This window comes from Anolis sagrei, chromosome 4 (assembly GCF_037176765.1).
Source record: "Anolis sagrei isolate rAnoSag1 chromosome 4, rAnoSag1.mat, whole genome shotgun sequence".
NCBI lineage: Eukaryota > Metazoa > Chordata > Lepidosauria > Squamata > Dactyloidae > Anolis > Anolis sagrei.
The window spans coordinates 161,475,840-161,735,138 of NC_090024.1; the positions used below are offsets into that span (position 1 = coordinate 161,475,840).

Sequence of the window (259,299 nt, forward strand, 5' to 3'; positions counted from 1 at the left end):
CCCCCCCCAATAATTTTTCCCAGATTCTGTGTAGTGATAGGTAAAGGTAATGGTTTTTCTCTGACATTAAGTCTAGCCATGTTCAACTCTGGGGATTGGTGCTCATCTCCATTTCTAAACCAAAGAGCAAGAGTTGCCTGTAGACACCTCCAAGGTCATGTGGCCAGTATGACAGCATGGAGCGCCGTTACCTTCCCACTGGAGCAGTACCTATTGAGCTACTCACATTTGCATGTTTTCAAACTGCTAGGTTGGCAGAAGCTGGGGCTAACAGAAGGAGCTCGCCCCTCTCCCCAGATTCGAACTACCAACCTTTTGGTCAGCAAGTTCAGCAATTCAGCGGTTTAACCCACTGTGCCACCGGGGGTTCCCTGTGTAATGATATTACAACACTTTTCTCCATCTGTGCTTTTGGCTTCTGCATTTCTGTCTTGGCAATTTGTAGATCTCTTCATGATCAGGTATGAAAACATCTCAATCCTTTTATCCATTCCTACTGCTTCACACTTTTAAAAGGAGCCCAAGGTGGCTCAGAGGGTTAAACCCTTGTGCTGGCAGGACTGAAGACTGACAGGTCACAGGTTCGAATCCAGGGAGAGCATGGATGAGCTCCCATCTGTCAGCTCCAGCGGCTTTGAGAGAAGCCTCTCACAAGGATGGTAAAACATCAAAACATCCAGGTGTCACCTGGGCAACGTCCTTGCAAACAGCCAATTCTATCACACCAGAAGCGACTTGCAGTTTCTCAAGTCGCTCCTGACACACACACACACACACACAAACACTTTAAAAAATAGCTTAGCACCTGATCTCCTAAGATGAGATACCCAAATTCAGAGGGGGGGGGGGGGTTCTCTTTTAGCATGCGGGTAAGTCATGAGGTGTTTCACCCTTGAATGTAGGTATCACAACATACATTACTGCATACATACTTACATATTGCATTTACTTTACAGGAGGGGAAAGAAATTTATCTATATCTGATTTTGGTCTCGGCTTTCATTTTTTGTGTGCACAACACTCTTGTCTCTATGAAGAAGTTTCACATTGAAAACTTTGCATGTTGTGTTCTCATTTTAAGAACACTAGGTGACACTGTGGAGCAGCATTTGTGTGTGAGGGAGCACTGTGAATTTTCCAGCATTTTAAGTATCTCTATAGAACACAAAAGTCTCTGTGGTGGACATGCATAGCTGCTCCCTGTAGTTCCTTGCCCTTTAGTCTTGTAAAAGCATGCAAGCTAGAGAGCTGCATCCTACTATGAAGCATTGATGGTGAATGTGAATTAGAAATGGTCAAAATACTAAAATACGTTGTCTGCTTCTTTTCAAAACAAGGCTAGTGACAGAAGGTCTGGTGATGGTGATGGGGTTCCTTGAATGGGGGCATTGGAAAAGTGTGCTTTCCCTTTTGGTCACTCTTACTCCATACCCCACGACATCTCACAGATAAAAACTGGGCTGCATGTATCTATGTAACATCAGTGTGGTCAAGATGGTAAAGGTTATTAATGAGGAAGAACACACAAGCTAGGAGAGGGTGTAGCAATTGGTTTTTGCCTAAGCCTGCAGGGAAAGGCATGATTTTATTCCCTCCTCTCCTTCCCTTCCTACTGAATAATTTGAGTGCAAACTAGAGTTGGATTTAGTCTGCAGCCATAAAAGTAAGCCAAGGACAAAGAATGATAAGAGAGAGAAAGCAGTTGAAAAAGTGGTGCCTTTAGGGTCTGTATCCTACTGGTCATTTCAACTAAATTAGATGCACTAAATCATTGGGATTTACATAGGTTGTGACTCACAGTTGAACTGTTGCTTCAGTGAATTGGCTCCATTTGAGATTACCAATAGAACCCAAGTTCTATCCTCTGAGTTGCAGATCCATCAAACCACTGGAAGGAGGCTGGAGTACCCTAAAGTGAATGCTTTTGGATGCTTTCCCTATTTGAACCTGGATGTCTCCTCTATATAATTAAACAATGGGTAGAAATTATGTAAGAATAGCTTTATGAAGTGTTTAATGAGTGAACCAGCCTGCTTTGATTCCATCTCACACCAATGCTGGGATATTTTTGCCCCACAAAATGCCAGAAGGAAATTAGAAACTGTATCCTGATGTCTACACAAAGCTTAGGAGGTGGAAAACATTTGACTCCAGTTCCCTTACATCCTAGTGGCAATGCTAGCTGAGGGATTCTAATAAGGACCTCATCACACTAGAGCAATGGTATTACCCGTAGTAACCTATGGATGTGAGAACTGGACCATAAGGAAAGCTGAGCGAAGGAAGATAGATGCTTTTGAACTGTGGTGCTGGAGAAAAATTCTGAGAGTGCCTTGGACTGCGAGAAGATCCAACCAGTCCATAATTCAGGAAATAAAGCCTGACTGCTCATTGGAGGGAAGGATATTAGAGGCAAAGATGAAGTACTTTGGCCACATCATTTTTTTTTGTTGTGTCAGGAGTGACTCCTGGTGTCATCATGAGAAAACAGGCCACATCATGAGAAGACAGGAAAGCTTAGAGAAGACAGTGATGCTGGGAAGAATGGAAGGCTTTTACTAGAGCATTTGACCCATGTTAATTTTAATATTTGTATGTATGTATGTGTTTTGTCCTGTATAACTTCTGCTATGTAAATCACCTGGAGCATCTCGGATTGAGGGCGATTAATAAGTAATTAAAGATGATGATGATGATGATGATGATGATGATGATGATGATGAAAAAGAAAGAGGGGCTGACCAAGGGCAAGATGGATGGATGGTATCCTTGAAGTGACTGGCTTGACTCTGAAGGAGCTGGGGGTGGTGATGGCCGACAGGGAGCTCTGGCGTGGGCTGGTCCATGAGGTCACAAAGAGTCAGAAGCAACTGAACGAATGAACAACAACACACTAGAGTATGGATCAACTTTAAATCTAGTGTCCGCCTCCAGCAGAATTCCAGTACTTGTAGTTTATGGAGGGGCCTTTAAATTGCTTGGCCAGGCAGGTCCTCGGTCTCACTGAACTACGACCCCCAGAATTCTTCAGAAGGCAGAAACTGGATTTAAAGTGGATCCATGTGTGATGAGGCTATAGGATTTGTAATCCATAAGGCTTGCTTGTCTGAGAGTAGATTCTGGTTTATGAAAACCTTTATGCCGATATGTAAACTCAAATGTAAAGTCAAGGGAAAATGAATGTTAAATTGGTAAACTGAAAACTTTCCAAAGAATGCCTATAGGAAGATATACCTGGTCTCCTAGTATTGTCCAGTTGGTAGACCGAAAACAGCATGACTTCAAATTATATTACATTCTAACATGACTGTAGTCTGTAACAATATGTATCTGCAGTTTGGCCAAGATATTTTGGTTGCTTCACAATAAAGTTTGCCCAGACCACTGCATAGTAACAAGGGACCTCACACAGGCCTTGCAGCTAACAGATGAGATCCAAGGACATAGAGTTAAAAAAAGAGGAAGGGAAGATGATCCTACAGGAAATCTGGAGCAACATCTTTCCTTCATTGCATCAAAGTTGAGAATGGAATGGTAAATGTTACACTGTGTGAGGCCCCCAAATTGGGGCATCCTACAGTGTTACAATTACTTTTTTCCTTCCTCACCTCATGTGTAACGGAGAACATGGATTCCAGGTTTCCTAATTACCTTCCCGGCATGAATAGAGCACATTCCCTGGGCAAACAACACACGGCTCAAACTCTGTACCTTCAGCTGATTTATTTTTCCCTTCACCTCCTATAAATTATTGGCAGAGAGAGAATTGGTTGTAGAATAATTTATGGCAGAAGCATTAGCTTTCAGTAAATAAAGAGCCAATGTAGGGCTTTTTGATATAACTTATGATGCCTGGGAGCCGCGGTGACACACACTGAGAATTGTTGCTGCCAGTTTCTGGAGAATCTCTCTTCAGGTAGATCGTTCCTGCTGTCAGCCGCTGTCTTCAAAGCTGCCACTGTTGCTGCAGGAATGGAATCGCATCGTACTCATGGGATCCGACACATAACCTGTGGAAGGGGAAGAGAAACTCAGGTGCTAGTGACAAATGCTGTTTAAGCCAGGAACACCTTATCTTTTCCTCTCAACTTCTATAAAGCTTCCATATTCAAGCAGACAATATGGATGTCCAGGTAAATAAGCACTGCACAGATTAACTCACAAATAAATGCATTTCAGACAAATAATTGCCTTGCTCAAACCCCCATTTCATGCCATTCCCTGAAGCAAAATGCTAGAAGGTAAATATGCCATACAGAAATGTTACTGTTCACATTCAGTATAGTCATAATAGGCATTCATGGCAAGGACTGATGGAAAACTGGAACCAAGATAGTCTAATACATAGTCACATTTCTATTTGAATTTTAAATATACCTGCTTTGACCTTGAATAAGGGGATTCAACAGTCAACAATAAGCAGCCTGCCAAAAATAATTATGCCCTTAATCCTGGATAATCACTGTGACAATAAGCTACTGCTCCAAATACAAGGTTGCCTATTAAGGACTATTATTACTTCTTTGCCATCTCAGTCATTGGTCGAATGTGATTGCTTCTATTATTATTCTTTTGCAATATTTCCCAGCCTAACCTAGTCATTGGGTCTCTCAACATCAAGGCAATAAAAAGTCTACTTTCAAAAAGATGGAGAAGAAGACAGGATCCAATTCTCTCATCATGACCAAGTTTATAGGCTCCTACAATATTATAACAAAAATTTAGCTCATTCTCTAAAGGTGTTGCAACATACGGTCCGTTTGGTATGTGAGAAAGGGCAGAATCAGTCTTAGTTTTAGGAAGTGTGAAGCAGCTCACACAAGCAACTGATTTGGGGTCCTTGTTGGCTTTGAGTCTTTGCTTTCAAGATTATTATTTTATTTTTGTTGCCAGGAGTGGAGAATGTATTTCCTTTGAGTGCCAAATTAATCTGACTAACTGTTGATACTATGGCCCTTGACTTTGGTTGAGGAATTGTCCCATCGCTGCTGCTTTGCTTCACAGATAGCAAAAGGGGGATGGATTACAGGCTACAGAAGCAATGCAAGTGGCACTGAGAAAGTAGAGCAGTGCTGTCAGAGCTGTGAACTCTGCCATGTTTATTCTTTCATATTTTATGTAAGATGGTTATACAAGTAGTCCCCAGGTGATGGACAAGATAGGTTCGGTAAGTTTGTATTTGAGTCGAAACAGATACATTTTATGTGTATCTCCAGCCAAATATCTATATCTATATCATTTATATCTATATCATTTATATCTATATCTATATCTGTATGTTTTGGACAGCACTGGGAAAGATTAACACCTCTGTAAGAATTGTTTTGCTGTCTCTGCCTCTGTTCAAGATATTTCACTTCACTTTCTGTGCCGTGATATTTGGTTTTTGAAAAAAATGGCTTATTGTGGAAACAAGGCTTGGTGAAAAACCTTTAGTTGAGGTACCTCTCCATAATAACTCTCCCAGGAGTGAATTTCCCTTCCGAGGAGTAGATTTCCTCTCACTTCATGTTGTCTTACACCCGTTCTTAACCATGAATTGTATGTAAGTCAGATGTTTGGAACATAATACATAAGCAGCCATACTGGCTATGTATTATGTATACTGGATGATGGGTCTCATCATGCTTTAATCATGCTTGTATTTGATCACATATTGTGGCTGATGTAGAATGCCACATTCTCTCATTAGCTTAGAATTGTTTGTCTTGGTCTGGTAGATTTATGAACAGCTGCAAGAGGGGATTCATAAATGCTCAAAGCTGCAAGGTCATTCTCATGAGACACTTGGTATGGACTGGAGGGCGTATTTCTGGGATTTTTGATAAAAGTACAAATGAGGAAAACCCCACAGAAGAGAGCCTATTTTGCTCATTGTGAAATGGAATGAAAGCCTGCAAAATATTTGCATTGCTTTACCTATAAATGTACTGTGTAGTTATTCACTCCTCAGACCTCACAACATATGTCTTACTGTGATCAACTTTTCTTCTTTAAACAAAGATTCTAGACTTTTGAGAGCTTTTGTTTTCTGATCTAGAGTTTGCCTGTAAATGAATAAAGTTTAAAGGATATTTAGGTAATATTCAGCAGATGAGCTTAGGTAATGAATAAAAAATAAATGAAATCAATCTTAGAAATCTGTTAAACGCCTCTCTCATATGTGCCCCAAGTGGGACTATACTATGTTCAAACATGTATGCACAAGTACATGTGTATATGTGTGCAGTCCATTTGCCTTAGACAATGATGGCTCTAACTCAGCATTGTATCTGTACTGATTACCATGGCACTCTGGGAATTTATATATGCACACGTCTTTGGCAGATGTACAGGATATGGAACCAGCACAGTGTAGTGGTCAAAATGTTGAACTGGGGCTCTGGAAGAATAGGTTTGAAAACCCTTCTCAGCTGTGGAAACACAAACAGTCATCTGGAGCAAATTACACCCATCTAGAACAGTGATTCCCAATCTTTTTTTGGCCATATGCCACCCAAGCATCTCTAAAATCCAGATCCCCCCACCATGACATATAATTCTTATTATTCAAAAAATGAACTCATACTCATGTGGAGGGACCCTAAAATGCCATTAATTTGGTCTCAACAAGCTTCCAGAAACATGGCATTTGCAGTATACATTCTGATTTTAATTTTAAAAATATGTAACAATATATATTTACATATTATATATGAGTTCCCCAGAACCATAAGAAATTTTTAAAAAATCACTTTTAATTATTCATTCTCGAATTGCACTCCCTTAGAAACCAAATAGTTCCTCCTGCCCTGTGGGGTATGTGCCACACATTGGGACCAGGGATCTAGAGGAAGGCAACTGAAAACAACCTTAGAATAATTCTTTTTCAAGGGATATATAGCTAACGTGAAAACTCCTCCTAAAAGTTGTGATTAGATGTAAGCTGCTCTCAGGAGGATGCCCCAAATACAGTTTCTATAAAACTACATTTGTTCAGGGTCTACTGAAACTTGAAGCCAGCTGTGGAGTTACCATTTGGCCAGGGCCGTAGTCAGAGGGGGAGGGTTTAAGGGTTCACCCCCCCCTCCCAAAATGTGTTAAGTTAAAAAAAACCTGGTTCACTCATGAATTGTTTAACCAATTAACATTCATGAATAAACCACAGTTTTTTAAAATGTGACATGGAGTGTGGGGGGGGGGGGGGAGGATGAACCCTTGACCCTCCCAGCTACTACACTGCATATAACCAATCACTGATACCTAATACATACATCTGTATAATGCACATATTTTCCAACATTGTCATTGTATGATCGCAATTTACATTTTAGCTGTACACTCAAAACCATCTTCAATATGCAACTACCAAAGGCCATATGTCAGTGGTTCTCAATCTGTGGTTCCCCAGGTGTTTTGGCCTACAACTCCCAGAAATCCCAGCTAGTTTAGCAGCTGTTAGGATTTCTGGGAGTTGAAGGCCAAAACATCTGGGGACCCACAGGTTGAAAACCCCTGCCATATGTGAATTGATCCTTTGATAGTGGTGAGAATTATGGCAATGCACTTGGTGAATCCTAGGTGTTGTTTTTCTGAGTCTTGGGGTACCTATTACATCTCTTGTCTCTACAATCAGCACTGTTACGATGTTTTGTTCTTGTCCTTACCATCAGTTTCATTTCATAAAAAGTGGATTAGACCATGATTTTCTCATATCTCAGAAATGTCTTACCATTTCGGTCAATTGGTGGATACTGAAAGTTTCTCCTCATCTCTTCTAGAGAAAGGCCTTGAGAAGGTTGTTGTCCAGTGCTGGAAAATGGACAAAAAGGTGTTTCCATTTTAGATGATGTCTTCATAATTTTAAAGCTCTTCTATCCAAACAACACTTATACAATTTTCGTGCAATGGAAATACCATGTTTTCACATCAAGGAACATAGATAACACACAGAGAAAGAAAATTCTATTTCTAGAATAACTTCTTCCAAGGCTTGCATTTCACCTAACTGTCTTTGGTCTTCTTTTGAATTTAGCTGAAATTCCAGGTGACACATTCAACATATTATAAATATTTTATCTGTACCCGCACTATCAGGTTCATGCATGCTAATTTCTTTGTGAAATAGAATATCACCCTTCTGAAGTGAAACCCAGTGTTGCTCCATGTAAATAAGTTCTTTTTTTTTCTTTAGAAGTCAGGGAGAAACTGTCTCTATCACCAATTTATAGATGATGGGCAAGCAGGTATCAAGCATACCTGCTGAACCAAAAAGAATCTGCCCAAACTGTACATCAATATCCAGATGATTCACAAAAACATGTCTCTTCCATTCCCTGGTAAGATACATCATTATTTGAAGTGGTTTCAAAGAACAACTTCTTCAAAGAACTTTCGTGAAGTTGTGGCTGAAAGAACAAACTCAAGATTATTTCCAGCAATGCCTTTTCCATGGTGATTTTGAAAAGGACAGTTTCTAACTGATGGCAGGTAAGAATTGTATATCTTGGTTTGGCTGTCATCTCCTGCCCCCTTCACTCATCCACACCTCATCAACCCACTGTGACAACTGAATATTTGTTTCTAGATATACATTGCTAGATATACATTCTATTGAAATGCATAGTTCCTAATGCATCTCAGAACGGAGGGCTCTTAACAATTTCGTGCTGCTCGATTTACCTTTCCTGTTGTTTTGGGAAAACAAATTTTAATACCAACAAATTGTTCTTGTTCAGATGTTTTCATTTAAATTATTTCTCTTTACATGATTACAATGATATGCCCTATTTAAAATGTAATACCTTATATACTCTGTTTGCTTGGATTCTAGCAGCATATTGCTTTTGCAATGTCTTCACAATTCACACTATCCCTTGCCCAACCCTTTTATAGCTTGGTCATGCCCATTTTAGAATCTTGGTCTTTGTTTTTGTTGAACCTGGTCTGATGGAGCTCCAATGCAATCTGTTTAATTTGGTTTAGTCTGTTTTATCTTGATTGTTGTGTTTTTTTGATGCTACTTTTAAATGTGTTTTGTTTGATGGATTGTGTTTGCTTTTATGTCCTGTGGGCATTTCGTCCCATTTGTAAGCCGCCTCGAGTCTCTTCGGGGAGATGGTGGCAGGGTATAAGGATAAAGTTGCTGTTGTGTGTACACACACACACACCCCTTGTAGCACAGTGGGTTAAACTGCTGAGCTGCTGAACTTGCTAACCAAAAGGTCGGCATTTCAAATCTGGAGAATGGGGTGAGCTCCTGCTGTTAGCACCAGCTTCTGCCAACCTAGCAGTTCAAAAACATGCAAATGTGAGTAGTTCAATAGGTACCACTCTGGCGGGAATATAACAGCGCTTCATGGAGTCATGCCAGCCACATGTCCTAGGAGGTGTCTACGGACAACACTGGCTCTTTGGCTTAGAAATGGAGATGAGCACCAACCCCCAGAGTTGGACATGACTGAAGTTAACGTCAGGGGAAAACCTTTACCTTTACTAGCTATATATAAAAGACTGTACAGTATTATGCTTACAATACATTAAATGATATATAGTAGTATGATATAGTGGGAGAGGGAGGAAGAACTATTCTTGATTAAGGAATAAAATGAGGGTTGTTAATAACTTAATTCTGTGTTTTGTGCTATTTAGGTTGGCATCCCAATGCAACTGTAGGTTCAATGTCTTAACTGCTACCAGTGGGATTCCTTTTTCATTTTTTTTTAAATTATACAAACACCCATGAATTTGAAATAATAACTTGTCATATTAAGTAGACAGAACTTGCAGCACAGTTCTTTGGGATACCATTTTGACAACATTTCTCTTTAAATATTGGTTTGTGTTCAATCTGTTCTGCCTTTTATGTGTTATGTTTTTATTTTATCATTTTTAGTTGTTTTTGCACTGTTAGTTTAAAAGCCCTGGCATCCCTGGATGAAGAGTGAACTAAAACACTGTAAATAAATAAACTCTGAGCACAAAAGCTTTTAGCTGTCTGATAAGGTTTGCTAAAAAATGCTTGTCCATTTCAGAATAGAGAGCCTCTGAAAAAGGATCCCTCCCCTGCAATGCTATAAATGCTCAGATAAGTCATTCTGCTTCAGCGTCAGTCCTGTTAATTATGTTAAAGCCCGATATCCATGCAATATGATATGAGATACAAGATGCTCCTCATCCATAAAATGCAGGCCTGCATCTTTGCTCTGTGCAATTGTAAAACAAAGTTCACATCCTTAGCATTTCAGGATCACCAGGGAATTGAAATAGTTTGTTCATTTATTTGCTTAATTCAATCCATTTACTCATTCACGCTGTTTAGAAGAGCCATACTTTGTCTCTGTCAATAATCCAGGTCTGCATTTACCTAAATGAAAACTAATGTATAGTTCCGAAAGTATGGCCAGACAACAAAATTGAATGAGGGTGAAAGTCAAATGCAAAACTCACAATCAATGCAACATTAATAATGGTCAAAACAATTGCTGCATATATTACATAGTGCCAGACAGTGTACACAAGCCCTCCACAATTTCCAGAGGTATTTACTATTTGAACAGCTCGCTCTGCTCGGAATGCTTATCAACAGCAAAATTTCAAAAATCCATATTAATATAATGCCTTTATTATGCTTCGTTTCATTGGGATCGGTTCTTGAGGGGTATGGGGAATTTGTATGTTTGTGTGTGTATGTAGAGTGTACATCAGCTTCTTTATCAATTGCAGAAAAGCCGGTATGTTTCACTCAGCATGGAGACAGTTCTAATAGCTATATTTCATATTTACAAAAAGGGAGGGTTGAACCTTTCTGTCTTTCTTGTTCCTGGCAGGTCTAACTTGCTTAATACTACTTCCATTTCAAGACTGTGATCATGTTAACACGTATAACTTAAGGCCTCCTCTCCCAATTTTGTTGCCAGCTTACTATGTACAACAACAAAAATCTTCCAAGCTTACCTACATTTGATGAATTTTGAGTTGACCTACAACTTCATCAGGTGGGCAAAATTGCCTGTCCTATGACACTTCACTTGAGGCATGGAGCCTGCTAACTCAAATCACACAATGTTGATCTATATCTGGTGGGGTTCTGTGCCACATTTGAAGTTGATGTATTGCAACAGCAACATGGGAGGCTTCCCATATTGCATAAGAAACAACAGGGAGGCTGCGGGGGGGGGGAGGGGGAGCCGAGTGGAGATGCTCCCCCCTCATGGGCTGAGGTGAGAGGGAAAATGGGCAATACGGGGCATGGAATTATGGGTTTCCCATGCCCCACGGTGGGCCCCACCAGATTCACCACTATGCGTGGTGAATCCCATCTTTAATGTGATGAAGTTCTTAATGAAGACTGTATTCTACTATGATGACTTTGGAAATTAGAAATTTTAATTTACACCATGTCTACCTTTGCTTTTTGTGCACCCAGCAGCTGAGTGTAATATAGTTGCAGAAAAGGGCTAAATCTAATAAGCCTATTGAGGGGCTGACTAGTTTTGTGTGTCTAAATCTCCTAATCAGTAGTTTTCTCTATGGGCACAAACCATCTGGGCCATGGCTGTATACTTAGAAATAAACAATTCCACATTTGTGTTGTAAAAGCACGCCCGAAGTATAGGATTTTCATGAAGAATCTTAACTGAAAGGAAACTCTAGCTGGGGAATAGGTAATCCAATATGCCAAAGGTTCCCATAGGAACGCCACATCTTTTATTTATACCTGCCTGGAACAGCTGCCTCATTTGGAGTCAAAAGTGCAGGCAGCAGCCCCTAAAGCCGAACTGTTGCAGACGTGTCTCCCTGCTGCTCCACCAGCTTCTCGGGGCTCTCCAGCCCACTGCCTTTCAGTAGCTACTTGCAGTTCATTAAAGACCTTTGTGCAGCATTTTAAAGGTTCACCATAAAAAGAAAAGAGGAGCAGGTGCTAAGAAACATTCTTCCCCTTGTTCTGCTGCCCTTGCAAAGAAGCTACAAGCTATTATGTGTATTGAGTTGGAGGGGGGCGCAGGTGAAAATGTATAAAGAGAGATGCTCCTTTCCCAAATGGGAGCATTTCTGTAATATCTGCTGGGCTTTGCTTCAGAAACAGGAGTGACCATGACACGATGGTCACTCCCAGGTTACTCTCATTAGCACAGAACCATGGCTCCTAGATGTGAAATGGCAAGATGGTTAGGAAGTTGGCAGTGATAATAACATGAAATTGCCTCCAGCAGGGAGGTGTTTGCTGTGCCATTGCAAATGGTATCTGTGCAAATTTAGTTTAAAATCTTTTATTGTGACCTTTTTGGTCCCTCTCTTGCTGAAAGTCTGCAGGGAGATTCTGTTATCTAAACAATGCTGTCTATGTTTGCAATAATTAGAAGAGGCAAACAGGAAAATCAAAAGAGAAAGTCTTGCCAAGAACCTGGGAGCATACAGTAGCCTTCAAGACCATAACAAGCAGGTGAAGCAATCTGAGTGTATTCTGAAAAGCATTGATGCTTTATGAGAGCAAAGAGAGGATCACCCCCCAAAATCAAGATGGTTTATAGGCATGTTGTAAGGGCATGTGACAAGGGAGGTTGGAATGTTATCAAAAGGGGAGGAAAGCAGACATAGGGAAAGGGGCTTTGTCAGTTGTGATCAGGGAAAGGAACACAAAACAGCCCTTCCAAAGTTTTTAAGTTACAAGAGAATAAACATTAGTGGTAAAAGCAATTGGATAATGAATGAATTCTCTAGAGAGATAGCGGACCCTCACTTCCAAGAGATGTCCAGACAGAGTGTGCTTAACCACCCATGATGGATGTTCTGGCACTGGAAGTTCTATCTCAAGGAATATGATTCTTCTAATGCTCGGTGATATGTAAATTTCATTTTGAGTTAATTTGAGATATAATCTAATTTTAAAAGGACCAAAGAGACCTTGGCATTGTTCCTCAATTTATATGTGGCCCATAAGTTGGGTGACCTAACCTCCCTGGGCACCATAATTCAAGAAAGATATTGACAAGTTGGGTTCTGAGGATGGTAAAAGATCTGGAAACCACTCCCTAGCAGGAATGTGACCTGGGGAGCTGAGTATGTTTATCCTGAAGAAGAGAAGCTTGAGAGGGGACATGAGAGCCATGTTTAAATATTTGAAAGGAGGTCACATTTAAGATAAAGCAAACTTGTTTTCCGCTGCTCTAGAAAATGGGGGTCCCCAAACTAAGGTCAGTTGGCCAGATGCAGCCCTCCATGGTCATTTACTTGGCCCCTGCACTAAACTTGAGTATCAGGGTCACCCTAAGTCTGAAATGACTTCAAAGCACACATCAATAACAATCCTAATTAACTTTACTATTTCACCAAAAGCAGGCACACATTCACCACTGGTACGTTTATGTTGGTTAACATTTTTCTTTGTTTTAAATAGTGTACTGTTCGTTCATGTTTTTTGCACTACAATTAGGATATGTGCAGTGTGCATAGGAATTAGTTCATGTTTTCAAACTACAGTCTGGCCCCTTAACAGTCTGGCCCCTTAACAGATTGTGAACTGTCCCTTGGCTTAAAAAGTTTGAAGACCCCTGATGTAGAGACTAGGTTATGGGTCAATTGATTCAAAACTGCAGAAAGGAGATTCGTCCTAAACATTAGGAAGAACTTCCTGATAGTAGGAGCTATTCAATAATGGAATATGCTACGTTGGACTGTAGTGGGAGACTTTTAAACAGAGACTAGATGGCCATCTGTCAGGAATGCTTTGATTGTGTGTTCATTCAAGGCAGAAAGGGGTTGAATTAGATCAGTGGTTCCCATCCTGTGGTCCATTGACCACTAGTGGTCTACAACAACTAAAATATGGTCCACAGCCTCACCATTACTACACAATAGCAATGAAAGTGACTGGTCTTGTGGAAACCCGCTCTTAGAGTCATGAGGTTTATTAAAGATGGTTTTCTGTGCATGGGCAGATGGCAACTACTGCATGGCATATGTTCTGTATCAGAAACTAGAGCTGATGTGGTCTATCCAATGCTATTTTCTGAATCAGCACCCCAAATAACCAACAAGGCATCAAGGCTGAGAAAGAAACTAACCTCTTATAGGGGTATTATTTGAAACCATGTAGATGTATTTTGTACAACAGACTTCTCCTGAGATGGGAGAATTTATAATGACTGTTGGATTTACTGATGGGTCTATGGACCATAATAAAATTGTTGTTGCTGTTGCTGTTGTTGAATCAGCACCCCAAATAACCAAATGGAATCTAAAGTTGACCAAAAACTGATTTGTAACCCTTTTGGTACTAAGGTTGGAAAGTGGTCCCTGGTCAAGTTGTCCTTGGTCAAAAAAAAGGCTGAGAACCACTGGATTGGATAGTGCTTGTGGTTTCCGCCAACTCTATAATTCCCTCTTCCCTATCCTTAAGGAATTAAATCATTTCAAGCTACATACAAACTTACTGGTTTGTGTGTGAACTTTTCAAGGCATGTGGCTATTAAACTAAAGTTTTCTCAAATTCTGTATTGAGTGATGTGCCTTCAAATACATTTTTTTTTTGCATTGGATTTACCTTGAGTGAATTTGCTTGCATAAATCTGAAAGCCTGTTTCATTATTATTTTTTTAAAAAAATCATAAGCCATGGCTCCAGGCCAGTGATACTTTTTTTTCAAAGAAGAGGAAGAAGATGCATTTCTAAAACAGAACATTATAGAAACCTAATGAGTCATTGGGGATATTATTTACTTCAAAAGATGCAGAGAAAAGAAAAGTTTGTCACCACCTCGCACAGCTGAACCCTATAGATGCATTCATTGCTTGTGGGTGCCATTAAAGATTCTCTCTCTTTTTTTTAAAAAAAACCACTGCCCCTCCCCTCCTAAAAAGCCTCTATAATACTCTGCTTTCAAAATCATTTTTCTCTTCTTTTTGGTAGAACCTGACAGGATAATAGAATTAGATTTGTTGAATTTCACTAAACTGCAAGTAACGTGTCATCGGCTTCACTTACTTTTCATATATTTTTCGGAGGCAGGGCTCATGAATCTACTTCGGCTCACGCGTACAGCCATGAAACCAAAAGGGCAACTCAATCAGTTCTCCAAGTGACAGAATGTTATCCATCTACTATGGCTAGCTAGCTACATAAGTTGACTGGATATCCTTGGCAACATACAGGCATCCAGTGTAAAAAGTGGAGTGTCTTTCTGGCTTGGATGCAGACATTATTTCAAGGTTATATAACTTCATGGACCAAGAGGTTTGATTTTTCCTGTGATGACGTATTGAGCAGCGATTTCTCAACTCCAGTAGAGCCTCAGAACCATTGCCGTGAGGTGGAGAAAATGTACTAAAAAAGTGAGACAGATCTCACCAAAGGAGTGGGAAGTAATTCCTGCTATTCATAAGAAGCATGAAGTGGAAAGACTGTGGTTGGCTCTACACTGTAGAATGGATGCAGTTTTATACTACTTTAACTGCCATGGTATCTTAGGATTTGTAAGTTGGCACGGCACTAGCACTATGAAGCAGAGAAAGCTAAAAGCCTTGTAAAACTACGACTCCCATAATTTCATAGCATTGAACCATGGCAGTTAATGTGGTATTAAGGAGACTTCTTTGTTGTGATGCTTCATGAAAAAGAAACTTCCTCAAGGGTGGTAATCCAAGGTTGCAGCTGATGTCAAGAATTGCCAGTAAATAGTTTGGGACAATAGAAGCATTATTTGGATAGTTTTTTCCTCCTCTCAAGAACTACAGCAACAAATACCACAACTTCCTTCCTTCGGAGAATTCTCTTTCATTCTGATATTCTCCCCACTAACTGAATTGCCTAATGTACAGTCATACTGTTCACAGTGAATGCTGCATTATGAATACTGTGCATAGTGCTTCTTTGTCTATCTGATGTGGGAGACTGAGGCCCCTTCCACACTGCCCTGTATTCCAGGATCTGATCCCAGATTATCTTCTTATCCCAGATTATTTGGCAGTGGAGACTCATATAATCCAGTTTAAAGCAGATAATCTGGGATCAGATCCTGGGATATAGGGCAATGCAGATTCTGGGCATGGGCAATCCATGGTTCTAAATGGTTCTAAAGTACTTACAAAACTAGGGGGTGCTGGTGCTTTGCTTCTAAAGTGTTGCTAAAGTTCTGGTAATGAAAATTTCATAACTCTAACAAAACTTTTGAAATTTTGTTATAAATGACAGCTCCCAATTGGTTCTGTCATAAAATCACCAATAATGAAATAGTAATGATATTTTGAAAGTTTTGTTAGAGTTCTGAAATTTTCACCACCAGAACTTTAGCAACACTTTAGAAGCAAAACACCAGGTTTAGCAACATTTTAGAAGCAAAGCACCAGTGCCCCCTAGTTTTGTAAGTACTTTAGAAACATTTAGAACCATGGATTGCCCATGCCTAGTAGATTCAGCCTGACATCTTAAAAAAATGTCCCAAGCAATGGTACCATATTTGTGCCCATTGACTATAATTGTTACTTTCTTTCCTGTACTCACCATGGAGTGGCATCTGATGGCCTGTGAACCACCACCAGTCCCAAGAGCACTACTTTGTGGAATACTAGTATATAGTCATAGAAATGTATAATGCTTATCACATGGAAAAATAAATAGATCCCACCTTCTCTTTGTGGTTGACCAATATGCATAATATAGTGGAATCCTGTTCAAGTATCACTCAGACCAAGATGTTCTAAATTTCAACAAGGTGGCCATGTTATCTGCCTTCAGACTTCTGTCTCATGAGCCTTAATGCATGGAAAATTAAATTCCCACAATTTAAATGGTAGTCACCACAGCTTATTCCTGTTTCCAAACTTCAGGAAACATTAAAAGTAGCCTTTGTCAGTTTGATGAGTCATAAGAATTAGACACTGATGAATTTGCAGAAGTTCTTGAAGACACAGGAGAACATTGTCTAGATTGTGACCCTAATTTTCATCTCAAGCCCATGATCAAAGAATTCTCACTTGGGGGCGTGGGGCTATTGTTATAGGGCGAGGACTGAACAAGTAATTTCATGCTGCCTTAACTCTGTGTGGGGGTGAGAACAGTGCAAAGCAAAATGGGGTAGAAAAACATGCCTTGCCCTTGTGCGGGCTGGTGCACAATTTTGGCAGTTGAGATGATTTGGAGCATGTGAACAACGTAACAATGTATTGAGATATAAATGTGAGCACAGAACCCCCTCCTCTCTCTCAATCTGTATGTTTTAAAAAATTAAAGCCTCGAGAAACTATTGTCATTAGAAAGCTAGGTCATTAATCATCTCGGTGTGTTGTATAATTGAAAAAAACACTGAATCTGCAAAAACCATCTTCATTTTACTTTACATTCTGCCTCTGGGTAACTCTTTCAATGTTCTATTTATAGCATTGGAGTTAGTTAATTTGTATTGCACAGAATTTGAGGGGTGTGTGTGTTCAGTAACCCTTTGGGTTATACAGGAACCCATTTCAGCAAGCTAATGAGCTTGGGTGGCACACCGAGAGGAACATTAAATTACCGTAGCAGGGAGGCTGCTGTGATAACTACTTTTCTCACCCTCTTGGGTATCTATAGTGTAACCTAAATGTGTCACTCGCTCATTCTTTTCATGCAAATCTATTATAAGCAGCAGCACAAAGGAGGAACTCTTCTTAGATCCTTTGAATACTTCCTGAACCTGCTTGTTTTCCTCTCACATTTGTTGTTCACTCTTTATTTCTCAGGATTAAGAACACACACGCATACACACAGAGTGAATTTTAAATATGTGCATTGTTTGGAAGGGAGTTGATGTGATGTACTCTGTAGTGGCTATGACTCTGGAGACCACAGTCTGAATTCCCACACAGCCATAGAAACCTACTGGGTGACCTTAGGCAAGTCATAACCTCAGAGGAAGGCAAGGATGAATCCCATCTGAACAAATCTTCCCAGGAAAAACCCCATGATGGATTTGCCTTAGGGTTGCCATAAGTCGAAAATGACTTGAAGGCACACAATAATAAGAGCAGATTGTGTTCCTCCACATATGGAGTATTGCTTTGGGGTTGGTTTAATTAAAATGTGAGCATCGCTGACACTTGCTTATGTTCACATTTACTCACAAGCATATTCTTCTGGGGAGGCTTTTTTAGGAAACAAAATAAGTCAGGTACAGTTCGTTTCCTACAAACAGAAGATGGGAGAGCCGGGCTATGTGATACTGAATAGCAAACACTTCTTGTGATGTCCCTACAAAAAAATCAAATTGTTTTGTTTGTGTCATACTTTTAGAAGTGTTTGGTTCCATGAAATTCAGTCTTTGGTTCTATGAAGTTTTATATTTCACCTCCCAGAATTCGTGACTATTGACCATGATGATTGGGTCTTTTCAGAGTTGAAATAAAAAAGACATTCAGAAAACTAGAGGCAGTTCTAGAACTACTAGGATCAAATAAAACATTTTCTCTTTATGAGAGGTGTTTTTACCTTTGTGACCAGGCAGTATAAGCTCTTGCATTCAAGGCATATTCCAGTTCAAAGCGACTTCGTAAAGCAGCAACATGGCTTCGTCCAGGGCATCCTCGGGCGACCAGGCAATCCGAAGAAGAGGAAGGAGAAAGAGAACCGCTGCTGTTGCTAGAAGCAGGTGACATCAACTGAATTTAACAAAGAGGACATGGTCAATACTCACTCATGGCAACTACCACGTCTTGTTAGAATTGGCAGCTACCTTTGTGACTCTTATTGAGTGTGTACATACTTTCACATTGCCTATTCACTTATGGTGACCCCTGAATTCCACAGAGTTTTCTTGCACAAGGAATACTCAGAGATGGTTTTTCTAGTTCCTTCTTCTGAAATATAGCATATAGCTCAGTAGTTCTCAACCTGTGGGTCCCCAAGTGTTTTGGCCTACAACTCCCAGAAATCCCACCCAATTTACCAGCTGTTATACTTTCTGGGAGTTGAAGGCCAAAACATTTGGGGACCCACAGGTTGAGAACCACTGCTAGCATCTAGCATACATTTGCAGTTTCACATTCAAGTACCAACTAGGACTGACTTTGTTTAGCTTCCAAGGTCAAACTGAGCCTTCAGGATATTTAGGCTTCTGCAGCTCTTGTTAGTTTAGATTTATTTTTAAATATATCTTTATACCAAGAAACTGATAGTCACTGCATCCTTTACAAAGCTTTCTATTAAACGTTCTTGTTCTAAGGACCAAGCATTCACCTCTTGCCATTAAACGTGTTCTAAGTATAGACAAGGGAAAGAGCCTTAAGCCAGACTTCTTTGGTTGCCAATGCCTACTAGAAAAAAGAGATGGCTTCCTTGTCATTGACCTTAGCAGAATCAATTTAATTATTAGTGCAATACTGTCACCTTATCCAATAATGGCTGATGTCATTCTATACCAACAGCAGTGAAAACAATGAGGCCACATTTTCAAGTAGCTAGAAATCAGGACAGCTGCATACAAAATAGGATGGAAATAAAGCTGGACCTCTACAGGAACCTGGTTCTACTATTACTGTTAGGCCATGCAAAGGACCAGCTGTGCATAGTGGGATGCTTTGTAGTAGTTCTTTGTCTATTACCACATAGGTTTCATGAAATAACCATTTAAAAGAGCCATAATTGCTGAATTTTGATATTAACAGCCCCTCCTTGCCCAAAGGACAAATGCTGAAATTTTTATTTAAATATATTTTCCTTTCCAAGTCTTCAGATGAAAGCATGCCATATTCTAAATAAAAGACTTTTCATCTTTTGAAAATTCCACCTAATGTGAGACAGGTTGGGCCAGAGCTTGGAAAAATTAAAGTTTTCAGAATCCCTAAACTAACATGGCCATATCTTTCCTTCCTTCCTTCCTTCCTTCCTTCCTTCCTTCCTTCCTTCCTTCCTTCCCTTTCCTTCCTTCCCTTTCCCTCCTCCCCAGTGAAAGTGACCCAGGAGGGCATTTAAAAAAAAGAGCTAATAGCGCTCATGTGCAAAGGGATAATCATTCTATAACAATGGTTTTCTATACCATGAAGTGATGGAAATTTACCTTGAAAGGAAAAAAAAGTGTGGATTTACAGAGGAACAATTCAGATTTGCCATTGTTTATTCTTTATTGTTTATGATAGAAAATCCTGCATCGATTTTCCATTGTAATTTATTGCACTTTACTATTGTTGTTGTTATGTATTGCAATAGATTGTAATCAAGGACAACATGGAGGAACAAAAGATTACAAGAATAAGACTAGGAAGTTATGTTTGAAAAGGCTTGGCTTTTCAGAAGCACCTCTCAATATATTTTCTTCTTTTTCTTCTGGAAATGGAAGCAAGAGGTATCTTCTGTGTGTGGTAAAGGTTATGACAATGAACCACTTTGTGTGTGGTATTTACTGCTTTAAATTTTAAACTTGTGTTGTTTTTTTGGTGGATATGATGAGTTCCAACTAGCTAAACACAGCTCTCTGGGATTCACACCCCTGATTTAATCTCATACGAAGTGCTATCAATGCATCAAGGTGGCTGGCTAGCTCTCCTGTGAGACAAGGAGTTTGCTTGTGATATACTGCTTCATTTTGCCAAAAAGAAACCCCACACATACTCTTGCTCACACCTCTCTCTAAAGCGCTTCCACCTACACACATGAAGTAACCTGCTGCAGCTGGAGCTTGAAAAGTGAAATAGATGAAAGCAGGCACTGCTCTGACCCTTTTGACTCAGGAGTTGTGATATACTTGGAGGATACAGGAAAGAAGGGAGGGGGGAATTTTCCAGCACGTTCGCATAGACACAGACACACACAGAGCATAGAAGTGCAAAACCTGGTTGCTGAAATCAAACACGTTTCCTGTTTTATCCATTTCCTCTACTGGTCCCAAGCAGCTGGATATTTATTGGACTGATGTTAAACTCTGCAGAATCAGCCAATTTTTCCAGAAAATATTTCAGCCAGGCTGTTGTTGTTTTGTGTCTTTCAGAGGTTTCTGACTTATGATGGTCTTAAGGCAACCCTGTCATAGGGATTTTGGGGGAAGATTTATTTTGATGGAGTTTGCTTTGCCTCCCTCTGTGTCTTGCCTAAAATCACCCAGTGGGTTTCCATACACTATGCAATTAGTGCTATATTCCACTTTAATTACCATGGTAACATAACATGGAATCCTTATATAGTTTATTGAGGCAGTGGAGGCCTTTCGCTGAGACTGTCCCTTCCTACACTATCGATCCCAGGATTCCATAGAATGTAGCCGTGACAGTTGAAAGTAGAACCATAGCACTATAATTGTGTCTTTGAATGGGGCCCTGATGAAGAAGCGTCACTGAAATGTGTGGCACTGCCCATCACCACCAAACTTCACCATTACAAATGGTCAGCAATATGGTTGAATAAACAAAGAAATAAAAAAAAGGTAGTATTCTATTACCTGGGTGGAAACCACTAGGGGGTGCTAGAGAGAGAAGGATCGTCCATTTTATGGGGTGGAGGGTGGGTTGAAAACCATTTCCCACTGTTTTCCTGTTATTTCCCCCACCCACATCCCCGTCATGAAAACCACCCTCCTTTATGATCTGGGAAGTGGAGAGGGGGACTAATCAGCAGAAATGGGGAAAATTGTTATCTTCCTTCAACTCCCCCCTGTAAAACGGACTATTCTTCTCTCTCTAGCACACTCTAGTGGCCTCCACCCAGATAATGGAACAGTACCAAAAAATCTCTTCTCATGTCCCTTTCAGAAAGGAAGAACCTGTATTGCCTAGCATACTATCATGGCTCTGTCAGATTTTTCTGTGATAACTGTGATCACAGATCATAGCAGTGGCAGTATGGTTTGCAAGACAGATCCAGAAATATCCCTCCCCAGCTTCAAGATTGTTTCAAATAGGAGCAGCTTGCTATGCTGTTCAATAGCATGGGTGCTATTGTAGTGCAGGTGCCTTGTACCTCAAAGGTAGAATAAGGATCCCTGGACTATGGGGTATCTACATTGTGAAGAATACAATTCAACACCACTTCAGCTGCCATGGCTCAATACTGTGGAATTATGGTAGTTGTAGTTCTAAAATGTGTATTCTTTAGCCTTCTCTGCCAAATAATACTGGTGCATCACAAAACTACAAATCCCAAGATTCTGTAGAACTGAGTCATAACAGTTAATGTGGTGTCAAACTGCATCACTTTAACTGCATCCTATAGTATTGGTGCACCCTATATGGTTGACTTGTAGCCACTGTAGACCCATCCCATATAGTGGGCTGCTTCTCATGTTACCCCAGCCCTCTTGGAAAAAATAGCACTGTCAGGAAGGGAAAACAAATAACTATAGTTCTGGAATTTCAGCATTTGCCTTTATTCTGTGTTATCTGCAAACAATGACAAAAGGAAAAGACACTGTACCCTACCCATATTTTAAAGGTCCTAGATTGTAAGTGGTTGCAAGTACTCGTAAATGAGTAAAGTCTATCTTGCTCATGCTAATTAACTTATGTAAATCACATTGTGTTAATTAAGCTCAATTAACATGGACCTTTGTTGTGATTTGGGAGTGCAGCTCTTGCAAAACTTTTGTTGCGTGTCCTAATTGCCAATAACACTACAACCTTAGTGCAGCCAGACACCTATGCTACATTACAGGCTATAAAGGTCAGAGGAGAGAAGAAAAAACATGAATAAATAGGCCAAGAATGGTCTTGTTTGCCTTCCCCAATTCTTCTAAGATTTGATAGCTTTAGTATACTCAGGAATTGATGGTTTGTCTCTTTTGTAGAAAATCTACACTTTTTATGCATTCTCTCATTTTAAATTTTGTGGAGCACAAATGATTAAGTGGGTTGTTTTCATGCATAAATGGGAAATCTCTGCTTAGGAATAACGCAAGATAAGCACTATGGTCCAGGGATTTTCTACTTTCTTATTTTCTTTTTGGATGCTGCTAAGAATGGGACTGAGGCAACAGTTTACTCCTTAAAGCAGAGGTAGCTAGAAAAGTTGATCATGTGTCAATAATACACAACATGGTGTGCGCTGACTGCCCAGTTATGGATTCAATTTAAGATGCTGACGTTTTCAGTGAGTGTGGTGGCTTCATAGTGCGGAATGCCTGAGTGAGATGTATATTGCTCCTTTTTTCATTGCTAACTTTAAGGAAGAATTTTTTTTTGTGATTTGTATATCCTAAAGTGTGTCTGAATGGACCAAATAATGTGGTTTCTCTTCTCAGCTGCTTGTAAGGAATTCATATGATGCATGACTGGATTTGCAGTAGAAGTGCTGCATTCAGCCATGAAAGCACCTGAAGGGGAAATTGGATTTGCTCAAGATATTCCATGAATGAATTTAATAACAGTGGGCATTTGGACAGGGCTGGATCTGACCTGATCCATTGTGCATGAGTCCAACAGACCCACCAGCAGCTCATTCACACAGAGGCTTGCTGGTGACATCACTATTGGTGAGGTCATAACAGGGTGCCCAACCATGTGATGAGCATAAATTGCCAGCAAGGATCTGTAAGGTAGCTGTTTGTGGATAATGAAGCAGTGGTGGCCATAATACACCCCTGGTCCGGCCAGTTGTCTGGACATCCAAAGGACTCTGGGGACATTGAGGTAGTAAGTGTAGATACATCCTTCATCTTCATTTAGATATACAGGCTATATAAAATAAAATACTTCCTGAAGTCCACTAGAGGCTCAAGAGGGATGGATCCACTCTGACCTTCCTTGATATGGAATTCTACAGTAAAGATGCTACTATGGAAAGGGTGTTGTCCCATTCATAAGCTCTTGGAGTAGTAGGACAAACATGAAAGTCTCTGCTGAAAACCATACATTCCAGACCAGTCATATGGAAGGAGGCAGTCTTTCAGATATCCTGGACATAGGTCATTTAGGGTTTTGTAGTTCAATATAAGTATTTTGGAATGCTTCCATAAGCTCATTTTGAATTGTGATCTATTGTTCCTTTAATACACATCAGACAACAAATTGGCTGCCGCTGCAGCTTTAAAACTCTATCAAGGAGCAGCTCACATAGCATGCATTACAATAATTAAGGCATTGCTCATTGTGACCAATTCAGCCTCCCCTGGAATTAGAAATCTATTAAAGTAGATATATGATAGTATGATAGAGGCACTGTTGTCGATGATGTACATGCTCATAATTTCATAAAAGGCTGCCATAGGGGATACGAAGCTGCCTAATACTAAGAACTGAATTAGTGAAATTAGTGAATTACACATTCACAGTTCATGTATATTCATATGTGGGGCATTGGGGGGGGGGTTAAATTATTATATTTGGGCCTGGAATAATATATCTATTTTATTTATATCTAAGTTAGTAGTAAACTTGTGCATTTTGGCTGAACCTCAATCTGTTTCTTCTAGCCAGAGTCCAGTAGATCCCCATATCCATTTTCATGCATCTCCCTAAAAGAGTGGGTAGCTGGATAGCCATTTTCAGTCTGCAACCAAAAAATGTGGCTAGATCCAGTCCATTGGTGGCAATGGGAACATTACAAGACTTCCCCTTCCATTCTTGGGATCCTTTCCTTTTTCCCTTCAAGAAACCCTGGGTTTTGGCAAAAGGGTTAAGAAAGCATCCTTCCTGGAATCCTTTCCTTTTTTACCTTCAAGGGAGCCTGGGTTTCGGCAACAGAGTTAGAAAACACGTTTCCTGGAATCCTTTCCTTTTTTACCTTCAAGGGAGCGTGGGTTTCGGCAACAGGGTTAAGAAAACACGCTTCCTAGGATTATTTCCTTTTTTCCCTACAAGGAAATCTGGGTTTCAGCAACGGGGTTAAGAAATCACCCTTCCTGGGACCCTTTCCTTTTTTTCCCTTCAAGGGAGCCTGCGTTTCAGCAACGGGGTTAACAAAGCAGACACAGCTTGTATAAGACATGTCATGGCATTCTTCTATTCCAATTGGCCCAACAGGCAGGGCTCACAGGGAAAGGAGGAGAGATGATCGACTGCCACATGGTCCTGTAAAGGATGAAAAAAAACGTGATGGCTGGGCCCTTGCTGTTACAGCCATCCGACCAAGCCAGATTTGCCAAAGGCAGCCGGCCATTACGAATCCATGCACAAGCCTACTTAGTAGTTAACGGTGGTTTAAATCCATGTGAGAAAACAGAAGAGTAAGCAACCAGCCAGTACTTGCTACAAACTATGCATTGATATTTCTCAATTGCAGCCGATTAAATGTTTACCTCAATATTGCAGAGACATTCTTCTAACTTGGAGACCATTTCAGAAAATTCAGGTCTTCCCTGCCAATACAAAAACAAAAGAACAATATGACTACAGTAAAAATCAAGTGTGTTTTGGCAGAAAGCAGGAAAAAATGATTGTGCAGCATGTATATTTCTAATCAAAGAATTGCAGCTTGTAAAAGACACTGGCTTGTTTTGTAAGATAGTAAATTAAAACTGCTCAGGGAAGAACATTTCAGGTCACCTCCTCCTCTTTTCTGCCACCTGCAACTCCAAAAAGAGCCCCTCTGGAGAGTTGAGGAACCTGCTGAGTAATGTAAATGTAGGCACAGGCTGCTACTAAGAAAAAAAAAGAGAGAAAGTTTCCATCCTCGAACCTTTAAACGTTTCCAAAGGATACAGTTTTGAATATACCCCTACTCCTGTATGTATGTGTCAAGTTGTCTCCAAAGCATGAGATATTTTGTGCAAGTTTGCAAAGCTTCACTGTCTTCTTCATCAGGTAAAGTTGTTAAAAATAACACAGGAGAAAAATGGTAAGGTAGTGAGTATCTTTGCACAGAACAAGGCCAACTAGATCTCAAGAGAAGTTAATTTCTGTTGCTAATGGAGTTTAAACTTTATCACCTGTATTTTATTACTTTTTTCTCTAGTCCTTTGTTGAAATACCTCTAGATCATTGAACCCCAAATTTCGATCTTCCATGAGGTTTGGAGTTTTTCTCAAGTTGTCTCTTGACTTATGGTGATCCTATGAATTTCGTAGGGACTTCTTAGCCAAGGAATATTTAGAGGTAGTTTTGCCAGTTTCTTCTGAAATGTAGTCTACAGCATCTGATATTTTTTTGTATTCTCTCACTCAAGGACTAATTAGGGATGGCCCTACTTAATCTCCAAGATCAGATAGGATCTTGGCATCTTTAGGGCATTTAGGCAGCTCATTTATTCCCATCCATGCAGAAAGGCTCCACAACTAGTAGCAGCTTGTAGCATCCATCTCAGTAGAATTGTGAATCTGCTTTGGGTTTTGCCCCAAACTCTAAAAAAGCTCTCTGAGTTTCTAAACCAGTGGTTCTCAACCTGTGGGTCTCCAGGCGTTTTGGCCTACAATTTCCAGAAATCCCAGCCAGTTTACCAGCTGTTAGGATTTCTGGGAGTTGAAGGCCAAAACATCTGGGGACCCGCAGGTTGAGAACCACTGTTCTAAACCCTTTCCAAAACACTGGATAGTTCCTTTAAAAACACCAGCTTCCATTTCTCTTAACCTACTCAGGGAAGTTATTTTCAAGGAAAGTGGGTAAACTACATGGATGGGGAAAGGGAATTGGAGACTTTCCTTCAATTAATCTTTTTAAAATTAGCCTGTTTTAGAACCAGAGCCATGGAAAATCAAACTTTCCACACAACATTACGGTGGATGAACTGCCTGACATGCTTTCTTACTTTTCTTTGTTGTCTGTATCCTTTTTTCATCTCCTGTCATTTTTGAAAAGTCTCATAAGAACCTTTTAAGATGAAGAAAATTAGAATTTCAAATCTTACAAAATTAACATTTCAAAGATTCCCAAAATACAGCTATCAACTTATAAAATTTTAAGGTGTACATGCCATGCCTATAGAAGAGTTCCAAAGATGGAATGCTTTTGAAAAGCCATCATTTTAGATAAGGCAAAGAGAGATATCCCTTGAACCCATAGTTCAAACTACATGAGATTATGTCTGGAGGTTAACGATGTTACACAGAATGGCTATTATAAATATAGCAGTATTCAAGATGTCTTACTTTGTCATGTAGCTATCTTACTTGCAGAGGCATCTAGTGTCTCCTGGCTAAACCGACACAATCTTGATTTACCGGGAAGCAGTCACCATGAGCAACAGGAGAATATATTCCTGTCAACTGAAATGCAGTAGCCTGATGTTTCTAACCCTCTATATCCATTAATCTATCATGTGTGACTGTTAGAAGCAGAAGGCCCATCGTAATTCCTCCTCACATCAGAAATTGTTGCAAGGAGGAGTGGAAATGCCAGTGTACTGCATCCTGATTGAGAAGAGAACTGATCCCTGTCTCTTTCAGAAACTGCTGCCCAATAAGTTATGACTGGGGGACTTTTATGCTTACTATGTTTTCTCTATACAGTAATGAATACATAAGGATCATGAATATGTATTAGTTATAAATGTGTAACTCTAAGCTAAGCTTTTTAACTGCAGTTTTGAATTCCAGCTAAAATGATTTATGAGATATATAAATACAGTTTCTCAAAAATGTCACAGATTTGTGTTGCTAACACTGCTACATTTATGAATAAGAAATAGTTTCAGCAGGGCACTAGACATCCTCATGAGCTAAATACTGACATAATCAAGTTTGTATAAACTATAGCAAGATAGCGAGAACTCATATGGATTCTGAACTAGTCTGAAAGGACCTGTTCCAATTCTGCAAATGGTATACAAAACTAGTAAAGGATGTTCATTGTGAATGTAAAGTGAGTGATACCCAGTATTCAACCAAAGCTATGCAAGTTTAGGTTAGTAAAAACCAAACTGGTCACAACTTTTCAGGGAAAAGTGTTGGAGGATACCTTTGTGACAACAACTGCTCAGTGTGACGGGTAGTAAAAATATGGATATATATATATCTGCATGGACATTTTGTTTGGTGGTCAAACAAGTGGGAAGTCCTTGCTTTCATGCTGTATTTCTCCATTTCTATGTGGCACTTGCCTGGTTGATCTCTGAAAATATAGCTGGGGCTATGTATGTTCTTGGTATGATTCAGCAGGACATATTTTTAACTTCATACTATATGCTTCTACTCAAAGGCCAACTCATAATATGCTTTGAGTGTGAGTTTCTTACACCTGAATAAATACAAATTATCTCATTATCGAGATTATTGTTCCATCAAGTTTCTAAGCAGAAAAATATTGATCCTGATCATCGATTGATCCTGGTGAAGTTCTTGCATATGTTCATTTGTATTCGACCTAGATGCTAGCTTTCGAGGTCCTGAGACTGGGAATGTAGTAATATTTATTTGATTTACAAATGTAGCTTGCCTACTTTTTTTTTTTTGGATTAAAACTTCCAAAATCCTTCTAGCAAGCATGGAAACATGCTGTTTTGGTCTTGGTGATGCTGGGAGTTTTAGTCAAAAGAGTAACTTTTCTGAACTCTGTTCATTGTCAATAAATGGTTAAAGGTAAATAGTGAGTGTATCTCAAATTCGTTCTTAATGAAAACCTCCCAGAACCAGAAATCTGTTTGGTTGAATAATGATTTTTCCAATCAGTGGAACTGGACAATTTCTCTTTAACGAAGTATGTAAAAGAGTATTTTAAAAGCAATGTTGCTGCTGCTTAATTTATTTGACTGCTGAACTGCAATTAATGTGTGGTTTTAAAAAATCTGATAGCCAAGATATACCTACATGCATTATATATATTTTTCCCCTTTTAGGTGCACTGCTCATTCTGCTTGCTATGATGATTCAGGTAATAACATCATGCCCCTCTTCCTGCGTGGTATGCTCTGAAGATATTACTCTATGCCAAGGATTAACATATATACTAGGTAACTAAGTAAGATGCTCTAAGAGTGAAGTGATATTTATTCTGTGCTATAAGCTCACGCTGTACAGCTGTAATTGTATTGACTGCTTCCCAGTGTCTGCTGCTGAGAGGTAAACTTTCAGAGAGCTAGCCTTTCACATTTTGACTGGAGAGTGATAGCATTGTTTCATTTCTTTTTGCCTAGAGGCCTTATCCAAACTATGCTGAGCCCTTCAGAGGTAATTGAAAACCTTTGTTACCCTAGAACAGAGTCATTTCACTCGGCCGAATGCTTTGCGGAAAAACAAAATAGATCATTTTAATAAGTTTTGTCCACATATTGTGCAAAGTTCAAGCTGTCCGCTCACTGAATGAGCTATCAATTGCCTTCTAACCCTGCCAAGGAATACTTCAGCATTAGCAAGATTAAGTGATGGACCAATGATACAGATTAGCATCAAAAAGTGCATTATAATTCTAAAAGAATGCATTCTTACCACCATCATCTTGGTACCAAGTGAGGAATAGAAATGCTAACAAGATGCAGTGCTATGTTCATTATGTGTTGTATGCTTAAGACAACAATTTAACAAGGCACCTGATTAACAAATAGAAACCAGGGGTTGGCTTGCTTGCTGTTTCTTTGCGAAGGGTAATTTGCCTACTGCCATCAACAGAAAAATACAACTCTAATAGTTGTTAAAATAATAGACAATGATTGACAGAGCTAATAATAATAAGTTCTGCTGTCTTCTTTGATATACTATCATTATTTTGCATATGATGAAACAAGAGGGAAAATGAAAAGGTTCAAACTCAATACTGAATGTAAACGCAGTAACTTTCAGCAGTTTATTATGCTCTCCTATGTATTCTCCTGATATGATGATTTAATTGCCAATGGCAGTATCAAAAAAGTTCAGAGGCATGCTAAATAACTCAAACGTATTGATTCAAGTCAAGGTATATGTGCTATTTGGGCCATGTTTTCTCTAGGGAAAACAACATATGGAGTATCCAAAGGGATATCACTCACTAGATTGCTCACTTCAGAAAGCTTTTAATTTGCTAACAAAAGGACATAGCTGTGTTGCTGTGAGTTTTCCAGGCTGTATGGCCATGTTCCAGAAGCATTCTCTCCTAACGTTTTGCCCACATCTATGGCAAGCATCCTCAGAGGTTGTGAGGTTTGGGTTTCTGTAGGATTTCTGGGCTATATGACCATGTTCTAGAGGCATTTTCTCCTGACATTTCGCCTGCATCTATGGCAAGCATCCTCAGAGGTAGTGAGGTCTGTTGAAAGTAGGAAAATGGGTTTATATATCTGTGGAAAGACCAGGGTGTAACAAAGGACTTTTGTCTGCTGGAGCTAGGTGTGAATGTTTCAGCTGACCACGTTGATTAGCATTTAATGGCTTGGAAGTGCCTGGGGGAATCTTTCTTTGAGAGGTTATTTGATGTGCCTGATTGTTTACTCTTTGTTGTTTTGCTGTTGTAATTTTTGAGTTTTTTTTAATACTGGTAGCCAGATTTTGTTCATTTTCATGGTTTCTTCCTTTCTGTTGTGAGGTTTGTTGGAAACTAGACAAGTGAGGTTTATATATCTGTGATGTTGCTATAAGAAGGTCCTCCATTGTGCATGTGGCAGGGTTCAGGCTGCATTGTAATAGGTTGTCTGTGGTTTGTTCTTCTTCACGCTCACATGTTATGAACTCCACTTTGTGGCCCCATTTCTTAAGGTTGGCTCTGCATCTCATGGTACCACAGTGCAGTCCGTTTAGCACCTTCCAAGTTGCCTGGTCTTCTGTGTGCTCAGGAGGGAGTCTCTCATTTGGTATCAGTCATGGATTGAGGTGCTGGGTTTTAGCCTGACTCTTGCTTGCTTAGGTGTTGCGAGTACCTCTGTAGCTATTAGAAAGCTATTTCTTGATTTAAGGCATTAGTGTGCTGGCTGATGTCTGAACAGGGGATGGGCTGGGGATGTCACTGCCTTGGTCCTTTCATTATTGGCTGCTACTTCCCGGCGGATGTCAGGTGGTTCAATACCAGCCAGACAGTGTAATTTTTCCAGTGGTGTAGGGAGAAGACAGCCTGTGACAATGCGGCATGTCTCATTAAGAGTCACACCTACTGTTTCAGTGTGGTGAGATGTGTTCCACACACTGGGCATGCGTGCTCAGCAGCAGAGTAGCAAAGTGCAAGGGCAGATGTCTTCACTGTATCTGGTTGGGATCCCCAGACTGTGCCAGTCAGCTTTCGTATGATATTGTTTCTAGCACCCACTTTTTGCTTTATATTCAAACAGGGCTTCTTGTAGGCCAGAGAGCAGTCCAGGGTAACTCTGAGGTATTTGGGTGTGCTGCAATGCTCCAATAGGATTCCTTTCCAGGTAACCCTCAGAGCTTGAGATGCTTGTCTGTTCTCAAGATGGAAAACACATGTCTGTGTTTTAGATGGATTAGCAGTCAGATGGTTTTCCCTGTAATAGGCAGTAAAAGCACCTAAAGCTTTGGAGGGCTTCTCTTCAACAATCTCAAAGTTCCCTGCTTGAGGGGTGATGGCACAATCATCAGTTGATGAGAATGTGATTTGCTTAAGGCACATTTCCATGGATGACCAGAAATTTGAATCCTGATCTCCTAGGCTGGATCTACTCTGCCAAATAACATAGTTAAAAGAAAACTACATGGGTGGATTTGGTTCTATCAGTCTTTGCATAATTGCTAGCAGTATAGCTTTGGAACATATCCTGCCTTTCTCATAGAAACTGGACCCAAGTTGGCTCACAACATAATTAAAACCAGGTAGAAATAAAAACAGGATAAAACGCAATCTCAAGACACAGTTAAATCCGCTAAAGTACGTAACCCACAAGGCAACAGATTTTTCCATGGAGTTACAATGACATCAGTGGGTGTCCTGGATGATTGTAACATTGACAAGCCAACTCCTCTAAACACAACTGAAGTGTTAAATGTTTTTATGCAGGATTTTCACTCACAGAACCCTTATGCACAGAATGCTTTACCTGCGGCCCCTATTGTGGCTGGTTTGGCTTTTAATGTGAGGCTAATTTGGCTGTGAAGATAGAAGGGCCCAATGATTTTAAACTCTAATCAAAATCAATACAAATTAAGCTTCCACTTTGTAAGATGAATTCCCTGACTTTGAAACTGTTCCGTGTAGAAGAATTGATGCCAATTTAATTAAACCACATTGTAACTGAAAGCTGTGTGAAAGCCAGTGGTTTACAGGGAATAATTATTAATGTTTCTTTGCTTGCTGTTCAGTGCCCATGAGTTCTCATTCAAGGTTGTACTTTGAAGGTACTCCAAAACAGTGCTGATCCTTCTAAAGAATATGGTTCTTCTAAGAAATATGTAAAATGTAATGCTTTCTCATAATTTTGATCATGGGAGATCAAGGGAGCTTTTTTGGAATAATATTTGGTTGTTAAAATGGAATATTTTCATAAGGTAAAGCCCAGAGCAACTATGCATTCAAGACCAGAACTCAAGATAAAGAATTTAAGCTTTGGACCAGAGAAAAGACAGAGGGTCAGTATGAATGTCAAGAAATAGCATAAGTAAAATAAACCCAAGGAGGAGAAACATCAAACCTAGACAAGGATCAAGTTATATGTATTGGGACAGGAACAGATCAGTTGAGACAAGATTTGTGTTAGGGGAATAGGACTGAGGAAAGCAATCTAGGAAAATAACAAAACAAAAACACCACACTAAATAAACTGTGGAAACCTATTTCCTGCAAATGCCTTCTAGGGCATCTGAAAAGCTTGAAAGAGTAAACAGAGTTGTTTTATCATTGGGAGATGGTGCTATGTTTGTGACTCTTGCTATATAGACTGTAGTCAACAACTCTCAATTGACTCCATGAAAGTATTGATGAACAAGATAATTATTATGAGCTCTCTGTCCACCTCTTTAAAAACTTCCTCTTAAACATTTTTCTGACTATGTATTAACAGTCAATAAAACACATCTTGCTTTCACACCATCTTCCTAGATATATCTGATTGGAACATGTTAGAGATCCCTCCTCCCAGTGGAGCTGCCATTGGGGCCCGAATAGATGACTTAAGGAAGTTCCCCAGCCACAACTCTGGAATTTCCCTAAGAACCAAACCAAGTCCTCTTTCCCAAGCCTTGCCCATTCACCCACTCAGTATGCACAAGTACTACATATCCTCTGACTCACACCTTCAGCAATCAGTGGGGACTATTGTCTCACAAAAGACCCTGGCTTGGTATAATGTATAAACCCATCAAGTAGCCTTCTCACCTTTTTGTCCTAACCTCAGAAACCTAACATCAAGGCATCCTGCCACTCATTATTCCAATCTGGGAATCTCATGAGACCCATGTGGGCACAATTATCAACAACCCTTTCTCTTCATGATCCAGCCCTACATTTCTTCCCAGTCTTCTACCCTTCCAGAAGCAGATACAAGTGGTCAGCAGACAGCTTCAAATGCAACCAGTGACAGTTTACTAACACAGACGGGCTTAAATATAACCTTAAAAACTGTGGCATAAACACAGAGAATTGGGAAGCCCTGGCCCTTGAGTGCTCTAAGTGGAGGTCAGCTGTGACCAGCAGTGCTGTGGAATTTGAAGAGGCACAAATGAATGGTGAAAGGGAAAAACATGCCAAGAGGAAGGTGTGTCAAGCCAACCCTGACTAGGACTACCTTCCACCTGGAAACTGATGCCCTCACTGTGGAAGAACATGTGGGTCAAGAACAGGACTCCACAGTCACCTATGTATCCACCACCAAGACACTACACTTGGAAGGCCATCATACTTGGACAGCAAGGGATCGCCTAAGTAAAGTACTCCACACTATACACCAATCACAAATTGTAAATTAACATCCTATTGAACCAATGGGAACCAATGTGGATAGTAATTTATACCACAAACAGTAAATGAATGTACTTTGGAGCTAATGGGGCTGCAGACCGTAATTTGCACCAATTACTGCACATGGCCACTCTTTCTAATGACTGTAAATTCTCTATATAAGATCCATGCTTGTAACTGGACAGTATGCTGGATTTGGGATTTTGCTTTCCCTCTGACCATTGCTGAATACATCAGTTGCTGTCCCTGCCTTTAACATTGTGCATGCTGATTGGATATGACCAGAGCTCTAGTATGCCAGGAAACCTGAGATTTTGGAAAACGAACACAATGTAGGGTCTTCTTGATAGCTAGTGCTGGGCTCCAGAACAGCCTCCCTAGAGAAGCTACATTGATCCCTTCATGATGCCCCTCTGTCAACAGGTCAAGTTCTTCTTTTTTTTGCTTCAAGAAATATTTTGGGAATTCAGTGTTTAAAGGAAAAGGGCTTTTCAGAATACACATAACTGTACACATTTCTTGCTTTTTAAATAATTCTATTTATGAATTCTCTATATGTTTTTAAATGATGTGAACTTTAATTATTATTTATATAAACTGCCTTGAGTTCCATGGCAGCAAAAACTGTTGGAATAAAGAAGCAAACAAATGCATACTCGCTTTTATTAATCCCACATATGCTGTAATATCGCAAGACCTATGGGCATTGCAAGGCCTAAAATATATATCAATATATCTTAATCTACATAGATAACCTAGTGCCATGTCTAATTAGCTTTCTGTTTTATTTGATGAGGACAAGGCTGTGGCACAGCTATTTAGTAACCAGCTGCATTAAATCACTACTGACCGAGAGGTCATGAGATCGAAGCCAGCCCAGGTTTGAGTGAGCTCCTGACCACTAATAGTCTAGCTTGTTGTCAACCTATGAAGCCTGAAAGACAGTTGCATCTATCAAGTAGGAAATTAAGGTACCGCTTTATGCAGGGAGGCTAATTTAACTAATTTGCAACACTATAAAACCTTCCAGCAGTGTGTGTAAGAATGAGGAAGTACTTCATCAAGGACTCGGTGTCACAAGTGGACGGTGAAGCGGCAGCTCCCCCTGTGTCTGGAATCGAGCATACCCTCATGAAGCTGGAAAGCTGGAATGTTAAATTGCCTCTGTGTCTGTCTATAGATGTTGTATATTTAAATGGCATTGAATGTTTGCCATGTATATGTGCATTGTAATCTGCCCTGAGTCCCTTGCGGAGTGAGAAGGGTGGAATATGAATACTGCAATAAATAAATAAATAAATAAATAAATGTGCTCATAAACACAGAGCACAAGCAGATATTAGTTGGGTTGGTGAAAAAGGCATCATTACATGTTTTAAGAAAGAATAGGTATGGTAAATAAAGCTAGAGCTTGCTGTGGTAACCATTCTGCTTTTTTCCAATTAAAGAGTTCAGCTATGCTAATGTGCACAAGAGGTGTTACAATAATGCTATTGTCATGTTAAGCCATAATAACACTGATTTCAATGTTTAACAGAAATTGCTAGTTACTTAATGCTAGCACTATAGCATTCCACTAGTCATTTTCACAAGTGTATGATATGCAGGCTACTAGACTAATCTTTTTTCCGTATTGAGAACTTGCTTAAAAGCAATACATCTCACAGCAGGGGTCTGTACTCAAATGCATTAATGAGAGACCCATGGGGAATCCTCCAAGGCATCAATAAGGGAACTGGCTCCCTGTCAAATTTATTGCATTTGCTGGAGGCAAATAAAATCCATATTGTAAAGGGAAAACAACACATGACCTCCTGGAAAAGAGAAACATTCGCATGAGTAAATTGGTGAGCCAGGGTGGGGTGGGGGGTGTTTAAGGGTTCAACCCCCCCCCCCAATGTGTCAAGATTTTTTTAAAAAAATGGTTTAGTCATGAATTTTAACTAGTTAGCTAATTCATAATTAAACCAGGTTTTTTAACATTTGGGGGGGGGGGTTGAACCCATAAACCCACCTGCTCGGGCTACGGGCTGGCTGGTGAGGTAGTTCAAATAGTAGCCACTACTTGGGGGAGGCTCTTTCAGAGAAAAGTAGGGGTGTATCAGATCACAATGAAGGCTGGGTGGCTAAGCAGCATGGAAGAAACTCATCTCGTATTGGCTTGCTTCAGCAAAATAATTGTTTTGTTTCTTATTCCCAGCAGAAAAGGGGGAGATTGCCTTAAACATTACAGCCCAAACATTGCTGTAAAGCAATACATTAACAGGGACATCTACTAGAACACATGACTGATATCGAGCTCTTTTTTGGGGGTTCTCCCAGCGAGGAGAGTCCCTAAAAGGACCGCGAATGGGGTCCTGACCTTGGCGAGCGGCCAGCGGATGCCAATTCAATAAGACGCAAAAATATTAAGAATTAATCTCGCCAGAGGCTGAAGAGGTACCCAACGACCGAAGCGTTTATTTAGCGATTCAGCTGAAAAGGATGCATTACAGGGATATTTCCTCTATAAGCATACAGTACAGTGATTTTCAGGCATATTTATACAGACAGAACAAAGGAATCCTGGCTTGAATCTCCCGCCCGCCTCCTGTCAGTCCCCTCTGTCCTGGTTGGCCGGCTCTGGAACAGCTGGGAGGAGGCTTGGCCGCTGGTCCCACCCTCCCTCCAATCGCCGGCCGCTGTTGCCTCCAGAGGGCCAATCAGAGCCCTCGGAGCGCCTCCAGAGATTGTCCAATCAGCGGCCAGGAGGCGGGCTCTAGTTTGACAGCGCAGAGGGGCGGAATGCCTGGGAGGAGCCTGCCAGCTGATGGAACACCTTTTGTCTCTTCACGGCAGGGAGGCGGATGGGGGGAACAAGGGATTTCCTGGGTCCCGATAAAAGGATGTGTATAGGCCAAAAGGGTGACTATGGGTGGTGTCTGGATCTTCAACCTTGGGGCAAAGGGGGCCTTTGTCACAAGGGAGCATGCACAAACACCATAATTGATGCAATCAGTCTGTTTTCCGGGCTTTGGCTGACAAAATCTCTGACTTTTGTTTGTCTGACTCTGAAAAACAAAAGCCATGGATTTGCCATTATTTATCCATGCAATGTCAATATGAATGGAGTTTCTTCCAAGGAAATTGGATTCCTTAAACTGTAATCCCCCGGTCACATACTCTTTTTGTAGGGCAAAGTTCAAGAGGGGAAAGGCAAGGAAAAGGGGTGAGGGTGCACCTCATTCCATTACATTCCATATTACACACACTTCATACATATATCCTTTACAGTCTTTCATAACTCATAGATTTCATAGGAAAGATCCCCATCCCAGTGAAGTTTATTGGAAAACCCACAGCAATTAATAAAGGCAATAAGCAGAGTTCTTGAGATATGATCCTTTTCCAGTAAGGGCACGCACATGCAGGCGGGGGCCCTTTTTCCCCAAGCGGCTTGGTTTGGAGTCCATGGAGGAAGTCCGTGAGGCCAGGGCACCAAGTCAGTCAGAGAGGGCAGAAAGGTCCGCAAAGAATCTGCAAATGGTGGAGAGTGGGGCAATGTCCTTTGGAGAACTACATTTCCCTGATCTTTGGGCCAGGGTCCAGTGCACAAGCCAGAGAATTCATAGAGAGGAAACAGGAACCCAGTTATGTGTGCTGGGTCAGGAAGCAGCAGAATCCATTGTCTGGCCCTTGGCGAACTATAAATGCTTGGGGGGGAAGATGCTCTGCATCAAATCCTCCCTTCGAGGCTGGGAAATGGCTACACTCATTTCCTCAAGCCTCGACAATCCCCCCCAAGCACCCAGGGCCTCTTTCTAGACTGATTAGATTGTATTCTGTTGATTATTTCGGGGCCCAACTCAAGCAACAACAGCCGGACCCCGCCGGGTGGGAGAGACCAGTGGCAGAATGTCCTTTGGGTTGGAGGAGAAAAAAAAAAAAAAGACTGAAGTAAGAAGGCGAAGACGGTGGAGGCAGGGGATGATGGAGTCTGTGATGGCAGCCAGCATGGAGCACTCAGGGGTCCCAAATGAGTTCCCAATGAAGAAGGATAGCACATGGTGGAATTTTCCCATCTGGCAGCGGTCCTCAGGCCTCCTGGGGGCGCTGGCTCCTCCCTTGGCGCTTGGGGGAGGGTGAAGATGGGGCACAGTCTGGCTACTCCTTCTGGCGTGGCGCCTCCTGGTGACCGCAGACAGGTCCGGCTCTCCATCATCACAGAGACTCAGGGGTAGAGTCTAGGACAGTCAGAAAGAAGATTTACAGCCCCCTCCCACCCCCCCCCCCCATTCCCAGCCCAAGGGTAGTTAGTGGGGAAACAAAAGGGAAAGAAAACTTTCATACCTAGTGGGGGCGTCAGTGGTCTCCTTTTGGGCCACTCCTCTGCACAGCCTCTGGAACGGGCAGGGCCTCCTTCCTTTATGGCAGTTGCTGTGGGATCCTGGTTGCTCCTCCTGCGATGGCATTCCCCCGTGGGGGCTCAGATCAGCCTCTAGGAGGGGCTGTCTCTTCTGGGCGGCATGGGGTCTTGTCCTGTTCTCCTAGGATCTTCCTGTGCCATCTGGGTTCCACACAGGAAAGTCCACAGACCTCCCATTGTTCACCTCACCCAGGTAGTTGTCCTCAGCGGCAGGAGTGGATTATGGGTCCCACAGTTCGACCTGGGCCTCTTCACTGTGCAGAGGGGACCCCTGGGCCTCGACGCCCCCTTTATATTTAAGGCAGTTAATGGGATAATTTAGACATACACATACATGCGCTCAGGGAAAGGGGAGGGAGGAAGGGCTAGGAAGGAAAAAAAAAAGCATCCGAGGGACTGCGTGTGTGTGAGAGAGAGACTTAACCATAGATGTGGGTGAAATGTCAGGAGGGAATGCTTCTGGAACATCCCTTCCTTAGGTTTTTGGAGAAGGAGGTAAGAGGGAGCAGCAGGATTTCTCTGGGATAGAGAAAAAAAATTCACAGAATGCTGGCTTCTTAGAAGATGGGAGGGGAGGGAGGAGAGAGAGAGAGAGAGAGAGAAACCCAGCAAACTTTACTTGGCAAAAGGAAACAGGAGCAGGAAAAAGCCCCCCCCCCCCTTACACCTCCCTTTGTTTGCAAGAGGAGAGAGGGAGGAGGGGTTTGAAAGCAAAAAAGGGGAGTTGGAGAGTGAAGAGAAAACAAAGGAAAGGCAGGGACATTGGTGACTGCCCCTGAAAAATGGGTTTTGTAGTTGCACAGAAGAGAAGGGGAGAGGAAGAGAGTTCTTGGGTCAGGGAAACCACAGAGAGAGAGACTTTGCAAGGCAGCTGAGTCACATCAGTGGCAGGGTCTCTCCTGGTGAGGGGAAACACTGTTTATTATAAATAAACAGGCACTGAAGATTCAGCTTTTGAAAGAAAGGGATGTAGTAGCTTGGTGAAGGGGGAATGAGCAATGCCTCCCTTTTCCATCTGAAGGAAGGAAAAAGGTGGCACAGGAGGAAGCAGGAGAGGAGGAGAGCAAAGAATTTTCCTGATCATTTCCTCAAGGAGCAGTGGGAAAAAAACCAAACAGACAGAGGGGCATATGAATGCATCATAAATAGGGAATAGGGAAATGGAGGGGTTGGGAAGGGAAGGAAGGAGTCAGGGAGATTGGGTAAAGGGAAATGGGAATGGGATGGTAGGGGAACAAGCAATTTCTTCCAAAGGGAGAGGGTGAAGGGGTCTGGAGGGGGTTTCCTGGGGGTTGGGGCTCTGTAACCTTCCCCTTGCATGGTCGGAGTTGGTCGCAGCTACCCCCCTTCCGCCTCCCACCGGCACATGGTAAAAAAAGCATGAGGCAAAGGCGGTTTCGGCCCTCTTGGCCCCCTCACAGCGATCCGACTGCCATGAGGGGCCACGAAACTCCACCTGCTGAGGGCCCGGAGGGCCACCTCTCCATGCGATTTTTTACCCTACTGGCCTGCGTCGGCGACGCAACCCTGCCCCATTCCGCCAGTATCTTCCCAAAAGATGTTTCTGATGAAGCAGGACGTTTGATCCCAGTATAACATGCGCCCATCTCTCTTGATAGCCCCACACTGAAGTGGCTAATCAGGGTAGCCCCCCCAACCGCTGGCAGGCTAGAGCCTGAACGGTCCCCTAGCAAGAGAGCCCGAGGCGATCAGCCCTTGGCAGCTAGGCAGTCCGAAAGGGAAGGGCTCCCTCTCCAGCGTAGCTCCAGCCAAGGCCGCAAAAGCGAGCTGAGTTGCTATTCTGGACCTCAAACGTGGATGTTCGCTACCTCCCGCCAGGAATTTGTTACCGAGACCTAGAGAATCCCTCCCCAGTGGGCCGACTCCGAAGCTGGTTCAGAAAGCCTAGAATCCCCTCCCACCTGGCAGCCAAGGCAGCCCGCGGTTGGCTTCTTACCCGTCCGGACGTTTTCTTCCCCCCTTTCCGCGTCGGTCGCTCCTCTTCCTGGAAGTCCTTAGATCAAGGCTTCCCTGGCGCTCCTTTGTGCTGAAACCCTAGGTCAGAGCTTGGGAGGAAGTGGCTGCGGGAGAATTTGTAGTTTTGGTTAGCTGGTCAAATGAAAGTCCGAATTGGGAGAGGCGCCTCTTTTCCCAAGCCATTCCTCCTTTGCTGCTGGCCCAAAGAATCAGACCAAGGCGCCTGCTTGAGAATTTAGGCTATAATTTAGTCTGGAACCTCAAGCAGCAGTCCCTTCGTGGTAAAGCCAAATGATATCGAGCTCTTTTTTGGGGGTTCTCCCAGCGAGGAGAGTCCCTAAAAGGACCGCGAATGGGGTCCTGACCTTGGCGAGCGGCCAGCGGATGCCAATTCAATAAGACGCAAAAATATTAAGAATTAATCTCGCCAGAGGCTGAAGAGGTACCCAACGACCGAAGCGTTTATTTAGCGATTCAGCTGAAAAGGATGCATTACAGGGATATTTCCTCTATAAGCATACAGTACAGTGATTTTCAGGCATATTTATACAGACAGAACAAAGGAATCCTGGCTTGAATCTCCCGCCCGCCTCCTGTCAGTCCCCTCTGTCCTGGTTGGCCGGCTCTGGAACAGCTGGGAGGAGGCTTGGCCGCTGGTCCCACCCTCCCTCCAATCGCCGGCCGCTGTTGCCTCCAGAGGGCCAATCAGAGCCCTCGGAGCGCCTCCAGAGATTGTCCAATCAGCGGCGAGGAGGCGGGCTCTAGTTTGACAGCGCAGAGGGGCGGAATGCCTGGGAGGAGCCTGCCAGCTGATGGAACACCTTTTGTCTCTTCACGGCAGGGAGGCGGATGGGGGGAACAAGGGATTTCCTGGGTCCCGATAAAAGGATGTGTATAGGCCAAAAGGGTGACTATGGGTGGTGTCTGGATCTTCAACCTTGGGGCAAAGGGGGCCTTTGTCACAAGGGAGCATGCACAAACACCATAATTGATGCAATCAGTCTGTTTTCCGGGCTTTGGCTGACAAAATCTCTGACTTTTGTTTGTCTGACTCTGAAAAACAAAAGCCATGGATTTGCCATTATTTATCCATGCAATGTCAATATGAATGGAGTTTCTTCCAAGGAAATTGGATTCCTTAAACTGTAATCCCCCGGTCACATACTCTTTTTGTAGGGCAAAGTTCAAGAGGGGAAAGGCAAGGAAAAGGGGTGAGGGTGCACCTCATTCCATTACATTCCATATTACACACACTTCATACATATATCCTTTACAGTCTTTCATAACTCATAGATTTCATAGGAAAGATCCCCATCCCAGTGAAGTTTATTGGAAAACCCACAGCAATTAATAAAGGCAATAAGCAGAGTTCTTGAGATATGATCCTTTTCCAGTAAGGGCACGCACATGCAGGCGGGGGCCCTTTTTCCCCAAGCGGCTTGGTTTGGAGTCCATGGAGGAAGTCCGTGAGGCCAGGGCACCAAGTCAGTCAGAGAGGGCAGAAAGGTCCGCAAAGAATCTGCAAATGGTGGAGAGTGGGGCAATGTCCTTTGGAGAACTACATTTCCCTGATCTTTGGGCCAGGGTCCAGTGCACAAGCCAGAGAATTCATAGAGAGGAAACAGGAACCCAGTTATGTGTGCTGGGTCAGGAAGCAGCAGAATCCATTGTCTGGCCCTTGGCGAACTATAAATGCTTGGGGGGGAAGATGCTCTGCATCATGACTTCCTGTTTCTAGGATAAATATGTTATTTTGAAACACCCTAGAGAAGTGTTCATTTATGTCAGAATTGAATGAATGTTTGATGAAATGTTTGATGAATTTAAACCAACGGCTGCCTAAACATGGCACGTGGGAGCGGACAATTTGATGGAGATTTCCTCCAGATTAATTTATGTTGCTGTTGTTGTTGTTGTTGTTGTTGTTATTGTTATTATTATTATTATTATTATTATTATTATTATTATTATTTGCTGAGCCCCCATGGCACAATGGGTTAAACCCCTGTGCCGGCAGGACTGAAGACCGACAGGTTGCAGGTTCAAATCTGCATGAGGAGCTGTAGCGGATGAGCTCCCTCTATCAGCTACAGCTCCTCATGCGAGGACTTGAGAGAAGCCTCCCACAAGGATGATTAAACATCAAAACATCAGAGCGCCCCCTGGGCAACGTCCTTGCAGACAGCCAATTCTCTCATACAAGAAGCGACTTGCAGTTTCTCAAGTCGCTCCTGACACAAGAAAAAAAATTATTATTTGCTGTTCAAAGTTTTCATGGTCAGGCCAGTCCTGATTGATGTTAGATTCTGGGCTGTATCACTACATTTTTTGCAAGCAGTATAATCCAGACATAGAGGGAATGCAAATGTAGGAATCTTCAACACAAGATGGGCCAAGATCCTACACCAGAGGTTTAGCTTTGATATTGCAACAATGCTCCATCAAATGCTCTCACCCTTGGAACCCATCTTAAAAGCAAACCAACCATTTTAGTGACTGTGTTCTGTGTTGTTGGTGAAAAAGCACTGGATGATGATGCTACCAACCCCATCCTGCCAGTGAGTGACAATGGGCCAAAAAATTGCATTCTTGCACCACTGCTTGGTGGAAGGGGGAGTCAGTATATATGATCATGCACCACTCCATTTGCCAGCATTACAGAACTCAATTGCTCTGGATTTTCAATTGGCTTTCAAGGTGGGTTTCAGATGCATTTATGGGGCATTTGTGGTAGCACTGACACAATTATAAATGTGACTAGAGAAGAGAACAGTGACATCATTGTGAGTCATGTTTACAACAATGTCACTGATTAACAAGATGCTAGAAGGAGAATGGTATCCATCCAAATCCATCCAAGAGCCTGTAGATGGAGTGAATTTATTCTTTTAAAAGCCCAATGCATTTTAGGAAATATACAAGTTAATTGGTCTTCTCCGGATGCTATATCAAGATAAGCAGAAATACGTTGCTGGATTTGTGAAATGTCTGCCAGAGATAAAATGAATGGCTTGTATTTAATTTTATTAACTTAATAACTATCATTAAATGATTTTCTTTATGAGTTGTTACTTTATAAAATATATATTCATGTGTTGTTCCTTTATAAAAGATATTGTTAGGATCCAAAGCACTGGAATGCAGAAAGAGTGAAGCCTATCTTTTCTCTGGCTAAACTCGTTCAACTCATATCTAGGTTCATGGTTGGAGCCAAATGTGGGGCTTATAATGGACATCTAATTCATATTTATTTTAGTAATGCCAAGTAGCAATGAGCCTGGAGCATTTTCATAAACACAAAAACACAGGCAATTGATAAAATCAAAATTTTAAAAAATCAATTCAAATATACCAGCCAAAGCATGTCAAAATGTCAAACTATTGAAATGTTAGAAGCTTTAAAATTGAAGTGCTACTAAAAAGATGTCAGCTGGGAAAAGGGGAAGGTTTTTCCTCGAGGAGCTGTCCACCACACCCCTGTGTAGTAATGTGTCATGAGGTGTGCAGTGAAGCCAACTGTGCATATTTCTGCTTTCATGCTTCTTCTCAAATAACCAAATATTGAAGGGGAACATACACTTGAGGCAACCCTCTATTGTGTAAGCAAGTTAGAATGATACTGCATCCCAGGAGGATGCCTTGCAAGGTCCAATCATAGTTGGTGTACTCTGCATGTCACATGAGAAATTATATGTCTTTTCTTCACCAGAAAAGAACCTCAGGTTGATGTGTTATCCATCAGTGTTATTCCTTCAGGCCAAAAGTTTTCCACAATGTGATCACAAGTAAATTCCATCTTGCACATGCTTTTTCAAACACAAAGTGTAAATGTCCCTGTTCACAAATACCATCTATTTTTCACATCATCTTGATCTAAGATTTGAGATTAATGAGATAAACCCTTCTGACTAACCTCCTAGAATTGTTCTTGTGTCATTTTTTCCCCAGTGGGGTAGAGGGATCAAATTGCTGATTTGCTCCCCACTTTGATGAATTATTACTGTTTGACATTATGATATCAAAAAACCAAGATTATGGCAACCACACTGATTGATAACTGACAAATAGAGGGAGAAAACATGGAGGCAGTGACAGATTTTGTATTTCTAGGTGTGAAGATTACTGCAGACACAGACTGCAGCCAGGAAATCAGAAGACATTTACTTATTGGGAGGAGAGCAATGACCAATCTCAATAAAATAGTGAAGAGTAGAGACATAATAACAACAATAAAACTTTATTTGTATACCACCCTATCTCCCCAGGGGACTCAGGGTGGTTTCCAACATATAAGGCAAAATATTCAATTGCCTCAAAGGAAAACCATACAGAAAAATTAAAATAAACATCACACTGGCAACAAAGGTCCACATAGTTAAAGCAACGGTATTCCCCACAGTCACCTACGGATGTGAGAGCTGGACCATAAGGAAGGCTGAGAGAAGGAAGATAGATGCTTTTGAGCTGTGGTGCTGGAGGAAAATTCTGAGAGTGCCTTGGACCACAAGAAGATCAAACCAGTCCATACTCCTGGAAATAAAGCCCGACTGCTCATTGGAGGGAAGGATATTAAAGGCAAAGATGAAGTATTTTGGCCATATAATGAGAAGATGGGAAAGCTTGGAGAAGATAATGATGCAGTGGAAGGAAAAAGGAAGAGGGGCTGACCAAGGGCAAGATGGATAGATGTTACCTTTGAAGTGACTGGCTTGACCTTGAAGGAGCTGGGGGTGGCAACAGCTGACAGGGAGCTCTGGTATGGGTTGGTCTAGGAGGTCATGAAGAGTTAGAAGTGACTGAACGAATAAACACCAAAATCATGAAAAGACCACTCAATTGACCTATTGCTTTGTGATTCGTTGGCCCCTGCATCCAGTTCAGATAATATAGCAAAGTCATCTTTTTCTTGCAAAAATTGAGAGAAAGGCAAATCAGCAAAGAAGGACATTACCTGTGACAGCAAATCTAGCTTCACGCAAACATTACAAACTTAATTTTTGCATTAGCTTCATTCTTGTTTGAAAATTTTATTGTTAAAGATATATCTCTTTAAAAGTATTGATTATCATGAAACATCAAAAACTGGATGCCGCCAACTTTTTTTTAAATTTGCTTTCTTTTTCCCCTGATTCTTTTTTTTTAACATTATATTTTCAGTCTTCTATCTGGAAACATGTGTATTAGAGGTATATATTTTTTAAAACTTCGTATTATCAAGAAATTGGTGTCATTCAAAGAATATTGAATTCATCATGCTTACCATGGGAATTATCTTGCCCCTTTCAGCAAAATATGAGTAATATGACGAATTTGTAGTGTAGTAAATTTTACTGAACTTACTCTTATGTGTCTGGAAATAGGATTGTAACTTCATTATTAATTAAAATATTATATTATCTCAATAATGGCTACTGATAATTTTATAGAGTAGAATATAACTTTTAGCAAATCAAAAAAGAACATTTTTGATCAGCATTTATGTATTTGGTATATATCTATGTTGATACTTCCTTTCTATGTATTTCATACAGCTGTTCCTGCATCTACCAAGGCTTTAATTATAATGGATGGAAACATCACTTCAGTAGAAGGTTTTAACCTGTCGTTCCTGCTAAATGCAACTTTACTAAGACTCAGCACTAATGGGATTACAACAATCAGAGATGATGCCTTTCTTGGACTTCGGACCCTGAAGACTTTATTTCTGGATCAGAATCAGATATCAAGCTCTTCTATCACATATAGTACATTTCATGAACTTCAGAATCTTCAAGTACTGGTGCTAAGCAACAATATTTTGAACAGCATCCATGGTATCTGGTTCAAGAACATGAAATATCTTATTAGACTCAATTTAAATGGAAATCAGCTTACTAGTATAATGGGTGATAGCTTTAAGATGGCAAACCTTGGCAAGCTCAGGATCCTGGATTTATCAAACAATTTCATTAATTCCATTGAGAAGAGAACCTTCGATGGTCTCAGCCAATTGATGGAAATAGACCTTTCTAGAAACAGGCTAGCTGTTATTCCTGACGCATTCTCCCCACTCTCTGAATTAAACCTTCTAAACTTGGACCAGAATTGGTGGAATTGCACATGCCAACTTTATGATCTAGCATCCTTTCTGAGGAAATACACAAATTCTTCATCAAGGACACTCAGGAATGCTGATAACATGAACTGCAGAGCTTCTGAAAACCCATCAGTGATCAATCTGCTTGAACTCACAGAGGTCAACTGTAACTCTGCACTGAAAAAACACCCTTCTGGTGTCATTAAAACCAGGAGAAGAAACTATGGGAGAGACATTACACTGGTAGCTATCTTTTCCTTTCTAGGTAATCATTCTCTTAACACATTGGCAATCTGTTCCCTTCTGATCTTATCTTTAAAAATCTTTATATTTTGGGCACGTGAACCAAAGGAATCTTGTGATCCATAGGAGCCAAAAGCTATAAAAACCAGCAGATCCAAGTCTACTCTACATAGATGCCTCTACTTATTTATGAATTACCTATTATATGGAGCAACATAGTTTTAAAAATACTTCCTTTGCTGTTAAAACCCCCCCAGCAAAACAACTACCTCCTCAACAGAATAAAATAACAATGTCAAACTATTGGCAGCAATTGTTTCTAAGAGGAGTGATACAGCGATTTAGTCAAGGTTTGGCTAATCTGAATATCCAATTAATTAATTAATTAATTAATTGAACTTCTTGCCACCACTCCCCTGGGGCTCGGAGCGGCTTACAAGAACAGGCTAAAATCGAACACAATTTAAAAACAAAAACAATTTAAAAAACAATCAGAGATCAAAGGGTTGTCTGATCTCTTACATCAATGGTCCTTCAGGTGGTTTGGACTTCAACTCCCAGAAACCCCAGGTTCTTACTAGCTTTTTTTTTTGTCATGTCAGGAGTAACCGCTCCTGTTGTGAGAGAATTGGCCATCTGCAAGGACGTTGCCCAGGGGACGCCTGGATGATTTTTGATGTTTTATCATTCTTGTGGGAGCAAACCAGGTGATAGGGAGACAAAACCTCCATTCTATAATGCTAATGTAATCTCGTCCCAAGTCATGCAAATGTAGGGCTGTGGTTTAATTCATCCACCTGTAATACAGTCTCCCTCTCTTTCTATTGTATCCCATATGGCCAAGCTTTACTGTATTTTAGAGGGACATAATCACATGATATATCCAAAGTACAATAGCCTGAGTTTGGTCATTTAGGCTTCTAGGGGAAATTCAGATTTGATTTTCTCCAGGACCCATGTATTCATCAATTTTGCAATCCATGGTATTTCCAGAACTTTGCTCCAGCACTACAAGGTGGTGAGCATACAAAACAAATGCATATATATTGGCATCTGAGGCAGAGAATCTCTCCCACACCTCTTCCTAACATTGGCAGTAAAAATACAGAAATAAACATGAAAGAACAAACAACGCACAACCTCTTAATAATACAGAGATTTGTTGCATGAAGTGGTTACCTCATTCTGTCTGATGATAAAGCCAACATTGCTTGCCTCCCTCGATGTTTCTTACCACTTCATCACACTAGAGAAAAAATCTACTTAAAATCTACAAACCCCAGAATTCTGCAGGAGGCAGAAACCGGATTTTAAGTGGAATTTTTCTCTAGTGTGATGATGTTAGTGGCATGTTTGGTAATTTGGAGATGAAAGACACCCAAATAACAACAGAAAAAGCTCTCATGCAAGTAAGCCACACCGTAACAGACTGAGCACAATTTGGGGCATTTCCACCATCATCACTTTGGTAGATAGGCTTCTTTCCCCCATGCTTCCTTCACAAGTTGAGCTGAGCTTATTTGCAGACTGCAGACAAGTTACTTTTGTTACATAACTTCCTCTGGCAAGAAAGTGCTGGTATTTCCATTTTAAACTTACATGTGTTTAAGGTGCAGGGAAAACAGAACACTGTCCATGTATCTTATGTTATTTTTGAGAGCTAAATTTTACTGCATCTCTGCTTTCTACTGGGGAAGACAAATGACCTCTAGCAGGTCCCACAAACCTTATAAAATAAAAGAGGGGAGGGGAGGGATTGTTAGATTTATAACCACATTTATCAGATTTAGGAATAAAAAGACAGTTCAGAACCTAAGGTGAAATGGATGAGGGAGTAGACAGTAGTATATCCATCCCTGTTTTATGGCAACAGCTTCTTCCTTAGAAGCAGCAGCAGAGTTTCTCTTTTAAAAATCTTCAAGTGTATTAGAGAGGAAGCAGAGTAGAAGGAATTGTTTTTTCTGTCCAATGAGCTACAACTTAACACATGATGAGAGCCAGCATGGTGGAGTGGTTTCTGGATTGGACTATGACTCTGGAAGCCAAGGCTCATGTCCCTCCTCAGCGATGGAAACTCGCAGGGTGACCTTGGGCAAGTCACCCTCTCATAGGTTGAGCACTGGTTTCCAACCTATGGTACATGGACCATCAGTGGTCTGCAAGAATGAAAATATGGTCCACCTTTTCTTCCCATCCTTCTTCCTTACTCAGTTACAAGATTTTATTCCCACATTGAAATCTGTTCTCATTTAAATGAATTTCCTATTTTCAGTTGTATGCCTTTTCAGTTCTTCACATTTTAAAACATATACGCCTTTTCATATACTCTTTGTTGATATTTTTATGTACCTTAAAGTCAATACCAAGCTATCATGACCCTATACCACAGTTTTCTTAACAAAATCGATTCAGAGGATATTTGCCAGTGCCTTTGTTAGGGTGACAGTGTAATTTACCTAAAGCCAGCAGTATTTTTTCATTACTGAGTGGGGATTTGAACCCTTGTTTCCTTGAGTCCAAAAGGAATCAAACCACTATATCAGTTTGACTCTATCAATGAGAAAATTCTAATGAGGCAATGAGACTTGGAGGAGTGAAAACATTACTTTTCTCGAAACTGTTGAATCCAGCAAAATTCTTTTCCATCCCAACATAGAGATATTTTCTTGTGTCACAATTTTCAATTTGCAGAACTGATCAGATAATCTTTTCATGCTTATTTGAGTAGACCCCTCATGCAAGCAGTGTTATTACATGTGTTGGCATAATGTATCATCTCGCTATTATATTAGCACAGTTCCCACCCTGCTCCCAAAATAATATTTCTTTGGAAGGGCGCATTAATTGTTTCTTTGATATAGTTCTGAGTTCTATTCAACTGATAATGAAGAACTCCTTGTCCTTCAACAGAAATGTGTAAAAATATATATCTTGGAGTCGAAAGTCTTGCCTGAAGCTATACCATTGCCTGAAGCTATACCTCTTCAGGCTGTGATCTCATTTCATATCAGAACCTAAGAAATGTTAGGCACAAGTTGTAAGTAGAAGAGAGACTGCCAAGATGAAAACAAGACTGTGAGGCTGCGGGATGAATTGATAAGTGAGATTTCTCCTCTGGAGCCAAAAAGAAGCAGTTACTCGGCTAGCCTTTTATTTGGAATTCCAAAGCAGCTAGAGTTGCAACCAGGGCAAATTTCTGCAGATGGTTAAAATGCCCTCATTTTACTGCTTGAATTACTTACTTCACAGTCTCCCCAGTGTGCCATTGAAATACTTATATTCACTCAAAGTAAATGGCATGTTTCAAAAGATTCACATCAAGCTAAATGGTGATGAACATATATGGAACATCATGAATTGTTAACAATTACAAAGTTTTTTTTCTTTTTCTATATGGATATCAGCTTCTATAGTCCCAAGTGATCTGGGTCCCACTTCAGTCCATGATTTTCATTTTCAGCACACTAGAGGCTCTTGAAGCAGACTTCATCTCTCAATACAAACCTGCAAAACTTGATGCGCATAATACTACAAGGGCAGCACAAAGGTGTTTTAAGCTCAAATACATTTTTGGGTCTCCTGCTCAGGTGCATTAGGAAACCAAAGTTGTTTAACTCTCCTACACACACACACATATAAGTTCATGAAACTGGTGAAGTCGTAGCCCCTTTGGAAGTTTCTCCAAGACATTGAGGCTAGCCAATTTCATGATACTTTCTTCAAAATATGAAATAAAAATGTTCTAAAAGCCAAGTCAATTTCAAGCTGCTCTCAGCCTTCTAAGTACAGGGTATTATTTCCAAGTGGCCACAAGTCCTCTCCCAATCCCAACATTGGAGGCATTGTGTCAGTGCCTCTAGAACAGTGGTTCCCAACCTTTTTTTAAACCAGGGACCACTTTGACCAGGGACCTCCTTGACCAGGGACCACTCTCCAACATGAGTACCAACTTTAGATTTGGTTTAGGGTGCTGATTCAGAAAATTGCATTGGATAGACCACATCAGCTCTAGTTTCTGATACAGAATATATGCCATAGTCAGCGACAGGGAAGGAGTGGCAGGTGGTGCAAAAGGAGAGGAAATAAAATAAATAAAAGAAAAAAAATAAATCAAGAGGAAAGAGGCTTGTGGACCAGATTTTCGTCCTTGCAGCCCACTGTTGGTCCATGGCCCACAGATTACAGAACCACTTTTCTAGAAGTATCTTCAGAGTTAAGTGTTCAAACAAGAAGTGAAGTACAGCACTAAGAGGCAGCATGGTGCACTGGGTTGGTAAACAGCAATTGAAAGATGGAGAAGCATAGATGCAGAAATGTACTCCTGCAAGCCCAGGCTAGCACATGAGCACAAACCTGCACAAGACGGCATACATTTCAGTGAACTCACACCATCCTTTTCCCAATAATTAGATTATAGTGTAAAGTATAGTAGTAATTTTAACCCAGACTGGCAGTCTCTGAGTAACAACTAACTCTCTTCCATCTACCCACTATGTTTTTTTTTAAATGGCATTGCTAGAAACACAGTGGATGACTTTATACCTCTATAGATTGGCTCAAATAATCATGCTGATCCTCTTCAGATCTGGACAGGATTATCTGATGTGTTTTGGATCCCATAAAAATGAATCAGTTTCCAATGGATTTGTGATTTGTGAAGGGTCTGCACAGTCAAAGTAACTAACATAGTATATATTGATCTTTACAAATATTTCTAGTACTGTATTTTAGACACACTAGTGAGAAAAATTGGTTTTTTATTTTACTAATAATTGTATTTGCGGCCCCTAGTGGCACAGTGGGTTAAACCACTGAGCTGCTGAACTTGCTGACTGAAAGATCGGTGGTACGAATCCGAGGAGCAGGTTGAGCTCCTGCTGTTAACCCCAGCTTGTGCCAACCTAACAGTTCAAAAACATGATCAATAGGTACTGCTTCTGCGGGAAGGTAACAGCGCTCCCTGCAGTCATGCTGGCCGCATGACCTTGGAGGTGTCTACAGACAATTCCAGCTCTTTGATTTAGAAATGGAAATGAGCACCACCCCCCAGAGTCGGATATGACTTGACTTAATGTCAAACCTTTACCTTTACTTAATAATTGTATTGTTTCATCTTCCACAATCTATATGAATCTCCCTGTGCCCTTAAGGACCTGAAGAATACCTTATAATTTTAATTCTTCTTTAAAAAAATTACCATTATTTTGTAATTCGGAAAGTGCTTTTCTTTTTGGGAAAGCGGCTGTATCCTGTCAGGTATTAAGGTTTCTTTAGTATAGCAATGTGTCTATAGCAAAGAAATCAATTCAGACTATCTTCTCTCTCTTTAAAGAGATCTCAGATGTATCCCCAATCATTACAAATTCATTTGCTTCTTCAGTAATTGCTGTGGAAGACATTCTACACAGGCTGACAGAATTATATAGATAAAAAATGTGTTGGGATTTAATTGAATGTGAATACTACCCCTCTGCTGTATTAAATAATTTCATCTATCAAGACTTTTCCCACAATGAGAGTATTTTGTTTTATTATATGTTGATCTGTATGTTTATGATTTCGATCTAATTTATCTGATTTTATCTTTGACAAACCTTTTATTTGTCACAGGAGGTGTTGGTCTCACATGCCTAGTTTTAGCCTTCTGTAACAGGAAGCTTCGGCATGGCAAAGCAAATGAACATTCGTCAGAAAACTGCTGTTGCAGAACCCTAGATGAATCCCAATGTGGTCATGAGCCAAGAAATTACCTCACTAAGGGATGCTATAACTGCCACTTAACTCAGGAAAAAGACATAAAGGTCATGTCCATGTTGGGGTCTGGCAGGGAAATGCCACTTTTACAGGAAAATGGCCATCAAGAAACAGTAAAGGCAGTATCTAAGTGCACAGACCTAAAAATGCCATTCAGAAGCACCGAGAAGCAGAATGAACAGATGAAAAATGACCATTTTGTGTGCCTTAACTGTAGACTGCTACAATCTTATCCTCAAGAATCCTCTGGGAATATTGCTGAAACTAATGAAATGATTGTACCAGACCGAAAGCATGTCCAAATAAGAAATGTTAGAAGCCCAGAAAACACTGGGCATTGGGAAGAAGGCTCACTTATTACAAGTATAGAATACTATTCAAAAGTTAACCAAGGTAAGTTCTCCTCCTACAAGGAACAATGGAATATTCCTTTATTTTCAATGTTCTTTCTCCACTTCTTGTTTTTTTTCTAAGAGTTTATCATAGAAGAAAAGAAAGATCAGAGTAAGGAAACTCATACAGGAAGGGACACAGATGTAACCAATTTGAATGTGGTGGTCCCTGTGAAGTGGGGAGTCCTGATATGAGAAGGAAGCATATTATAAACTTATTAAATATGTTTCTTCTGGTATAAAATATTCTACAGCAGTGTACAATAGATACATGTCATATAAAAGGCAGTACTTTTTTTCTGTGTCAGGAGCGTGTGAAATAATAGGCCGCCTGCAAGGACGTTGCCCAGGGGATGCCCGGATGTTTTACTATCCTATATGATGCTTTTCTCATGTCCCTCCATGAGAAGCTGGAGCTGACATATAGGAGCTCACCCTATTCCCCGGATTCAAACCTGGTTAGCAGTTCTGCTGGTGCAAAGGTTTAACCAATGTGCCACCGGGTTTAACCAATGTGCCCATAAAAAGCAGCTGAGAGTAAGAACACAAACATTTTCTAAAGTTGAGGTGTTGTGTGGTTTCCGGTCTGTATGGCTGTGTTTTAGCAGCATTTCCTCCTGACGTTTCACCATCATCTGTAGATGGCATCTTCAGAGGAGAGCCAACCACAGATGCATATGAAACGTTATGAGAAAATGCTGCTAGAACACGGCCATATAGACTGGAAACCACACAACACCCCGGTGATTCTGGCTGTGAAGCCGTCGACAATACATTTCCTAAGGTTGTGGGTTCATGTTAGTATCCAAATAGAATATTAAGTTGTAAGACTTGATGCCTGAAACAAATTCTGTGGCCGATAGAAATGTCATTGAACTGTACTGAAAAGAGATGGGATGCAATGAGGTGTTTCAGGCACAGTCTGTTAAAATAGAATTGTGTAAAATTTAGTTAAGAATGCAAGAGACTTCAAAAAGGAAAGTATTCTGTTTCCTGAAGATGTAATTAGAAGAGACCCAAAAACTATGGAAAATGGAAAGCCATACAAGAGTGGATGATGAGAGATGGAATAGAAGTCAAAAGAGAATGAACCACGATTTGAGCCAAATTCTACCATTTTTAGTACATATTTAGAAGAGGTACTCCCTAAAGTGCATAATTTTTGAATCTGAATTCTGTGTTTGCCTTTAACAATCTTTGTTTTGCCATTGGCTCTGGGAAAAAAAATCACAGGCTTAATTTGCATGTCTGACTGCTGACAAATATATCTTTCAGATAATCCAACTGGGAGAGGAACCACTAGCTTTAACTCTTAACATTTAGTTTCACTCTTTTATAATATCAAGTTTGCCATTTTATTTGAGGAGGCCAATTTATTTGGAGTTGTGAAATAGAAAGCCCAGTTGTGGCATATCAAGAGCAGAACTGAAAGTTGAAGAGTAGGAGGATAAACAGCAAAAAAGGAAATTGGAGAATAGTCATACGGACAGTATGTTGCCTGAATGAGTAGAGGTGGACTAGGTTGGTGGGACATTGGAGTACCTATGCATCATCTATGGAATGTTATTATTTTAGCATAATGCCCAAGAGTCAAGAAAGGACCAACCCAACTAGTACCCAGCAGTAATAATATTAATAGAGTTATTTTGTGTAGCTACAAATGTATCATATACAATAGATCTGATGAAAAACAAACATCTCTTAGCTTTAGACTATCTTGATTTCATATCAAATGTGGTCACTATTAATGATACCACTTTTTAAAAATATAGGTAGTTTGCTTCATGCTTTATGTTTTCCTATAAGTAGAAGAGACTCTTTGGAGGTAGGGGGGCACTATTGTCGCTCTTCCAAATTTCCGTTTAGTAAAAGAACTGTGTTTACATGCCCTAAATTTTATCACTTGTTGTTTAGCAGGAATCAGAAGTGACACGTTTTGTAGAAGATGTTCAAGGCCTCCATGCATTTTGGTGAGAGAGAGTATTGGAAAACATTTTGGAAATGAACCATGTCAGGATCTGTTCAAAAGTGGAGACAATGGCCACTTAAATTCTCTTTGCCAAAGGGGCCTTTTAGCAGCCTTGCCTTCAGCAACCAACTCACCAGTAGAGTCAAAGGAACGCAGCATGCAAGCCGAGTTAGAAGGCCATTGTTCCCGACAGAATGATCAATGTGGATTGTTAGCAAGGAACAAAAGTATTTCTCCACAGCTAGACAACTTCCTTATCTGTAAATACACAGACTGTGATAAATTCCAAGACTATCTAACAGCAGGAAAAGAGAACCAGGGCAAAAATTTAAAATCGGAGAAGGAACAGAGTGAAGTTAAGAGAAGAAGAACTGTAGCTTGCTTTACAAATGATGAAGAGGAACCATTATCACAAGCAATGAAGAGAATGTATCAGCCTAAGTCCGTTAGCTTTTATGTACCTGACCAAGTAACAGTAAAGAGAGAGGATGTGAAAACTAGAAGTTTAAATGAAAAGAGATCCCTTGAGGACAATGCACAGCACAAGAGCATCCAAGAAAGCCCATCCACTACATTGGCAAGGAGATTGTTGAACAATTCAGAAGCAAAGGATAAAAAAAGGCAATCATTTCCCACCTCGCTGGTCCCCGAGGAAAAAGAAGCTGAACTCACTTTGAAGCAAAAAAGAAAAAGTAAAGGACAAGATTCTTTAACTGTGAAGTTAAATTTACATCCTTTTAGAAAAGCAAAGGTTTACCCTGAAGAACCTATCAAAGAAAACACAGATGAATGTCCACACTGTCAACATTTACAATTGCCACATATTTCAAAGAAGGAAGAAACAAGAAAGAAAAGAAAAAGAAAATCAGACCACTCTGTGGCTGCCTTAGAAATATCAGGAAACAGCAAGCCGATTATTTATTCTGCAGTAGCTGCTGGGGAAATGGCTGGAAAAACAGACAAGAATGCAGTTGCATCCATCTCTGATCCTCATTCAAAGAATATTTCTGCCATGAAAATTACTGAAGGCACCTCGTCATCCAAGCATTCACAAACTCTAAGTTGCGGCAGTAGGTCACCTACATTCTCACCAAATGGAACTTCAGGGATGACTGTTTCCATTACTACTCTTTCATCCAACCATTCACCAAGTATTTCACAGAATGCAGCAAATAATATTCCCACTTCAGTGAATTCTAAAAAGGAAGATGCTATAGAAACTGAAGTCATGCCCTTTCATCAGAATGAAGCAAGGGAAAAAGGCTATAGTTTTTCTCCATCTCTTTCTAGCCTAGCAGAAAACGGTGGCTTCCAAAATTCCAGCAATAAAGATAATTTGAAACCTCAACAAATTGTTGATAATGTTCTCCAAAGCATAGACGTAGAACAATTAAACCAGGAACAATTAAAAAAACAAGATGAAAGCCTGACTGTGAAAGCTGAAATGAAAGGACACAAAAGAATGGAAGAGCCTGAACCTCTAAAAGGAGATTTGGTTAACAGGGCATCTCATATCCCTGAAGAAAAAACGTCATCAAATGGACATCGGATTTCTAGGGAAGAGGATAAAAGTAGACTAAAACCCCCAGTTCACATGAGTAGTGCTATTTCTAATTTGGAAGCAAATGAGTTTCTAACCAACAGAGAAGAAATTCGAACACTACATAGACCTAAAGACATGGAAGAATGTGGAACAAAGGAGCTGAAAACAGCTTTCAAATCAGAAAATGTTGAATTGACCAAAATGTTTGTTCCCAATACATCAGTGGACCCTCTAGGTCTCGAAAAAGAAGAACCTCTAACTGGAAACGAGTTAGAAAATAAAAAATCTAACACATTGCTTAACAACACTGTCAAAGTGACTATTATCTCCAACAAATCAAGTGGCCCCAGTTCTCCTGAAACTAGAAACACCCAAATGGACAATAATGTCAATATTGAAATGAAAAATAATGTGTGCATGGTTAACAAGAAGGATTTGCAAGAAGTTCCAGAGAATCAACTTGATGAAGGTATCAGTGAATATAAAGAAGGTAAAGTGCCACCAGCAACATGTCAGGAGGATTCTTTGTTACCCCAGTTTAAAGATGTCAGTTATGAGGAACAAATTGAGACATCTCTACTCACTTGCAATACAAATAAAGCTGAAGTCTCTATTCCCCAGCCTACACTGTCTACCACATATACTGATTATGATAAAGAATCACCTTTACAGATGGAACAAAGGAAAGCAAATATTTCAAATAATACTCATCTCTCTTTAGTTCTCTTCAAAGACAAAAAGCCCTTTTCAATATGAAAATCTAGGCTTTCTAACCAGAATAGAAAATTTCAAGACGGGAGAGCAATGTTTAATGGTGAATGTTAAAACAGAATTCAGAAGAAAGAGGACGTGCGATGAATACTTAGTAGAACTGTGGATATATATTACTGTTAAGAAGATATGTAAAATGTTTTCAAATCACATGTACTCTTTTAAATAGACTGCATGTAGGGCTGATATAGATAAATATTAACCATTGATCAGATAGATCAGGACAGTCAAAACTGTAACAGACAAAATGATGGTGCATGCAGAAATGGTGCAAGTTGCCGAGGTAAATAGTATTATGGAAAATTGTTTGTCCCCTCCTGCAAGACTGGAGGGTTACATTCAGATTAGAGGAAAATGTTGCTCACCACTATACCTCTAAATATGAATTTGCAAGACATTTGAATATCATAAGACTGGGGATACTGGGTTGTTGTGAATTTTCAGCACTGGGTATATTTCTTCATCAAAAGCCATGACCAATGTGACTAAGAAATTCTGGGAACTATATTTCAGTAACAAAGTATCTCCACAACTTTTCTAAGCTCTGATGCTTCTAGGGCTTGGAGAGTCATTGTTCAGAGACTTAATTTTTTCTTTATTACACTTTGTGATTAAAAAATGACACAATCTATAAAAAAATTGCAGGCTTCAGGCTATTTTAGGACCTTCTCTAAACTTACATGTATGTGATCATGTGATTGCATAATAAAAACCTTATCTGAAAGTACTCCAAGATACCTTCTCCTAATTATTGCCACCCTTTAAAAAAGAGAAAATAGCATATTATTGCAGGGATAGCTTACCTAGTGTGAACAGGGAAACATCCATAGTCTATTACAAAATGAATAATTCCTAAGAATCACCTTAGAGAAATTGTTTAGAATACCTTTACATGTGAGTCTGTGGTCACGAGCATGAAACATAAATTAAAATATTGAGTTTGACCAAAGAGTTCTTTAAGTCTGATCTTTCTAGGATCAGAAAAAAAGGATGGAATTTTGTATGTTGGTCTAGAGATGAGAGAGGAGGAACAAAGGTATTATTGTTCAAATACGTACGTATGTATGTATGTATGTATGTACTCTATGTATGTATTCTAAAGCCTTTGACTGTGTGGATCATAATAAATGGTGGCAAGTTCTTGGTGGGATGGGCATACCAAGCCACCTTGTCTCTCTCCTGAGGAATCTGTACAAGGACCAAGTAGCAACAGTCAGAACTGACCACGGAACAACAGACTGGTTCAAGATTGGGAAAGGCGTACGGCAAGGCTGCATACCCTCACCCAACCTTTTTAACTTGTATGCAGAACACATCATGCGATGTGCGGGGCTGGATGAATGCAAAGCTGGGGTGAAAATTGCTGGAAGAAACATTAACAACCTCAGATATACAGATGACACCACTCTGATGGCCGAAAGCGAGGAGGAGCTGAGGAGCCTTCTAATCAAGGTGAAAGAAGAAAGCGCAAAAGCCGGGTTGCAGCTAAACGTCAAAAAAACCAAGATTATGGCAACAAGAATGATTGACAACTGGAAAATAGAGGGAGAAACCGTGGAGGCCGTGACAGACTTTGTATTTCTAGGTGCAAAGATTACTGCAGATGCAGATTGTAGCCAGGAAATCAGAAGACGCTTACTTCTTGGGAGGAGAGCAATGTCCAGTCTCGATAAAATAGTGAAGAGTAGAGACATCAGACTTGCAACAAAGATCCGCCTAGTCAAAGCCATGGTATTCCCTGTAGTCACCTACGGATGTGAGAGCTGGACCTTAGGGAAGGCTGAGCGAAGGAAGATCGATGCTTTTGAGCTGTGGTGTTGGAGGAAAGTGCTGAGAGTGCCTTGGACTGCGAGAAGATCCAACCAGTCCATCCTCCAGGAAATAAAGCCCGACTGCTCACTGGAGGGAAAGATACTAGAGACAAAGCTGAAGTACTTTGGCCACATCATGAGGAGACAGGAAAGCCTAGAGAAGACAATTATGCTGGGGAAAGTGGAAGGCAAAAGGAAGAGGGGCCGACCAAGGGCAAGATGGATGGATGGCATCCTTGAAGTGACTGGACTGACCTTGAGGGAGCTGGGGGTGGTAACGGCCGACAGGGAGCTCTGGCGTAGGCTGGTCCATGAGGTCACGAAGAGTCGGAGACGACTGAACGACTGAACAACAACAATGTATGTACTGGTTACTATGACTAAAGAGATATCTTCACCATTAACAAAATGATGCTCTGTGGAGAATGAAAAGACTACCCAACTTGTTTACCACAATGGGCTGTTGAACAGTGGAAAGCTGCCTTCATACTTGGCCTATGCCTGAGTAACCAGCTTTGTTCAGCTATGAGAACTGCAGAAGGAAGCATCATTGCTATGGGAACCTACTTTTTGTTTCCTTCACACATTTTTCTTCCTTAGGCTCTTGAGAATTAAGAAAAAGACAAGCAAATAAAAACATTTTTTTAAAAAAATACATGTGGGAGATTGTTTTGCTTTGCTTTTTGTGATAATGGTGGTGATGGAAGTTCAACACAACTTGAGAACATTCTTCCCTACTATGTGCAAGCTAGGCAGGGTAAATATAAATAAGAATGGTCCAGTAGTTATTTCCATACTTTCATTAACATTATATATTTTCTATTGTTATGACAGTGTTTGTTTGATACTGTTCCATTGATACTGGGGAGTCTCGAAAAGGGGGCTTAGACAAAGAAATATAGTTCATTTTATGGGGGGGGGGGAGTTGAAGGAGAAAAACAATTTTCCTCATTGTCACTGGTTATTCCCTACCTTCTTTCCCATGTCATAGACAACAGTTGTTTCGAAGACATGGGGGGGGGGGTGGGGACAGGAAAACAGGGGGAAATGGTTTAACTCCTTCAACCCCCTTTCCCCCCCTTTTCTCTAGCACCGTTTTGCGATCTTCACCCCAGTAATGGAATAATACAGTTTGTTTGCCACCAAAAGTGTCAAATGGAGAAAGTTGAAAAATGTTATTTGACTTTACTAAAAATGGCTTTTACACCAAACATGTTTTAAGAGTTCTAATTACTTTTGTTTCAGAAGATTTCCATTCCAGTATCTCCCACACATCCCATCCAAATTAAATTAGCTTAAATAGCTAGGTTATCATTTCTGTAGCACTTAAAAAAACCCAGAACTATAGCACTTTTAAAAACCATCCTTTTGTTATTTTTAACTCCAGATGTGTTTTTTAAGTAAATGTCTCATTACGGTATCAGCAATCTAAGTGAAATAGTACATTATCAGCTGTTTTTAAAAATCTTCCTTTTTCAAGTGGAGAAAAACCAAAAAGGGAAAGGCACAATGGCATTTGTAAATTGCTCAGAAATAATAGTAATAGAAAGAACCTTGACAACATTTTAGCCATTCTGGGTTATGTTGTTAGTATTGGCTAAATCGGTTTGATGCATGATGGGACACTCAACAGCTGAGATATCATATTGACAGTGCTAGACCTCCTCCTGTGCTTTCTACAAAACAGATATCTATGCTTTTTACAGATGAATGTTTTTTCATTGAATATGGGGACTGCTGGCAGAAAAGCATTCCCTCTTTAAATTCAGAGTATCAGACAGCTTGTTAAAGACACAGGGGAATGGCTAGGAGAAAAAAGGGTATCAGTGCCTTGGTGTTGCAAGATGTTTACCACTGTTTCCACTACACAATGGCATTACTGTGAATCCACTTTAAGTGTCATACTTCCATCCTAATGAATCTTGGAATATGAACTTTACAGAAAGGTTAGAGAGCACTAATGCCTCACCAAACTACAAACACACAAAAGAGTTTGTGGCATTATAATGTGTACTGTGTAGTGTGAAAGCACACACTACACATGAAATCAAAAGAATGCCAAATACCTAAGTGGTGACTTAGTATAGTTTTGACATTTCATCTTGTCCAGAGAAAGAAAGGGTTCATCTATATTGTAGAATTAAGGCAGTTTGACACCGCTTTAGCTGCCATAGCTCAGTGCTATGAAATACTGGGAGTTATAGTTCAATGAGAAACCAGATGTTTTTGGCAGAGAAGAATGAAGATCCTATAAAACTACAACTCCCATGATTCCATAGCATTGAGCCATAGAAGTAAAAATGGTGTCAAACTGAATTAAACCTATAGATGTAAATGTAGCCCAAAGACTTCATTTGTTAAGATTTGCTTCTGGACTAAAAGCAAACATACAGATTTTGTGCATTCACTAGAAAAAATGCTATTCACACACCAGCCAGCAATCTTTGTGCAGTATCATTGAGATGTAGGCAAATATTTATCTTCCACTGGGAAACAGTTATAAAACAATGGAGCCCACTTACCTCTGGACATGCATTCCAGCCACGGATTAACAGTGAAGAGATTGGCTTGGGAATTGAGTAGCCTATTGGAGGTCTGATGTGATGGTAAGCCATATCTGCTGCTGCAGCAGCTGTAAATTAAAATAAGAAGAATAACTTCATTAGAATAGGATAATGAAGTTGACTTTGGTAAATTACTCCTAAAGTAGGTACATGTTATAAGTCTAAATATAATATAGTGGTTGCTGTTGGCTTTCATGTGAGTAGGTTAATAATACCCTCAGTTTTAACCCAAATTTTAAAGGCACTAACCAAAGTTATTGAAATGTACCACCAAGGTAGGTTTAGCACCTTGAATAGCTTCTTTAAAGTAAGTATCATGGCTCTCCCTTGCTGGAGCTGTTGTAGCAGTGTACACAGTGGGCCCTGGAGATCTACTGGGTTAAGGTTAGGACTCCTATAGATACCAAATTCAGTGGAAACTCAGTAGACATGTGCAATTCAGCTGGAGAGTAATCCATTTTTGGTGTCCAAATTTTGTTGGGTACCCAGATCTGTTTTCAGGAGTTTCCTGAAAATCAGCTAATTGAAAAATCTGTTTTGGCTAGGCAGGCAAAGATCCAGGAAGGTCCAGCCCATTGGTAGTGATGAGGAACTTATGAGGCTCCCCTTTCCATTTCTGGGGCCCTTTCCTCTCTTCCTCTCAAGGGAGCCTGGGTTTGAGGAACATGGTTAAGGAAGCATGCACCACGTGCTCCTGACTAGAAGGGAAGAAGGCACGCTTGACAACCATGTGGGCCGTTTCAGGCTAAAAAACATATGGTGGCTGTGTCCTTGCTGTTACAGCCATCTGGAGAAGCTGAAGACGCTGAAGGAAAACGACTAAAACAGATCCATGCTCTAGTCTAATGCTCAAGTCCCATAATATACAATGGCATAGTAAAAAGAATGTCTCTTACATAGAAGTGCAAAATCAAGGTTTGGCATTTGGAATTTCTTGGGGGGGGGGGGGGGAAGAATTATATTCAGGATTCATGGATACAGAGGGCTGATTGTATCCCTTTGAGCGACAATTCCAGAAAGATCAATGGACCCCTGATTCTACAGAAGCTATTCTAAACCATGCTCATTACAGAGAGAATGACTAAGCAGCTTTCAGTAATGATCTGAATTATAACCATTCACTACATATAAAAATGCCTGTCAGAATTCCTAAAGCAATTAATGTTGCTTTTGTTTTATATGGGATGAAGGGCTCTCTGAGAAACTATTTACCTTTATAATACAACAAGAATTTATTTAGGGAGGGCTAACCAAAGAACTGGCATCATTAACTGGGTGTATCATGTTTAAACAACCCTTGTTTCAGAATGTCCACATCTATAATAAAAGAAAAGAGACGCTTGCATTTTATTCTCTTTCCCTTTGATTGGGGAGGGTGATATAGTTTGGATTTTTTTATTCGCTCATTTAAATGTTTCACTGAAGATGTCCATTTCACAGAAGAATTAAGATCAAAGCAGTTTGAGGATGAGAGAGTGGCAAAACAGTTTCCCTATGATGTTCCTGTAATGGCTTCATTTTTATTCTAATGTAGTTGCTCATAAGGTACCATGGAATCTAAAGAATGAAGGTAGTCCACAAATGCCATCTGTCTCAATGTTATGACAGAGGTAAACTGCAGGTAATCCCAGGTAAATTATCTGTTAATCATAGTAAATTACATCTAGTTAATCTTAATGGGTAAGCTTGCAACTCTCTAATGAAAATAAATATAGCACTTAACCTTCTGTTACAAAGAAACTAGAAATTAATTTATATGCGAGCAGCAAGCTTCATGCTTCAAAAAAAAAATTGTATGGTTGAAACCAAGTATCTCATTTGGTTTCTCAATGAAGCTTGGTTTATCTGGTTTAGTTGGAATGTGTTTCTGCTACTCCTAGGCTTCTTCTACACTGCCATATAATCCAGATGATCAAAGCAGATAATTCACATTATCTGCTTTGAACTGGATTATACAAGTCTACACTGCCATATAATCCAGTTCAAAGCAGATAATATAGATTTTATATGGCAGTGTAGAAGGGGCCCTAGTATTTCTGATTATCCCCCAAATATTCCCGTGGATTCCTGTGGAAACTTTAAAGAGATCTGGAAATTTGCATAGGTAAAGTCTTCCTCTGGTCTTGGCCCTATGGCCCTGCCGACCTTTTTATAGCTATGTAATAATCCCCATGTTAAAAGGCAGCTACTCTAATGTTACCAAATGGTTTAATCTTTCAGATTTAGGCTAGCCATTAAGTGTAATTCATCTTCACAACAGATCTTTAACTACCCCACACAGCCTGTGTCTGATTGATAAACACTGTTGCAGTGGTTTAATTGGTCGACGCTTAGCACTTAAGTAATGGGTTGTTACCTTTTTATTTCTATTATGCTTCGACCATAAAACCAAATGGTTTCAAAGCCACATCACCCATTCACTCTTTTTTAATGTGCTTGTTTTCTACCTTCCCATCTGGCTCCATTATTTTAAAATGTTGGGAAATTAATCATTGCTTAATGTTCTAGGTAGTTGCATTTCTTTTCAAAAATTTAGGGTCAAAAGGTGTTCTGTTTATATTTTGGGAAGTCTTATATTATATTTTGGGAAGAAATGAAAACAGTTTTCTCTTGCACTCAGAAGGATTTTGAAGAGCCCTAAATCTTTTTTACTAGATCAGCACAAGAAACAGGAAAAAAGACAAAGAGTATATGAGAGTTCAGTAACTGGGATACCGATCCCTTTGCTTTCTGATCATTCAGTGGATACAAACATCATTTCATTATAAATCATTATAAATGTAAAATTATCTTATGGCTACGTGTATATATAAAGCATAAATAAATTTTGTGTTTAGACTTGGATCCCATCTCCCACATATCTTGTTATGTATTTATTAGCAAATACAGTTTCTCAAAATCTCAAAAAAAAAAATCCAAAATACTTCTGGTCCCAAACATTGTGAATGAGGGACACTGTAGTGCATTTCATTAAAAACAAAAGAATGTCAGCGCATTGGACTAGTAAAATGATCATAATCCAATAAATGGCTGAAGAAATGTGAATTCAGATTTAATAAGATCTCAGGAGGAATGAAAAGAAGAGGATTTCTCCATCATTCACCAACAAACTACGAGAACACAGGGTCAATAAATATATAACTTTAAATGCACCAGTGGAATAATGACTTTGAAAAGCTAAGCACCCTCCCTGGCTGTCTCAAATGGAGAAATGGAATGGATGGCTGTTGCACAAGACAAGTGGAACTAATTAGAGAGAATCAATGGATTCGTGCTTAGAACAGGAAAGTTCTGGGGAATTCTTCAGTCTGCAAGATTCTCAGTATTTGGAAAGAGGCTGGCCCTGTTAGAGGATTCTGTGATTAATAACAAGCAGAAGAAACCTGGAAAAACGTTCAAAAGGTAGAGATAAAAAGGCATAGAAGAAAAGGAGACACTTTCATCTTGTGAAACCTTCTTTCTCCTGCCCTGTCCTAATGTTTCCCCACCAGTGGGAGCTGGTGGCATCCATTTCAGTAGACGACCAAGGTGCTTAATCTATTTCAGGGACAAGCTTCAACGTCTTGGATAGTTCTCTTCAAGTTTGGGCTGGTGCAGACTGACTACTGTAATGACGTGGAAACTTATCACTGTGCCACATATATCCCTCTCCAAGTCCTTTCAATAAAATAAACTCTCAGCACAACCTTTCTCATTCATTGTAGACCCATTTCCAAAAACATCTCAGTTTTAGGAGGTGTGTGGCAACAGCATTTCATATCTGGGAGTTGGAACAGATAGGTAGATAGATAGATAGATAGATAGATAGATAGATAGATAGATAGATAGATAGATAGACTGGAGTTACACAGAAAATGCATTTACATATACATAACATATATATGTATAGCTTTGGCTAGCACAGGGGAGGGTTAATACCCCTGTGGTCTTTATTTTGGTGTCTGTCCATACCCCTATGATAATTGAATTTCACCTCACTTTCTGTTCCTGTGATAATTGGATTTTGAAAAATGTGGCTTGTTTTGGAAACAAGGATTAGTAATAAAGCTTCAGTACAGTCACCTTTTCCCATGATAACTCTTTTACGAGTGGACTTCCTTTCCTAGGGGTAAATTTCTCTCACTTCCTGCTGTCTCATCCCAATTCTTAACTAGGAGTCATTTGTAAGTCAGATATTTATAACTGTACTTTGAATTCTGCCTGGAAATTGAATGATAGCCAATGAAACTGTTGTAGCAGGAAAGTTACATGACCACCGTAACTGGCCCCATTGAGCAACCATATGCTGCAACATTTTGCACTCACCAGTACCCACACAAATCCAAATCAAGGTATGTGGCACCTAAAGCCAGCCACAAATGTCACTCCTACAAATGTCATAATTTTCACTTGGCAATAAAGATGCAATGGCGATACTTTAACCACTTAACAAATTGCTGCCTTTACATAATATCTCAAATCTGTTGGTGGACACACTTGTCCACTCTAGCTAATGGTATGACCAGCCTCTGGAAACTGATCAGAACATCTCTGGCCTCCAGTGTTTAGCTGCCTTGATGGCAAAATGGAAATCCACTGGTGTTTTATTGTGCATTTTCAACCACATACACTTATCTTTTAGACTGTGAGACAAAAAGTCATTAAAATTCCAGTAAGCCTGAAACATGGCAGACATCTGAAGAGCTTAGTTTGGAAGAAGTACCTAAGGGTAAAAGTCAATGCTGGCTCTTCAGTTGCCTGCATAATTCCTTTTACTAGTTGAAATTTTGATTTCAGTGACTGCAATGCCTGACTTCAAATACACCAGCATTACATTTTTACATGAAAACTGAAACTGTACCAATTTTTTTCAAAGGCATGATAATAAATAAACATTCAGTGAAAATGACTGAATTAATATTATGCAAAGTGACTATTTTATTGTGCATCAGAGCAAAGAACAATCTTGATGTTAACTTCCTGTGCATCCTACCTGGTTTGAGGTGAGCAAATGGAATTTCCCCTGTTAACAACTCCCAGAGACACAAAGCATAGCTGAAAACATCGGCTTTTATAGTGTACCGGGTACACTGTGTGAATACTTCAGGAGCCATCCAGCGTAGATTCTGTACATCAAGACAACATCAATAATGCAATAACTATGTGTTTTGTTTCTTCACATGGGAACACATTTCCTACCCATTTTTATATTTGTTTGCTTTCTGGCAATATGGTAACAAAATAATTCAGCTAATATAGAATCAGGATCCCTTATTTAAACTAAACCTGTGAAACAAATTGCCAAGTCTTTTATTGTGTTTTTGGCTATATTGTGTTTTTCATTGCCTGCATAAAAATAGGACACTTTTCATTGCACTTGCACCTAATGTGAGAGAAAGAAATAAAGTTCAGGAATAAGACTCTATCTAATGGTTGATATACGAACATATACATTTGAACAGCTCCAACATCTCTGTGAGAAATATATAAGATAATGAATCCATACAGTAATGGTTTCTCTTTTTGTATATCTGCCCTGTTAGGGTGGGAAACAGCTTGGAAATCTTACTTTCTTTGGACAACAGCTCCTAGTATCCCCCATCTAGCCAGTGGTAAACCTGATTGAGAGGATTCTTTTACAATATGAAAATGTGACTTTTCCAAACTTTTCAGTTGATATGGACAACAGCAATACACAGAATAAACACTAGGTGGTTGAGAGCTGCCATTCACATTTTTCCCAATGCCCTGGAATGAGAGCCTATAACAGGCATTGCAGGAAATAAGAAAGAGGCTAGCAGACACTTACACTTTTTTAAAACAGATGTACAGGGTGGGTGCCAGATGTTGGCTCTGTTTAACACCTGGCATCCAATAATAAATAAATAATAATAATACTCTCCATTAGGAAGAATTTCAACTGGTGGTAGAAAGGATGACTGGAGCAGACCTTAACATAAATGTTGAGATGATTTAAGATTATTGAGATGCATGGAAAGTGTTGGCTTTCACTAGCCCTTTCTTCAAGGATTCAGGACAGTGTACATTGGGCATTATCATTCCCTGATATCATTATCAGTGGATACTCTTTGGGGTGCTCTGGATTTTTCATGTGGTAAGGATGAGACCTATAAAATCTCCACCATTGCAAAAATCTCTCCCTGTTGCTGGTGACTGTTTTCCTCCCTTTTTGGTAGGCGTAAATTTGAAGAAGGAGGTGCAGACTTTCCATGCTTTCTTAGAGATTTCTCAAGAGAAAAACAACAGATTTTTCTAAGAATTTTTCACAAAAACTAATTGAGCCCTTTACAATGTAACTAGGGTGGGGGAGCTCACCCATCAGTACAAGATGATTATGAACTACAAGAGCTAATATAAGAAGCAAATACTAATGTTGATTACCAATGCAGGCTAGAAACTCATTTTGGAGTGCTATGCAGGGAGACATTTCGTACCCACTAATCTTCATTGATCTCAAACTGTCTAACAAAAATTGATATACAAAAGGAACAAATGACATAGACTATCATTATACTATAGCATGTAGTCTAGCAAAAAAAAAATCTTAATCATTTTACTTGCTTCTAGACTTGGCTTTCACACAAATTTGATAGTAATTTTGTTCAACAAGAGGGGAATGAATAACAATAATATGGAAAGACAAACCCCAGGCTGCTTTGTCATGTTGTCTTCATCCAGAGACTGCAGAAATCTGGATTCTGATTTAAAACACAAATTAAAAAAGGGGGATATTAGAATAGTGTAAATAACACTGAGTATAGGGGAATCAAAGTATTTTAATTAAGGCAAAAACCAGAACAGCTTACACATTAATATGTTGCATTAAAGTAGGAGCAACAAAAACAACAGGAAGTATGAATGTAATGGTCACTGTAGATGGGTTGCATCATGATGTGCTTTCTCAAATATAACATAAATTAATATGCTTGTTGAAAAATCAGAGGAAAACTATAACTTAGAAGAGCAGCTAGTCAGAAGAAACTAGACAAAATCCTGAAGTAGATGACTTGGACTTTTGGGCAAATCACACTCTCTCAGTCTCAGAGGAAGGCAAAGGCAAACATTTTGCCATGAAAACCCTGTGATAAGTTTGCTTTAGGGTCATCATAAGTTGCAGATGTCTTGAAGTAACACAACAGCAAAGTATTCCGTACCACACTTTGCAAAAGAAAATACAGTTATCCTTTTGTGGATGTTTGATTATTCATGGATTTATTTAAAATGTCTCCAGGAATTTTTTAGGTCTATAAGCATGATTCAATGGTCAACTTTTCTGAAGAGAATACATATTTAGGAATCTCTAGGTCCTCCAATTTGATTCTATATTTGGCTTCCAGTGAAAGCTGAACACAGAATCATACTGAAAGACCTATGACCTTGTCACGTGGCCTTTTCAGACCATGCCATTGTGCAGGTAATCACCGGTGAAAGGAAAAACACACAGGACGACCTGTGGCACCCCACACACCCTCCCTCCTCCCCATATCTCATGGTGGGGGCAGAAGAGGGTGCTTTGGCACCCTTTCCCTCCCCCCATCAGATGGCAGAAAGGGCGGCAATACATGTTGCTCCACCGCCCTTTCTGCCATCACACAGCAAAACGGGGAGGAAAGTGCAAGTAGCTCCATTGGAGCTACCCAAACTACACTTTTCTCCCTGTAGTGGAGGAAAAGGCAGTTTTTAGTGCTTCCCCTCCACTTTGGGAGGAATGTGGGTGGGACATGCTGTGTGTCATGTGATGGCGCACAGCAGGGCCTGTCCTTGCTGTGTATAAAAGTGGCAAAACAGGGCAGAAATGCCCTATGTGAAGAGGTCTCTAGATTCCCAGAGAATCTAAACATAACTGGGAAGGTCTTTGTTTCAGGTCCTACTTATGTTTAGTAGTTCAGCCCTAAAATGTAAGAAAACCATAAAGTGACTTTTTTTTAACTATCAAAAGCATACCTCCAAAATCAGCCACAACTGCATGGCCATCCTCATACAGGAGAATATTGTGACTGTGGAGAAAAATGGTAGATGGGTGAAGGCTTTTTATATTCTTGCCTGTCCAACAGATTGTGTAGTAATTTCAGATCATTCCAAAATATGTTCAGCAACTACAGTTTTGTTTTATGTGCTTTTTAAAAATAGAATACCTAATCAGAGTCTTATTTTTAACCAAATAGCCATTAGCAGGATGCTACTACAACTACTATTTCTATTACTACTATTATTGGAAAACAATAGTTCATTTTTTCCCAAAAATGGAAGGAGACATCTTTATACTTTAAGTCAGTCCAAATGCCAGAGTCATTCTCTAGCAGAAAGACTACAGCTTATAAATAGTGGGAAATCATTTATTATTATTAATTATGTGACAGCATTACCCAGAAGGAATGACGTTTATGAAATTTGGGACTTAACCCAGTGATAACCTTTCAAAAAATCAGAAGTCCTGATTATCAACTTTCTGTTCCGCTCCTCTCAACTAAAGTGGCTTCTCATATTTTACAGTGGCAGGACTGAGTTCTGTAAAAGGCCTATGGAATCCAGCTGTGAGCATAAGGAGCAAAGTTTTTTGGACTGATCTTGCAAGGCTAATTTCTGTCTGAAGGTTTGATTTAACTTGACAGACATGTTCTGGCACATTCCTTTGATTTTGTTCCTTTCTACTTTGCATAAGGAAGTTTGTAGCCTAATAGAAGAATTTACATGATTCTTATCCATTCATGATGAGATCATCTTTACAATCATTTCGCAATTAGACCCCTGCTGAGATTGTTTTTTGATAATGATTCTGGCCTTGTAACAATGGAATCCTTCATCAATCTCATTCTATGCAAGGAATGATTTTTCACTTTAGGATAGGTAGGTAACAGTAAAGGAAAGTGGTCAGAAAGCTGTAGGCCTGTTTGCTGGATTTTGGTTTATTTTGCTCTCAAATCCAAATGTCTGTGATACAAAGGAAGTTTCTTAACCAAAGTTCAAATCTGCCACTAGACATGATTTGGGGACTCTCAGGTATTTTGTGTTAGAAGGATGGAAAGAATATTTTAAAATATTCAAAAACGTGTTGAAAAATGTGCTTCGCTAATATTGGAAAACTACTGTTAGGAGAATCCTGGACTGTTGAGACTTATTCTAAACTATCAAAGAAAGATTAGTTTTTGCACCAGAAATGCTGTTAACAGTTTTCAAAATCGGTGTAGCTTTTGAAGAGTTTTGTCCCATGGGGAGTAAATAGCTAAAACACAAATTTTCAAAGTATTACATCCTGTGTTGCTGCTGGAGACAATATTCAAGATGATGTGCTGTAATTTGGAAGGGAAGACAAAGAAGCCTTTTTTTTGCCAGTAGAAGATTTCACCTTCCTTCACTTTTTGGTGGTCCTTCCTTTTGCTCTTAATTAGATAAACTGCTACATTCCACTCCAACTTAATGTCAATGTAGTTTGTGTGAGAAACAATCCTTAAGAAAGAATCTACATCACCTTACTGCCATGACTCAATGTTATAGAATTGTGGTAGTTGTAGTCTTTATCTTTCTCTTCCACAGAGTGCTGGTGCCTCACCAAATTACAACTCCCAGGATTTCATAGAACTGACACCTGGCAATTAAAATGATGTCAAACTACGTTAATTCTACAGTATAGGTGTACAGCGGAGCAATTCTGGCACCCTGCACCCCGTCTCACCGGCAGTGGATGCTTCCCTATCACAGTGGCTTCCCCCACTGTAGCCCCATTGTTCCTAATGGGACATGGGGAGGCTTCCATATTGGCAGCGCAGTGTCGTAGGACACTGCCACCCCAGTTGAGCCCTGGGCCCTGCTGGAAGTGAAGCTACATCATGTGATGGATAGTGTGGGGCTCTGTGGCTCAAATGGGGCAGAAGTGTCCTACTACGCTGACATTTCCTAATGTTATTATTCTCTTTGTTCACTTTGCATGCATTCTTTTTGTGACCACTGTATTAATATTACTTTAAATTGCTTGGTAGATCCTCAGAACTGTGCCTGTTGAGGCAGGACCCCTCAGAACTGGGAGATAATAGGATCATATCTCAATGTGACATGGAAATGGGCTGGGCTATACCTAGTCTTTCCCTCCCTTTCTTTTCCATTTTACACAGTACACTTTTCCATACACTGATGTTAAGATCCTGCTTTTCCCAAGCTGCCTGTTTTCCAATTATTTTATATGTATCTTTGTGTTTTTGTTGTTTTTAATGCTAAAATTTGTGCAACTGCATTAAAAATAAAAAATATAAAAATATAAAGAATTGCAGTAATGCAGGAAAGCAGGTTTACGAGGGTGTGATTGTGGGATTATGGAATATCGAATCTGCGCAATTGCACTAATGATGACAGATGCAATACCGAAGATGTAGAGTCTGATATGTATCCATTATCTACAATAACATAATTGTAGTAGAACAAAAGGATGGTGTGATAAAGTTCTTAGAACACATACCATTGTTCCTTAGGAGTGTTTGTTGTTGTTCTGAGATCTCAGAAACACAAGCACATACAAATCCTGTAAAATATATCTTTAAATGATGAACTGCCATGTTCAATCTGTAACAAAGCAGGCCTTACAATCTTGTGAATCTTGTTTCCCCCCCCCCCCCCCTCCTTCAGCCTCTCTAACTGCAGAACGCTGAAATGGCACCTCTGCTGCCTAGGAGCTGTTTGATGGCTCTGATACTTAAATTGCTTGCTGCTTTTGATGAGGGTGTTGTTTTCCCTCATTACTCTTAACTCTCAGCTATGTTTCCTCTGCATCTCACTTTCTCTCTTTTATGTGTGGCTGCTTCCTGAACCCAGTTCTTCAAGACCTTCTGACTTTAGATCTTGCCTTGTCCTTGATAACACATTCTGTTTACTTCCTGCTCTGTTAATTGGATGACCAGCTTGGCATACATAGCACAGAGAATTCTACTTTTTATGCTTGATAGGTAGGATTTCCACAAGAATATGAGATCAGTATAAAGACAGAATGCCAGTGCTGGCAGTGGTCACAATATTCAGATGGTACCCCATCAAATGTTTCCACCCTTCCACCTTAGAATGTCTTCCTAAACTGTTATTTTCCTTTAAATTTTACTTTTTCCATTGACCTTGCATAATTTTTTACTAGCTACAGTGTTCTATTTTCTCTTTCTAAGAAGATGGCTTTCTGCCAAGGCTAAGAGTACTAGAAAACCAGGTATCCAATGAAGGGGTGTCATTTTGTAATATACTGTTGATTGGAAAAGTATTACTCTTGATCTACCTGGAAGCATTCCAAGGGTTAAGTATGTTGAAGTAACTAGGCATCATTTTAATTTCATCTTATTAGTTTACATATGCACCTGCCTGACACGAAACCAGTAAAAAGTAAATGACACCAGGAAAAAGTGCAGAACTATGGAAAGTATTTCCATAGTTCTGCAAATAGTATCCTGATCCTGCAGCAGTTCTCAGGCAGGGAGGGGGAATGTATAATATTTCAGATATTACGAGACTGTTTCTCCCATCACTCTTGTCAGTGGCTAGTGGGAGTTTAAATCCAACAATATTGAGAACAGGGTTTCTCAATCTGTGGGTCCTCAGGTGTTTTGGCTTACAACTCCCAGAAATCCCAGCCAGTTTACCAACTGTTATGATTTTTGGGAGTTGAAGGCTAAAACATCTGGAGACCCACAGGTTGAGAACCACTGATCTAGAGAGACACAGTTTTCCTCCACATTTACAAGGCCCAGTGTAGATGTTTTCCTCCTCCCCTATAAAATACAAGGACCATAAAAACCGTTTAGTACAAAAGGGTGGTTTTAAAATGCCCCTTGCATAGAGAAACTGAAATTCATCCAGACAGTACTATTCTTAAGCATGTTGGAAAGATTACTTTTAAATGCTACCATACTGGCAACATACTGGCAGCATACTGTCATACTGGTGACGGCTGACAGCAAGTTCTGGCAGGGGCTGGTCCATGAGGTCACGAAGAATCAGAAGTGACTGAATGAATAAACAACATACTAGTAGTTACCTTTTCTTTTCTTGAAGAACACATGATCCATTATTTAACGATGTATTCTAAAACATTCTCATGATTTATAAAATTATTCTTTAAAGAAATAATCTCAAATGTATTAAAGGGGTCCCAAATTCATAAAAATTAATATTTTTACCAGTTACAGATAAACATTAGTCATTGTAGCAAATGATAGTGATATAATTAGTTGTTTTTTTAAATAACACCTTATTGACTTTTTTCTTACAAAAACACCATAATGCTGTTTACACCCATCCTCTCACCCAACACATTACAAAAAATGGTGTTACTTGTCATAGGGTGCCATCTATATTGAGTGATGTGTATTATGGTGTGTTTTTGCAATATAATTTTGTTTCCATTATACTGTAGAGCAAATCTTTGGCTGGAGACCTTCAGAAGATACTCCCAAATAGAAAAAGCATCTAAATATATGATAAGCCATCATCATGTTTTGTACCAATGAATTATGTAAGTGAATAAAGTGGTGCATGAAAATGACTTTCTGTTTATTGATTCAAAAAAAATAAATACTGCCAATCACTTTAATTGGGTGACTGACTATAAGAGAGAGAGAGAGAGAGAGAGAGAGAGTGCACAGGAGAGAACAAACTTCCATTACAATGGTTTTAAACTCCTATCATGTCATCCTTTTCTCCACAAAGTCACAATTTCTTCAGTTTTTGTTTCTTAAGGAACAATTTCTGGTTCCCAATTAAATATCCCTTTCTCTCTATTTTTGGTTTCATTATATATTTGTTCACATAGACAAGAGAGAGAGAGTTTAAGATTAAATTACAAGGTGGGAAATTTTCCAGAGATCTTGGGTTCAAACTATTTGAAAGACAGTTTTCTCAGACTTGAGCCTGTCCAGACATATTTTTGGAAGGAGTGGGGGATTTCATTTAGTTCCATGACTTTTGGAGACACATTTGAGGTGGATGTGAGAGAAGACTATCGTGTCAGCTTTCTCCAGGTTGTACTACATCCTACTAAATTAGGTAATCCCTCCATGATATCTTTCTACCAACAGCAAAAGACCTTTTTATTTGAATAGTAAAGTATTGTGCTGTGAAAGGGGCTTTTAACCTGTATAGATCTCATTTACCATCGTATATGCTATGGGTAGGCAATTGAAGCAGCTAAAAGATCTACATACTCTAGTACTATAACCTCCAAAAAGAACAAAAACAACTGTTTAGGGTGGTTGGTTAAACCCAAATTAGAAAACCCAACATTCCACTCAGCAGCTCACTGCGATGACTTTGCAGTTTTTTCGCCACTAAAATCAGTTGAATTCACCCTGCGTTCGACACCATGATTAGTACAGCTCCTGTGAACATGAGGAAGAACTTCCTGACTGTGACAGCCATTCAGCAGTGGAACTCTCTGCCCCGGAGTGTGGTGGAGGCTCCTTCTTTGGAAGCTTTTAAACAGAGGCTGGATGGCCATCTGTCAGGGGTGATTTGCATTATGAGATGCATTGTGTTGTCTATTGTTGTGTCAATATTGTATATTATGCTTTTATGGTTTTAAATTGTATATCGTTGATTGATTCTTATCCTTGTTGTAAACCGCGTTGAGTCGCCTGTTGGGCTGAGAAACTACGGTATACAAGTAAATAAATAAATAAATAAATAAATAAATTTGAATGCAATATTCCTGCTTCTTGGCAGGGGGTTGGACTGGATGGCCCATGAGGTCTCTTCCAACTCTTTGATTCTATGATTCTATGATTCTATGATTCTATGAATGTAGCCAAAGCGCCATCTGATCCCTTATTTATGAATGACTTTCAGTTAGTATTACCAGAGGATGTAGATAAGATCCTTGGAGAGGTCAGAGCCACTCCCTGTTTTCTTGACTGGTATCCCTCCTGGCTTATTAAACAGGCCAGGGGCTGCATGTCTTGGATAAGGGAGATTATCAACATCTGGCTCCACCAAGGCAAAGTACCTATGGCACTAAAAGATGCTGTGATGCAACTTATGTTGAAAACACAATCCCTTAATCTGACCATGCTCAAGAACTACTGTCCAGTGTTTTGCTGTAGATCAGTAAAACCTTGGAATGGGTGGAGGCCAAACAACTTCAGGGGTTCTTGGATGAAGCTGATTTTCTAGAACCACTTCTAGAACCAATCTGGCTTCAGGCCAGGGCATGGTACAGAAACAGTGTTGGTTGCCTTGGTGGATAATCAGCGTAGAAAATTAGATAGAGGCAGTGCAACCTATTTGGTTCTCCTAGACCTCTCAGCAGCTTTCAATACCATTGACCATGGTATCCTTTTGGAATGACTTCAGGGGATGGGGCTGAGGGGCACTGCTGTGTAGTGGTTCCAACACCAAGCAGAGGTTGGTGTAGGAGGAGTCTTGCTCAACCTCATGGCCATTGGACTGTGGGGTCCCACAGGGCTCATCACTTTCCCCAATGTTATTTAACATCTACATGAAACCACTGGGGCAGATAATCCAGAGTATTGGGGTTTGGTATCACCTGTACCAAAGATCCGCATAGTCAAAGCCATGGTATTCCCTGTAGTAACCTATGGATGTGAGAGCTGGACCTTAGGGAAGGCTGACCGAAGGAAGATAGATGCTTTTGAACTGTGGTGTTGAAGGAAAATTCTGAGAGTTCCTTGGACTGCGAGAAGATCCAACCAGTCCATCCTCCAGGAAATAAAGCCTGACTGCTCATTGGAGGGAAGGATACTAGAGACAAAGTTGAAGTACTTTGGCCACATCATGAGGAGACAGCAAAGCCTAGAGAAGACAATGGTGGGGAAAGTGGAAGGTAAAAGGAAGAGGGGCCGACCAAGGGCAAGATGGATGGATGGCATCCTTGAAGTGACTGGACTGACTTTGAAGGAGCTGGGGGTGGTGACGGCCGAAAGGGAGCTCTGGCGTGGGCTGGTCCATGAGGTCACGAAGAGTCGGAGATGACTGAATGAATGAACAACAACAATCACCTGTATGCAGACCATGCCCAACTCTACTACTCTTGTCTACCTGATAAAGACAAGGAAGCTGTGCTTCGTCTGAACCAGTGCCTGGAGGCAGTGATGGGCTGGATGAGGGTAAACAAATTGAAACTCAATCCAGATAAGACGAAAGTACTAGTGGTCTCACATTTGATGAATCCAGGAATAGGGTTACAACCTGAGCTGAACAGGATTACACTCCCACTGAAAGACCAGGTCCGCAGCTTGGGGGTGATTCTGGATTCCTCCTTAAACCTGGAAGTCCGGGTAACAGAGGTTACCAGGATCACCTTTGCACAACCTAAACTGGTGCTCCAACTATAACTGTTCCTGGAAAAATCTGACTTGGCCATGATGGTACATGTTTTGGATACATTCCGCTTGGACTACTGTAATATGCTCTGCATGGGGCTGCCTTTGAAAATGATGCGGAAGCTAGCACAACGTGGGAAGCCTCCTGTATTGAGAGGGAAGTATCTGGTGATGCTTTCGCTCCAGTGGGAGGAGGGGCTTCCACAGGAAGCTCCCCTGCATTGTCTGATGGGCAACAAGCTGATCAGACCTCCAGATTGGGTGGAAGCATCCTAGGACACTATCATCCCATCTGATGAGTTGGTAAGGGCTGTTCAATAATAAAATATACTTCCTTTCTTCAAACAGAAGTTGGAGGGCTGCCTGGCAGGTAGCTGGATTAGGTGCCCCTTATGGTCCCTTTGATTTCTATGATTTTATGTTTCTATGATTTCATAACAACTTTCATTAATTTCACTGGCAATAATTCTACCTAGGATTAATACAGGATTTAGCCTAGGTTATGGGGACTCCATTATCCTCATTTGGGTAATCTCTTTTGTTTAAAAATGTACACATTTACCTAGATAAATGTCCTTTTCTCCTAGTTGCTTCTCTTTCTTCTTTTCCTATCAGAATTTTGCATCAGGTCTGCAGACATATTGTTAATAGTACAACAGGAAGCATTTATAAAACTCATTAGCCATAGAGTGAGTAAAAAAAGAGGAACTTTTTATTTCAATTAATTCTCTGAAACCATAGCAACAGGAAGACTCCAATAAAAGCAAAGGGTTGCCGAACCCTAACTTTTCCTGAATCTGTCAATCTAGGTGTAGTTAAGGCTTACTGCTAAATCTAGTGGATTTGTCCTGTAACCACTGGGACTGGAGAGGTGAATTATGAGATTTGTATTGTAGTTAAACCCATTTATTGAGGGTAATGTGAACAAAAAGCTTTCCTCTTACCTTTGGTTTGTTGAACACTAGGGGATGCAACAGAGGGAGTAATAAAACCTGGGAATAAATTTAGCTTTGCACATGCACACCACTAATAAAGCCATTTCTCCTACGAGGCCCACAAGTCTCAGAAATAAGATATAGAGGAAATGCTTGATTTCAAAAAAGCTTACTCTTTCTCATAACAACATTGTGGTTTTTTGACACAAGAAGGAACTGGAATTAGAAGGGAATATATTTCCAGTACATATTGAATTTATTCTACTTTAATTATTACAACTTCCTTCAAAGAATCAAGGCAATTGTATTTTGGAAAGAGTGATTGATGTTCTATGTAGATAAAAACTACAAGATTTGCTTCAAATACAATTTGGCTTCTAAAACTAGATAAAATATGATTTCTTCCTTTTTCCTCAAAAGAAAATAATCTCCATTTTTTCTTCTATTTCTGGTCATTCCTTTAAAGAGCATTTTTGTATCTTTCAAAGAAAGAATATAGATAAACCAATCAAACAAAATGGCAATGTGATTTTTTTTAAAAAAAATAGAAAATGCAATACACATATTGTAATGAAGTTTAAATCTAGAATTTTGTTCTCCAGGCTATTTGCAAAAAAAAAAAAAAAACAAACCAAAAAATGCTCCTTTTTGGCCACAGGGTCTGCCGAGCACCATCGCATGATGCAGGCCATGGCCTCACCCCACTCATGTCTGAAGTGGTGAGCAAGACGCTTCCATGCCAACAACAAAAGATAAAGTGTCTTTTGCATAACTCCAACAGTTTTGGGTCTTTCCCCTGTCTGATTGGGGCAGGGACAGAGCATCAATGCACCTTGCCCCGATGCCTCCATGTGATGGGGGAAGAAGGAAGGTTCCAGATTTTCTTACCAAGCCATTAGTCAGGGACCTTTATGAAGTTCTGTGATAAGAAGTGAATCTTGTACATTTGAACACAAAAGGATGCTTGGTTTCCGCTGCTTCAGAGACCAATGGGTTCAAATTACAGGAAAAAGAATTCTACCTAAACAGCAGTACGAACTTTTTATTGATCTGTTTAAAAGTGGAATACATTACCTTGGAAGGTGGTGAACTCTCTTCTTTGAAGGTCTTTAAACAAAGATTGGATGGAATTTGGTGAAGGAGTGCTTTAGCTGAGTATAGGTTCATAGGAGAATGGCCTTTGTTGTCCCTTCCAACTTTAGGATTCTATAATGGTATGAATGACAATAAAAAATACCTGTGCTTTGAGTTTGCCATTCCATAGTACCTTGGTTCTGAGGATTCCCCAGAAACAAGCATTCAAAATATAGCTATTATTAGAGGCTTTTCCATAGTTCCTCAAAGTAGAATTGACTTTGGGGAACTTAGGGTGGGTCAACAATGCATTCCTGCCCCCCTCCCCCTCCCAGGTAATGGTAGAGCCATCAGGGTAGGGTTTATTCTGCCCTTAAATCTTCATTTACTTTTTGCTTTCTGTTACATTCAATGGCAGTACCAGAATGCATAGGTGGGGGAGGGGGGGCAGCGGTGTAAGGTTATCAGTGCATTTCTGGAGAACAGGAATAGAGAAGCACAAAACCTCTTTAGTCATTTTAGTGAAACGTGCATTATTCAGAGAGCCAGCCTGTTTGTAGATCCTTACAAATGACAAACCCAAGTTGAAAAATGAAAATTGTTAGGACAACAACCAGACAGAGAAGGGATAAGCATATATTGACCATGGCTGTCCTGTGCTTTGAGTTGTTCCCAATCCCCATTCTTCCATTTCATAACTGTTTCATAGTAATCTGTGGTAATTTTAGATCTTGAAAAGATCTCTGGACTATAGTTCCAAGAACATGAAGGACTTGATGACCAGAATAACCACTGGCTGTGCAGGTCATGGGATTCTGGGAGCTTTAGTTAATACTAATTCTTTCCTGTGCTTTGGAGGTTGGGTCTGCTGCCACAATATCTAGTTTCGTCCTGCAATGATTTAAAAAGGAATAAAATTTATTTTGAAATAAACTGGTTTTTAGTTTAAAATAAATTGGATTGTGATCTCTTCCTTGGCTATATTTCCCCCTCCCCAGTTTTCTTCTGTATACAGATGTGTCAAGAGTTGACAGTGAAAGGTCCAGATCAAATGGCTTAAATTTGATACAGCATAATTGATGCCACTGGCAATGAAGGTCTGCATAGTTGAAGTAATGATATTCCCCGTAGTAACCTATGGATGTGAAAGCTGGACTATAAGAGCGAAGGAAGATAAACGCTTTTAAACTGTGGTGTTGGAGGAAAATTCCAAGGGTGCCTTGGACTACGAGAAGATCAAACCAGTCCATACCTCAGGAAATAAAGCCTGACTGCTCACTGGAGGGAAGGATATTAGAGGCAAAGACTTTGGCCACATGAGAAGATAGGAAAGTTTGGCAAAGATAATGATGCTGGGGAAAATGGAAGGAAAAAGGAAGAGGGGCTGACCAAGGGCAAGATGGATGGATGTTATCCTGGAAGTGACTGGCTTGACCTTGAAGGAGCTGGGGGTGGCAATGGCCAACAGGCAGGGGCGGCTCAACCCATTAGGCAAAGTAAGCATTTGCAGTATAGTTGATTTTGCCCAGGGGCACTCTTGAGGCACTCTTGGGGGGAGGGGAAATAGACCTTGACATATGCAAGTTGTAGTTACTGGGATGTATAGTTCACCTACAATCAAAGAGCATTCTGAACTCCACCAATGATGGAATTGAACCAAATATGGCACACAGAACTCCCACGACGAACAGAAAATATATATCAATGATTGGTGGGGGGGGGGGGCAAAATACTGTTTGCTTCCCATTGAAAATTACCTAGGGCCGTCTCTGCCAACAGGGAGCTCTGGCATAGGCTGGTCCATGAGTTCATGGAGAGCCAGAACCAACTGAATGAACAAACAACAACCATTGATGACCAGAGGGACCCTAGAGTTTCCTTCGATGACTGAAACTACCCAGAAGTCAGGACTAAATTTGATTCTGTACCAATTTTCAATCATCTTGGTTTCTCAGTTTTAAAAACATTAAATGCACTGGTAAATTGAAGGGCAGATTTTAAACAAAGAAAGAACAAAAGGGAAAGAAAAAGTTGACTATCTTTCCAGTCTATTATTTGTCTGCTTCATCCTTTCTGTTAGTTTATACCACTTAAATTTCCAAGGTCAGCATTCTGAATGCAGTAGCCATCACTCATCTCTAAAGTTATCAAAGAAGCAGAAAGGGGGAAGTGAAAATAAGTAAACGCAGAGGCGAAAGGTCTAGAGGGGTTAAAAGTATAGAAATCAGAGCATTCAGACATATCTACTTTTGAGTTGAAAAGACACAAGGGAACTGGTAAACTTTAGCATCAAATGGAAGAATGCTCCACCTGTGGAGCCATCGCTGTGTGAGAAGCTGTTATTTATACAGAACAAGCCTTTATGTAGTTCAGCACAACAGTCTCATATTTTGGGAATGCTGCAACACAAGACTGGGTAACTCTATCTCTAGCAAACAGACGTGCCACGGATGCACCTGGTGAGCCTCCTACAGTGCAAACCTGTGTGCATCTGAAGATGTGATGAAAATTGTTCCTTAAAAAGAAAATGCTCAAAAAAAACCCTCAAAGCAAATCACCATGGCTTAGGGATATTTGTCTCTCACATCCACATGGAACTGAGATTTGTAACCTCTTGAAATATACATAGAGAAACTCCAGGAAAGTAAACTCCTGCTGCAAAGTCTGGAGCTGTATTCTTACCCAGAATCCTTTGTGTTGGCTTTCCCTTTACACTTCAAGTGATTAAAGGCTCTGAAGCTGTGCTTAAGGGTTCTGGTTTTCTCTGACTGAAGAATGGTGTAGCTAATTTGGAGCTGAACAGGAGGGGGTTATTATGCCTTTGCCCAAATCAAAGAGAGTCCCATCGCAAGTGCTTATACCCCCTGCTTTCTTCTCCCTTCTTCATTGGTTCCAAGATATGAGCCGATTTTAGCTCCTCTCTCAGAGACATTGTGGGTTTATTTTTCAATTTCATCAAGAATCTTTTAAAGTCAACTTACAATGGATGCACATGACATAAATGGTTACAAGCATTTATACATGTAATACATGCCAATGGGTAATCAAAAACAAAGATACAGACTTAAAATGTTGCAATTGATATAATGACAATTCATGCATTTTCTACTATCAGTTTATCAATATTGAAGTAAAACGGGACAGTAATCAGCAATGCAATAAACAACCAGTTTTCAAGATGGCCTTGATTTCTGGCAGAATTTTTAAGACATTGCAGTGTCAGACTGGAATATAAGTATGCAAGGGGATCTTGTAGCACCATTGAGACTGAGAAGATGAAGATGGTAGCATAAAATTTAATTTGGTAGACTAATGGATTCTGGTAGCAGTAATACCTTCACTGAAAACATTTACTTGTCACAATAATGAGGATTATGAGAGATTACCAATGTATTGGCTCCCACTGCCCAGTCTCTTCTGGATGTTTGCAATTTGGTTAACTCCCACTGCAAGTCACAATGACTGAACAGAGAGAAATCGAGATAAAGTCACTTTTTTGTACAAATGGGGCCAATATATATCATGTCATAATCCCGTCCTCTTCATTATTGTATATTAAGTTGTATGGTAAAGCACTTGTTTCATTGGGTATGTATATCATATTTGGCCACAGTCACATATGATGTGTAAAGAATTTTATAGATCAATTGAAAATTATATATTAACTGTGGAACTTAGATTTTCTATCTTTCTTTGCTGATTACTGAACAAGACACTTATAGATTTCTGAGAGTAACTGTTCCTCCTGAGCTGGATCCAGATTTAATCATAATTAAAGCAGAAAGATTAATTTCAACGGGAAATTAATCTAAATAATATAAATCTCATTTATTTTAATAGGTCAGCTCTAGGTGTGACTCCAACTAGACCCAGTTCCATGCAGATCATTGCAATCTAAATGTTCATGTAGTATCTGGAAATCCATTGTTTTATATATTTCGTATAATGACAGAGGCAGTTGGATACTTGGCAGGTTCTGAAGCTTTCCTATATTTTATTTCAATCATCCAAAATACAGTTGGGTCAAGTACATAATTGTCACTGTTGTAAAATTTGTTTCTTGTAGTTTTAATTACCAACTAAAGTCCTTTAGTGCTATTGTGGTGCTGGCTTTTTCAACCAGGTAATAATAATTTACATTAACTTATTCAAGCAGTTGCATGAACCATACTAATTAAATATACTTTAACCTCCCTTTTTTCAAGCATACATAATCATGTTACCTATGCTAGGTTTCTTCTACATCTTGATAAATATGTTTAATACTATTTGTCATTTTTATAATATATTTTCAGAAATAAAAATTAACTCAGTAATCTAAAATTAATTAATTAAAAATAATTAAGAAAGGGTATTTGTATTTATGGAATTTATTATCCCTGAAAATGGCAATTTTAAGGAATTCCACACAAATGCCTTTTTGAGTTTTTTTGAAATAAAATATTATAAAGCATTATAGTTATATAGATTTTAATTTTGGTAATTTTTCAGGACATAGATTATAGTCCTAAAATAGTCTCTAAGGAGTCTGTTGTCTTGCCACAATCCTATTAGTTAAGGGGACCATAACACTGAATGGAAACATATCAGGAGATGAATGTTTATTATGTCAAGTCTCTGCACTAGTGACATGATATTGCTTTAGAGATATAATATCCCACATTCTCTCTTCTGACCTGTCTCAATAATCCCACCTTTCTGTCCCATGGCCTACCCAGTGTATTATAACTCTTTAATTAAAATTTGTATTGCAATTTCAGTATTACGATAATATGGAATTTAAATCAATAATAGAAATGTGAGGGGAGCAACCAGCTTTGGAATAGCAAGAGCAAGTGAGAGATAGGAGGAGAATCACACCCATTGACAACATATGTTTGCTGGACTATTGGCATCAGTGGTTCCCAACCTTTTTTTTTTTTTTGATCAGGAACCACTTTGACCAGGGACCACTCTCCAACATTAATACCAAAAGGGTTATGAATCAGTTTTTGGTCAACTTTAGATTTGGTTTGATTATTTGGAGTGCTGATTCAGAAAGTTGCATTGGATAGACCACATCAGCTCTAGTTTCTAATACAGAACTTATGCCATTTAGTAGTTGCCATCTGCTCACCCACAGAAAGCCATATTTAATAAGCCTTGGCATGATAAGAGGGTTTCGCAAGACCAGTTGCTCTTATTGCAGCAGTGTAATCACAGTGAGGCCGCTGACCATATTTTAGTTGTTGGGGACCACTGGTGGTCCATAGACCACAGGTTGAGAACCACTGATTGGCATAGAAGCAAAAGTGGCCCATCATACTATGTAATGGGAAGGCAGCACTATAAGGAGAAATTCATGGATTTTACTCACCAATAAAAAGTAGTACTATATTCACAGAAGGAAAGAAAATCAGCAGCAGGATGCACTCAACATCATGTGATAGCTACCAGCAATAGTCAAGATTATCTTGTTGGAATTCTGGTTTGTAAGCCATGTGTGATAATTTCCTTTGTCTCACTGAAATCTGTGGAATTCTGGTTAAGCTTTCATAGTTTTCAATAGGTATTCTGTCAAATAGTGCCAGGAAAGAAAATAAGTATTTCTTCAATTCTAAGAAACACTTTTTTCCTATATAAACATCCCTAAAAATGGGGTGGGGTGCATCTTAGAATTGTGGTTGCGTCTTATGTATTTGTTGTTGTTGATGGTACTGAAATTTGTGTACATCTTACATTACAATCAATGGCACCTTAGAATAATTATAAAATTGTAATAATAAAATGGCAATAATAAAAGGCTCCCATCATAACTATGAATATGGAAGAAATACTGATACTCTTTGGTTGCTGTTGAAACCTCCTTCCAGTCGTAACTTTGGGCTGCCCAAAAGTTTTATATCAACCAATAAAAAAGTAGCATGAGTACTAATGCCACAAGTATAAGATTTCAACAATATTTCTTAGGCCTCCAGTCTATCTGCTGAATTGTTGAAGTTAAGATATTAATATTTTAATATAGCATAAATATTAATGTATTAATAACAGATGGCTATCACTTCTTACCAACTGAAGTTATTAAACACAGGGCAATTCAGTCGCCAAAGTATCTATAGGTGGAAAAAATGATATCAGATTAGGTAACATTGATTTTAAATGTCTGCCTTTCAGAAATCCAATGCAAAAGCTCAGAAAATATGTAAAATATGGAACCTTGGAGTATATTATATTCACATCCTATTCAATGTACTGGATGATGTTCTTAATTATTTTTTAATCCTAACACATATTGTTATAAATAATTTGCTGTAATGGATTGCTCTTTTCCTCCTCACTTTTAATCTATACTTCATATAATACTGTATTATTCCTGTATCATATAAAGCCATTAAAAGACAAATAGATGGCTGTTTTATATATTGTTATAATGTTGTTGTTTTATTTTGTTTTATACTGCATTGTAATGTGTTACATTTTTAACTGTATTGATCCGGCTTGGACCCATGTAATCTGCCCCGAGTCCCTTCAGAGAAATGGAGGTGGGGTACAAAAATAAATGTATTATTATATTATTATAAAGACATATAAACAATAATTTCATTTTATAATTAGGTAAATTTCAATGGTACTAGTTTTAGAACAGTTAGCAGAATTTAATCTTTAAGCTGCAATGAAATAAGACCACAGGAAGAAATAAGAAAGAAGCAGGATGTTAATATATTGGTATTTTGATGCTAATGGAAATGAGATCTGCTATGACTTACTGGCCCTGATTCACAGGGATACTTACCCTATGTGCATACAGAACCCAACTCAGGGACTCAGCAATACTGTCAATCTAGCATCTTACAACCCCTCCAACTCCCAAATAGCCTTCTGCGATGTCAAGATTGATTTCACTGTGACTTTGCATATTAAGCCATATCTCCTGAATGCAGTTCTACAGCACTGACAGTCATGTATATCTTTCAAAGAAGCAGAAATGGCTGCTTGAACAAACCATCAGAAAAATAGCATAGTGCTACTGTGCTGGAATAATTGGGGCAACTGGGAAGCTCTCCATCATAATCCTGGTCCTAAAAATGTAGACATTGCTTCTAGATATAGGAGTGTTATTCATTATATAATCGGTACATTATCAAATCAATGGTCTGGATGAAATGCAGAGGGTTTCTGGAACAACATGTATTATCCTTCATTCAACCTTTTCATGCCAATTAGCATTATGAGGAGTGCTGGAAGCTCAAAAGCTCAAAAGCTTACACATGCCATGGCATTTTGGTCACTGATAAGAAGCAATCAGAGAAAGCCAAATTTTGGATTTCTGACTGCATATCTTGCCTGTACCTACCTACTATCAGTTCGTATGTTTCAAACAAAATAAAAATACTCTGAGTTGGCAATGCTCTTTACCCAAAATATGCTGTCATGGTTAGGTTAAGTGCTTTACTATATCTACAAAAATTAGGTTTCAGATTCCTATGCAGGCATGGAAACTCACTGGGTGACCTTGACCTTGTGTATTTTGGCTGAACCTCTATTTGTTTCTGCTGGCCAAATTTTGGAAGACCCCTGGATCCGTTTTCGCATTCATCCTGAAAACAGGTGGGTAGCCGCATAGCCATTTTCTGTCTGCAGCTGAAAAATGTGGCTAGATCCAGCCCATTGGCGGAAAAGGGGGGGGGCTCTCCGAGCTCCCCTTCATGTCATTTTTAGTGCTATTGGAATGAAAATGACTACACTTGGAGGACATATCAACCACTGTCAGCCCACCAAGTTTCATAATATTTGGGTAATCCTCTGAGTTTTAGGAATTTCTTTTCTTTTTAGAAATAAAATCTCCTTTAAAAATTTCCCAAAAAGGTATCGCCCCACCGGTCCCACCCAGTAACTTCTCCAGGAGCAGCAGCAGGGTACTATTCCTTCCTGCCAAATGTCAAAGATGCACTTCCACATCACACAGGCCAGTGCCCCACTATTACACTTTCTTCTTTACTAATAAAAAAGCAATAGCAAGCAACATCTTCCAAAGCTTTTGCATTTCTTGTTCTCACAAAACATACTGGAAGAGGCCACCACCAGCAGCAAGCAAGTAAGCATTATCCCCTTATTATATTTTTGAAGAAAAGCACACCAAGAACAAATAGATGCTTTCTCTTTTTTCTCAAGTCCCCAAACGTGTGTACCCCACCTGCACTCCAACTCCCAGTCCCATTAACTGAGAAGAATAAAAAAATAGAAATATAAACAGAGAAAACTTGTTTGCAAAGGAATGAAATTATAGGTAGGCAGGTAGTAGTTTTCTGAGAATGAGGCTTTTCTGAAGGAGATGAGGGGAGGAGAAAAAGAAGCTAAAGGGTGACTCAAGGCTCTCTGAGCCACCCAAATATTTTTTAAAGAAAAGCACACCAAGAGCAGAGATGCTCTTTTTTTCTCCCAAGTTACCAAATGCACATGTGCCCCCCCACCCACCCATCCCACACTTTCCCAACTCCCAGCCCCACTAAATAAAAATGATCAAGAAAATCAAGGAAAATCAAAAACATTCAATGCTGGAGAGAGGCAAAGCCAAGCCAAACAAAAAAAAAAAGGAAAAAAAGGAAAAAAAGCTGAGAGCGAGCAGCAAGGCAATCGGACTGAAGCACCTCTCCAAAGCCAGGACTCAACTAAGAGCAAAGAAGGTGCTCAGCCCATTAAATAGACACAGCTCGCACAAGTCACAGCGTTCTTCTATCCTGATTGGTCTAACAGGCAGGGTTCACAGGGAAATCCCATGCAAGCACCTGACAGCCTCTTCACGTGCTGTGTGATGCCGAATAGGACAGGAGAAGCTGTGACCAGCTGCTGCGTGGACCATTTTGGCCAAAATAAACAACATGGTGGCTGGGCCCTTACTGTTACAGCCAGCCAAAAAAGCTGAACAAGCCAGATTGGCCGAAGGGAACAGATCAAACCGAGTCTGTGCACAATCCTATCACTCATTGAGGGAGGAAAGGGCAAACTTTTTATGGAAATACCTTGCCAGGAAAACTCTAGGGGATGATCACATGAATTGGTGTTAATTTGAATGCATATGACAGTAACAACCAGATGAGCAGACATTGTTCTGTAATTGCTCACTTTGTGGATACAGTGAAGAACATACAATAGTATATTCAGCATGATTTCTGCTGCTCTATTTTCAGTTTGTATGCATATACTTATAGTGGAAAAATATGTACGGTTCTAAATCCCAACACAGACTGGATGGGGAGATAGGCTGAAATCTTATTCGTCCATTGCCATCTAAGGTGAGTTTAATCCATTTCCTATTGTCAGAGAGCACCAGTAGACCTTTAAACCCATTCCTGTGTTCTCTGAAGCTATGTGTGCTGGACAACAGGATCAGACAATGTGCAATTGCCTTGGACCTTTCCCACTGTTTTGTACAAGAAGGAAATACATTAATCCATTGAAATGAAGATGCTCCATGGTAGCTCATTAAGATCGATGGAACAGTTTGCATAGCACAGCAGTTTAACCTCACTCTTGATCAGCAAAGGCATTTGAGACTCCCTTGGTGCAATATTATTTTTCAAACATAAGAGATGGTTTTTACATAAAAAAAGTAATGCTTGATTTTTTTTTACTTTGCACAATATTATACCAGAGCAAAAGACCTTAGAGTTTTCTACAGATACCATGACAATGAGACTCCTGGTCACTAAAGTATAAATGAAACCATGCAAATTCAGCAACCTGATTCAAGTAACCTATATCTGGGTTGGAAGAAAATACGTTTGAGCCTGACAAATAATAAATCTCATGAGGTTTTGCTAATTAGACATCACAACTGAACTGTGAACTATACTAAAATACTATGAATTTTTGTTAACTGATAGTCATGAAGCATAGCCACCATTTTTTTATCTGTTCCCCCTTTTTAAAAATATGGCTCTTAACTGAATTTTGTCATATAAAGAGGTGTGAACAGTACATACTTGTGTCAACAATATGCGCCAAATTAGCTCAAGTGAATGTTGAAACTAAAGGCGATTTAATCTATATTCTGTTATTAATTCCAGCTACAGTTGACATATTGTATATCAGCATTTACATACATTCCATTGATTTCATTTGTTTACTTGGTTTGACAATAATTACTGAATTTAGACATTTGTTTTCTTAGTACAGCTATTATGCTAGGGCTTATTTTGAAACCCAGCAGTTTTTGCTTCATTTTCTGCTTTCAAGAAAAAGCTCATAGAAATGTACTTTTTAAAACTCTCCATGGAAGGAAAATGCTCAGAAATCAGGATGAGTTGTTTAACAGTCCACATGGGTTTTGAATTAGACTCAGGTTAAGGACCGTCAGTATTCTAAAGATGTTTCTGTGACTGTGTATGTTGTTCTACATTGAGGACATTTTGTATTTTGTACTTATCTTGCACTGTAGAGTTCTTTTTGTTCTTGAAGACATACAGTTTATTTGATTGTAATGCTGTTTAACCCTCTAGTAGTGGGCATCTGGAGTTCCAAAAGCCATCAGCACAAGTCATACATTTTAGAAGATGATTTACAAGCACCTGACTCTAGTCAACACTGCTTGGAGACATTTGCACATAAACACTTCAAAATCAGCAGCACGGTTTCAGAGTGAAAAGAAGCAAGAAGCACTGTCACTTTTCCAGACTACACATTTTCACCAAATATGTAGAAAACTGTTATTCAAACTGTTACTGTTATTCAGAAATGCACCTGATGATCATTTTTAAATATACTAAGAGGACTACTTCAGACATGGATATCATCTTCAGGTGTAGTGTATGATGTGTGGGGGATGTAAATATGCCTGTTTCATCATGAAGACCTACCCCTTTTTTATATATTACAGATATTTGTATTATATATTGCATACTTTCAATCCCACTTGTTCCCACTAATCAAACCAGATCATCCAGGTCCTTTTATACTTCATCAGACCTTTTACATCTTTTCATTCTCCACGAAATGAAACTTAGTCATAATGTTCATTATGGCTGAAATATATGACCAGCCATGGATATTTGCTTCCTGTCAGAGGAGTAAATGGATTTTTCCTATTGGAAATGAAAAACACTCAGGACTCAAAGAGTTAAAATGTCTTAAGGAAAGCAGAAGTAATCCAAAGGTAAAGTAATTTTCAGTATATCCTCATCTACTTCTCCTAACCTCTTTGGAAAGTGCACTGATATCCCTAGGGTTCTTTCCACTTCTTCTCTTACTGCTCCTTTATTCTCTCATTTCCACAGAAAGTGAAACTAGCTTGGTTCAATGTCTGCTATAACTTCTCTATGAACCTATTTGCTTGTGTCATCGGAGGTGTCCATCCCTATTCCACAAGGAGGAGCATCCGCCACTTTGCTTCCCCCCGCCCAATGATCCAAGGCAACATGGGGTGCCTCCCATGTTGACGCCATGGCACCATGAGCCAGTTCACCTTCTCCTTTATGACAGATTCCTGGCAGAAGTTGCAGTGAGTCATTGGATGGGAGCTGGCAGACTCACTCGTAAAGGGAAGATGAACTGGCTCATGATGCTGATTTTGCCCTTGTCTGATGAGGTTGTTAGTTACATTCTTGCAATAAAGACTCAGTTTGTTCCTTTAGCCACTGGTGTCTTTTCTCCTTAATCAGAAAGCTAGCAACCACACACATATACTTTTATCATTTATTCCCCTCTCCCCATTCCCGATCAAAGTCTACAGATCTAAGGCCAACAAAGTAACACTGGCATCTCTTTGGAAAATTCCCCAAGAATCACAGACTAAATAAATCAAATATGAATGTAATCCTTTTTCATTATATCCAAAAGCAATTGCCTGTAACTGCCTCACTCTGCCTAACAGGTCTGGTCCAGTTAAATCATTAACTGATTTTCCATTCTGTGTTACTCCTGGTGTTAAGAGCAGATGGACAGTCTGGGAATGACATCCTGATAGTGACACATGCACACCTAAGTGTGTCTTATGTCTCTTTTTGGATAGAATACAGAAAGTTGTTCTCTAGCCCTCTGTGTCTGATCTAGAACTTCCCCTGCTACATCTGTCAATTCCTAGGATGTTTCACTGTTGCTGCTACTACTTAGTAGTGCTGAGGAGTGAGTTGGCTGCCTAGGCTCCAAGGGAAAGGAAAAGGAGGAAGAATTCCATCTGTAAGTGCACACCTATGTCTTCCCTATCAGCCAATTATTATTTTATTATTATTAAACTTTATTTGTACGCCGCTAGCATCTCCTGAAGGATTCGATGCGGCTTACACAGGCCGAGGCCCCAACAACAACATAACAATACAATCTAAGCAAATCAAACAATTAAAACAAAATAAGCAAAATAACAACAGGCAAAAAGCAGTACACTAAAAACACAATAAAACTGGGCCGGGCCAGAGTAATGGGTACAAGAATTAAAAGTGCTGATGTGACAGGAGGTGTATATGAGGCTTCTAGGGCAGGTGCGATGTGCGATGTGCAGCAGTCATTGGTTCTGGTCTTGGTTCAGTTTTTCTTCATATAAATTGTCTTCCTCTCCCACTTCATCCCAGTGGTCAGCAGCTACATCAGACTTGAAAGCTGCTCTGCTGGAGGTGAAACATTACTGATGGAATATCACACCCCACCTGCTTGATTGGGATCATAATATGGGCTTCCTCTCTGAAGTCTAGGCAGTGGGACCATTTATATCCTGCAAGGATACATGCTAAACACTTTTATGCTATAATTTTAAGAAAGGTAATGAAAAAAGATGCAGGGCAAATATCATTAAATTAACTGGGGACATTGCAATTATCCTTTAGATTATGATATAAACCAAGCAAGAGTTCAATTGTTAATGTTTACACTCCATTCATCACCAAACAAAGCTCAAGAAGAAACCTGCTTGGGAATGTGATTACAATGATGGAACTACAGTTAAGTGTTCCCTGTGTGCCCAGTTAAGTGTTTTGGTTGCAAGCAGGGCTGTAGCCATGCAGGAAGGGGTTAGGGGTTCAACCCCCTCTGAAAATTTTCAGGTTAAAAAAACCTGGTTTAATCCTGAATTTTAACTGGTTAACCAATCCCCATACTAAGTCTATGAGAAGCAAAAATTAAATGAGTCCCTCCAGAACTGCAAGCACTATCTCAAGCAAATTTTGACAATTTATTCACACTGTCATTACTTGCGGCAATAGCCAATATACGTTGACCTACCCATAACTAGCAAGCAAAGCCTAAGGTATGGGGGCAAGGTGGATTTGAAGGCCCTCTTGAAGGAAACCAGAATTGGTGGGGGTGGCTGACAGGAGTGGAGTGCAGGCTATTTAAGGCTGCTCTGCCATTTGCTGTGTTCTTTGCTTCAGAGTCAGGCTCCTAATGAGGGATTAGGCCTTTTCCTCCTTGCTCCCTCCTCTCCCCCTTTTCAGATAGTAGGGATTAGGCCTGGGAGGTTTCGTTTCGTTAATTCGTAATTCGTTAATAATTCGTTATTTTTTTCAATTACAAAACGATAACAAACCATTCTGGAGCAATTATTTAAAAAACGAATTTTTAAATACGTTTTGTAAATGCTTCGTATTTCGTTATTGTGTTCGTTTCGTTATTGTTTTGAGGTCGTTTCGTTATTATTTCCACATGTCTGGGCCAGTTTTATGGTTTAATTAGTGAAAAAAAATTATAATATCACACCAACAGTCAACAACAGAGGGAGAGGGAAGCTTCAGAAGTTTTTGGAGGTTTTTTAGCGTATTTCGCGGTCGCGTCCACCATTAACGAATCGATTCGTTATTGTTTCAGAAATCGATTCGTTAATTTTTTACCATTTACGAAATTTCGTAAATATCGAACTTTTTAAAGGGAAAATTTTGTAATTATTTTAAATATCGAAACAAAAAAAACCCCCAAATACAAATCGATTTTAGAAACAATTTTTTCCGTTGTTACCCAGGCCTAGTAGGGATCCCATTGCTATGCCTTTGCCCTAGAGAGACACCCTACAATTTGGGCAGTTTCTGCCCTTGGTATTTATTGGCAGAGGTTTCCCAGCAGAGCATAAGGGCTGGGCTGGATGTTTGGGTGGCTGCACTAAGCAGGGTTCCCTTCCTGGGTTGCCTCAAGGAAGGCACATCCTGTAGCAGAGGGAGGTTTGCCTCCCCCCTTTAGGTTGCCTGGCTGAGTCACACTCTTTCAACCTCAAGTCATGATTGCTGGGCCACAGAGGAAGGTTGCAGACAACTCCTTCCTTTAAAATAATGCTTAATGAATTGTTTTCTGGAGGGAGTCACACTCTCTCAGTCCCAGGAAGGCATAGGCAATTCCACTCATTAACTGTGTCATCACATATTGAGGCCTACATTTTATTGCATCCCTCATGTTAGGAGTTAAGATTTGACCTCATGTTAAGTTTAGCGTTCCTTTGTTTTAGGCCTCATGTTAGGTTTTAAATCTTGCCATTATATTGGGAAGCATCCATTTTTATTCTAGATTTATAGCCTTTTCCAATATATTAGGAAGCCTTCATTTGGAGGTCTGTCTCAATTTTGTTCAGACCACATGTTAGGCCTCATGCTTTTGGGCTGTTGTTACCTCACACTGGGGCCAATCTGGAAGGCCCATGGGGTCTTCTCCTGTATCTGATAGGTCGTCCAGTTTCTCCCTCGTCAGGCTTATGGCCTAATAAACTAGAAGGCACCAGATTTGGTCTGTTCTGGAAGCCGTGCAGACATACAAACTTCCTGTAGAGAGTTCTAAAGGGAAAGAGCAGGGTAAGTTGGTGGGAAATGAGGTTTCAAAGGGAAAAGCAAAGAAGACGGAACAAGAAACAAAGCTGTTGTTGTGCCGACAAAGGGTGAGCCATGAAATAGATGAAAGAAAGATCCAATTGTTTTAGAAGTTGTGGTGTGGGCAAACAGAATTATTTCTTACATGGAGAGCTCTGTTGAGCAATTTCAGGAAGCAGGGGGATATGAGAAGGATCCTCCTATCTCCCAGAGCATCCAGAGGGTTAGGTCCAGCATACTACTTTCTGTGTGTATTTATCCATATTTTTCATTGTCTGAATAAAGTGCAACTGCAACTTGAAAAGTGATGTTGAATACTATATTTAGTCTCCTCAGAATTCTAAAGATATTCTAAAGGTCGGGTAAATTTAGTCTCACACATTTGAGGTTCAAATGGCTTATCATGCCTACTAATGGAAATAAATGGAAACTGAAATATGTTCATTCCAGTGTCCCCATTCTGACTTGCATACTTGAGTGTCCACCAAAGTTTATCGATGGAGCCTGATTTATGTCAAAGTGTATTGGCACAGTTTTCAAGTGTTTCCAACAGACGTTGTAGTATTCTTTTGAAACTATAAGTTACAAATTAACAGTCATTTTCAGTTATTTTAAAACTTGAAACTTTGTAACTAAAATAGAAATTATATATATATATATATATATATATATATATATATATAGTGTTATGGAACTACTCTTCATGATTCGCTAAACAATGTTTCAACCCCCTCCCAATTTTTTCTGGCTATGTCTCAGGTTGCAAGGATATTAGCTCGGTGAGCAGTTTGAATTCAGAAGGTCAGGAATTGGTCAGCCTAATCCTTGGCAGCCATTTTTACTTGTTTCGGAGTTCAGATCTAATAAGATAAACAGCAGCCAGCGGAGCTTGGAGACTTTTCCAAATGAGCCTAGAGAGGCTTGTTCAGTAGAGTCTCTAGCAAAAAGTATCTTTCAATAAACAGGATATCACTTTATTTGGAAGGATCAGAGATATTTGTTTTCATATAACTGGGCTAATGTTGCCTTTATTGCTTTCTCTTGTCCCGCCTCTCTTTCTGCAGCTAATAGCATACAAGATCTATGTTATGAAATAATGAGTTTTATAAGCCATTCATAATAAGGTATTTTCTTTTCCTTCCTTCCTTCCTTCCTTCCTTCCTTCCTTCCTTCCTTCCTTCCTTTCTTATTTACTGCATTCGTACCCTGCCTTTCTCACCCTCAAGGGAACTCAGAGCAGCCGTACAATAGGAAGCAATTTGATGCCTTACCAAACAAACAAAAATTAACATATACCTTAAAAGCATAACATTAAAACAACATAAACATTAAAACCACCTGAGTTTACTTGAGTTGCTTTCTAAACTTTTGTTTAGTGAACTTCTAGTGTCTTTGAAATGGTTTGCCAATTGATATTTTGGCAGTCTTTATGAACACAGAGATGTAACATAAAGGATTTAGAGCTAGTGTTTGTTTCCATTCCCCAAACATAAACCCAAGGGAGAAATCACATTAGACTAAGTACCGGACATGACTATAGTATTCCAGGCAATGCTGAAATACTTTATTTTACTTGAAAAATTGAGTTCTTGCAGTTTTCAAGGTTTTCCTTTGCATATAGCAAGTGTCTGTTTCTGTTTGTTCACACAAAAACACCATCACATACTATGTTTCATTTTGCCAGTACCTGGAATTTCTGCTTCTGTGCCAAAGTTTATTCACACTCCCTGCCCTCTCCATTCAAGAAAACTTCCTTTATTATTCCTTTGGAATAACAGGATGCCTAGGCTCATTATACAAGTTCCATGGGATGCAGGAGGCAATCCCCCTATACACCAGTTCTGTGATTCAGATCAGACGTTAGGGGATAACATCCTGTAGAAGTACAAGGATGGATGATTATATCAGAACAGCCTGGTTCGCCCTTCAGCTGAGACTGGGTCATAGCCTCATCACTCAGAGTAAAAGTTATAAGTATCAGCAAATTCTGATTGACAGCTGGTCTTGTGACTGACATCAGGCAGATGTTATTACAAGGAAAAGAAGAGAAAATCTGTTCGAAGCAGCCATCAACTTGTGAATTTTCTCAATGGTACTCATTCCTGTGGGGTCTGTGTTCAGTTGCTCCATATGGTTGTGTCTCTATCTCTACTTCCATTGGGGAAATGGGAAAGGGTCTACCCAGGCAGCTCAAAGTGTGATAAGCTTCTGTGTAGGTCAGAGAACAGCCAAAGTCAATTTCTGTAATTTTTGAGAGTTTGGAGTGATGTTGACTATACTGGAAAGTGCTCGTGAACCTGTCTAATCAAGGTTGTACTGCTGGTTATCAGAAGTGAAGAGTTTTGCCAGAAAAGAGAGATAAAATTAAGAATTAAGAAAATGAAAGAACAGCTGTGCTCCTGAAAAAGACACACAGTGAGACCCTTGCTTTATAACATTTGCAGTTACCAAGCTAGTAGTGATAGATCAGTGTTATTTTCCAGGCCTGGTCTTGCTATAAGGCATAGTGAGGCAGCTGTTCTCTATAGATGCAGATGCCAGCTGAGGTCAGAGAACAGGGTATCAGAGGCAGACTCCCTGCTGTTTCTCTTATGTCCTCTGCCTTTTCTCCTTGACCAGCATCTGCCCACTCCCAAAAAATGGCCTGTTGTCTTCAGTTATGTTGGAGGTGCATATCTTATTACCTATGGCGAAATGAGGGTTCGCCTATCAAATGCAGTCAGCTTTGACATACAGAAGTAAAGAAGTGCCATTCTGCCATTTGCCTCAGACTTCCAAAGATCTTCTGATCTTTGCTACTGTCATGCTTATAGTGACAAATAAGATGTCTCATTCCTTATCCCTTGATGGGGAAATATCTGTACTTAACAGTGCTCCCTAACATCAGGTGCTCCAGTTGTTTTGGACCTTATTTCAGCCACAGTCACTGGAACCATTGGTATCCTACCTTGTTCCCTCCCTTCCCATCCCCTCCCCTCCCTTCCCATCCTCCTTTCTTCTTTTACTACCCTTCCTCTTTCTTTCCTTTTTATTCCTTCTTTCCTTCCTTTTTTTTCTCCCTCCCCCTCTTCTCTTCTTCCTTTCTGATTATTTCTGCCTCCTTTCTTCTTTCCCTCTTGTTCTTTATCCTTCTTTGCTTCTATCCACCATGACTTATGACCTTGATAGTTATGTCAGACAGCCATTCTCAACACAATGCTCTGCCTGGAGGAATAATGCACATGGCGATACAATAGAAGCTGTCTTTTTCCCGTGTCAATAGCAACTTGAGAAACTGCAAGTCGTTTCTGGTGTGAGAGAACGTCTGCAAGGACATTACCCAGGGGACACCCGGATGTTTTACTATCCTGTGGGAGGCTTCTCTCATGTCATGGGAAGTTGGTGCTGACAGATGGAAGCTTGCCCTAGAAGCTGGCTAACTTCAAGCCTGCATGGTGGACAACATGCCCCTCTACTTCATTTTATGACATGGTTCAAAAAGACCAGGACTGGTCTGATGAGATGAAAGAGATCTTGTCATCCCCTCCCCCCCCCCCCCCCCCCCGTTCTTGGTTGCTCTAACTTCTAAAATTAAAGAGAAAGAGAGAGAGATCTATTCTCTCCACATTCTCCATGGAAAGGTGTGTTTCTCTCATAACTGCATTTTGTAAGGATTCCTCTCTCTCTCTAAAATGCATTCCAGTCACATGGGCCTGACACATGCACTGAATTAATAAACCATAACAGCTCCATAACCGATCTGTTACTGTCTATCGACTCAATGATCCATGAAATAAAAAAATCCTCTAACAGACTTTGATCAGAGAGACTAAAAGCCCTTTTAGAGCACTTATGGACTCTCATACACATAACATCTATTTGGAAAGGTGCGCTTGACTGTAAAGAGCTCTAGAAGAATTAGCATTCAGAGTTTGGGCTAGGGGAGGGGAAGAAGCAGCTTAATTGCACCAGTAACTAAAAGAGGTTACAAAGCACCTTTTATCATATTGTCTGCATGATATATGAATGAAAGATCATACACTGCGATAGGCCAGGTGTCAGGGAGGTGTTTACCCATCTGCTTCATCTAGCTAGTCTTTTAAAGACAGCTTTAAAAGCAGTATTAGATCTTCTTTTTTTATAAATCTCTCCAAATCACATCAGCACCTCATTATTCATGCTAAGAGACACATTACAGGGCCAGTCGTGGCCTTCAATTGTACCCTTGTTCAGGGCCATTTGAGGGAAAGTGACATAGCTATGTGAGCCCCATTGATTTTATTCATATTCATAAAACACAGCTGCACCTTGATGCAAAAGTGAGGCCAAAGCTTCACTCACTGACACACTTCTTTTCATTCATCCATTGATTGCACTAAAATATATGTTATATATTCTCTCTCTCTTATGAGCTCATCACATGGACATCAGGGGGATTTGCTGGCAGCATGGTGTTTCCGTGGGGCAGTGGGGAAACCATCACCCGAGCCCCACATCACCCATATCACATGGAGGAAGTCAAAGTTTTCCAGCAGTATAGTAGCATCTCGCTTCTCCAACCTTCACTCATTCAATGTATTGTATTATTCAACGCAGTCTGCTTCCTGCCCAGATCCACAGCTGTTTCAATACATTGCAATGTTTTGGTACTAAATTCATAAATACAGTCAGTACTACACGATGTTACTGTGCATTGAACTGCTTTTTCTGTCAATTTGTTGCAAAACATGTTTTGGTTCTTAATTTGTAAAATCATAATGTAATTTGATGTTCAATAGGCTTTTCCTTAATCCCTCCTTATTATCCAACATTTTCGCTTATCCAACATTCTGCTGGCCTATTTATGTTGGATAAGTGAGACTCTACCATATTTAGGTACAATCTGAGTCTATGAAACCTTATGCTACCAACTGTTTTTTCTCAGTCTCATAATGTATAGTATATGTTTTTAAATACTGGTATTTCAGGCTAACATGACTATGTCTTTGGTAAAGGAAGACATATAAGGGCAGCAAAAAGTGTTTTCAAAAGAATGGTGGAATTTCTCCAAGAAGTATTTTTTCCTAAAGACATCAACCTGTTAGCTGAATGTCCAAGCAAAAAAAGGAAATGGCCCTGCTTGTATCTCCTTTATGGTGACTGGCCACTAGAGGGTGGTGTGAGACACAGTTTGGACTCTGAAAAGCATTATCTTCGCCTTCTTTTTTCATCTGCACTGTGTTGTGCTTTTAAAGCTATAGATTAGCTATACCCTTCAGTTACATTTTATGAGCTTAATTGAACATGTTCATTCTGGAGAGATAATTCAAATTATATTTACTTTACCAGTACTAAGAAGTGCTGGGTAAAGAAGCAGAGCAAACAGTAGCAGGCCAGAGAACTGCCAGGGTAGATAATGACACTATGTTTTTGCCATCTTATTTTATCAGGAGCCATATTGTTATTTTATGAGAGGTTTAAAAAGGAAGAAAGGAAACACTGTGTGCTCGCACTGATGCCATGTCTGAGCACTAATGAACTGAAAGCTTACTCCTACAATGTAATATTTGCTTGTTGATATAATTGCAATTTTTTTTTAAAAGGACAAAGGAGAAATGTGAGAGATTCCTTTGCTCATGAGCTCTTAAACCCTACAGGATACCAGTGAACCCTGAATGAAATCAGATACTCTTGGCAACAACCCTCGAAGAGAGACCCAACCTGTGATCACTATTTATTTATCGTGTCAGTATCAACCAGACAATTATATTACATTTTAAACAAATTTTTAACAGACAGACAAAACACAGAGTTTGCAAGCTTTGTAGTTGATTAAATGTCCTTTGACCAGTAGCTGGCCACTTGGAGTGCCTCTGGTGTTGGTGCAAGAAGGTCCTCCATTGTGCATGTGGCGGGGCTCAGGCTGCATCGCAGCAGGTGGTCTGTGGTTTGCTCTTCTCCACACTCGCATGTTGTGGATTCCACTTTGTAGCCCCACTTCTGAAGGTTGGCTCTGCATCTCGTGGTGCCAGAGCGCAGTCTGTTCAGCGCCTTCCAAGTCGCCCAGTTTTCTGTGTGCCCAGGGGCGAGTCTCTCATTTGGTATCAGCCATTGATTGAGGTTCTGGGTTTGAGCCTGCCACTTTTGGACTCTCGCTTGCTGAGGTGTTCCAGCGAGTGTCTCTGTAGATCTTAGAAAACTATTTCTTGATTTAAGTCATTGACGTGCTGGCTGATACCCAAACAAGGGATGAGCTGGAGATCTCTCTGCCTTGGTCCTTCCACTATTGGCTGCTACTTCCCGGCGGATGTCAGGTGGTGCAATACTGGCTAAACAGTGTAATTTCTCCAGTGGTGTAGGGCGCAGACACCCTGTGATAATATGGTATGTCTCATTAAGAGCCACATCCACTGTTTTAGTGTGGTGAGATGTGTTCCACACTGGGCATGCATACTCAGCAGCAGAGTAGCATAGCACAAGGGCAGATGTCTTCACTGTATCTGGTTTTGACCCCAGGTTTTTCCAGTCAGCTTTCGTATGATATTGTTTCTAGCACCCACTTTTTGCTTGATGTTCAGGCAGTGCTTCTTGTAGGTAAGAGCATGGTCCAGAGTGATTCCCAGGTATTTGGGTGTGCTGCAATGCTCCAGTGGGATTCCTTCCCAGGTGATCCTCAGAGCTCGGGATGCTTGTCTGTTCTTGAGATAAAAAGCACATGTCTGTGTTTTAGATGGATTAGGGATCAGCTGGTTTTCCCTGTAGTAGGCTGTAAGGGCACCTAGAACTTTGGAGAGCTTCTGTTCAACCATTTCAAAGCTCCCTGCTTGAGCAGTAATGGCACGATCATCAGCATAGATGAAACTCTCTGTCCCTTCTGGCAGTGGCTGGTCATTTGTGTAAATGTTGAACATTGATGGAGCAAGCACGCTCCCCTGAGGCATCTGCTTCTCTGGCCCTGGAACTCAACAAAAACTCAACAAAAACCCTGTGATCACCGACTACAAGCCACAAGGGATTTCATATAAGTGAGGTCAGAAGACTTAACTGAAAAAAAATCACCATAGTTGATATGCCTTTGTCCTATATCTCAGGAATGGCATCCTGTTTTTTAAACATACTAGGGCATTTTTACTTGAGCTGTTTCTTGCCTCTCACTTAGAAAACAGGGGGACGTCGATGGCCGCAGAACAGGCATGCTCTTATTCCATTTGGAACTCGTTCTGTGGCTCAGAGATTTTGGAGATTAATAACAGAAGACACAGCAGTAGATTCAATTTTCTGTCAAATGAGATGACATCTTGTTGGAATAAAAGTTAGGAGCTGGCATACAGCAGTGATTTCATTTTTATATAGCTACGTAGATTATACTGCCACAGCACATCACAAACCTTCAGGAGGAAAATGAGTCTCTCTCTCCCTCTCTCTTTTCTTTTACTGGGAAAGAGAAAATGCACTCAAAGTTCATTATTTTTTGTGAAGAAGGAATTTAATAGGACTGTTTTCTACCACTTGTGGTTTTAACTTTTACACATTGGTATTTGTAGTTGTGAACACAAAAAATGGTAAAGGAAGTCAAACATGTTCAAACCATAAGGTGTTGACATCCTCACAGGAACTGTATATCTGCTTCATGGTTATGGACACACATGAGCTTCCCATTAAAAACAATATTGTACACACAGAAAATCTGATTTGTATATTTGTATATTTTAGATTGTATACTAATGCTTTTATGTCAAGTTGCTTTGAGTTCCCTTTGGGGAGATAAAGCGGGGTAGTATTATTATTATTAATGCATTATGCACATGTATGCAAATAGAAATTCCAAAATTTGAAAAAATCCGAAAGCCAAACCACATCTGGTTCCAGGTACTTTGGATAAGAGATATTCAACTTCTACAACCTGGATATATTCTCAATTAATGCTAAAAGTATAATGAAAAATGAGTAAAGGATAATGCATATAAAATATATAATAAAACACCTTCTTATCCCAGTGTGCATTTTGTCTCTCTGTGCAGATTTCTTAAACTACACATATTTGCAGATGCATACACACATATCTTTGGTAGCCCTCTGAAGTTGATATTTCCCTAAGGTCCTAAGGTGCACTGAGTTCTTATTGTCTACAAAGGGTTACTGCTCATGAACTGTTAGTAAGGGGCCCTTCCAAACAGGCCTGAAATCTGAGAGGAATTGGGATTATAAATCCCACTTCATCTCGGGATGGAGGCCACATAGGTAGCCCAAACCTTGGGATTTTGCAAGGGGGTTGTCTAGATGCTCTCCTGTGCTGATCCGAGATCAGCATGGGTGGACAAGGGCACTGCCAGTCTTCCCTCCCTGCACCCCATTTTGCCCTCCACTTACCACAAGAAGGCCATTTGAGGCCTGAAGCCTTTCTCTACCCCCCCCTCCCCTCACACGAAAGAGCTGAATGAGGGCTTTGGGGAGGGGGCATTCCTCTAAGACTCTTCCAGGGAGGAGGGAGAGGGAAAAAGGCTTCAGGCTTGCGTTGGAGCAACCCTCCAGAAAGTTGAGAGGGAAATGGGGGGAGGGGGCTAGGGGGTTAGGGAGGGAGGTTGACATTGCTATCCCTCTTTTCGCCATACAGCTAATGCAAAATAGAATAATAATAATAATAATAATAATAATAATAATAATAATAATAATGGGATTTAGTAGTGATCTGAGTAACTATTGTGAATATGGAATGGTTTCCTATGTGTATTTCTGCAGAGAACAATTTCCTGAAACTGGGAAGTCTAAATACTGGGAGAAAATTCTCAGTACTATCTTCTTCTTTCACACACAATACATACATAAATGTTTGTAGATGTTTTTTAAAGGGACTTCCTCTGAAATCTATTTGATACTAAATGTTCTTATACAAGTAGATGATACACGAATGAATGCCGCGGTTGTTGGTATATCACTGTGGGTTTGGAAATTCACAAAATTTATCTAGGAGTGTCAGTACTCATGCATGAATGTCAAGAGCTGCCAGACTTCAGAGATAATCTGTTGTAACGTATACAATGCTTTCTTCCTTTCTTAGTATTACCTTTGCCAAACACAATGCTTGTATCATGGGCAAAAAGGTTATCATATACTTGTTCAACTTTTATTCATAAAATCCATTCTGTTCCCCATCTTCTTTATCTCATTTGAACATGCATGTTTAGAAATGCTATGCTAAAACATTTCCCCCTTTGCCATAACTATCTTCTTGTTTCACTTCATCACAAGTGATACGGATCTCTTGTTGGCAGCAAAGCTTGTTGCAAACGATTGTGTGCTCCTTTTGGATAGCAAGGAGAAAGGTCTTATCTCAAACCTTTATCTATTCTTATTACAGATATCCAATAAATATAGTGAGAAGGCTTATATGAAAAAAAATGGGAGGAGGACTTGAATTTGCTGTTGTCTGAAGTACTGTGGTCTTCCATTTTGACATCAGGGGATGCATTTGACAGTGTGAAATCCTTTGAAATGTTCTCTCACAGTTGGAAAGAATGTAAAACTATGGATAGAATATGGTTGCAATTTTAAAATAAATATTAGATAAGTTATATAGCATGTAGAAAATTAATTTATCAATAAACTGTATCATAGTATGTTCTTTCAAAGAAACAATGGACACTAATGACAAATCTATTGATAACAATACTAGAAGAAAATGATTACTTCAGATATTATTTCAAACTGCCTTTCAAAATATGTTTAGAATAGTCAGTGCTCACTCCCTCCAATGACACACCATGTAACATTTCAGGTAAAATAGAAAAAATGACACCATGATGCAGTAATACTATTACAATCATAATGTTGCTAGTTAAAAACTAACTTTACAAACAAAATTAGTTATGCATAACTACACTGCCTATTTAGTTAGGAAGACATAACTAATTGTGCATCAGCATTGTTGAATTAATGCAGTTTGGCACCACTTTAACTGCCATGGCTCAATGCATAAAGCTTCACCCTAAATTAACTATCTTAAATATTTCATATTTTTTATATAATTCTAAGTCCAGGATAGCCCTGAGCATAACAGGCACAAAAATTATTTTGAGGACTACCCCCCCCCCCCCAAATCTAACTATTTCAGGAATGATTGTTCCTAACATACAATAGCAATTGTTTCTGTTTTTGAAAGCAGCATGTATTTTCTTCCTTCTGTGATAAATAAGAATGAGAATGTATATCTCCAAAACGAACATGTTCCATTGTTATTGCTGTTGTTTTGGAACTCCATAATGGAGGAGTCAGATATAGTATTGGAGGAGGTAAACTATGAAGATTGAGATTTTGAACTTTCTTACGGATGAAACTGGATGTGACAACCAGCATTAGCAATTGCACAGACTTTCTAAATGTTAATAGTTTTCTTCCAGCCCAGAGTGGGACTCTGGCATGGAAATGAGTATGCGTGTATGTGTGTGTGAATTCTTTGTTTCACACATCTTCATAATTATATTCCCATTATATTACATTGGGGCGAAACATTCATTGGTGTGAATGAAGCTCCCCCCTAAAGTAAACAGCAGATGTCCCATCCAAATAAAAAGGGCAGTCAAGGGGAAAGCCTCTATCCCTACACCAGAGTCAATATCCAGTTCTCGATTTGGCCAGCAACCCACCCTTTTCCTAAAAATGTAGATACTAATTGCATGAATGGTATATCATTAAGCTGGCCATAAGGGATTTATTCTACAGCAGGCAAATAGATAATTGTTTGTGAAAAATGAATGAGCGATTCTTTTTAAATAAAAGAATACAAACAAAACAATTCTCCTCATTGTGTTTACACCTTGGCGGCTTTTAGAATATACTTTACACATCATAATGCAGTAGATCACTACAGCTGATGGACAAGATGACAAATGTGTACATTTCTTCAAGTAGCTTGGATTTAATAGCTTATTACACTATACAAACAGCTGATATGAGTAAAGTGCCTATTGACTTCGCCAATGGTTGAATTACTTTCCATGTAATATTGACTTTCTTGCATAGCTATACAAGTATGGGAAGAATAGTGTTTTGTATTTAAAGAAGCCAGCTTTCAAAATGGTTAAGAACCATTTATTGGTGGCCGTGTTTGATCCTTTGGACCTTTCTTTATCCTCCATACACTTAGACAGGTTTGTACGTGTTTGAGAAAGTGAACTACATGGACAACAAATCATCTCTCTATCCTATCTCCAAGGCAAACCTAAAGCGTCGTTGTGATTTATTAAGGTATAAACCATCACCAGTAAACCACACACATAATGAAAACAGAAAAGAACAGAATTACTTTTCATTTCTGTCAGACTGATCTGCCATGGGCAAACATTGTCCTGATAATATAGGTTCCAATGGGTTCCAGTCCTCCTGATTTGTTGGATCACAATTCTCAGTAGCTCTAGGCAATACAGTCTCCAATAGGAGAATGAAAAAAATCCAAAATATTTGAAAAGTGGTTGAGAAACCCTTTTCTTGAATGTTGAGGGACCATGGGGAGGTTGTTACTGAATAAAATCTTTGGAATTTTGGACTTACCCTTTCCAAAACTGATTTTTTTTCATAGATTTTTCTGCATAGAATGATATTTCTGCAGAGATATTATTTTCTTCAGAGAAAAATTATGTTTCCTGTACAGAAAATGCCATCTCCCACACACAGAGACACACAAATAACTCACATGCAAATTTTGCACAGAAAAAGTCACAAATGGTGAATAGTCTTCAAATGGCATAGTTTTCAAAAATGTTCATGCAGTGGGAAAATTGCTAAAATTATGTTGCTTTCTTAATGAACGAATTTAGCAGATAATTAAATCATTGTACTCCAGCAATATTTGAGAGGCTCATGGATCCTACCCCAAACCTAGACAAATTAATAATAATAATAAAGCTTTATTTGTATTTGTATATGTATTTGCTGCTTCACAGATAAGATCTTGGCTGAGTTCCAAGAGTTCTATTCTTAAAATCCTGGCTGACAGTAACTGTGCCAGAGAAATGACTTATAATCTGGCATTATTCTCTGAAGGCCATACTGCAACTTACATTAATCCTATGTAGAATAGACCCATTGAATCAGTGATATTTCTGTGAAATTTAGCACAGCAGGTTAATTACCAGCTGCAACTGCAGTAAACCTTGCCAACCAAAAGATTGACAGTTCGGAGCTGGGTCAAGGTGAGCTCAGCTCCTCTGCCCACCTAACAGATTTAAAACAGCCATGTGAGTAGATGAATAGGAACTGCATTAAATGGGGAAGTTTTTTTCAGCACCCCATTTCAGGGGAGAGTTTATGAACAAAGAAAGCTCTTCAGCAAGGAGATGGAGCAACAACGCTCCCCCCCCCCCCATGACCGGAAATGAGCACAGCCTCCAAAAGATGTTGAGTGATGAGAAAAAACCTAAACTATACCACTATCTGCTGCCTGTCTTGTCAATGTATAATCAGCATTGAATGTTTGCTATATATGTGTTCTGTGACACATCCTGAGTCCCCTTCGGGATGAGAAGGGTGGAATGTAAGTACTGTAAATAAATAAAATAAATACATACTTTTCAGAATTTTATTTATTCATTCACTCTAGATCTGTAGATAATACTGTAATGCCATTAGTTTATAGTGCCTTCTATAGAGCCATAGTTTCAGAATGTTCTACTCTATGGAATAGAGGAAAGTATACCATCAACCCTTCAGAAGAGCTTCCTGGAGCCTATTTATTTTTATTATTTTTATATTATTGTTATTTTATTTTATTATTATTTATTGTTTTTATGTTTTATTTTATAATTTTATAATTTTTATTTTGTTGTATTTGTATATTGTTGGATTATTGAGTCCTTTCTGTGAGCCACCCCAAGTCCCTTTGGGGAGATGGACAAATAAAGTTTTTTTTATTATTATTAAATAGAGACTATGGGCATTCCATATTGTTTGAAGTTAAGGAATATTAAAAGGTCAGTTTTCAGATGCAGGAAAGTGCATTTGGTTTGGGCAGGGACATATCTTGGTCTCATTGCACTAGTGGAGAGAAGGAAAATAATTACTCCTTTGTTAACCCTAAAAGTATTATGTTATAAATTACTGAGTTCCTATATCAGAGATATAGTTAGGCTATATAACCATGAATTGTCTTCTGCCCTAACTCTCTAAACCTACCTTAACAGCCAGCAACCACATCAAGTGATATAAGTAAATCGGCTCTGCCACTGATTGGACAGGAGCAGGTTAACATTTCCAGTCCCCTCCTTATAGTGATCTCTGGTGCAGAAATCAGAAGCAGGACCCCTGTCATGTCTCCTTAGTCTGGTGCAGATTGCTATACTTCCACAATTATAAAAATGAATATTAACTAGTTATGTATGTGCCACTACTCAACCACATGTCATCTCTTGTTATTATTTGCCATACAGTGCTTGTCAGCTTGATTAAATACATCAAAATATTGGCCCACAAGCCTATTAGAGATCCACCACTTCCACAGTCCCATTAAATTCTTTTTTAAACCCCCCCCCCCCAGCATAATAAATGATGTACTACACATAGAGTTGCATGTTGGAACACAAACTGGCAATCTCCCCTTAGCAAATGGAAGGAGCATTTTTTACAGCACTCACACATTATGCTGTTTGGATCTTAGCTACTATCAACATTTCTTTGAAGCATTTTGTGGATTCTACTAAATTAGACACCAGATTTCCCAGGTATGCTTTGGCACAGGATGGGCTATGCACTATGCACAGATGCTTAATAAGGCAAAGAGGATTATAATTGCAAGGAGAGGCTGAACTGCGGCAGCCACAAGTAAGGTTTGTAGTCTTGCGGGAAATGTGAAACATCTCAAGGGCTCACCTTTCCTTTGCCATTCAAAATGTCAGTTTAGGAATATACTTGTAGTTTTCAATGAACTCAGCACTGGGGCTCAGCAGTATTTAGCGCCAAGCTGTTGACAACAATTATTTTTTTAGGTATTGCACAGCATCTTCTTTTGATACAAAGGTTGGTTACTTAGGCATAAGCATGTTCCTATACATGATCAGCATGCATTCTGCAAAGGGCTGTTTATTACATTATGTCACAGTCAAATGCTTTCAGATGTAAAGTACTAACCATTTACACTCACTCACAGACAGAAACGTACAAAGAACTGCTTTGTTCTGAAAGGGTACATTGAATACTGTTCCTTTTAGACATTTCGTTTTTAAACAATCAGTATATAATTTTTTCATGTAGAATTCAGACTGTTTACCTAGTAATTTTACAAAGCTTATTGAATTAGTTATGATTAACTTTGCCTTACAAATTGCAAGCTATATATTGCAATGCTCTTTCCAATCTTGTCCAACTGGTCTTATTTATTTAAATTATCTATGACATACATTTATATTTATGTAAAAAAACAGCTTTTAAAAACCCTTTTAGCCTATCTTTCTGTCTTATTTATTCACCCATTTTAATCATTTATATGCCTTCCTATAGTCTGGCTGATGGCAAAATTTGAAAGAATTTTAAAATGCATACATAATGAAGCAGGTTAGTTTTGACCTGGATTCACAATAAGATAAGATTAATAAACAGGAGGAAAGGGTTTTTCGTGGCACAATAGTCCCAACATTTGCTATGGAAAAAATGATAGCAAGGTAGAAACTGAATGACCCTCTCTAGTAAAGGCATACAATAGTCAGAACACCAACTGTCTCCTACAAAACCGACATGGAACTCCTATTACCGAAGAAAGTAGGACATCATTTTGCAGTATTACAACATCAGATCCTTGAGAATTATCAGTTTATAAGTTACTAGTGGTCCCCTGCCATGCGTTGCTGTGGTCCAGTCTGGTGATCTGGAAAATAAAGTCATGAGAAAGTGTTGGTTTCTAATATATGTAATTTCTTTATGCTTGTGGGTAAACAGTATTTCTTGCTATTTCTTTGCCAGTGTTGATGTGGAGATTGTCTGGTTTGCCTACTCTGGAACATGCAACATGTAATTGTCCTTCTTTAGGGGTCCCTTTCAAATCTAGGATACTATATCTGTGTGTGAGAGAGAATTATATATATTTATCTATATCTATGGCTGGATGGCTCTTTGCCAGGAGAGCTTTATGTTTTCTTGCTGTGGTGAAGGGAGTTGGACGGGATGGCCTTAAGGCAACATTTCTCAACCTGGGGGTTGAGACCACTGGGGGGAGGGGTTTGTGAGGGGATGGCAGAAGGGTAACCAAAGACCACCAGAAAACACAATATTTTCTGTTGGTCATAGGGGTTCTGTGTGGGAAGTTTGCCACAATTCTGTCGTTGGTGGGATTCAGAATGCTCCTTGATTATAGGTGAACTATAAATCCCAATAACTACAACTCCCAATGTCAAGGTCTATTTACCCAAAACTCCATCTGTGATTATATTTGGGCATATTGAGTATTTGTGCCAAGTTTGGTCCCGATCCATCATTGTTTGAGTCCACAGTGCTCTCTGGATGCAGGTGAACTACAACTCCAAAACCCAAGGTCAATACCCACCAAATCCTTCTAGTGTTTTCTGTTGGTCAGGGGAGTCCTGTGTGCCAAGTTTGGTTCAATTCCATCATTGGTGGAGTTCAGAATGCTCTCTGATTATAGGTGAACTATAAATCCCAGCAACTACAACTCCCAAAGGACAAAATCATAATTTTTGAGTGATGGTCACTCCTTGTGTAGTGAGACATTTTGTTGCCAAATTTGGTGTGATTTCGTTCATTGATTCTTTTGTTTTTAAGGTACTCATTATGTACAGAGCATTTTTATATTTATAGATGGTAAGGAAGAGCTTGAGAGAGATTTAAGGAACATATAGAATACCTCCTAAAAACTTACTGTATCATTGTCTGTTAGAATACTGTAGCTGCTAATATGTTTCATCTGGCAGTTTTTAAAAAGAATTCCTTTAGAACACATGAAAATGTGCTGAGATGGACATTAGATTGCCCCTGCCCCAACCAAGGATATAAGAAGCACTATTGATCATTCTGGCATAAACAATCAACCATCCAGGCTGTGGATTTTGTGGACCTCTTAAGACCCACAAATAGTTTTGTAGGGCTGCACGCAGTCCACATGCAACATTTTTCCATCCCACTTTGGAAATCACAGTTCTTTGGAATATTATTGAAAACAGAAGAGTGCTCAGTGAAGTTGTTTTAAGACTTGATTACTTGTTTCCCCCTCTTGGTCCCTGATAGAAGTCTTTCAGCCAAGCATTTTGCAGCTGAAAGTTCTGAACAGTTGTCAATGCAGTCGCCCCCCCCCCCCCCCGCCCAAACATATTGTAGTAGTGCACCCCTTAATGGTTTACAGATGAAAAGACAAATACATGCGACAAGCAATATCAAAGTGTGGTCAAGATAGCAAAAGATAAATGAAGAAGAGCACATGAGCTATAAGAAGCTGTAGTAACACAACTGAATAAAATCCCACATTATCTGCTTTGAACTGGAATATATGGCAGTGTGGACCCAGATAACCCAGTTCAAAGCAGATATTGTGCAATTTTCAGCCTTGATATTCTGGGTTATATGGCTGTGTGGAAGAGCCCCAAGGCTACTGGAAATAGCAAGACTTTACTCCTCCTGTCCTCCCGTTGAATTAACTGAATGAAAACTATGTTTGTACTTTTAATTCATTTTCCTCTAGTTGAGGTAAGCTAAGGCCAAAGGGGGAAAGTGGGAGTATGAGAAGGAAGGAATTGGGATATTTCAAAACATCTGAAGAAGTGGGACAACAAGAGGATGACCTGGGGTTGTCCCTCCCACATAGCAACAGTTGGAAGGCATGTAGGAAACTTTAGAGCAGAACCTTCCAAACTGTGTTTCACAACATATTCATGTGTTGGCTGTGATGTGTAGGTGTGCAGCACCAACATAATGCTAAACTTCTGAGTCTATGGGAAATAAGCAATACATCCTATATTTTTAAATATATAAATGAAAGGTTTTCATGAGATATGTTGTGTCCCTATATATTTCGTTATTACAGTTTATGTATGTTTGAATCTCTTATAAAGGGTTGATTTAACCTCCAGTCTGCTAGCAAAATTGAATTACTGTGTCGCAAAATGATGCATGTCTCAAAAGTGTGTTACCAACATGAAATATTTGGAAAACTCTGCTTTAGAGGGATGCAAGTATCTTGTTGTATCTCCTTTCATGAATTAAAAACTATCTCTCAACAACTATTTTGGACATTTCCAGGAGTGAAGGTTTCACATTGGCTCCCTCAATTCCTCTCATTTCAAAACAGTGAAACCAGACATGAATGTCCAGCCATTTGTGCATTTGACATTTTCACATAAGCATAGTGCATCTTGTGGATAGTCTTAAAACTGAAAATGATCTTACTGAATCTTCTGAAGCAGCTGTGTACAGAAGAGACTGCATGCCACCATCATCTAACAAAAACTACTGCCAGCCATGATGACTGAGTCCACCACAGGCAAAATGCTCATGAGTACACTGCTCTGGAGCTGCTCCAAATATACCATAGAAGCATCCCAAAGCCATTTTGCAATCCAAATGTTTGGCTAGGCACTCCGCGCATTTAGCACGTGGCCTCTCCTGTAAGGGAGTGATGGCTGCTCTCATTGCTCCCTCACCAGACAAAAGCAGCTTCATGGCAAATCCTTATTGGTGACTTTGACTCTGGTGATCACATGGCTGGGCACCCTGTTTTGACCTAACCAAAAAATGAAGTCACCAGCAGTGCTCTGCTAGAGAACAGCTTCTAGCCAGTGAGATAGTGGTGGATCTTTCTGACATGTGAATGTTGAATTGACCTGGATCGAGCCCAGTCCAGTCACCCACACATCAAAAACACCAGGGTCAATTCTGAATTTCCTAGAAGCTCTAGAGTTATCCATGGTTTATCCATTACTCTATGTGGACTGCTTGCAATGGGTTCGAGGTGAGTATGTTTCGTTTGACCCATCTACACATAGGGTATGCAATTTGTGCCTCTGATGAAAAAGTTGAATATAGGAACCTCTCCAGGTTTTGTATCCCACTCGGCACAGATTCATCATTATCTCTACAGGAAAATGAGAGATTTATCAACAGTGTTCCCTTTTTGTCTGGACTGAGTTCTAGTTTATGGACCACTATTCAGTTCATTATCAAACCAGATACCACTTCAGCAAAACCTGACAGGCTAATTGGGCTTGCTAATTAATTCTGGTCTAGCAACCTCTGCCTCTGTACTAATTATATTTCTTTCCATATGCTTTATTGGGAATTGCTCAGAAATATAGGTATTTACAGTTGAACCTTGAATACATCATTTCATGAGCATGTTGTGATGTATGAGTGTTTAAATGCTATTTACTGCCTTTGAAGATATAATCCTTAGGGTCCAGTTTGCCTTTCAACGTCACTGTTGTTGGCAGTGATTTAAGGCAGAGTTTGTAGGGATGGAATGGAAGTCAAACAGCAACATATTTTAACCTGCCCATGGTAGCATGTCAGTCTAAGACTCAGTGAAATGCAATTGCATTGTGAGCCATTCTTTGTCATCTATTCAGAGACAGGCCCATTTTAAAATACTATATGATGGATCAGGTGTTTGGTGAGGGGGGAGGTATTTGAGAAATGCTTACACTGAGTAATGCTTTCCTTTCCTTAAAGTTTGGATAACACAAATGGAACCATGGTTCAGTAGTAATGTGTGTGTGTGTGTGTGTGTGTGTGTATAGAGAGAGAGAGAGAATGAGAGAGAGGGGGCTTGAAGTGTAAAGAAGAAATGGGACAGATTTCAGCATAAACATTTACTATTTCTGGGGAAATAAATTACTAGAAGTGGGGTGTGGAATGAACTTCTTGACCATGACAACAGCATCACTGCTGAAGCATTAAATGTGGTATTGTGAAGATCTAGTCAGTTTATTTGGCTGGGGATTTTCTCTTCCTATTTCCTCACTATTTTCCTATGTGTTTTCCCTGAATATTTCTCTGTTTATACAGAATGCAGAACCTTACTTATGTATTATTCAGAGATAAGATCTAATCCAGGTAGCATACACAAATCTATTCCCAGTAGAATATGCTCATGGTTCACTAGTATCTGTTCAACACTTTTAAAATATCTGGTATAAGTAAAATCTCTTACAGGTTGATTATCCTTTAGAAATAGGATCCAAATCTAAACACAAATTTGATGTTTCATTTATACTATATACACATTGCCTAAAGGAAATTTTATACACAATATTTTAAATAATTTTATGCACAAGACAAAGTTGGTGTACACTGAACCACCAGAGAGCAAAATTGTAACTATCCCAGCCACCCATATGGGCAACTTCAGATTTTGGAGTGTTTTAGATTTTGGAATTCTGAATAATGGGTACCAATCTGTATGATTTTTTTGAGGTATGTATCTTCACTGCAATGATAGATTTCCAAAACCATTTCAGATTTCAAAAGCTCTAGTCATTACATTTCTGAACAATTTATATCGCCTTTTCTTGTTCAGGATTTTCTCATGTACATGCCTTTACACTTTCTTTCTCCAACTTCCCTGAGGGAACACCTCCTACTTTGGTCAATGAAGCAGTTTAGAAAAAAACAAATGCAACAAACCATGCTTAGCTGGAACTCTCAGAGGTTGTGGCAGATAGGAAGGATTATTACAAGTCTGCCAGGTGGCATATAATCCAAAAGAGCAACTCTTCCAAGTCCTAGAATGGCCTATTATGATTACCATGGTATCGTCTCCATCTTTTATTTACCCTCTAGTCAGTGGCAACATAAATGTAAGTTCTGGAATTCAAGTGTAGTCCCCATAGAATTATCCCCAGGGAGAAGGCAACAATGGCAACAGTTTGCTCCTTCCCTTTTGCCACTCTCATTGTGTTGGTGAGTTTCCTATCAAGGGAAAGAGGTCCATAAACCAGGGGACAGCAAGGGAATCTGTGGGGTTGCAGGGAGATGACTGAAATTTTTTCCCTTTCCATTAGATTACTTAGCAGGGAAAAATGTCAGTCATCTCCCTGCATTTCCCCCTTACCATCACATGGCATTTTCTTTCTGCCCCTGGCTTCATTCCACGCTGTCCCCAGCTTCTAGAATGAGAACACGGGTAGTCATCCATGTTCTCAGGGCAACCTCTGAACACACTGCCAAGCCAGGATGGAGCCCCACTGGAAGTAGCCCTACACGATATGGTGGGCTTCACCGGGCTCTGTCCAGGCTGTATCTCAGCACATCCTAGAATGGGGGAAGAGCCCTGTGTAGTGAGGTCATTATATTACTTTGCAATAAAATGTTGTTTCTGGGAAAACCTATTTCCCTTCCAACTTGTATGATAACTGCAGGTAAATTTATAGGGAATAGTAAGTGTGACTATGGGTGGATGGGATGACATCACATTCTCTGCTAATAAAAATGTCTACGTACTTTAACACTGCAATCCTTGCCTCCACTACTCCACTTCTTCCAGTTTAATAATCACATTCGAAATTCCCCATCATCAACTTGGCTTCATTGGATGCTGTTTATGGGGTGTGGAGAAGTCTGCAATTTGATGGTACTCTGTCATAAGCAAAGATGTTACAAAAAGAGAAGGAATCATGGTGCTCCTTTCAGTGACTTCTGTGAATTGGCCCATAAGATGTACTGACCTTTTAGGTATAAAATCAGTGACTTTCCAATCAATGGGCTGGGGAATCTGCTCTGTGTTTTAATTCAGATTTTAAAGAACATATACTTTTATTTGTGTTTAACCAAACAAGTGTACAGTGACTCAATCATGTTATTTCCCTAGATCTGTCTTACTAGAACTAAGAATGGATTTTACATTTTTTTCTCAAGGTTAATGCTCATGGATTATTTTGTTTATGGGCAGCTTTTTCTACACTTAGACAATGGAAGTTCTTAAACCAGAGCAAAGGGTTTTAAAAAATGCTTTATAATGGCAAACATACACCCACATATTTTGAAAATATTACCCAGTACAACCTTTTGCATAATATTTTATGCAGTGTTAACATAGATGGGTTCCGTGTCAGTGCCCAATGAGTTACAAATATCCTTCTTCAAAAACCTTTGTTGAAAAGGTTTTATTCAGTCCTTAAGGGATCAGTAAAGCTGGCATAGTGGCTAGAGTGAGAAAGTGATGCTTTGCCATTCAACCACATCATGACATTGTAGAGAACAAGGTACTTGAAAAGGTTTATGTATCACCTTACGGTATTGTGTGTTCCAGGCGTATGGGCTTTGAAAGGCACTGAAAATTATAACATAAAAGAGTATGAATGTAGACACAGCAATTCTCTGATGGTATTTATCAAAAATGTTGTCTGAGCCTAGTGGATTTAGAGGAGAAAAAGCATTTGAAAAGAAAGAAATGAACTAGTTGGCAGAAGGACACGCGATAAAGAGAAAGCAAAAGGAATATTGATGGCCTCTTCAAAGCAGCATAACATAACCCATATTACAGTTGGAGCTACAGAAAGAACACTGAAGTGGGGAACCACTTTTCTGCAGACAGATAAAATTTAAACTCTTCCAAGCAGGACTTCCACAAATCAGTGATTTCAAGCTTTTCAGCTTCACAGAGAGCAACTCCAGAGAATGATGCATTTAATCGTAAAAGTTTAATGGCCTCTTGCAATGTTGCTGTGATGCTTCCGATTTTCAGTGAATCTGATGCCAGCTCCCGCATCTGTTTTTCATCAGAATGTTTCAATGGTTTGAGTATGATGAGCAGAATCATTTTGAGATCACTGACTGGCACACACACAGACTCGGTTGTCAATTGTCAAGTGAAAATATTAATGAAAGGGAGATACCTGTAAGCTCTTTCTATAACATTAAAGGTTAAAAATAGACAAGAGATGGCAACCTAGGATATATGAGCAATATTCAGACTGCTGTGTTTTTTCTTTGATGTGCCAATGTGGTGACAAATGTGCAGATTCCTGCTTCTGATGAAAGTGTGCAGAAAATGTATTCTCTGACAAACATGCATTCTGCATTGAAATCTAACACAACAACACTGGACCCGTCTTGCACCATATGATATCCTGTGTCATGTAGCAATCTTAAAGATTGAAAGACATTATAACTATCAGTTTTACTCAGAAACCACAGCTCCATTAGACCTAAAAACAGTACTCCCCCTTCTTCTCTTAAACATGATCAATCTGCTGAACCCCTTTTGACAAGAGAATATATGGAAATCCACTTGTCAATTCTTCCAGATAAACAAATGATTTTTCTCTTAATATTATTCCTCTAATCCTGAGATTTTCCACTTGTCTATCTAATGCATTTTTATATTTGTTTGGATGTGTGTAGTGTATGCACCCACACACTAGCACATGCATCTTGGATGGAAAGTATCTACCCAAACCAATAGACACGGAGCAAATGGGAAAGCTCTCCAGTACCATTGTTGCTTCAATGGCACTTAAAGCTTTGAGAAATGTGTGGGATAAAAGTAACCCTTTAAGCCTTACATTCAAGAAATAACAAGAGAGAGAGAGAGAGAGAGAGAGAGAGAGAGAGAGAGAGAGAAATTCAGCAGAACCCAGACAAGGTTAATAAAGAGTTCATCAGATTCAATACTAAATTGCCTGCTCTTAAGGCCATCCCCATCTCAAGACAGTGTGGCCAAGAATACCCTTTCCCATTATTTCTATGAAAACAGTGGAAAGGGGAAAAATAGAGAAAGAATTAGAAGACGCATGTAATCAATCTTGTCCTTTACAAAATCCAGCAGTTCTTCAGTCCTGCCAGATACTGCGACTTACAGGGCAATAGACAGCCAATGCCTATTAAATGTGTTTTTCTTCTCCAAAGAAATGGGGTCAGTAAAGGATCCTTCTAACCTTAATACACTATAGATTTAATGAAAGGCAACTGCTATTTTAAGATTTTATAAGGAGGTGAGATATATATATATATATATATATATATATATATATATATATATATCCTTCAAAGAGGGATTGCAGACACCCATTCCCATTACTGTTCAGTCGCAACAGACTCTTTTATCTGTATCACCAAGCCAGTTTTTTTTACAAACCTTTGCAGATTATTAGACCTGTAAATGAGGCTTAGTCACTAAGAAAGCTAGGTTGTGACATGCTCAAGTTTCATACTTAAAAAATAAGACTGATATACTATACTATCTTTCTATTTATTATGGTGTGTTCATTATTCCATGTTCTTTTGTCAAAGAGGTGATTTTCTCAAGGGCTGACACAATAAACACTATTTGCTACCTTTCAAGTTGCACGACAGCAAAAATTATGCTGGGGTTGTTACTTAAACTTGGATATAAGCATGTAGCACATCTCCTTTCCTTATAAAGCAAGTTTATTTAATGGAATATTGGGTTAGCAAATAAGAGGCAACCTCACCACAGAACCCTTTCCAATAGAAAAATAATAGCAGATGACTACAGTTATATAGGCATAAGGACAAAACTGTTGGACACCATGAAATACAATTTGAAGGTAAAGCCTATAGGATGGTTCAGATCTTAGCTGACATGTCACCATGGAAGCAATGCTGATAAAGAAAAGTTGGAATTGATTGAGTACTGCAGCTTAATACCAATTCCAGCCAGGCTTCCTAAATTTCCTTTTGCCATCAGCCTCAATATGCTTATTCCAGGACTTCTCCCATTTCTTTTTTATCTTTTTTATATGAAGGTTTAGTACATAGGCTTGGGCACATCTGCTCTGTAAAATGTGCTTTTTGCCTCATTCTGCCCACTGCTTGCTTACATCTTAGCTACCATGTGCTTTGTCCTTTTTCTCCATTAGACAATGAACCTGATGTATGCCTCTATAATAATAGATATTGTTCACCCGTATCTTTTTATTGTCCTGCTCAGTCACAGTAGAGAATTGTGAAAAAGCAATCTTTTTTTGTTCTTCTCTCCTATGTCCTTTCCCTCCCTCCTTCCCTCTTTTGCATGTAGAGGACTTCAGGCACAGAATAAGGTCAAACTTTGGACTGAATTTGTTTAGTAATTTATAAAAGATGGTGAGAACTACTGTAGTATAAGCACTGAATTATGACTCTGAGGCCCTTTCCACACAGCTGAATAAAATCCCACATTGTCTGCTTTGAACTGGGATATATGGCACTGTGGACTCAGATATTCCAGATCAAAGCAGATATTGTGGGTTATTTTGTCTTGATATTCTGGGTTATATATCTGTGTGGAAGGGCCCTGAGAGACCATGGTCTGAATCCCATTTGACTATAAAAACCCATTGGGTGATCTTAGGCAAGCCATATTCTCTCATCCTCAGAGGAAAGCACTGATAAAAACCCATCTAAACAATCTTAATAGAAGTACCTCCATGATCTTAGAGTGATCTTAAGTTAGGAACAACTTGGAGGCATGCAATAACAAATAAAAGATGGATAATTTTATTTGGCCTGTATTTTCAATGAATGACTGCCAAACACATTTTCCAGACTGGTATTAGGATCAATGCATAGTTGTACTTTAGACTGCAGTGTTGCCCAAATTTTGCAACACGGCAGTCTAAAGTACAACTATGCATTGATCATAATACCAGTCTGGAAAATGTGTTTGGCAGTCATTCCTTTGAAAATACAGGCCAAATAAAATTATCCATCTTTTATTTGTTATTGCATGCCTCCAAGTTGTTCCTAACTTAAGATCACTCTAAGATCATGGAGGTACTTCTATTAAGATTGTCTTTTATCTTTTAAATCTCATTTTAAAAGGTAAAAAACCATCACATACATTCATAAATACAAACACACAATTTGAATACTTTTTACTAAACTGAAAAATTTGGAGACTTCTGCAAGTACATGGAAACATACATGAAGAAAAACACACACATAAATGATGGGCTATGATTAAATACAATTAAAATGATAATTTACAGGGGGTGTGATTTTGGAAGAATGAAAAGGAAATTGAACATTGAACATTAAATTTACCTACATGAAAAACTGACATGGAATGTGCCTGGATTGGGCTTTTACTGGTTACCTCATTTTATCAGTTATTGGCAGGTGCAAAGTAGCATAATTTCTCCTGTTGGCATGAGATGTTGTGTTATTTTGTCATTATTGTTGGTCTCTGGAAGATTTTATGCATTGTCAAGACTATTTCATTTCTTTCCTCCCTCCAGTTTTGCAAAATATACAAAACTGATAAAACCTTGTTGCTTTGACGTAAGAGCTGATAGAAATACTTATTGAACAACTATGGGTTGTTCAATAAGGCTGCAGCATTTGTTGCTGCAATTCTCAGAGGGTTTTTATCATCTATATATTTGTCTGTCAATCTATCTGTCTGCCCATCTTTCTTTCATCTAGCTATTTATCCTCAAACACCATTTCTCTTATTCCAGACTATTTTCTGGCAGTTCCTGACAGCAGTCACAATATCTTATTACTGACCTCATCATATGGGCTGATTTGCCCGTCGTACACCACTTCCTCGCCCTTTTCACCATGGAGCCCATTACACAATTCACATCTGCTTCTGTCTGGGCTTCACGGTGAAAGGAGTGGGGAAGTGGAGTATGCTGCCATGGTTGCAACAGAGGAGACTTCTCATGTTGCCTTTGAACAATGGGGGAAAGTCAGGTGGTGGACGCTTCCCTCCCCTCTGTGGGATGAGGCCATGGGTGAGTCTGGTGATGAGGGGTGAGGGGTAATGGGTTTTCCACACCCTCCATTGGGACCCCATGGATTTGCCACAATATGCGATGAATCCATGTGCTTATGTGATAAAGGTCCCTTTACCTCCCTCAAGTGGGTTTATTTTGATTTTCAAGACATATTACAACAAAAGCTCCATTCATTTCCTCATCTTTCTCCTTTTAATTTTACCGTTAAAGTTACAATTCTACATACTCTGCAAAGGAAGGAAGTAAAGATTTGTTCTTCAAAACATGTCTGCTCAGCAAATCATGCACTAATTTTTTAAAAAAATCTTTGGAAGAGCCATGGCCAAGAAATCACTACAAATGGCTAGAAAGAATGGAACAAGTGAACACATAGGTGAACAACAACCAAGGAGCTATGATGAAAAACTCACATTTTTATAAACTACTTTGGAAGAGTCAGTCCTGATATCAGCAGAAGAAAAACAGTTGAGAGAGAGAAAGAGAAGCAAAACTAGTAAAAAGCCCCATCAATGGTATTCTTTGGAAAAATATGTCATCAGAGGAATTCACCTGTATACAGGGTTTGTGTATTAAAACCCGTGACAAAGGATCTGATATTCATTAGTTTGCAGATGAGTATGGATAGCACAAAAGATTTCGCAGCTGGACCAAATAGAAATCCAAAACTTTTGTTTTGAACATGTGTACCTTCCACTACCCTAAAATATGTAGATGGTGCTGTCATTTAAACATATGATTCACATATTTAAATATGAAGGGTTCTTTGCTGCTGAATCCTTCTTTTCTCCACCAGAAACAGAAAACAGGAGATTGAAAGCAGACTGAACTCCTGCTTTCTTGTCTAGTGCTTAAATGAGTTATATGTTTGTGTGGCATTTCAAGTTTATGGCATTGTCATGTGTATCATCTACTTTGTATCTGACTCTACCTTCTGCTCAAGAAACATGGGAAAGTGACCTGTTTCTCCTACCACAACCAGAATCTCCATTCTAAGTGGGAAAAATCTGAGCTACAGCCTTAAAAAGTAACTTTTTGAATCTCTGTTCTATGGATTGAAAATAAGCACATGGAAAACTTAGGGACATTTGTGTGAAAAAGAAGAATACCATTTCATTTTAGAGCAAGATCATCTTTCTAGTATTAGGAACATGGCCCAGATACAAACAGCAAATGTTGTTTCAAGAAAGGAACAGCATGTCTCAAGGACTTCCTTGGATTCTTAAAGGATCCTCATCAAGGGATAGAAGAAGACAGCAGACGTCACACAGTCTTGCTTTTGTAATACACATTGTTTCCTTTCAATGTCCCACTTCAAAATTAATGAGTGAGGTGAGAGCCAATTAATGAATTGCGAGTTCCTTCTAGGAAGAGAAATGGGACCAGATCATCAGGATAGTGTGGCAATTTTATATTTGGCACTTAAAAATCCAGTTTTTACAGACAGCAAAATGTGCATAGAAGTGATCACATACAAATAGGATGACCTCCAGAGCTTGTGTGGACATCATGTAGTAGCATTTTATACAGCAAGGAACATGTACTACAATTTCTCTTTTTATTGCCTGTCAGGTGCAAGAATCCTACTCCTGAATAGCTCAGAAGTGGTTATTCAAAAGCTTAATGACAGGCTTTCCACCTCATTTGATTAATGAACAGTAATTAGTACCAAAAGCAGTGGTTGTGAATGCAGATTTGGGTCTCCTAGCACTGGTTTTTGCTTCAGTGTTAACACCCACTAGCCATGTTTGAAGCTCTAAGTCACAATTTTTGAAGGCTTTCATTCTTGTGGCTATAAGCATTTCACATATATGCATTTGCTTTGATATGTGCAAGTCTCTGGATCTAAACACTCAAAACAGATAAATGTATCTATATTTTTGTTTCTGTTTGCATTAATAGTTTTACCTACATATGGAAGCTTTAGTGCAGTTGTAACTCAAAGGTGTACAAGCAGTAGGTGATTATGAATAGGCACAAGCTTTTTCTACTGTCTGAAGACCATTTATGTCAGCAAGAATCCCCTACTCCTGAAATAACCCTCTTAGAGCACTTCCAGACAGCACAAAAATGCAAATTTTCAAAGAAGGGTAAACAAACACGGGGCCTGTCTACAGATCCCCACATGGACCTGTGGGCTGTCTTCCCCCACCATCCCCACAGCTTTTTTTTTTTTGGAACAAAATGGATGGTGGACAGGGGACATCCAGAATTTTTTTAAATTCTTTATTGTGCACTGATCCTCATATGCACACATGCAAATACCTTAATATAAAATATGAAGAAATTCCCATGTGTGCACATGATGATCAGTGCATAACAGAGGGATTAAAAAAAACAACAACATTCCCCCAGAAATCTCTCTTTCCCAATTGTGTTTTCATGCTCTGTTTAAGTCTAGAAACTTTAAAATAAAGATTTTCAGAGAACTCCAATGGCTCTCCTTCCTGCTCCATTTAAGCCAGCTGGAAATCAGTTGTGTCTTCATGACAGCCTGAACAGCTGATCAACTGTTTTGGGCTTCTTTAAAATTGACCTGCAGTCTCCACAGGAGGCAGGGAGGGAAATGTCACATTTTGCATGACTGCAGGAATAGACAGTCATGCAAAAGTGTGCATTTCCCAGTCAGAGCCAGGACAAAAAAGGACTTTTGTATTCTGGTTTTGGCTGCATTGCTCTGATTCAGCACTGATTAACCAGTAACATCATTCTCTACCTTTTAACCATTCTGTCCCATTTCTTTTGTGCTGTGTGAAAGGGCCCTAAGCCCCTGATCTTAAGAGATCTATCACAAGGCAACTGCTTACATAATAAGTACCAGGATCAATGTGACAAACACCAACGCAACTGAGGGTATGCTTTTGATAACCTTCATGGGTAGAGCATATAACATGGGGACACATAGCATCAGAACATTGCACATAATTGTGGTGGAATTGGAGGCTACATCTGGCCATCCCATCTCATAAATCTTTTCATTTTCACAGTGTGAGGACAGAACAGTCTCTAGATCTGGTCATGGTTGGAGGCTTCAGGATTTGAGGATGACATTTAGGGGGTGCCAGGAGACAGTGTGTTTTATTGCACTCGTCCATGGCTCCACCTTGCACACATTCCCCCTTTTTATAGCTACAGTAAGAGTTGCTGGGTTCCCCTGCCCTTTCAGTTGCAAGCGCGACTGGTAGGGACAAGAGACAGGGCCTTCTCAGTTGTGGCCCTTGTCTATGGAAGCCCCTCCAAAGTAAAATTAGATACCCCCCCCCCCCAACCTTCAGGAAAAAACTAAAAACATGGCTTTGAGACAAAGCTTTTCAGCAGTAAATGATAGCATTGCAATAGACTGTATAATACATAATGATGACTCAGATCGGCCCTAGAGTATGACCTGGATTGTGTGATTTTAATTAATGTTTATGTTTTAATTGGTTTGGATTTAATGCATTTGTTTATTTATCTATATGTATATGTATATACTGCACTGAATTGTTGCCTTTGTAAGGCCATCTTGAGTCCCCTTCGGGGTGAGAAAAGTGGTGTACAAGTGTGGTAAATAAATAAATAATCCACTTTCTAATGCAGATGGGCCATCAGACCATGTTTGATTGGCACAGCTCATGTTGCTGGCTAGGGAGGTGCTTGATCCTACTAATCTTTAGCACTCTGATCTCAGATCTGCCAACAAAGTAATTTCCCTATACAATTGCTCTGTTGGCTATAATCTCCTGGCAGAACAGTCAAACAGGTGTGGAGAAGGGATGGTGCAAAGGAAGAGTGAGATTATGCCAGCCAGGGAGGTAGCTCCAAAGTCAGGCCAATATGATGCTCATGCTATTTAGCTTCCAATCCCTCAAGTGTACTCCGTGTGGATTCAAAACAACCTCACAGGATTGTCTTCTAATGCTCTGAGATATCAATGGAATCAGTTCTTGTCTCCATTTTTTGCTTTAGTGTATGGTTCTTGATACCAAGCCATGGGACAGGGGAATGTTAAAAATACTTGTACTTTAAATAGTTCAGAAGAAAACCAGAAAGCATGACTGTTAAACCTTTGTAGGCTATGTAGCAAATGACAGCATCTTAATGTATTAATGGGAAATTGAGGAAACTGTGAAAGGAACAAAACCAGGTTCTATACAAATAGAGAAGGCTTCTTCTTCCATTGCTATGCAATGCCTCAGAAATAGCACAGGTATGTCTAAAAACTGTCTTTTCTTCTCTCTTTCACTCATTCACTCACACAGAGATTTCTTTCCAGTAGAGCAGGCATGTAGTAGGTTGCGTATTGGATTACAATCCTGGAGACTAGGGTTTGACTATCAATTCAGCCATAAAACCTACTGGGTGATTTTAGGCAAATCACATCATTTCAGTTTCAGAAGAAGGCAATGACAACCTTTCTTACCAAGGGCCCTTTCAGACAGTCGCATAATGCAGGACAAAGAAGTGTGTTTTAAAAACGTAGTACCTAAAAGCAAGTCTAAACACGGAGCTGTCAGCCTCAACTAACAGCCCCCTGTCATCCTGACAATTTTGTTTGTAATGGATTTTAGAAATCTGCAAGAGGGACATGGGACATCTGGTGGAAGTTTTCTTTTAATTTTTTTATTGACACTCCAAGATGTGCTGGACTTCATAAGCACTGGTGCAGATATATGAATGTGCATACAAGCAGATTTCTCTTCACTCTCCTGCTGCCTTTACGTTTGCTCTCTTCAATCCCACTTCCCTTTGGTGTCACTTGCATGACATGCTGGTACCCACTATGTAAATTCAAGTTCTGTTTAATTCCTTAAATATGAGAGCAAAGGAATACTTGCAGAGAGTTCTCATGGGAATGACTTTCCATTTGTTCTTCCTTTTAGTAACCTGTGTGTCTGTGACTCCAAATATTTACAGCCCTCATCAGCTGTTTTGAGATTTTAAAATGTGCACATATGCCGGAGCAGTCTACAACAGCGTTTTACAATGAAGTCCAATGTTTTGCTTGAGTGCAAGGATATACAGTGATGCAAATATGTACATTTTTTGGCTGATCTCAGATTTTAAGCACACCTTTTTAAGCCTTGTTTTTCAGCCAATTATACAATTCAGTTTAAATTTTTGACAAGTATCATCTAGACACCGCCATCCCTTTTATTCCAGTTTCTCTCGGATTTTAGAGCTTGTGTAGAAGGGCCCTAAGAAAACCTTGTGACGGTCAACAATTATGTGAAGGCACACAATGACAACAAGGTGAAAAACATATTTTCTGTTCCTTTCATCTCCCATTACTTTCTCTTGTCCCTTGAACTATTAATGGAACTCATGGCTTTGGGACATTGGTAACTTAAACCATGCAAAGGATGAGAACACAGAGCAGAAAATAATGGTGGAAGATGTCTGTTGAAGTGGAATTGGGTGAAGTTACTGGAATGAAATCTCAATGGCCAAATTAGAGGATTTCCACCATTCTTCCAATCACTTCCACCATAATCTCACAATAACTCTGTTCCATCACACACATTTATAGGCCATATTCATGCCTGTCCTTCTCTTGATTTCAAAATGCCAAACTTCATACAAATTCACCCCACTCTGTCCTCCAAAGTTTGCTACTTTATATTGTAAAACTGACTCTGGTCCTTAGGTACACACAATAGAAGACATTTCTAAAACATGTACATATGAAATGAGCAACATTCAGTCTTAAACATATTTTTGATTATTTTTAAACCTAATGAAACGTGCTTTCTTTTTGTGTTTTTCCTCCTTTTCTCAAATTTTGCTTCTGATAGCAAGACAGCTTATTTTCAGCAGCCTCTGTAGGTCAGGTGTTATTTTGATGTCTGTCACAATTGATTCCTACATCTTCCTGGTTTATCTTGTGGTGTGTTCATATATATGTCTATGAAAATGCATATTTAAACATTTATCCATTAAAAACATAATATAGACTTCAGACTTTCCTTTGATCTTTCATGAAAGGCACTATATATATATATATATTTGTATGGTGACAAGATATAATTTGGAGGTACAAGAACTTTAAGAAACTAGCGTCGGCTACTGTCATTGGCAATGAACTAGAAATGCAGGGCACATTTTCACAATGCTTGGAGAGATTAAATCTAGTTTCCTGGCTTAACAGAAGTACTAACAGCACTGAAATCTTTCTGGGTAGCTAACAGTTATTGTAAAACTTGGAGCTTGCTGCAGATCAATAGCATCAGACAATGACAAAGAAAGAAGATAGAGACTCTGCACTGTGATTGTGTTTGGAGTAATATACTTAATTATACCACCACTGAGTAGGAAGCAAAAAGTATTATCAGTCAATCCCAGGTATGGCAAATTGATTCTGCTTTTGATATGCTCATATGATCATAATTTAAAGCAGCACAGGACTTCGATACACACAAGTGGCTTCCCTTGAGCATAGATTTACAATTTTTTGCATGTCAGGCAGTCAGATATAAGACAGAAAATGTGTGTATACAGGGTTACTCACAACATCACAGAAAATAGTTTTTTCTGTGCAGGAAACCCATTTTGTATGCAGAAAGAAGGGGTAAGAGGATTGTTATACAAAAAAGACTACTTTTTTCTCTATAGAATAATTCCTTTTACAATGCTGCAGAATGTTCAAATTCCAGAAAAAAATTCTCTTGGGTCTATTATTCCCCCCTGAGAGAGTTTCTCAACTGTCAGAAACCTGTTTTCAACCTGGTAGTGAACCATTTATGACAATTATTCCTGGAATGGCACAGGGAAATGTATAGGAAAGTGGTAGCTTCTCTGAATATTGGACAGAGACTATCTGATGAGCATCCATTACCTGATCTTGAGTGATCCTCACTTCCTCTTTAGTAACAAAGATTGCCCCATTCAGTAATGTCCCCATTTGGGAATGTTTTTCAGGGAGTTCTAGCATGGGCATAACAAGGAAAGAAGGAGCAGGGAAGCTAGTTTCCAGGAACTGCCTGCATTTTATATTACCCCAATTGTGCACAGTGTTTTTCACTGTTTATCATATTTATTTATCTAAGGACTTCTTCACATGGGCTTGATTTTGTTGGCAGTGCCAGGTGTTTCTCAGATCTGCTATGGAGCCCAATCACTCCCTTCACACCTCAGAAGTATTTAACTACTTCTGGGGCAGCTCCATTGCTGAACTGCTGCAAAAACCCTGCTGCCACCAAAAAAAATGCTGGTGTTAGTCAAAGGGAGTTTCCTCATCTTTCCATTAGGAAAGATGGGTTGACCTTTTGAAGATTTTCACTGTATGATGAGGTAGGGGGAAGCCAGGATGGTTCAGGGCCTGGAGCAACAAGTACCTACACCCCAGGCAGGTGCCACCGGGATTGCCATGATCTGCGGCAAAACTGGATCATTCCAGTGGTGCATGTGAAGAAGTCCCAATTTAATTGATTCAAGGGAAGGTGCTATAAAGAAATAAAAGAGAACTTTATTTTAGAAGAGCGGGGTATGTAAAAGTAACCCCCCCCCCCCTACTTTTTATGATGTAGACCTGGCAGAAAAAGAAGCAAATCAAGAATGTCAACCTTGAAGACAAAAGCTTTGGATTTTCTCATATACATCAGGTTCTGTAAGTCTTTAATGCAAAGCAAATAACCCAAGCAGGTTGGAAGCTTTTCTAATGATGATCACCTGCACTCCCACTGAGTTAATAAATCAGGATGAATTAATTACCTCCAAAATTATCTCAAGCATGACAGATAGTTGATGTCTTTCAAATTAGGTATTAATTATTACATCGAAACTTACAACAATTGTCAGAGGTTTTTTGAGACTGTCTTATGAAAACTACCTCTTCCCATGTTTCAAACAGAACCTGAAAAGTCTCCCATGTTTCTTTTTTGCTAGCATCTCTCAGAATTGCCAGCTGAGGAATTCTGAGAATGGTGGTCCAAAAGCAATAATTAAATTGATTAAAACTGCCATAACTAAAGTCCTCTCTAATACCATGGATACCACATATTATGGTCTAGCCTGTTCAACAGTAAGCATAAGACCGTACCACTGCAAAGAATGCTAAAAGGTTTTGTGTTCATCAGGAAGGACTGATAGGGATCATTTGATGGGTAAGATGGATCCAAACCATTACAGACCGAAGAAGCTTCCTCAGCCTGGAGATTTGAGGCAAATGACTCAATTGGCTTTTAATACATACTTATCTACTACTAGGGAATGGCCTAAATATCCTGATAGGAATCTTGGAAGCTAATCAGGGTCACTCCTTATTAGTGCCTGAATGGGAGAATACCAATTAATACCAGGTGTTGTACCCTTTATTTCAGAGGAAGAAACTAGCAAAACAATATCTCAGTAGTCCTCACCTAAAAACACTATGAAATTCATGGGGTCCCCATAGGTTGATAGGTGACTTGACTTCAAGGCACAACAAACAAACACACACACACACACACTACCAGGGATGGAGGGAGATGCCTAATATGGCTGGTGTGATACATTTTGTACTTGACTTAGTAAGTGGTAGTGGTGAATGGAAGGCAGTTTCTACTACACATCAAACAGCAAAAATGTGTTTGGGCCCACCCTAGATATATCTCAGATTATATGAAGTGCTAGGATTTAATCTCAATTTTTCTTTTGAGGTCTTCTGGTCTATAGACCAACATTAGCACTTTAGCCCTTTGCTTTGTCTCATATGTTGTCTTTCTTCCTTTCTTCCTTTTCTACTTTAATGCATTGAAAGTAGTATTGTCAAGAGATTAAGTTCCCATAACTCAAATTGTGGACCATCACAAGGTGCTGTAAAGCTCCATAACATGGGATGAAGGTACACATACTCCCTCAACTTCAACATGTAAACTTTCAGTAGCAATGTGCACTCCCAAAAAGGCTACTGCCTCCGTAAAGTATGGGAAAGAGATGTGCATCTGTCAAAAAGAACAGAGTTGGGTATTCTTTTACTGCCTCCCCCAGATCTTAACTTTACATGCAGTAGGATGTAAAGAGATAGCTGAAAGTTCACCTTTGGAAGCTGAGGGAGCATGAGTACCTTTCCCCCTCTTGATTGAGCTTTATGATGCCTCAATATCCTACATGATCTATCAAGGATTACAGATAAAAGAGCTCTGGCCCTTATCCAAATTGGCAGTACCATAATTGATAATGAATGGTTGCAATAACTCCTACCCCAGCATTTTTGATGTCTTCTCTCATGCCTTGGGACTTTCATGTGGCTTTTTTTAAAAAGTTTTGATTGAGTAGCAATGGAAGTGCTTAGCATTCAAAATACTTGGCAGTCCAGTCCTTCATCGGAACCTTCCAGGTGCACTTCAAGCAGGATACCTTAGAAATTATCATTATTCCTCATTTCAAAAAGCTGCAACCAGAACTGGCAATATAACACTTCACTAAGTTTCTTTTCAGAAGAAACAACAAATAATTTCAGTAATATTCTTCCTACATTTGAATTCTGTGCAGAATAACAATCCAGGATTCTTTCCATCATAATTTTTCAACACTTGAAAAACAATGTTTTAACTATTTTTGAGTATGTTAAAATATTTTTCCACCGCTAGTCAAAAATTTGTAGTTTCTATGTTCTTATAGAGAACCTTTGGATTATGTAGACATGTTCTGAATTTATTTTTTTCTAGACAGTTCCAGTATGAGCAATTCTATTTGAGACACACTGGTTAATTCACTTTTAATCTACTCTTTTGCCTGAGAATAGGAAAGACAGCTCCAGACAGATGATTTGAAAAAGCAATGTGGGTTCAATTATGAAAGAGCTCAGTATTCAGTTGACTCTTGGCATTTCTGCAGTCTACTACTACAGGCTTGGTGACACTGTGCATTTCTTTCAGAAGACAGGACTTGTGACATAAAAAGAAAAATGTACCTGTTTAAGTCACGATGTATAATTGGCTGGGTAAGATTGTGAAGATACTCCATACCTTTTGCAACATCTACAGCAATGATTAATTTTGACTGCAAGTCAAGATTCCTGAAAGAGAAAGAAAACATGATATTAGTCAAATTAGAGGGGCGTAAGATGAATTTGTCAGATTTTCTAATTATTAACAAGTTAGCAGTTGTGTCATCTACAAATCAAATGAGGTTAAAATAAGAAATGATCTCAACATGCAATCACTTAACTTATGGACAGTTTTGTTCTTAATTATGGCTTCAATAATTACATAGGCCTTTGGTATTTGTTGGGGGTGGTTCGAGGACCCCTATCCTCCATGGACACCAAAATCAGTCAATGCTCAAATCCCATTATGATAATGACTCTTACATAAAATGGCAAAATCCTTTCTGGATTTTAAATATAGTTGTGTGTGGTAGAATTCATTTATACAGAATCCATAGATATGGATGGTCTGCTTGATGGTCCAGGTGTTTTGCAGGTTCTACAGATCTCCTTGTTCCTATATGAACTTTTGCTATCAAGGAAGAGGTACTGTACACTTAAGGGTACTGGTAATTGTGGCTGTCTCTTAAAGGATGAAAAACTATACCTCAGGATGGGGTCACAACCAGTAATGGTCCACAGCCTAAAACACTTGCCTATCAGTAGGACTTATTTGCTTTCCTAGAAAATTTCAGGGGGAGGGGGAGCTTTTCTGTTCTGTCAGGCTTGCACCTATGTGCTACAGTTTTGTACCTAATCTTTCCATCCTTTTCTCCTGTTGCCAATGTTGCCTCCCCTTTTTCTTTTCTCTAAAAAAACTTTGTAACCACTTTCTGTCCTCTGCTGCTTTATCCACTTCAAATTCTTTTCAACTTTCATTTTTTCACTGGGCCATTTATATAGTCCAGTCTCCTTTTCTGGCCTGCCCCTCTTCCATAACACCTTTTATTTCTGAAGTCTCCAAATGAACATGAAGCAGCATTCATTTGCATGGGCATGTGCGACTGTTGCATCCCACTAGCAACCCAATAACAACATACACACAGTGTTGGGATAACAAAAAGGCCACAACTTGTTTATTGCTTACAGAAGAGAATCATTGTTGGCCACCATGCATGGGTCCTGGATCATGGATCGGACAGCCTACTGTTGATCAATACCGCTTAACCACACCAGCAGGTGCTGCTGTTTCCAACTGACCCAATACCGGGACACTGTTACCAAATGCACCCGTGATAAACCAACAGACATTCCCCCTCAAATGGGGGGGGGGGGAATAAGCAAGCCAGATCCACGTTCCATGCCGTACGCCTGCAAGTTGTGACAAAGGAAAAAGGACAATGAAAACCCTCAATCCAGTGAACATAAAGGGTGGGTGAGATGGGCTATGGAAAGGCATGCTGCCCAGTGAATGGCCTTGCACATCCTTAAGAAGGCTGCCTGTGGCTCAGGTGGTGGCTGGCCCCAGCCAATCGGGGGTGAAAGGGGCCTTTGCTGATTGGCTGGCTGGCTGCCTGGCCAGCAGGAAAACTTCCTGCTGCTCAGGGGGCTTCTGGGAAGAACCCCCCCCCATTGGTGTAAAGGTGGGTGGGAGGATGCCCTCCTCTGCAACATCTCCACCCAACAGGTCAGGCAGAGCCTATATGATGTCACCAGCCATCATGAACAATTCTGATTTTCACTTTGATTATCAGGCGAGCCATTGGGAATGCACAGAGTAACAAATAAAGTGAGATTACCTTTTCTGCTCATGCAATAGGGAAAAGAGGGATCCGCCGGATATGTATTGTGTCACAATAGCAAATTGACTTGGGTCATCCAGGCAAGCTCCAACAAACTGGATGACACAGGGGTGATTGAGTCGGCACAAGATAGAAACTTCTCGGCAAAACATGTCAACATCTGACTTGGAACAGTAGGTGTTGGCTCGGTAACTGGTAGATAATAGTGTAAGAAAAAATTACATCAGTAGTAACTTAAGGAACATTGCTGTGGCTGTTAATTTATATTCTATCTTTTCTTAAAACCAGTACTAAATGTGGCTTATTGAATAAAAACACACACACAACACAGTATTGTTAAAATAGACACAAGATTAATTCTTAAACATTAATATCCAGTTAGTAATATTGAAAACAATTTAAAACAACAAAAGCAGTTTAAAAACAGGTAGACCATAAGCATTCTACTAAAAGCCTTTTCTTTAAAAACATTCCGTTCTCAAAAACACGTAAAAATGTAACAATTCAACATGCTAAAAGTTAAATATATTTAACTGGTAAAGTTACTTAATAGAAAATACCCTAAACGCTTACCGTTTAATAGCCACTATTTTATTTCTGCATCTTCCTTTGTAGACTTTCCCAAATGATCCTACAATGAATTAGATGAAATAAGAACACAATAACACATAAACATTTATTTTTCTAATAGGGTCATGCTTTCCTGTTTCCTTCTACCTGAGCCAATAATTTCATGGAACTCAATTTCTGAGAGCTGGAGGTGAAAATGGGATGGCAGACCAGCACGGAGGAGGAGAACATCAGCTTTTTCTGAAAAAGAAAATGGTTTGTTTGTAAAATGAAATAAAATCTTAAAAGCACTGAACCTGATAAAATAAAGAAACAGCAAGAAACCATTTGATTTTTCCCCCCAGTGTAAACATTGGTTGACTGGTAACTTCTGTCTTTTTGTGTGTGTCAGTACCCTACAATAAACCCCAATAATAAACAGATTTGTAATATTCTGACTGCCTTGGAGCTTTTTGGCTTTAGAGGCTTATCACTAAAGAACACGGTTCCATATGCATATTCTATCTGGATCATGTAATGGTCGTAGAATATCCTCCATACAAGGAATTAGTTACCTCTAATGTTTCTAACAGTGGCTAGCAAGTCTGTTTTTATTTTCCTTCTTATTCCCATCTACCATTCAATGAGTTTTGGAATTGGATTTGACACACAATTGAATTTGCAGACAAACTTGTTGGTCCATGAGCTGTGCTATAAGAGGTTTATCATACCATTTGTTAATGGAATATTTCAATATCCTTTCTAATTACATGGGTAAGATATAAACTTTTGATGCCACACCTGGAACTAATATTTGAGGAAAAGATACTTAACCAAACTGTATTGAAAGAACTAGCTGGAGACAACCAATTAACCTTTGCAAATGAGTCTTTGGTAAAGGTGGTTTAAATCTGATGATATTTACATTATATTCCTCTTTTGAAACTTTTAATTCTTAATTATTTTATTTAAAAATAATTGTTATTTAACTAAGAGTAACTTGTAGAATATCTCAATTCAGTTTGGATCACCTTGAAAATCTACAGAATGTATGATTTACAGCTGTGATGATACATAGTTTTCTCCTTGGTATAAAAAGAGCCTGCTTCACAGTTAACAGTTCTCAATTGAAGTCTGAATGCTATTACTTTGAAGCAAGACTGGTGGAACACTGAGAGGTCAGTAACGGTAGATATCCATACATTTAATATGCAAAGCTATGCAAAGCAGCTACCCCAAGGAAAAATGCTCAACTCCTAAATCTGAAACCCTAGACTGAAGATCCTAATCACACACATGTTTAGTCTACATTATCTTTAGAATGATAAATGCGAAGCAAGATCTTAAAGCATATTATCCTGTATTGTGCATTTTTCCTATCAAATTTTTTCTAGGGCCCTTCCAGATATGACCCACATCCTGGACCATGTCAGACATTTATCTGAGGTTTCCAATGATGCCTCAGGTAAAAGAGGATTAATTTGTGACAAAGCACAAAAACCCTGCTTTCTCAGGAATTATTTAGATACCCCATTAGACTCGAACTTAAAGCTCGGTTCTAATGGGGCATGGGCCCTGTGGGGACAGACTGCTGGGACTGCTTCTACAGTTCCAGGAGTCTGTCTCCACAGCCAAATTTACTCCTTCAGGCTCAATGAGCAAGAAGAAGCAAAGAAGGTAGACAACCCCTCCCCAAATTGAAAACAAAGCCTTGAAAACAACAGAAAACTACTGGTCTGTCATTAGGACTCTCTGCAGGCCTCCTGGAATGTACCAATGATGCACCAGGAGACAGGGGGGATAAATCGCTCTTGCCCCCCTCCTCCTGGCGTGTCATTGGTATGTTCCAGGAGACCTGCAGAAAGGCATCATGGCAGCCCGGTAAGTTTTTTGAAGTTTTTAGGGCTTTGGGAGTGTGTGTTTCTTTGGTGTACCCCATGCCCTCTCAGCAGTTACTAGGTGGGTATGTGAATACCCAACGGGTAAAGTCTGCTTATTTCCCTGGGGTGTGGGGACTTAAGCCTTCTTCAGAGAAGTTTTCTTTAATCCACTCTTAAGTGGGTTTAAGTGTTGCCTGGAAGTGTCCCTAGTTCTTTCTTCCTTTTTTGAACCCTCTTCTATGGTCATATGAGGAACAGAATTATAGTTCAGTATCAATTGTACATGACAAGAATACAGCACCCAAGTACAGTGTTCTTGAAGTAGGTACATTATTGGATATTGGCAGATTACTCAATGTTGAAAAGGAACCATTTTCCTTTACTTAAAAATTGTGTGCAGATAGCTAATATTGGCAACAAAAAACTATTCATCAAGATACATTCCTGCTGGGTTGCATTGGACTTCCATTAGAAATGAAGATTTTTTTCTGAATTTCTGTCATTACTTGTGTTCTTCAGCTTGCAATGAAGTTGATCAATTTTACTCTTCTGCAGAGAGGCCACTTTCAGTGAAGGAAAGGACATTTTCCCACCAGCATTATAGAAAGAAGGCTATTTATTTGATCTGCTCCTACAAAATTCTGGAAAATAGTTTAGGGGAGCCAAGGACCTCTCTAGCTGAGAATTCCAAAGGCTGGGCCCTGAACTACATTTCCCAGAATTCTGCTGGAGCAACTTAGATGATTGGCAGATTTATTTATTTATTTAGTCATCCGCAACCAGAACATTGTATTACATTTCTAACAGAACAAAACAAACAAACAGATAAAAAAACCAAAAAACAAAAAAACCCACAAATTTTGCAAAGTTGGTAGCTGATTAAATGTCCTTTGACTAGTAATTGGCAGATGATAGCCTCCATTTTATAACGCTGGTAGGAAAACATCCAAATACATGGGGCAGATAATGTTACAGCCAGAAAATGTTGCATTATATTGTAGTCATACTTGCCATTAGCCCTTGTTATTGACTTTCTTCATTGCTTTCATCATTAGTTCATCCTCCTCTAATGATATATATATATGATGGAGTGTTTTCTATTGCATTTTATGATGTAATATATATTGTTATATTATTTGGCGGAAGCTACAATGAAGCCATTTGTGGAGTTTGTTTCCAAAAGGTACCAAATCAATCTGAACAAATTTTACAAGAATTGAAAAAGCATGCTGAGGATATGCATTTTGCTGTAAAATGCAACCCCCAAGCCCTGTTTATTATATATATATATATATATTCTATTTCTAGCCATTTGTCAGGGGGCGTGGCACAATAGATGCAATACATTCTGTCCAGTTACTCATGGAAAAACATCAGGAAAAGAACAAACCCCTTCACTTTGCATTCCTTGATCTAATAAAAGCATTTGATCAGGTCGCCCATGACCTGAGCACTACAAGCACATGGAATACCAGAAGACTATGTAACATGGATAAAGCTACTATACAATAATACAACAAGTATGGTCCGCTGACCTTCAGAGATTTGACCACTCTTCAACATCATTGCTGGCATGCATCAGGGATCAGTGCTCTCTCCATTATAATTCATATTCTGCATGGACACTGCTACAGCAGATTTGCAAACTATGTATTCCTGGACACTCCTATATTCAGATAACATAGTACTTTCTCACCAAAAACGTGCAGTCCTCCAACAACAGCTGCAGACATTGAGTGATAGACTCAGTGAAAATGGGTTTCAGCTGAGCATACACAAAACAGAGTGTCTGGAATGTGGTCTTCAAACCAGCAAAACAATTCAAATTAATGGAGAAACAATGATATCCCTAGATCACTGTGTCAAGACAATTCAGTCTGCAAAACCCCTCATATATTCTATGTGTTCAGTAGACGCCATCATCAGTAGATGCCTTTAACAGTATGCCTCACATTTTCATTAAAAATGGGATTGGGAAAAGGTAAATGATTTCATACAACTTTGGCTCATCTCTATTAATTGCATTCTGCAATGAAATATAAAAACATCATATTTTTAGTTATAAAATACCTTTAGTCATGCTTTTAATTTTCCCCAAAGGAGATGGAACTGATACATAAGATCCATCTGGAATTAAAGACAGAGAGAGTAAAAGTTATAAATGCTCTGAACAAACAGTATTTTTAAAAGAAGCTAACTAATTAAGTAAGTTCTAAATGGTTATAATTTCTGTCCTAAAAACACCCCAGTATTGATGTTATCTGTGGAAAACATTTGATCAAGCTTCATTAACATTAATGTGAAAATTTCATGTAGTTTCATTAAAGCTCAAGTAACTGCATATATTTATACAGTAATAGCTAGGGCTTTAGCTCTCATGGCTTTATATAATTTTACAGGCTGGTCTTTTTATTGGAAATGCAAAATACGGATTAACTAAATGTTCCTAAAACAAAGCTGCCTGTATATGTGGTGCCAAACCTGAAAATTGATATCTTTTTTTTACTCAGATGTGCAAGAATTCCAAGAACTAGATGAAATATTGGAAAGGAAATTGTAAAGTGCAATTTCCAAGGAAGAACTGGGAAGCGGTATATTTAAAGACATTTGGGAAATGTGAGGGACCAGGATTCAAAGGCCTGATTTATATATATAAAACATCAAAATGGAAAAGTCAAGGCATTTAGAGAATATTTACTGAGGTCATTTTTATTAATAATAACCAGAAATAAAAATTATCTGAAGGAATAATCATGTGTAATCTGAAGCACAGCAGAAAGATCATCTACCCATCTTTCCCAAACAGCTCTGCTTTTTAGAAATCAGAAAAAATGACCCAACCCTGTCCAATAATTTCCATGGGACAATATTGTTACTGCACTGAACATTAATATAACAAAATCAGTCTTGTGTCTTTGGTAAATCAGGTCATCTGCTTTATGCAGCAATATTGGACAATATTTTGTGTGCAATTTTTGGTAAGCTTTCCATATAACGAATACTGAGTTCTTCACCAGTTACTATTTACCGGTTGGACAGTTTGATAGAGAAGAATAATTAATGTCCAAAATTAGAAAGCCAAAGACATTTGAAACATAAAAAAGAAATCTTGAATGAATACATTTACACCAGAATTGCAATTAGTTCTATTTATGTTTAATATTTTCTGGATTTCAATAAAACTATTATTCAATAACAGTTTGGGGCATAAGCTGAAATCATGCTGGGTACTTCCAACTAGTCCTGTTTAATCAATTGTTAAATAGTGGGTAATTGTGCAGGTAAATTCTATTTACATAGTAGTCAGCTCTGGCCAAGACTAATTTTGGATTTATTTGCAGTTGGTCTAAAGCAGTGGTTCTCAATCTGTGGGTCTCCAGGTGTTTTGGCCTTCAACTCTCAGAAATCCTAACAGCTGATAAATTGGCTGGGATTTCTGAGAATTGTAGGCCAAAGCACCTGGGGACCCACAGGTTGAGAACCACTGCTTAGACCAACCCCCAGGAAATGGGGGGTTTGCTAGATCTCATATAAGAGAAACTAAGTCTAAATAACTACTTGTTGAACTGCATGTCAAGAAGTACACAAAGAAAGCATGGAAACATTACTTTAAAAAACAGCACAATATTTGTTAGTTGTATTTTTTTCAGATTAATCATGACTTGGGTGTTTTCTCAATGCAGAAGAGAATTGCTGTTGCACTAACTTTTAAAACATAAATCCTCATTAAAATGGTAAAAAATGGACCTACACCCAGTAACATTTTTGAAATAAGTCAATATTACTTACTGTGTTAAAAAACCCATTGTTGTCATTAACTGGTTAAAAATAACAAATTAGAGGTGCTGCCTCTCATTACCCAAAAAAGTAATGGGTGTATAAGTAATATTGTCACTTTTAATATCTTACTTCACATTTCTATGAGCAAGGAGCAAAGACCCTATTCATTGCATGCTCTTCCTCTTAGATCATCTTCCTCTGCTTTCGTAAATTGAAGGGTAGAGGCAACACTTTTCCAGCTTTTGTTTTCTTAGCAAGACAATAAACTCTTCTTTCCTGAGCTTTGCTGGTTGAACACTCTCCCAGGTACTCTCAAGTTCCATATTATAATCATTTGAGAAGCCTGCATCCTTCCATGTCTCTTTTTCTTTGTTCAGTATGTTTTTAATTAACATAGCTTCTTCTTCTTCATGCTGGTTATGCTTCCTCAATAGCCACTCCATAAGAATAGCTTTCAACATCCTCCTCTAACGTCCTGCCTCATCTAATTCTCATCTGGTTCTTTGATCAAGTTATTTATCTGAGCAGATGCCCCTACAGTCCCTGTCGAGGTTCTATACCATTATATGCTGCGTTTTCTGGGTTGTTCCTATGTGTTTGTCATACACCTTTTATGCTGGTTTCACAATGTACGTTTTTTGACATAGGTGGGAGTGGTTAGTGGTTTCTAGTAGATTGCATACATTACAATACAAAGTGAATAACTTGACCATACTGTACCTCCTCCAGGTTGAGAGTATTCATTACAAGGAGATTCATCCTGTGGTCTTTTGTAATGTTTCAGAAGTGTGACAATGGCATCATGTCCTGAAAGACAGCAATTATAATAAACTAACAACAGCAATAAAAACTTGGCAAAATATCTCATAGCTAAATTCTTTCTTATGGTTTGAAAATAAAAAAAATCCAATTTGTCCACAAAATGAGTATATGTATTGTAGTAGAGCCTGTGAGTACCGATGCTAACAGTAGTTTGGGCACTAGAAGGGGAAAATTGGTTACTCGGGAGCAGGAGCAACAAAGAAAGAGGATCCGGGATATACGCTCCCACAGATGAGAAATAATTATTGGGTTTCTCTGGGGATGATGGGTCAACAAGTGAGGAGGAAGAAAACATCATGGATTGGTCTAAGGGAAGGAAAAGGGCTACTCAGGAACAAGAGTCTGACAAGGAGCAACAGAGGAAAAGGGTTTGTGATATACTTAATGCACCCACAGATGAGGAATCATTCTTGGGATTTTCTGGAAGTGATGGGTTAGAGAGTGGTGAAGACAGAGATGATATACTGGACTGGACTAAGGTAAAAGAGGTACAAGCTGTATGTGCGGAGCTGACGTCCAGTGATACATTTGTGGGGTTCTTTGGTAATGAGGACTGGCAATCGGGGATTACGGCTGAGTCGTGGGGAGATCTAAGTCTTGATAGAAGATGGAGAAGTTGGAGGGATGGAAGTAGGAGTTCACGTGTGGGATCAAGAATAGCTGTAAAGGATAACAACGGGGCGGAGGTCAGTTCATCTTCTGATGATGGTGTGTAAGATAAAAGTAGGCTCTGAAACAGGGACTCTTCGCAGAAGGCAAGGTGTTGGTTTATGTTCGTGCATTGGGCTCTTGTCGCTGGCCATTTCGTGTTGGCATTGAGTCCTGGATCTGCAGGTTGCTGCTTCCGTTCATGTGTGCTCTTTCCTTGACTTCAGACTGGTTTGACTACGATGCTGCCTATGTGGACTTTGGAACTTCGCTGCTTTGAATTCGGCTTGCTACGACCTTGGACTTTGTTTGACTATGCTTCCTTCCCTGCGGCTCTTTTGTTTGTTAACTGTTGAATTGCTGTGCTATTTTGTGTGACTCTCGGAGCGCTTTGTTATAATCTGGTTCTTTTCTCCGGATAATCCGGATTATTGCTTCAGTTACTGTTTTTGAACCAGGACTGGTTTTTGCCTTTGTGTTTTGACCAGAGACACTGAGTTAAGTGTCTCTGAATCCCTTTTCTTTGTTTAATAAACTCTATTTTGGAACTAATTCTGTGTCTGGCCCTTTAAGGCGCCATAAAATGGCATTGCTATGAAAAGAAAGCTGGGTTACAGTAGGCCTTAGATGGCTGCTCAATAATACTCTATTTTTCAGTTCTTTCTGACCTGACTGACCATGGTACCCCACCCTCTTGTGTGTAAATACCTGCCAACTGTGAAAACACACCATGCATCTAATGACATTGGCTACAGCCCATGAAAGGTTATTTCAGGTAAGCTTAGGGAGCAACAAAACTCTTTTTTGCTTAATACAACTACCCTTTGAAACAATTACAATACTGGAATTTCATACTGTCAAATCGTTCCTCTTGAATCAATTCTAAAATGTTCCTTTGATTCCTGGGTTTCAAATATTATTCTAATCTGGTTGGTTACTTGTAGTATGTTGCCTTTTGCAATTAAAAAAAAGAAAACACTATATTTTTATGCTTTTGAGTTATAGTATTTAGCCTATTTTAAATATTTCTTTTTTGCTTTGCTCTTCCTAAAGAATAAACTACCAAAAGAATAGTTATTGGGGAGTAGCTATATAAACGTGATAAAGCAAAGAAAATCAATCACTTGATAAAAGCAACTATGCAGGCATGTCTCTTATTAGACATAATAACAAAATGCATGTATTCAGTTAAATTATCTTTGGTCTACATATGCATATTTAAAGATATAATAGATTTTCCTGCAATTTAACATCTGATATGCTCTGCAAACTGTCTTCTCAAGCATGTTCATTTATGATTTTAGAATTAGTAGGGGTTTATGAGAGCACTTTCACATTTTCATGGGAAAAAAATACGCTGAATGGCAAAAGATGAACAAAACAGAAATAGCTTCCAAGTATCACCAATATTCTGGCTGAGTTTGGAGAGCAACAAGAATCAGAACATGAATCTGAGTTGTTGCTTTGGCAGATCTATGAAATGTGTAACAGCACAGTAGAAACCACCAAGATATGCAGTTTCTTTGAAGAATTTCTGCAGGAAATCAAGGATAGCTATCTATCTTTAAAGGGGGTTTATACTGCTGCCCATCACAGTAGAACCAGCATTTCCTTCCACATAAAATCAATAGTAGTCCCTGACTTCTTAATGGACTTCATGGGTAACTGCATTCTAATGCTGTCTGTGATACTCTGTTCAGTGATAACTGGGGGCGGGGGCGGGGGGGGGGGGGGGTAGCCTTAAAGCCTTGCCTATACTTTACAGGAAAAAATGGCCATTTCTGGATAGAAGATAAACAATTATAGATTTTTAAGGATTTTTATTTTACTTTATTGGAAATGAGAAAGGCTGCAGCTGGGTTTGTGTGGAATTAAAGCTTCAGTTACCAAGTTAGCATTTCAGAGAGAATAAATCCCACATTTGGTATTCCTCATTCTCTCAGTGTCAGAAAACTGACACACAATGACAGCTGCTCTCAGCATGCCTGGGTTGAGCTGAATTGTTTTTCCTATGCCGTCCTACCCTTTCCGATCTGTAATGCTACGTTTCTAAGGTAGAAATTGAGAATCCAAAATAGTAATACCTTTCTCATAGGCCCACATCAAACAGGTCTGCTCATCTTTTTCACCACTAGACCTGCTGGGATCACAGGCTACAAGATTCATATCAGCTCCATTGTCCAGTAAAAATTGGACAAGACGGATGTGGCCATGATAGCAAGCAGAATGTAACCCTAAAAAACAGGAAAGGGGTAGACGTAGACAAACATTACAGTAAGGAAGACTTTCATAACAACATAAAATGGTGTGTAGTAGAACAATAAAAATATCAATGGATTTCCTGGCACAAGGGAATTGTTATAAAATCAATTACTATAGTTTTCCCAGGGTGTCCCTCTACCTGTTCAGTGCTATGTTGTGCTCCTTCTTTCAATTCTTAAATGGTACGCCACCTCTCACGCTATCTGCAAACACCCCCTTCCCTTTGCAAACAGGGAACTTTGTACTTTAATGAAGGTAGGATTTTTGCATTGCTGATGAAACATGCTCTTGACATCATATGCCCATAGGCGATGCATACATTGTAGATGTATTACCAGATAATTCATTTACATGTGAAAGAAGCACAAAAATTGACTTGAAACCATGAGTAATGTATTCAGGGAAGGAAACTCTATTTTACTGACAGTGCATGGTAAGATTTTTCCAATAGTTAAAATAATGTGCTCAAGATTTACAAAAAAACTATGCTGATTGTTTTCCCCCCCAAAATAATTCACCAGTGAAAAGCAGTATGCTGGACAAAATGGGGATTTCCTCTGACCAAACTTCATCAAAGTTTAGTCAGAGCAAAAATTTGAGTATTTTTAAAAATAGTTATACTTCTTTTCATACATTCTCTCTCACATAATCATGTATCTGTGAATTGAAGGCAGTTAGTTTCACCTATTGTTGTTTTAAAATTATATTGTTTTGATTTTAACATGTGTTGATGGGGGATTGTTGTTATAATTTTATATGACTTGTTTTATACTTTTGTACTGTTTTTCCAGTTGTATGTTATATGCGTACCCTGGAGTGCTTTGTAAGCAGCCCCAAGTCATTTCCGGGAGATGGTGGTGGGATATAAATAAAGTTTTATATTATTATATATCTTTAGTCTTACCTGTATGCCCATCTCTTCCTTGGTGGTTGAGACTCAACACATTCTGATCAAGGAGAAACTGTACAAGTTCCATGTCCTTGCCATAAGTACATGCACTGTGTAAAGCAGAAAAATAGTTTAAAAGTTAGTGCATAATAATGAACATGGTTGACCAATAGCTTATAAACATTAGCATCATAGAGTTAGCTAGCAATGTAGAAAAATCTCAGTACCTACATGTGTTTATCTTTCTCTATATATGAACACACACAGCATTTGCATTAAGTAAGTAGCGTTCTTTTGCTGTGCAAATAAGAATGTTTGTTGAAAGAAAGACTTTGCTGTGATTGACCCAAGGCTTTGGAATGATCTCTATCATTAACTACATTTCTTCCTTCATCACACATTTTTTCACAATCCGCAGATACTAATATATCAAAAATGTGGGAAATACTTATGCAAGAGCATATATGCATACATAGGATGTCTTAGGGGAAGCAAGACTCTTGTATTGCCAGTCAACAGGATTGCCGAATACCACTTGCCGGATGAGAGTGATACAAGTCCAGCTAGATTTTGTATTGCCAAATGCAGCGGTTCTTAAAGTGTGCTCTGTGGAGCCCTTGGGGATCCATGAAGCATACTGGAGGGGGGGAGGGCTCTGCACATTTCTCCTCCTCTTTTCCCTCTAAACTGCTCCTCCCCCTCCCCGCAGCCCTTACTGTCAAAAGTCTTTTCCCCTCACTTCCATTGCTGTCAAAAGCCTTTTCCACCTACCTCCCTTGCTGCCAAAAACCTTTTCCCATGCCTACCTTGATGCCAAAAGCCTTTTTTCCTCACCTTCTTCAACACCCATATCCTTTCCCTTTCACCTTCCTTGCAAAGCCAGTGTATGTTTATGCTAAAGACCTTTTCTTCTCCAAAGGCTAGGGACCACAAGTTACACTGCTATGTTTGAGATGCCTCCCACTGAGATTTCAATATATTCCACCTGCGTGACAGTTTAGAAGACTAGCTACTTGATAAGTAAACAAATTGGTAGAGTAGAAAGTCAAGAAGAGAGTTGTTGGTTAAATATTTATTCAAGGATCCAGCATTTCTAATATTAAATCTTCAAATAAGCACATGATGCAGATGCCTAAGGATTAGTTGCCCCTGCCATGCCAGTTTACCAAAATCTTTGCCTTGAAACTTGTGGTTTTTGAGACTTGGCCAGGGCCGCTAGGTTGAGAACTCTTTTGCTACTGTTGTTGGTTTTTCTCACTCTACAGCTCTGCTATTTCTGCCTCTTTTAACAACTGTTTATTTTTTTTCTTTAAAACAAAATAAATTTCTCCCCCGAGCTGTCTTGAACATTGGGAATGAAGGAGAAGGGATTATACAACTCTTAATAAATAAATAATGACATCTAATTTAATAAGCTTCATCTTTCACAGTCTGTCATCTTGCTGTGATGTGTGTATAGGACATTTTGTAGACTATTAACTTTAAGCGCCTATATGAGAAACGACTATGATAAATATTTGTATTTTCCCCACCCCTGCCTCCACTGATAGCCTTCTTGTATTATGTGTAACAGATGGAAGTAACAAAGTATTTGCAAACATACAGTGAATTCTCAGAAAGGCTTGGTTGTTATAGAGGATAGCAGGAAATTCAATTGCCGACTTTACCGCTGGCACAATTCAATAGGAAATACTTCCCAGATGTTTGGAAGATCAAAATAAATGTTACTATATTAATTATCATTTTTACAGCACACTTATTGTATAAGATGTTTTTTCAGGTTCTGTCTTTCACATCTTCATGAATTTAAAGCTTTGCCATTTTCATTTTACAGCTGAGGAAATGAGACCTAGATGCAAGCTGCATGTCATGGGGTGGCTGCGATTTCCTCCCTAAGTGGTTTTGTTTCATTTAAAACAGTCTGAACAGGCATGCCAGAAGAATTACTCCCTGCTCAATATCACCCACCCTCTGAGAATGAGACAGGCCAGTTTTGTAGAGAGATGCTCCCTGGGAGGTTACAGCTATTAACATAAAACATCAATAGAAGTCTTCTATAGGATATGGTTGTTTCTAGTTTAATTGCTATCTTGAAGATAGATCGCTATCAGTGACAGAGGAAATGGACCTAAATTCCAGATTTATCTCTGTGTTGAAGAAATGCATGAAATCTATACAACTGAAAGTAGACTATTAACTTTAAGTGCCTATATGGGAAACAATTATGAAAAATAGCTTTCTCCATGCCGACCCCTACTTTCACTGGTAGCCTTCTTGTATTATGTGCAACAGATGGAAGTAAAAAAGTCTTTGCAGAAACACAGTGAATTATCAGAAAAGCAAGCAAAGAACCGGTTACTGGTACAAGTATCCAATTGACAGCCAATATCACTTGCATAGAATGATGTCATTGGAAAGGACCTTGAAGGTCATAACATTTTTCTTTGCTCTTCCTTTACACTTCCCACACTGAGTTTTGTAACCCTGAAACAAAGATTCTGCAGAAGACATTATTAGATATCAGTATTCCCACAAAGTCAGAATGTGCAAAATTGTTAAGGGAAGAAATAATTTTTGAATGTATCACCAGACTTCCTATGGTACTGGTTGGTTCCATAATGCTAATGAAATTGTCACTGCTAATAATTCTGCATTTCAAATCACACTCACCGAACTGTCTACATCCTGCTCGTAAATATATGTAATATGATTACATACACAACAGAGTAGGGCAAAGCACAATGCTTTAGATATTGCTGAATGTATTTCCCAACATTCCAGCTATGCCTGCCAGAGCTGCTTTGTCTCCACTCCTGAATGTATATGAATCTCCAATGCTCATGCTATGATACAGCTATTATTATTATTATTATTATTATTATTATTATTATTATTATTATTATTATATTTATATACCACCCTATCTCCCCAAGAGGACTCAGGGCAGTTTCCAACATAAGGCAAAACATTAAATTGCCAGAAAGGAAAACAGTACAACAAAATTAAACATCATAAAACATAAACATAAAATCCTATTAAAACAATAACAAAAAAATTAAAATCCAGTTTCAATTTTACTCCATCAGACGGATTCAAAATACCAATGGCCAGAATTATAGAAGAGACATAGCCAACTATGAAAGGGTTAGGCAAGGGCTAGTCCAACAGAGTATCATAGGGCCAGGGAAGTGGATATAGTGCAGAGCAGGGTCCTAGCTAATGGCCAAGGGAAGGGCCTTCATTCTCATAAACCTGCTGGAGCATCCAGGTTTTCAGGTCCCTACGGAAGGAGGACAGTGTAGGGGCTTGCCTAATCTCTCTGGAGAGGGTGTTCCAAAGTCGGGGACCACCACCAAGAAGGCCCTCTCCCTTGTCCCTACCAACTGTGCTTGTGATGGTGGTGGGAATGAGAAGAGGGCCTTCCCAGCAGATCTTAGAATCTGTGTCAGTTCATAGGAGGAAATGTGATAGGCAGGGCCCAAACAGTTTAGGGCTTTATAGGTCATAACCTACACCTTGAATTGGGACTGGCAACTTATCGGCAGTAAGTGGAGCTGCTTTAGTAGGGGAATTCTCCGTATAGTTAGTTCCAGTTAAAAGCCTGGCTGCCGACCTTTGTATCATTATTATTATTATTATTATAACTTTATTTGTACCCCGCTAGCATCTCCCAAGGGATTTGATGCGGCTTACAATAGGCCGGAGCCCAACACAATACAACAACACAATACATAGCAAATAAAACAGTTAAAGCAGAAAAACAATAACAATAGCAATACAACAGGACATTATTAAAAGCTGAGCCAGCCGGAGTGGGGTACAAGGTTAAAAGTGCTGAAGTGTCGGAGGGATATGGGATTAAAATATAAGTGCAGTGTGCGGTAAAGGTGATCTTGACTCTACTAAAGTGCTTCTGGGCTTTGGTAGTGGGGTTCCTAATCTGAGAAGGCATGTTGGAACAGCCAAGTTTTCAGGTTCTTTCTGAAAATCGCCAAAGTAGGGGCCTGTCTGAGATCTTTCGGGAGGGCATTCCAGAGGCGGGGAGCCACCACAGAGAAGGCCCTGTCCCGCATATCAGTTGGAGTTTTCAGGCCGTCTTCAAAGACAGCCCCACGTAGAGTCCATTGCAATAATCCAATCTAGATGGAACCAAGGCATGGACATTTTTAATTACTGGACATGGCTACCCCTTAGAAAATGTTCTTTGGATATAGAAAGTTTTCTAGCTTTAGATTTAGTCACTGGTCTGCATGGTATAATTATGCAGAATTTTTTTAAAAGCCTGGTTTAAGGATTCCGGTTGGGCAAAGTAGTTCTCCCTAATAATATGGCAGTCTTCCTAAGCCGTCATTGTAAGCCTTATCTCCATGATAATATCATCACCAGTGGAGGGCGGAAAGCTCTTCAGTTGTGCTATAATTTTGGTGACATCGATGTCATAAGTGTTTCAGTGAACTGATAAATTTAGGACTTAGATCCATCAATCTGTCACTGACAGCCATTTGGATTTAAGGCAACAGAAGCTTTAGAGCTTTAATGAATATGAAAAGCCTTTAACAGATCATGTTAAACTAACAGTTGTTGTTAAGTGAAAATGGTTTACTGATTATGCTGAAATAGGTTTATTTTTGTCATTAAAAGTTTTGTGCAAAATTCTGGAAATTAACACTATTTCATGCAAAGTGTTAACAAATTCACTCCAGCATCTGGTATTATCTTTTATCTGCTTAGTTTACACAGAGTATGTCTAACTTTGTATTTAAGCACAATGTTGCATTCCTATTCTGTTCTGTATTTCTGACTAGACTTACAATGTTTTTGGTGACAGTACATAGTTGTGGCAATGGTGGGGACAGGTATACAAAATTACCTACCTGTGAAAGGCAGTCTCACTGAATATATTCTCCTTCGTGAGGCTTTCTGTTCCAGAGAGCTGAATTAATTCCTTCACAACTTCAAACTTGCCATTGTAGCAAGCACTGGGAAGAAAAATGTTGGCAGGGTAAGAGAAAGTGAAGGCCAATGCAGGTTTTTTTTTTCAAGATCCCACATTCCCCATTACTTACAGATGCAAAGGTGTGTCTCCATAAATATTGACCACATGAGGTTGGACTTCAAAATTGCTCTGAAGCAAAAACTTGACTATATCATGGTGACCAAATCGAGAGCAGAAGTGGAGAGGGACATGGTCTTCATTGTCTTGAGCATTCACTGCCATTGAACAAGAAAGAGGAAAACATGGAGTAGGCCAATTGTATTCAATGGATTCAAAACCTTTTTCAATGGATGGTGGCACCCAGATTGCAAAATCTCCATCAGACAACTGGAATGATGGCTTTCATTGAAGATATGGCTAAGCATTTGTCTAGACAGAATTCATCCATCTGTGGGTTTTGGGGTCATCAGATTCCCTATCATCCTAGACTTTCGTAGATATGAATATGCTCATTCCATAGTATGGTTCCAATTTGGATCTGAGATAAAGTTCCCATAAGATATTATGGGCAGGAAGAGGCATGATAAAACCTAACTTCCAAACCCTAACTTTTATCCACAGAGGGCACCTCACAACTTGGCTGTTGCTGTCTTGTCAATGGAGAGAGGAGAGATGTGATGCAGAGCACCACGAAAACAAAAGTGAGTGTTGTTGTTTTTCCCCTTTCCCCATTCTCCACTGGGAAAGCAATAGCTATGTTCGGAGGAGATAACTGAAAATTGAGGTTTGGAAGGTGAGGGGGAACCTGGCTTGTAGCCGGGGGGGGGGGGGGGTCGAGGGGCTTCAGCCCCCCCCCCCCCCGAAATTCTCATGGTGGTTTGCGAAAAGGCCTTACTGGTGTATTATTTAAACTGTTATGTTTATTCATATCATGATCTCATCACCATACTCAATATATCCCATATGCATGGGGGTATTGGGGTAACGATACAAAAGGTTTGCTAAGGTAGATCCTCTTTCACTCAGACTCAGCCCCCCCCCCCCGAAACAAACTCAGCCCCCTCCCGAATCTAAATCCTGGCTACGGGCCTGGGGGGAACATATATATTTACTTGGCTTTGACAGTGTTTCATGTTACTTAGTCCTGCTGCATAATATGTTCAGTACTAGAATTACACTATCCCTGCCACAGATCCAATCATTCAACCCCATTCTTTGGAGATGAATTTACAGAAATTACCTGAAAATTTCTGAACTATTTCAGAGAAGTACGCCAAGTGAACCAAGAATGTAAAACGAATAAAAACCCAAAGTATATATACTCAAATCAAAATTAGGATCAGGTCCCAAATCTCTCTCTTTCTCTCTCTCTCTTTCCCTCTCTCCTCCCTTCAAGTAACCTATTGGCTTATGGTGATCCCATGAATTTCATAGGGGTTTCTTAGTAAATGAATTCCTAGATATGGGTTGCCATTGCCTTCCTCTGAAATTTCGCCTGAATCTGGACAGAAAAGTCTTTAAATTTTCAAACAGATCACATCTAATTACTTATTTGGTGGTTTTCAGAGATTTAAGCAAAACCAATATGTTTGCAGTGGTGTGTATGTGTCAGTGGAGGAAATTAGTACAAAGGTACTAATTCCAAGTAAAAAATAAATACCATTAGTACAGAGGTACTTTTTCCAAGTAAAAAATAAATACCATTGGAGATCTTTATATGCAATACAATACAGCCATGGTATCAATGGAGGATTTATTTTCAGGTCCTTAAGACAGCAGATAATAGCAAATCTTATTGAAATGAAGGACTTCTGGACCAAGGATACCATGGAATCATGCTGGAGGACTGCGAAAATATTTAGAGATGTCAGATATAGATAAATGAAACTTTGGATACTAATGTTACAGATACAGATCATACTGCATTCTGTAAATACCTGTAACAGACCTCTGCTGCTCCAGAGGAAACCAGGCACCAAAAGAGAACTTCTAAGCTGTTTTAAAATGATTTTCCAACTCTACCTTGAAGTTGTTATGAACAAGATACAATAAACTGCACTGTTTTATTGTAAACAGAGTGATGTTTACAGAAGCATTGAGAAATTGAAACAGAAAGGTATTTCTAAAGTTCAAATTTTCTCACATTTGAGTTTCTTTGAGGTGACAAAGGATCGAAGGACCCTTGGCAGTTTGAGTAGCCACAGAAGTAAGATTCAGGAAATGCATTTTGACCATAGACCAGACTTTCTCAACCTCTGTTTTCAAACAACCCTTTCTAAGACAAAAAGAGGTCCCTGCTACTGGAATGAAGGACTAGTTTTTGGACATCAGAGTAGGAGGAAAAAGGGAGTTCAATATGTTATTTTGCTCCTTTTTCTATAAAATATTCCAGTCCTACAACCTTAGAGGCAGCCCTAGGTAATTTTCAACGGTAAAGCAAACAGTATCCCCCCCCCCCCAATCACTGATATATATTTTCTGTTTGTCGTGGGAGTTCTGTGTGCCATATTTGGTTCAATTCCATCAATGGTGTTCAGAATGCTCTTTGATTGTAGGTGAACTATACATCCCAGTAACTACAACTCCCATATGTCAAGGTCTGTTTTCTCCCAAGAGTGCCCCTGGGCAAAATCAACTATACTGCAAATGCTTACTTTGTGTAATGGGTTGAGCTGCCCCTGCCTACAACTCTGTTTTTTGACTAGAACACTTGAGGGGAAGAGAGAACATTCATGTGATCTTAATAGCCACTAACCCCCTCCCATACTGAAAACCATAACACAACCAACCATCATACTCAATACACTGTCCCCTAGATATCATGATTGACTGATAAAAGATACAATCCAAATCTGCTCCTTTATGCCATTTTCTTATAATTGCTTAGATTGCAATCAGTTATTGCTACAGCAACATTTATTGAATATTGTGTTGGGGTTTTCAGACAAGGAAAATAAGAAAGCATTGCTGAATTAATGACCTTTTCAAAGAAATCTTGCTGCCTTGCATATTAACTGAGCAGAGCAGCACTATGATCCAAAAGGCTGAAATTAAAAGGAAATAGGGGTCTGAGTTATTACAAAAATGAAAACAGAAAAGGTATTCAACATTGAGGTGCAATGTTCTGTGCCATGGAAAATGGTTTAAGAATATATTAATGCTTTTATTGCAATAAGGAACCAAGGGCACTTTCAAAGGTATGCTTCCATCATGGAAGCATACCAAATTCTTCTGTATGGAAGTTACTGGTGAATCCCCATTGCTTAGTCTTTAACTATTGAATTATTTGCTATCTTATAATGATTTTCTACAAATTGCATACAGTTATAAAACGCTTGAATTGTCAGTCAAAGTAGGCTTGTAGGAGGAGACATTTTCATTTCCTCCTCTGTGTCATGTCCAGCAGTTGATGGTGGTTAGTACACAGAAGCCTTGGCAAAATCAGGGTGGTGATGCTGCAGAAGGTATGAAAAGGGTTAATCTTCCTTCTAGTTCTAAAGGGCAGAGTAATCTGTATTTAAGAACTTACAGGTGGCAGCGATAAGGGCGGAGGCCTGCAGAGACAGGATGTAGCTGGGATCAGCTGCATTAAAGGAACCTAGCAGAGACTGCTCTTTGGGAGGGAAGTGTTTGTTATAGTTGGTTGTGGATGCTTGTGGTTTCCCCCTTAGGTTGTGTGGATTGTTGGTATCCTGATATGTCTAGTGAACTCTTAGAACCTTGTACCTTGAAGAACCTTGAACCCTGGTGAGCATCTTGTTGATGTACCTTGAATCTCTGGACTGACTCTTGATTAAGTATTTTGGATGACCGTTGAACTTTGGACTCTCCGGCTTTGCCTTTGGAACTACAACTATGCTGTGGTCCTTGAACTTTGGACATTAATCAGTTATCTCTTGGCATTTGACTCATGGACTGCAGTATTGACTACAGTGTACTCCTTCTCTTGGAATGGTGTTTCTAGTATGCCCCTAGTTCAGAGACTTTGCTTTATATCTTGCAGAAGTGACCTATCTTTATGTTTGAACTCGGACCTTGAAAACAGTGAAGTAATTTATGTAAGTGTTTAAAGTAAAATAGTTTGAGGTGCAAGTTGTCACTAGAACTGTATCAAAGTAGATTGGGAGTTAGAAAAATATTACCAATTAACAGTCCCAAAAGGCATGTGCAAATATTTTAGAGGCATTGATCCAGAACAGTACAACTGAGAACACTCTATTAAGTAGATAATGTTTTATACAGCTGTTACAAAAGTTGTAGCCCTAGAAAAATTTCACATACGTGGTACGTCCCAAGTGTAATGAGAATTCTATTCTTAAAAATGATTGAAGCTACATGCAATTACAATTTTACTCTTGAAAATAGTGTCCCTGACATTGAATACAGTGATTCCAGCATTGCTCCCAAACTTCATAGCAGTAGAGGAAGTTTTTACCTGAGATGTTCAAAATCCTCATCATAGTTCAAGGACATTTTCAAAACAATGTCCTTTGATGTGGATTTTGAACTTGGGAAAAGAAATCGCACAGAGTAGTCAGGGCTGTATGGTGGGTGGGAAAGCAATCAGAACAGCCTTCACATGATGAGTGACATGGTTATCAGTTCTTGAAGTAGAAGGACACTGTTCCAGACCCCTCTGCATTTTTGCCTGTGACTGTGCACTTTGCTAATGTATCGGCTGCTTCAAAGACTTGAATTTTACCGAGAAAGGTCAAAGTGTATGCCTGGGTTCCACCTCCATCTGTCTCGACCCCTAGTTTCCTTTTTGTGCTACACAAAATAATCATTATCTTTACTTTTGGGACAGACTGTGTATATTCCTGCACCACAAAAATATTTAGTTCAACATGTTTCAACAAACTGTTAGAAACATTAATGAAGTATCAGACTCTTTGTCATTGGACAAAGAGTCTGATCCTTCATTATGACCGAGACTAAGAAAGATCAAATGGGATAATCAAAGGATTTGTTGTTCTTGTATACCATCATATCCTTTCTGAGCCAAAGGAAACCTGTCATGGGATTTTCATGACATGAATTGTGCAGGAGCCGGCGTTTAGTTTTTTTCTGACACTGAAAGAGTATGATTTGCCAGAGGTCATCCAGTGGGTTTCCATGGCTGAAATTTAGCCTTCAGAACTCAATCCAGTGCTCAAACCATGGCATCACACTGTTTCTTTTTAAGGGATTTGCTCAGTTCTCTTCTGCTTCCTTGATCTGTTTTATTACATGTATCTTTCTTTAGAAGTTAGACATGCTGCAATTGTTTTTCAAGGTCATTTAGGAACTTATCAGATGCTTCCCTCCACTGCTGGAACGGTGTCCCTAAGGGTCCATCACATGATGCAGGGCTACTTCTGTTGGGTCTCTGTGGCAGCAGTGTTGCAGCAGCTAAGCCCAGAGGAATCAGGTGTAATAATAATAAAGTAATAATAATAACTTGATTCTTATATCCAGCACCCACCTCCCCGAAGGGACTCAGGGCGGCTTACACAAGGCATAAAGTTCCTAAAACAAGATGTGACATAAAACACAATATAAAATACAATTGAATAAAGCATATAAACATGTAACAACAAGATAAAACCCAGAATAAAACAGCACACATCCATCAGGCTGTAAACAATAGGGCCAGGGAATAGGAAAAGTACAGAGCTGTAACCACAGGACAAGGGTATGGGATAAAGTGCAAGGCTGCATGACAAATTCATAGATCAACTAGGGGTAGGCTTTCTCAAAAGCTTGTTTGAATAGCCAGGTTTTCAGGTCCCTACGGAAGGAGGACAGTGTGGGGGCCTGCCTAATCTCCCTGGGGAGGCTATTCCAGAGCCAGGGAGCCACTACCGAAAATGTCCTCTCACTCATCCCATCCAACCACTTTTGAGACTATGGCGGGACCAGAAGGAGGGCCTCCCTGGCAGATCTTAGAGCCTGTTCTGGATCATAGGTGTTACTTACTTAGGCAATCCCTCATTGTCCAAGTAAGATTATCCTCCAAGTGAGGTGTCCTGGTGGTGGGTACATAGGTGACTGTTGAGCCCTATTCTTGATCCGCATGTTCTCCTGTAGTAAGAGCATCGGTTTCCAGGTGAAAGGTGGTCCCGGTTGGAGTTGACCTGACGTGCGTTCCTCTTGGCATGTTTCTCTCTTTCAGCCTCCATTCGTGCCTCTTCAAAGTCTACAGCACTGCTGGTCACAGTTGACCTCTAGCTAGAAAGTCTGGTCTATGGCTTCCCAGTTCTCTGTGCCCATGCCACAGTTTTTAAGGTTGGTTTTGAGCCCATCTTTAAATCTCTATTTCTGTTCTCCAACATTCTGTTTTCTGTAAGTGTGCATCTGACTCCTCATTGAAAAACAGAAGAAGAGCCAAAGGGGAATGGTGACAAACATGGGAAGGTAGAGGACAGACCCCAACAGGAGGGAACAGACAGTTCCCCTCACTGTCCCCCGCTTTCTTCCACTGTCCTTCTGGTTTACACATATCCATCTGATAAGATTTTTAGAGTTAGATGACAAATGTGGAAGCTGGTGTTTCACCAGCCTTTCTGCAAAAAATGTAGCTGACTGCTTAACGTTTGCTTTACTCACTATAGAAAACGGTTATGCTATTCTGATTTGGCCAAAATAGCATAGAAATAGCTGTAACGGCAGCTGTGCTATGAACACAACATATCAATGTTTTGGGGAAATAAGTTTAAGATGCAGCAATGAGTCTTTAAAGTACCCACAACATGTAATGATATACTTGAAATTGGAGACAGGAAACACTTTTGGGGTGTAATTCCTGATAAACAAGGAATTACAGAATATTTTCCCATTTTGTGCTCTCAATCAATAGTTTCCCTCAGCAGTAAAATATTTCAAGTCTCACAATTGTAATTCTATATATATATATATATAATAAAAGGGTTTGGGGATGGGACACAAGTCTTAACAAGAATGTAATGGATGCATCACTTATTAGAAGCAGTAAGATTTCATAGTATCATATCATACACCCTGCATGTCTTCCATCATTTATGGGAGAATACATTTCAGTAATGGTTTAGAGAGAAATTTTAAAAAGTGTATTGGGAGAGTCCTGGCATCTTGATACCTATACACCAGTTGCCTTAGTTACAAGGTTTAAAAAAACGAATACAGTGAAAATGCTTCTTAAAAACAGCTAATCCTACTAAAGATTTGGTTCAAATAACAAGGACTCAAAAGAAGTAGCACTTCCAAGTTCTTCTCTTTTTATATAAAGAAAAATCTATGGCATTCATCTGGCAATAAGTGTGCATCAAAGGATTTGGAGTTTTGCCCACAGTTCTTTGCTGGATTCATGCCTTGCTTCAGTTGGCAGCCAAAATCCCAGGTGCACTTTTGAAAACCTCCAGTCTTTGACATATTTGCTTATATGAAAAATGAGGCAGATGAGCAAAAATATGCAACTTATAATGAAATTCCATTTTAGCAGCACATTCTGCATAATATTCCTAGTGTAAAAGTCATCAGAAGGAAATCAGGCAAGGGATATTGGGACAGGTTGCATACTATTTCTTGCTGCTCTGCCTACCAGGCTGCATAAGGGAAATCTTAGATGGGAACTTTACTATGGATGAGAAAAAACAAGAGGTTCATGCATGGCATGATAAAGATACGCACACCACCTGGAAAAGTAGTTAGTGGTTCAAAAAAAAATCTCTTGGTGGGAATATAATTGTTTTGAACTATATTATCCAATCTTAAACTGTAAAGAGATAGAGATGGCAGCTGTTGCTCATTCTACTCCCAATGGCCCTTCCTTGCAAACTATGTCTCTCTTGATATCATTCTGCCACTGCACTTGAAACAGTCAAAATTGAGAGGGAGGAAAATATGTTACTTCATAACCTGGAGATAAAGTACATCTTTTTTTTTAATGAAATCAAATCTTTTGGTTTCAGCATGTTTGTGTTTGCCCATGGCTAGCACTTAGACAGAATGAGTCAACTAAATCTTGTCTACACCACAATATAAGCAGATTGGCCAACAAAGCTATGATCCCAGCTGTCAGGAGCTGTTTTTACCAATTCCATTTGGACTTACTGTACTTAGAAATAAGTCACAATGAGTTGTTGTAAGTTTTTTGGGCTATATGGCCATGTTCTCTCCTGACATTTTGCCTGCATCTATGGCAGGCATCTTCAGAGGTTGTGCGGTCTGTTGGAAACTAGTTTCTATGCTTTTAATAGTTGCACAGTTCTGATATCCTTCATGAAACTCAATATGACTTATGTTCAGTTGGCACTTTGCCCTGGATCTACATATGCACATGGTGTATGAGCAAACATCCATATACACATTTTCCAACTGTAAAAAGGGTTTCAATAGAAAGAGGAGAAGGATATCCAATATAGAGGTCAGAAAATTTTATTTTTGGAGTGCAATCCTGGTGAGGAGATCTTTTGAGCTAAAGTCCAAAATGTAACATTTCCTAGCTCTGCTGGCATGCCATGTGATTTTTTCAGACTGTGGGGTTCAAATGAGCTCAAGGCCTGTTTCTGATTGCACATTCCACAACACTATCCGAAATGGTTAACAGAACCACTGAACTCTGCAGAAAGAAACCCCATGCCTTTTTTCTGCTTGTACCTCACACAGGCTATTGCATGGACAGCCCTCAGGTGAAAGGGAGGAATATAAATGATGAAAACAGTTGAGTCACTTGCTCATCCTTTCTGACACTGATATGATAGCTTTTCTAACCTTGGGTATGAACTTGCTTTGGGGAGGTGTGTCCAAATTGGAGGCTGTGACATGCTCAAGGATACACAGAAAGGGAAGGATAAGAATGCTTTTCCAAGAAACATTTCAATTTACTGTTGGACTCCCCATACGGGTAAAGATTTTAAACATGAAACAGCACTGGCAGCATCTGACCTTAACTTGAGAGAGTTCCTATTGTGTATGAATAAGACGGCCTGCTGTTGTATAATGGATTTTACAAAATCCAATATTGAACTAAACAGTGACATTATAGTGCACTCCACTTATAACACGTGGGGTTACAAGAGACAGCTGCTTGTAGCAAGTAAGAGCAGTCAAATGTGTCACAGATGGAAATGAATAAAGTGACTGCTCCTTCTGACCACCACAGGCAAAATACATTTGCAACAGTGTGTTAAATGTGAGACATGCACAGTACATATTTTTAAAATAATCATGACTGCATCAAATGTTAATCTGCAAACACTTAAAGGATGAATATAGTATTTTTGGAAGGCCAGAGAAGTTCCTTTAAAAGCTCCCATTGTGGGTGTTTATTTATAAAATGTCCTCTAACATAACTCTTGTTTTGACATTATTTAATTCTTCAATGTACAGAATATCCTGGTTTGTTTTTAAGGCTGGTGGGGACCCAACAATAGTGACATGTTGTAAGTCATGTTGTCTGCTTTCAGGTACTTACAAGAGGGGGGAAATTATTTTCCCATACATTGTCATTCAAATTCTTAAATATGAAGACAAGCATGATGTGTACTTGGAAATGCCTCCAATGTAGCTAACTTAATATAGTTAACTCTCAATACATGCATAGGCGAAACTGTAGCAAACCTTTCATATCATAGGCTATCACTCGTGACTCTGTATGATTGTCTTTCAAGGGTAGAATCTTGGCAATGAATCCATAGGTGACTGTTGACACCTATTTTGGATCTGCATGGTCTTTAACAATGAGAACATAGATTTCTAGATGAAAGGTGGACCTGAAAGGGGTTTGCTTGACATGCCTTCCTCTTGGCATGTTTCTCCCCTTTGCCCTCTATTTGTGCCTCTTCAAATTCCATAGTACTGTTGGTAACAGTTGATCTCCAGTTAGAATGCATCCAAGGCTTCCCAGTTCTTGGCCTTTATTCCACATGTTTTTAGGTTAGCTTTAAGGCCATCTTTAAATCTCTTTTGCTGTCCATCAACATTCTGTTTTCCATTCTTTAGCTGAGAGTAAAATAACTACTTGGGGGATGGTTATCGGGCATGCGGACAATGTGACTAGTCCTGCAAAGTTAATGGTGGAGAATCATTGCTTCAATGCTGGTGGTCTTTGCTTCTTTCAGAATGCTGATGTTTGTCCACCTGTCTTCCCAAGAGATTTGCAGGATTTTTAAGGCAATGCTGATGGAATCATGAGTCCCCCCTCCCCGGGAGAGAGGGTGAGTTATAAATAAAGTTTTATTATTCTGTTATTATTATTCCAGAAGTTGACTGTGATGCTTGTAGATAGTCCATCTACAGGAATACAATAGAGTTGGAAGGACAATAGCTTTATAAACAAGCATCTTGGTATCTCTATGAATGTCCTGATCCTCGAACATCATTTGCTGCTCTCATAGAGTTCAGACAGTATTGTATCTTGACACCAATGTTGACTAGTGGAGAGGTAGCTGCCTAAGTAGGTTGAGCACTTTGATTTTCTATATGTTCAGTGAGAGGCCAAGCTTTTAATGTGCTTCTGCAAAGGTATTTCAGGTGGCTTGTAGGTTTTCCTCTGAATTAGCATAGACTACTTGATGTTAGCCATAACATAGTATCAGCTAGAGTACCCATATCCAACTATGAGTAAAGGCAGCACATCCTGAATTATATTGCCTCTCTTTGAAACAGTTTTGAGATCTCATACCGATTATAGTATGTCACAATGCAATGGCTTCATAGACTAGGATTGTCAATTCTGGGGAGGAAAAAAAATCAATGAATGAACAAAGGGAGCACCTTTTGTGACATAAAATGGGTTGTCCTTCATTTTCAGGTATTAGCCCCGATATCATAGAGCCTGGTAATGTCCTGATCTGGCAATCCTACTAGATGATTATGTTCCATGGAAATACAGAAAAAAATCCAAAACTAGGGGCCCTTCCAGACAGGCCCTATATCCCAGGATCTGATCCCAGGTTTTCTGTTTATCCCAGATTATCTGGCAGTGTGAACTTTTATAATCCAGCTTAAAGCAGGAAACCTTGCATCAGATCCTGGGATATAGGGGCCTGTCTGGAAGGGCCCTTGGTCTGGTGAACTCCCACACATATCTTAGCCTGTTTAGTAATCTGCAAATCACTAACAGAAAGCATCTGATTTTAGAGAGGTAGCAATTCCAGATGTTCTTACTCTGCTACTCCCAGCATACTGGAAGAAGCAAAGACCACCAGCATTGAAGTGATGGTCCTCTGCCATCACCTCCGCTAAACTGTCCACATTGTCTGAATGTCAGACCACCATTTCCCAAAGCAGTTGCTGTACTCCGAACTCAAGAATGGAAAATTGAATGTTGGTGGACAGGAAAAGAGATTTAAAAATGGGCTCAAAGCCAACCTTAAAAACTCTGGCATAGACACTGAGAACTGGGAAGCCCTGGCCCTTGAGTCCTCCAGCTGGAGGTCAGCTGTGACCAGCAGTGCTGTAGAATTTGAAGAGGCATGAATGGAGAGCGAAAGAGAGAAACATGCCAAGAGGAAGGCATGTCAAGCCAACCTCACCTGGGACTGCCTTCCACCTGGAAACCGATGCCCTCACTGCAGGAGAACATGCGGGTCAAGAATAGGGCTCCACAGTCACCTATGTACCCACCGCCAGTACACCGATCTTGTGGGACAAGCTTACTTGGACAACGAGGGATCGCCTAAGTAAACAATCCCCACAAGCCATAGCATTGTCAATGCTGGCTAGAGCTGATGGAAACTGTCCTTCACCAACACCTGGAGAGCTATATCATTCCCACTTCCAATCCAAACCCTAGTTCATTACTCTTCCAGTTATACTATAATACTAATGAACAATGCATGTATATTGGGGGTAATAGAGAAACGGAACAGAAATCAATTAAAATCTTAAAATTTCTCCCTTATTCTAGCTGGGACTTTGAATATACTTTTTATACTTTTTCAGATCTGATCTGAAGAAATAGTGGAGGTGGCTGTACAGAATCAACAGGAATTGTGAGGAAAGTGGTAAGGAGATGAAAAGGTGTCAGACACATAAAAAGAAAACATAAATAACTAGGCAGCTGTCAGAGAAAACAACAACAGTGAGACTGGTTGAGAAGAGCAGCAGCAAGGGGAAGAAAGATTTTAGCATTAGGGTTGTCAACGTTTGTTTTCAAAAATATTCAATAATTGGGTATGATCAACATATAGAATTAGAATATGGAGAATCAGGAGATAACCAGATGTAGGCCAAATGGAAATGATGAGAAACTGGGAATTTATTGACTTTTCAGGTTCTAAATGCCCCTATCTGAAACACCTTGCAAACCCTTTGATTGGGGCACTGCTAGGCTGAAAATGTAAGGTTTCTTTGGGTTGTGTTCAGTCATTAATAACCATAAGGGTGTATTCTGGGCAGTTACAAACTATTAAGTCCAATGTACAATCTTATAACTACTGAACAGGATGCCAGCCACTATGAATAAATCTGTAACACCTGGCAAAGAGTAACATTCATTGGTTAACATTGCTGTTAGCATTTAAATCATGGGTCTTCAAACTTGTTTTGAGAGTGAAGATGGCAATCCCTCAAAATGCTGCCTGGAAAATTTTGTTAATTCAGAAAATGGTTGCATGTTGGGAATGGCTAGCAATCAATCACATTTCCTAGAAGGCAAATTAGTGGGTTTTAAAACAAAAGTCATTTGCTAAAAGAAATTGTAACAACAAGTTAAAGGAGGGGAGGCTCAGCTGCAAAATCGATTTTTGTGCTTTAAGCCCTCTTCCATGGAAGCTAGATCAAGCAGATGATGAAACAAGTTGCATTGCCAAGAAACTGAGTATAAGGCAGAAACGGGTGCACAAATACATATAAACACACGTTGCTCCCATAAATTACAACAAAAACACATGTCACTGCTAGGTTTGTCAGACTGGATAGTGGAGAGGGATCATAGAATCATTGAGTTGCAAGAGACTTTGTGGGCCATCCAGTCCAACCTCCTGCCAAGAAGCAGGAAGATCACATTCAAATCATCCTGTGCCTTTGTCATTTCAGCCAATGTCACTTTTCACACAACCAGGCAACAAACAATACCAAATGAAATTTCCTTTTCTACTCAATTATTAAAATTAAAATATCACTCTCCAGTTTTCATTCTGGAAACATAGATCACGTACCTCTAGGCAAAATACATTCCCTTCATTTCCTTTGACCCCTTCCTGCCCTATAGATCTACCACTGTGAGAAATAAAAATGGTGCTCCTGGGCACTGTGGATTGTTTTAATTGCTATTTTTCAATATATCAGAAAATCAGGAGAGGCACAGAACCTAGTGGGTGTTAAGGGATCTGCCTGCAGGCATGACACTGCAGACCAATATCTTAGTTTGGAAATTGGTGAAAGTGATCCTATATCCAACACTGGCTATATTTCGGAGGTGTGCCAATAAAAACACTGTTATTCTAGCTTTATTGCTGCAGACAGATATTAAAACTGCAGCTGAACAATAACTCTGCAAGCCCAGAAGCTCTGCAGTGGTGCTGAACCAAACGGAGAAGGATGCTATTGAGGTTGGAAAGATCCAGTGCTCAGATAGTATAAGGCTGACAGCCGCACTTTTATCATAAGCCCTCCTGGGCATATTTCCCTCAAATACCCCCCTTCTTCCTGAGGGAGAGAAACGGTCCCATGACATCCAACAGTCTGTGAAGGCACAGTCAAGAAGAGTCCTTTTGTTTGTTTTTTCAGTTGAACTCACTTGTATAAAAACCAGGTGGCAAGGCTGCCTTGTGACAAGACCTTTTACAATTCCATACCAAGCGGAAGAAACAGAAGAAAAACCTTGACACTACCTTTCATTGTGCAAATGTTTAGCCGCGTTTGACAGTGTTTTGACCTTTCCGTTCTGCCTCAGTGGCCACCCGTCCTTTCCCTCTGCTTTTGTGACCTGAAAATCTGGCTCCAAATGGCTGACCAGTCAAAACATGTTAGACCAAATAGGTCAAAAGTATAGAGGCAGCAACATGGTTGCATTTCAGGGGGGTGCTTTCAAAACAGCTTGGGCTAATTGTAAATAATGAATTATTTTCCTTCTTTAATGCTCACAACTCTTTCCTTCAGTTGCCATGGAGATTGGAAGTTTCAAAATGTGCTACTTTGAGGGTAAGAAATGTTCAGCTTTCAGGTTTTCTGCATCTCTCTCTTTTTCTCCCTGCCTCCCCCTATCTCTTTCTTACTCACTTTTCCCAGATTTTAAAAAAAATCATCTATAACTGTGTCCTGGTTTCGTCTTCTTTAGGAATAAATTAACTAACTAACTGATAACAAGTCTTTTTTCCACCTCTTATGGTTGGTGAACATACCTTCTTTCCTCTCCACCCCCCGGTATTATAATTATATTGCTTCGGTGAACACACCAAGCCTTAAATATCAAGGGCTCTTGGTAGAAAAAATACTTACAAATCTGAGTCATGCTGCTCCTACAGTTTTTTTAATGAGGGAGTAGGAGGTATGAAATGCATTCATGACTCACAGAGACTATGTAAAATTTATGCTGGCTGGTAATACTGAGTAGGATAACTGTGTTTCAGCTTACATTCAGCTTGACACTAGCAGAATGATACTGTGAAAACAAGCAGTGTGAAGAATGAGGTCTAGAAGGCCAGTGTTTCTGAGCTGTGCATGAAGAATTGAGAAAGGATAAAAAACCAAGTGTCAAATGAATCAATACATTTAATACTGTGCGGGTGTTTACTAAAGAAGGCTGAAATTGCAGACTGGACTGGTACGTGAGTGAGCAAAATCCTCAAGGGGTGAAGTGCTTGAACAGAAATGCTGAATATCACACACACACACATACACATGCCATTCCTGGTACAGTTCCTGTGTTTTTAATAAGCAAGGAGAAGCAAAGATTCAACTGGTAACATTTTCTCGTTATAGCATTCACAGTCAAGGGGAGTTTTCATCTGCTGGATGTCTTTGGCTATGGAGATGTTCAAGGCATGAGGCTCAAGTCACAAAAAAGATGTAAGGCATAGCTCAGTGTGATGTTTGCTGCAAGAAATAACCTTTAATAGCAGTAGTTGCAGAGATCTGGGGCTTCTTCTTTGGAGACTTTTAAACAGAGGCAGAATGTGAATGGCCATCTGTCAGGGGTGCTTTGAATGCAATTTTCCTGCTTCTTGGCAGGGGGTTGGACTGGATGGCCCACAAGGTCTCTTCCAACTATGATTTTATGATTTTCATACTACACAGTTATAACACTGTGATTGTACTTTAATGAAAATGCCTGCATCCTATGGAATCCTAGGGTTTGGAGAAGCACTAGAACCCTTTGGCTGAGGAGTCTAAACATACTTCCTTCAACTACACATTCAAGAATCCCATAAGATGTTGTACTGGCAGTTAAAGTACAAATAAAGGTCTATAATTGTGTAGTGTGAAAGGGATCATAGAGTCATAGAATCACAGAGTTGGAAGAGATCTCATGGGCCATTCAGTCCAACCCCCTGCCAAGAAGCAGGACAATCACATTCAAAGCACCCCCAACAGATGGCCATCCAGCCTCTGTTTAAAAGCCTTCATAGAAGGAGCCTCCATCACCCTCTGGGGCAGAGAGTTCCACTGCTGAACAGCTCTCACAGTGAAGAAGTTCTTCCTAATGTTCATGTGGAATCTCTTTTCCTGTAGTTTGAAACTATTGCTCCGTGTTCTGTAGAGTTCTCCCTGAAATGACCTTGTTCCTTTTCATTGTTCTGTTTTGTGTCTAACGCATCTGTTGGGGGTGTCATTCTTTTTTCAGCTTTTTTCAGCAGATGGCACACAACTCTGCTACTCTTTTCCACAAACATCCAAGGAAGCCCCTCGGGTCCTGGACCAGTGCCTGGCCACTGTGATGGGCTGGATGAGGGCTAACAGGTTGAAATTGAATCCTGACAGGACAGGTCCTCCAGGTCAGTCACTCGGCTGAACAGGGTATAGGGTGGCAATCTGTGTTTGACGGGGTTACACTCCCCCTGAAGACACAGGTCCGCAGTCTGGGGGTCCTCCTGGATTCAGCGCTGACGCTTGATGCACAGGTGTCAGCAGTGGCCGGGAGGGCCTTTGCACAGTTAAGACTTCTGCGCCAGCTGCGACCGTACCTCAAGAAGTGTGATTTGACCATGGGGGTCCATGCCTTAGTTACCTCAAGATTAGACTTTGTAATGCACTCTACGTTGGGCTGCTCTTGAAGACGGTTCGGAAACTACAGCTGGTGCAAAGATTGGCAGCCAGATTGTTAACTGGAGAAATTTACAGAGTGGTCAACCCTCCTGTTTAAACAGCTCCACTGGCTGCTGATAAGTTACGGGTCCCAATACAAGGTGCAGGTTATCACCTATAAAGCTCTAAACGGTTCAGGACCTGCCTATCTGCATGACTGCCTCCTCCCTTATGAGCCCACACAGTCCTTAAGATCTTCCGGGAATGCCCTGCTTTCGCTCCCGTCCCTGTCTCAGGCACGGTTGATAGGGACGAGAGAGAGGGCATTCTCGGTGGTGACCCCCCCGTCTCTGGAATTCCCTCCCCAGGGAAATTAGGCTGGCACCCTCCCTAGCCACATTCTGTAAGGAATTAAAGACGTGGATGTTTCGTCGTGCTTTCGATTGACGACTCCTATGACAAATGGCCTGTATTATGACTTGACTTGTCATTCAATCTGATGTACTGTATTATATTAATTGATCCTGTTAATTTTCTCTGTTTCCATGATTTTTCCTATGACATTATACATTGTCATCTACCTTACTAAACCACTTTATCCTTTAACTAGTTCACATAATGGTTTTCCTCCCCCCTCCAAAATTAGTCTGCTTTTATTGTTGTTGCTAGCTATTTTTGATATGTTGTTTTATGCCATTTTATGCTGTTTTAATTGTTATTGTTTATTTTAATTGTATCCTGCCTGGGCTTGGGCCCCATGTAAGCCACCTGAGTCCCTTCGGGGAGATGGAGGCGAGGTAGAAAAATAAAGTTCTTCTTCTTCTTTCCATGAATTCTTGCTATTGCCACCTTCCACTCTTTTGTTGCCAAAAATGGGACTATAACAAAGCTCAACTGTGAAACATATAGTTTACTTGTAGAAAGCTCTGTATTTGCTCAGGTGAGATTTTAATAGCATCTAAAAGAATCCCCTTTAGCTGTGATTTATCTCTTAATTTTCAGGTAGGAAAATATGTTCTCCCTATGTCTGTGTTTGCCTTTGAATAGCAAGTGGTGAACAACTTTGATATCACCAGGGAGCATGTCTAGGTCTAATGTTTTAGCTGTGAGAAACCTTCATCCTGGAATGATCCTGAAAGGGCAACCATATTTTTGGGGATGACATGTGATGATGAAAGGCCACAGAGCTGCGGCTTTCTTAAGATATTAAAGGTGAATTTAAAATGCTGGTGAGAAATGTTTGATACAAGGAAAGAAAACCATACCTCTTGTTGGCCATGAGGTATTTGATGTCATATAAAAATAATAATGTTGTCATCGTAGGAAACTTATCTTGTTGAGCATTGATAGGATTGGGGCAGGGATACTTGAGAAATATATATATAAAAAAGTATATCAGCATGCACAAATGAGGTCTCTGAGGTACACACACAGATTTATAATATATACTGTACATTTCAAAAGCCTTACCATCTGCCTTGCTGCCCTCCTCCATCAAAAGCTTTGCGATATTGAGAAATCCTTTGGCTGAAGCTAGGTGAAGGGGTCTGTCTCCAACTTCTCCACTCACATTCACATCAGCACCAAATTTAAGTAGGAGTCGTGTTACCTATCAATATTTTATGGATCAGAATTTGTAAGCAAGCCTTACATTTCTGATGAAATCAGAGGACAGTGTATATATATAAAATGTGCGCTTTCATATTCATCAATTTTCTTTCCCTCATCATCAGATGTACATTACATTTACCCATTCCCATGAAAATTAAGGTTATTGCAGTCTCAAATTATAATTAAGTTGTATGTTGACAGAATATTTTGTCAGCTCAGCAGCTAATTCCTTTTCAAAAAATGACACAGACAGAAGCCTATTAGTTTAACTGACCTAAGTAGCAAAATACAGTAAAATGCTCATAAATTATATCCAAGCTACAGTTTCTTTTCTGAAAGTTGGAACTCTTATCATAAAAGCACCACATGCATTTTAGCATAATTTTAGAGAACTGTGACTTTGTCTTCAAAGGCAATTTCTACCAAAATAAAATAAACCAGTCTCTCAGTCCTACATATGAAGGTCTTTTTAATGTAAGTGGATGAGGTGATTATATCTATGAAACATCCCATAAAAGCAAACATTGTGTGTGCCAGTACAGTAACTGAATGTGTCATTATATTCTTTTCAGCTGCCCGTGTTTATGCACTCAGGTCTCAAAACCACTTTTGGAAACCACACTCTGTTTTCACCTAAGTATTATCTCAGTGGCACAGAAAACATATACTGTCTAAAAGTCATGCTTGAATAAAGTCAAATGACAAGAGCCCAAGAATAAGAATCATTGGGTACCCTGTTCAAAGGGAGAACATGGCAGATATGCAGCTACAACAGCAAGGACAAGGAAGAGCAACTATGTCTGACTAGCCTTAGTAGGAATGAGGCTGAACAGAAAAGATAGGTGGTTCAATGGAGTAAGAAGGTGACCCTGTTATCAAGAAATTGACCCCCCCCCCCATGATTAGGCACAAAAACAAACATTTATTTTTATTTCAAACCATTTTTGCAATGTTAAAAAGATTGCTCCTACTCAACTATGAAAAGTCAGACTAGTTATATCTCCCTTTTGTTTATGAAATCTGCCCTTATGAAATTGTATAAACTATGCCAAATGAAATTGACCTTTAAAATGTTACAAAAACTTCAGATCTATAAGATTACCTTGTTTAGTTTCATGCCTTGGAACAGGAATTGGGCAAAAGCCTGAAGAGATATCTATTGTTTTCTGTGAATCAAAACTCCTTTCCATTGACAAATCCTTGCCCAATTGGGTCTAAGAAACCTGATTGGGTGCACATTGAAGTCATGTGTGAAACTGGCCTTAGTCCACACTGTCATATATTCCAGTTCAAAGCAGATAATGTGGGATTATTCAGCTGTGTGGAAGGGGCCATAGTCTCTCAGTTTTATCTTGGAACTCATCAGAGTTGTTTTGTCCTACAAAGACATGCCACATTTTCTTCTTTAAGACTGAATGTGACAGACCTTTATGGTCTAACTACAAATAAACAATGGAAAAGAGGAGATGTTTTAAGAGATAAGCTGATATCTAAAGGTGGGTCCCAGTACCCACTAAGGCAGCAGAGGAAATCCTGGTGCACATCTAATGAATCATGCATAACAATTTTGAGGCAGCACAATGGCTTAGAAAAGCCTTGTGACTTAAATACCAAGAATACTCCCTTATAGATATATATTTCATGCCAATTTCCCCCCCCCCCCCATCTTTTAAAAATAATGTCCAACAGATCTGTATTAGAATAGCAGTAGATTCAAATGACCCTTTTGTGCATGGCTAGTGTGTAAGTTACTCAGTCTGGGTGAGTAAAAAAAAATCACATGTTCACATAATGAGCTTGTTCATAATTCTCCCTTGTTTCTCAAAGAATTAAGATGATGAACTGAAGGCACACATGTACAGGCATGCTCATAATTAATATAGCATCAAGCAATAGTGGTTAAATAGGATACATGTCACAGATATTTTCCTTCATTTCACTTGCAAAGCACAATGCTTTTCAATAAATGGTGGTCACGTATCTAGTTGTGGGTTGAGTGATATGTTACTGCATGAAATATATTTGAGCTAGTAAATGGTGTATTTTCATGTTAATTTATATCGCGTGATCTCTCTATTTGTTTGATGACATAACTCTTGATAAGAATCAGAAATGTGAATTGCTCTCACTGAAAAGTATTATATTTGAGTTGGACTGTTGGTGATCCCAGGAATTTTAACCTGATTAATCTCTATTGTCCCATTCAGTGCCAGAGACCATCTCATCAAAATGGCATTGTATGTGAACTGATTCTTGGTTTCTATTGGCTTTTTCATATGTGGACAAGGTCATGGATATCCTTCCCTCTCCAGTTTCAGTAGCAAAGGGTGCTAAATATTACATGTACAGTACAATTATCTATAACAAATCAGGGGCTTTGGCATACCTGTTCATGGCCATAATAGGCTGCAATATGTAAAGGAGTGAAGAAAACAGCATCTTGAACATTGACATATGCCCCATGTTGTAAAAGTATATCAACAGCCTAGAGGAAAAAGGAAAAAAGAAACACCGAACATTAGACTAATTTTGTACATTGTATTGTTGCCATATTACATGTGTAATGCAAAGAAAACATAATGGGGCACCGAGTACATACTGCATGTCATTACAATGTCCTATAAATATAGTTGGAAATACATTATCTGGCAAAAAAACCTAATTTTTGAAAGCAAAAAGCTCTGAATGGATTGGCCACGAATAGATCAGAATAACCATTATTTTTCTTTGAAGCTCAAGTACAAACAAGAGCAAATGCACATTCTTGCAAAAAGAATAAAATATATTTTAATTAAAATGTATGCAGCTAAATTGCAAAACATAATTCCTTCTAAGTACAAGAGCACTTCTGTGTTTTGGAGGATGAGGGACCTTCCATTTAAATAAATAATCTTAAGTGGTTCATTTCTAACTGCCACTCTCATATTCACCGAGAAGGTCAACGTTCAGTCAAAACAGCTCTAAACTATGCATCATTTGGTTGCTAAACAATGATCAAAATTTGAGGCTTAAAGAAGACAGTTCTGGAATATTTATTGAAGATTAGTATAGTCCTGTCTCTGAAAGATGAAGAGCATTTCATATCCACCAATTACCAATGCAATCCCTAAAGCATGACTTGTATATGACTCCATAAATCACAAAACAACTCAGGTGTTGGCAGTGAATTGTACCTCAAATGTCAGATAATTTGGGCTGTAGAACCTTATGAACTGGCACAGGGCCTATATTCCAGAGTTGGATTTTATGGATTCACATTGGCTTGCCAGATTAAAATCTGGAGATGGCTCTTATTCTTTTAATGGTTTAGTAGAAGAGGGAATTTCAGCAGGTGTTTCTTGTCATGCAGATAACAAACAGCACCTGTTGAAATTCCCCCTTCTACACAACAATTAAAGGGGCAGGAACCCTCTTCAGTTTTCAATTTGGCAACCTGAAAATTCTTATGCCCATACAGCTGAAGTTGTTTTCATTATAAAGCAACTAGAGTTCAAATACATCAATCTCTTTTTGAGTTATTCTTCTCCCAATGCTTCTATATGCTGGAGATGGCAAGGCTAGCCAATTTTAATAGCCCTTCACACCCCGTCCCATCCTTGATATTTCATTTTGGAACCTAAGCAGTGTCAGACCTGATTAGTACTTGCACAAAATGCTAGATAATACCAGCAATTTTCATATAAGAAAAAGGAAAGACTTCTGCCTGGAACCTTAGAGAAGTGCTGCTGTTGACAGTATTGGATTACATGAACCAATGATCTGACTCAACAGAAGACAGCTTCTTTTGTCCTTATCCAAGAAGCAATTGGGAGTACTTCATTCTCTCCAACTCTTGCCTCATCTTCAGTTTGCTCTGAAAACAGCCTCAGCACAATTTGTAAACTTTAAACTGTGTGGATTATTTCAAAGTTTGAAATTCATTCAGATCCTGATGAATGACAAGGCTTCGTTAGGCCTAATCTAACTATACTGTACTGTGGACATAGCAGGTATAGCTCTGCAGCAAGGATTCAGTCTGAAAGGGATGAGGTACACGATCCTGAATTTTATTTGGGTCTAAGACAGTTGACCCAAGTAATGGGATGGGAGTCCAGATTGCCCAGAGTTGTTGTGAAAGTAGGATTAAGTACAACATCTGGTTATTAAGATTTGGTCAATACAGGTTAAGCACTCTTTTACCTGGAATACTCCAAAATTGTCCACACGAGTAAACTGAGTCAGTGCTATTTTTGTATACAATGTATACAAAATTTGTTTCATACACAAAAATAATAAAATTACTTTCAGGCTATGCGTGTATAACATGTATATTGAACATAAACAAATTTCATGATTTGGATTCCATCTTCAAGATACTTCATTACATTTGTATATGGAAATATAGGTAGTCCAACACTACCCCCCCCCCCCCCCCCATCTAAAATCCAAAATACTTCTGATCCCAAGCTTTTTAACAAAGGGTTATTATACTTGATTGATATCTGGCTGCCTCTCAACCACCACTTCCAAACTAACTTCCTTAAATGTTCATTTCATATGATAAATACCAACCCTATGATTCATTGTATCCCTAGAATCCAGAGAAGAGATGGATCTTGCAGCACCTTTGGGACATTTTGTAGATTTAAGCCTACTTCATCAGATGGACAGAGTTAAATGTATAGGAACAGACCTTTATCGTGATGAATGAGCTCCTTGCAGATGTGAATACAAAAGCAAGACATGTGAGTATGTTGATGAGATGACAGGTTCAGTTTTAACAATGGTGTTGAGAGACAAAAGCAGGAGGGAGGATATTGTGTAAAATCAAGATGAGTAGATTACCATATGAATGGTAGAGGGAGTGACTGGTACTTAGTGCAATGCTGGCTGTGAACCAGAAAAGAGATGTGATAAATTGATAAAGAGAGCCCTCTTGAGGCTGGGGTGTTAACCCGTGTTCAATATGTTTAGTATTCCAGGAAATCATTGTCTCTAGCTGGATCTACACTGCCCTATATTTCAGATTATCTGCTTATCCCAGATTATCTGACAGTGTAGACTCATATAATCCACTTCAAAGCAGATAATCTGGGATCAGATCCTGAGATATAAGGCAGTGTAGAAACAACTGATAAAATTGGGCTTTGTTGAAGGCTTTCATGGCTGGAATCACTGGGTTGTTGTAGGTTTTTCGGGCTATATGGCCATGTTCTAGAAGTATTTTCTCCTGATGTTTCGCCTGCATCTATGGCAAGCATCCTAAAGACCTCACAACCTTCCTTATTCTGTATTTCAGAGTTTCTTAAACTCTGCTCCTCTGGGTGTTTTGGACTTTGGCTCCCAAAATTCCTAACAGCTGGTAAACTGGCTTGGATTTCTGGGAGCTAAAGTCCAAAACACCCAGAGGAGCTAAGTTTAAGAAACTCTGAAATACAGAATAAGGAAGTGAAAGTGCCTCTAATATTGTGGGTGATATGATTAAGTCCTCTGATGACATTTCCTAAGTGGTGTGTGGGTTTTCCATATATCTTTTTTTTTTCTATATTCACTTAATTTTGTCTTATGTGTGGGGGATAGAAAGACTGTATTTGGAGAAAGTTATGATCAGTATATTTGTGGAATTTGTTTCCAAAAGGTGCCAAATCCATTTTAACAACGTTTCTTTTTACAGAAATTGAGAAAATGTGCTGAGGAAATGCATTATTTTGCTATGAAATGCAATTTTCCAATCCCTGTACTGAAAAGATTTACTACATTTTGATCTGTCTGTACACAATATTCTACTCCTAGCCAAATATGTGCTGCCACTTATAACCCATTTTTTAATTTGGTACTTTTTGAGTACAAACTCCATATTTGGGGAATATTATAAATAGATGAGATCAGATAATATTTAGTAAAATATATGGATGGAATGGACACTTGCCTCTGTTTTGATTAGTAAATGATATAACCGCAGTCACTACTACTGTATGAATGTAGTTCAATTGTTACAGGTGGGAGAGAGAGGGAAGGAATGAATGAATGAGAAACAGAGGACAGCTATTCTTATTTATTTAATAAATGAAACAGCCTATACATGCTTGCTTCTATCCAAATACAACTTTATGAATTATTGGGTGTGCCCAATTTTGAATGAGTTGGAACACACATCTGTGAAAATAAATTACTATATTCTGTGAGTCAGTGTTTCCAAAAGAGAAGGTGCTTCAATACGCAGATGTGTCGATCCCCTTTTCTAACTCACATTAAGATATCTAGACATAGTCTTCTCCACCATGATGTAGTGAAGGCTAATCAATATTTCTTATAAGAATTAAGATTTAAATAGCAACATACAATAACATATATAATTTATATAGAAGTGCTGATATTTGTTATATAAATAGCCATGTTATGTGCAACCAGTCTGATTTTTATATTCTGTATGAACAACAACTAAAAGCATTGGATGTTCTAATAAGTATGAAAAGGATTAGTGTTTTATACGTGATACAGTGAACACTCTTGGCTAGTTTTTCCCTTATACTTGAGGATCCTTTGTATTGTAATGGTTAAAAGATACAATTTCTTTAAAACATCGATAGTTGCATACGATACCTTTAAAAATGGTGGGGCGAAGCCAATCTTCAAAATGAATGGGCTTTATGATGACCACTCACACAATCAAAGGTGTTTTCTTCAATGATCATAGGGGTTTGGTATGACTATGATTAAATCATATAGCAAACTTCTTATTTCAACAAGATTTAGTAATAAGAGGCATGAGCATTTGATGTCTTAAAGACTCCTAAAATGTTCAGAAACCCCAAAGCCTGGATGTTTATAGAATTTTCTTTTAATGACTTGGTCTACTTCCTCAGGATTGAAACTTCCTATAACTGCTCTATGTTCTTGTGTAATTTGAAATAGGCAAAAATGTGGTTGAGACATTACAATGTCCTCATAGCACAGTGAGAATATAGAACAGACTATCTATCTCTATCATCTATAATGTTTTCATACTGCCAATAAATACCCTCAGAGAGCTTTAAAACCATGTGATTGTTGTGGTGAATAAATATGCATCTTTAATTTCCAACCAATTTAATTTAATTTAATTTCCAACCAGTCTGCTATATGACTGTGTTGTGTTAAATGGGTTGCTTCATGGTTTTGTTTCAGATAGCTCAATTCATCTTAGAATTCAAAATACATAACAGAACCTCTTTCTTCTTTAACTGTGAAACAAAGGATAAGAGCCAGAGTCTAGCAGACCATACTGTTTGGGGAAAGCGTGGAGAAATGTTGAGATGAAAACTCTAAAAAAAACCTGAAATATTTCTTTACTCATTTTGCTCAATTAAATGTTGAGTCTAAAGGAGTGACATATTTAGCCTCTATGCACAAGTATATTCTGCAAAGTGTGGGCATATAGCTGAAATAAATGAATGGTCAGACATAGTATGTTGTAGTAGAGCCTGCAAGTAATGATGCTAACAGTAGTTTGGATACTAGAAGGGGAAAACGGGTTACTCAGGAGCAGGAGTCTGATGAGGAGCAACAAAGGAAGAGGATCTGGGATATATTTAATGCTCCTACAGATGAGGAATCATTCTTGGGCTTCTCTGGGGGCGATGGGTCAACAAGTGAGGAGGAGGAAGGAAACATCATGGATTGGTCTAAGGGAAGGAAAAGGACTACTCGGGAGCAGGAGTCTGATGAGGAGCAACAAGGGAAGAGGATCCGGGATATACTTAATGCGCCCACAGATGAGGAGTCATTCTTGGGTTTCTTGGGGGTGATGGGTCAGAGAGTGATGAAGATGAAGATGACACATTGGACTGGACTAAGGTAAAAGAGGTACAAGCTGTATGTGTGGAGCCAACGTCCAGTGATACATTTGTGGGGTTCTCTGGTAATGAGGATTGGCAATCGGGGAATATGGCTGAGTCTTGGGGGGACCTAAGTCTTGACAGAAGATGGAGAAGTTGGAGGGATGGGAGTAGGAGTTCACGTGTTGAATCAAGAACAGCTGCAAGAAATAATGACAGGGCGGAGGTCAGCTCATCTTCTGATGATGATGTGTAAGATATAAATAGGCTCTGTAATGGGGAATCTTTGCAGAAGGCAAGGTGTTGGTTTGTGCATTGGGTTTTTGTTGCTGCCTATTTCGTGTTGGCATTGGGTCCTGGATCTAAAGGTTACTGCTTCCATTCATGTGTGCTTTCGACTCGGATTGGATTCCTGTGAGTGCTGACTTCTCCCTTCCTTGACTTCGGACCAGTTTGACTACATGGACTTTGGAACTTTGCTACTTTGAATTCAGCTTGCTTCGACCTCGGTCTTCATTTGACTACGCTTTCTTCCTTGCGGCCCTGTGTTTGTTAACTGTTTGCTTGCTGTGCTATTTTGGGGGCCTCTCGGAGCGCTTTGTTATAATCCGGGTCTTTTCTCCGGATAATCTAGATTATTGCTTCAGTTATCTCTTTTGAACCAGGACTTGTTTCTGCTTTTGAGTTTGGCCAGAGACATTGAGTTAAGTGTCTCTGAGCCCTTTTTCTTTGTTTAATAAACTTTACTTTGGAACTAATTCTGAGTTTGGCCCTTTAAGGTGTCTGTGTTCCAACATAGTAAATATACTCAGGGCACCTTTCCATTTTGAACAGAATTTTTTTTTGTAAGTTATTTTTTCCACTGGAGTAGAATGTTCAATGGCCAACAAAATACACTAGATCTTGGAAGCCAAGCAAGATCAGCTCTGCTTAGTAATTAGATGTGAGACCAGGTGCTGTGGGTTATCTTTGTGTGAATACCAGGTGCTGTGGGTTATCTTTTAGAAGAAGAAATAAGCAAAACTGCTTCCAATAATTCCTTGCACAAGAAAACCCTATGAAATTAATGAGATCAAGATAAACTGACAGGTGACTTGGAGACATATTATATACATGCACACACACACACAGAATGTTTAGTCTTTTGCACTGTGATAAAAATATATCATGAGTCTACAAAGTTTACACATTTTCTGGAGGTTGCTACCTTTGCAACTGGTGATATTCTCTATCTAACAATACCTAGGATAACACTGAAGTCACTGCCAGTATTAGATTTCCCTCTCCAAATGCAGTCAATTTGGGAAACAGTTTCTTTGAGAAATGGATTTGACCAAACTGGGAATATGGTTGCAACAGTACACTTTTTGGAATGCAATAAGCCCTTGAGAAAAAATGAATTGGCCCTCAACATCCAATAGAGAATATTGATGTTTGAAATAACGTGAGAGTACAAGTATTACAGATACTTCACATTTCTTCAATCCAAGGCCTCTTAAGAAAATTGGCCTCAATATCTGGCTTTTCTGCAGCATCACAGTCTCAGAAGCCTGTAATTTCACTTTAAGTCACTGCGGCACACTGAATCATAAGGCAACTAGACACCAGACTTGTCCAGTGTGAGATAGAAGTCATAGTTCTCCTCAAGAGTAAGAGGTTCATTAAGAGGAAGTTGGTGCAAATGTTTATTGCTGACCATAGGTGGCATTGTAAATGACCACCTATAAAGACCTTCATGTTTGGTTTGGCCAGCATTAGTAGAGCCTTACTAGTTTGTGACCCAGTGCCTTGCCTCACTCCAAACATGTTTGAGTGCAAATGTATTGCATGCATTATGAAAAACGATGTGTTTAGATTATTTCTTTTGCCTTGGAAATTAACAGTTGTGTGTTTAAATGATTGGGAGAAAATTCAACTGAAACTGTTCCATGTTCCTGAGGAACCTAGGCCATGCTTACATGGCCATAATAAAGTGGACTTACCATTCTGCTACTGCAGAGTGCTGAGTCTACTTTATGAATGGTTGTATTCACAGCAGAACCACTGTATCCAGCCAATATGGATCAAGGGAACATTGGATTTACCCAGAGTGCTCTGGAGTTATCCTGGAGTTTTGGAGACATGAACGGCTGGATTGCGTTGGATCTAGACCAATTCACTATCAGTCTAGATGACCCACTGCTCGCCAAGTCATTCCCTGGTAGAAACCTTCTGGAAACTTGGCAGCAATGCAGCAGTGGCAGCCCCAATGTACTCTCAGCCAACCCATGTTGATAGTCAAAGGGCTTCAGGGACACTCCCAAGTTGCATCAGAGTAGCTCTGGAATGCTTCAAAGCAGTTTATTTGGGTAAGCATAGATATGGCCTTAATCTTGGTTTGTCAATGTACTCTGGAGACTAAAGACCTAACTTGTTTTCCTGCACAAATTGTTGATGTTTCAATATACATTTTTGACTTGTTGGTAAAATTAACTTCTACTTTTCCTGAGATCTTAGTATTTCTGACTATTATTGTTGGTCATATTTCTAGTGAGATGCCATTGTCAATCGGCTAAGCCTCGTATTAATATCATATTTAGTAGTGTTCTTATTGTCTCTCAAACTGTGAGTCATAGATATTCCAATTCAAATGCACTCAAGTTTGTCAGGATATGGAAATTCAGTGCTAAAATGTAAGGGGCCCTTTCACTTAACAATTACAACATTATGATTCAACTTTAATCGCCATGGCTACCTTCTCTTCTCTTTTTTTGTAGTTTGTTAAGGTATTAGAGCTCCCTGACCAATATTTTTAAATTCCTCTCCTTAAACTACAAACCTCAGGATTCTGTAGGGTGTGATCATAACAGTTAAAGTGGAAACACAACAGAATAACTATGGAGCGTGAAAGGGCCCCTTGTGATGTCATTAAGCATGATAAATTAAGCATCAACTACAGTTGCTCAGTGTATGTCAATCATATAAAAACAAAAATCTAACAAAAGAGAAAATATTTTTGCACTGAATAGAAAAAATAAACTTTTGCAAGCTTTGGTTTTAACTCCTTCACAATCATTGCTTTTAGCCACACATAGAAGCAACTGTTCAACCAAAAAAACATTTCAAAGTAATTCTATGACTTTGTTCTCAAAACAGTAATTATAATAAGGTTTCTAATAATCATCACATATTATGGGAGAAATAAACAATGAAGGCAATTATAGAGATACAGGGCAATTCTGGGTATGTCTATTAGAAGAATGCCCTCTTGACTTTCATCACATTCACAAATGTATAATGCTGAGAAGAAGTCATTTCCAAGTTACAGTGTTTCACTGTTATCTTGTGGGAAAGGGGAGAGTCAAGGGGAAAGAAAAGAAAAGAGAGAAGGTTTATGAGGGAAGAGAGAGAGTTCAGAGAGGATGGGAAAGGAGAGAGTAGACAAATATTGCCAGGAGAATTGGGGAGTGGAGAGAAGGAGAAAGAAAATAGGAAAGTGGGGAAGTCTAAGGAAGCAGACAGAAGACATATGCAATGAGAATGGGTGAGAAGGCAAGTAAATAAAAGAATATAATTTCCATGATTTGATGGAGAGGGAGAGAAAAAAGAGGGCATGGGAGCTGAAAGAAAAAAACAACAACCAGGAATTAAATTAGAAAATACTCAAAACTATTTGATGCTAAGCCAGTTGCACAACTCCTATACGGTGCCCAGTTAGGCTCCTTTTCTGACTTTACCCCATAGGAGAGTGTACAATCCAAATTCTTAAGATCAGCCCTCCAGGTCCCAAGGTGTCTCCAATGCCACCCTATGTCTGGAGACTGGCTTCCTGAGAACTGAGGCCAGGGTGTGGGTGGTTATACTGAACTATTGGCTTAGACTATCCCTCTCTCCCCTTGACCTTGCACCTCTTACTATGTCAGATGACTTTCAGTCCAGATGGGAAAAAGCAATAGCAGCCAAAATTTTATCCTTAGGCTTCTCTCCAGGACTGCTAACCAGTATGGGCTATGACTAAGCCCATACTGGTTAAACAACGAATAACTGACATTGAGCCCAATTAGACTTAGCCAATGCCCATCCTTTATTATGGATGGAGTCAGTAGGTTTTGTATCTCCCCTATGAAATATTTAACAATGTTAGAGGTTTCCAGCCATTGGAGGGCCTTCACTCTGGCACATTGCCATGCACTCCCATCTGCTGTATTGGAAGGTTGTTACCAGAAGACCCTATACACTGAGAGATTGTGTCCTTGTGACTCAGGACACATAGAAACAATAAAACATGTGCTCCTTCAGTACCTGTTCTACAGAGATAATTGATCCTGTCTCATTATGCTATGGCTATACAAACACCCAGGACGCTCTGGACAATTTTACATCTCCTTGCTATTTTCAGATAGGAACTCGGCTATAACGTATGATGTCACCAAGTTCTGCACAGCAGCAATTAAAATCTGGCAGTTGATGACTAATAGCACAAACTAGTACAAGTCAAGATTTCAGACTAGCAGAAAATTGGGATTATAGTCTTTTAAATATAGTCTTTTAAATATAGTATGGGTGTTGCTCCCTCCTCTACATGACTGGAATTCCCTTTCCTATGCCACATGAGCACCCCAATTCTCTCCCTTAAGGCTCCCTTCCCTTTTAATTCCATTAATTGTGTTGGGCTTTGATATACTCCTATATATGGCTTTTGGCTTAGATTCTTGGGTTAATTGTCTTGATGTCTTTGCAACCATGCACTTATTTAAAAGTTTTAGAGTTTTAAATCTCTCAACCCGTAGACTGGATGTGTTTGTGCGAAACTGTGTCCCTCTTCTCATGAGCTGGTCATTGACTGTAATAAAGTGAACTTGAACTTAGAAAATAATCAAGTGCCTAAGCAAGGTTGACAAAAAGACATTTTTATTAGGCATTTTGCTAACAATGCCTAATAAGCCAAATAATTTTTACTGTAGATTTAATCATTTAAATATGTGTGAAGAAAACAGGAAGTTCAAAATAAGATAGAAAAAGCCTCAAAGTAGCAACTCTCTAGTGCCATGTTCAGAGACTTCTGGGGTGACTGTGTTTCTCTGCATTCACCAGTTATTTCTACAAAAACTCTAGGATCAGTTCTGCTTTCAGAGCAAGAGGAAGAAGAGTCCAGGCAGGCAGACTCTTTGCAGTGGCTTGGAAGCAGGAGCCAAGAGCATACATTTTCTTTTCAAAACAGTGCTTTTGCCCTGAGATTCTTTTGGTCACTTTGAGGCCAGGGAGAGGGAAGTGAACTCCAAGTTGGCCCCACATGTGAACATTCTTGTTCTCTGTTGTTTTTAAAGAGTTGAAGGGTCTCCATGTGAGAAGAGAAGCAGCATGTTAGGTCTGCCACTTCTGTCATCATACTTGTCACCAGGTGTATAGCCAGAGAAAAGGATCTTGTGTGTTTGTGTTGAAACAATTTTTATTTTTTTAGTGAATCATAAAGAGTAGTTCCATAACACAAAATAATTTAAATTCTATTACTCATTTGACATTTTTATAGAGAGTTAATTAAATCAAATTTCTATTTTAGCTACAAAGTTTCAAGTCTAAAAACTGTGAATGGCTCTTAATTGGTAATTTAATGGTTACAATACCACAATGCCTGTTTGAAACACTTCAAAATACACTTTGACAGAACTCTGGCTCCATCAATAAACTTTTATGGACACTCAAGAGTCAAGTCCAGTCAGTCTTTCTTGCCCCATTGTGCTTCTTATGTATGCTTTCAAACATTTAAGAGTTGAAAACCATCTTTCATTTGTAGCTGTTGACACTGGCAATGTTGCAGAAATCTGAAGTTTCTTCACATTTGGAAAAAAAAAACCTATCAAAGACAAGATATGCCTCCAGTGCATTTGATTGTTTTTGTTTTGTTTTTTGCAGCTGCGACCTTTTTTCTTTTTTTACACCACAGATCAGATTCTTCCATCAGTGTGTCAGTATCTTGAAGGCATTCATTGTAAAGTTCTGTGCACTTGTTCAAGATGGATTTTAAATGGCGACAATTAATAGGGAGGAACACTTGCAGTTCCTGAAGTACTTCCTTGTGTCCTGTAAACCTTTCTTGATGTTGACTACAGAAAAAGTCCAGAAATGGGATGTACACATAATGTGGTTGAAGTTGACTGGATTTTGCCTTATAAGTCTACCTTGAACAGATATCCTCATATCGTGTCATCTTTTCCAGTTGTTTCTCTTAAAACCTGCTGTCGCCTGGGATTCCAACATCACAATCCATAATTTGTTTTTTAACACGATCATGAGGTCAGGAGTATTGTGCTACAAAACTCTGTCAGCCTGAATTCGGAAGTCCCAGATGTGTTTATTTTCTTTAACTTTTTCAGTCTTGTGATCCAATCAGTTCTTTGTCGCAGGCACAAGTTCCAATGAATCATCTGACCAATAATAATAATAATAATAATAATAATAATAATAATAATAATAATATAACATATTTGATATAGAAAGATCCAGCAAAAGGGATAAAACCAGGAAACTACAGGCCAATAACATGTCTACCTACAATGTTCAAACTGCAGACAAGAATAATATCTGATCAAATCCAGGATTACTTAGAGGAAAATAACATCTTGTCAGTAGAACAAAAAGGCAATAAAATAAGAAGTAGGGGAACGAAAGATCAGCTTCTGATTGACAAAATGATACTGGAGAATTGCCAAAGCCACAAAACAAACCTCTATACAACTTGGATTGATTACAAAAAAAAATTTGACTCACTGCCACATTGTTGGATTATCAAATGTCTAGATGTTATCAGGGTTTGTGAAAATATTAAAAAGTTCACCAAAAATGCAATGAAACAATGGAAAGCCAAGTTGTTCATGGGCAATGAAACCTATGGAACTGTTAACATCAAGAGAGGAATTTTCCAGGGCGACTCACTGTTACCACTGCTGTTCATCATTGCAATGATCCCTCTGTCATTCATTCTATGGAAAACAAATCTGGGCTACCAAACAGCACGAAATTCACCAAAAGTTTCCCACTTGCTGTACATGGATGATCTAAAACTTTACAGAAAATCAAAAACAGAAATCCAGTCACTGACCAACACAGTCAGAATCTTCAGCACTTACATCAATATGGAGTTCGGCCTAGACATATGTGCCACAGTGGCATTAAAGAAAGGGAAAATTACCCACAGTGAGGGTATAGAGATGCTGAATGGGCAAACCATAAAATGCAATCAGCCTGGGCATAATACAGTTGGATAATATCAAGCATGGGCATGTGAAAAATGTGATCAGCAAAGAATATATCTAAAGAGTCTGGGCATAATACAGTTGGATAATATCAAGCATGGGCATGTGAAAGATGTGATCAGCAAAGAATATATCTAAAGAGTCAGAAAGGTTTTGAAGAGCAAATTAAATGGCAGAAATACAATCAAGGCTATCAACACCTGGGCCATCCCTGTCAGCAGATACACTGCTGGAATTGTGAACTGGACACAAGCAGAGTTGGATGATCTGGACAGAAAAACAAGAAAACTGATGACAATCCACTACTCGTTACACCCGCGTAGTGATGTCGACAAACTTTACATGCCCAGAAAATCAGGAGGCAGAGCGCTTCTGCAAGTGAAACAAACAGTAGAAGAAGAGAAACATGCACTGGCAGATTATGTAAAAGACAGTCAAGACATTGAGGCAAGTCAATAGTAGTAAACTGCTTAAAGTGCAAAAGACAAAGAGTGAATCCCGTAAAAACGCAAGATCTTTTTGAATTCTGCTCCTGTCCTCTGGACTATTGGCTATCCCTCCCAATTTGGTGTCGTCTGCAAACTTGATGATCATGCCTTCTAGCCCTTCATCTAAGTCATTAATAAAGATGTTGAACAGGACCGGGCCCAGGACGGAACCCTGCGGCACTCCGCTCGTCACTTCTTTCCAGGATGAAGAGGAAGCATTAGTGAGCACCCTCTGGGTTCGTCCATTTAACCAATTACAGATCCACCTCACCGTAGTTTTGCCTAGCCCACATTGGACTAGTTTCCTTGCCAGAAGGTCATGGGGGACCTTGTCGAAGGCCTTACTGAAATCCAGGTATGCCACATCCACGGCATTCCCCGCATCTACCCAGCTTGTAACTCTATCGAAAAAAGAGATCAGACTAGTCTGGCATGACTTGTTTTTGATAAATGCATGTTGACTATTAGCAATGACCCCATTTGTTTCTAAGTGTTTGCAGACCACTTCCTTAACAATCTTTTCCAGAATCTTGCCTGGTATTGACGTAAGGCTAACTGGACGGTAGTTGTTTGGGTCATCCTTTTTTCCCTTCTTGAAGATTGGGACCACATTGGCCCTCCTCCAATCTGCTGGAACTTCTCCTGTTCTCCAAGAACTCTCAAAGATGGTTGCCAATGGTTCCGAAATGACTTCCGCTAGTTCCTTCAATACTCTTGGGTGTAGTTGATCTGGCCCTGGGGACTTGAACTCATTTAGAGCGGCCAGGTATTCTCCCAATTTGGAGTTGGATGTCCTCAAATCCCTCAGCCACTCCTTCTTGCTGAGGTTGAAGATGACTTTCTTTTTGTGATCTAATACAACAGCCAGCAGAATGATCTTGTCTGCTGTGGACTCATCTTGTTGTGTTTCAAATAATAATAATAATAATAATAATAATAATAATAATAATAATCACACAGTCTCAGATACTTGGGAAGTGTTTGACTTGTGATTTTGTGATACAAAATCCAGTATATATATCTCGTTTGCTGTGACATACTGTGTTTTTGTGTCAGTAAAATAATAATAATAATAACAACAACAACAACAACAACAATAATAATCCTATTCCTTTCTCCTGGTAAAGTGGTATGTACATTTCAGTATAATATTGCGGTCAGTTCTGTGCCTATTATCCAGAAAGAGATAGGGACAAATATCAGAATCATATTTTGGACTATAGATGTCTCAGGCTGGCTAGAAAATTTGGGAGCATTAATCCCACCCAAAGTGATTTCTCTCTCTCGAAATGCTGATAAACAATGATGACATGTTTTGGCCACAATTCAACATTTATAACTCTTTTTGATATATAGTACTGAAAGAATTCAGAATTAAACATGTTTGCCACCTTTGACTAGAACAGGCCCATAAAACTTGGCTCCATCCCATTAACACTCTTCTTGCCATGTATTTACTGAGACAGGTCCTTTAAGCTAATTTCTCTTTTATCTAGTTCAATATATACTAGTAGCAGTACTCAAAAGAGAAAAAGTCCCCTCTTAATGGAACTGCCGCATTAATTGGGTCCTCAGAAACCAGCTAGAATCTAGTTTTTCTTCACCAAACCAATTTCTTTTATTAGTGATATGACCTTTGTTCCTTCTTCATTGATGGTTTACTTAATAGTTCTTCAAGGAAGACAATATCAAAAGCCTTTGAAGCAAATTATGTCTACTTCAATGAGAGATCATCAGTTAAGATTTTATTTAGGTTACAAAATATGTCAACAAATGCTGCATAAGATAAACTAAGGATTTTCTCTCTTGGGCAAGGGTAACAGATAAGATGTCTTCTAACAGCATTTAATCAATTGTTATTGACTTTCTAGCAGATGAAGTTAAAATGAGAAAGACAGCCTTGACAATTAAGCCATTCATTTAAGTAAGATTCCTGTTAACATATATTAGGAAACTGGAATGCTTTTATGAACTATTACAACTACTACTTTTTTAAAAATAATAATCTATCCATCCCCCAAAATGATGAATTATGAGTATTGGCCCAAATCTTTCCAAATTTGTAGATGATATAATTGGCCATGCCCTTTGCTGCTCCATAAGAATTTCAGGTTTTGTTACCTTATCAATCAAATACGATAGCCATCACAAAATTGGTGGTGAAATTCACCACCAACACAGATACAAAATGTAATGAAAGTGGTTATTTACTGAAAAGCAATGCCTAATGAAATATTGATCGTAATCTATTTTAGACATAGGAGGACACAAAAACAAATTTGAGGCATGTTATCTTGTGTGTGAATGCAAGGGAATACATACAGTTGGAGTATGGATCAAATCAGTATTGAAATATATTTATGCACTGTGGTGCATCTACACTGTAGAATTAGTGCAGCTTGACACCATTTTAACTGCCATGGCTCAATGCTATGGAATCCTGGGATTTGTCACTTGTTGAGGTGCCAGAACTATTTGGCAGAGAAGTTTGAAGATACTATAAAACTATATCTCCTAGGATTCCATAACTTTGAGCCATGGCTGTTAAAGTGGTCTCAAATTGCATTATTTTTACATTGTAGCTTTCATGGTGTCCAATTGCACTGTGTTTTACCCAGAAATATCACCACATATTTTAATTGTGCACATATTTTAATCATGCACACTTAACCTGTGGGCTTTTCCCCATTCTATAGGATCCTGGAATTTGTAATTTGGTGAGGTACTAGATTCAATAGCTCAACATTCCTAATTAAACTGCAGACCTCCATTGGACTCCATAAGATGTTGCCATAGCAAAGTAGGATTATAGTGCTATAGCTATGTTGTGGGAAAGTTCCTGTAATTTCTACAAAATTGTTTCACAAACTAGCATGAATTCTTCAGCAGTGTGAAGGAGAGAGGAGTTGGAAGGAAGAAGAAATAAGTATTCATTGTAGGAAAGTCAGATTTTCAGTCAGTCAGTAGCCTTTATTTCGGTCAACAAACCATCGGCTAAGTCAAGTGAAAGTAGAATGATGAAATACAACAATTAACAATTAATAACATCACATTTGGCTTATGATTAATAAAAACAAGTATCCCCATTCACTATTGGATGAATGACTGTCTTATAATCTAAAAAATGAACTGATTGCCAATTAATAATAAGTCTCCCGAGTACTCTTTGTTACACTCAGCCTTTACAGGTTATTCATGAAGCACTTGCGGCTTTTTGCCACTGCAAACAGAAATTTGGCCACCTGTTCCGTTACCCTTTTATCAAGATCAGACAGTAAATAAGTGCAGTACCAACTTAGGGTTCTTCCTGGCCACTTGGTGAGTAGAGGGGATATTAACCTTCCATACTTAATCATGAAATGAGCCTGTTGAGGTAGACCAGTGGTTCTCAACCTTCTTAATGCCGTGACCCCTTAATACAGTTCCTCATGTTGTGGTGACCCCCAACCATAACATTATTTTCATTGCCACTTCATAACTGTTATTTTGCTACCGTTATGAATCGTCATGTAAACTATCTGATCTGCAGGATGTATTTTCATTCACTGGACCAAATTTGGCACAAATGCTCAATATGCCCAAATTTGAATACTGGAGGTGTTGGGGGGTGTTGTGGTATTGTTTTTGTCATTTGGGAGTTGCAGTTGTTGGGATTTATAGTTCAGTTGCTGGGATTTATAGTTCAAAAAGCATTCTGAACTCCACCAATGACGGAATTGAACCAAACTTGGCACACAGAACCCCTATGATCAACAGAAAACACTGGAATGATCTGGTGGGCATTGATCTTGAGTTTTGGAGTTGTAGTTCACCTACATCCAGAGAGCACTATGGACTCAAACAATGATGGATCTGGACCAAACTTGGCACAAACATTCAATATGCCAAAATGTTAACATTGGTGGAGTTTGGAGAAAATAGACTTGACATTTGGGAGTTGTAATTGCTGGGATTTATAATTCACCTACAATCAAAGAGCATTCTGAATCCCACCAACAATAGAATTGGGCCAAACATCCCACACAGACCCCCCACCCATGACCAACAAAAAGTACTGTGTTTTCTGATGATGACCCCTCTGACACCTCCTCACAACCCCCCCAGGGGTCCTGACCCCGAGGTTGAGAAACACTGAGGTAGACCATCCAGAAAGAATGTCTGATCCCACCTCATCCCTGAGTTTCATAAACCACTGATCTTGAAGTATATGGGAAAACTGCTCAAATCTGGGTTTCCTTTCAAAAATTCTGTTCTTTAGTTTTGGACTGATGTCCTCTAAATATTAGAGAACTAAGACAATTGTTGACGTGGGAAACAGATGGGCTGACTAGTTTATCAGTCATTAAAATGAGCAATGGAAACCAGGGTGTGAATTCTCACTTTAGCCATGGAAACACACAGAGTGACTGGGCAAGTCGCACACAGTTCCTGCCTCAAGGTGATACAGTCACTTAGGGTCACCCACAACTCAGAAATGACTTCAAGGAACACAAGAGCAGAAAGCAGACTGCTTGGAATCCATTGTTAGAGTCCCTGCATCTTGGAAGTCTACAGCATTTCCAACCAACTGATATTTTAAAAAAATCTTCTAAATTATTTCAATTTAAGACAGAAATTTTAAAAATTGCTTAAATTCATCACTTCATTTCTTAAACAAAATAGGTTGTTTAAAATGAACAAAATGATTTTTTTAAAAAAAGGAACACTTTCAGATCTACACGAGGGGGGGGGGATGTAATGTTAAAATTAGAATCTCTTCACTCCAAAATAAGTCAAATAAAACAGAAATCTGTTATCCTTTCTTTTTATTTCTCAATGTATTCTTTCATTCCGAGCAATAGGAATAATGATTATTGAAATCTGCATTGGGCAAATAGAGTACAGGCAGTCTCTAAGTTACGAACAAGATAGATTCTGGGGGTTTGTTCTCAAGTTGAACTTGAAACAGGTACATTTTAAAATCTAATCCCAGTCCTATCTATCCATCCATCTATCCATCCATCCATCCATCCATCCATCCATCCATCTATCTATCTATCTATCTATCTATCTATCTATCTTTGGATAGCATAGGGAAGGGTTAGGATTCCTGTGGTGTTTATTTTGCTGTCTGTGCCCTTGTTTCGAAGATTTCACCTCACTTCCTGTCCCTGTGATAATTAGATTTTGAAAAATGTGGCTTGTTGTGGAAACAAGGATTGGTGGGAAAGCTTAAGTTGAGGCACCTTTTCCCCATGATAATGCTTTCAGGGATGAATTTTCCTTCCTAGGGTAGATTTATCTCACTTCCTGTTGTCTCACCCCAGTTTATAATAATGAGTTGTTTGTAAGTCTGATGTTTGTAACTAGGGGACTGCCTGTGCATACAGTGCAGTCATTGAGATGGGGATTGTGTCAAATACATGTATGAAGACTTTTAGTGTGGGTTATCTATTTGAAATAAATAATTAAATGGGGTTTGTTTGTTTTTTTGAAAAGGCATAGTATGAAATGTAATTACTATCATACAGATGACCCTAAAAAATGAGGAATGGGTGAATTCTGCCCCTTCTCCCAAATTCCAAAACCAAACGGAGCCTCTCTTCCAGGGTCTGGCCCAAGTGCACAAGCACTACATATTTTCCCCTTACTTACACCTTCACGATTAGTGGGAATTCAGGAATCCAATTATTCCACACCTGAGATTGTGTCCCCAGAAATAATCCCTTCAAGTACTCATTATTTCTCAACTCTGCCCTCATTCCATTCCCAGACCATCCCAAAGAGGCAAACACACAAAACAATAGACAACTTCAAATGCAATTGATGACAGTTGAATTAGTGACTGAGATTCAGAGACCTTTCAACTATCAGCCAATCAGCATCCAGGAACAGATGAGCCCCAGCACCCCATGAAGCAGCAGATCCTGGAACCACACCAATCGTCTGTTTTTTATGTTTTCAAATTTGTATAGATTCTCTATAAAATACCTATATTTGAAGGACATGCTGGATTTGGGAATTGTGGTTCCCCAGTGTCCACTCTTGCCAGAACTGAATAAATCAATTTCTATTCCTGCCTTCAACTCCTGTGTGTTTTATTGGACCAATTGGGAGCCATAGTACACCAGAAGGAACAGAGATTTAGTATAACATAAGGAACATGTAAACATATAAACATGCTACATATCTAACTGATGCTAAAGGATCAAACTAGTATCAGTCTGGTATCAAGTAGTAAGGTGAGGCTCGTTCTTCAGTCTAAACAGGGCATAATGTAAATACATGGTAAATAAACTATACTGTCATGAAGTTGTAAAATGAGTATACACAATCTTGCCATTGTAAGCAGCAAAGTTTGAAATGCAGTTTTACCTAGAGCTTGGTATATTAAATTGCAGTAGGCTGGGATATTCTGGAAGCCAAAATACACCCACAAATCCACAACCTTTCCATTTGCATGCAAAAAGAACTCCCTAGCACAGACAGGGACCATGATAAAGCAGCACATTTGTGAATCCAGAATGCAGTTTTATTTACTCACCCTTCTCTGCACTTGTTTTTTTTTATCCTAATTTGGATTCCATCACCTAACTGTGCATATAAAAATGCTTCAGTTTCCTCCTGGAAACACATGAAGATGCCTTTCAGTGAGTTCATTGAGTTCAGTCTTGTTTACTGATTGGCAATAGCTCTTCTGGGCTTTGGACAGGAGATTTTTCTAACTCTTTTTGGAGATGTCAGAGTTTGGACTTGGGGCATTTTGCACACAAACCACAGTGTTCAATCCCACTGGGCTATGGCCTGTACTCTACTATTATTTATTTATTTTCCATACTTGTATTTCACCTTTCTCAACTCCGAAAGGGACTCAAGGCGGCCTCACGGAGACAACAATTCAATGCTGCATGTACACATACATCAATGAATAAACAAAAACATTACCAACCAATTAAAACATAACATTAAAACAACAATTAAAATCACATAATCCAGGTTGTATTCCAGGGCCAGTCTGGGTCATCATTAAGTTAATTTATAGTCTCTTATTACACTTCTCTCATTATTGACCAAAAGCCTGATTCCAGAGCCATGTTTTAGTTTTTTCTGAAGGCCAGGAGGCTTTTTTTCCTGAAGACTAGGACTACTTCAATGTGCTCTACATGGGGTTGCCTTTGAAGACTGTTTGGAAGCTTCAAATGGTCCAATTGTGGCACCCAGATTCCTTACTGGAGTGGCATAGACAGAGCATACAACCCCCCCCCTCCCGTTGTGTCATCTCCACTGGCTGCCACTCTGCTACCAAGCATAATTCAAAATGCTGGCATTACTCTATAAAGTCCTAAATGTCCAGTTTACCTGCCCAAATGCATTAACCTTTATGAAACATCATGGAGATTAAAATCTTCTGGGGAGGCCCTGCTCTAGGTCCCACCTTCTTTGCAGGTACAGCTGGTGAAGATGAGAGACAGGGATTTCTCAGTGGTGACCCCTTGACTTTGGAACTTTGTTCCCAGTGAAATTAGATCAGCATCCTCCCTCTTGACCTTCAGAAATAAAGCAAAGACATGGCTATGGAACAAAGCCTTCGATTAATAAAGTAATGTTGTGCAAAAAAATGAATATTTATTTATTTATTTCATACATTTGTATCCCGTCCTTCTCACCCCCCGGGGGGAGGGGGGACTCAGGGCAGTTTCACAACAAGCACTCATTTTAGTTCTTGTCTCAAATATAAAAGACAGTTTAAAAATTATTTAATAATACATTATATTAATAAAACATTTCTCTAAAACCACACCAGTTTAAAATCAATGTCTCGGTTAGTCCATTGTCCTTCATATCACATTAAATCATTGCAATTGCTGTTTCCGTTGCTCAAACGCTTGGTCCCATAACCAGGTTTTAAGTTTCTTTCTAAACGACAAGAGGGAGGGGGCCAGTCTGATGTCACTGGGAAGGGTTATGATGTCCACAGGTGGGAGGCTACCACTGAGAATGCCCTGTCTCACATCCCCACCTGTCGCATTTGCGATTGTGATGGGACCGAGAGTAGGGCACCTCCAGCTGATTTTAAACTTCATGATGGTTCGTAATGGCAGATAAAGGGAATATGTGCTATTCATAATTGGAATGGCTTCGGATTACAATCTTGGTCTATGTGATTTTAATGATTTTAATGTTTAAGATGTTTAAATTCTAAATCTTAATGTTTGAATGTTTGTTTTTTTGGTTTCATGTTTTAATATGGTTTTAATGGTTTTAATTCATAGTTATTTGTTATTGTTTAAAATATTATGCTTTGTTTTTCACAGATATGTTTGGAATTGAATTTTTGCAATTTTTATGTTGGACACCGCTTTGAGTCCCCTCAGGTGTAAGAAATACAGTAAATAAAATAAATAAATAAATAAATTCAAGAGCCCTCTAATGAGCCCTTCTCCAAACAATACTCAAGGATCATCTACCCATAGAATACCCTGAAAATGTTGAGAAACATTGAAATAAACTGAAGACCTCTATCATTACAGCTTGTGAAGAAACCATTGGATACCAAATTAAGAAAAATCAAGACTGGTTTGATGAAAATGATAATATGATCCAACAGTTAATTGATAAGAAAAGGAAAGCCTTCCAAATATGGAAGAGACACCAGCTGTTCTGCTAAGAAAAAGAGCTATGCTAGTGCAATAGCTGAGGTCAAAAGAAGGACCTGAGAACTCAAAAACATCTGTTGGACAAAAAAGGCCAGTCTGGGTCATCATTAAGTTAATTTATAGTCTCTTATTGCACTGCTGCTATTATTGAACAAAAGCCTGATCCCATAGCCATGTTTTTAGTTTTTTCCCCAAAATCACAGATGTTCATTATGCACGGGGATCCTTTAAAGCCACAGAGGTCATCTATGGCCCAACAAATCATGGCATACACCCTCTACGTTCATCAGATAGAACCAAACTTCTGAAGGATAAAAAATGAATTGCATTACATTGGAAAGAGTACTACCATAACCTTCTTAACTGCAGCTCCAACGTGGCTGAAGAGATGTACTTGCAAATCCCGTAACAAAAACCAGGGAGGAGATTGCAGCACTGCCTAGTTTGGAGTAGGTCAGCAAAGCCATCAGCCAATTAAAAAATAACAAAGCCAGCAGACCTTTTGTGATCCCTGTTGAAATCTTTAAAGAGGGTGGAACTGAGTGTACACAGCTTCACCAGATCATTGAAAAAGTGTGGGTGACTGAGAAAATCCCACCAGACTTCAAGGATGCCATCATCATCACCCTTTTCAAAAGGGAGAAAGAACAGGCTATGGAAACTATTGAGGTATCTCCCTTTTAACCTCAGCTGAGAAAATCCTCAGACACTGAGAACTGGGAAACTCCGGCCCTTGTGTGTTCTAACTGAAGGTCAAGCATGCTGTGGAATTTGAAGAGGCTTGAATGAAGGGCGAAAGGAAGGAACATGCCAAGAGAAAGGCACATCAAGCCAACCCTTGTTGGGACCACCTTCCATCTGGAAATTGATGTCCTCATTGTGAAAGAACATGTGCGTCAAGAATAGGTCTCTACAGTCACCTCCAGACCCACTTGGAAGGCAATCATACTTGACCATGTGTGATAGCCTATGATGATGACATCTAGATCAGAGCCTAGAAGTGTTACTAATTTTCATTAATCCTACTAGCTGAAGGATTCTCAAACTGGTATTTCAAAAAGTGATCTGATCTAGATAAGGCAGAGATAGTTTTTGTATTTTTTATTTCCTGAAACCAATTCTATTCTCATTTTTTACTTTTACTTAATTTACATCTACCCCACACTGTTCTATTACTAATCTTCAGATCTTTCTAAAAATTGAACTTCCATAATATTTGTTTGATTGGTAAAATTGGTTATGTTTTTTAAAAATATACCTGCAGGGGTCTATTAAGTATCCCAGGTTGGAGACGCCCGTTTCTATTCTTTGCAACTACAACAAAAACTAGGAAATAAAAAAGAACACGACAATTCAGGGAGGGAAAAACTATGGACCAAAATTTGAAATAAATTCTGTAGTCTGTAATGTGCTTTCTCAACAATGCAGTGTAATTCAATTGCTTTTTATTAAAAGCCCCAAAAGCAACAGAGGTAAAATAGAACTCATCTTGCTGTAGTTTTAATGAAACATCTTGTATAATTGGGTCAATGTTTTTTTACCCTCCAAGACATCCTTCTGCAATTAAAAATTAAAGAACTCAAACTTGTGCATTGAAAAATCTATTCAGAACATGGGAGTTGTAAATTGAATCTGTCTTGTTATCCAGAAATCAAATGTATTAGCAGAATCCACACATCCTTACTAATTACACCTCAGTAAAAGTGAAATAATTGCAGTCAGGTGTAAGATACTGAACAGATATGCATGTATCAGGCAAATGGCATGTTAAAGATTTCCCCATAAAATAAACTAGTCATATAAAGTGGTTCCCATGACCAACTGATTTTCCTTCATATCAGTTTCTTCAAGATTCCAGTTATACCTACTAACATGAAGAAAGTAGTATGTGAGGTACTTATGATTGTGTGGTTTCCCAGATTTGACCACTTTGTGAAGAAAAATAATGGCTCTCATATTTCTGAATGAGGGTGGATTCGCCCAGCAATATATGTGTCACATATATTTGAATGTTTCCACTACAGATTTTTACTTTACACCCTACTGTTCTTGCTGTGTGTGGTATAAATAATGATGAATGGTAGTTGGATGGATGGTTTTGTGTAGGCAATGGCATGTGTACCCATTGTCACAGGGTATTATGAGGTCTGTTTAGTCTCAGAAAGATGAAAGAAAATATTAAGCCTCGCTGAGGTTCATTTGGTTTTATGTTGAAGTCCACTGACTAGAATCTAAACTAGGATTGCACAACATGAGTTCCCAGGGGCTACATGCAGCCCTCTCAAGGATTTGGTGTAACTCCCACTGGTTCTGAGCCTAAGCTTTATTAATTGACCCAAACTGGATTTTGGATTCTGATTTTAATAGAAGTACGTTAATCGATTGTTTTAATTGCTGTTTTAATATTTTTAATGTACTGTTGATTGATTTATGACATTGGCATCATATGGTGCTTTTGTGAGGCCGCCCTAAGTCCCCTATGTAAAATAAGCTTTACAGAGGAAGGTCACACATAGCTCTACAGAAGAGTAGCATTCAGAACCCACCATTCGCCCTCCAAGTGTTTTACCTCCATATGTTTTCTTCTCAATGCACCAAAGTTGCCAAACTGACCCGTGACAAAAGGGGAGACCACCAACAAATCTTGTCAGAATACTGGAAGTACTGGTTTCAGTTGGAAATGCAGTCTGGAGAGGTTATTGGACTCAGGTTGCAGTAGTGGGGAGTGGAGTATTTGACCTTTTTATCAGGGAGGTTGGAATCCTGGGCTCCAGATTATTCTAAAATTTAACGTTAAATTGGCCATTTATCATGGGAGGTGATAAAGAAGTGCCTCAGTTCTTAACTCTGTTGCTCTTCCTTCTATTTGCCCTTGTAGTCTCCTTCCCATCCAGCAGCAAAACTGCCGACTTCACACATTTCATTTCTTTCACTTGTAATGGAGAAACATGCTTCTGCCACTCTCCCTTTCACTTTGCCCCTGGGTTGCCTTTGTTGTCTCCTCCTCCTCTGACTCGACACCATTCATTTCCCTCATTTATGACAGTGAAACTTAGCATCACCATGACATTGTTGCGGGGTCTTCATGGCAAAGCTAAATTACTCCCTTACAAGTGAGGAAAATGAATGGCAAAGAGTTGATGGTTTTTTCCTCCAGAAGAGAGGGAAATAACAGAGGCAACTCAGAAGCAAAGAAAAAGGAAGAGTGGCAGAGGAAAGAACTGAGGCATTTCTTTTTCCCCTCCAAAAAGAACTGCAACCTACCACCATGCTGAGGAGAGTTGGGGGAAATTAATCTACTTTGCTGCTTGGCGTGAGGGAAAGGTACCCTCTTACAAACCCCGAGTAAGGCGCTAAAAACTTATCTGTGGCCCAATAAAGGTTTAGCCTCTTCTATTTTCGGCCACTTACTATTGCCAAGTTGTGCAGCCCCAGTCTAAACACTGAACAACTGGATTTAGGCCACACTTTTTATTGCAGAGTTTTTGGGGTCTTCTGGCAAGGAAGGATTAAAACAGTTTAGAAATGTAGATACTAGGGCTGGTCGGTTTCGTTCGTTAATTTCGTAATTCGTTATTAATTCGTATTTAAATTAGCTTACGATCCGATATCGAGCCATGCAGGAGCAATTAAAAATCGAAACAAATTTTTCAATTTATTTCGTAATTGTTTCGTAATTGTTTCGTAATTGTTTCGTAATTGTTTCGTAATTGTTTCGTAATTGTTCGTAATTGTTTCTGTATGTCTGGTGCAAGTTTTAGGGTTGTTGTTTGTTTTATCAGTGATAAAAAATAAATTATCACACCAACAGTCAACAACAGAGGGAGAGGGAAGCTTCAGAAGTTCCTTCTGTTCCATTTGGAGGGTTTTATTGCATATTGTGCAATCGTGTCCGCCATTAATGAATCGATTCGTAATTGTTTCATAATTGTTTCGTAATTTACAAAATTTCGTATATTTCGAACTTTTTTAAAGAAAAATTTCGGAATTCTTTTAAAAAACGAAATGCAAAAAACCCCTAAAAACGAATTGAGTTTAGAAACAAATTTTTCTGTGGTTACCCAGCCCTAGTAGATACAGTGAAACAAACATATCACTTTGAAAGAATGTATGTTTAGAGGGATATACAACAGCTCTGAATTTATGACTATATCAGCTCCATGTACAGAACTGATATGGAGCTGATTCAACAGGTCTTGATCATACAAAACAGGAAGCTAGAATTCCAGTGAATCCTAGCTTGCAGGTTGCATGCTGCCCAGTCACTCACCATTTGGTTTCCACTGTCAATGGGAGTGGCTATAGGAATCATAAATTCACTAGGAGGAGAAAAATGTACTAGAAATGTTTTTTGTGTGAGAGAGTTGGGGGGAGACTAGACATTAATGGTAATGTGTATCCCCTGTGATAAACTCATTTTTCCTCACACAAGGAGATTTCCTTAAATAAATGCATGTCTTAGCACACAGCCTTGCAGTTAAGCTCATGTTTACATTCTAATTACCAATCAGACAACAAAGCATGCTAAATGCCAACCGTGTAGGTCAAAATGCCGCATACTGTGATAAACAGATGTTTTTACCTCTAGGAGGAGTTGAACTAATCTTCTCATTTTACCCCAGCACTACAGATTTGTCCCTCCTTTAACAAGAATATTTCTGGCCCATGCATTTAAAAACACAAAATTAAGAACTTTGTATGGATGGCACAATTAGGCTTGCCATGACTTGTACCGACTTCTAGCTTTCTATCACATGTTTCACAAATTTCTTTTCTACTTGCCCTCTTCAAAATTTCTAAAACAATTAAGTGCAGTGGCAGAACAAGGTTCTGTTCCATTGGTTATAGAACTACTATTCCTTTATCCTCCACAGAATTGTTATAGTTGTGGGAAACAGTATTACAAGTGTTTTTAATAGCCCTAAACATGCATATATAAACAAATATGTAAATAGAAAACCTTTAGAATGCATGAATGTTGGTTCTACAAACATTCTGTGATGGTTCATGGTTCTTTTAGATTGCCTTCTGTTGTTTTACTTGCTTTGGTACATCTTTTCAAATGCTTTGTTAAATTGCTTTGTATGCATCCAAAGCTCAAATTGGAAGAGAAAAAAATCAGTTGGCTCAGTAAATTCTTATTTCTGTCTGACAGATGCAGATTCTTTACGTAGGTTCCATAATGCTTATTGTCCTCCTTGAATTCCAGTTGGCAACTCATTACTTGCCACACAATGTTAACAATGAAAGACTACACTTAACTCTGTTTTCAAAATTAGATATAGTTGGGCAGGCATTTCCACACTGTTAGGCAACATCCATTCTGCAGTGAGAAGCAATTGTTATGCTGGAATATCCTGAGGAGTAGTTAAATGCTTAAAGGTAAATGGGAAAACAATTACTGTTCTTATTTTATGTACAATGGATATGAGCTTTCTCAAGTGGCAAAGTACTCATCATAGCCACAAGTCAGTGAATAAACAGATCACATTCATTTGGTTTGAAATTGCTTCATGTCCTTGGCAGGAATCTGGAAAAATCTGCAGTATTTAACCCTGCATTTATATTTTTTCAGAATTTGGGACTGAAAGGAAAATTCTTATACTATATAGGGGGCGTATGTTTGGAATTATTTCCATATTTAAGGGAGTTAGTGGGGCAGCCTTTATTGATAGCTCCTGCCACAATTATTTGTCAGTGAATGCCTGGCAGTTTGGGTCCATACTTTCCATCCCCTACAATGCCCTGGAGCTGTGATACCTTGGGGCATTTGAGAAAATTAAAACAGTGAATTTTGCCAGGGTTCAGTGGCCCAAAGAGATGACTAAGGATGCCAAGTAAGGACAACCAACCCACCAGTCAAAAAAAAAAAAAAAAAAAAAGAATAGTTCATACTGTCATTGGCAACTATTATAGTTTGAGCATGATCACATTCCTCCAACTCCTTTTTAGGAAGATAGTCAATGTTCAATGTTCAATTTTCCAAACTAAATTTGAACAACTTTAACTATTGCTATCTTCTGTTATGTGAACTAACTCCATGTTATTTTGCAAGTTGCTGAAAGAGTATGAACACTGTTATATTGTGGCGGAGCATGGACAGAATTGAGATCTACTTCCTGTCCTTGATTCTGTATTTGTTTATATTCTCGCTTTGTCTCTGACCTGATAGAGTAAAAAATAGGCAATTAATGAGAAATGTATAAATAAGCAACTTACTAACATTTTTAAAACATGGACTTTAGATATAGGAGCAAAAATGGGGAAATTTGATTAGAATAAATGCAGAACAAGATGTCTTCCACCTGAAGTGCCATGTCCCCCATTATCACTGCAAGCCCCATTTTATTCTGAAAATCCTCATGAGTGAAAAAAGGATAGTGTTGTAATGCTTTGAAAGTGTTCTTCCTCAGAAGGAGACCTTGTTGGTACGGTGGTCATGTGCACAGACAGTCTCAGTGGCTTTCAGATAGTGTGGTCTGTTTGAAAGCCTTCCCAGTGCAGTTCTAAGTATGACACACTGGGCAGGCAATATCTCTATACGTGTGGTCTTCCAGTGTCTTGATCTGAGGACCGCCCTATAGTATATTATCAGATGGCTGGTTGAGTGGATGCTCGAGGTGTGTGTGTGTGTGTGTGGGGGGGGGGGGGCTCTGTTTTAATTTTCTTTTTCTAAGGGGTACCATCTCAGGGATGGGATGCTTTTTCAAGGAAGTTGGCTATCTCCTGGAACATCATTTGCCATAGTAGGAGAGTAGGGACTTTATCTTACCTTACATTCCCCCCATTTTATCCCCATTTTCACATGCTGACAAAATGGGGTCCCATAGAAGGATATCACATGATGCATAGCCACTTTTGGTGGCTGCCAGTGGGAATCCATCTTGCCAGCATGTGAAGATGGAGGTAAGATATCATTTTCAGGAGTCAGATGTTCCTCGTCTCCTGATTGAAGGAAGCAGCAGGAAATGGAGGAAAGCCAGAAGAAAATGAGGAAACATCATGGGATGGCTGACCTTCCCCAAAAATGGGACTCCACCCTTCCCATGCTTTTCTCTACTTCCTCCCCTTCCCTTCTGCCCATGGGATAAAAGCATAGGTCTAACATGCCATGGTGAATGACCGGGATTTGCCTGTTTCCTGAACTGAGTGGGGGGGGGGGGGGTCACCTAGTCTCTTGTGAGAGGTACACATCAGTAGTAACTGTTTTTGGATTTTTTATACTGACCAAAAGACTCATTCCCTTTAGATCTTACTCTGCATGACAAATTGACTGCAAAAAAATAAATAAAATCAGGTACATATGAAGAGAAGAAAAAGGAGAACATTTGCTGAAAAAGTTTTTAAGGGTTTCAAAATCAAAATGGAAGGATGTGCAGACTGTTTCTGTCATGCCAGAGATTTTGGACTAATATGCTATTCAAATAAATATGAGAAATGTATATAATGCTCACACAATTTTGCTAATAAACACTACTCTTTGTTTCATTGCTATTTTTTCATGTCAACTCAATGTCTATTTGATGGTTATGGTTATTTTTAATTGGCCTGATCCCAACAAGTATTGTAATACCTTTGCAATTCTATCAATCAATGAATTAAAAGAAATCTTCCCACCTGTATTTATTTATTATAGAAAACCTTAGATCCTGTTCTTCTACTATTTATTCACTGTTCAGATGGGTTAACAGATGCTCTTTTCTTTCTGCACAGGATGGAAATGAGTTTGAAGCATAGTTTTGAATAGAAAAACAGCCCACAGGGAAAGTAAGCTAGGCATAGCTCCTAGCTCCTGACAATCAGAAGCTGTGGTTATGGTTCAGGAAAACCAATAAAAATGATCTTATCTTATGGATTTTAATTAAGGATAGGCATCTTCTACTGCTCACAAACAAAGTCATTCTGCAACTATTTTTCTATCTCCCTCCTTCGTCATAGTTTATTTGAATAAAAATGGTAGAAGGCATGTTGACAAAAAAAATCTGGATTCTACTGTCCACTCCCAACCCCATTAAAATTCCTGACGGAAACAAGAAGGATCTGACAATAAACACCTTGTGGTTTATTGCCAGTATTGCCTCCTTTTAAAACATCTTCAATGCCTCATTCTGATCCAATCCACTTCTCTTCTCATAGTTTTATGTTTTTTCTTTGTAGTCCTCCTAATTACCTGGCTTTAGCCAGCCTGGGTCATGACCACCAGGAAAGTGCTATAGAACTGTAGAAGAAATCATTCACTCAAACAGGCAATGCAATCATGACAGTGATTGAATTAAACTCTAAAACTGGGCACTCTTCTCTGGAGGTCTCTTTTAAAAGCGGCATCATTCATATATTTATACACATTTCATGATATTCACTGTTGTACTCTCTAAATGCCATCATAACAGTAATGATTTTTTATCACTGTGACTAGAGGTGCATTATTATGTGGCAGTATTTTCAGAATCATTTAAAAGTTAAAGCTACAGATCAGTTAAGAACCATGTTTCTAATTTGTGTAACCCAAAGTGCGTACAATAAATTTTTCAGAAGACTAAATAATCCCACATTAGGTTCTATAGGGCATTTTGTCACTGATAACTGAAGTGTTAATTTAGCATCTAAGACTTTGACTATGAAGTACTGCTTTTGTTTTCAGAGCTTCTGTACATTATATAACTTAATACATATAAGTGGCATTGCATTTAAATCTTGATTGCCCACACAAGTGTCATGTTGGTAACAAAATATTTGTTTAAAGGGCTATATACCTCTCTGGCAGGACTCCAAAACTTTGTCTACAAAAGCAGATTTTTTAAAAGTCAAAATAAGTGGTGGTAGAAAAGTTGTTGCTGGTTCACTCTAGGGCAGTGTGGTGAGGAAATACGTCAGTGGAATGCACAAGCTGCCATATTGCCTTTGATTAAAGGTTTTGATAAAATGTTTGCTTATATAAGAAACCCATTCTCTAATACAGTGTTTTTCAACCTGGGGTCGGGACCCCTGGGGGATCATGAAGGGGGTGTCAGAGGGGTCATCAAAGACTATCAGAAAACACAGGACCCCCCCTCACACACACACACAACCCTACCAGTATTCAAATTTGGGCATATTGGGTATTTGTGCCAAATGTAGTCCAGTGAATGGAAATACATCCAGCATACCAGATATTGACATTACAATTCATAACAGTAGCAAAATTACTGTTTTGAAGTAGCAATGAAAATAATTTTTATGGTTGGGGGTCACCATGACATTAAGGGGTCATGGCATTAGGAAGACTGAGAACCACTGCTCTAATGTGTGGACTATTGTGGAAGACTACTGAATCCCTTTAGCTCCTATGAGACCTCAGAGGGATGTAGTCACACATTCTCTGAAAAACAAAATCAATTCCTGCCCCAAATCCCCTCAGTCACCCTTTAGGGTGTCTTTGGATGCATTTAACCAAATTTTGGGTCTCCTTTAGGCCATTTCATCACTGTTCAAAACCTGTTTTTAATTAAAGGGCTTTCCTTTCTTGAAATAGTATCGAAGAGCAAAGCATAATGGGGAGCATTTTTTTTTTATCCAGGGGGCTTCTGAAGGCCAAAAAAATAGTCCTGGTGGCATCTGTGATCCATGGGCCACACTTTGCCCACACCTGCTTTAACAATTTCATTGTATCACAGGCACAGCCCTTTTTCTTTCATATGCATATAATTTTATTCCCTTCAAGAGGTTAGGGTTCAGGTACTTAGACAAGTAGTATAGCCTTGCCTGGGGATCTTGTTTGGTCTTTATGGTCAGACCTTGTGACCCATCAGCAGAAGATGGCAGGGATCTATCTTCTTAGGTACAATATTGGAATCTGTCTCAGAGGCCCATGTAGATTCCCTTGAGAGAGAGAGAGAGAGAGAGAAAGAGAGAGAGAGATGGGGAAAGCAGCCAGTCATGATTGGCCGGGGATGGCTCTGGTCATTGACTGGTCCACTGGATTTACAATTTCTCCCTAACACATAGTCTTCATTAGGGCTTTGGCCTTCACACCTCTGTCTATATGATTTGATTCTGAATGAGCATTGATGACATTGATTGCTCTATAATTCTGTAACTCAAACATATTGTTTCTCTAAGGTGATTTGGGCACAGAGATGGATCATGTTTTAAGGAGAAAAGGAACTGCATGCCCTTTACTCCTAGCTCAAAGGTTCTCTTAAAAGGTGTATGTCCAGCCAGGATGTTGAGTAAAATGTAAAACACTTGTTGGTTTTCATCTATGCAGAATGCTTCATCTGTACTCCATGCCCCCCCCCCCCCCATATGACTGTTTTACAGATGGGTTAGACAATATGTGAATCTCTGCCCCATGCTAAGGTTGTCAATAATACATCTATTGTCTGTTGAATTCCAAGTGATATGTGCCTGTGTCTTTGTTGTCAACTCTCTGCTCTGCTACCCATCTCTAGGGCTAAAAATGCAGTCAGAGCTTACTGTAGCTGAGAGAAATAAAGTTAGAAATTAAGGGAGATGCCAACTGATCACAATTGGTGGTTTGTGCTTTTATAAAATTGCCTCAGGGCAATTTGAATATTGGACTATACTTCACTGTATATTATGCACTGTGGCTTTCAATTTAGTTTTTAAAAAGATTGTTCCATGTGTAATGTATAAAAAATGGTTTTGTATATAACATGAACTCTTCTTGATATACTTGTAAGGGCTTGTCTACACCGACCAATTATTCCAGGGCTAGTCTAGAGCAGACACGCACCAGAGGTCATGGTGTTGTTCACACACTCTGTCCCTAATCTGTGGCAGCAGTGGTGCAGATTTTATTTGGTTTAGCTAGGCCAATTTGGCCCAACGGTACGATCCTGACCATTATGGGCATCCCTTGCTGATATACATGTGAACAAAGAAAAGAGGAGGTATTTTCCCTGGTTGCACAGACCCCTTGTTGATGTCAGGAAGGGACACCAATGATGGCCAAGAGCTCTCTCAGATGTAGTCATCTGTAGCAATAATAGGGGGTGATATGGGTGCCATCCTTCCCATTTTCCTTTGATGATGAGCACAGGGATAATGGGATGGTACTACCAGCCCATGTGGACAGTGAACTGGTTCTCACCAGAGCTGTCCACATTCTGCATCAGCTGTGGCAATTCTCCAAAGTTTTGTCCAAACTCCAGAGCATTTTCTGATTTACCTTAGCATGGGACTAAACTGGTTCACCTTGGTTTACACTGTGTCAATTGTCAGAAGTCCCTGCACATTATGTGGATATCCAGGAGTGACTTCTGACACTCTTCAGGGTATTGGATTTATGTAGATAAGTCCTAAGTTGTGATATAAATTGTGACATAAAAAGGATAATTTTGCTTAAGCAAAGTTTCATCTAACCTAGTGTGTTTAGCACTTTAAAAGATACAACCCTTTTCAAGGTCTGTTTGGAAGCTTCAAATGGTCCAGCGGGTGGCAGCCAGGCTGCTAACAGAAGCAGCGCTCAGGGAGTATATGACACCACTGTAAACAGTTCCAGCCCAACTTACCTATCCGAACATATCTCCCCTTATGAACCTTCCAGGAATTTAAGATAATCTGGGGAGGCCCTGCTCTCATTCCCGCCTCCCTCATAGGCACGCTTGGCGGGGACAAGGGACAGGGCCTTCTCAGCGGTGGCCCCTCGGTTGTTGAACTCCCTTCCTGGAGATATTAGATCGCCCCCGCTCCCTCCTCACCGTTAGGCAAAGAGTAAAAACCTGGTTCTTCGAGCAAGCTTTTGGAACCTCATTGTAACCAGATAAACTCAGTATTGTGAACGAATATGGAACGGCTTAACAATGCAAATGGACATGGATTTAAACCTGGAAGTCATAGATTTTTATAGTTTTAAAATGTTTTTATATGAATTTTATTATGTGATTTAACCTTTTTAAAATGATGTATTTATGTGTGTTCAACATCTAATTGTTGCCAATCTGTATGCCGCCCTGAATCACTTTTGGTCTGAAAAGGGCGGGATAAAAGTGTGGTAAATAAAATAAATAAATAAATAATAAAACAAATAATGCCTAGGCAAACATAAGACACCACAGATGCCAAACTAATGAAGGAAGCCCACACAATTAAGTTAAGTTCCCACATTTGGTTCCTGAATAGGGCCTCAAAAGTGAGTTGTGGTTGTTATAAGGACACATGTCTCAAGTTGAATGCAGTGAGAACATGGTGGAAATGATTTGAAAACACATTAGCTAACTACTCTAAAAACAAACAGTCAATTCAGGATAGCACAGGCATGGGTAAACTTTGGCCCTCCAGATGTTTTGGACTTTAACTCCCACAATTCCTAAGACCTGGAGGGCCGAAGTTTGCCCATGCCTGGGATAGCATGTGTGTGTACAAGCCAATTCCCCCACACTTAAAATATTGAATCACAACTTGCAATTTCTATAATGTTTTCATGCACATATACTGTTTGGATAATATGCAGACTTGATTTCTCTTTGTAACAAGACATGCATATAGAAAGAATAATTAGTTTTAGGTTATTGTAATTGTATTTGGTGGGGATAGGCTTTAGCATAAAATGCAGGCATAAATACTAAGCATATTAATTATGCACTGGATGGGTTTCATCTCATTATTTCATCCAAGCCTGCCAACATGTCATAGCTGCAGCTGTTGCTGAATTTATGATAGCATAAGGTTCTTACACAGTGAATGATTTTATCCCCAGGTACCACAACGCTGACTATACTATGATGAGGAGGATGAAGTAATCCCAAGAAATTAACCAGAGTGTAATCATAATGCAATAGGCCAAGATTTAAGATTGTGTGAAATTCACAGTGAAATAGAGGTATTCTAAATTAATGAGAAGCTACAGTGACACTTCACCAATGGAATTACAAGGTGCCCCTATGATTCAGAAGGCACTTTCACTTAACTCACTTCTCTCTCTCTCTCTCTCTCTCTCTATATATATATATATATATATATAATGTCCCATGATATTGTTCCTTTGTTGATATATTATTGCTCAGTATGAATTATGTCATTCTAATAAGCCTAGTGATTGAATACATTTTGGTTTACATTGGTAAAATTACAAGGACTACTATAGTTCTCTTTGTATATTTGTGTTTATTAGGAGTTGGCGACTCAGCAAAAAAAGTGCCATTTTTGGTACCCATTTTTGTCTGCTCCCAGTTTCATTTTCCAGGAAATTCCCGAAATTGGGAGGGGGTGCCTTTTTCATGTCAGTAAGATTCTGTCCATTGGCACTAATGGGAAAATCTTTAGAGGATCATTTCTTTGTCATTTTTAGACCTATCAAGATTAAACTTGCCTCAGACTTACTTCTGAATACACATACATAGTGCATTACCAACTGAGCTAAAACATTAATATTTGAAGTTTTTTCTGAAACAAAGGTATGCTTGCATCATACTGTGTTTTTAATGTGCATAGTGACTTTGTTTCTTTATTATAAGGTGATTATTAATTGATTATTGGTATTAATTTTTTTCTCCTTAAAATATAAAATGTACAAAAATATAAAAGTGCATTCAACAAACCCTATAATGTCCAGTGGGGATTAAGAAGACTAAACTTGATACATTTAGCTGCTTAGTCTGCTACTAAGACATCCAGGAAAATTAGGAGCAAGAGTTAATGCTATTTTTTTATCAGTCTGAAGAACTACTACTTTCTTTAGATACCACTCTAATTTTTAGCAGGCAACAGATCAATCTGTAGCAACCTTGGTCAGCAATTTAGATCCAAGTCCTGACAAAGCTAACCCTTACCAACCTCTCTCTAGATACAACATAGCATTCTGCACTCCATCAATGAAAATGATTTACAGCAGTCCATAAAGTTATTCATTCCCCAATTCCCAGAGATCACATTTACTGTAGATTGTGAAGCAGCACAGGACATATATTGTGGGAGAGCAGTAGCTTAAAAGCCAGGGGCGAAGTACTTGCATGTGTGAGAGTGACAAGGACAGCACTTCAGATATATGCACAGCTTTTTGCCTCCTTTCCCAATATGTTCATGTTTTTTTCTGAAACCAACAACTGAACATCAGGCTGCCCATAAAATATATCCTCCCGTTTCCTAGAAGCCTGGGGAGGTTAATGGAAATGGTCATGGGCTCAACAAACCACAGTCAATGATTTCAAAGGAAGGCCAGCTATTCGAATAGGTAAGACCATCCAGTAATGTAACCTTGTAAATTAAATGAGAGGACAATATAGAAAACATGCTCCATTACTGAAATACCTCAATCAGATATTCAAAAACAGATTCACTTCTTGCAGTTCATATATTGAGTAGTAAGTGATAATCAAATCAGAATATATCTGTAAAAACTAATTTCCCTTGCATTTTGATTTTCAGTTATTCTTCCATCTTGAAACAGCTCATCTAGCAGGCCCGTAGCCAGGATTTCGTTTCGGGGGGGGGGGGGCTAATTTTTTTTCAGGGGGGGTTGGGGGGTGAGTTTTGGGGGGGCTGAGTCTGAGTGAAAGAGGGTCTAGCCTAGCAAACCTTTTGTATCATTACCCCAATACCCCCAGTTTAAATAATGCACCAGTAAGGCCTTTTCGCGAACCACCATGAGAATTTCGGGGGGGGGGGGGGCTGAGGCCCCTCAAGCCCCCCCCCCCCCCCCCCCCCCGGCTACATGCCTGTCATCTAGTATGGAATTCTTCATGTCTTCTACAAAGTGCCAATGTGTTGAGACTGATTACGGAACATTTTGAAAGGGGCATAAATTATGTAAGCTGATGCCCATGCCTTATGGGCCTTGCTATAATCCCACATTAATTGAGAATATGTCCTTGACCACACCTGATGTAATCCTATGACTACCATTGTTAGGGATGATCAGTAATAATGGCAAACCTCTGAGGATGCTTGCCATAGATGCAGGCGAAATGTCAGGAGAGAATGCCTCTAGAACATAACCACATACTTCCCAAAAACCTACAACAACCCAGTGATTTCAGCCATGAAAGCCTTTGACAATACAATAGTAAAGATGTCTGTTCGAAAGCTTGTCTTCCAGTGTAGTTATATATTTTTTTAAATAAAACTCCCAATATCCACACTGCCAACAGGTAGTTTTCTATGTAAATTCAGAATAATACTGACCGATATGACTGACAGTGAGGATTGGTTCCAAGCAGTTGTGTCCATTTGGCATTATTTAACCAAATCACATTATTTTATTTTCCAGCTGCACTAAACATCTGATAATCCTAGAAAAACAATTGCTCTAATTTATTTAAAAAAACCTTACAAAACCAAGGTATGATGCAAGGAAGAATCCACTGGTTCTAAAGATGTAATCTGGTACATGTGTGTTTAATCAAACAGAATGACACCTGTGTCTATGGGACTGGTATCTGTGGCTTTATTTATTCACATCTAGCAAAATACTATATTTACTTGAGTCTAACACTCATCCTTTCTGGCTAAATTACATCACTAAAAATGAGGTGCGCATTAGATTTGATAGGGACCCCCAGTGGTGCAGTGGGTTAAACTACTGAGCTGCTGAACTTGCTGACCGAAAGGTCGCAGTTTCAAAACGGGGGGGGGGGGGGCAGCATGAGCTTCCGCTGATAGCCCAGGTTCTGCCAACCTAGCAGTTTGAAAACATGCAAATGTGAGTAGATCTGGCGGGAAGATAACGGCACTCTATAAAGTCATACTGGCCACATGATCTTGGAGGTGTCTACAAGACAACGTAGACAACGAGGCTCTTTGGCTTAGAAATGGAGATGAGCACCAACCCACAGAGTCAGACACAACTAGAATGACAGAGAAAAACCTTTACCTTTACCATATTAGATTTAATGGTGCATTACAATTGTGCACCTAAACATGTCTGCACTGTTCAGTAAAAGATGCCAGTTGGGGACAGAGGAGAGAGAGGCAATGGTGACCACAAAAGGTCTGGTGGGAAGCTAATTGTGGCCATGAAAAGGCTGGTAAGGAAAGCAAGACAGAGGACTGTTTCTTCCCACCAGTTTTTTTTTTTTTTTTTTTTTTTGCGGCTCCCACCACGTCACACTACATTTAACACCAAATCCTTTTTTTTTTTTTTTGGTAATGTGCACATTACATTCAATTGTGCATTATACTCATATACGTATGTCCTTTCTAGGAATTTTCTAGAATCTCCAGCATGATTCTATGTTATTATTGGGCTAGAAGTCCTTCATTTCAATAGGATTCACTATTACCTGCAGTTTCAAATATCCGTTTGAAGTCTGGGGAAGGGTCCCCCATGAATTTGGAAACGTTAAGTTTTTTTTTATATTGGCTAGGAATCTAGTAATGAGCTCAAATATTTCCTTCAGAAATATATCCTTATATACATGTTTGGACACAAAATATCCCTTTTGGAATCATATCAGTAGCTTTAAAAAGAAATGTCAATTTGCCAGGGGAAAAACACTTTGAAATAATCTGCAGCTTGTGTTGAAACAGTCTTCAGAAATGTTTTTATCCATGTAATCTGAAGCCACTGCCATGAGTTTGGGGTCAGTGATATTTATTAGGAGCATGCTGTGGGTGTTCCTTCTGTCCTTTGCAGTTCCTTGTTTCCAGTCTGCTGCCATTTTCACTTCCAGTAAGCAGATAGAGAAGACCTCTGACTCCAAAACCATGTTTCTCCTTTCTATCCAATTGCTTCCATTACAAAAATAATTAATTCAAGTAACTGCACAGTTCCATAGCTGTACAAAGCCATGGATATGGTTTTCAACTCTTAATTAAATGTTTCCTTTTCTTGCAAAACTATTTTGCAGAATTTCCTTCTCATGCATTGTAGAGCATTGGCCCCCAAATCAAAATTATACTTTCCCCTTGCAGAATACACAAAATAGCAAAACGCTTTTAATTGCAAAATGTTGATTTTAATTTAAATTAATTTTTAGGAATAATACTTCAGTATTACTACTTACTTTGAAAACGTAGGTTGTGTCCCTAAGGAAAGGTTTTTAACCTGATGAATGCTGCATTTTTATTTTACTGATGTGCATATAAATGTCCATGAAGCTCTCTCAGATACCAGATACCATTACGATGTTACATGTATAAAAGCTCACACATTAAGTTGGAGAACGGGAGAAGTTCCAGCAGATTGGAGGAGGGCCAATGTGGTCCCAATCTTCAAGAAGGGAAAAAAGGATGACCCAAACAACTACCGTCTGGTCAGCCTCACGTCGATACCGGGCAAGATTCTGGAAAAGATTGTTAAGGAAGCGGTCTGCAAACAGAAACAAATGCAGTCATCGCTAATAGTCAACATGGATTTATCAAAAACAAGTCATGCCAGACTAATCTGATCTCTTTCTTCGATAGAGCTACAAGCTGGGTAGATGCGGGGAATGCCGTGGATGTAGCGTACCTGGATTTCATTAAGGCCTTCGACAAGGTCCCCCATGACCTTCTGGCAAGGAAACTAGTCCAATGTGGGCTAGGCAAAACTACGGTGAGGTGGATCTGTAATTGGTTAAGTGGACGAACACAGAGAGTGCTCACTAATGCTTCCTCTTCATCTTGGAAAGAAGTGACAAGTGGAGTGCCGCAGGGTTCCATCCTGGGCCCGGTCCTGTTCAACATCTTTATTAATGACTTAGATGAAGGGCTAGAAGGCATGATCATCAAGTTTGCAGACGACACCAAATTGGGAGGGATAGCCAATAGTCCAGAGGACAGGTGCAGAATTCAAAACGATCTTGACAGATTAGAGAGATGGGCCAAAACTAACAAAATGAAGTTCAACAGTGACAAATGCAAGATACTCCACTTTGGCAGAAAAAAATGAAATGCAAAGATACAGAATGGGGGACGCCTGGCTCGAGAGCAGTACGTGTGAAAAAGATCTTGGAGTCCTCGTGGACAACAAGTTAAACAAGAGCCAACAATGTGATGTGGCGGCAAAAAAAGCCAATGGGATTTTGGCCTGCATCAATAGGAGCATAGTGTCTAGATCTAAGGAAGTAATGCTACCCCTCTATTCTGCTTTGGTTAGACCACATCTGGAATATTGTGTCCAATTCTGGGCCCCACAATTCAAGAGAGATATTGACAAGCTGGAATGTGTCCAGAGGAGGGCGACTAAAATGATCAAGGGTCTGGAGAACAAGCCCTATGAGGAGCGGCTTAGGGAACTGGGCATGTTTAGCCTGAAGAAGAGAAGGCTGAGAGGAGATATGATAGCCATGTATAAATATGTGAGAGGAAGCCACAGGGAGGAGGGAGCAAGCTTGTTTTCTGCTTCCTTGGAGACTAGGACGCGGAACAATGGCTTCAAACTACAAGAGAGGAGATTCCATCTGAACATTAGGAAGAACTTCCTGACTGTGAGAGCCGTTCAGCAGTGGAACTCTCTGCCCCGGAGTGTGGTGGAGGCTCCTTCTTTGGAAGGTTTTAAGCAGAGGCTGGATGGCCATCTGTCAGGGGTGATTTGAATGCAATATTCCTGCTTCTTGGCAGGGGGTTGGACTGGATGGCCCATGAGGTCTCTTCCAACTCTTTGATTCTATGATTCTATGATTCTATAAGTGGATAAATATGATAAATAAATTTGTTGCCATTTGTATTAACATGTGAAAACAGAGTTTTTGTATGTGCCTTAGAGACAGACAAAATTAAATAAAATGAAAGCATGTATCTGTCAGCAAAGGGGATGACATTGCACCACATGGACTTGTGAATACACCCTTGATAAATAAATGAAAACCAACATCCAAGGAAAATTTAATGCTCCAATTAAATCTCTTGAAAAATGAGCCCTCAGAGCTGAAGTATGTCTTTTCAAACCCATCTGTTAAAACATTTCCCCATTCACAGATCTGAAGAATGGTCTTCATATGCCACAAATTGATTTTGTCCTCTGGTAAGTGATATGATTTGGCAAGTGCAGCACTGAAGAATAATAGTATCCTCCTACAGGGATCATACAACTTTCCAAGAAGCTCCAGAGGTTTCATCTTCAATTCAAAGTGTTGGTCATAAAGTCGTACATATTGTAGCTTAGGTACAGTCTACCTGACAAACTGTTTTCTTCTACTGGACACTGAGATTCTGCTGGATGTGGGAGATTCTTTCAAACCCCGCAACATCACAACGATGTTTCTTGATCTTTTTGGCACCCCAAGGTTCTGGAACTCCTTTCCGTGAGAAGCTGGAATGCCACACTTCTTGTTGCTACCTTGAGTCAATCTGGGAGACAAGTGGGCCAAAAAGTTGAAATGGTGATGGTGATGGTAGATTGATAGCTATAGTGTCTGGGATATGTACATCTACTTCTGTCTTTCATCTTGTTTTCAATCCCAAATTGTTGGGAAACAGATCTTTTGAAGACTACAACTGCCAGACGTCTCCTGGAAGGTCAAAGGTTCTCACACTGGTTGAAATTCATGGAAGACATCCTACAACTTTTGAATAATCTTATTGGACACACTTATAAAATTAGGGTATTTCTGAAAACTCTGTTACAATAGTATGCCTTTACATAGGACAATAATGGAAACTATATTTCTTGGGTTTTTCTGCTATATTTTAATATACGCAAAAACCCTGACCCTTAAATATATCTCCGAAGAATGAACTCAAATTGTGATGGATGGCTTTGAAATGTTACTCTATTTCCAGAAATGTTTATTTTAGTGATGCTGTACAGCCATGTTATACATTTTTGCAAGTTACAGTAATTTAAATGGGGAACAACAAAATAATGTGACACTGTAGCCTAGGCATGGGCAAACTTCAGTCCTCCAGGTGTTTTGGACTTGAACTCCGACAACTCCTAACAACACTAGCTTTAACTGTGAAATGCACAGCAAAATTTTGAGCGTCCATACTTGGAGCTGAAACCAGGACAACACCCAAACTATAAATTTGCATCTTTGGAGGAATCATAACTCCTACAGTACAGGTTAGACCAATGTTTCCTGATCTCTTTTTGATATCTCTCTTCTAAATAAAGATTCATTTTGTTCACCCTCATCCACTTCGTTTATGATGCCAGACAGTAGCTTAGAACAAAAATATCTCCCAAAGATTTATGAACAAAATAGGAGTGTATCTGAAATTATATTTACAACTTTTAACCTTTCATTATGAAAGTAATTCTGTTCACAACATTAAACACTTTCAGATTTTTTAAAAAGAAAACCCCAGATTGAAACAAAGCATTTCCAAGGCAACAAGTAATGAATTGGTGTGTGAAGTGACTGAAATGAGGTCTAAGTGGTATGTGTGGGGATAAAAGGTTCATGACTAAAAGCAAATTTTAATAACAAGATTTTGTATCTAAGTGCTATACAAGAAATTCACAAAGGCAATCTTAAGAGAGGGGCAGATTTCTTAAGGAGAACTTAGGTTATACAGCTCCTCAGGGGTCATATTATTCGAGCACGAATTAAGAGAAGCTACAAGAAATGGATTATCTGCAAAATCCCCCTTCACATGTTTCAGTGTTGTTGTTCCATGCATCCTTTTGTTCATAGTACCCAAAGAATTAATCTAACATCAGTAATACCATGACATATTGGGCACCTGTTACTGCTCAGTGCTGTAACCATAAGAAATTGACTGTGACATTTACAGAACATAGATTGTAGGGACAACTATGGACAAAAACATGGTATATGCAGCTAGAGATGTGTGTGTGTTTGCGTACACTCTTGCTAGAGTAGAAACTGCTATCTTGTCATTCTATGACCAGGCTGAAAATGAATGCAAAGGCCCATTCATTGCCTTGCCATCTGTGCTAGAGGAACAAGCTACAATCTGAAACTATGGGGACATTTTTTTCAGGATATGGAGGGCCTTGCAGGTGTTCATAGTTTAATGTCTTTCAGTATGCCTCTTGTCTGTTGCACCTGCACTATGACTGGCCTAGAGACAAATTAGCAATTTTATCACAGGAATACAAGCTATGAAAGAAGCTTACATTTCACTGTAAAAATCTATAGAATGATATAAAGCCTGTTACTTAAACTGCAAGACTACACATGCTTTGAACTATGCAAAACATAAGAAATCATCATCGTCGTCATCATCATCTTTATTTATAGTCAACCCTATCTCCCTGAATGGACTCAGGGAAGTTTCTAACAAAGATGGCAAGCATTCAATGCTAAATGAAAAACCATGCAAATAGTTTACATCAGGATAAAGCACAATAGAAAATAACACAATTATAACTTAGTAATCAAAATAGTAAAAAATAAAAATAAGAAATAAAATAAAATTCAGTTAAAACATAACAGAATACAAAAACCCCCTGTTAAAACACACTGAAAATAAAATATAAAACTGAATACATCAGAGGTTCATCAGGCGAGGTTCAAAAATAGCAATGGCCAGGAGTGCTAAAAATGGACCTGATTGATTAAAAAGGGCTTGGTTATGGACTAATTGTTTTTGAACTACTAGGTTGGCAGAAGCTGGGGCTAACAGCGGGAGCTCACACCACTCCCTGGATTCAAACCTGTAAACTTTCAGTCAGCAAGTTCAGCAGCTCAGCGCTTTAACCCACTGTGCCACAGGAGCTCATAAATTATTATTCATGAATAATAACCTAATTTTATAAAAATTCAAGAAGAAGTTGTGGAAGGAGGAGGAGGAAGAAAAGGAGGAGTAGCAGCAGCAGCAATTGTACAAGATAGTGGTCTGATACAGCGATGCAAGAAGTACATTGTAAAATTTGCTGTCAGAAACAAAACCACATAAAGCACAATTAAGAATTCCAGTAATATAGGCAAAATATGCAATCCATTCTTTAATTTCTTTACCATTGCAACTCTTAAAATTATTTCAATTGATGAAGAAATCATGGTTTTAGCTGGCAGTTGGAAGGAGGTGTTTTGAAATACAAATGATAAATGAATGGTTAACATGAGTTTGAAGAAACTGTGGAATGAATAAAGTAGCAGTTACATTTAAAACAGGTGGATAAAACTGAACATTTGAAAACTAATTTTCAATACAGGTTGAGTATCCCTGATCCAAAACGCTTGGGACCAGAAGTTGTGTACACTAAATTATTAAAAAGCAAATCTGTCCCTATCCCAGCCTCCCATGTGGATAATCTTGGAGTAGTTTGGATTTCTGAATTTCAGATAAAGGACACACAGCCTGTATATTATTCCAGGATATTCTAACAGGATAAAATAATATAGTAACTCTCCTTTCTCCCTTCTCCACCTCTGATAGGGCCTATCCCACATGTCTCCATGGCAACAAGGCTCTCTTTGTGGCTTTTCCCCTCCCTTCCTCCCTTTCCCTCATCATTTCATCACAGCAGACAACTTCAGCTAGCAACAGCCAATTTAGTGACATCACAGGGTGTCACATGTCACCTAGCAAGAGTCTTAGTAGTACAGATAGGAATCCTTTGACTTTTGTATATCTAGATATTATACCAAATTAAAAGCTGAAAGGTAAATATATAATGATATATGTCACAATATTTTTAGTTACTTTAAAAAGAAGACAGGAGTCATAATTTTTAAGTTGTCATTTCTTAATTTCCAAATGTATAGATTTATTTTCTTTATAAGCAAAAGATAAATCTGCTTAGTCTCTGACAGGGTTTTCATCCAGGAAAAAATTCCAGCTTTATCTTGCTTTTGACTTTAAATACAAGTAAGAAAGCATACCTCATGATGGCCAGCTATTGTAGCAATATGGAGAGCTGTAAGTGCTCCATAACCAACTTGTTGGATGTCCGCTCCACTATGCAATAAAGCAGTTAAAAGTTCGGCATTGTCCTGAAACAAGGATAGTGACATTATTATTTGGAAGACATTGTATGGAACAGCAGTGGCAAAGAACTTATTTGGCATGGAAAAATCCATGACATAATTTGTTGCATCTCCTGGCAAGACCAGAAAGGACTGGAGAGCTATTGCCAATCCATGAAGACAGTAGTTAGCTAGATGGACCAATGGTGTGACTCACTATTATTGCTTCATTTATCTTTATTATTACACATCAGTTAACCTTCTTCATGAAACTTTTCCATGGATGTGTCCACATGTGAGAAAAGTCCTTTTAGGAAAAGCTTAAGCATCAACTTATTTCATTGACAGATTCTGAGTATTTATTGCTTAAGAAAACCCTATAAATGTATGGGGTCTGTATAGGTCATCAGGTGACGGGCTACATCTACATTGCCATATAATGCAGTTTCAAACTCCATTATATGGCAGTGTAGGTGGGGCCACACACATACCTCACCTGATACAATTCTATTTTCCCTGCAACTGTATGATAGGAACAAAACCCTGACTGTATGAATGAAAGTATCTTAAAATATAAGAAAACTAATCAAGAATAATATCTCCCTTTTAAATTTTGAGATCTACTAATGAAATGTCTTGACTAACAATGCTACATGCTACCCATGAGCCTTTGCAGCACATGATCAAATGCAAATAAATGAATGCAATAGCTTCAATATTGAAAATCTTTGTAAAAAGACATTCATGTTTTATTGTTTAGTCAACTAACACTGTTGACAATTTCCAGTAATGAAAAATTAAACACCATGAGCTTCTCATAGAGATGTGTAATAAAGAAGCACTTCCTACAACACTTTCGGAGCTCTACTTCAGACACTCAATGTATATGTCATACTTGTGATACTAGCGAACAGATGTGAAAACTGCCCAGGTTTAGATTGTGCATGGTTCTTAAATATGAGGTAAGCATGATAACATCTCATGTTCTTCTCAATTTGGATTTGAACTTTATTCATAGAAGAACTCAGCTTCTCTCTCAATTCCACTTATGCCTTCATTTGCTCTTTCTGTCTTGGTGCTACTCTAATATTAGTGTATAGGGAAGAGAAGACAGACTATTTACCGATGGCTGGAATGGAAAAGGTGGCATATGGGTGTCATATTGACAAGGCTGCTTTTGAAGACTCCAAGAACTCCAATCCTAAATACCACCATCAAAATTGTTGTTGGGGGCCCTTCTACACAGCTCCTAAAATCTGGGATTGGGGGGGGGGGGGGCAGCTAGATGATGCTTGCTGAAAATGTGTGCTGAAGTTGGAGTCCCAAAAAAATACCTGGAAAACTCCCAGAAGCCCTAGCCATCTAGTTCAATAGTAAGGGATTCTGAGAGTTGGAGGCCCAAAAAATTGCACTTTGAGGGTGCCTGCTCTAGAGAGAGTAGGAAAGAAAAAAGAATTGAAATAACATTAGATCAATTAATTAATTGTTTTAATTAATTCATTAAACACCATGTACCTTGTAAGCTGCTAAATGCAAAGCTGTAAATCCATTCCTTGTCAACCTAGAAGGGCGCAATCCTTTCAGCATGAGAGTCCTAATGTGTGATTTATTACCTGTGCAATAACAAAAAATGAATAACTTGTAGTTGCATATTTACACCACAAATCTACAAATGCTTAGTCAGAAACAACCCCACTGAAGTCAACTAGACATCCTCATTTAGCACTGTGTTGAAACAATGAAATGTTGCAGTTAATCGCAACAGTGAAGGTCTCCCAAATCTTGGAAAGATTATGTCTTAAAATTACAACTCCTGTATATTTGTATAGTGACTTTTTGAAAAGCCCTCCCCTTCCCACCCTAGGGAAACATAGGTTGCATCTACACAGTAGAATTGATGCATTTTGATACCACAAGAGAATTGATGTTTTTTGACACCAATTTTTGTATACTGGTGAGGCAGCAGCACATTTCAGCAGAGAAGCCTCAAACTGCACCCTCCAGCTGCTTGGCCCTCCAAGTCCTAGAATTCCTGATCATTGGGCAAGCTCGCTAGAGTTTTTGGAAGTTGGAAACCCAAGCAGCAGAAGGGCTGCAGTTTGAGGATGCCTGCTAAAGACCCTTCAAAACTACAACTACCAGGATTCCATAGCATTGAGTCATATATTATCCTTAAGGTTCAGTCAAGACTTTATAGTAGTTTCAACCAATGCATACTACTTGATGCCTGTGTATGATTAGGAATGTTACTACACAATATCCCAGAGTACTTGTAAGATATCAGTACAAACACAAAACAATGCGAGTGAGTGTGAATTTACTTCAAGCAGAGTCACTTTTTGTATAAGCTACCTGGCATGATATAAGAGTCTAGAGTTGCTGAATTTATCAACTCCTGAGGAAGGGGATTGCTTTCCCCGAAACAGGGTACAAAAATACCCGGGCACCCCTGTTGAATGCCATTGGGACTTTTCTTTGAAGACATATTTTGAGAAGCAGTGCTCCATTTTTCACTGGACTTGAGTTGGATCTTTTCCATGAAGATTGTTTTGAGAGTGGCGTTTCATCCTCATTAGTGTCTTCAGTTTACATATAGCCTCATGACTCAATGCTGACTTTGTTTATATGACTTTTCTCATTGAATGTATCCCTGAAGCCTATACACAGTGGAATCCCTATCCAAACCCAGAACTGTTACGTTTGAGAGCGGTTGCTCCTTTTGATTTCTGTGTACCACTGAACTGAGCTTTGTACTGGGGATTTTGGTAAATAGAATATTATATGTTTTCTTGATAATACACTTTGACATTACGCATAGATTGTTTTGTGTTTGTACTGATTAGGAATGTTGCCAAAGAGACAAACAGATTAAAAAATAATAACATTCCTGCTGTTTATTACAAAGAAGTAAAATCATTAAATATGCCAATAAGAGGGTTATGAAGCATCCAGGCTGAACCCCATACCTTCACAAATACAGCACAAATGCAGAAGAGACAGCCCAGTTTCTGTACGATAATTCAAATTAACTTTGCCGAAGGCTTCATCCGAGCTGGGGAAAAAAGGAAAAAAAGATTTTACACATGACAGCAGATTCCATATTTTAGCATTCATTCTTTTTAAAAGGAAGAAATCTCCATCATCATAGGATTCATAGGCGCCCCCAGTGGCACAATGGGTTAAACCCTTGTGTCAGCAGGACTGAAGACTGGCAGATCGGAGGTTTGAATCCAGGGAGAGCATGGATGAGCTCCCTCTGTCAGCTCTAGCTCCTCATGCGGGGACATAAGAAAAGCCGCCAATAAGGATGGTAAAACATCAAAAAAAATCTGGATGTCCTCTGGGCAACGTCTTTGCAGATGGCCAGGAACAATTTTCAGTTTTTCAAGTCATTCCTGACATGAAAAAAATTAGTATTCCAGTTTTTATGTTCAAGTCCATCATATTATAAATTCCCTTTAGCTACCCCCTCACCACCCAGGCAGACAGTATGGTGTAGTGGTTTGAGTGTGGGATTAAAACTCTGGAAGTCCATGGTTCAAATCTCTATTCCATCATGGAAACCCACGGTGTGATCTTTGGCAAGTCACAGCCTCAGAGGGAGGCAATGGCAAACCTCTGAAGCAAATCTTGCTTTGAAAAACCTGATATAGGTTCACATTTGGGTTACCCATGGCAGAAATGACCTGAAGACACACAACAGCAGCAGCAATAACATTTTATTCTTTCAAAATCACTCATTTGTTCTTTTAAAGCTCCTTCTGCCCCCAGCTAATCAGAGCTAAAGTTTCATTCCACCACCACCCTCTTTATTTGTTCCATTTCTTAGAGTTGGGTAGAGTCGTTTTATACATGAAGCACATCATATGATCCAGAATTTCTTGTATGCCACATCAGATTACAACTGGAAGAATCAATGGGGCCTTCTACACAGCCCCTAAATGCAGAAGAAACTGGGATAAAAGGGTGGGTTGGCTAAATATCTTTTCATGAAAATGTGCACTGATTTGGATTAGCAGCTGAAAAACACATTATGTAGGCCACTTAAAACCCGATTTTGGCCCCAAAAATGTGCATATTCACATGACTGTATCCCTGCAGTCTTTTTGGTTGCATGCTGCAAGTTGCTTCTGGTGTGAGAGAATCGGCTGTCTACAAAGACTTTGCCCAGGGGATGCCCGGATGTGTTACGATCATGAGGGGAGGCTTCTCTCATATCCAAGAAACAGCTTCATAAGATCTACAGAGATACTTGCAGGAACATCACAGCAAGCCAGAGTCCAAAGTTGGCAGGTGAAAACCCAGAACCTCAATCAGTGGCTGATACGAGATGAGAGACTCCCTCCTGGGCACACAGAAGACTGAGTGACCTGGAAGACCCTGAACAGGCCATGCTCTGGCACCACAAAATGCAGAGCTAACCTTAAGAAATGGGGCTATAAAGTGGAAGCCACGACATGCGAGTGAGGAGAAGAGTAAACCGCAGACCACCTACTACAATGCAGTCTGAGCCCTGCCACATTCACAATGGGGGACCTTCACACAGTGAGACCAGAGGCACTCCAAGTGGCCAGTTTCTGGTCAAAGAACATTTAGCAGAATGCCAAGTTTTAAACTTTGTTTGTGTTTTTAAAATACATTATAACTGTACCCGATTCACTTCTGACATGATAAGTAAATAAATCTTTATGAAATTGAACAGAGTTTGAATTTACAGTAGGGTGAGGAGAGATAATTAGAAATATGCTTGTGTGTACATTTAGATATCAGCATGAGTGCATGTGAGGTCCAGTGCATCTTGAAGAGTCCTTTTTTTTTTAAAAAAGTAAATTTTCTCTGGATGTCCCTCATCCATCTTGCAGATTTCTAAAATCCGCTACGAACAAAGGTGTCAGGAGAGCAGGGGAACATTACCAGGGCTGACAGGTCTGTGTTTGAACTTGCTGTCAGATCCGCCTCATTTCTTCGACGTGGATTATGAAGCTGCCCTCTGTCCGAATGCTCTTTCTGCATATAGAAAATTAGTATGTTGGAAGATTTACTTCCACTTTTTGTTTAATGGCAGTCTGCTGCATCATCTGGAGTGACAAACTAAAATTCACTATGCCCTGTTTTGGGCAAGCAACTTTCTGATTTCTGAAGTTTCTTGTTGAAACTAATAGTAGTAAATCAGGTCAGGAGGGTGCAACAGACTGTAATGAACTAGAAGTGGAAATTCAACCTCCTTTCCATGCCTTCTTGAAAGAAATAAATAGGAATGAGCACATGAGTATAAAGTTCATCTGTGTTATGCTCAGAGCTCAGGTCTGTAACTGTTTCAAGGTCTGATCCTAGTAAAATGTTCTTAGTCAATGTAACCTATCAGTAAGGACTTTTCAGGGATTTGCTTGATTCAGCTTTCTGAAACTGTTGCTGCTGAACCAGCATCTTCAGAATAAAGTAATCAGCTAGAACAAAAGGACATTTTTTTCCAATTAGCAACCTAAACCTCATTTTCCGGTACACATTAGACATATAACTGCCTTGGCTTCATTGGCACTGATAACACATTCTCAGATGTTATTTAGAAGCCTTAACTACTTGAAAATTTGTCCCATTTATCAGTTTACAGGTTGCCACCTCTCTTTGAAATAGAGGGGACAAAGGAAAAAGGGTCACTGCATAATGCGCATGAGAATTTATTAAATGTATACTGCAGTTTACAAGTTGCTCACCATGAAATATAATTTAGCAGACAGGATTTTAAGAGTTTGAAAAATTAATTTTAAGAGAATTGTCAGTACAAGTGATAGTCCCAAGTCCCTCTACCCTTCAATTTCTTAATGTTGTAAGTGCAATAACTCTTTCCTATTTCTCAAAATATCATTTTTACTCATGTAAGTCAACCTCATATATAAATTGAGGGCAGGTTTGGAGCCCAAATCATGGATTTTTATATGACCTGTGTATAAGGTGAGGGTCATTCCAAGGAAAGGTGAAAGTTCCAGCACTGCTTCAGGGGGCCTGCTGCCTCCTCCATTTTCCTGCCCAGGATTTCAAAGAGCAACACCAGAAGTGGTGTGATGGTGAAGACAGCAAAGGGTGATCAGCGCTTCTTTTAGGTTCTTCAAAGGCAGATTAAGGTCTTGCCTTTCATCACTCTACTCAGAGAAAGGGATAGTTCCTTTTTTGACAAGAGTTAATGTACAAAATTCTCATTGGTCCATCAATAAGTTGACCCAGGTTTTTTTGGCTTGATCTTTTTGACTAAAATTTCAAGACTTATACATGAGTATATACAATATCTAAAACAGTTCCTTTAAAGGTTTTTTTTTAAATAAACTTCATGCTACATACTACACTGTCTCCTCCATTCACTCCGTCACCCACAATGGAACACACGGCAGCCTCCTAGCCCCACACTGTGGTATTCTTCCTCAACCTTCAGTGAGACTGCACTTAGTTACTCTAAACGGAACCAAAAGCTAAATTGTAAGTTTCATTCATATGAGAATTTGGTAGGAACTTATGATGCAAGGCAGACAAATAATTTTTACAGCAGAGAAAAGGCTCTTTCCCTTGGATTTATCAAATCCCAACACCCCTTTTCCACCACTTTTCTAGTGGGGGGGGGGGCGTTGCTTTTACAAAAGGGAATTATTAATGGATCCCTCAGGTTTGCAAAAGAAGCAGGTTCCAGGGAGAAAGGTGGGAAAGAAGTGACGTCCTGCAATAAATCAAAGTGAAAAGAAAGACACTGTGGGTTTTTTTCAGTGATTGTGATTTGTCTGTCTCATGTAATAAACTCCTTATTTATTCCAAAAATGAATTATATGCAACGGAATAGTTATTTACAAGTCCCTTTGAGTTCTGGAAGTTTGTTTATGGCCTTGTTGTTATTATTGCATTTTTTCACATTGCTTTCAACTTATGCCAATCCTGATATGAACCTGTCCCAGTATTTTCTTGGCAAGATTTGTTCATTGAAGATTTGCAACTGCCTTCCATTGAGCTGAAGACATGACTTGTCTAAGGACATCCATTGGATTTTCATGGCCAAACAGAATTTTGAACTTGGCCTCTCAGAATCCTAATTTGCTTTGAGTATCATTGTGGAGACAAAAGTGGGGTATAAATAAACATAATAATAATGATAAGAATAATAATAATAATCATCATCATCCAACAGTTTAGTTACTGAAACACACTATCTCTGAGTCCTGACAAAAGGCTAATTTGTGGGTGAGCCAATATCTTGCCAAACATACTGATTCTTTGCCACCCAGAGCCAGTGTATTTTAGTAAGGCAAGCTTAGTATCAGCACACACACAACTGAATAGTCCCCAAATACCCAGAAGTGGCTATTTCTGACATAGTTCACCCACTCCTCCTAACAATTTAATATTTATAGAACATAATGGTCTCTCTTGAGTGAGATGTGCAGAGGTGGAGGAGGAAAAGAAGGAACTCTGATAGTGTTATTTGCACACTATGCTTTTGCAATATTGGAATTTCAGGTGTTTTTATACCACATTTAGAAACATTTGGAGACTTTCTATTATTATGTGCCATTAGTACGGAGTACGGCAGTTCCTTTTTTCATATGTGCAATTAAAAGTGCCTCATTTTCAGCTACATTAATCCTTAAGAGGGAGAAGCAATTTCCCCCATTTTTTTTGTCGTCACTGTACTAATTGCACCATATGTGTGCATGTCAAGCTCTCCAGCCACACAGTACTGTTTCAGTATTGGAATATGCAAAAGCAAATGCATATTTTTAAATTTTCTCCTATGTCTTCTGTGATGCCATGGTACATTTTAATGGAGCCTAATAATTTCATGGTGTCTGCTAAGGAGGTATGTGGATAAAGTAAATAATTAGAACAAACTCATTATTGCTAATACATTTCTAATATTATGCCCCTCAAATAGGAAAATAGTCATGCTACCTCATTAAAAATGGTATGAGGTATTTGTACCTGATGCAAATATATTTTGGTTCAAAATGCAGTCTATGCTAAACGAAGTTATAGAATCTGCAGTTTTATGATTCATTAATGGTGCTTGCTGACCTCTTTTCCGTGACTGCATGACAGGAGAGCAAAAGAGAATTCATTAATAAAAATACATTAAATTGGCAGCTGAGTAAATATGTATTCATCAAGATCCTCCTCCACAACTAAATATATGTTTAAACAACACATTTATAATATTACAAGTAATTTGACCAGGCACTTTCCTTGCCTCCTTCTTGCTCCACCATGATTTAGGACTGGAATGTAAAGGAGAAGAAGGAACAATAATTAAAACTGTAGCAAGATTTTATTCAAATTTGTTCATGAAGTCTAAATTTGGCTTAGAAAATTCCTGCAGCTCATGTCCAAAACTGCTTTCTGACAAGGGGGTATGTTTTTTTCAAAAAAAAAAAAAATAGAGCAAGTCATTTTTCAAACTGGTAATATGGGTTTCTAAAAACATTGCCAATTTGATATTAGGCTAGATTCCACCACCCGTCAAGAAAACATAACCTGTTTCTGTATGTGAATTTCATGCTCCTCCTCTAAATGTTCCACAGTGTGATCTTTAGACACGATATTGTAATTAAGAAAAGACAGTAACAAGATTTGCACTGAGTTATTTTCATTTCATGGAAGCCTAGGAATATTTTTCCTGTTTCCGTCAGAGAGGGTAAGGGTAATTATTGTTCAGCATCAATGGCCAGATGAGACAGGGAAGAGTGCTCTGTGGAACAGCCCGTTTGCATAATTACATTCATGTAACTAATGCAGCCAATCAGTCACATGAATATGGTATATGTCAACCACCAGCCTGTGAGCAAATTTGATCATTCTGGGATGCCCTTAAAATTTTCAGCTTAAAACAAATCAAACAAAACCTGCTGATTTGTTATTTTATTATTTGCTTGTCAGCTTCTGGGCCATGGTGGATCACATCCAGCCATGGTAAACCTGCTGACAGCTCACACTTTCACTGACAAGAGATCTCTGGACCTGGTACGCCTTCTCATAGTTGCAATTTATTTCTTTAGTATGTTCTGGCTCTAGCCCAGACACTGGCAGTGGTATGGAGAATGATGCCACTGCCTACTTGCTCACTGACGTTCTGTCTATCAGACAAGCAGACAGTAGCAATTATGGGGAAGAGGAGGAGGAGGAGCCCATGATGACAGTGCTTCTAAGAAAATAAGCTCATGCAGGGAGCACTGACTGGAAATTGCTGGAGTAGGTCACCAAAATTAGTTTTTTTCTAAAAAAAAAACTGAAATAAGATAGTTAGCTTGTTGCTGGGCATTTGACACAGGGTTTTAAAATGAATGAATCAATGAAATCAACTTCTCACTTCCCAGCAAGTGTGGCCATTTGTATTGTTTCAGTTTTACCTTCTGTCTACTTCTCTCCCCAAGCACACCATCCAACAAAACAGGATCAACCTAGATAATGTATTTGTAAGAACAGCCATAGCAACTTTGGCACTGTATTGACAGTTTTAATGAACTGCTTGTCTACTAACATCCACTGTGTCCTGAGTAAGACATGCTAACTTTGAACTGGATGAATATCCTTTATCTGAAATTATGAAGTTTGAAGTGCTCCAAAATCCAAAATTGTCCATGAGGGTGACTGAAATAGTTTTGCTTTGCTTTAGAAAGCTTTCTAATAATTCAATGTACATAAACTTTTTTATTTATAAAATTATAAAAATGTATATAAAATGACCTTTAGGATATGTGTATAAAGTGTATATGAAATATACATGAATTTTGTGTTTAGATTTGGGGCCAATCCCCAAGATCTCTCATGTATTTGAAAACATTTCAATATCTGGGGGAAAAAAATCTGAAATACAAAACACTTCTTATTCTAATTGTTTTGGGCAAGGAATGCTCAACTTGTATTAGATGTTTACATGTAGTCCAGGCATATCTCAGGCTAGGCAGCCTATTCTATTCTCTTGTCTTTGACTTTATAAATTGATCTAAATTGGTCAATATTTTGACTTTATAAATTGATCTAAATTAATCAATAATTTCACATTCAGTGTGGATGTTGACCTAGGCCTAGGTTAAATTAAAACAACACAGTCCAAATCCTTTACAAGAATTGCACTTCACTAAGTAAAATCAAATACAGTAGTATATTTTCATTGTGGGCCATTATTTTCAGATGAGACTGTAATGCTCCAAGTCAATGAGAAGAATCTCGAACTTTTTAGGCTTTGAATACTGATTTAAATGTGGATTTTGAAGGTAACTTATCTATTTCTGGCTAATGTGGCACAGCTAGCCAAGAAACTAAATTGGTTTTGTATTGTCGAAGGCTTTCATGGCCAAAATCACTGGTTTGCTGTAAGTTTTTTGGGGTGTAGGGCCATGTTCCAGAAGTATTCCCTCCTGATGTTTCACCTGCATCTATGACAGGCATCCTCAGAGGTTGTGAGGCCAGACCTCGGAGAATGCCTGCTTCATCATGTGACCTTCACTGAGAAAGCAGAAGAAAGAACTGTTTCTTATTAATTTTTCATATTGTAACACAATAGAAAAGAGAGCTAAGGCTAGAGCTCAGCTTAATTTTCCCACCCTCCATCCAAGATGTAGTTCTTATAGCGTAGCTGGATTTCTGTTGATTACTAGGTTTTGGAATCTGGAGTTTTTAGGAATGAGTCTGAATCACTTAGTACTTTAAGTATCCTAATTTTCCTCAGTGATTTAGGTATCACCTTTTTCATCCCAATTCCAGTTAAGGGCACTGTGTTTTGCTACTCAGTTGGCACCATAGTTTATTTTGGGGACAGGAGTATGATGTGTCAGATGAGAGAATTTGGTCATTCTTTAAGAGAGCAAGAGCCTTGAGCAGACTACAGGCAGACCATTCCACTAACTGGGATAAATTATGCCAAAGCTCTGAAGGCCAAGGGCACAGGGCCCACCTGTATGAGCCAGCTCAATGTCATGCAGATGGTACTAGCATTTGGAACACGCTCTTGTAAGCTGCATTCTAGATATGAAAATGCCAAACAATCTCAACCACAGAAGTTCCAGAATTTGATCAGCTTCATCCCATTGACGATGCCTGTATGGGAGTTGAAATCCAATAGCATATATAGACTTCACAATTAAGCCCCTGGATCATGAATATATATAGTTGTGACCTGAAGTAATTTATGTTCAAAGCTCTGACCTGATGCCTACTTCATTTCTTCCCCTATTCTCCACTGCAAGCATAATGAACCTGTAATTACTGGGAAAAGACAATGTGAAATAATGGAATTGAGAAACCTTCAGGTATTTATGTGGATTAAAGACTAATATCTGCTCTGATTTATACTTCACTCCCTCGTTCTTACATCTTAAAAAGAAATAGGCAAATATGAATTTCATACAAATGAGATTGTAAGCATGGCAGTTCTGGAGCCAGTGTTAATGTGAGGAATACTCTATTATCTTGGTTGCATTTGTTAAATGGAAATGTCTCCAGTGTGCTACTCTATTACAAACTATATGTTATGACCATATTTCTTTTACCTTGTATTCTTCATTCATCGCTTACCTTGACTGTGTGGGAAAAGATTTATCAATTTATGAAGAAAATCTCATTCATCATTCCTATTTGAATATCTTATCCATTCAGGTTTCTCTTTAATGACACTAGGACATTTTCTCTCCCTTTGACTTTTGCTTGTGATATACCACCATTTGCAGTGGAGAAGAACATTCGTTTAAATGGTTTTGCATGCTTAGTTTTATGTCAGTGAAAGCAATGGTAGATTGATCTGATGGAGTGAAGAGGTACAAACAGTCTCTATGATGTATGTTCCCAGAAAAAGCATTGACACTCTTAACACTTGGCCTCACCTGAATATTTGTGGAGTTATTTATTTAATTTGTATCCCACCCTCTTTCCAATGTGGGACCCAAGGCAGCTTACAACAAGGCTAAAGGAAAAGTGTGCTAAAATAAAAGAAGGCAGTGAATGCTTTTCTGTTCATGGTGAAAACTTAGTCATATCCCTGGCCATTTTAAGTCCAGGAAAGCAAGAGCGAATATGTCTCTTTCAATGCTGTTGGTGTGACAAACTTTCACCCCAGTCCACACTACACATATTTCTTCTACAAAATCAAGCATCAATCTCAAACAACGGTGTAGTTCAAATATCAGAGTAGATAAACTGCTGCAGAAATCATATTGCTTCTACCCTGCATATTTTTTTATCCACAACTGGCTTAACTTTCCTGTCAAATATACCCCTCCACTACACAGCAGGTCAACCTAACTTCAATTCAAATCTAGTAATCATTTCCATGCAGATGCTTGTTGTTCTTCTAACTTGCATTTAAAATGACTGGATTTCTAAATGTTTAAGCATTCAACAATATCTTTTTACCAAAATAAGAATTAAATGCACAGAATGTCCAGTCTGGAAAATTAGAATAAAGCAATCCCAACAACCTTAATCATAAATTCACAACATCCAAGGCAGTGAAATGCTACGTATGTTTCACCGAACCCACAAAAAATAAACCGAGTAGGTCCACTGTGATCAAATTACTTACCTGAAAACATGCTTTAGTTCAGTAAGTTCCTTTTCTTTTATTAATAGATCATCTTCTAATCTTTCAATGATGATAGCATATGATTCACTAACCTTTTTCTTCCACTCATCTAAAGGGGAAAAGGGGGTATGATAACTGTCATCATCTAAAAAGAAAAACACTTCCAACATATTTGAAAATCATTCCATGGTAGAAAATTTGACTTTTAATCTCTTCTTCTGATTATTATAAGTTATGCATGAACCCTATTATATATCTTTTCTTATATACATGTTTATATTGCATTCTTTGGAAACAATTCATTTTGTAAGATTTTTAGATAGTATTATATGATTGTTAGTAATTATTTGACTTCCTGCCTTGAGAGAACAGAGTGAACATACATTTTTTCATCAAATGACAATTAAATAAACATATTTATTTGAATATGACCTTTGTCAATGATTGAAAAATCTATTAGATTTTTTAGTATAGCTGTCTTTGAAAGCTAAAGGAAGACATACGTCAGTCATGCTATTAAGAAAAGTCCAAGAAACTTGCATTTGAGCTCCAAAGTAAGTTAGAAAACATTTCTTGATAATATAGTTGTAGAATATTTCCTTTAAAGTAGAAAGGTTAATTACCAGTGCAAGTTTGGGTTGGTCTGGATTTATAGTTCCCCATTTGTTCAATATTTCTTCCTTGATTCAACAAAGTTCTTGTGGTAATGTGACTCTTTGTTCAAGAGCACTGACAGTCCCACTCAGAACAAAAAAAAAAAACACTTTGATAGTCTTGTATCTAAAAATAAACTGTGTGCCAAATGGAATGTCATGCAACAATGACACAGAGCAAAATAGTGCGTGCTATCAAGTGTAGAACACAAAGGGTAACTAATCATGCTGTTGGAATACATGACCAGGGTGAAATTATTGTTTACACGTCTATTAAAGGTGTGCGGATGAACTGCATATATGTGCATTTCTGTATTTACCTATGATATATACATATTATAGGTATTATTACTTATACTTCTATTAAAGCTATACATATTAAAATGAAATATGTACAAAACTGCTACCAATCTACTTCTAGATCAGAAATCCAAATGTAAAGACAAACACTTTCACAGAATCTCTTCCAACACATGTAAATCAAAGGTGGTCAGGCTTCAGCCTAAGGATAGTTTCTATGTAGTAGGATAAATTGATACTGTTGTTAATGAACATTAAGGCACCATATGAACAAATAAATGATGGCGATGATATCTCTAAACAGTGGCAGAAACATACAACCAATGAACTTCAAAAAGACATTCTGAAAAACAGAAATTTCAAAAGAAGGAAAAATTTCAATACATGTGGACATTCAAAACAATGTCAGAAAGAAAGACAGGTGGACTGAGATGTGAACAGAGACATTTTTGGTACATTATTAGGTATAGATACAGGTACGTATGTAACAAAAGGATTCTGAGAAAATGAATCTTGGATAAGCAGATTTTATTGCTTTCATGTCTGAAAGCCAGTTGCTTGAGAAACTTGTATAATTTCACACAAAATTTTGAATGCTTACAGCCAGGATCGTTATTTGCATCTTACTCTATCTAATTACTAGGTTTGTTTGATTAAAAAAAAGGTTCAAAACTCGTTTCGGCTGTAGGGGGCGCTGGTGGTTCGATTCTAAAATCACTTCCTTTAAAAATAATTTTCCCCCCAAAACTTTCCGAAACTTCCATAACAGCTTCGTTAATGGCAGATACACATGTGCAATAGGAAAAAAACAGCACTGGGGAAACTTCAGGGCTCTTCCATTCAGGCCACTCCTGACCGAGGGGCTCTTCCATTCCAGGCCTGCCTCGGCTGTCAATGCTGAGGAGGAGGAGGCAGCGATGCCCCCTCAGGTGCCAATTGGCTCCCGCCGCCGGGCTTCAGCCAGGCAGTGGGCTTCAGGCTGTTAGGAATAATGGGAGTGGAAATCCAAAACACCTAGAGGGGCCGAAGTTTGTCCAGGCCTGGATTAGATACAGCCATGCCACAGTTCAATGTTATGGGATCCTGGGGTTTGTAGTATGGTGTCGTTTTGGCAAAGGCTAAAAAACCATGCAAAACTACAGCTTCCAGGATTGTGTAGCATTGAGGCAAAGCAGTTGGAAGTGGTTCCTGGATAAGATCTGCCTGATCCACCTGGAGGGAGGGAGGCAGGAGAGGGAATGAATGCAGAAAGGAGGGAGGGAGGAAAAGGAGGGAGGGAGGGAAGGGAGGAAGGAAGGAAGGAAGGAAGGAAGGAAGGAAGGAAGGAAGGAAGGAAGGAAGGAAGAGAGGAAGCCCAATCAACCTTTAGTGCCACTGATCTATAACTTGCCTGGCTAAACTCCCAGTTGCCAAACCTTGAGATTGAGGTGAGAAGCGGGGAGGGGAGTGAGGAAAACTCTGTTTGAATGCAAACTCCAGAGCTCCAGCTGGTAATGCAGAAAAGGAGGAGGAGCCTGCTGCTTGGCCATTTTGGTGAATGTGCAGCAAGGCAGGGTGGGAAATGTAGTTTAACAACAGGGCCTTTTGCAATCTCTACCATTGGGGGCCTTCCCTTCACAAACTACAACAATTGCTGTGCTTAGGCACGCCCACCTCATCCCTACTTTGCATCGCCCGGGCGGGGAAGCAAAACTTTACAAAAGTTACTTAATGCTTGTGAAAATTAAAATAACCTTGGGAGAGTTCCGAACATTACGAAATATTTATATTTAATAAAAAGGATAAGTGATTCAAATCGTAATTACACCTCTTACTTTTCCTGCATGGTTCAAAATTGATTCAAAAGACCAAATTCAATAGGTTTTAACGAATTTAAGGTTTTAACGAAGCGAACCTAACAAACTCTACTAATTACACTCTGATCCCATCTCCTCAACTATGTAATTGTTCTAATATACCTGTGGCAATTCCATCAGTGTATTTGAAAGTGTGGCTTGAAATTCATGAAAGCTTTCAAAACCCATCTTCAAATACTCTGAAAGTCAAGTTAGTCTTTAAAGGTAATGCTTTAAAGGTTATTCTATGTCCTTTGTCCAGAAAACTGATATGTACCATATGTCATTTTCAATTTTTAAATGGTAGTATTAGAGTTAAATTCATTGTGCTTTCACACAAAGGTGCACGGCTAGCAAAGAGCTGGGTACTAGCTTTGCTTTACATTGACATTTGCTGCAAATCACCTAAAAATATACCAGTACATTCGAATCCATCTACTTCTTACCTCAGTTGAGTAGAAGAAACAATATGTGAGTACACAGACATTCGTGTATCATTTTGATGTAGTTTATCCAATTTGAATTACAGATTGAGAGTATCTCTTCTCCAAAATGCTTGGAATATAGGTATATTGGAATACCTATATTTGCACATACTTACATAAAGAGATATCTTGGATTTGAGATCCAAATCTACATACAAGAGTTGTTGTTGTTGTTGTTGTTGTTGTTGTTGTTGTAGTAGTAGTAGATTGTATTGCTACTATTTCTTACTTTCCTCTCCTCGTGGCTTGAGGGAAGCACAACATAGTTAAAACCCATCATCACAAAAAATTCTTTGTGATGAGACCCAAGTCTAAACACAAAACTCTTTTGTGTTTCATATGAATCTTACCCATTTGGGTAATATAATGTGCAATATTTTTAATATTTGTGTGCATGAAACAAAGTATGTGTACATTGAACCATCAGGAAGCAATGCTGTCACACTCTCAGCCACCATGTGAACATTTTGAGATTTTGGCATATTTCAGGTTTCAGAAGTCCAGGTAAGGGATACTCAAGCTGTCCTAGTCTGTGATCATGAGAGGTTAGTTCTTCTTCATTTCTTCTTCATAGTTGTGATATATGCAGAGTATTTTTTCCACCAAGCACTAGTGTGGAATCAGGCATTGAATGTACAAGCTTTCTTTTGTCCTCCCACACCGAAATAACGAGACCACACAAAGCATTTGGGTTAAATATGGGCAACTTTATTTTGTTACCTAAATTAACTTTAACTGGTTTAGTCTCAAACTGAATTTGGTGAGGGAAAGCCGAGGCAGCGTCCCTGCTCGTCCACTCCTCGGCAAGCTGGGGAAAGATTCTGCTAGCCCTTTAACAAAATCTGGGCAACCTCCAATTCAAAGTGCAGGGAACCAAAATTCAATGTAACGAAGGCCATAGTCTCCCCTCTCTATTACAGGCATTTCTTTATCTCTGTTGCCAAAGTGAACCTCCTGAGAGTGTTTTGTTAAATAGCCTCTTAACCTTGAGAGGGGGTGCCTTGCATGTAACTGTAATATCAAACTTTTATCTATCTATTTACCGCCACAGATTGGGGGCAAATGTCAATTTAGTCCCCATCCCCCACCAATTTGCTTAGGCAATTAACAATCCCTGTTTGTAAATTGGCCAGAAACATTTCAATACCCACGTCTGAAAGGTGTACCCCATCAGCCCGATAGAGCGAAGTGTCTTCATGAGTAATTTGATCATGCGATATGTAAGAACCATTAGTTTGTGTCAACAAGGCTCGAATGGCCCTATTGACCCTCTTTCTGGCCTTTTCCAATTTGCGTACATCACCGCCACCAGGCCACTTCAGGCGCGGGATCACAGCGGACCAAATAATGTGCGTATGAGGCCAACGCTCCCATATTTTCGCAAAGTCTGTCCGTGCATGCAAGTATAATGCCCTTCCTTTTAGGAGGCCTAAATCATTTCCTCCCAGGTGAATCAACAAAATATCCGGTGCTGGGCAACCACCGTACAAACACAACATGGGGATCAACCCATCCCATCTTAAACCTCTTATACCCCTCCATTCAACTGTGGCTAAGGAGGCAAGCCCCAACTGCTGGCCAAAGGGACCTCTTCGTGCATGGCGCTCTGCCCAGTGAACATAACTGTGTCCACAAATCAGCACCCTTCTTCTAAGGCCCAGCAATACTCCATCTGTGAAACAAAAAACAACATTAACGGGGAACAGGGCGAACGTAGCCCTTATATGCATCGGATTTCCATCTACCTAAACTTTTTATCCTCTCTGTGGCATAACCAAGGTTGGCTGCTGTCGATGCCGCACCTATTCGAAACGAATGAGTACCAAATTTAAGGTGTCCAAGGCCCAACAGCTTCAGTGCTTTGTCGGTGATGGACCAAAATTGGTATTTGGTAAGCGGCCCACCATCATGGTGACAAAAGAAATAACCAGAAGTGGAGCCCCTCATAACTCTGAATTGGGTAATGGCCAAAACTGGGCAGATGTCGGCGTCGCTACATGGTGATAGCGAAATTAAAGAGCCCTTGCCCCGCTGATCTGTTTTGGAGGATCTAACAATTATCTGTAATTGTTGATCGCTGATGGTGACATCAGAAAAAAGCAGTGCCCGCTGGGATAAATCTTTCTTGCTTGCTGGTATTAACTCACTTACTCTTAGTGCTCCAAAAAATGCGGTCACTGCCGCTGCATGAAACAGCCGTTGTTCATATATTGATGAACACACCTGTACCCAAATTTGTTTTAGGCCTTTCAAAATATCCGGAGTTAAGGGTTGCCTGTCATCCGATGGGCAATGGCTTTCTCGTGACCAACCAGTAACTAACTTGTGTAGCCTAAAATCATTAGTATAATCCGGGAGACCTTGGGCTTTGAGCCAGTATGCTAAAGCAGCTAGCTTGGATCGAATAGTTTGGGGCGCTAAACCTCTCCGCCTGGAATATACGCAATATTTGGCAATGTGATCATAAGGTACGGGGCTCACGTTGGAAAGGCCGTAATCTTGCCTAAACTCCTCAAATTCCTGAACTGTTTTAAGATAAGCCTTCCTGGTATTCGGTGATAACGCCAATGACATCCCCCTTAATATCTCTTCATTCCAACCTGCCAAAGATGGTCTGGCATGGGTTCCGGTCGGGCATCTGCAGCGGGTGCTAGCTGTCTGAAACGCTCCATCTGTTTACGAGACAGCGCATCCGCCAATGAATTATTTACGCCCGCGATGTGAAATGCACGAAAGAGTATATTAAAGTTCAGGCAATGGAGTGTGAAAAGACGAACCACCTCCATCACCCTAGGGGATCGGGATGTCAGTTTATTTATGACTTAGACCGTGGCTTGATTATCGCACCAAAAGTGTACTGTCGAATTTTGAAAATTTTTATGCCAAATTGACACGGCCACTAATATTGGGAAAAATTCCAGAAAAGTTAGATCAGAGGTCATTCCCAACTCATGCCATTGTGTTGGCCACGTCTCGGCACACCAGTGGCCATTAAAGTAAACTCCAAAACCCACTGATCCTGATGCATCTGATGCCACTTGCAGTGCATCTTTCAACATCAGATCATGCCTCCAAAAAGAAATGCCATTAAAATCGGATAAGAATTTCAACCAAATAGACAAATCCTCTCTGATCGACCGTGTTAACCTGATATGGTGATGAGGGGAAGAAACCCCCGCAATGGCATCGCGCAACCTGCGCAAAAAGGCCCTACCCGGAGCAATTACTTTGCAAGCAAAATTTAAATGCCCAATTAATTCTTGAAATTCTCTCAGGGTAGCCTTTTTACGCTGAATGAAGTGTTGAACTCTGGAGGTCAGGTCCGTTAGCTTGTTAGGTGGCAGGCGGGAGAATTGCCTGATGGTGTCGATTTGTATCCCAAGGAAAGTTAAAACTGTAGTAGGACCCTCCGTCTTTTCTTCAGCTAATGGCACCCCGAGTTGATTTGTGAGGTCTTTGAATGAAACCAGCAGGAAATTACACTCGCCAGAACCGAATTTACCAGCAAAAAGGAAATCGTCCAGATAATGAACAACTCCCTTATTATTGGATTTAAACTTTAACGCCCATTCCAAAAATGAGCTAAACTTTTCAAAAGCGGCACACGATACCGAGCACCCCATGGGGAGAGCCCGATCCATGAAGAAGGCACCGTCAAATTGAAAACCTAATAGTTCGAAATCTTGGGGATGAACCGGGAGTAAACGGAAGGCAGATTTAATATCGCATTTTGCCAATTCGGCTGCGTGTCCCCGACTCCTGACCATGCGGATTGCTGCGTCGAATGACGTATATTGTACTGTTGAGTGATAATCTGGTATTGCGTCGTTCACCGAGCTGCCCTTAGGGTAGGACAGGTGGTGAATGAGGCGGTATTCACCCTGAGCCTTCTTTGGCACTATGCCTAGTGGGGAAACACGCAGCTGCGCTGTTGGGGGTGAGTCAAATGGACCCAAAACCCTACCTTCCTTAATTTGTCTATTTTGTTTTTGACGACCTCCTCCATGCCAATTATAGACCTCAAATTACGTGCCCAATAACTAACTCGAGGGCCATGAGCCGGGATACGGAAACCATGAGTAAAGCCGTCCAGCAAGTAGACGGCTGCTGTCCTATCGGGATAGTGTTGTAGCCATTCCTTCAAGGGTCCCAACCTAATTGGGCTGGGGCCCTTTTGGAAGGAAGGTTGAGGCTGGGTTTTTTCTTGGACCTTGGTTATCGTTTGTATTTGTTCTGGGTGACTTTGCCCTGTTGCAGTTTTTTGAGGAATGAGCTCCAGCGCAGATGGAGCATGTGTGCTGGAACTTGCAGTTTCGACGTGAACATGCTCCCTGGGCCACGAAATCCCAACACATGGCCTTTTGGCGCTGGGGCTGTTGTTGGGCGGCCCACTGCCGAAAGGGCTGTCCGCCTTTGTTGTTCTGGATAGTGTGGCCGCTATCGGCCTTTTCACCTATGTTTGGCCTAGGGGGAGTTATGACGTCCATCCATAGTTGATCATCGATGAGGTCCCATCGACTAGATGGATAACGGGCCGCATCGAAGCGAAAACGCTTGTCGTAAGACAGCCATGCGTTGCCCGAGAAATTGACATAGGCACAATAAATTATGTTTTGATATTGTAGCAGGGATTTACCTCTAAAAGGATAGGCTTCCATAAGGACGCCCGCATAAATCATGTAACATGCTAACCAATTTTCCCAGTTCTGAACCACCCTTCTTTTCTTAATTTTTTCCTTTGTTTCGTCATCTAGGTCATCCTTGTCCTTCTTGTCTAGATCTCTAAAGTACAAGGAGAATATGTCTATGTACTCATTTTTTAAGATTTTATCGATTGTTTTTTGGGCCAAATGTGATCCAAGCGCAATTGAACTCATTTTTGGGGGGGATGGCAAAGGCCATTTGGCTGTGCCCCAAAACTGCTTGGCTTCCTCAGCACTGACTAGCGCTGAGCCTGTTAGTATTTGATCAGGTGTTTGTTGTCCTAGTTGTGAAGAAGGGTGAAACGTGGCGTATGAGCCTGGTTGTGTATGTTGTGTCGACGGCCTCCCATGTGCCTGACTGTTGTCCCACGGCCACCCACCCGTAGTGTTTGTACCTGTGGATGTAGAGGCTCGCTGCACTGATAGTGTGTTGGACGCGACAGCAACCACTGCATCTCGCTGGCTGACATCATCGGACTGTTGCAGTGCTGTTGATTCTGCCTGCATCACGGCCTCAACCTGGGGCTGTTGCGACTGGGCCGCTGGGAACTCTTCGTGGATTGGGCTAGCATCTTCGACTCTTTCAGACTGTTGTGCCGTTCGGCCAGCCTCTAAATTGGAAACACGAGAAAGAAGGGCTTTAAACATTGCCGCTTTACTTGCTCGCCTTGTTGGCCTAGGGCTGGCAGGTGCTGCAAACCCTCTTTGTTTTTCAAGCCCATTAACGCGAATGAGCAATGCGTTGAAATCTTCAGCCGATACGCCCTCGTCGTCTGATGAAGTAGATTCTGGTGGAGGAGGGCGCTTGGTCGGCGCCTTTTTAGCGGGGCCTTTTCCCTTGGGGCCCCCAACATTCTTCTTAGCCGGCATCCTGTAGAGTAAAGCATAGAATAGGCCTCTTAGTTAGCGTTAACGTCAGTCCCTGGTTCGAAGGGTTTGACTATTAAAGATGCAGCTCAATAACTATTAGTATACAGTGTCCCGTGAATGGCTTTGTAACCACCATAGAATGTCTCTTAGAAAAGTTCCATGCATTGGGAGAATATCCTATGGTAAACCCGTTCAACAGTGGGACTCTCCGCCAGGGATGTAGTGGGGGCTCCTTCTTTGGAAGCTTTTAAACAGAGGTTTTGGAAGCTTTTAAACATAGGCTGGATGGCCACTTGCCAGGGCTGGTGACTGACTTAATGACTCAACCTGTGGCCGTAAGAGAATCATAGAATCAAAGAGTTGGAAGAGACCTCATGGGCTATCCAATCCAACCCCCTGCCAAGAAGCAGGAATAATGCATTAATGTTTATATTAATATTAATAATTATTTATTTATAAATTTTAACTATTGTTAAACGTTGTATATATATATAGCGTCGTTATTAGTATAGTTTTAGCGCATTGTAATTGGTATAAGTGCCTGTGAGAATGAAGCCCCACTTGAATTGGGGGGGGGGGGTGGATAAACTTCTCAGAAGAGGCTCTCCTTGCGATGAAAACATTTTAAAATGGCCGCCAGGCCCCTAAATAAGGCTTATGGCCATGAGTTGCCTTTAAGATGGCCGCTGCCACGTGGCCAATATGGCCGCTGGGAGAGGAAAGGCGTGCCGCAGGCCGCCGCCATTCCTGGGCCTGGAACAAGATCATCCTGCAATACCCAGGAATGGGGGCGCAAAACGAACACCAGGAAGGAGTTATTACGGCGCCGATCCGGGATAGGGCGCGCGGGCCGCCACACGAGCGCGCGCCGGGGAGAGGAGCGCCGAACGCAAACGCCAGCCGAGCGCGCAGGGCGAAGCTTTTTAGGCCCCAATCGCGCTGTAGGTGCTAAAAGGCTGAGGGCCCACCTAACGATTTGCCACCTCCCGACCCATGGGACCAGCTGGGCAGGCGACCCGCCGATGTCGGCAAGCCGCGGGGCACCGCCACGGCCAGACGCCATGACGCCGAAGCCCCGAGAGCCCACCGTGGCGCAACACTGCGCCACGCGGCAAGCCCCGCGTGGCGCTGCGGACCCAAGCCCGCAAGGCCCCGAAGCGGCGGCGAAAAAAGGAAGGGGAGAAATTCCCTGCGGCTCGAGGCTCGCGCCTTCTAGCCGGGGCCGACCGCTTCTTAAGGATGGCGCGGGGTGGGGAGAGGAGGGCCCTGGCCCGGCCTCCCACCCGCCCCGAGGCAGACCTGGATCTGCAGCTTCAGGATGCTTGTCCCTCGACGATCGCCGGCGGAATGACTGGGAGGGCTGGCTGGGCCAGAGTTGGCTCCGCCCCCTCCCAGCACTTCCGCCGGAAGTGGTCTCTGGCTCGGCGAAGGGGACAACCGGCCTCACCAGCCCAGCTTCGCCGGACAGGTAAAGCCTTTTGCCACAAACATGAAGGCATTTTAATAGATTCTGCGTGTCCCATGTTCCACTTTAATAAGATATGAAAAGTAACTTGGCTTTGAGGTTGGCAAAGCAAAGAAAAATGAATTAAAGGAAAACTTTTAAAACTTTAAGAATATGTTCCTTTTCACCTGTAACATGGCAATATTTTATTCATTCACATATTTTCATTTATGAATCTTTTGCTTGGCTCTTTATTATTTTATGCTGGAATATTTTGATTAAATATTTAAAATGACAGTGGCCAAAGTTAGACAGCATTGACCTTGGTAATAACTTAACTTGGGGAGGGGGAGCTTTCACCTTAGAGATACCAACCAAGAGAATATGCACTTGAAATATCATGTGTACCATTGCTAATAGTAAACCAGCCCTTGCTTTCTTAACAGAGTATTATATAGCACAAAACAGTATTGCACATAGCAAGTGCACTAGTGTTTTACTACTTTATTGCTCACAAATCAAATTTAAAAATCCTTGTAGTGTTTTTGAACCATTTCAGAGGGAGAGGATGTTTAACATATACCCAACATCTCGTTGCTATGCAACCTGAAGAATTATGAATTTAACACCATAATGCCTGTCTATTTTTCCTGATTGTATTAGCTTAATAAACAGATTAAAGTGCATTTGTATTGATGCAACTGTTGCCAAGGCCAGGGCTGTTGCCCCCGGCAACTGTTCCATTCTGCATCTCAAAGTCCGGAAAAGATCACATATGCCATGAAATTCTTTTCACCTCACTGTATTTATTGACAACGGTCTGTAGTTAGCCTTTGACCTGAAGCTTTCTACACCATTCATTTGCATCAACTCCTGACAGTCTCTTGGGCTGGCTCAGGATTGCTCTTCAATTATTCTTTCTATTTAAGATCACAACGAGGCTCTCTAGCTTAACCAGTAGCTACTTTGTATGAAGAAATCCTTCTTCAATTGTTGTGTGATCAAGGTGATATTGATTCATGGTGACCCTATGAATGAAAAGCCCCAAAGTCACCCTCTTAAACCACCTCATCTTATTGGGATGGGAAAGCATGATGACCATCCCTTTAAGGTAGAGAATTGACTCTCTTACATGGTCAGCAGTCCCATTTCCCGTTCTGCCTCCCCATCACACTCACATGTAGAAACTTAAGAGCTGGCAATACATTCATCTTATATTCATCACCAGGTGATTACTTCTTTGTTTTTAATCAGGAGGAACAATAATATCCAAAAACCAAGAGATCACTTGCCCTGTCCAAAGCCTCTTACATTATAGACTGACGCCAGTTTAAAACATCATCTTCCCATAGGAAAAAAAATGTTCTTTTCCAAACCACAGAGGATACAAGAGGCAGTCATTCAAGGTAAAACCATTGCTTTGCATGGGATCCTATTGTTCTGTGTTGAACCCCATAGGATACAAGAGACTGCTGACAGTTGGGCAATGAAACAGGACAGGAAATTTTGATGGTTCCCATCACACCTGTTTTTCAGTTGTAAAGATGTGTGTAAAGTGTGCTAAGAGGTAGGAGCTCTGAACATGATTGCTAGCTTGTATTCAGAGTTCCCTCCTTTCAGGACATTTCAGCCTCTTTTCAACTCGGAACATGTGATGAACTGCATGCCTCTCCATGCTTGAAAAGAGGCTTAAGTGTCATATGAGGGGGCATTTCTCAATGTGATGAGGTTGATTGTCAGTCACTTCTGCCTCTTTCCAACCATGGAGGGCTATGCATGACTGCCAGAAGTAGTTTAACTCATGTGATGAGCTCAGTGCCTCTCATTTTTTTGAATAGAGGTTGAAGTGCCCTACAACTGGGAAATTTTCAATATGATAATGTGGATAAACAATCCTGCTCTAGTCCTGCACATTCGGTGACCTGGCTTCCTTGATATCCATCTGGAATGTCATCTCCCTATTTTCTATTGCCTTCTATCTTATCAAGCTTTATTGTTTTTCTCTCTTTAGTGAGTCATATCTTTTCATTATATGTCCAAAGTCCAACAGTCTCAATTTAGTCATTTTGACTTCCAAGGAGAATTCTAGCTTGATTTGCTCTTGGCCCCATTTATTTGTCTTTTTAACAGTCCACAGTATCCATAGAACACTTCTCCAGCACCACATAAATGAGTTTATTTTCTTTCTGTAAGCTTTCTTTAATCTCCAGCTTTCACATAACCATACATAAAAATGGGAAATATGATGACATGGACAATCCTAACTTTAATATTCTTTATCTTTACACTTCAGTCTAGCTCCATCATAGCTGCCCTTTCAATACTCTTTCAGTATACTTTTCTGAATGCAACTTTTAGTGATATAAAAATAAAATAAAATTGTGGGATGATAATGATCCTTATGAATTTGCTGTGAGTTAATATACATAAAGCAAACAACTTCAATGATCAACATGCACATTAATTAACTTGGCTAAATCTATTGGAGGAACATTTAAATCTGCCATTCCCTCACCCTTGGCTATCTGCCATGCCCACTTCACCAATGGCTCTCAATAGTTCCCCAGTTCTTCAGAGCCACCTATTGAAGTACACAGATAAGGTTCAATTGGTTTTTACTGGCCTACCCATGGATGCCTACTATTGGACTCTTTATGTTGCAATTCTATTCTAAGTTGTAAAACAGTAGTATCTGTGATCAAGAAGAAGGTGCTTCTTTAATTTAGGATGTTAATTTAGGATGTGTCCGCATACATTGCCAGGAAAGAAGGGGAAAAGCATCACAAACACAAGATTTGCATATGATAATATATCACATGATATATACTACTGTATATAATATTTTCTGATGTAAATTTTTCATGTGGTTATGTATGGGAGGGAAATTTAGAAAGAATTAATGACTACAATTTAAATCAAAGGGGTGGGAGGCTGCATTGACCTCTTGTGGTAAGCTAGAAAGCCACATACCCTACTATGCCACGCACCTTTGAATTCAAGCACTCATGGGCATGTGCTTCATTTTCAGCCCGTCTTATTTTCAGCAACAGCACTTAGGGACCTGTTTTCAAAACTATAATAAGAAACTCTGTTTGTTGTTGTTTATTCATTCAGTTGCTTCCAACTCATCATGACCTCATGGACCATCCCACACCAGAACTCCCTGTTGGCTTTGGCCACCCTCAGTTCCTTCAAGGTTAAGCCAGTCACTTCAAGGATAACATCCATACATCAAAGGCAGTATTAGAAGAAGACACTGGTGTACATGAACAATTTCTGCTTTGTAAGTGGAGGTGATAGGGACAAGTTAACTTTCCCATGGGGCTCTATATCCTGGAAACTTATGGAACACTGACTTAGCAACTTCTCCATCAGATATAGCTTTTTGATGGAGTATGTGGTTAGGTTATTATTATTATTATTTATTTATTTATTTATTTATTACCCTCCTCTCCTTGTGGCTTGAGGCAGGTTATAACATCACTAAAATACACACAATAATCCTAAAACATTCTACAAAATACACATATTAAAATATATTTATACAAAATACATATTAAAATACACAGAACAAAGATTAAACATAAGATGCAAGTTTAAAATTTGTGATTAAATCTGGCTGAGTAAATTTAAACTAGCCAGAAAAGGAAGAGCTTCGCTTTTAAAAAAAATAAAGATGACCCCCTAATTTTTCTGTGGGGAATAGGTGCACTATCGCCAAATAGCATAATCCTCTCGCACAAGTTTCTCACATGGCAATGAATGTCTCCACACAGAAGCTCTATGTGTGTGACTGGCAAGCTTTGCTGCTATTGCTGCTCCAGGAAAGGTCTCAAGAAAGTCAAATGGAAGAACATTTTTAGATAGTGGGTAAAACAAGGAAGGGGAGGGGGGAATTTGCCCTAAATTTGTCCTATCTATGTTGAGTCTGTCTTGTCCTGCCTCCACCATAAATTGTGCCAAACAGCTTCGATAGGACTGTTCAGCCTAGAGAAGTTTATACAGTGAAAGATGATGGACTCTTTACTCCCATTTTTCAAACTGTAGGTCCTGTGGTCAACAAATGAAACTCGGGCTAATTAGAAAGAGGTGTTTCTTTAGGGAACACATCAGTAAATTGTGGAATTAACTGGCATAAGAGGTTATGGTGGTAGTGACTTCTACAGCCTTTTATACTTTAGATAACTTCTCTTTCTCTCTTACATGTATCTATCCAACTATCCTATTCACGCAGATGTATGGAGATAGGATCAGCCATAATAGTCTAATATGTGCATTTCTTCATCATCAAAAAAGAGCTGCTCTTTCATTATACTCTTCTTGTCCATCAGACTTTTCCAATGGCATATGGCTTGACACTGTTGGATAATGAGTACTAATCTAGGAGTACTCTGGGATACTTTAGTCTTCAATGCCATTATTTTAAGAACAGAAGGAAGGTGAGAAGGAGGTCAGGTAATTAGCTTGTAATTATGCTATTATTTTCAGAGATGGAATGACACATTTTTGCCACTGTTCTTTGTAGGAAACAGTTAATACACTTTTAATTAAAAACTAGATTATTTTTCTAATAAATATTTATCAGCAATATATGCTATTGAAAATATCTTCAAAAAGAAGAGTTTAAGGACTACAAACTCATGTACAATTCTTTGATCAATTTTGTAAAAGCTTCATTTGTTTTTAAAACTGTGTGGCTGGCAGATCGAATTTTATAAACAAGCCAGATGCCGAATTCTCCTTTCTAGTTTCATTTCAGTTAAAACAATGTTTTCCATAAAGTCAGAAGATAATTGGGTCTTGCAAGATTACCTTTATCCCAAAGTAATTCTTTTCTACCCTGAAACTGTGCCGAGCCATGATTTGCATGTAAAGGATGCGATTCAGGCTGCATGTTGACATTATCCCAATTATAATCTGATGCATCAAAGAGCTTTAGAATGAAACACATGATTACAAAACTGAAATACAAGGAATCAATACCTCATATAATGAAACAGGTGCTTGCAACATCTCCACAGTGATGGTAGATTAAAATGCATGTACAAAATGCCCCTCCTGCTATTTTTGTTACTACTCCACAAGAATGGCATTTGCACAGGGATTACTCTTCCACATGCCATCCTCCAAGCTGGCAGGGGAAAAGAAACAATAGTGCCGGGGCAGATGAACAAGGAAAAGATGGGGCCAGGAAGCTTTTCTCTGATACACATATTTTCTCTCCAAAGCAACAGATTTTCCTTTGATATCCAAATTATTTTCAATGCCTTCCCACAATCCGCTTCTTCAATTCCCCCTAACTTCCCTCTTGCTGCATACTTCTCCAGTTTTAGTCTGTTTTTTTTCCATCTACAGTTCCTGATGCTGTCTTCATAAGTGTTCAGCTTTTCAGATTCTAATTTCCTGCTGAAGAGGTTACTGAAATAAAATACTACTCTCTCCAGGGTCATTGTATTAAACTCTAGCATGCCTAAATCTCTGTTTATTGGAGCATGTTCTCAAAACCATTCAGGGAAATCGCCAGGATGATGTTCATTATGAGCCCTGTGATTGCACGACACAACAAAACTAATTAAATAAAGGAAGCTGACATGAATAAAAGACTCATCTTGGCTTTATTTGAAACTGTACTTGTCTGCATAATGGCACTTCAATATGAATGCAACCCATGCAAGGTTGCACGTGTCTGAATTAAATACAAACACTGTTTTTGTCTTATAAGCCATGAACATACCCATGCCCAAATAATCAAATCATAATTTATTTCATTATTTCTTACAGAAAACCACTATAACAAGTCACTGTTATGACAACATTGGGAGTAAAAAAGCATGAAATTGTGTATTAATCTATGAGATAGTACCGTCGCTAGTGTATAGTACAAACCCTGTATCCGTAGGACTGACACCTGTGGTTTCAGTTATCCATGTCTGATAAAATATGCCATTTCTAGGCATTTTCTAGGTCCTCCAGCTTAGCTTTATGGTATTCTATGGTAATAGGGTTTGCCAACTATTTGTGGCCACACATCCAGGAAGGTATCCCCTCTTGGATACGGAAGCCATACTGTATTTTCTTAGATAAATACAATTACGCCTTTTGCTTTCTTCCAGTCTGCTGAAGGTACTTACCTGTTTTCACAAGAAGATAATATATCTTTGTTCCCATTGTTTGAGAAAAAAGACAGCCTCCTGCAGTATTGCCCCCAGTTTTTGTTACTAATTTCCCATGTATAGGAGTCTGCTATTGGGGCTACTGTAATCAAGTCTAGCGTAATTATTTTGTTTACTTCCTTTATTATTGGGAAGGTTTTCATTAAATGGAAAATGTAAGTTTTCTTTTCACTTTACCAGAACATCCAGAGTGGCTATCCTTGTCTTAGCAATATGCTTACTTGCATAACCCTGTTGCATTCTGTTAGCACAGTTTCAAAATATTTTCACAGAGAAGGCATCTATTTTCCTAATAATGGAATCATTTTGTTTGCACAATCTGACTTAGTAAGATAACACTAGTCCAAGTTGCAGGTTCAGTTTCTGGGGCTACGTGAGGAACAGATAAATAGCTAAATACTGCTTTTGGCAAAAATTTTGAGTTAAAACTTGTATTGACTTGCTTTCCATCTTACCTGCCTGAATGTATCTCCCTTTATGAGCCATTTTGGAGATTAAGATCATCCAGGGAGGCCCTGCTTTCGCAGGCATGACTAGTGGGGACGCGAGACAGGGCCTTCTCTGTGGTGGGCCCTCATCTATGGAACACCTTCCCAAATGAAATTAGGTCAGCAACCTCCCTCTTGGCCTTCAGGAAAAAAAAACCATGGCTATGGAAACAGGCATTTGGACAGTAAGCACGACAAGAAACAACATGGACTATGTGCAATTGTTATTTGATACTGGAATGGCCTGGACCATGCTTTTGGATCATGTTATTTTAATGTTTATATTAATATGTTTTTAATCTCATTTTAATGGTTAAATGAAGTTACATTTTATGATTTAACTGATGCTTTTATGTTACTGTTGTTTTATGTTAGGTTTTCATGTTTTGTAAGGCATTGAATTTTGCCATGAATATGTTGGAAACTGCTTTGAGTCCCCACAGGGGTGAGAAAAGTGGTATATAATTGAAATAAATAAATAAATAAAATTTCAGTCTCTGCTCAGAACCCTCCCGTGTGTGTGTGTGTGTGTATTAGGTAGCCAAATGTCCAACCCTGCTACTTGTTTTTTGTGGTGATGAACTTATGTGCTTCAATGAGACAATAGGCTATTTGACAGTAGCATTTCTACTCAAAGCCTGTCTCCTAAATCTGTTGGGCTTTTGATGAGGAGCTGGGCTAAATGTGCCGAATACCTCTGCAGTGAGGGAATGATATTGGGCAACAGTAATACTGGGGGCAACACTATTATCTCTTAGCCACTATGACACGATCTCCAGAGGCAATGAAAAAGAAGACCATAGGAAAAAAAGACTACACTACAGGTGATTTGACTCAATCAATGAATCCACGTACCTGAGTTTGCACAATCTTGTTGATGACCAAGCAGCCTGCCAATGTCTTCATAGGGAGTCAAAGTTATCATGATGATAGATAACATTTCATGTCTTCACCAGATTTTAATTGCTTGGAGAAGACACAGGAAAGAAAATTCTTGAAGTTTACACTCAGGTGGTGGGATTTTATTCTGTGGAATGTCCTCAGACATACCAAACCTTTTTATTCAGGCAGGGCTTTGATTCATAATCCATGTGTTTATTATTTTAAAATGTTTTAAAACTGTTTTAATTTTGTATTTTTAAATAGAGGTATTGATTGTTGGCCACGTTGGGTTCTGTACAAGACGAAAGAAAAGATATAAATTGAACAAACAACCAAACCAAACCAAACAACAACAAGCAGCCAAATGTGTAACACAATTCTATCTGTTCAGGCTCATTGAACAGAAACTCAAGATTTACATTTCTCAAACTAAATATCCATCCAATAAAGTGGGAGAGGGGGAGGAAAACAAATCCCTATCAATAAGCCAGACTGATACAATTTGAAGACATACAACAATAACAAAAGTATTACTGCACTTGGATGTCTGGCAGATGAATATGCTGGCAGACTTTGTTGAAAATTACTGCATTCTTTACTTATCCCACCCAGTTGTTTAGTTTTCATCTTTCCAGTCCACCACTCAAGGCTACTCAATAATATAAATCTGCAAGATATTTTATGACCAAGTGTCCATAAAAAAACATCTTTATTACTAGAAAGGAAGAAAACACAATATGCATTATTGCAAAGAAAAAAGTACAATATGAATGGAAACTAGTTTTCATACAGGTCACTGCTTGTTGAATTTTGAAAACCATTATTCATCAAGTTTTGAGAAAAGTATTGCTTTGTGGCCTTGGATTCAGTAATGTTGAAAGCAGAGCTTTCCATTAGCTAGTTAATTAATCCACTGTGTTATGATTCATTAGGTGGTTCCCCTAATTTCTATTAAATCAAGGGGAATCCTACACTTTCATAAGTTAGTTGTTCTGACATCACTGGAATTTCACAGAGTGGGTGGCTCTTATTCCACATATCCAGAAAGTCAGTAAGACAAGAAGGATTAGGACTGGAGGAAAGGCATCGCCTTGCTATGTTGGCTGCTGACTAACAACCTTGTCACACAGCTGCCTGAGTCACTCTGCTTTGTTGGGGTGTGTGTGTGTGGGGGGGGGGGGGGACCCAGCACCCTATGCCCCATATCGCCTGGCTCCTCTTCCCATGGGGAAGCATGGAGCATGCATGGAGCATGCAGCTTCCTCCCATGGATTCCAATGGCAACACAGGGAGTCTCCCATGTTGGTGGCACTCAAGGAGCCATGCCGGCATGATATGATGGGAGCTGGTGGGCTTTGAGTGTGGCCGGGGCTAAATCAATGGCATGCCACTGGATGTAGCCTTTTGTGATGAGGTTGTTAATCTGCATGCTATATTCTGGTTATGTTTGAGAGAAAGGTAGAAATATTTTTGACAGTTCAGAAATAATAATAAAAAGATCTGGAAAGCAAATGAAGAGCTTGGTTTCAGATAGTTATTTATTGAGTTTATATCCTGCCTTTCTCTCTCTCAAATGGGCTAACTGAAAATGAATGAAAAAAAATAGGGCCCTGTCCTGGCATTGGGGGTGATGTGATGGTGGTTAGCGTTTGGAGGGATGGGCATGTTGTTTTGAGGTGTGTGCAGGGGAAGGCATGTAATTTCATTGTGCAATATCACAATGACAAATAAAGCTATCCTATTCTTTTCTAGAATAGAGGAAAGAAATGGGATGGTGACACTGGGTCTGTATAGTTAGCTACCTTCTTTCTTCTCTCCTAAGAAGGAAGCTAACCGAGTAAATGCATAACTGAGTTTATGGTGCCAAAGACAGTAGGCTAGATGAAATGTTCCTTATTCCATTTTAACCAGTTAGTTCATCATAGTCAGTCAGTCACACACTTTCAGGGAGTTGAGAAGATTGGAATTTGGAGCAAAAAGGTACGGCTAGCAGAGTCTATGGCTTCTATCCTACTTATGGCCTCTGAAAAATATACTATTCACCCACTGATCTTTGCAGATGATATTGCTTGATAGTGAGTGGGAATCAGAAAAATGCTGTTATTTGGGTTTATAAAATTTTTAAAAATTGGTTAGAGGTTTTAAAAGCATTTCTAATTAAGATTTCTACACTGAGTTTTATAGCCAGTCACACATCACCACATTTGCATTGGATTTTTTTCTCTAGCTGAAACGCGCATTATTTTTTACTAAGCTTTAACAAGGGTAAGTGAATATTGTACGTGTGGGTCAGGATGGAAGGGGGAAACAGGAGAGAAGAGATACATATCATTGATTCAACTGAACTGAGCAAGTTTTCAGATGAGATTTATGCTTCAAAGCAACAAGAACTATTTGATTCTCACCACCCCAGGGAACATTATCATGTGCCTTGTATACAGTCTGGGAGAATTATCCCTTTGGGGTAAGCCACCATTAAAATGATGGGCCCCCTGATAGCGCAGCGGGTTAAACCACTGAGCTGTTGAACTTGCTGACCGAAAGGTCAACGGTTTGAATCCGGGGAGCAGGGTGAACTCTCGCTGTTAGCCTCAGCTTCTACCAATCTAGCAGTTTGAAAACATAAAAATGTGAGTAGAGCAATAGATACCACCTTAGCGGGAAGGTAAAGGTGCTCCATGCAGTCATGCCGGCCACATGACCTTGGAGGCATCTATGGACAATGCCAGCTCTTTGGCTTAGAAATGGAGATGAGCACCACCCCCAGAGTCAGACCCGACTAGACTTAATGTCAGGGGAAACCTTTACGTTTACTTTTATTTACCATTAAAACAACAAAAAAGTATCACAGTTTCCCCATAGAATCAACTGTGACATGTTTCATGTTGTTCACTACTATCCCTATGGCCTGCTTTGAAAACCAGTGTTTTTAATAATGAATAAATCAACAACAATTGCATCAATCAAACATTTTCCAACTGTTAGTGTTAGCGACAATGAAGTAATCTCCCAATTTCCAGCACTTAACATGATTGAATTAATTTTCAAATCTAATTAATTTTCAAAGCTTTGGTTAGATTCAGAAGCATTTCACAGCTGGATAGAGAATGGAGCCTTGCTTGGCTTAACATCTCTGTATTACACGCATGCACAAAGATGCACACCTTGCCAGGAATAAGCATTTTCTTTGTCAGTATCAACAATTCTTCTTATAAAACTAGCTAGCGAAAGCAAAATGGCAGTGTGGATTATGTGAGCATAGTGGAAAAACCTAAGATAGGATCAGCTCTTAGCCCTGAAGTAAGATTTAACAGATACCCTATAGCTATGCAAAACTGCTGTGTTTACAAAACCTGTCTATTGTAAAGAAACATGTTAAATGCTTGGAATGAAAATAATGTTGAACACAGCAAAGGCGTTAAAATGGTTTTTACACATTCTATAGCAGACTTTTGTGGAAAGCAAAAAAATGCCTCAGGAGAAATCTCCACTTTTGTGTGTGAGTATGGCAGCTGTTGCCGCTCTCTGCAGAAAAAAACAAAACATCCTAAGAGTTTATATAGGCATTGTAGTTGCAGTCTCAGGGGACAACTGGTATCCAGTATCTAAAGAACCTATTATCCAGGCTACACAGAAACCCCTACTGTTTTGTTTTATGTGATGTGTGTATCGGCAACACTCTTTAAGTTTGAAATCAATGGAATTACTTTGAATAGACATATATAGGATTGAATTCTAAAATTGTAATCCAGGCTGTACGGAAAAGGGATGATTTATTCTGAGAATTTGTGACACAATCATTTGGTTGCTATCCAGATGTCAGTTTAGCAAATAAATATGCATGAAATGAGAATGGGAGCCTAGTTGTGGAGGGAATATTATTCACCGCAGAGCTTGCATCTTCAACTTTTCAGCTATTACATTATGATCTCATTCCCTACACAAAAGACTTCTAGTTTCTACAGTGGATAAAAGTGCTTCAGAACTGCTATAAACACATTTTAATTTAGAGAGAATAGCGGTTGTTGTGTGTTTTCAAGTCATTTCTGATTTATAGCGACCTTAAATCTAGAATTTATCATGAGGGATTCTTGGCATAATTTGTTCAGAGGAATTTTGTTTTTGCCTTGAAAGTATGTGACTTTCAAGGTCATCCACTGGGTTTTTATGGCTGACCAGGAATTTGAACCCTAGCATTGAGAGTTATAGTGCAATACTCCTACATAAGAAAAGGGTTACTGGGACCAAATGACTGCTTAATGTTTAGTGATCGAGCCAACAACTCCATGACGTGTCAGGGAAATTACTGGTAAATGCCCCAGGCAATAGCACACCTTGCGATTTTCCCAATTAATATTTTGTTATCTCATGTTTTTTCATCTGCTTTTAAAACATCCCAGTTATTCTCTTACCCATTTGTTTCCAACATATTTCTGTTAAAGGCCTCGAGGATGTAGTGTGAAAGAAAATTAAGACGTAATTGTATGAAAGGATATTAATATGCCCCTATTTAAATTCCAGATCCCTACATTTTTAGTATTGTTGTATGTCAGACTGTTCAGCCTGTGATTGTGTCTAATGATCAGGTTGCTTTGGATGATGGGAATGACAATGTTGTTCATTTTATAGTTGATTGCTCTGATGGGAATGGGGATGCTGTCTATGAAGATGTTCCTGAAGGAAATGGGGATGATGGTCTGTTTCCTGGGCATGGTTTTGGAGATGTGGGGCCTGAATGCAGTTCAAATTAGGAATTAGAGAGGCCTGTATTGCTGCAAGGGGATTCTCAAGGTCTTGATTCTGAGAAAGGCTCTGCACCACAGTCCCCTGGTCAGTTATCTCCAGGTGCAGATTTTAATGAAGCCTTGAAAAGAAGAAGTGTTTTTAGCCGGCAAAGACAAACAAACCAGCAATTAAAGCGCTCAGCCAGATTACAGCAAAAGTTAGAAGTGAAACCAAAGTTAAGGAAAAATCCGTTCTTAGCTATTTGGGAAATAGCCAGGGATATAAGTGCCAAATACAGAATCTAGCTTTAAGCGAAGCAAAGTTGGATTCATGTTAAGTTCTTCATGCCAAGTTCCTGGACCTTTGTCTTTGTTTGATTCCTGTTTTAAGTGCCTTTGCTGTCAATTGTCTTTGAACATCTGCTTTCATGGACTTAATTGAACTATTTCTCTATGGACTGATTACTCATTTTTCCCCCTAATAAATTGGATTTGCCCTTTACTGTGGATTACTTTTATTGCTTTGGATTTTATTTTCTTCAATAAACTGCTTGCGATTTTAACTCAACTGTGTAGAGTTTAAAGTCAGAGGGGATCCTGCTCTGGTGTGAAACAAGTGTATCTCTTGAAAAATACATTATTTTATCACATTGATCACTCCTCTTTAACTAAATTTCTCTTCTGGGTTATTACAGAAAAGTCCCTATCACTTATGGGCTTATCAAATGTTTTGGACATACTCATTCATAATCAGTATCACCTTCCACGCTATGGCAATACGATGCTTGGTTCAGGTGATCAAAAGATAGGAAAATGGAAGTCAGGCCCTTTCTACACTACCATATAAAATTCCCATTATCTGCTTTGAACTGGATTATATGGCAGTGTAGACTAAGATAATGTGATTTTTTTGCTTTGATAACATGGACTATCTGGCAGTGTAAAAAGTGCCTCAGTAGCATATTGAAGATAGATTTGCACACTGCAGTGGTATTGAGGTGGATGGCTTTGTATTTTTCAGATACTAGGTGGTAGCAGATGCAATGTGTTGTGATTTGTGGCAATAGTTATATGGGCTGCACTCCAGGTGCAGTACAACCCCATTGTCCCCCAGCTTGGGAAACAAGACAAAGATTGAATGGTGAGGCAAGAGGAGCCTTCAGTGGCATGGGCTTTCACAACTTCTATTTCAAACACACTGGGGCCCTGCTCTGAACATATATTGATTTTACCATATGTTATACCACATAATAAACCATACTGGTCATTGGTTTAGAGGGCAAGGAATTGGGGCTGATGCTTCAGGCTGGCTCTTCATGATTTGGAGATTATTTAAGCCAGTTGGTATAATGTGGTCCACTATTATATCCAGACACAAGTGGGCAGAGAACATAGATCTCAAACCCCTGGATTTGGCTTGGAAATTGGTTAATAGAGAAATTTCCAGGGCATTGAAAAAGTATTTTGGTCATTTCATGCTGCATCCTGAGATTGTATGCAAATTGCTGGAGCTTTATAGGGCTGATTGGTTTTGTCTTCTAGAATAGGATTTGGAAATATTTTTTGTTGACTTGAAAAGGGAGACTGAGGCCTTTAGGCCTGCCTGGTGGGGGATAGGGGCTAATGCCTGCTCTTTGTCCATGGCAGGCAATGTTCTACATTTTAGTTATGTAGAACACTACCTATTTAGATGAAGGTTAAGTCTCTGAAACTATATCCAGAGATTATGAAGTTTGAGTTCAAATAGCCCTATTTTCATTCATATATATATATATATATATATATATATATATATATATATATACACACACACACACACACACACACATACATACATACACGCATGTGTGGCCTCATTGTTTCAGGGGTTGGGTATCAAACTGCTGCACACCTTTTTAGCTTGTGTATTGTTCCTTATTTATAACTTCTGCCATTTTGACCACACTTTGTAGTTGTTTGACCCAACGTGTCCCAGTTTTCAGCTGTGAAATTTAGAAGGCATGTAATAGTTGGAAGTTACTTCTGAAAGTTGAAAGCCAAGACATTATTGTCCTAAAGTTGATTAATGTTGAGCTCTAAAAATAACTTTTTAGAGCTCTTTCTCTCTCTGGAATTCACTATTTGTAGCATTGTTTTGCACTCTATTTTCAGCTTGAATATCTGCTCAAGAAAGCTAAAAATTACATGTATCTGTCCAATCCGCAGTTAACTCTCCCCCCCCCCCCCCCAACCCCCATAAACCTGAGAATTGCTCCCACTGGAGCATCTCACCAGAAAGTAACTGGAAAAATATATCATTTATCAATAAATGGCTTTCCAGATATTGCCTGGTTACTTGCCAACACTTTATGTAGCAGCTGGACAGATTTATCTGTGTATATTTGTGCTTTCCTGTGTACTTAGTTTTAAAACAATTCCTTATATTCGTCATAAAACATCATCACACTCTTATTAAAACCCATGGCTCTGCATCTATTAAAAATATGGGAAAAGATATCTTGGAACGCCCCAAAGGCCAACTTATAACCTCATGACATGAAGAAATTTCCCAGTCGTATGACACTTCAGCCTCTTTTTTAAGCATGGAGAGGCACTGAGCTCATCGCATGAGTTAAACTACTCCCGGCTGTCATGCATAGCCCTCTGTGGTTGAAAAGAGTCAGAAGTTTCCTGAAAGGAGGGAACTCCGGCAATCGACCTCATCATATTAAGAAATTATCAAGCATGGGGAGGCATGGAGCTCATCACATATCCCAGGGTTGAAAATAGGCAGAAATGTCCTGAAAGGAGAAAACTCTGAACATGGGCCAGCAATCATGTTCAGGGCTCCTATCACTTATTGCACTTGACTTCTATGTTTACAACAGCAAAACAGGTGTGATGGGAGCCATCAAAAGTTTCCCATCTTGTTTCATTGACAAACCATCAGAAGCCTGTTGTATCTTACAGGCTTTGATGCAGAACCATAGGATCCCCCTAAAATCAATGGTTTTCAGATGGACCAATGTCTCTTGTATCCTATGGGCTTTGATGCAGAGCCATAGGATTCCATGGAAAGTAATGGTTTTAATCTGGATCACTGTATATTGTATCATATGGGCTTTGATGTCCTAAAGTTACAGAAGGAAAGCTGTGTATCTAACATACCCTCCGACAGTACTAATTTTACAAGGATAATCCCAATTAATTATTGTCTTTTCCACCTTTTCAGCTGATTTTAAAATGTCCCTGTTCTCTCATCTCCTTTTATGCCCCCCCCCTTTGTTCTTAAGGAGAGGGAACAATTTTGACACTCTAGTAAGCTTCAGTAGAAAGCAAGTTTTTACAGCCTTTCCTAGCTTGTGTATTTGTCCTCATTAATAACTTTTTCCATTTTGATTACATTCCCATGTTGCTTGCTCAGATATGTTCTGCCTTTCATCTCTAAAATGTTAGAAGGTATGTCCCAACCATCCAAAGTCTTGTTTTTTTTAAAATCAAGAAGAATATTTATAGGATACTAGCTGTGCCCTGCCACACGTTGCTGTGGCCTATAGTAAAACTTGAATGCAATGCATTGCCTCTGGGACCTGACACCTCTCCCATTCCCCCTAAAAGGGTCTCATAGGAACAATAGCATCATCATAATAATAATAGAAATAACAACCTTTACCCACCACGTGTTGCTGTGGCCAATCTTCCCTCTTTCTCTCCTTCTTTCCCTCCCTCCCTCCCTCCCTCCCTCCCTCCCTCCCTCCCTCCCTCCTTCCTTCCTTCCTTCCTTCCTTCCTTCCTTCCTTCCTTCCTTCCCATCTTTCCTTCTCCTCTTCTTTCTCTATCTCTTTCCTTCCTTCCCCCTTTTTCTTTCTCTTCTGCTGTCTCTCTTTTCTTTCCTTCCATCTTTCCTTTTTCTTTCCTTTTCTTCTTCCTCTAACTTTCCTTCCTTCCCCCTGTTTCTTTACCTCCCTTTCTCTTTCTTCCTTCTTTCCTTCCTTCCTGTCTTTCCTAGATTTTGACAGGGCGGGAAGGGGCGGGGTGGGGTTTGGAGGTGGCCTGAAGTAAAAGGAGGTAAGATTGGGGCAGGGGAGTGATGGAGCGTGGGGTTGCGTGTGTGTATGCGGCGGCGGGGGGAGTGGGGTTGCGTGTGTGTGCGGCGGTGGGGGGAATGATGGAGCGTGGGGTTGCGTGTGTGTGTGCGGCGGCGGGGGGAGTGATGGAGCGTGGGGTTGCGTGTGTGCGTGCGGCAGAGGGGTGTGTGTGCGGGAAGCGGCGCGGCGGGGCTTGGAGTGGGCATGGTTTCCGCAGAGGGAACGTTGGCCGGAAGGCCATGTGCGCGCGCGATGGAACTTGCGGCTGGGCGCCAATGCGCATGCTCAGTTGTTTTGCCGTTTTGTGAGTGTGTTGTGTTGTTTTTCATTTTGAGTAGATATGTTTGTACCTTGTGGGTTGTGTTATGGGAACGGGAATTTTGGTTAAGTTTCGTTGGAGGATTTTTGAGTTTTGTTGTTTTGCCGTTTTGTGAGTGTGTTGTTGTGTTGTTTTTCATTTTGAGTAGATATGTTTGTACCTTGTGGGTTGTATTATGGGCATGGGGATTTTGGTTAAGTTTCGTTGGGGGATTTTTGAGTTTTGTTGTTTTGCCGTTTTGTGAGTGTGTTGTTGTGTTGTTTTTCATTTTGAGTAGATATGTTTGTACCTTGTGGGTTGTGTTATGGGCACGGGGATTTTAGTTAAGTTTCGTTGGGGGATTTTTGAGTTTTGTTGTTTTGCCGTTTTGTGAGTATGTTGTTGTGTTGTTTTTCATTTTGAGTAGGTATGTTTGTACCTTGTGGGTTGTGTTATGGGCACGGGGATTTTGGTTAAGTTTCGTTGGAGGATTTTTGAGTTTTGTTGTTTTGCCGTTTTGTGAGTGTGTTGTTGTGTTGTTTTTCATTTTGAGTAGATATGTTTGTACCTTGTGGGTTGTGTTATGGGCATGGGAATTTTGGTTAAGTTTCGTTGGGGGGTTTTTGAGTTTTGTTTCCTCGTTGGATGCCCCTAACAAATTTATATATATAGATGATTTGAATGACAAGAAGATGGAGGAAGGAAAGTTCAGCTACAGTGACTTCTAATGATATATGGTGAAGACAAAGGCTAGCTTTAACCATCAATAATGTGAGGAAGACATTACATCATGTTATAGCTGGTACAAAGGAACAGTTGGAGGGGATTTTTTAAAAAGTTGACTTCAAGTCTTTATTTTCCAAGGCATGTCAAAGTCACCAATTTGTCAGATAATCATTATGTGTTAACTCCCTGTGCAGCCTACCTTGTTCATCATATTTCCTGCTCTGCGAATAAAACGCCAGCTGTTATTTGTTTTACCTTGTATGTTTCAGGTAGTTTGATTGTTATCCAGTAACTTGTGAACATTCGGTGTCAGCCTGTTCAAATAATTTATTTCTCTGAGCCATAGATCACAGGTTCAAAACCTGTTTGCATGCCACCCATCAATGATATCCTAGAAAGAATTTATTCCACCACTCTCCCAGGCCCATCTGATGAGGACAGGGCAGAAAGTCATGTTGTTGGTTGTTTCTAGGCTATGCAATACCCTGCCAAGGGAAACTCAGTTGGCTTCCTCTCTGTTCTCCCTTTGCAATCTGCTAATTTAAACAGGCCTTTTACTGGTTGGGACCACCAGCATTGAAGCCATGATTTTTTGCTATAAACTTTGCTGGACTGGTCACATTGACTGAATGCCCAAACACTGTCTCCCAAAGCAGTTTGTTTATGCTCAGCTCAAGAATGGAAAACGGAATGTCGGTGGACAACAAAAGAGATTTAAAGATGAGCTTAACGCTAGCCCTAAAAAAATGTGAAATAAACACCAAGAACTGGGAAGCTCAGGGCCCCCTTGAACACTCTAACTGGAGGTCAGCTGTTACCAAGAGGGCTGTGGATTTTGAAGAGGCAAAAACAGAGGGTGAAAGGGAGAAAGTGCCAGGAGGAAGATGTGTCAAGGAAACCCTTCTCAGGACTACCTTCCATTTGGAAATCAATGTCCTCACCGCATGAAAGGCAATATGGCTGCAGAATAGGTCTCTACAGTCACTTGAAGACCCACTACAAAGACTTTACCCTTGGAAGACAATCATACTTGGCCACAGGGGATTGCCTATTATATGACTGGTTGAGATTAGAAAAATGTACAATGGATGTACTGTTTCTAAATATGTTTTTATATGATTTAAATGTTTTCAATGTTCTAATTTGACTGATTGGTTAATATTTTTAAAGCTTTGCTATTGCATACTGTGTTACCATTACATTGTTAGCCATTTTGATTAAGAAATGGAAAGAAAAGGCCATAAACATTGTTGACACTGTTATCCATGATTGGCTTTATTATAGGAAGTGTTTGGGATGGAATGAGACAGGATTCCTTTGCTTGAAATTGGACTAATTACATTTCATTCATTTTTCTTTTAGTATATTTTATTGCTATGTACATCTGCATGTGTGGTTCTGAGAACATTAATGAACTCATTCAGGAATCTAATCTTCCTGTGATATCCTCATTTAAGACAGATCAACAACCTCTTCATATGGGTATAAATTCAGTGGCGTGCCCCAATTTAGCCCTGGTCACCCACTGAGCCAGCTGGCTTCCATCAGATGATGCTGGCAAGGTGCCGTGGGTGAAGGTGGGCCACCAGGGCAACATGGGAGGGCTCCCGTGTTGCGGGAGCTGTGTGCACATGTGCTCACTTTTCACCCATCTGATCGCTCTCAGCTGGAGCTGAGTGATGCGAGACATGGGGCGCTGGGTTCCCCACGTCCCTTTATGAAGTGGAGCACCTCCAGCCATCTGACAAGGGTGCAAGTTATAAATAACTACTATTTTTATATATAATTTAGTTGTTTTTTTCTGGGCTCTGGGGAATTTCAGTTATTTTCTATAAGGATTTCTCCACATCCTTCAATCAAATGCTGAGGGTGGGTTACAAAATTTCAAATCATAACAAAATATATTCAAAGATATTGAAATATTTACAAACTAGCCAAATAAATATGCATCAACAAAGCTCAAACAAATTGAACAGCCAGGAAAAAAAAATGAAAAGTTCTGCTTACGTCCCTGGAGAGTGCATTCCAAAATCATGGTGCAAACACTAAGAAGGCTCTCTTGCTAGTGATCACCCACCTTATCTTAGACACATAAAAAGGTTTCTGAAAATCACCTTATTGTAATGATGGATGCTGGAGAGGATAGTTCATTTGTGATCACAAGCTGTGGAAGCTGTTGACCACATTAAAGGTGAATACTTAATTTCCCACTGACATCTAGGGATCGTAGAAACTTGAATTTCCCATGTCCTGAATCATGCTGTTTGAATATTATATTGATGAGCCTTCTGCGAGACAACTAAATCTAAGAATGTTTACAAATTCATTTCTCTGAGAAGTCCTTTTTAGTACATTGTGCCTATGACATATTTCCATTAGGTTGTTGCTCTTTATGTTAGAGATAAACAGATTCCCACATGGCTCCATACCAAAAATGGAAAGATCACTACATTTCTGCATTTTACTACTATGGGCTGGAAAGCGGTGATAAAGAGTAAGAGTTTAAAGTTGTAATAAAGTTAAGTAATAGGCACTTGAACAAAATCTTATTTTCTCGTATAATCATGCTGAAGATGTTTATATGTTCAGCATTCATTTTGTGTTAACACAGAATGTAGTACTGTTCCACTGAATAATGCCCAACTATAGTCTTTAAAATTAAAGAAAAAAACAAAGGAAAAGGCAAAGAATAAATGGAGATAACAAAAAAAGCATTTAATGATTATTTTTAAATTATTTTTAAAGTAAAATTATGTTTTGTTTTTTGAAATAATTCACAACATATAGATAGAACAGGTTGATAAGAGAGCCATCAGCATCAACAGACATATAAAATACCACATGATTGAAGAGTGGCACAGGTTATAAACGTGGCAGCCTGCTCAGAGATAAAGAGAGGGAGAAGAGCGGGCATATCAATCAACTTAACAGAGAAGCTTCTGGAAACGGTGTGAGGTCAGGAAGGGGCAGGTAGTGTTGCCAGAAGCTATTGGAAGATTTCAAGTCTTGTGTAAGAAAAAGAAACTGTAGGCTATTTATTGAATTGGTACTTTCGACTGCAATGCTCAGAAACACAAGGATGTAATCTTGAAGAAGAGGTTAGAATCGGGCTGAGAAGCCACTGGCATCAAAGAGCAGTAACTAAATCTGACAAAGAGCAGTAGCAAAAACCAAAGACAATGACAAGTCTGTTTTGAGATTTAAAGTAAATTGTGTAAAGCTGTGACACTAGCCAGATTAGTCCCACATAAGGAGGAACACAAAGTGCACGAGGCAATAGTATTCAGCAAATGAATGCTTACCAGTCTAAATCTAATTTATCGGCTGCCTAAAGTATAACAACTCAGATTTGTATTTCCTTAGCTAGTTTAAAGTAGATGTTACAAAGCTAGAAAGGCTCTGAGTCATTTAGGAAAATGTTTGTATATAGTGCATATGTTGTATCTTATAATGGAGTGAGGTTTTATGGATGTGAGCATACTTGCTAGTTTATTAATTATTCTAAAAATTAGCTGGTTTTTCTCCTCTTTCTTCCCAGTCCATTTGAGAGCATTACCTTCTCATGCCTATTCACATCCAGAGAAAGTGATCTGATTTGCTATTGATGGTCTACTCATGTTCTCAGCCTGAATGCAACTCAGCACCATATACTCCATGGGTCCTCTACTTCCATCACCCTCCCAGACAAGTACAAAAGGGCTGTAGCCCAGTGATGTTTAACGTCCTTATTAATTACTTGGATGGTTTAGAGGGCATGCTTATCAAGTTTGAAGATGACACCTTACTTACCTAATTAGGCGATCCTTCATTGCCCGAGTAGGATAATCCTCCAGGGTGGATCCGTAGGTGACTATGGAGCCCTATTCTTGACACCAAACTGGGAGGGTTAGCAATCACTTCAGGAAGCAGAATCAAAATTCAAAACAACCTTAACAGAAAGCAGGATCAAAATGAAAGAAATGAATTTCAACAGCTAGAAATGTGAGATACTACACTTAGGCAGAAAAAATGAAATGCACAGATACAGGATAGGTGATACATGGGTTGACAACAGTACATGTGGAAAAAAGATCTTGAAGTCTTTATGGACAACAAGTTAAACATGAGCCAACAGTGTGATGCAACAGCTTTAAAAGCCAATGGGATTTTGGGCTGCATCAAAAGGAGTATAATGTCTAGATCAGGCATAGGCAAATTTCAGCCTTCCAGGTGTTTTGGAATACAACTCCCACAATTCCTAACAGCTGGTAGGGAGTTGTAGTTCAATACACCTGGAGGGGTGAAGTTTGCTCATGTGTGGTCTAGATCAAGGGAAGTCATGCTACCTCTCTAATCTGCTTTGGTCAGTCCTTGCCTGGAATAATGTGTCCAAGTCTAGGCACCACAATTTAAGAGAGATATTGACAAGCTGGAATGTGTCCAGAGTAGGGTGACTAAAATGTTCAAAGGTTTGGAGGCCATGCCATATGAAGAGTGTCTTAAAGAGCTGGGTATATTTAGCCTGCAGAAGAAAAGGCTGAGAGGAAACATGATAGCCATGTATAAATATGTGAAAGGATGACATAAAGAAGAGGGGGCAGGCTTGTTTTCTGCTGCCCTGGGCACTAGGGCTCTGAGCAATGGGTTCAAATTGTGGAAAAGGAGATCCTACCTCAACATTATGAAGAATTTCCTGACCATGAGAACTGTTCAGCAGTGGAACTCTGCCCCAGAGTGTGGTGAAAGATCTCAAGAACTAGAAAAACATCCCTCAAGTGGTGGCACGGAGCCCACAAACCCTAGCAACAGCATGGAGGCTATAGAAAGTCCCTGCATATCATGTGTGCTGATGTAGGTCTTCCTTGTCACAGCATTGGAATTTTTATGTTTTAGGCTACCACTCTCGGGATAGTGAATTCTAGGTTGAGAAACTCCAACATTTAGGACAAAAAAGTTTTTTTCCCCAGACTGTTAAAAAAAATCAAAGGAGAGTCATGCAAATAGAGGCTAGGTTTAGCACAAATAAATTAGAAAATCCTTAAAAGATGCTCTTCAAAAAGGGAGAAAGAAAGAAGCAGTTGAAGAGAGAATTAACTGAGCTTGAATGATGAAGGACAAAGATCAGGATTCTTACATTTACAAACAAACTCCTATAAATAAAGAGATTGTTTATTATGTGAATGGGGTGTATTTCATACTGCTATAATTTCTATCAGACTTCAACCTGTTGGGGTGTATGCATAATAAACTCTTATTTTTCAGATACAAGTTTACAAAAAGAATGAATCTGAATTACTGGAATCCCAATGTTCTATTTAATATTCCAGTTCTATAAAGCATGCAAAGTTTACGTGTTACTCTTGTGGTTAAAGCTGATGAATAAGAATTTGCATGAAAGACGGCTGGAATGAAAAAGCTTTGGATGATTACAGAAAGACATTCTGTAATACCTGTAATGGGAAAAGGATTTAGTTTATGAGGCTGACTGTTAGGACTACAAAGGTAAGCGTACATGTGTTTTTATATTGAAGTGCTCTTCATTTAACCCGAAAAAGTAGCCAAAGAAAAGCGTTAAATCAAATGACCCAATCCAACTAAGCAGCATAAACGCTTGGAAAGAGGCTCCTGCATGTTTATCTTTGGATGGCTGACAAACTACATATGCAAACAAATGCTGCACACAATATTCCTAGACTTAATCAAATGGCCTGAGCTTGGTGTGCCAAGTGTGAGGCAGAAAACTGACTAATAAGGCCAAACTGGTTTTTCAGAAGAGGTTAAGTTTAATTGCTCCCCAAATAGCTGATTGACAGGTTCACTGTTACATCATATCATAGCATTACAGATCTGCATCCTTGGGTGCTGAACATGGACATAGGTGGGTGAAAATGAACATAGAAGTATCAGCAACAGTTCATTTAAAATTGTTTTTATTGAGTGATGTACATTTACAGTGATATACATTTACAAATAGAACACACAACATATAGAGACAGTTACAAAAACAGTAGACAATATACTCTCTCCATCCCCACTTCCGTGCAGCATCCTTAAAGTAAACTTTTCTTTCAAAGATATGCAATAATAATAATAATAATAATAATAATAATAATAATAATAATAATTTATTTCTAGATCACCCTCTCTTCCTGAAGGGACTCAGGGCAATTTACACATACAAAATGCAAGCATTCAATGCCTCAGGTGAATACAAACATATCAAAATAATACACAATAAAGCAACACAAATAACAGTGAACTTACAACAAAGAATTGAGCATTGTGATGAAAAATAAAACAAAACAATCCAATAAGATATACTTAATTAAAACATAAATAAACATACGTCGATCAGCTGCCATTTTTACCTCAAAGTCTTTTTATGTAAAATTGAAGACACAACATTAACTAAGCCAGTGGACACCTTAGTGTTCTGCTTGAAAATTAAATTACTAGATTAACTTCTATATGGTTTTCCTTTTATAGAATCATCCTGTTCATTCAAACTTTATTTTCCATGTCAATTATAATGAAGAAATTTACAAATGTTAATACAATTTTGATATTCTGGAATTTTTAAAGCATAATACACTTTATAAGGGATGATACCTGTCATATTTGAGGTAAGCAGGGCTTTTTTTAATCATGTCAGAAGTAACCTGAAAAATTGCTAGTCACTTCTGATGTGAGAGAATTGGCCATCTGCAGAGACATTGCCTGGGGTGCCTGGATGTGTTACCATCCTGTGGGAGGCTTCTCTCATGTCCCCGCATGGGAAGGTGGAGTAAATAAGCAAACACGTGTAACACGTACACTAGCCATCTCAGTTATTTATTTATCTTGTCAGGAGCGAACCAAAACAGTTGTATTGCATTAATGCCACCTCAGTGAAAATACAAGATTGCAACATACTGGTTTTAACTTTGAGAGAACAGCGGCGTGGGGCACTGCACTTTTTTGAAACTATAAAATCAATGATAGTCTAGTATTTGGTACATCAAATAACTTGGTTTATGACATTTTCTCTCTCTTTGCCTTACATATGCACAAACAGAAAACCTCAGACAGAGCTAGATATTCACTGACTTATGCATATATTCATAACTCTGAACTTAAACAAAAATTACCATAGTTAGAACACCTAGGTGTTTTTGTATGTGTGAGAGTGTGTAGGTATGCAATTTCCTTAATAACAAATAACATAAATTAGACTGAAGATGTACAAAAATCCTATTAACAGTAAATAGGAAATTAGGATGCAAGGGGAATTGACATTTAAGAAGGAAAGGAAATGAGAAAAGGAGTAGTCTTAAATAAGGAATGAAGGAATGAGAAGTATAAAAAATCATACAAGCAAAATGCAAACACTTACACAAATTAGCAAAGAGCTGAGAGACTCGGGGAAGAGCTTTTAGTATGTTGCTTCAAAGACCTTCAAATACTGATTGTGGAATGAAGAAATTTTGAGGAAAGATTAGAAAATGTCCATACTACAAATGAACAGACTTGTGGGTAAATAACTTTATTGCTTTCATATCTGGACACCAGCAGACTAGCCAAAACCTGTGTTTTGCTTATTGGAATTTATAGCCAGAATCTCAATTTGCATCTTTCTCTATACTATCTATATCCCATCCGCACAATGATGTAACTGTGCTCAAATACCTGTTGTTCTAATATCACATCAGTGCATCTGGAAAAATGGGCAGAAATCTAGAAAACCTCATGTTGAAATAGATGATCTTTATTGATTCTGCTAGATTTGTCTCCCCCTTTTCTTTTAAATGAATGCCAACTTTATTCTCAAAATAACAGCTACAGAGGGGTGTTTTTAACACCAAAGAATTTGCTCTTAAATTTTAACATGTAAAAATAATGAAAAATATTTTCCAGTATGTAGAGGAATTGCGTTGTTTTACATAAGAATTTACACACACATTATTTCTGCGCTTATATGAAAAGATAAGATTCCTATAAATATTACCCAAATCCATTCTTGGGCCAGTAACATTTAAGCAAGCTTTAGAATCCCTTCTGCAATCTCCTTTACTGCCACAATCTTTTTTGGAAGCTGCAATTGGATATTGGGTAGAACCCCTTTCTTCAGCAAGATAACAGCTGCTGAGCAAAATATCCCCCAAACTAAAAATTCCTTCTAAATTTATGTTTGAACTGAAGTCACGATAACTCTGAGGTAGAAGTTAATTTTTTGGATTGGCCTGCATCATGCTGGATGACCAGGGCTACCTGGAGAGAAAAAAATGGTCCC

At 39.4% G+C, this 259,299-nt stretch overlaps 3 protein-coding genes across 3 annotated transcripts; 1 reads left to right on the forward strand and 2 right to left on the reverse strand.

The window, feature by feature from the left end:
- Positions 1-3,708: 3,708 nt before the first annotated feature.
- Positions 3,709-224,139, reverse strand: TNNI3K (TNNI3 interacting kinase). The gene is made up of 25 exons (XM_067467820.1): positions 224,027-224,139; positions 223,404-223,512; positions 213,820-213,905; positions 212,369-212,466; positions 210,770-210,880; positions 166,349-166,447; positions 163,822-163,960; positions 146,333-146,477; positions 146,141-146,245; positions 141,282-141,376; positions 140,200-140,349; positions 137,366-137,452; positions 134,936-134,992; positions 131,154-131,246; positions 131,010-131,067; positions 130,434-130,628; positions 128,680-128,784; positions 69,064-69,116; positions 67,765-67,817; positions 66,092-66,224; positions 61,078-61,187; positions 25,169-25,228; positions 18,439-18,608; positions 7,712-7,791; positions 3,709-4,010 (listed from the first exon to the last, which is right to left on the reverse strand). Exons 1-25 carry the CDS (start codon positions 224,064-224,066, stop codon positions 3,934-3,936), a joined length of 2,508 nt encoding a protein of 835 aa, XP_067323921.1. The 5' UTR covers positions 224,067-224,139; the 3' UTR covers positions 3,709-3,933.
- LRRC53 (leucine rich repeat containing 53) lies at positions 28,665-56,729 on the forward strand. The gene is made up of 4 exons (XM_067466989.1): positions 28,665-28,752; positions 45,528-46,337; positions 51,926-52,462; positions 54,379-56,729. Exons 1-4 carry the CDS (start codon positions 28,665-28,667, stop codon positions 56,727-56,729), a joined length of 3,786 nt encoding a protein of 1,261 aa, XP_067323090.1.
- Positions 224,140-228,368: 4,229 nt separating the features above from the next.
- Positions 228,369-229,250, reverse strand: LOC137096859 (integrase/recombinase xerD homolog). The gene has a single exon (XM_067467097.1). The coding sequence runs from the start codon at positions 229,248-229,250 to the stop codon at positions 228,369-228,371; it is 882 nt and encodes a 293-aa protein (XP_067323198.1).
- Between the last annotated feature and the right edge of the window lie 30,049 nt (positions 229,251-259,299).

Coding starts and splice junctions, on each gene's coding strand:
- TNNI3K (XM_067467820.1), bottom strand. CDS start 224,066: ATGGGGAACTATAAATCCAGACCAACCCAAACTTGCACTG. Junction 130,629..131,009: donor AAAATAGTGGCTATTAAACG/GTAAGCGTTTAG, acceptor ATTATCTACCAG/TTACCGAGCCAACACCTACT. Junction 67,818..69,063: donor AGTTGTGGCTGATTTTGGAG/GTATGCTTTTGA, acceptor GTTTTAAATCAG/AATCCAGATTTCTGCAGTCT.
- LRRC53 (XM_067466989.1), top strand. CDS start 28,665: ATGATTCAGGTAATAACATCATGCCCCTCTTCCTGCGTGGTATGCTCT. Junction 46,338..51,925: donor AGCTATCTTTTCCTTTCTAG/GTAATCATTCTC, acceptor TATTTGTCACAG/GAGGTGTTGGTCTCACATGC. Junction 52,463..54,378: donor CTATTCAAAAGTTAACCAAG/GTAAGTTCTCCT, acceptor GTTGTTTAGCAG/GAATCAGAAGTGACACGTTT.
- LOC137096859 (XM_067467097.1), bottom strand. CDS start 229,250: ATGTCATTGGCGTTATCACCGAATACCAGGAAGGCTTATCTTAAAACA.